General features: G+C 42.2%; 4 protein-coding genes across 6 annotated transcripts in view; 3 read left to right on the top strand and 1 right to left on the bottom strand.

The window, feature by feature from the left end:
- TWF1 (twinfilin actin binding protein 1) overlaps positions 1-14,368 on the top strand; it is a 23,280-nt gene extending 8,912 nt beyond the window's left edge. Inside the window, exons 4-9 of the mRNA XM_068170306.1 lie at positions 2,108-2,203; positions 4,143-4,247; positions 7,528-7,653; positions 7,939-8,089; positions 8,531-8,652; positions 11,340-14,368. Of these exons, the coding sequence (XP_068026407.1) occupies positions 2,108-2,203; positions 4,143-4,247; positions 7,528-7,653; positions 7,939-8,089; positions 8,531-8,652; positions 11,340-11,510 (771 nt within the window). The 3' untranslated portion in view covers positions 11,511-14,368. The remainder of the gene's footprint in view (positions 1-2,107; positions 2,204-4,142; positions 4,248-7,527; positions 7,654-7,938; positions 8,090-8,530; positions 8,653-11,339) is intronic.
- Positions 12,121-38,284, bottom strand: IRAK4 (interleukin 1 receptor associated kinase 4). 2 transcript variants are annotated; one of them, XM_068170304.1, is made up of 12 exons: positions 37,446-38,276; positions 36,977-37,146; positions 35,427-35,572; positions 34,482-34,679; positions 32,406-32,566; positions 32,031-32,095; positions 30,687-30,801; positions 27,939-28,048; positions 24,152-24,335; positions 21,219-21,281; positions 18,645-18,803; positions 12,121-18,548 (listed from the first exon to the last, which is right to left on the bottom strand). In XM_068170304.1, the coding sequence occupies exons 2-12, from the start codon at positions 37,135-37,137 to the stop codon at positions 18,516-18,518; spliced, it is 1,395 nt and encodes a 464-aa protein (XP_068026405.1). In that variant the 5' UTR covers positions 37,138-37,146; positions 37,446-38,276; the 3' UTR covers positions 12,121-18,515. The 2 variants fall into 2 exon arrangements, with proteins under 2 accessions (XP_068026405.1, XP_068026406.1); XM_068170305.1 differs by lacking the exon at positions 12,121-18,548 and having other exon boundaries at positions 18,715-18,803; positions 24,141-24,335; positions 37,446-38,284.
- On the top strand, positions 37,701-52,308 carry PUS7L (pseudouridine synthase 7 like). Of its 2 annotated transcripts, XM_068170297.1 has the most exons (9): positions 37,701-37,884; positions 38,014-38,954; positions 39,627-39,786; positions 42,397-42,592; positions 43,965-44,063; positions 45,809-45,890; positions 48,021-48,298; positions 50,271-50,324; positions 51,383-52,308. In XM_068170297.1, the coding sequence occupies exons 2-9, from the start codon at positions 38,057-38,059 to the stop codon at positions 51,704-51,706; spliced, it is 2,091 nt and encodes a 696-aa protein (XP_068026398.1). In that variant the 5' UTR covers positions 37,701-37,884; positions 38,014-38,056; the 3' UTR covers positions 51,707-52,308. The 2 variants fall into 2 exon arrangements, with proteins under 2 accessions (XP_068026398.1, XP_068026397.1); XM_068170296.1 differs by having other exon boundaries at positions 37,877-38,954.
- Positions 52,309-117,332: 65,024 nt separating this feature from the next.
- On the top strand, positions 117,333-218,601 carry ADAMTS20 (ADAM metallopeptidase with thrombospondin type 1 motif 20). The gene is made up of 39 exons (XM_068170964.1): positions 117,333-117,597; positions 117,779-118,125; positions 136,804-136,963; positions 139,722-139,981; positions 151,149-151,232; positions 151,942-152,066; positions 152,927-152,967; positions 153,284-153,389; positions 155,560-155,706; positions 158,913-159,054; positions 160,363-160,467; positions 168,354-168,499; positions 169,951-170,132; positions 170,235-170,371; positions 171,472-171,589; positions 175,916-176,011; positions 177,221-177,387; positions 177,497-177,626; positions 178,327-178,453; positions 179,719-179,929; positions 180,492-180,656; positions 181,769-181,933; positions 182,585-182,707; positions 183,943-184,050; positions 184,489-184,653; positions 184,886-185,152; positions 185,883-186,044; positions 188,241-188,417; positions 205,076-205,243; positions 206,890-207,063; positions 207,697-207,867; positions 208,993-209,193; positions 209,328-209,457; positions 209,612-209,706; positions 209,804-209,898; positions 211,079-211,212; positions 212,292-212,383; positions 216,223-216,327; positions 216,966-218,601. The coding sequence occupies exons 1-39, from the start codon at positions 117,333-117,335 to the stop codon at positions 217,053-217,055; spliced, it is 5,883 nt and encodes a 1,960-aa protein (XP_068027065.1). The 3' UTR covers positions 217,056-218,601.
- The last annotated feature ends 69,757 nt before the right edge of the window (positions 218,602-288,358 follow it).

The following is a 288,358-nucleotide window of genomic DNA, read 5'->3' as shown; positions in this document are numbered from 1 at the left end:
AAAGAGTCCAAACCAAAAGAATGCTGTGTTATTTATACACTAGTGATGTGGTAAAAGACTTAATGATTGCTATAATCATATAGAATAGAATAGAATAAACCAGGTTGGAAGAGACCTTCAAGATCATCGCGTCCAACCTATCATCCAACACCACCTAATCAACTAACCCATGCAACCAAGCACCCTGTCAAGTCTCCTCCTGAACACCTCCAGTGACGGCAACTCCACCACCTCCCCGGGCAGCCCATTCCAATGGGCAATCACTCTCTCTGTGTAAAACTTCCTCCTGACCTCCAGCCTGAACTTCCCCTGGCGCAGCCTGAGACTGTGTCCTCTTGTTCTGGTGCTGGCTGCCTGGGAGAAGAGACCAACCTCTGCCTGTTTACAACCCCCCTTCAGGTAGTTGTAGAGAGCAATAAGGTCACCCCTGAGTTTCCTCCTCTCCAGGCTAAGCAGCCCCAGCTCCCTCAGTCTCTCCTCATAGGGCATATTGTCAGTATGCATTGGTTAATGTAGTAAAGAACATGCATGGGCCGCAGTGGCTCGATCCAAAAGGCTGTGAGCCCCAAGCGGAGCTAATCACCCCTCTTACACAGAGCTTAACAATACATACGCACCAGGATTTCTAAAAACTTATTTTACATGGATAAAGTCCTTTCACTTCTGGGTCTTCACTGTCACCTTCTGGTCTCCCAACAACATTGCTGCCTTATCTCCTTCTAGTTGATTCTTCTTGTTGGGTTCCAGCCAGCCTTGAAGCTGGTTAGGCCACACCTCGAGTACTGTCTCCAGTTCTGGGCCCCTCAGTTTAGAAAGGACGTTGACTTGCTGGAACGAGTCCAGAGAAGGGCAACAAAGTTGGTGAGGGGTTTGGAACACAAGCCCTATGAGGAGAGACTGAGAGAGCTGGGGCTGCTTAGCCTGGAGAGGAGGAGACTCAGGGGTGACCTTCTTGCTGTCTACAACTACCTGAAGGGGGGTTGTAAACAGGCAGAGGTTGGTCTCTTCTCCCAGGCAGCCAGCACCAGAACAAGAGGACACAGTCTCAGGCTGCACCAGGGGAAGTTCAGGCTGGAGGTCAGGAGGAAGTTTTACACAGAGAGAGTGATTGCCCATTGGAATGGGCTGCCCAGGGAGGTGGTGGAGTCGCCGTCACTGGAGGTGTTCAGGAGGAGACTTGACAGGGTGCTTGGTTGCATGGGTTAGTTGATTAGGTGGTGTTGGGTGATAGGTTGGACGCGATGATCTTGAAGGTCTCTTCCAACCTGGTCTATTCTATTCTATTCTATTCTATTCTATTCTATTCTATTCTATTCTAGAATTTTTATCTTAGTTTCTCCGTACCCAGCAGCTGTGTTTGGCAGCTGCAACTTTATCTGAGCTTAAGGCTGTGCCAATACCTATGGTAATTAAAACACTTTTATTTATGTCTAAAAATCTATCTCTTGTACTAAAACTTATCTCTTATGCCACTGGGAAAAATTTCTAACAGACAGAAATTCTAACAGAAAGAAAAAGACTTAGGGAAAAACAATTAATGAAAAACAATTATTGACTCATAGAATGGTCCAGGCTGGAAAGGACCTCCAGAGGTGTCACAGTATCACAGTATCACCAAGGTTGGAAGAGACCTCGAGGATCATCGAGTCCAACCTGTAACCACAGACCTCATGACTAGACCATGGCACCAAGTGCCACGTCCAGTCCCCTCTTGAACACCTCAAGGGATGGTGACTCCACCACGTCCCTGGGCAGCACATTCCAATGATGAATGACTCTCTCGGGGAAGAACTTTCTCCTCACCTTGAGCCTAAACTTCCCCTGGTGCAGCTTGAGACTGTGTCCCCTTGTTCTGGTGCTGGTTGCCTGGGAGAAGAGACCACCCCCTTCCTGGCTATAACCACCTTTCAGGTAGTTGCAGAGGGCAATGAGGTCACCCCTGAGCCTCTTCTTCTCCAGGCTAAACAATCCCAGCTAGGTCACCTAGTCCAGCCTCCCCACAGTCAGCAGGGACATCCTCAGCTAGACCACGTTTTCCAGGGCAATCAAAAAGCAAGGAATGACATCACAGAGCACAGAGGTTACAGGAATCTCCTTACTTCATCAGGTTCGTCAAAAGATGTTGTATGCCGCAACCCGAGCAACGCTTAAAAAAGAATTTGGAGGTGGTCATATCAAGGATGAAGTGTTTGGAACCGTGCAGGTACGTTTTTCTATTCTAAGGTCAGCACTTTGAATGTAGTAACTGATGTTACTGGTATGAATTTGTGGTGTTTCTACTCTCTTGTGGTTAAGGGGAAAAAGAGTTTGTCACAACCCAGCTTCCTGAGCCAACCCTGGGCAGTGGTGAGGATCGTCCTAAGATACAGAAATTCCCTCAGAGTAAATTGAGGTGAATTGACACCAAATGGCTGATAAGTTAGGTTTATTCGATCCAGTGTGTCCCAGTTTGAGGCCAGGCAGATCCTCTCTTGCCTCTCACTGGGGCAGAAAAATGAGACTCAAACAAATGGGTTGCAGAAGTGATGGAAAGTTTAAATGGAAAAGCAGTGAATGTTTTACAGAGAGCTACAAGCACAGTGACAAAAGAAACCCAAGGCATACCGAGTCCCCTTAGAGCATTCCCAAAAGCCTCCCAGTACATTTCCCTTCTCCCTACCTGAGGGTATACCCAAAACCCCCAGGGCTCTTTCTTCCCCCTCTACTACTAGGGTAGTCTCTCTCTACTAGGCCAGGTCTGAGACTGCCCCCGCCTTTCTCCTCCTGGCATTAGGCCTAGCCAGGCCTAAGGGGCCTTGAGATACTCCCCCACCATTACCAGATAGGAAAGCATCTCTCACGGGAGTAGAGAGAGAAGAAAGAGAAAGTGTGAGACCTTGCTGATAGATTTATAGGGAGCAGAACATTATGGGTATGAAATAGGCTATTTCCTGTGTCCACCCACTGGGCTGGACACTCATTACACCAGAGGTGTATCTTGTGTGACAGCAGCAGGAGGCACTTAGACTAAACTGCCACACAATGAAAGCTCTCACTTAAGGATGCTTTGGTGGACTAGAGCAGAGGGCAAATGGGAGGAAAAAGGAAAGGGAAAAATAGAGAGAAAGAGACAAAGATATCACCACCCTTAGTTCCAGTGATGTCTCACGGGCATAGTCCAAGTTCTTGGTGGTGGGCATACATCTAGCAACATCTTCTGTTGTAGGTGCAATATCACTTTATAGCATTTTGGTGGTGGATCTCTCTCCAAATCATAAAGAGATGGGCACAGGTGAGGTGTGCAGTGTCTGTTGCCTACTTTTCTGTGGCACCATTGCAGTGGTTTTAAAATGAGGAAAGGGAATTCCTGCTTCCGCAGAAATTCTCGCTTTTCACTGTAAAACCATCTCCAGGCCAGCAGCTCTCTTTGAGAACTATTAAGGGCCATCAAAACCATCACCTGTTGACTATTCAGACCAGGTACTGTCACAGCTTGTTTGAAACAAGGCCAGGCCCTGCCCAGACATTATTTGAGGAGGTAGAAGATAGGGCTCTCACAGACTTAAAAGCTATATGTATTCCAATGTTTAAATGTTTTTGCTCTCATTTGAACAAGTAACTAAGTGTATTTAAGGACTTCAGCCTAAGAAGGCCTTACTCCAAATGGTTATGAAACTAAATAATCTGAGAATAATGGGAGCATCTCTTAATCTCACTGCATGGGGGTGAATCCTCTAAAATCTGTAAGACCAACTACCTTGTCCTGAGGTAGCATTTCTGTCTCACATAGGAAACTACCAATAAGCTACCAGTCTGAGCATTATTTATTAGCATTGTAGCAGTTCCCTGAGGTTTTGCCTAAGAAGGCTGAATAATGTCATGCACACAGTCTTCATTAATGCTAAATTTGTAATTAGCAAGGTAATTTGAGACATTGTGGAAATGCTTCCCATGGTAGAACTGGGTGCAAGAGCAGCCCAGTGGAGCCTGCTGTACTGGAAGATGAGCTGAATTTGCAAAGGCACCTACACTTGTTCACCTACACCATTCAAATAAACCCACCATAACTGTACAGGAGGTCACTGGGATTTTTATGTTCCATAGAAGGTCTTTGAAGAAAGCTTATTGCCAAAAAATGATTGAAACTGATATTGTGCTTTCAGGATGATGTTTCATTGAATGGATACAAAAAATACTTGATATCACAGTCCTCCCCTGCACCCCTGACTGCAGCAGAAGAGGAACTTCGACAAATCAAGATTAACGAGGTACCAACATTGTCTTCTAGCATAAGTGGGAAACTGGGTGCAGAGTTCCAAACTTACTGCAGGGAAAAAGTCCTTCTAGGGGGTTGAAAGTCTTTATAAGGTGAAAAATAAAGGCAGAACAGAAAATGGACTTTTTAAGGAAGTTGGTGTGGATAAGTATATAAATTTATTTCTCAAGGAACTGAGACTGCAGAGTTGAAGTGACATGATCGTGCTGAGTTTGCAAGGCCCACTGTCTTGAGTCAGAAGTCTCCCAACTGCAGAACTTAATTATTGCAACTTTGGCCTTTGACATGCTTTTATTATCTCTGGATGTGTTATATTGTGAAGGGTGACAGAGCACTGGCACAGGTTGCCCAGAGATGCAGTGATGTCTCCATCATGGAGATAATTCAAAAGCTACTTGGACAGAGACCTGACAGAGCAGGAAGGTTGGACAAGATAATCTTCCATTCAGGCTAGATGTGAGGAGGAGGTTCTTCACCATGAGAGTGGTGAAGCCCTGGAATGGGTTGTCCAGGGAGGTGGTTGGGGCTCTGTCCCTGCAGGTGTTTAAGCCCAGGCTGGATGAGGCTCTGGCCAGCCTGATGTAGTGTGGGGTGTCCCTGCCCATGGCAGGGGGGTTGGAACTAGATGATCCTTGTGGTCCCTTCCAACCCTGACTGATACTATGATACTATGATACTATGAATCTCTGGAGGTGCTTTCCAACCTCAACCACTCTGTGATTGCTCAGATAACATTTCCTATAGTGGCAGAAGTTGTAGAGAAAACACAAAGTAGCAACATGTTGCAGTGATTGGCAGGACTATTTCAGCAGCCTGTTCCTAGAGGAAATGTATTTAGCTTCCAGCACCAGTGCACTTGTCTTTAAGACAGAGTAAGTGGCTGGAATTCCAATAAAAATGAAACTGAAGTCCAAACCAAGCAAATCAGTCTCTTAAAAGGACTAGCTGCTTTTGCTACAAAGACCTTATATGAAAACTTCTAAAAAATGACTTTAACCAACTAATTTAATGATTACCATATAGCTAGGGTTTGGAAAGTTTCAGAGGATTGATTTCTCACCTTTGTCCTTCACTTGATCATTGTGTTCAGATACATATTAAAACAGATTATGTGCCAATCTTAATTAGCTCCTTAGGCTTCTATTTTACTGCTGTGGTATGTGTGGTTGTGTGAGATAGGGTTTGGTTCTGCAGCTGGATACCAGCAAACCCTTGTGTTAAATGCAGCTCTGTATATTAAGTTTTCACCCCACTTAGCTTTTGCTGCAACTTTGTTATTTTTTTTAATCCAGTGGTGTCTTTTATTATTTTGATGTCTGACTTTGATTAATCCAATGTTGAAATGCATTCATTATCATCAAACACTGCATTTTGTTTGAACTACATTTAAACTCCCCACTAATGAATGTAAAACCTCTGTGGTACAGTTGATCACTTCTGGGATTAGTATTGTTTCCTGTGCACCATGTACCTCATGCTTAGCATGCAGGCTTTTATGGTATGTGCTGTTGCAAAACCTCAGCAGCAATAGCTGTGCTTTTCAGAGATACTGCTATAGAATGGAATGGAATGGAATGGAATGGAATGGAATGGAATGGAATGGAATGGAATGGAATGGAATGGAATAGAATAGAATAGAATAGAATAGAATAGAATAGAATAGAATAGAATAGAATAGAATAGAATAGGAATAGGAATAGAATGAACCAGGTTGGAAAAGACCTTCAAGATCATGAAGTCCAACCTATCACCCAACACCATCTAATCAACTAAACCATGGCACCAAGTGCCTCATCCAGTCTCTTAAACACCTCCAGTGATGGTGATTCCACCACCTCCCTGGGCATCCCATTCCAATGGCCAATCACTCTTTCTGTGAAGAACTTCCTAACATCCAGCCTAAACCTCCTCTGGTGCAGCTTGAGGCTGTGTTCTCTTGTTCTGGTGCTGGTTGCCTGGGGGAAGAGACCAACCCCCCACCTGGCTACAACCTCCCTTCAGGCAATTGTAGACAGCAATAAGGTCTCCTCTGAGCCTCCTCTTCTCCAGGCTAAGCATCCCCAGCTCCTTCAGCCTCTCCTCATATGGCCTGTGCTCTAAACCCCTCTCCAGCTTTGTTGCCCTTCTCTGGACACATTCCAGCAAGTCAACATCCTTCCTAAACTGAGGGGCCCAGAACTGGACACAGTGCTCAAGCTGTGGCCTAACCAGTGCAGTGTACAGGGGCAGAATGACTTCCCTGCTCCTGATGGCTACACTATTCCTGATCCAGGACAGGATGCCATTGGCCTTCTTGGCCACCTGGGCACACTGCTGGCTCATGTTCAGCCTACTATAAACCACTACCCCCAGGTCCCTTTCTGCCTGGCTGCTCTCCAGCCACTCTGACCCCAGCCTGTCGCACTGAATGGAGTTGTTGTGGCCAACATGTAGAGCCTGGCACTTAGATGTGTTCAATCTCATGCCTTTGGACTCTGCCCATCTGTCCAGCCTGTCAAGGTCCCTCTGCAGAGCTCTCCTACCCTCCAGCAGATCAATACCTGCCCTCAGCTTGGTGTCATCTGCAAATTTACTGATGATGGACTCAATCCCCTCATCCAGATCATCAATAAAGATATTGAACAGGATTGTGCCCAGCACTGATCCCTGGGGGACACCACTAGTGAGTGACTGCCTGTCTATAAGTTTATTCTGATACCCCTATAGATTGTGTGGGGAAATCAGAGAAAAGTAGTTAAGTTGTTTCTCAGATTCACCCTTTGATAAAGCCAACCATATCCCAGAAAGCCAATTTCATCCTGGGCTGTACCAACAGAATCATGGCCAGCAGATCAAGGGAGGTAATTCTCTTCTACTCACTCTATTCCACTCTGGTGTGACCCCACCTGGAGTACTGCATCCAGCTCTGGAATCCTCAGAACAGTAAAGACGTGAACCTTTGTACCAGAGCCTTTGTATCTTTGTACTAGAATTCAACTTAGAGCTTCTTCACTGACGCTTGGGCCACATTTCCCTCTGATAGTTCTGTTGGCTCTGCAAAGACAGCTGTTTGAGAGATATGAAACTGTTTTCAGGTTAGCAAGCAAACATGCCCTGTAAATTATAAAATGCAAATCTGCTCTCTATGGGGATGCTGTTTCAGGGTGGTTCATTCTCAGAAGAGCTGCTGCTTACTAGGTGTAGCCCTGTGCAATGCATTGTCAGTTATGATATGAAAGAAAACGAAAGCTGGCAAAGGTTTCTGTTCACATCTCAACTGACTTGTGTTCCAGGTACAGACAGACATCGGTGTAGATACCAAGCATCAAACGTTGCAAGGAGTAGCATTCCCCATTGCTAAAGAAGCTCTTCAAGCTTTGGAGAATTTGAAAAATAAGAAACTCAATTATGTACAACTGGCAAGTATAAAATACTTTAACTGGGTTTTGATAGCAGAAAATCGATTGCCTACACATTAAACAGTGTGCATTGGTGCGTTTGGGTTGGAAGGGACCTTAAAGATTATCTGGTTCCAATCCCTTGGCCATAAGAAGAGACACTCCCACTAGACAAGTTTGCTCAACCCTTATAAATCACTGAATTCTTAGACTGTTGAATGGTTAGATTAGTTTTTGCCCCATCCCGTTGTGTTCTGTGGTTTGCTCTCTGTGTATTAACTATATTCAGGTTTGCTTTGTTAACAGCAAATTGATATGAAAAATGAAATTATTGTTTTGGCCAACACACTTCATACTGAAATTAAGGACTTGCCAAAAAGAATTCCAAAGGATGCTGCACGTTACCACTTTTTCCTGTACAAGCACGCACATGAAGGAGATTACTTGGAATCCATAGGTAAGACAAACATTTTCCCAATATGCAATTTAATTGGCTTGCTTCAAGTACTTCAGTGGTTTTGAGGCAGAGAGATGTGTCATAAAAGTAAGGTTTGTTGGCATGAGCATTTCAGAGTCATTTGGTTGTGAAACTGACTTCTGAAGAGTCCTTACATTTAGAAATTAGTGAGAGATCCCTTTGGCTTGTGAACACTCATAGGTTGGTCATCATGTGAAAACATGAAAAGTTCTGGCTGTTCTCTCACCCTCCACTTGAGATGAAACACTTGCTGAAGCAAAGAAGATCCAGGCCAGTGTTAAATGTTTCCCTTTCAGACTGTGTAGTTGATTTGCAATGGCTCTCTGCTGTAAATAATTTCTGATACAGCCTTGGCTAGAGTGTAGTTATGGTCTGATTTATGGTTTGGGTTTTTCTGTGTGTGTGTGTTTTTCCCTGCAGTTTTCATCTACTCCATGCCAGGCTATACCTGCAGCATACGAGAACGAATGCTCTACTCCAGCTGCAAAAGTCCACTGTTAGAAATTGTAGAAGGACAGCTGTGGATGCAGATAATCAGAAAGGTAAGTACATTGGGTGTACTGGTACTTTCTGCATCTTCCTGCTCCCTTCTTAGTATCTAGCTACAACTGTCTCTGTTACCATCTTCTCTAAACAATGAAAAATGTAACTACTAAAGTTTGTCATGAAGACTAAATACTTGGTGATAAAGCTTCAGATCATGGAAGCTTTTCACCAGTTCATAATTTTAACACTTTGATGCTTTAATGACCACATCCTTGTACATCATTGAGAGCGCTTTGAAGGATTACTTAGGACTAACACAGTCTCTTACTACAACATCTTTCACATTGCCATTATTGAACACTAAATTCCTTTAAGGTTATTAAAGATTTTTCAAAATTATATTAAGCTGCAGTTCTGAAATAACAGTTTTAAGTTCCAGGAGTTCTTGATGAGGCAAACAGGGATTTTCAAGTAAGCTGAACTTCCCATATTGTATGGATTTTACTACTGTGCAGTAAGTTACTTCTCATCTCCAGAGCAGAGACCATAGGAATGGTCCATTTGTGGAATATGTGACCTATGGTTACATTCTCAACACTTGTGCTGTGAGTTTAGAAGGACTTTGAGGCTTGATTTCTGTGAGAATGTTGTCCAAAACCCAGCAGAGATAATGCTGACCATTTTTTACTGAGACAGCATGAATTAAGTGGATTATTACTGTGTGGTTTTACATCACAGTATCACAGTATCGCCAAACTTGGAAGAGACCTCAAGGATCATCGAGTCCAACCTGTCACCACAGACCTCATGACTAGACCATGGCACCAAATGCCATGTCCAATCTCCTCTTGAACACCTTGAGGGATGGTGACTTCACCACCGGGCAGCCTATTCCAATGACTAATGACTCTCTCGGTGAAGAACTTTCTCCTCACCTTGAGCCTAAACTTCTCCTGGTGCAGCTTGAGACTGTGTCCTCTTGTTCTGGTGCTGGTTGCCTGGGAGATGTAATTATTTCTCAGAAATTTCCTTTTTACAACAAAATAAGTGCACTATGTATCTCCTAAAATTCCCATAGACATATTTTTGAAGCATGTCCTTGTCACAGCAATACCATAGCTGGCAAGTCCATGAAGTGCTACGGTCAGCAGCCTTGAAGTGTTGAATGCTCAACAGAGCAGAGTGAAAGCATTTCCATGAGTTCTGAATTCCTGCAATTTAAAAGAGTGGTGTTTACCTTGAGGAAAGTATTTTCTTTCCATTCAGGTTTATGTGCTTAAAAAATTATAAAACCCCAAACTATCCCTCCTTTTTTTGTTCATTAAACTTACCTTGGCTTTCCCCTGGCTTTTGAATGCTTGCCGAGTTGCAGAAGCCAGCTAAGCAGATGGATTGTTTGTACTCCTTCCCTTCTGTCTCAAGAGACAACAATATGTGTGCACACTGCTTTTACAACTAGTATTTAAAGGATGTTTTAGTGGGGAAAACAAATTAAAATGTGGAGATGACATTGGGACAATTGAAAGTTTTATATTTTAGAAGGGAGAATAAAGTAGGGGAATTTCAGTTGTGAAATATCCACATGCTGCATTCTTACATTAAGGAAGCTACTTTACCTATATCTAAATAAGCACACAGAATGTGGCCTCCTAGTTAGTATTAATGTGTACAGTGTGCTAAAGAATAGGATAGGATAGGATAGGATAGGATAGGATAGGATAGGATAGGATAGGATAGGATAGGATAGGATAGGATAGGATAGAAATAGAAGAATAGAGTAGAATAGAGTAGAGTAGAGTAGAGTAGAGTAGAGTAGAATAGAATAGAATAGAATAGAATAGAATAGAATAGAATAGAATAGAATAGAATAGAATAGAATAGAATAGAATAGAATAGAATAGAATATAGTTGGAAGAGATCTTTGAGATCATCGAGTCCCACCTATCATCCAACACTAATCAATTAACCTATGGCACCAAGCACCCCATCAAGTCTCTTCCTAAACACCTCCAGTGATGGTGACTCCACCACCTCCCTGGGCAGCCCATTCCAATGGCCAGTCACTCTTTCTATGAAGAACTTCTTCCTAACATCCAGCCTAAACTTCCCCTGGTGCAGCTTGAGACTGTGTCCTCTTGTTCTGGTGCTGGTTGCCTGGGAGAAGAGACCAGCCCCTACCTGTCTACAACCTCCCTTCAGGTAGTTGTAGAGAGCAATAAGGTCTCCCCTGAGCCTCCTCCAGGCTAAACAACCCCAGCTCCCTCAGCCACTCCTCATAGGGCTGTGTTCAAAACCCCTCCCCAGCTTTGTTGCCCTTCTCTGGACACATTCCAGCAACTCAGTATCTTTCCTAAACTGAGGGGCCCAGAACTGGACACAGTACTCAAGGTGTGGCCTAACCAGTGCTGAGTAGAGGGGGAGAATGACAGAAGAAGTTTTTTGGCATAGGTATTGTGTAGTTGTGATTATATATCAGGAAAAATACTTTCAGTCAAATCACACTTCATACTGGCAACAGCACGGTGGATTCTCCGAAAAACTGTCCAGGATTTCTTGGGGAATTAGGCAGAAGTTGGAGAACATTCATGCTAGACTGACTGTTATTGCACACATGGGTTTCATATTGAGATATAGGTTTAATATAGGATTTAGAGCTTCAGCAAACCTTTGTAATGTTTTTAATGATGCTTTTTTTTTAAGGTGAATATGATAAATACTGTTTTGTTTTGGTTTTATTCCCCAGATTGAAATAGACAATGGTGATGAGTTAACTGCTGACTTCCTTTATGAAGAGGTTCACCCAAAACAACATGCTCACAAACAAAGTTTTGCTAAACCAAAAGGTCCTGCAGGGAAGAGGGGAATACGAAGACTGATCAGAGGTCCAGCAGAGACTGAAACACCCAGTGATTAGAAACTGTCCTTTGCATTTGTTTTAAAACATATTACAGTAAGAAATGAAATTCTGGCTTTTGATAAATGAACTGAAATCATTCCATTCATAGATGCTAGGGGGGAAAAAAAGGCTCTTTCTACTCTTCTCTTCTGACCTCAACACTTTTTATATAGCTACATGATTATATTTGTTGACCATGTTTTATGACATGTGGAAGAACTAATTATTGTAAAGCTAGAAGGTGAAAACTAAACTAGTACCCCTTTATTTGAAACTGGGAGCCATTATTTAACAGCTGTACTTGTGATCATAAACTTTGCAGACTTAAGACTATTAAGCTCATGTATTCTGTGGGTGAGTTGCAGCTGCATACCTAGATAACACCCCTCTACTGAGTAGCCTGTTGAAACCTGTAAGACTTTTCCATGTGAGAAGAGTTGAAGGACTTGTCTCAGACTAGAAGGTTTTCTTCTGTATGCATTGTTGGGTTTTTTGGTTGTTTGGTTTGGTATGGTTTGATTGAGGGTTTTTCTTGTGATCAGTTACCCATCAATTAATGTAAGTGTTCAAGAATAGTTGCTTACTTTCCCATACAAAAACTTGGTCATTTCAAATTTCTAACTAATCCAATGTAAACTGTATTTTAAAGAAATCTGACATAAAACCTCTACAGCTTTTCCAGATTTTAGTATCAGTATCACTAAGGTTGGAAGAGACCTCAAAGATCATCGAGTCCAACCTGTCACTACAGACCTCCTGACTAGAGTAGGGAAGACACTACTGCCCACTGCAGGCTTGAACTCACGACCTTCCCATTAAGGGTCTTATGCACTACCAACTGAGCCACATCTGATCCATAAGCCTTGCATATTAAGTACTAAATCACCAAGTAAAAGGTGATTAAAAGTGCATGAGTTAGGACGTGCAGTAGATTACGGAGCTGCTTTCAAAGCAAATATGCTTAACATTTCCAGTAAATAATTGATCACCTGCGCACTCAGATCTAGTCCTGTAAGCTCAGTGAAAGTTGAAAGAGACTTTTTTCGTCCTGGTGAGTTATTCTTGAGATCCTAGCGTGCTTGCAATATCAGTCTTAACTTTCAAGCTGTTCTGAAAATTACTTTTCCTCAATGATTGAACTTCAGTAGAAAATCAAATCCCTAACAAAATCCAGCTAGGTCTTGAGTGTCTGCTGGCAGCGCCTGGTTAGGACGTTATTTATATTTCCCCCCTTTTTTTTTCCTCTTGTTTGCAAATCAAGCATTGGATGACCTTAAGTATTTCTAATTCCCCAGTGTGGACTTCCTTTTTGGTGTCATCTTTGTGAGCTTTGTGGGGTTTGAATTCATTCTTTTCCTTTTTTAAGGCTACATGCGAGTTGCAGTTTCACTGCATAGTGGAGGCCCTGGCTGTACACAGTACGTAGCTGAATCATGTGTTTACCCAGTGGAAGACAGGTTTTAACCTAGTTTTTTAGGGAAATAATGCTTTGATGCCACTACTTCCTGATAAAATGTATCTTATATATTGTTCTGAGATGCTAGCTTGTTACTGACACCTGAGATTGCACTACATAATGTGAAGATTGCAATAGCTGTTGGTTGTACTGTGGGTTTTTAATATGCAGTAGAAATTTGACACCTCACCAATTTTCATTTCATCTTACACACTACATCAAGCCAATTCCATAGTTCATTATCCTCAGCTAGTCTCCCGCTTGCCCTTAGCTACTGGGTCCTTTTTTTGCCTCTAGGGCAAGGAGCTGGTCTTTGAAGTGTTTTTTCTGTGTACTGCGTGACAGGCCTGTGTCATTGAACGTGTGCAGCTCACTGTACACTGTAATTTAATGTGGGTTTAGTTGAGCTCTGAATCTTTTTAGCACACCTAAATCACTTTTGGTTTTTTAAAGAAATCCTTTGAGTATAGCAGTCACAAATTACAGCTAGAGGGGGTTTTGTTTGAATTTAGTATTCCTGCCCACCCATCAGCCATAGCAAGAGTGCTCATAGATTTTTACACGAGCCAGATAAAAAGTTCTTCACCTTTTTACTACTAAATGTTTTAAATGATTAACAGTTTGACCTGATGGTTATGTGTATGTGATGTTTTGTTTGGGTTCTTTACCTAATCCTGCCCAAGGTAGACAAGGATAGGAAGTACAAAGCTTAGTCTGGAAGATACGAGATCTGGTTGAGTGATGAGAGTGTTTGGAACTCAAACCAGTTCTCTCACTTGAAAACGTTCTGTGTGGGTGTAAAAACCCCTGACCAGCTGGCGTAAAGTCATGTCCTGAGCACATTTCCCACCACCACCTTTCCTGTGAGGTCTTGCACTGCCTCTCCAGGCCTCTTGCAGCTATTCCCCTAACAAAGCAATAAAATGCATCTGATCTTTAGTGAGATCTGTCACATTTACATCTGCATGGTTGCCTCACACAACACTACTACTGTTAATGAATGTTCAGAACCACCATAAAATGAGGGCATTAATGAAACACATAACTTGTCTCTGGTCACTTCATAGTTGAAAGTGTCCATTCAAATTGTTGTTTGCCTTCATAAAGCTCAAAAGCGGCGCAGCTGCTTGCGGTAACTCACAAGCTATCAAATTGTTAATTAACAGGTAATTAGTTTTTGAAATGTTTAGAATCTTTATGATGCAAGGTAGGGAGATTTTGATCTTTTTAAAACACTCCTATCAGGTTGGCAAAACTAATCAAGGTAATAATTGCTCTATTATTTGGATAAACATATTGATAAAGGAACTTTTGATTTATGGTGTCTGTGTATGTAATGCAAATCACCTTCAACTCCTACATGTAACTGTTTACCATATCTATTTTGTAATTTACTTTATAAATAAAGATTGATGCTTTAGTTTGGTGTTGTCTGAACCATGATCTCTTTGACAAAAGATCTATAGTCTAACGTCACAGCATGTTAACATTTAGTTCCCACGGGGCTAGGAAGCACTACAGAAAATGCGATTGCAGGGTGTGAGATGGGAGGTGAGCAGAAACACAATGTCTGGCTGCTGCTGTTCAAGCAAAATCAGTGCCTTAGAAGCAGCTACTTTCCTCTTGCCTTATGGAGCAGAAGAGATGCCTCCATAGCAGGATCCAGGTGTGTTCATCTCTTCAGATTTTTATGCTTTTAATAATAAGCCACTTCTAAATCTTCTTTTAGAATGCTGAAATCATGGAATCATAGAATGCATTTGGGTTGGAAGGGACCTTTAAAGGATGTCCACTCCCATCTCCCTGCTTACTAAGAAGGGACATCCCCAACTCAATTGGGTTGCTTAGAGCCCCATCAAGCCTGACCCTGAATGTCTCCAGGAGTGGGGCCTTCACCACCTCCCTGGGCAACCTGTTCCAGTGTTCCACCACCCACATAGTAGAAAACTTCTTCCCAATGTCCAGTCTAAATCTACCTTTTCTTATAAAACCATTGCCCCATGCCCTTTTGCTACATGCCTTTGCAAATAGTCCTTACCCAGATTTTTTACAGGCCCTCTTCAAGTACTCGAAGGTCACTATAATCTATCCCAAGAACCTTCTCTTCTCCAGGCTGAACAACCCCAATGCTCTCAGCCTGTTTTGGAAGGAGAGGTGCCTCAGCCCTCAGATAGTTTTGTGGCCCTCATCTTAACCTGTGCCTTCAGGTCCATGTCCTTCTTGTGTTGAGAGCCCCAGAGCTGGACACAATACTCCAAGGGAGGTTTCAGCAGAGCAGACTGGCAGAATCACCTCTCTCGATCTGCTGGTCAGAGTAATCTACTCTTACCCATTGTTAGTGTCTATAGGTGCTGACTTTAGTGTATGAAGGTCCCAAAAAACCCCAAGAAAAATCCCCAAACAAAGCAATGGGAGGGGTAGGAGGAAGATGCTTCTTGCCCATGTGTGTTTAACAAAAATTGCCACAGAACTTGGCCAGCTTTACCTAATTCTCTAACACCTCACAATTTCAATCCCAACTAAAAGAACCCTAAGCAAGTTCACCTTTTTTTTTCTTCCTGTATGAAATGGTTGCTAACATGCATCATTTTCAGTGAGCAAGGGAAAGCTAATGTCTAAACAGGTGCTAACAGCAGCACTGCAAAGAGCCTTGGTCTAGTATGACAGAGTTCCTACTCACCTGCTTGTAGCTAAGACTCTCCTAATGCTTAGAATATCACATCTGGTGCATAAATAAAACTGTTCTGCCACACAGAAGTCAACAATGCTGACACCATAGTAAGTTGCTACAACAAATACATTTCAGGAGAACACTGTGGATATATTCTCCCAGGCAACCGGCACCAGAACAAGAGGACACAGTCTCAAGCTGCACCAGGGGAGGTTTAGGCTGGAGGTGAGGAGAAAGTTCTTCACGGAAAGAGTGATTGCCCATTGGAATGTGCTGCCCAGGGAGGTGGTGGAGTCACCATCACTGGAGGTGTTTAAGAAGAGACTGGATGGAGCACTTGGTGCCATGGTTTAGTTGATTAGCTAGTGTTGGGCAATAGGTTGGACTCAATGATCTCAAAGGTCTTTTCCAACCTGGTTAATTCTGTTCTATTCTAGCTCCAGGGGTAGGAAAAAGCAGATGTGACCTAATAAGAAACTTTCCCAGCTGGAAATGTTAAAAACCACAGAATGGCTTCAGCAGATTTTGTTTTTTTCTGATTCAGCTTTATAGCAGCTTTCTTCTCCATAAGCCCAGGATCAGAGCTGCAAAGCTTTATTCCAGGTAGTGAGGTTGACACAATGTCATTATCACAAATGCAAGCAACGAAAAATGACTGTTGCATCCAAGACTCAAAGTTTGAGTAGCAGCAATAATTATCTGGAATGGGCTGCCCAGGGAGGTGGTGGAGTCACCATCCCTGGAGGTGTTCAAGAGGGGACTGGATGTGGCACTTGCTGCCATGGTTTAGTAGTCATGAGGTCTTGGGTGACAGGTTGGACTTGATGATCTTTGAGGTCTTTTCCAACCTGACTGATTCTATGATAATACTGAGTCTCTATTTATGTTAGCAGCTTTTGACAATTTATGCTCAATAGAACCAGAAGCTGTTTAGGTAGACACCTTTTTCAAAGAGTTTAATTTAGAAAAAGGCAGTACAGAATGGGTTAACATCCAGAGATTAAATGATACAAAACCCAGTGCTAGAAATCACATGCTTGCACAGAGATTTATATAGAGCGATATATATCCCTGTTAGATCATTTCTCAGTGCTTCCCTTTCCACTGATAATCATGAAATTTCACATTCAGCTGTAAGCCAGACTATTTTCCTACCCCTGAGCTGTCAAAAGAAAGTTCATGAGGTGCAATAAAGATTTATATGAGAATAACCTCTTTCATTTACAATGGTAGTATTTGCATACCAACTTAGTCCCAAGTATCTGGAATCTTACTAGCCACTTTTGTTCCATTTTTAGACTGCTTTGATCTGTCAGTGTTTCTATTTTAGAAGGCTTTGCATGTTGCTTTTTCTTTAAAGCATATTTTAACAGTTATTAATATACCATCTTTCCCCCCCCCCAAAAAAAACCACAAAACAATAACAAACCCCACAACTTAGTGATTTGACTAAGGAAAACACAGAATTAGTATGGAGACAGACTGAGAGAGTTGGGGATATTCAGTCTGGAGAAGAGAAGGCTCCAAGGAGACCTTATTGTGGCCTTCCAGTATCTTAAAGGGGGCCCCTTTAACAAAGAAACCATCTGTTCTTATAATCCATATGGAATCTTCTCCTAAAGTGTAAAACATTCAAAGTAGCTTAGGCCCTTCTTATGAACAAAAATGAAAAGGTTTGTCATCACAGAGTTCACTGGAAGAAAGCCCTATGTATTTTTCCACTTGCACTGCAAGACAGTTATTTTGCTTGGATAGCCTTGAAATCAAGATCAGCCTACAGCATTTGTTGAAAAAACAGTCCCCTTCAACACTAGCTGTGCACTCACACTAATATGAACACTCCAGTTAAAATGTTAAATAAAGGCTGTTTCAAAGGGGTACTACAGTTGTCTTTTCCTGAAAAGAAAATGTCATTTATATCCACGAAATGGTTTTATCTTCAGTAAGAAAAGGTCTGCCACACCTGATCAAAAGGCAATTAGTAGAAAATGAATTTTACTCTGTTACTGTGACATGCCTTTGCAGCAGACGACACTTGGAAATCAAAAGAATCAAACAGATTCACATATTGGTTAGGCCACACCTTAAGTTGGTTAGGCCACACCTTGAGTACTGTGTCCAGTTCTGGGCCCCTCAGTTTAAGAAGGACATCGAAACACTTGAACGTGTCCAGAGAAGGGCAACAAGGCTGGTGAGAGGCCTTGAGCACAAGCCCTATGAGGAGAGGCTGAGGGAGCTGGGATTGTTTAGCCTGGAGAAGAGGAGGCTCAGGGGTGACCTCATTGCCCTCTACAATTACCTGAAGGGTGGTTGTAGCCAGGAAGGAGTTGCTCTCTTCTCCCAGGCAACCAGCACCAGAACAAGGGGACACAGTCTCAAGCTGCGTCAGGGGAGGTTTAGACTCGAGGTGAGGAGAAAGTTCTTCACCGAGCGAGTCATTCGTCATTGGAATGTGCTGCCCAGGGAGGTGGTGGAGTCACCGTCCCTGGAGGCGTTCAAGAGGAGATTGGACGTGGCACTTGGTGCCATGGTTTAGTCCTGAGGTCTGTGTTGACAGGTTGGACTCGATGATCCTCGAGGTCTCTTCCAACCTTAGTTATACTGTGATACAGAAATGCATTTCACAAAGCTGAGGAGAAGAGGTACCGGCACTTCAATTTATGAATGCCAAAGAAGTTTTCTCATGTTGAAGGCCCAGTGTTTAAGGACATTTGAAAAGACTGCTCAAGTTAACAAGATCAGCACAGTGGTGACAGGCCAACCACACACCTTACATGCAGACCAGAAAGTTCTGCAAAGTGGAAAAGATGATGATATTGCACTACATACTAATAAAACATTTGCTAGTGCGTTCTACTCCATTACAAAAGCATTTGTGTATTAGAAGAAATACATATCAAGTTTTTATCTCCTGTAGATGCTGTTGGACCTGCAAGAGAACAGACAGAAACAGAAATAACTGATACTGTAACCACGCAGACACACACACACACACTCTGAAAAGAAGCCTTTAAGGACTACATACCATCTTAATGTCTGGCCTTCTGTTTTTTCTCTCATTCAGACACTGTCCAGCAATTGAATACATTCTATGAATTGAAGGTGCATCCCAGCCACTCATCTTTTCATCAACATAATCCTCAATAGTTGCTTCCTCATCCTCAATTTCATCTTTGATACTTAACTGCAAAAGAGTTTGAGCCAGTGAGCGGGTAACATTGTAAGAAACAGAACATTATGTATTCCACACAGACACTTTGAAAGCTTGCTGGTTAGTGTTCATGTCTCCTCAGCCACTCTGACAATGACAATGGCTCAGCAGCACAATTAATTATCCATATCTGCAGGCACAGCCTATGAGACTAAAAATGAATTATTATGTGTTTTTATTACACTTTATTTCTAATTGAGTTAGAATCATAAAGCCATTTTCATTAAGATGGTTCATACAGCTTTAACTCTCTCCTAGTTCAAGGCTCAGTTTCCTAGTATTGCCACTTTTTTAACAGAAGCATCATGATCAGCCTGAAGTATTTATGTTTACTTAATCATAATCCACAAATATGCAAGCCCAAGTATGCATAATTTTCTGTCAACTTTATAAAGCCTCTTTCTGTAGCCTAATGCCTTCTGCCACCAGTCTTAGTGGCTGCTGTATCTGTTCTGAAGGAAACTTCTAGACTGAAAAAATAAAGTCTGACTCTCCAGCTCCAACACACTTCAAAATGTGTTACCTGTAGTCAAAAATACAGTTTGAGGAACACCTAAGACATGTCACCCTGGTAAATGAAGTGAGAAATAAAAGTCAGTGAACAGAGAGAGGCTGTCCTGTTTCCTCTATGGGTCAGTCTGAAACTGCTGACTAACTACCCCAACATTCAAATCTAAGGGTGTCACATTATCTCACACTGACCATTCTGCTTCACCAAGGCCAAATGCCAGGTCCTGCACTTGGGTCACAACAAACCCAAGCAATGCTACAGGCTTGGGGAAGTGTGGCTGGAAAGCTGTCTGGCAGAAAGGGACCTGGGGGGTCTAATCAATAAGCAACTGAATATGAGCAAGCAGTGTGCCCGGGTGGCCAAGTAAACCAATGGCATCCTGGCTTGTATGAGAAATGCTGCGTACAGCAGGAGTAGGGAGGTGATCATCCCCTTGTACTCAGCACTGGTGAGGCTACGCCTTGAGTATTGTGCCCACTTTTGGGCACCTCAATACAAGCAAGATGTGGAGGTGCTGGAGTGAGTACAGAGGAGGGCAATGAAGCTGGGGATGGGCCTGGAGAATAAATCTTGTGAACAGCAACTAAAGGAGCTGGGGCCATTTAGCTTGAAATAGAGGAGTCTGAGGGGAGACCTCATCGCTCTCCACAACTTCCTGAAAGGACATTGTGGAGAGGCTGGTGCTGGTCTCTTCTCACAGGTAATTGGTGATAGAACAAGGAGGAACAGCCTTGAGCTGCGTAGATTTAGACTGGACATTAGGAAAAAAAATTCACAGAAAGAGTGGTCAGGCATTGGAATGTGCTGCCCAGGGAGGTGGCTGAGTCACCAGCCCTGGATGTATCTAAAGGTCATTTGGATGTGGTGCTTGGGGATATGGTTTAGAGATGAACCTTGTACAGTAGGGCTATTGGTTGGACTTGGTGATGCTGAGGGTCTTTTCTAACCTGACTATTTCTGTGATTAATTAACTCACTTTGTAACTACCTTACAAAGATAAACTCTACCAGTAAAAATCAGACTTTATATTCTTTTTCAGATCCTACCTCTGAAAAAGCCTGCTACAAAAAAAACCATAACCAAACTCTCAAGATTAATTTGATGGGGACTGAGTCCTCCAAGGTCTTTGTAGAGCTCAACAGGTATTGCACCAGTCCAGAATATACAACACCGGGGAGGGGGGGGGGGGGGGGGGGGGGGGGAATCTGTTAATAGTACACAGGTATTCCTAAAGCAGTGAAGAAAGTCATCTGCTATCAAATAAATGGAACAAAACCAATCCAAATCTCAATGCTGTTTCATACTTAGTAAATTCAGTGTGAGACATTCATTTTCTAATTAGTAGTATGGAATACTGAATAGTAAAAATGCAAATGGAATTAAACCCACCCCTCACCCTGCAAAAACACCTTTACATTTCAAACTTCCCTCAGGTTAAAGGCACGAGGTATTTGAAAATTGTTAGTAAAGTTGAAGAAGATGAAAATTGACACAGGAATGATAAGAAGTATAAAGAACCATGGAGAAACAACTGGGATGAATGGTTTAAAATGTTCTGGTAAATGAGGAAGTATCTGGGTATAATGGGAGTATGCTTAAAGGGCAATGATATTAAAATAAGTATGAAAATGAAGAGAATTACAGTATCAGATCAGAATGGAAGGAGATGATCTTGGGGACTGAGCAATCTCCTACCAGCTAAGACATAAAAGTTCCAGCCTCACTTCCAAGACAAACATTGACAGAAAGATTGTTTTCATAACTCTATGTTTTGATGACCAATTTGATTGTCTCAGAACCTGTTAACTGATTTAATATAAAGTGATCCTGGATCAGAGGAAGCAGGGGAAAGGGAAGAGAAAGCAAAAGGAGCATACCAGTAACTGTGGCTCCCGCTTTTCATCTACTGGAGGAAGCCCTGTTATTATTTCCAGCAAAACCTAGGAGAAAACAACCAACCAAAAAAACAGAAAGAAAATGAAGCATAGAATAACCCTCAGCATATATATATTTACTGAACAGGAGTGTGACCCCCAGTCTTTAAAAAATATATATATATAAAATATGTTTTTTACAAGATCTGTATTTGTCCAAAGACATCTCTGCTGTTCCTACCTTTATTTTCACTATCTGTTACTAGCAGTGTGGCTCATGAATTTCAATGAACATTTTTCCACCATTGTGTTGCTTCATAGTATCATAGTATCAGTCAGGGTTGGATGGGACCGCAAGGATCATCTAGTTCCAACCCTCCTGCCATGGGCAGGGACACCCCACACTAGATCAGGCTGGACAGAGCCTCATCCAGCCTGCTCTTAAACACCTCCAGGGATGGCACCCCAACCACCTCCCTGGACAACCCATTCCAGGGCTTCACCACTCTCATGGTGAAGAACCTCCTCCTTACATCTAGCCTGAATCTCCCCACCTCCAGCTTCATTCCATTGTCCCTAGTTCTATCACTACCTGAGATCCTGAGAAGTCCCTCCCCAGCCTTCTTGTAGGCCCCCTTCAGATACTGGAAGGCCACAATAAGGTCACCTGGGAGCCTTCTCTTCTGCAGACTGAACAGCCCCAACTCCTTCAGTCTGTCCTCATAGGAGAGGTGCTGCAGCCCTCTGATCATCCTTGTGGCCCTTCTCTGGACACATTCCAGCACCTCCACATCCCTCTTGTAATAGGGGCTCCAGAACTGGACACAGTACTCCAGGTGGGGTCTCACCAGAGCTGAGTAGAGGGGGAGAATCACCTCCCTTGACCTGCTGGCCACACTTCTCCTGATGCAGCCCAGGATCTGATTGGCTTTGCAGACTGCAAGTGCACATTGAGAGCTCATATTGAGCTTCTTGTCCACCAGCACCCCCAAGTCTCTCTCCTCAGGGCTGCTTTCCAGCCAGTCACTACCCAAGACGAAAGGGTATCCAAAGTATTCAGAAACAGTGCCTGGCCTACCACCTCAAGAAACTAAATGCCATGAAGGATGTGGTCAATAACAATTACGATCTTGGATGTATTCAGAAGGGATTTATTATCCTCCCAACTATTAAACTCATGTCTTTTCTGCACTCAGCTTTAATGCTAATCCCACGTAGACAGCATGATTTTACTGCTTAGGAACAGCAAAACACTCTTTAGTTTGGAACATTTTCTTAAAAAAATATTTTTTTCCCCAGCCAGAGTCACATTTTTGTGCAATGCTACGCAAGGAGAAACAATGTTCCACACTACTTCAAACTACATTTAGCTGGAACTTGGACTGTTATTTCACTTTAGTCTTTCACAGGAAATTTACATTTTAACATCATCACTGTAGCTATTAGCAAATTTAGTGGTTTCATCAGAGTGTTCAAATTATTCTAGATGTATCAAAGGTCAGAAACACTATCTTGAGAACATATCTGTTGGGAAAAGGAAACTGGTGAGGGACTTTGTAGGATGCTGGGTAGTGATAGGACTAGGAGGAGTGTCCCCCAGGGATCAGTGCTGGGCCCCATCCTCTTTAACATCTTCATTGATGATCTGGATGAGGGGGTTGAATCAGTCATCAGCAAATTTGCAGATGACACCAAGTTAGGAGCAGATGTTAGTCAGTTAGAGGGTAGAAAGGCTCTGCAGAGGGACCTCGACCGACTGGACAGATGGGCAGAATCCAATGGGATGGCATTCAACAAGTCCAAGTGCTGGGTGCTGCACTTTGGCCGCAGCAACCCCATGCAGAGCTATAGGCTGGGGTCAGAGTGGCTGGAGAGCTGCCAAACAGAGAGGGACCTGGGGGTGCTGATTGACAGCCGCCTAAACATGAGCCAGCAGTGTGCCCAGGTGGCCAAGAAGGCCAATGGCATCCTGGCCTGCATTAGGAATAGTGTGGCCAGCAGGAGCAGGGAAGTCATTGTGCCCCTGTACTCTGCATTGGTTAGGCTGCACCTTGAGTATTGTGTCCAGTTCTGGGCCCCTCAGTTTAAGAAGGATATTGAAACACTTGAACGTGTCCAGAGAAAGGCAATGAGGCTGGTGAGAGGCCTTGAGCACAGTCCTGTGAGGAGAGGCTGAGGGAGCTGGGATTGTTTAGCCTGGAGAAGAGGAGGCTCAGGGGTGACCTCATTGCCCTCAACAACTACCTGAAAGGTGGTTGTAGCCGGGAGGGGGTTGGTCTCTTCTCCCAGGCAACCAGCACCAGAACAAGGGGACACAGTCTCAAGCTGCGCCAGGGGAAATTTAGGCTTGAGGTGAGGAGAAAGTTCTTCACAGAGAGAGTGATTGCCCATTGGAATGGGCTGCCCAGGGAGGTGGTGGAGTCGCCATCCCTCAAGGTGTTCAAGAGGAGACTGGACGTGGCACTTGGTGCCATGGTCTAGTCATGAGGTCTGTGGTGACAGGTTGGACTCAATCCTTGAGGTCTCTTCCAACCTTGGCGATACTGTGATACTGTAATGGAGCAAAACTAGAAACGAGTAGATTCAGTTGGATATTAGAGGAAGTTCTTCACCATGAGGGTGGTGAGACACTGGAACAGGTTGCCCAGGGAGGTGGTAGAAGCCCCATCCTTGGAGGTTTTTAAAGCCAGGCTGGATGTGGCTCTGAGCAATCTGATCGAGTGTGAGGTGTCTCTGCCCATGGCAGGAGGGGGTTGGAGCTGGAAGATCTCTGAGGTCCCGTGCAACCCTGACAATGCTGTGATTTGGTGAAAAGAGAAATGATAGGTCAGAGTGGATTATTTAATTTCTGGTAGTTTTGATTTTGTATGATTTTAGCATCTACAAAAAAAAGATAAAATAAAAGAGTTATATACTGCTCCTCACATTCTACTTACTACTCCAAAACTGAAGATATCAGCTTTAGGTGTTATCTCTCCTCGCAGAGCTTCTGGTGCCATATAGGCCGCTGTTCCAACAATCCTTTCAGTCATGATTGTTTGTGTGAATGAAACAGATGCTCTTGCAAGTCCAAAGTCAGAAATTTTGGGCATATATGTTTCAGTTAATAAGATATTTGCACTGGAGGAAAGGGGGAGAAGGGGAGAAAAGAGAAAGAAAACCGTAACTCCAAATCATTAAAGTAATAGTGCAGGTTTTATAACACAGTAACAACTCCTTAATAACAAAAAGCAAACTGCTATTTGGACTGTTCCTTGAAATCCAAGATAGTTATTTGCTATTAACAAAACCCATAAAAGTTAATTTTGTTTAAAAGTGCCCAGTTTCAAAATTAGGTGCTGTAAATAAACTGGTTGCCCGGATCCATCCATGGGTTTTCTTGTGCATGCATTAAATCAACAAACACACACACAAAACCACAGCAAGGGAAAAACCAAACACCCTCTCTCCCCCCACAAATCCTAAAATTTCTTCCAAGACACTAATTGTGTTACACCCATATTTTGCATCTGCACACTCCTTTAAGAGGGATAATAAATAATACTTAGCTCTGATCAACTGGTGTAATTCTTGGCTGTCTAAATCTCTACTCATAACTAACAGAAGCAGGTTTTTACACCTATTACCTAAGACTGCATCAAGCATTACAAATTCATGTCAGATGAATTCTATTCTTAGCCTTCTCTTGGAAAAGAAACAGAAAACTTATTAATGCTTGAATAGTATGTGCTGTATTTTCACTTGATCTCCAGCTTAAATAAATCCCTGAAGAACAAGACTCATCAAAAAGTTCTTAACACTTTCATAAAATACTCAGTGGGATGAACTGCAGGCTGGACAGATGGGCAGAATCCAACGGCATGAGATTTAACACATCCAACGGCTGGGTTCTGCACATTGGCCATAACAACCCCATGCAGTGCTACAGGCTGGGGTCAGAGTGGCTAGAGAGCAGCCAGGCAGAGAGGGACCTGGGGGTGCTGGTTGATGGTAGGATGAACATGAGCCTGCAGTGTGCCCAAGCAGCCAGGAGGGCCATCCTGGCCTGCATCAGGAACAGTGTGGCCAGCAGGAGGAGGGAGGTCATTCTGCCCCTGTACACTGCACTGGTTAGGCCACACCTCGAGTACTGTGTCCAGTTCTGGGCTTCTCAGTTTAGGAAGGAGGTTGACTTGCTGGAGCATGTCCAGAGAAGGGCAATGAAGTTGGTGAGGGGCTTGGAACACAAGCCCTATGAGGAGAGACTGAGGGAGCTGGGGTTGCTTAGCCTGGAGAAGAGGAGACTCAGGGGTGACCTTATTGCTGTCTACAACTACCTGAAGGGGGGGTGTAGACAGGCAGAGGTTGGTCTCTTCTCCCAGGCAGCCAGTACCAGAACAAGAGGACACAGTCTCAGGCTGCGCCAGGGGAGGTTCAGGCTGGAGGTCAGGAGGAAGTTTTACACAGAGAGAGTGATTGCCCATTGGAATGGGCTGCCCGGGGAGGTGGTGGAATCGCCATCACTGGAGGTGTTCAAGAGGAGACTTGACAGGGTGCTTGGTTGCATGGGTTAGTTGATTAGGTGGTGTTGGATGCTAGGTTGGACATGATGATCTTGAAGGTCTCTTCCAACCTGGTTTATTCTATTCTACAGCATAAATCTTCTACTCTTTTTTTTTTGTAAACTTGTAGCACTTGGAACCATTTGAAAATTACTTAACATTTCTGTAATCCTCCTCATTTTCTGACCCCCTTAACAGAACCATAAGAAAACCACACAGATATAACAAGTAGCACTAAAGACTTCAATTTTTAACTTCCCCTTCTTCTTCAGCAAACCTCCTCAACAAAATTAATACAGGTGTAAGTTGCAACAGATCACCTGGTGTTACAACTGCTATAAATAGAGTTAAGCATACAACCACTACAGAAGGCTGAACACTACTCAAGATGTCATCCACCAACTGGTTGCATTTTTAAAGCTCTGGTTCTAAAAGAAGGATGAAGAACTTCATAAATCTGAGCTTCTTACCAACTTATTCAAGACCAAAGAGTGGTCACTTTTTTGATAAACCACAAAGAACACAGAAGCAAGGTCTACTGCAACTGCCAAGCTTCAACAGAGAAACTATTTCCTGGGTGCAACCAAGCCAAAAAACTATGGACAACTAAGAGTAATTGTGGCCTTCCAGTATCTGAAGGGAGCCTACAGGAAGGCTGGGGAAGGACTTCTCAGGATCTCAGATAGTGATAGGACTAGGGGGAATGGAATGAAGCTGGAGGTGGGGAGATTCAGGCTGGATGTGAGGAGGAGGTTCTTCACCATGAGAGTGGTGAAGACCTTGAATGGGTTGTCCAGGGAGGTGGTTGAGGCCCCATCCCTGGAGGTATTTAAGACCAGGCTGGATGAGGCTCTGGCCAGCCTGATCTAGTGTGGGGTGTCCCTGTCCATGGCAGGGGGGTTGGAACTAGATGATCCTTGTGGTCCCTTCCAACCCTGACTGATGCTATGATACTATGAATACCCATTCAGTCACGTCCCCTCTAGCCTACAGAGCCTACATAACTTGTGTGGTTATGGATTGTCTCTCTATATCATAGCAAAATGAAGACTGAAGTAAACAGATGTCTCTCCATGCTAGTTTTACCTGGGAGTGGCAACACTATCTGATGATACCAACAAATTTCACTGAACCATTCACACTGCAAGAGCAAGAGATTGCAAAATGGAATCCAAACAAAAGAAAAAGCAAATCTCAATCCTGGAATATGATCAACTCCCAGCAGTTAGAAGGGTAGAGTAAGAAAAGGTAAAAAACACATCTCTTCCCATCATGCTTGTCCAGAGGCTTAAGCAAGGAAGAAAAAAGAAGAAACATACATTGTCAAAGTAGCAAGCACGTTCTATAAAGCAGTTGAAGCAAAAGCTTGCTCCTCACAAGCTGGAAGGTCACAAAACTGAAGTGGCCTTTATTTAGCAGAGTTGCCAGAAGCAAGAAAAACTTATTGGAACATTCACCCATGACGCCAAATTGGTCAGTTGCTCCTTCTTAATCCACAGGAGTAAGGGCTTTTCTTCAAAGATTTAGACTGCTTTGGTATTTAAAAAACCCACAACATAGCACAACCAACTGTATCAAGAAATGGGTAAAAACCTCACCAAAACAGAAAGAAAACCAAAACCACAACCCCCACACCTTTCCTAAGCTCCAATATCCCTAGAAAAAGTTCTCTTATAACAAACATTATCCTTGAAGAACTCTGAATTTCATAAACCTGCCTGATGTAATTTTACTGTCTTCATAATAAAGAGGAAATCAAAGGAGACACTCTGAAGAAATGTGATAGGAAAAAGGAAAGGGTGGGTTTTCATCTGAAAAATTGCCCATTTGAAAAAGTCATTATGTTCTCTGACAGCAGCATTGCCATTAGCAGCAGATGTGAAAGAGCTGAACTCCTGGGTATCCTCACAGCACTCAAATAACTGATAGTAACAGATTACAGTGGCCTCATATAATTATCTTTAGAAGCCTGTACTGGTCATGTCCTTGTGGCACAGACAAGATTACAGTGATGGAAGCCACTTGCAGAAAAAAATTGTGCCCTTGACTGAAGCAATGTTTCATGCAGTTTGTTCTCCCTAAAATTGCTTTAAGGGGGGGGGGGGGAAAGAAGACAAAAAGTGAAAAGGAAAAAGGGGAAAATGTAGCCAGCTGTAGTCAACCCACTACAACCACCTTTTACCTTTTAATATCTCTGTGAATATGATTATTTTCATGCAAAAAGTTGATGCCATTTGCAGTACCTTGCACAATTTCACATCTTGTATTCCAAGGAATTGGTGGAGTGCCATCCTTGAATAAAAAGCAAGGAAAGCAAACAGGTGAGAATTTAGTATATACATGCTCACATTAAACAAAACATACAACCCCCCCCAACCCAAAACTGACTTCTTGCTATGTTTTGCAGTTTTCAAGTAATTCATTAAGACTAACAGCACACATTTCTTCATTTACTTGGGAATACAGGCACACATTTTTCTTTCCCCTGCATTTTGCCTTAGATTAATTCACCCACAGCAAAAAGTGTTCCTGACAACTTGACAGGTCAAGTGCACTGCAAAGAACAGCCTTTAGGTATTGCATCTTCCACTTTGTACCAACACTGACATCAGAGCCCTTTAACTCAATGCAAGTAATTAAAAGCAATCAGCAGTTTTTACCAATGAGAGGTTAATCTTCCAGAGGTGTTGGATGTAAGACTTCAAGAGTTCAGCTTGATTCATGTTCCCAAAGCGACCTTAGAAGTATAAACTCCTACATTTCAAAACTGCTTTTTAATTTTCTCAGTAGCCAAGTGAAGATTACAGAATCTCATCATTTTACCTGCTCCCTGACTTGCTCCTTAAAGACCAGACAAGATGACAAACAAGAGTCTGTGCCCCAAGAGTGACAAACAAGAGTCTGTGCCAGTGAAGTCACAAAATGAAGTTAGCAAGAACACACGTTCAGTATGCACATTCCACACCTATTCAACTTTATTAGATGAAGAATCTTTCTGATTTCGATTCAGTATTATTTATATATCATTTGTCTCTTCTTTGTGAAGGCCTCTGCTATTTCTACTTTACAATAGAATAGAATAGAATAGAAATAACCAGGTTGGAAGAAACCTTTGAGATCATCGAGTCCAACCTATCATCCAACACTAATCAATTAACCTATGGCACCAAGCACCCCATCAAGCCTCTTCCTAAACACCTCCAGTGATGGTGACTCCACCACCTCCCTGGGCAGCCCATTCCAATGGCAAATCACTCTTTCTATGAAGAACTTCTTCCTAACATCCAGCCTAAACTTCCCCTGGTGCAGCTTGAGACTGTGTCCTCTTGTTCTGGTGCTGCCTGAGAGAAGAGACCAGCCTCCACCTGTCTACAACCACCCTTCAGGTAGTTGTAGAGAGCAATAAGGTCACCCCTGAGCCTCCTCTTCTCCAGGCTAAGCAACCCCAGCTCCCTCAGCCTCTCCTCACAGGGCTTGTGTACCAAGGGCAACAGCCCTTCTCTAGACATGCTCCAGCAAGTCAACATCCTTCCTAAACTGAGAAGCCCAGAACTGGCGACACAGTAAGCTTTCAATTGCCACCAACCTTTTAAGATCAAAGGTCAAAGTTCCATGGATGAACATTTTCATACACGTCCTTGCCTAGCATCGCTCATTTTTACAGATAGACTTTCACTGCCTTAAGGAAAACTTAGTCTATCTTCTACACTGATTTAGTTAATAAACTGCAAATGCAAGCAAATCAACAAAACTAACCTGAGACAGCCCTGCTGTCAAACATATCCAGTCCCTTCCCCAGTCACTGCTACTCATTCTCACCCTAGCAGTTCTTTCCTGTTGGCACAGACGTTATTTGTGCATCCTTGCAAATGCCTCCAGGTGTAAATTAAGTATTTTTTAACAGTATTTTTCTCAGCTTGATCAGTTCCCTAAGCCAGCTCTTTCTCCAAATATTAAATGCTTGAACCAGTACAACAGTGCTTGGTGCCATGGGTTAGTTGTTTAGGTGGGTTGGATTGGTTGATGGGTTGGACGCGATGACCTTGAAGGTCTCTTCCAACCTGGTTTGGTTTGTTCTAAATAAAGGTTTATTCTAAACAGGAAGGTCACTACAGAAAAGAGCAAGAAGACATTATTTATTTATTTTTTTATGATCTGGGCGCTTGAAGTAGCACCAGTTTAAAATGTTCCCCAGAGTACCACTTCTGCATTGATACTAAGCATTTGCTTAGTACACACAAAAAGCAGATATTTGAACTCTTTCAACAAACTAATGTGGACACTCGAGTCTGGCTCACTGTTGATATCTAACAAGCAACAAGCAGTGTGTTTATCCTTCATACACAAGGTTGCCTAAAGAAAATCAAAGCAATTTATTATTTATTAGAGGCCAAGGCTATGAGCTGTGTCATTTGATTAAATCAGAAGAAAGTAGTGCATTTACACAAAACACTGGTATAAAATATGTATTTCCCATTGATTTAGGCACTTCAGAAAGAGATACACTTTCATACACTGTGTTAGAACTACTATCACAAGGGCAGTAAAAAAGGGTAAATTCACAACGTGGAATCTCAAGAACTAGCAGACAATAGGCCAATGTCAGAACAAAGAACAACACTGCAGCACCCTTTGCTCCACTCCACTCAAGCACAGCAAGGCCAACTTCTGTTCTGGCCAACTGCTTCAGGTACTGGTACATGACATTGTATTGTCTGCCTGCTTTGTCTTAAACAGCTTGCTGTGTGTAAAATGTTTGTATTGAATCTTATTGGATGAATACTTGGTGCCATGTGTCTTCTAGAACTCAGAAGTAAGTAGTAAAACATTGTTTGGCCATTACAGTTCAGTACTATTTCAAAGACATTTCACAGCCATCTATACTTCATCAGAGAAAGGCAAGTGGAAGCTAAGAAAAGATTTCACTTACCAGACAAGCAAGTCTGTCAAGCAATGAACCATTGGGCATGTATTCATACACCAGACATGGCTGAGCACCATCACTTGAGAAACCAAGTAATTCTACTAGATTCTCATGCTGACACCTATGGCAAAAGATTTCTGTTCATATGTGCTCTGAAAGACTCCCAACATTTGAGAACAATACATTGCACAGGGAACTTGAACCTTAATTTCAACCCTACCACATGTAGCCATGTTTCTATAGTGGTGCTTAAAAAAAGAACTGAATAGTCACACTGTATATGAAACATTCTCCTTAGTAACATGAAAATTATTAAGTTATGTCAAAGACAAAGCTAAGGGATCAAAAATAACAGACCATCCTAGCTAACATTATCTGCAACTTAGTGATTAGTTATCTGCAAGTGTGACATGGACAGTGGCATTGAGTGCAACCTCTGCAAGCTCACCAATGACACCAAGCTGTGTGGTGCAGCAGACATGCTAGAGGGAGGGATCCATCCAGAGGGACCTTGACAGGCTGGAGAGGTGAGCCCATTACAACCTCATGAAGTTCAACAAGATCACGTGCAGGGTCTCGCATCTGGGGCAGGGCAATCCCAGGCACTGATACAGGCTGGGCAGTGACTGGCTTGAGAGCAGTCCTGAAGAAAACAACTTGGGGATACTAGGGGATAAGAAGCTCAATACGAGCTGCCAGTGTACACTTGCAGCCCAGGTTACAGTTGACTTTCTGGGCTGCATCAAGAGAAGTGTGGCCAGCAGGTCAAAAGAGGTGATTCTCCCCCTCTACACCACTCTAGTAAGACCCCACCTGTAGTACTGTGTCCAGTTCTGGAGCCCCTATTACAAGAGGGATATGGAGGTGCTGGAATGTGTCCAGAGAAGGGCCACAAGGATGATCAAAGGGCTGGAGCACCTCTCCTATGACCACAGGCTGACAGAGTTGGGGTTGCTCAGTTTGGAGAAGGCTCTGAGGAGACCTTATTGTGGCCTTCCAATATCTGAAGGGGGCCTACAAGAAAGTGGGTGAGGGACTTTTTAGGGTGTAAGGTAGTGATAGGACTAGGGGGAATAGATGAAAGCTAGAGGAGGGTAGATTGAGATTAGATATTAGGAAGAAGTTCTTCACCATAAGGGTGGTGAGACATTGGAAGAGGTTGCCCAGGAAGATGGATGTTTATAAGGCCTATCTGGATGTGGCTCTGGACAACCTAATCTAGTGGTGGGTGTCCCTACCCATGGGAGGGAGGTTGGAACTAGATGATTCTCGGGGTCCCTTCCAACCCTGACAATCAATTCTGTGATTCCCATTAAAGCCTCTGATGCTATCATAAACCAGTGTACTCACTTTGCCATAATTTTTATTTCTTGGTCAAATTGCTTTTTCAGGTCTTGAGCACTAACATCGACCATCTACAAAAGGAAGTGCTTGATGTTAGTATCGCTGGACACACTAAAAGGCAGGGTTTCTAATGAAAAAATCCCAACCATAATTGTAGGCCTTCCTTTAGATTAGTTACATGTAGCATCTACTTAACTGCTCACAGTAATTTTTTTTACTCATCTCAAAAATGAAATATCAGAAGATGGTTTTTAATTCCTCAGAATGCAATAGTATTGAACAAATGTTCCAGCACAGTGTATAACTCAACACTCCCCACAGACAAACAAGTCTATACCATAACGTACACAGTCACAAAGACAAATGCCCAGGACAACTCACAGCAACAAGCTTCTTGACAGCCACATTTCTGCCATTGATGTAGCCTTTGAACACGATGCCAAAGCCACCTTCTCCCAGTTTATTGCCTCCAGCTGATTCTGGTCGCGTATCAAAATTATTTGTAATACTTTCCAAGTCGTGAAACCAAAAGTTATGGAAATCTGAAAGACATATTTGCCATGGAGCACAGAGAGATGCTTTCACTTAAGGAGCAAGTGTAGTGAAGAGATTTTTCTGCTTCAGTTCTACTAAATCAAAAATTTGCTACCATACAAATCCTGACATAGAAGAGCCCTGCTTCCAGCTCTGTGATAAAGCCACCAAACAAAAGGAAAAATGTGAAATGCAAATAAAGAGATAATTAGCTAGGTATCATTTGCTCAACAACTAGTACTGTAGTAGCCTTCTAATTGTATTTTTTGGTTAATACTTATAATGCAGGGAATAGAAGTCAAATATGCAGATCCCAGAGAGCGCCACATTGCATCAGGTGTAAAAATGCATCCAGACCAAATCACGTTTCTGGCAGCAACCCCAAAGTGGACCTCTAGAAAAGAAGAGACCAACCACATATTTTCCTAGAATGCTTTCTTTACTCACCTTTTCTCCAACATCTTTAGTCACTTGATACTGGATTTGACATATTAAAAAAACCATTATAGAATAGAATAAACCAGGTTGGAAGAGACCTTCAAGATCATCGCATCCAACCTATCATCCAACACCACCTAACCAACTAACCCATGCAACCAAGCACCCTGTCAAGTCTCCTCTTGAACACCTCCAGTGACGGCGACTCCACCACCTCCCCGGGCAGCCCATTCCAATGGGCAATCACTCTCTCTGTGTAAAACTTCCTCCTGACCTCCAGCCTGAACTTCCCCTGGTGCGGCCTGAGACTGTGTCCTCTTGTTCTGGTGCTGGCTGCCTGGGAGAAGAGACCAGCCTCTGCCTGTTTACAACCCCCCTTCAGGTAGTTGTAGAGAGCAATAAGGTCACCCCTGAGTCTCCTCCTCTCCAGGCTAAGCAGCCCCAGCTCCCTCAGTCTCTTCTCATAGGGCTTGTGTTCCAAGCCCCTCACCAACTTCGTTGCCCTTCTCTGGACTTGTTCCAGCAAGTCAACATCCTTCCTAAACTGAAGGGCCCAGAACTGGACACAGGACTCGAGGTGTGGCCTAACCAGTGCAGTGCACAGGGGCAGAATGACCTCCCTGCTCCTGCTGGCCACACTGTTCTTAATGCAGGCCAGGATGCCATTGGCCCTCTTGGCTGCCTGGGCACACTGCAGGCTCATGTTCATCCTACCATCAACCAGCACCCCCAGGTCCCTCTCTGCCTGGCTGCTCTCCAGCCACTCTGACCCCAGCCTGTAGCACTGCATGGGGTTGTTGTGGCCAATGTGCAGAACCCGGCACTTGGATGTGTTAAATCTCATGCCGTTGGACTCTGCCCATCTGTCCAGCCTGTCGAGGTCTCCCTGCAAAGCCTCTCTACCCTCTAGCTGATCAACTCCTGTCCCCAGCTTGGTGTCATCAGCAAATTTACTGATGATAGACTCAATGCCCTCATCCAGATCATCAATAAAGATGTTAAAGAGCATGGGGCCCAGCACTGATCCCTGGGGGACTCCACTACTGACTGGCCGCCAGCTGGATGTGACACCATTCACCACCACTCTCTGGGTTCGGCCATCCAGCCAGTTCCTAACCCAGCTCAGAGTGCTGCTGTCCAAGCCATGGGCTGACAGCTTGGCCAGGAACTGTCTAGAAAGCAGCCAGTACTGAAAAAAGGCAACAGGATTAGGTGTAGCACATAATAAACTGCAATTTAATTAACATTCAGGTTTCCATCACTGTAGCTACCTTACTGCCAAGGTGGATGTCATATTCGGGTATCTTATTATGGGAGCTAAACACACAGCTACACAGAACAAGAGCAAAAGCAAGAGGTCTTTTCCCACAGATACAGGGTGACAAAAAGAGCCATTAGGGTAATGCATTGGTATGGTTTACTTCACATAGGGTGAAGGACAGATCAATAAAAAATGCACTTGATTCTACCAAACTAAGTGCCTACCTGTGTTATTAGACTCTGATCCTTTACTGTCTTGACTTGAGCAGGGAGCAGCTGAATGTTGCTTCTCAGTACTCTGAGGTAAAACAGGCTTTACAGATGGCACTTTTTCTTCCTGTACAGGCAGCTGTTTCTCACCTATAGGCAAAGTTTCCTGCGAAGAAAGAGGTAACGTAACTTCTTCTGCCATCCTTACAGCTTCTGAAAATGGAATTTAGAAAAAAGTGTTAACTACATTAGGAATGAGAAAAACAACATTGAAAACAGCATTTACAAGGTCAATACACACATAAGCATCATAAGAAGGTTATACTCTGCCACGGTGCATGAACTGCAGGACTCTTATTTACAGCCGAAACTCCTATTTCCACTGTTCGTAGAATGAAAAATGAGTCCACTTTAGGTTATTTTGACCTAATCCATTCTGATTCTCAAGGGCCATGAGGAGGATCAGAGGGCTGGAGCACCTCTCCTATGAGGACAGACTGAAGGAGTTGGGGCTGTTCAGTCTGCAGAAGAGAAGGCTCCCAGGTGACCTCATTGTGGCCTTCCAGTATCTGAAGGGGGCCTACAGGAAGGCTGGGAAGGACTTTTCAGGATCTCAGGTAGTGATAGGACTAGGGGGAATGGAATGAAGCTGGAGGTGGGGAGATTCAGGCTGGATGTGAGGAGAAGGTTCTTCACCATGAGAGTGGTGAAGCCCTGGAATGGGTTGTCCAGGGAGGTGGTTGAGGCCCCGTCCCTGGAGGTGTTTAAGAGCAGGCTGGATGAGGCTCTGGCCAGCCTGATGTAGTGTGGGGTGTCCCTGCCCATGGCAGCAGGGTTGGAACTAGATGATCCTTGTGGTCCCTTCCAGCCCTGAATGATACTATGACAAGTTAATGTGAAGCATTGTAGCATCTTACACAATTGAGGACACAGTACAAAACATAGAATAGCAACAATTACCTGGAAGCAAAAGGCTTGCTGGTGCTAAGAACTGATTCCTAAGCAGTAGATCCACAAGATCACCGACTGTACAGTTTGTCGTTCCCCAGTCATAAAGTAATTCACAGGTGGGGCTTTTGCCCATTTGTACAAATGCCTCGAATCTCCTTAAAAGGAAAATGAAGACTAACATTAAGGAAAAAAAGTGACCTCAAGGACTGTGGAGAAGGGAAAGCACTGTACTGCACAATTATTTGCAAATCTTCTGAAACAACAGCTAAAAGACAAATTCAAAACTCCTGAGAAAAATATGCAAAATATGAGAAAAAGCTAAGGTAAAACTATGCATATATGGCTTTGAAATGTTGTCCTGGACCAATAATATACTGGAATACAGGACTAACAGAAAGGAGAATGTCAGCAAAACAGAGAGGGCAAGTCAGAGCAAATGCAAAAAAAAAAATGATGTGGTCTTTCCATCCTTTGTCACTCACACTTCAGTTTGAATATTTTGATAGGGGCATTAAACAGAAACTGAGATCCCTTATTCTGACTGAATGATTATTACTACAGAAAAGCAAATGAAAATTTAATGCTAGTATCACTAGAAAGACTGGAAACCCAAGATATGCATTTTAAAATCTCATAAACTATTCCAGAGGTTAAGGATTCAACAAACTTTTCACGCCATGAGGTGTTCATAAAGTACTGCTAACATTACTTCTAAATTAAACTTGTTAGTTTAATATAGATGACAGATTGGAATCAATACAGCTGACCAATATGATCGAGCATTGTTCCTTTATTGTTCCAGTATTGCAGGCCTGCCTTGTTGGCATGGCTTCATTGGTTCCCTATGAGTGACCACACATTGCACTATTATAGATTATTGGTCCAACTACTAACGACACAACGAGGTTGTTGACGCAGGTGCATGTCCTGTTGTTCCAAGATAACTTTCCATGTTTATAGCTACCAGTGTCCTGTTTTAGTTACATGCTGCAGGCACAGCACTGTTTTGCCGCACTGCTAGCTGGCTCTGCACTTATGCTGAGCATGGCTTACCACCATGTCAGGCTCTAGTCCTGCACTGCCAGATTGCTCACGCTGCTCGTTGCTGGCACTGCCACAGTTTAAAGCCTCGGGCTCCCCACATTTGTTGGGTTTTCTTGGGGACAGTAACCTAGGAGTTTCAGTCCAGTTGTCTCTTGTGCTGTGCCTGTACAAAGATGCACGACTCAGTGTTTACTAGTCTCTAGTGTAGAAGAAGTTACACTAAAAGTGTATCACTAAAAATATGTATGTGTATGTCTCTAATTAATTGTCATTTCCTCAGTCAATTTTCTTTGGCTATAGCTTGTCAGGAAAATTAACTACAGAACAATTAAGAGTAATTGCTTTGAGTTCCCCAAGGAAATGGTACTGTAAAATGAGTTCTTGTCGAGTACCTGTTGGCACACTATCTTGAGTGCCCTGTTGGCAACAAGTTACACGAACAGGATGTGCAACAGCATGTATTTCAATGTAACAGTAAATAAACATGACTACACTACGTGACTTGTGCGTAGCACCTTATATGCATCTGGTTGTATCTGCTTTCACCAGAGGGATCAGTTATATCTACTGCCAGTTTCTTCCACCCTTCTTGGGGGTCGATGAAATCTGCCAGGCGCCTCATGAGCCCGTAGCTAATGCAGCGGACATATGTTGAAGTCGTTACGGGCTTGCTCATCTTCAGCTCCTACGGAACACAAACGGCGCGGTGACTGATGAGGTTTGCCACGCCGGCGTGGCACCCAGGCTTCGCGCCCTGCTCGACGGCAGCCGTCCCCGTCCCCGCTCCCGCTCCCCTCCTCACGGCTCCCACAACCAGTTCCTGGTCGCGCAGTGAGGCCCGCCCCGCTCGGGGCCGCACCCGCGACACAGCTCCCGCCCACCCTGCCTGGTAGGCGGGCGCCCCCTCCTTCCCCGCCACGGGACCTGCTTCACCTTACCCTGCCTCACCTTACCCTGCCTCCGCTCCCCCTCCCCTCGTCTCACCTCACGTCGCCGCCGATTCCAGTCGCTTCCTGGCGGCGGTGCCTGTGCCTCCGCCCCGCGAGCCTTGCCTCACGTCAGGCCTTCCCACTGCATCATTTCCCCTTTAAGAGGGAGCGACCCAGCCTCTGACGCGGGCGTCACCGGGACGGAGGCGGTGGCTCGGTTGGGATGAAGCGGAAGCACGACCTCCCTATAGGCTGCCGGGGACGTGCCCCTTCCCCTCCGGTCCGCCCCATGTCTGGCCGGGACGGGGGAAACTCCGAGAGGGATCCGTCGCTCTCTTTCCCCGCGTGCCGGGAGAAGTTGGTACACTCCACGAGCCAGTCTTCCCGTGGGGACTGGGTGGGTCTTGGCGCCCCCTGGCGGCTCTGTCGGAAAGCCTGGCGTCTGCTGGCAAGGGCGAGTGGTGCGCCTAGGCCCGTGACGGCTGGTGGGGGAGGTAGTGCCGCTTAACTTCCGTGCTGCACTGCCGCCTGGCCTTCAGCAGCCTGATCTTAATTTAATTTTATTATTTTATTTATTTTTTTTTAACTTTCCTACCTCCTCTTTTTGTTTTCTCCACTTTCAGGTGTACTGGTTTCTGCCTGGGAGCCAGGGAAGGCAGAGGAACCATGCTGCTTTCCTTCAGTTACGTGACTGACCACGTTGGCTTCAGCGGTACTATCAAAAACTCACCGAGTGACTTCATAGTGACAGAAATCGAGATGCCCCAGCACGCACTTAGGGATATCCGGGCTGAATCACCTCACAAAAACAGCGAAGCGCTGCTAGAACAAAGTAGCCTGTGCCTGCAGCAGCCCAAAAAACTGAGAACGGAGCCTCCCGGCCTTTGTGCCGCGGGCTGTGGCGGTGGCTGTGTCCCCAGCCCTTCGGAGCGCCACCCGAGCCGGGCAGGAAGTGAGTGTTCCGCATCCCCCAGCGAAACACGCCGCGAGGGGGATGCTGAGCTGGAATCTGGCCTCGAAGAAGCCAGTGTTTTTGACTCCTTACTGGGCAAACCCAAGAGTGAACTGCTTCATAAATTTGCTTGCGATCTGAAGGACCTGTGGGATTCGGAAAGTAACGCTGATCCCAGCACTGGGGAGTTCTCCCTGGGACCTGTATTAGACAAGAAAAATCGAGCTGATTTACACAGTGCTGTTAGGCAGAAATTCCCCTTTCTAATCACTGTTACCAAGGACAATGAGATGATTGTAAAAGGAAATGCTGATTACAGAGAACTCTGTCAGTTAGTGACTGAAAAGGAAACGAGTGATTTCTTTAGATTTCTAGATGCAAAGGTAGAAAACTCTACATTTTCCTTCGAGCCTGATGGAAACAAAGAGCACAGAAAAGTAGTTCACCACTTCATCAATAGAAGGTTTGGAAAACTTTTAGAAACAAAGTCTTTTACAGTGACAGATGTCAATGATCAGCCAAATATGGCAATAACAGTACGATTTCGAGAAAGAAGTTGGCCCAGAAAGAGGTCTGGTGGTGGTTTCCAGGAAAAACAAGATCTTTATACAGGTAAATACTACATTTGTAGTGGAAGTGCCAGGTGTTACGGTGTTCTTTAGTAAGACTGAGACTCGTGATCACTATTACATGATCAATAAGCCTGATTGACCCATTGTTTATGCTGAAATAAGTGTAATTATTACTGCATTGTAGTTACATCACTGGAGAATGAGATGAATGAATGAAGTTACTGCACCATTTTACATAAACTTTTCAATGATAATGACCACAGTTCCTTTGCTTGTAGCACTGCTGCTCCCTGTGCGCTGGCTTTGCCTTCATTCTAACTGGAGCATATTAGAAGATGCATCTAGATATTGTACAAATTAACAAGGCCAAATTTGGTTCATGATTGCATTCCTTAAAGCAGTTAGTTTCTGATATAAAGAGTTTTTCTAGCAAAGGGTCAATAAGAGTTGGTTGAATTGTGTTACATTTTGTCTAATGCTATTTTTAAAAGCAGCAGGGGCTTCTGGTTGTTTTGAGTGTTGTGTCCTGTGTCATTTTCAGTACTGAAAAAGTTGAAGTTCCTTTATTTTTGTGGTGTTGGAGGGCTATTTCTTTGCAGTTTCCATCTTATTACAGTTTGAAGGGAAGAACCTGCCTATCTGTCATGACAGAACACCCATACGAGCTAGAAGTGAAAATTCCTACTCATTCTAAAATGATTGATTGTTTCAGCTTTCACCCTTCAGAAAGAAAATCTAGAAACACTAGAAGCAATTGGCTTCTTGGCTGCTGAACTTGGTGTCCTTCCTTCAGACTTCAGTTACACTGGCATCAAAGATAAGAAGGCTATTACTTACCAACCTATGGTTGTGAAGAAGGTGACTCCTGAGAGGTATTTACAGTCTGGGTGCATTCCATATAGCACATGGGTTTGTATGTTTGTAAGTTTTGATGTGGTTTGGTCTTCTGAAGTGTTTTTATTGATGTGTCTTCCCTTCTCCTGGAAATGGCTCTAATGTTTTTTTGGCTTTAGGGCATATACAGCTTAGCATTGTATATACAACATACATCTAGAGCTGTATATTGACTTGATGTCCACAGACAACTTAACAGCTTTATATAGCTACAAAAGTAAAAGTAAATCATTACAAATGTACTTTGAACAGATGATTAGGAATAGTGTGGCCAGCAGGAGCAGGGAAGTCATTGTGCCCCTGTACTCTGCATTGGGTAGGCTGCACCTTGAGTACTGTGTCCACTTCTGGGCCCCTCAGTTTAAGAAGGACATCAAGACACTTGAACGCGTCCAGAGAAGGGCAACAAGGCTGGGGAGAGGCCTTGAGCACAAGCCCTATGAGGAGAGGCTGAGGGAGCTGGGATTGTTTAGCCTGGAGAAGAGGAGGCTCAGGGGTGACCTCATTGCCCTCTACAGGTACCTGAAGGGTGGTTGTAGCCAGGAAGGGGTTGGTCTCTTCTCCTAGGCAACCAGCACCAGAACAAGGGGACACAGTCTTAAGCTGCACCAGGGGAAGTTTAGGTTCGAGGTGAGGAGAAAGTTCTTCACCGAGCGAGTCATTCGTCATTGGAATGGGCTGCCCAGGGAGGTGGTGGAGTCAGCATCTCTGGAGGTGTTCAAGAGGAGACTGGACGTGGCACTTGGTGCCATGGTCTAGTCATGGGGTCTGTGTTGATAGGTTGGACTTGATGATCCTCGAGGTCTCTTCCTGCCCATTGTAGAGGGCAATGAGGTCACCCCTGAGCCTCCTCTTCTCCAGGCTAAACAATCCCAGCTCCCTCAGCCTCTCCTCATAGGGCTTGTGCTCAAGGCCTCTCCCCAGCCTTGTTGCCCTTCTCTGGACACGTTCAAGTGTTTCAATGTCCTTCTTAAAGTGAGGGGCCCAGAACTGGACACAGTGCTCAAGGTGCAGATGCAAACTGGGCCAGTTGTTCAAGAAGTAATTAAAAATTTGCCTTAATATTTAAAAGATTAAGCAAAATAGTTAAATGCTTCCAAGCCACTACCATAACAGGGAATATAAATAACTTCATAAATTCTTTATTCCTAAAATACTGCTTAGACTATAAGCTCCTATGCTGAAAGTAGCCTTCTATTTGAATGACTAGTGCTTACACTTGAGAACAAAGAAGTTGGGTAGATATCTTTAAGGGCAAATACTTCAACTGTCAGCCGTGTTTCCAATTACAAGCATGTGTAAGCACACCCAGAGAATCAGTGTGCTGAGTTTGTTTTTGTTCAGGCTGACCCAAAAAGAGCAATTGTGTTTGGGAGTCTTCTAGAGCACATTACTTTTCCTTTTCCTTTGTTTGTTTGGCTTGGGGTTTTTTGGTTGGTTGGTTGGTTGGTTTGTGTTTTTTTTAATGAAAAGCAGATTTTTAGGACTGAAGAGTAGACTACTTGTTTTTCAACAACAACAAAAGGCAAAATTCAGTGTGGCTGCCTTGGGAACATTCAGTGAATTGCTTCATTCCAGTATCTGTTGAGCTATAGAATATAGGTGCAAATGAAGTATTTCTGGGCTGTAACTCAATTTTAAGAATTCTATCTCTGCATTTAATTGATTTTCTGAAAACAATCTTTTTTTAATCAATTGTCTTTAAAGTGGTGTTAATTTCAGAGTATCATAGTATCATAATATCAGTCAGGGTTAGAAGGGACCACAAGGATCATCTAGTTCCAACCCCGCTGCCATGGGCAGGGACACCCCACACTAGGTCAGATTGGCCAGAGCCTCATCCAGCCTGGTCTTAAACACTTCCAGGGACGGGGCCTCAACCACCTCCCTGGACAACCCATTCCAGGGCTTCACCACTCTCATGGTGAAGAACCTCCTCCTCACCTCCAGCCTGAATCTCCCCACCTCCAGCTTCATTCCATTCCCCCTAGTCCTATCAACTACCTGAGATCATGAGAAGTCCTTCCCCAGCCTTCCTGCAGGCCCCCTTCAGATACTGGAAGGCCACAATGAGGTCACCTGGGAGCCTTCTCTTCTCCAGACTGAACAGCCCCAACTCCTTCAGTCTGTCCTCATAGGAGAGGTGCTCCAGCCCTCTGATCATCCTTGTGGCCCTTCTCTGGACACGTTCCAGCACCTCCATATCCCTCTTGTAATAGGGGCTCCAGAACTGGACACAATACTCCAGGTGGGGTCTCACCAGAGCTGAGTAGAGGGGGAGAATCACCTCCCTTGACCTGCTGGCCACACTTCTCTTGATGCAGCCCAGGATCTGACTGGCTTTGCGGGCTGCAAGTGCACATTGAGAGCTCATGTTGAGCTTTTTGTCCACCAGCACCCCCAAGTCTCTCTCCTCAGCGCTGCTTTCCAGCCAGTCACTGCCCAGCCTGTATTTGTGCCTGGGATTGCCTTGACCCTGCACTTCCTCCTATTGAACCTCATGAGTGCAAAGGTGAAGAAGACATTTATTAGAAGCTGGACAGCCTTAGTAGAGGACGTTTCATAATTTCTCCCACTTATTTTTGCAGGTTGAAAGAAATTGGAAGCAAAATGGAAAAAAAGGGAATGAGAATACACAACATACATTCCACATTCCAGCACCTTAGACTTGGTCAGCTGAAAGGCAATCACTTTGATATAGTGGTGAGAGATCTCAAACGTCACAGTCATGACTCCTCTGCAGAGCTGAAAGAGAGAATATCTGAAGCAATGGAAAATGTAAAGGTAAGAAAGCTTTGTGGTTGCCAATAATGAAGAGTTTTCATTGTCTGATGTAAAAAAAAGCCCAAACAAAACAATATTTTAAGGAAATTGCTTGCAGTAGTATGATAATGGCACTATTTCCCCATGTTGATGCTTTTGGCTATTTTATGTCTTTCCTGCATTACTTAAGGAATCACAGGAATTAAGTTGCATTCCAAGGAGGGTTTGTAAGTGAATTCATTCTGTGATAAAGACTTTAGACCCCGGAGTGGTACAGCAAGACAGATGGAAAAGGAGAATGGACGTATGAGATATTGCTGTATAGATCTAAAGGCAAACCAAAGTGATGTATTTCACTGTGGCAGTTGACAGGCTGAACTAATATAGTTGCATGGTCGACTGGTTGCTTTATTTGGTCATGTGAGGAACATGCATGGCTGGCTTTCTCGCATAAAGATGTGAAATGTCTGTAGGAGAGAAAGAATAGCCTCTGAAACTCAGAGGATTTTGCTGAGGAGAGCCTTCTCTTCTCCAGACTGAACAGCCCCAACTCTTTCAGTCTGTTCTCATAGGAGAGATGCTCCAGCCCTCTTATCATCCTTGTGGCCCTTCTCTGGACACACCTTCCAGCACCTCCATATCCCTCTTGTAATAGGGGCTCCAGAACTGGATGCAGTACTCCAGGTGGGGTCTCACCAGAGCTGAGTAGAAGGGGAGAATCACCTCCCTTGACCTGCTGGCCACACTTCTCTTAAACTGTGTAAACTGTGTGAATAGAACAGAATAAACCGGGTTGGAAGAGACCTTCAAGATCATCGCGTCCAACCCATCAACCAATCCAGCCCAGGATGCAGTCCAGGATCAAATTGGCTTTCTGGGCTGCAAGTGCACATTGAGAGCTCATGTTGAGCTTGTCGTCCACCAGCACCCCCAAGTCTCTCTCCTCAGGGCTGCTTTCCAGCCAGTCACTGCCCAGCCTGGATTTGTGCCTGGGATTGCCTCGACCCAGATGCAGGACCCTGCACTTGTCTTGTTGAACCTCATGAGGTTGGCTTGTGCCCACCTCTCCAGCCTGTCAAGGTCCCTCTGGGTGGCCTCCCTTCCCTCCAGCGTGTCTGCTGCACCACACAGTTTGTATTTAGAAATAGATATTTAGAAAAATATATTTAGAAATATCTTTTTAGATATCTCTAATTTAGGTGCTAAGATGTCATAATAAATCATCAGTTACACTTTTGTTCCATGTTACTTCTCAATGAAAAGAAAACCACACCCAGTTTGTATACATTTTGGGTGTGAATGCAGATGCATGTGTTGTATGCTTAGTCATACTAATTGTACCTACCTCAAAGTGCTTGCACACTTTTAACATCTCTATTCTTTATCATTGCAGACAAAAGGGTTTGTGAATTACTATGGACCTCAGCGATTTGGACAAGGACAAAACGTTCAGACGGATCAGATAGGATTGGCTTTACTGAATGAAAAGATGGTATTTTAATGTTGCAATATAAGTAGCTGCTGTCAAGTCAATGCCACGTTCATGTTGAGTTCTCTAGCACTGGAGTTGGTCTAACCAGTGAACAATTTTATTTTCGAGATAAATGCATGTGTGTGCTGGAAGTAATTGCAAGATCAGTTTTGACAATAGCATAAGCATGGAGATCTTAATATGAAACAAAAATTCTCTTTTGAACAGGAGATGCAGCTTTGTTCATTGAAATGAAGCAATCCTTATACAAATTTTAGTCGTGGTCCTGATTGCCTCCTAACTTGTAGCCTCTTTATTCTGCTGGAGGTCTATATACTTCTCTTAAATGTCACAAGATGTTACATGGGATCACATGAAAGGACTTGCTTTTTCAGTACCACATCATTTTGTGTGCCACATAGAAGAGAATGCTGCTTTCCATTATTCCTTGGCTACTTTCCCAAAGTCTTAGTTCTGAGCAATTTCTCCCATGTAAGCTAAGAAGAAGTTATTTCTTAAGTAATAATACAGAAGATAAGAATCATATGCTTTTCCATGTGTATGGTATAGTACTTGGCACAGGTCTAAATCAGGATCAAACACTACCACTTGAATATCCTTTTTTTCTAATTGTGTTTTGATTCAGAGAAAAGTCAGGAAAACCTACCCTCCAGATATAAGAAGAAGCAAGATTTGAGGGCAGCCCATAAAAGTTACTGTTGATGGATCTGGCATTTTGAGTTCTGATATGCTAGCAGCTGGTACAAGGTGCCAGTCCCTGAAGAATAGTGATTTAAAGTCTCTAGTCTTGACTCAGTTACTTTTCAATTTAAAACATGTAGAAACTACTATTTATATTAAAAAATGTGCCAGTGTGTGTGCTTGCACAGTATCACAGTATAACTAAGGTTGGAAGAGACCTTGAGGATCATTGAGCCCAACCTATAAACACACACCCCATGACTAGACCATGGCACCAAGTGCCACGTCCAATCTCCCCTTGAACGCCTCCAGGGTCGATGACTCCACCACCTCCCTGGGCAGCACATTCCAATGATGAAAAACTCGCTCGGTGAAGAACTTTCTCCTCACCTCGAGTCTGAACCTCCCCTGGTGCAGCTTGAGACTGTGTCCCCTTGTTCTGGTGCTGGTTGCCTGGGAGAAGAGACCAACCCCCTCCCAGCTACAACCACCTTTCAGGTGGTTGTAGAGGGCAATGAGGTCTCCCCTGAGCCTTCTCTTCTCCAGGCTCAGGGGAGACCAGTACAGAGGAGGACAGGAGCCAGATGCCATGGGTTAAAGTGCTAGCAAATTGTGTGGCTTTGCTGGTGCTGCAAATAACAAAGGTTGTTAAAAGATAAAGATTGTTGCCCCTCTGTGTAAGACTGTGGAAAGTTTACAGTCTAAATCTTTCATGAAACATGCAGAAGGGAAAGAAGGATCCTCCCTGTTCAGGGTTGAATGATGGCATTACAAACTGGAAGAGTTCTAACTGGATGTGCAAGAAGAACGACTGATTTCTTATAGAGCTCTAAGAGCTGTCTTGTGTCTTCTGTGCAACTAAAACATATCTTTAGCCTGAAACAAAACATTGGTTACTATTCATGGCCTCTTCTGTGAAAGGGAATATTTGACTTTGACCTTAAAGAACTCAGATAATTTTGAGTGCATACAGAATATGTTGATATACAGTTGAATGCATGTTTGTCTGTTTAGTTGATAAATAATTACATTGAAGTGAAACAAAATAATATTGTTCTTTAAAGGTGAAAGCTGTGAAGTTATTCTTCACACCTGAAGATACTGATGACCCTGTGAATAATGCAAAAAGATACTTTCTTCAAACTGGTATGTCCAGTTAAATTGTCTGTGTGTTTATTTGGGGTAAGTATTGTGAGGGGGTAAGATGTTGCTGCACAGATAGTTTTTATTTTGCTGCTGCCTTATGGCACTTACAGCTTATGCTATGAAACTCGGTACAGCTGCACAATTAAAACTTGGATGAGGCCCTAAATGTGCAAAATAGTGGAAGACTGATGTACTTCAGGTGCAAGACAGTGTACTCATAAATGCTGTATAGCATAATGCTGGAAAAGACTAAGATAATTTTATCGAAGCAGTTTTGGCCTCCTTCCATCTGTCTGCTTGTGGAATATAAACTGCTTCCTAATAAAGGACATATACAGAAATGAGGCATCCAGCCTCCTGTTCAGCACTTAGTACATGTGAGCATCTAATTTTCTGAGGTTTCTGTAAGAATCTTAGCTCTTGGGTTTTTGCACCTTTGGGCTTTGCTTTTACATCCTTTAATCATGTATCTCTTCTGTGCTTTCCTGTGATCTACCTTCTTTCTGTCTTGAGCTAAAATCAACAAAAGATGTCAAAGGCAGAAGTGTGCTGAGTAAAATGTTATGTTTGTCCAATTTGTTGGTTTTAAACACTCAACTTTCTCTCCAAAACTAAAAAGTTGGAGTTGCTCTTGATTTCAGATTTACTTTTCTTTTCAAATATTCCACATCTATTAGCCTACTTTGCACTCTGATACATAGCTCCAAGAGGCACAAGTGTTTCATTTCACAAGACACGATGAATCATTCTGTGCTGTGCATTGCTGTGTGATGTATAGAAAAGCATTGATGTGGACTCTGAAAACAGTTACTTGCCTTTTTCTGAAAGCAGAAGATAAATGCAAAATGCAAAAGCCTATGTCAGGTAATCACTTGTGATGAGAAAAATACATGAAGCAGAACATTTTGAACAGGATCAGCAAACTACACTGAATAGCTGAATCACAATTTAGTTTTTATTGCATGAAACAGAATATCATTTATGGGACTGCATTCATAGGTGTATCAGATGAGCTTTGCCTTACATGACACATTGAAGGAAAGACAATAGTAACCTGAAAGTCTGCATAAAGAGGTTAGACTGACACCAGTTTTCCCTACCTGATAATTTCATCTTCTTCAGAGTATTTTTTTCCTGGCAGGCAATATATGGAAATTCAAGGATTGATGATCTGGATGAGGGGGTCGAGTCAGTCATCAGCAAGTTTGCAGATCACACCAAGTTAGGAGCAGATGTTAGTAAGTTAGAGGGTAGAAAGGCTCTGCAGAGGGACCTCGACCGACTGGACAGATGGGCAGAGTCCAATGGGATGGCATTCAACAAGTCCAAGTGCCGAGTGCTGCACTTTGGCTACGGCAATCCCATGCAGAGCTACAGGCTGGGGTCAGAGTGGCTGGAGAGCTCCCAAACAGAGAGGGACCTGGGGGTGCTGATCGACAGCCACCTGAATATGAGCCAGCAGTGTGCCCAGCTGGCCAAGAAGGCCAATGGCATCCTGGCCTGCATTAGGAATAGTGTGGCCAGCAGGAGCAGGGAGGTCATTGTGCCCCTGTACTCTGCATTGGTTAGGCCACACCTTGAGTACTGTGTCCAGTTCTGGGCCCCTCAGTTTAAGAAGGACATTGAGACACTTGAACGTGTCCAGAGAAGGGCAACAAGGCTGGGGAGAGGCCTTGAGCACAAACCCTATGAGGAGAGGCTGAGGGAGCTGGGATTGTTTAGCCTGGAGAAGAGAAGGCTCAGGGGTGACCTCATTGCCCTCTACAACTACCTGAAAGGTGGTTGTAGCCGGGAAGGGGTTGGTCTCTTCTCCCAGGCAACCAGCACCAGAACAAGGGGACACAGTCTGAAGCTGCGCCAGGGGAGGTTTAGACTCGAGGTGAGGAGAAAGGTCTTCACCGAGTGAGTCGTTCATTACTGGAATGTGCTGCCCGGGGAGGTGGTGGAGTCACCATCCCTGGAGGTGTTCAAGAGGAGATTGGACGTGGCACTTGGTGCTATGGTCTAGTCATGAGGTCTGTGTTGATAGGTTGGACTCAATGATCCTCGAGGTCATTTCCAACCTTAGTTATACTGTGATACTGTGATACTGTGAAACTGATCTGGTTGGGTTTTTTTTGTTTGTATCAGAAGATGCAAAGGGTGCACTGACACTGCTGCCAGAATTTAAAGTGAGAGAGAAGATGTTGCTACGAGCTCTAAATCGCTATGGTGTAAACTACGAAGGTTGTGCCAAAGGCTGGCTCAGCATTCCTCATTCCATGCGCATATTCTACGTCCATGCTTATTGCAGTAAAATTTGGAATGAGGCAGCATCGTATAGGCTGAAGATTTATGGTTCACAAGTTGTTGAGGGTGATCTTGTCTTCTTGGAAGAAAGTGGAGAAAACATTTCCCTGAATGAAAAGGTGAGTCTTCACAAAGTAGTTCTTGTTTAAAAATAACAAAGGGGAAAAAAAAAGCTTGAATGCACTTGAATACATACTCAGACCATATTCTACTGCTTGTATTTTGGTTCATTCATTAAACTTTTTTACTTTAGTGAGAAAGGTAAAAAGAGTGATGTAACTGAGTATATCAAATAAAATGAAAAGCAGAGGTATCAAATTCAGTAGGGAGTTGTTGAGTTTAAGATAGGTATATTCATAGTGTCATAGTATCAGTCAGGGTTGGAAGGGACCACAAGGATCATCTAGTTCCAACCCCCCTGCCATGGGCAGGGACACCCCACACTACATCAGGCTGGCCAGAGTCTCATCCAGCTTGGTCTTAAACACCTCCAGGGACAGGGCCTCAACCACCTTCCTGCACAACCCATTCCAGGGCTTCACCACTCTCATGGTGAAGAACCTCCTCCTCACATCCAGCCTGAATCTCCCCACCTCCAGCTTCATTCCATTCCCCCTAGTCCTATCACTACCTGATATCCTGAGAAGTCCCTCCCCAGCCTTCCTGTAGGCCCCCTTCAGATACTGGAAGGCCACAATGAGGTCACCTGGGAGCCTTCTCTTCTCCAGACTGAACAGCCCCAGCTACTTCAGTCTGTCCTCATAGGAGAGGTGCTCCAGCCCTCTGATCATCCTTGTGGCCCTTCTCTGGACACGCTTCAGCACCTCCACATCCCTCTTGTAATAGAGGCTCCAGAACTGGACACAGTACTCCAGGTGGGGTCTCACCAGAGCTGAGTAGAGGGGGAGGATCAGCTCCCTTGACCTGCTGGCCACACTTCTCCTGATGCAGCCCAGGATCTGATTGGCTTTGCGGGCTGCAAGTGCACACTGAGAGCTCATGTTGAGCTTTTTGTCCACCAGCACCCCCAAGTCTCTCTCCTCAGGGCTGCTTTCCAGCCAGTCACTGCCCAGCCTGGATTTGTGCCTGGGATTGCCTCGACCCAGATGCAGGACCCTGCACTTGGTCTTGTTGAACCTCATGAGGTTGGCTTTAGCCTACCTCTCCAGCCTGTCAAGGTCCCTCTGGATGGCCTCCCTTCCCTCCAGCATGTCTAGTATTCCTATTTAATAAAAAAAACATTTTTCGTTGTATTTTTACTCTTGCTCATATAGCACAAGATTGTATTGGCACAATTAACTTCAAACTCAAAGCATGCAAGTTTGGAGTGATAGTTTACTAATTACCATTTACCAGTAAGTAGATTCCTTTATATGGAGCATCTCTACCATTTTTCATTGTACTCAACACTGGTTAGACCACACCTTGAGTACTGTGTCCAGTTCTGGGCCCCACAATTTAAGAAGGACATTGAGACTCTTGAACATTCCAGAGAAGGGCAACAAGGCTGGGGAGAGGCCTTGAGCACAAGACCTGTGAGGAGAGGCTGAAGAAGCTGGGATTGTTTAGCCTGGAGATGAGGAGGCTCAGGGGTGACCTCATTGCCCTCTACAACTAGCTGAAAGGTGGTTGTAGCCAGGAGGGGGTTGGTCTCTTCTCCCAGGCAACCAGCACCAGAACAAGAGGACACAGTCTGAAACTGCACCAGAGGAAGTGTAGGCTTGAGGTGAGGAGAAAGTTCTTCACAGAGAGAGTTGTTAGCCATTGGAATGTGCTGCCCAGGGAAGTGGTGGAGTCACCGTCCCTGAAGGTGTTCAAGAGGGGATTGGACGTGGCACTTGGTGCCATGGTTTAGTAGTCATGAGGTCTTGGGTGACGGGTTGGACTTGATGATCTTTGAGGTCTTTTCCAACCTTATTGGTTCTATGACTGATTTCTGAAATAGATTATTGTCCTTGTACTACTCAGATAACCTTAGAGTCCTTTAGGAGTTTGGGAGCACCGTGCATAATTCCTAAAATAAACTTGTGTATTTCTTTAAAGTTTTGTGGTGGGTATTTTTTTCATTTAACTTCTAAAATGTCTTGTCAGGTTCATGTAGTCACTGCTTCAGAAGAGTCAGCTAACAAATACTCTATAAACCAAGTAAGTCTGCATGAAAAATTCTGAGTTCTTGATCTCTTTGTTTGACTAAAATGATTTTGTTTTTAAAATTGTGTGTTTAAGTTAACTAGGGCAGGCTTCTTCCTTGCCAGAATGCACACTAAATACATGTGAACTAATCTCCACTCTCATAACAAACAGGAAAAAAGAGTCTTTGCTTTGTAATGGAAGTAAGTACAGCATCATTTGCAGTCTAGCAGTATTTATCTTGAAGCTGAATGTAAATACTTTGATTTTTCTTCAGTCTGCTGGGAAAAATCATTCAAGGGTAGATGACCTTCTAACTTTGGAAGGTTCAGAAGACATAGTTGTGAAGTCTTGCATAGGCAAAGTAATGTATTTATTGCTGTTTCATTTCCAGCAAGCAAGGAATTTCGTATTATTAAGGGCAACAAGGCTGGTGAGAGGCCTTGAGCACAAGCCCTATGAGGAGAGGCTGAGGGAGCTGGGATTGTTTAGCCTGGAGAAGAGGAGGCTCAGGGGTGACCTCATTGCCCTCTACAGCTACCTGAAAGGTGGTTGTAGCCAGGAAGGGGCTGGTCTCTTCTCCCAGGCAACCAGCACCAGAACAAGGGGACACAGTCTCAAGCTGCGCCAGGGGAGGTTTAGACTCGAGGCGAGGAGAAAGTTCTTCACCAAGCGAGTCGTTCGTCATTGGAATGTGCTGCGCAGGGAGGTGGTGGAGTCACCACCCTTGGAGGTATTCAAGAGGGGATTGGATGTGGCACTTGGTGCCATGGTCTAGTCCTGAGGTCTGTGTTGATAGGTTGGACTCGATGATCCTCGAGGTCTCTTCCAACCTTAGTTATACTGTGATACTGTGTTAGTACATTTCTAGTTTGTGTTAGGAATCTCGATACATTGATTATTTTTTTGCTTTAATTACATCCCCCATACCTGCCTTGCACAGTTTCATTTCACAGGAAGCTGTTCTTTCACTGTTTCAAGATTCAGACATATATAAAATAGTAATCACATTTAAAGGTGAATTAGTGTGCTGTATTTCACATATGTTTGTTGCTTTATTTTTCTCTTTGAAGGTCGTTCTTCCAATGGTGGGACATAGTATCAAGTATCCCAGTAATAAAGTTGGGCAATGGTACCATGAAAGACTTTCTAAGGATGAGCTGCAGATGTGCAAATTCAGAGTGCCTTCACTACAGCTGAATATACCTGGATGTTACAGACCCATTTTAAAACATGTCCAGAATCTGTCCTATTTTTTGGAAGGCAGTGAAAAAGGAATTGAAATTGAAGACAATGATCTGAATGAATCCAAAATCGCTCTTCATATATCATTTGACCTTGATCCTTCATGTTATGCAACAGTCTGCCTGAGAGAAATAATGAAATGTGACTTGTAAGGTTTTGGTTAATGAACAGTTATAGGAATATTATACAATGGTGCTATTTCATGTATAATGCCAAGAAAATAAGGGAGAGTAGCAGGTTTAAGCCAGGAACAAGAAACATTTGCAGATTGAGATTCATAGGGGTAAGGAAGAAACCCCACCAAAATCATTTGGAATATTCCAAAAGCATTGAAAGCCTTAAATGCAAACCCTGGGATGCACTGGAGTAAAACTATGTGTTAGACTATGCAGGTCTAACAGAAGTGAAAGAAACCATGGGCTGCAAGCATGAATTTCATACCTGGATTGATGTCTGACTTGCAAATTTAAATCCTGGAAAAATGTTTGCAGTAACTTAGTGTATCTAATCTTTTTTTCTTTTCCTTTTCCTTTTCCTTTTCCTTTTCCTTTTCCTTTTCCTTTTCCTTTTCCTTTTCCTTTTCCTTTTCCTTTTCCTTTTCCTTTTCCTTTTCCTTTTCCTTTTCCTTTCGCCTTTCCTTTCGCCTTTCCTTTCCTTTCCTTTCCTTTCCTTTCCTTTCCTTTCCTTTCCTTTCCTTTCCTTTCCTTTCCTTTCCTTTCCTTTCCTTTCCTTTCCTTTCCTTTCCTTTCCTTTCCTTTCCTTTTCCTTTCTTTCCTTTTTTTCTCCTCTCCTCTCCTCTCCTCTCCTCTCCTCTCCTCTCCTCTCCTCTCCTCTCCTCTCCTCTCCTCTCCTCTCCTCTCCTCTCCTCTCCTCTCCTCTCCTCTCCTCTCCTCTCCTCTCCTCTCCTCTCCTCTCCTCTCCTCTCCTCTCCTCTCCTCTCCTCTCCTCTCCTCTCCTCTCCTCTCCTCTCCTCTCCTCTCCTCTCCTCTCCTCTCCTCTCCTCTCCTCTCCTCTCCTCTCCTCTCCTCTCCTCTCCTCTCCTCTCCTCTCCTCTCCTCTCCTCTCCTCTCCTCTCCTCTCCTCTCCTCTCCTCTCCTCTCCTCTCCTCTCCTCTCCTCTCCTCTCCTCTCCTCTCCTCTCCTCTCCTCTCCTCTCCTCTCCTCTCCTCTCCTCTCCTCTCCTCTCCTCTCCTCTCCTCTCCTCTCCTCTCCTCTCCTCTCCTCTCCTCTCCTCTCCTCTCCTCTCCTCTCCTCTCCTCTCCTCTCCTCTCCTCTCCTCTCCTCTCCTCTCCTCTCCTCTCCTCTCCTCTCCTCTCCTCTCCTCTCCTCTCCTCTCCTCTCCTCTTCCCCTTCTCTTCCCCTTCTCTTCCCCTTCTCTTCCCCTTCTCTTCCCCATTTACACTAAATTCTGTTAAAAGCAGTAATTTTACAAGTTTACAACCTACAGGTCTCTAACTAAGAAGTTGCTGTGCCAAGGTTCACTAAATATATTGTGTATCTGTTGTGTTCAGGGGCTAAGTATTAAAAGGTGAAAGTCCTGAGGCAACAGTGACAAGTTATCTGATACTTTATCAGACATTTGATGAATCCTCCAGCTTAAGTTTATGCTAAGGATTTCAGGATTAGGTAGTGCATAGTCCCTTCCAACCCCTACCATTCTGTGATTCACTGGTAGTTATTTGTGCCTATTCAAGTAAGCTGGTCAAGAGAAGGTAATTAGCATAACTGCAAACCCATTTACAATAAAACCAAAATGCTCCTTTATTGTTTTCAAGATACAGACTCTATTCCTGTTACTGTGAAGCCTTACACTAGCAAATAACTGTTAATGAAACCATCCCTGGAAAAAAACACCTTTTATATTTTCTTTTCTTAATTAAAAGAAGCAGTTAACTATGATACAAAGAGTGGATCTGTGAAAAAGGGGAGAGCAGAAAGGAAAATTCACTTGGACTTTGGCAAGGCATTTGACTCCCACAATATCCTTGAAACCAAGTTTGGACATGATGGTCTGGATGGGTGAACAAGTGGATGGGTAAAAGAGTGATTGGATGATGAGGCTTGGAGAGCAGTGCTTAATGTGTCATACCCTACCTGGAACAAGTACCACTGAGGTCTCTCCTGGGCCCCATCCTGTCTAGTGTATTTACCAGTTACCTGGAGGAAGGGGTGGAGTTCAATTTCATTGAATCTGCACATGACACTAAATAAAGGGAGCAAATGGATAAACTGGAGGATCAGGTCGCCATTCAGGGCAACTTAGATGTGCTGGAGGGACAGGCCAATGGCAACTTATGACATTAAGCAAGGACAAATGCAAGTGCTACCCCAGGAAAGGAAGCACCAGCCTAGGCTGGGGAGCAGCTCTGCAGGAGTGGCCCTGGGGGTCCTTTGGGCAGCTGAACATGGGCCAGTCGTATGCCTTGGCAGCAAGGAGGACCACAGGCAATAGATCAAGGGAAGGGCTTATGTCTTAGGTGCCAGCACTTGTTGGAACACATTTAATTTCTACATCCAGTTTTGTTCCCCAGCACAAGAAAGACATCAAACAACTGGAATGATTTCAGCAAAGAGCTTCCAAGCTGCCTGGGAACAAGAGCATTTACCATTTGAGGAGAGAGTGAAGGAAGGGGGCTTCTCAACTTGGAGAAGACTGGGGGGAATCAACAGTAGTTCCTCAGTACCTATGGGGACGGAGCCAGGCCTTCATAGTGGTGTGCAGCAGGAGAACATGAAACAAAGCATAAGTTGAAATGAGAGATTCAGATTGGTCAAAGGGAAATCAATACTTATCCCCTGTGAAGAGAGTCAGGCAATAGAACAGGCTGCCTGGAGGCTGTGTAGTATCCATTTGAGGAGGTTTCCAAGACTCAACAGGATAAAGCTCTGAGAAATCTCTTCTGAGCTCAGAGGCAACCCTGTTTTGTGAAGGCAGCTGGACTAGAGATCAGAGACCTACCATGGGTGACCCTGTCATTACAAGCAGACTATGGCAAATGTGTATTTGGTCTGTAGATGGCACTGTCACTTAAACATAAATGGGAAAGTCTATTCCTTTTATTACCAGAAAACTGAATTCTGTTTATAGCATCAGTCTTTCAGTTGTTGCTAACGGCTGGGCAAGATTGATCCCAAGACTGATATGTAGACCTATAGTTACAAGAACAGGGAAACCAGAAATAATGAAATGTAATTCACATTATTTCAATGCTTGTGTAAAACTGTAACAATGAAGGGCCCAGATATTTCACTGCCTTAAATAAGAGGATTACTCTGTAAGTCTGTATAAGTCATTCAAAATTTGACCCTTGGCTTTTATGTGGGAAAATAAACTCATGCAAGCAATAGCTGCAGAGCCACTGTAGGTGACTTCTATTAGAGTGCTTTCTCTTACCCCTCAGGTTTATGGTATGCAGCCAAACTGGTTGAAAAATCCATTTCCCTGCCACAATCCATACTAGACAGCTTTGTTCCTGTCTGCTCTTCAGTGTCACCCCTTCTGTCTTCCACCTGCCCTTAAAAATACCTCTCTTCTGGAAAATTATGTTTAACTCCAAGTCATTTTGCTACAGCACAGCTCAAAAAGAGTTGGCCTGTCACCACAGACATGATAAAGCGCTCCAGTGCAAACAGAAAGCTTCGTACAGTAACAATGTCCAGAAGAAATAAATTAGCACTGAAGTTCTATTTAAAGAAACTATTATGGCCATCTTCGACCTGGCTCAAAAAAGCCTTGAAAACCATTCCATCACGTACAAGATTTGAATGCAGAAAGCATTAAAAGTTGAGCCTTGACTTGGAAAAACACAAAAGGTCAGATTAAAAGGTTTTTGACTGAAAGGCATGGCGTTTTAAAATAAAAGATCAGAAGATGGTGTTAAAAGAGTTCCCCTATAATCATTTTAGGCTCATTTGTCAGTGCTTCTATTGAACACTAAAAGGACTAATCTTCTTAACCAAATCGTTCTTTCAGCAACTTTAAGGTGAAAGAGCTAATTATGTGTGTCCATGGGTTAAATTCCTGTAGTAGAAATGTTCTGCTAGGAAAAAGTCAGGTTAGCTATTAGAGTGTTTATATGGTAAACATCCTTCTTGTTTCAGTGGGCATTTATTTGTAATTCATTCCCTTAATCCTAGCAGGACCGTGTACATGAACAGTTCAATTCAGAGAGTTTTGTAGGAGTGCAATACTCAGCTCCCTAACTATAATCTATACAAGCAAAACATCTGTGCCCCTGCATTTAGAAGAGCAGATTACCATTGTGCACTAATCTGAGTTTAAGGAGAGGGCTGATGTGCTAGTCACCTCTTATCTCCCTAAGCAATTCTATTGCTACCCTCCTTTTCTGATAAGACTTAAAGCGCTTTGCTAATTCTAATGAAGATGGATCTCTGAATCTATTTCTAACAAAAGGGGTTTTAAGTTCAATGGCCAGTGGAGTTTTTCAGTGCAGATGATAGATAATTGGGCATTTGAATTGGAAAAATGCAAATGTTCTAGATCTGTGAAATCCTGTTGCTTGTAATTCGTTATGTATTTGACAGCCAGTATTATCCTCAAGGAGAATGTATGAATTTTCAGATCTTTCAGAACGAGATGGCTTGGAATTACATTCCTCTCATAAAGGCAGTTCAGAAACCAGGTAGATGTGTGATCATTGGCTCAGCTCGCTCATTAAAACTCCATTAACTCCTCTCAGTGGCAGTGCCTCTGCCTGTCAGATAGTGATCTGACCTCTTACACTCAGCTGACGAGTACAAACTTTCTTTCCTCTCTCTGCAGAACTTCTGCCCATAATAAAAGCTCAAGGAAATAAGCTGAGAGAATTAACACTTTCCTTTATTTCAGTCCCCAGTCATGCCTTGCAGCTCAGTGGTTCAGATCTAAATTCCTTTTAAAGGAAATGAAACTAGAAAGTGAGCTCCAGCTGCATGCCAAGCACATTGCACCCAAATGGAGGAAGAAGAATTCGGACAAGAGATTGGTCACTTCAAACCCTCCCATGGGTGCATTCTGTTCAGGAGTCTACACAACATTTAATCCAAAGTAAAACTACTGAACTGCATGTTGTGTAAATACAGGGGCTTCAGTGCTCCAGTGTGTTCATGTTTCTGTCACACCAAAAAGCTTGCTCTTGTAAACATTGTCTGAGAATGTTGTGTTTGCAAGGGAGTCAGATGTTTGCACCATATGAAGTTACTTCATTTTGCTTAGCAGAGGTTAGAAGGCTGTGGAATCACCATCCCTGGAGGTGTTCAACAGGGGATTGGACGTGGCACTTGGTTTAGTAGTCATGAGGTGTTGGGTGACAGGTTGGACATGATGATCTTTGAGGTCTTTTTCAACCTTATTGATTCTATGATTCTATGATTCTATATCACAGCAATCTAAATGCTTCTACTTGCTTAGAACAGTAAGGTTTTTCATTAGCTTTAGAATGTTTCTGCACTTAAAAGCTCAGGAAGCTCAGGACACCCTCTCCCAGCCCCATCAAAAGGCACTTTGTCTTTTTGCCTTTGCACGTCTATTCACATCTCTGTTGAAGTCATTAATATCTGTGGATCTCATAAGCCAAATTGCAGAACTCTGTGTAGAAAGAGCTGTAATAATATCTGGGCACACCATGCACTTGTGAAACTGTAACAGGAATCACTTAGTGATTTTGTATTGATATTACATAGAAACAAACACATAGAATGTATCACTCTACAACTGCAATGGTCTGATCAATGCTCAGTCTTGCATCCTGTCTGCAACACTCAACATGTAGGAAAGAGTGAAGCATGTATGATATTTATTCTGCAACTATTTCCACTTCAGGTGATTGCCTGACCCTCAGTGGTTTTACTTTTTAATATCTTTCAGTGAATTTCTTTCCCAGTTATATCTCATCTTCCCTTGAATGTGTTCAACCTCTTCCCACAGTTGCATGTTTGCTACCTGTTGTATGGAAATCCACATTTTGGGTTGCTTTTTGGTTTTTAAGCTGCCTCCTTCTGACCTCATTTTATGGTTGTTGGTCCTTATGTTTCAATACATGGAATAGTGAAGACCTCATTCCTATCCATCCTCTTCATTCCCAGCCATCTGTGTCCCCTAAATCAGCTGCTTGCCACAACGGAGCAGGTATGCAGTCTGTGATCCTATGGAAGTTATTCCATACTTTCCATATTTGTTGTCATTCCATGAGATTTGACTGTTTTTAATGCACCCTTTTGGGGATGAGTAAGCTGGAACTGCACACATTTATGTCATGGATTTCTCCACTGACATAGTGATGTTTGTTTTGTCCTGTACTTCTGCTAATATGTGATTTCCTTTCTGACACATCCTGCTTCTGCAGACATTGAAGTAGTGTATTCTTGGAACTCGGTATCATAATCCCAAGATTCTATCCCAGAGTGGTGATTTCACACTGGAGTCAAGTGAAAGCTCATTGTTTTGTATGTACAGTTTGGGGTTATTTTGTCTGTGAGTCACTTTGCATATGTCTACACTCCAAATTTCATCTGCCATTGTATTTCTCTGTCATTAACATCATAAGTATTTTTTGCAGTTCTTCACACTCTATCCTTATCTTTGTTACCCTGAGTAATTTAGTATTATCATCAATCTCTGTCACCTCTGTGCTGCCCCCCTTAATGCACACACTGAACTGCATTCCAGGGCCCTCCAGCTTATGTAGTGACTGCTTAAAGGTGCTTGGTGACAGCCTTCAAGTGCCTTCTGTGAGCTCAAGTGCACCATCTCCACTGCAGCAAGCATTTCCATGCAGCTCTTAACCTCTCCATGGAACTCCAGGGAGGCTGTAAGCAACTCTTTGCAGAAGCCATGTCAGCTCTTCCCCAGCAGATCATAATTCTTTAAGTGTTCTCTACCTTTATTCTGGCTCTGTGTTCTCTGGCTTAAAGGCTTGTACCTCCTCATTTTTCTGTCCCCTTTACACAGTACAGAATATAAAGTTATGTAATTTAATAGCTTCATATCTACTATGTCATAGAATAACTGGAGAAAATGCATACTGTTGTTACCAGGAATCTCAGTGTGAGAAATGCACTAAAGAAGGCATGATAGCTTATAGTATATTTTAGCCTTGGTAAAACACTCATGGATTTTGAAAGATCTTGGTTTGGATCTGTGCTCTGCTCAGTTCAAAGCAGAAATCTGAATCTCTGTTTCATCACAGCCCTTTAACCATGGCTGTAGTCTGTAAAAGTAACTGTTAATGAAGGAGCTGTCAAAGTATGTCTTTTTCAACTGAAAGTAAGAGAAAGACTTCCCTGAAATTTGGATACAAGAGGCAAAAGGTCAAGTTCTAGTTTAGGTGGAAAAGACTTTAAATCTGTGTGGTGTAGTCAGCAGATTACTCTGCAGCAAAGTTTGCTCAGCTTTATGTCCATGCTCAGTGTTTCAGGTCCTTGTGGTGAGAAAGATTGACCCTAAGTTTGTATCTAAAGATCTTATACAACATCATAGAATGGGTTGGAAGGGACTTTTAAAGGTCATCTAATCCAACATCTCTGCAGTGAGCATGGACATCTTCGATATATCAGGTTGCTCAGGGCCCTGCCCAACCTGACCTTGAATGTTTCCAGGGATGTGACATATACCACCTTTCTGGGCAACATGTGCCAGTGTTTCACATGCCACAACGCAAGGCATTGCCCCCTGGAACAACGCACACAGACCCCTTCATTAGCACAGCTCAGAATGACCGGGGGAAGGTGATACTTACTGCCATCCTAACCTGCATAATCTGCTGCATAAAGCAAGGCATTTCTGGTCAAGTTATCTAGCTTCTCTTAGGATGCATAGCTCAGATAACAACCATTCAGCAAAGGCAGGTAAAAAGGTACCATTTTTTTCCTATGGGAAAGGAGTTTCAGGAAGAAGCATGAAACAGAACATGCTTCAGATTCAAATGCTGGATCTCTCTGTGCCCTGAGGGTGGCCACAGCCCCAGCTGGCCCTGACTCTCCCTGTGCTGGGACTGTGCCATGCCCATGGCCATTCCCAAGGAAGAGCTTGATGCCTGGGGTTGCTGCAGTGCTCCTGGCTGCCCTGCTCCTGGCTGCAGCAGTGGATCATGCTCTGACCATGGCATGGCCGCCTGACAAAACCTCTCACTCAAAACATTTTCTCCCTCATAAAACTCTGGTTGCAGCATGTATCATTCATTTGATACACGTTGCAGCCAGATCATGTAAAATAATCCCAAGTCTCCTCTTTAAAACACTTTCTTTCGTACCTTGCTAATAATGCTTGTTAACTAAATGGTTAACCAATTATTAAACTGTGTTACTTTCTTTACTGAAGGAGTGGTCAGGCATTACAGAATTACAGAAACAGAATTACAGAATTAACCAGGTTGGAAAAGACCTTTGAGATCATCAAGTCCAACCTATCACCCAACACCATGTAATCAACTAAACCATGGCACTAGGTCCTCATCCAGTCTTACTTTAAACACTTCCAGGGACGCTGACTCCACCACCTCCCCAGGCAGCACATTCAAATGGGCAATTACTCTTTCTGTGAAGAATTTCTTCCTAACATCCAGCCTAAACCTCCCCTGGCACAGCTTGAGACTGTGTCCTCTCATTCTGTCACTGGTTGCCTGGGAGAAGAGACCAACACCCACCTGGCTACAACCTCCCTTCAGGTAGTTACAGACAGCAATAAGGTCTCCCCTGAGCCTCCTCTTCTCCAGACTAAGCAACCCCAGCTCCCTCAGTCTCTCCTCATAGGGCTTGTGCTCCAGACCCCTCACAAGCTTTTAGCATTGGAATAGGCTGTCCAGGGAGGTGGTGGAGTCACCATCCCTAGAGGTGTTCAAAAAACCCTATAGACGTGACACTTCTGGACATGGTTTAATGGTGGTGTTAGGGCCACAGTTGGACTCGCTTAGAGGTCTTATCCAAATGAAACAATTCTGTGATTCTATGATTCAAAATACCCTGGAAAACTACAGGCCAGAGTTCACAATCTCATGCTACCTGTCTGTAAGTCCTAATTCTTGGCTAGATACCTGGTATAGTTTAGTGCTCATCTCCTAGCAGCATGTCTGGCAAAGAGCAGTTTTCTGTTTCACAACGTTTTCACATAAGTGCACTCAGACATTTTAGCAATGCCTTAAGCAGCACATCAATTGCTTGTTCTCCCAGAATAGTGTATGATACATGATATATCTTATAATGTTACTCTCATCTGTTTGCTTTTCCCAAGGGAAAAAAAAAATAGTCCATCTTTCTCAAGAGATTGAGAGTCCTTCACCTCTCTTTCACTGAGGCCACAGCCAAGCTGGGCAAGTATATCTGTTTACAAAGACCTACAGTGATAGGACAAGGGGCAATGGCTTCAAACTAGAGAAGAGCAGATTTTGATTGGATGTTAGGAGCAGGTTCTTTACTATGAAGGTGGTGTAACACTGGAACAGGTTGCCCAGGAAGGTGGTTGGGGCCCTGTCCCTGGAGATATTCAAAGTGAGGCTCAACAGGGCTCTGGGCAACCTGAGCTAGTTGAGTATGTCCCTGCTGACTGCAGAGGGGTTGGACTAGATGAGGTCCCTTCCAACCCAGACCATTCTATGATTCTATGATCTCAGGGTATCGAAAACAGCATAAGATCTTTTTCTAGATGAAAGAGAAAATTTGGGATGAATGCTTCCAACAACTAGTTTAAAAGAAGTGTGAAGACGAGATGGTTTTTGAGGCTGGAATGACTGCTATATCAAAAGAGGGTACTGGTAAGATTGACACTCTGTGGAGTAGCATCTGGAAAGGCAATGACTGGAGAAAGAGATGGCCTGAGAAGGAAGCCGTGATTGTAAAAGAGTAGTATGTGACAAGAAAGTCAGTAACAATGTATGAGGTAAACACTTAGATCTGCTTCTGCAAATTGACATAGCCCCATTTAACTCAGTACACACATGTATTTCTCTGTATACACACATCAGTTCAGAGTGTGATTTGTACTGACTCACTATTGCCTTTGCTCAAAAGAAGGAAACCAGTTTCTGAAAGATTAGTTCTGCTAAAAGCTGGGATACAGTGGAGTAATGAAATTAACAGTACTTCGAAAAATATACTTAATGGGCTTGGTCAGATTCTGCCTTGCAGTCTATGGAAGCATTCACCCCTTTTCCAAACCAGATGAGATCAGAGATTGTTTTGCAACTGTGGCACAGAAGTGTGAGTGACTATGTAAGGCTGAAAGTATGCCCTCGTGGGCACCAAAGTGACTGGCTGCAATCAGGACTTGGAGTCAGGTCCCTGTCAGCTTGACTGACAGGAGCCAGTTGAGATACTGCAGGAAATATATAGTATAGTGGGGTGTGGACTGTCAGGGAACATGCTGTTAAAGGGCAGTTTAAAATAAAAGACAATCTAACAGAAGAAAAGCATGATTTTTGTCTGTCTCACTGCAGGTGCAGCCCCAGTGTGATTCTAGTATTCCTACCTTCTAATGGCCTCTAAGGTTTTGTGTTAGGCCATTTCTTTTCAAAAGAAGCCCAAGAATGTGTCCTGCTCTTAAATTATAGTTGCTTTTTAGTACTTTGTAATCAGTGAATGGGATAAAAACATTATGTCACAACCTTCTCCCTTCTGTCCTCCCACAGCACACATTTTGGTAGTATTTTTTCTTATTTAACCCTGGTTTCCTCATTTCAACTTCCATTTAAAGCCTTTCCCCTCTCCTATATGCTGAGAAGTATATTCATCATAGGAACAGCGAATAACTTGTGCCCTACTAAACTGAAAATGTGACCTTTTAGTGTTAACCATTCCAGTCAGAGAGCCTGCCACACTCCTCCAATGTCCATCCCTGCCTACCCCTGCCCTAGGGACTGCCATTCATCTTGGCAGAGAAGTGCTGGTTTTTCTTTCCCATTCCACTGGGACAGAGGTTCAATTTCACAGTAGGGGCATAGGTTCAGGAAGTCACTGCTTCATTTTGTTACTGAGCTCAGCCCTTCTACCCTTGAGAGCTCTCCAGTACAGGCTTGAGGAAGTCAGACAGAGAAAGACTCAGCAATGCCCAGAGCTAGTCCTGCTTGAATTTACACAACAAAGACCTTAACAAACATAAGAAAAACAAGCTTGCAGAAGGCTGGCATATTGGCTTTGTCAAAGCAGCTGGCCCACAGCTGATAGTTTTTCTCTGAAGACCTTTTTGATGCTGATTCTGTTCAGGAACTGTGAAGTGATTTGTCATCTTCAAAGGACAGGTTTGTCTTTAGTGCTTTTAAGGCTTAGTTGAGCAAACAGATGAAGTGCTAGTCCTAAAACTGCAGTAAAAAGTGGCACTCTGTTCAGAGTATAAAATATTCTAATGAATTGAAAAATGAGAATCAGGTGAACGTGAAAACTTTTCATCCTTGAAAACTCTTCCCTTCTGCCCCCTATATTAAAGCAACACAGATGTGGAAGGTAAATCCCTTAATGTGTGGAACAACTATGTTTTATGCTGTGGTCTCTTAAGCTAACATCAGGAAATAATTGTGAAATTATTATATCAAAGACCTTTCTTTTGTCACATGCAATCTTTACCTTTTAACATAATTTGCTTCCAATGTTACAATGGCTGAGAAAGGATACATGAAAAGAACTGAGTAGCAATTCTACTTCAGCTGTCTTCTGAAACACTGGTATTTACTAGCCCCTTTTATGCTGTCATATAGGAGCAATTTTCTGTGTCTTCTAACATCCCTGTTTTCAAGCAGACAACTGTGCAGGTGCAACAATTCGTAACTCTGTTTATCATCAGCATAATTGGTCCATATGAGGTAAAAAAAAAAACCACAAGAAATTTGATTCTAGGATTTCAACCACTTTTAGGCATTAAACAGGAGGTTTCCAGTCTGTCAGACTTTTGATGAGCGAGTAAAGAATAAGCCGCCATACAGTGCTGAGGTTCTTGATGAAAGACCGTCATGTGGTTATGTGGGAATACTGAGGTAAAACGAGAGCCAGACAGACAAATTCACCAAAAGCATGCATGTGGGAAGGACATTTCATTTTACATGCCACAGAGTCTAGCCACAAAGGCTAGAAGAGAGACCCACGTAGGCACGAAGTGCACTGAAACAAGGTGTTCAGTCAAGAGAGTTGCTGCTTGCCAGAGACACGCATATGGAGGAGAAACTGTGAAAACAGGGGAGTGTCACATTCTTTGTGTTCTGTTTTAAAAAGCACATTGACACATGCTTGCTATAAAAGAATTTGATATGCATTCCTTATTTCAAGAACATCAGTTTGATACAATTCATATGAATCAGATTCCAATAGAGACTGCACATACAGACACACATGCACACTTCAGAGACTCTCTCTGCCCCATTTCTGGTTCCCCAGAACATCTGAGGCAGAGGGACTTTTCCAGGGCTCTGTTGGCTCTTCATGTCAAGATCTCTGCATTGCATCCCCACATTCATGTGGAGATGCTTATCTCAACTACATACAGATTATTCTTCTACCGGAGTATAACAATTTGCACGACAGTACCTAATAGGAATCAGAATGTGGGCACAAATTGATGCAGCCTTTGCATTTTTATGGTTTAATTGCCTATTTATAGAACAGAGTTCTATAAAGTGATCTCGTTCATTTTTACCAATATGTAAAGGGTGAGTGCCAAGAAGATGGAGCCAGGGTCTTCTTGGAGATGCCCAATGACAGGACAAGCAGCAATGGGTGGAAGTTGAGGCATTGGAAGTTCCATGGAAACAGGAGGAAAACTTTTTCACTGTGAGGGTGATGAAACACTGGAACAGGCTGCCCAAGGGAGTTGTGGAGTCTCCCTCTCTGGATTGAGGCTGCCTGGATGCATTCCTGTGTGATCTGGTATAGGTGATCCTGCTCCGGCAGGGGGGTTGGACTAGATGATCTTTTAGGATCCCTTCCAGCCCCTAACATTCTGTGATTCAGTAAAAAACAAATAAAACCAACCAACCAAACAGCAAAAACAAAACCCCCAAACCCAAACAAACCCAAAACCACACAAATAAAAAACCCTTCTCCAAATCTGTATTAATAGACTGTGAAATGAATTTGCTGCTTTGTGGGGGTCTCAATCAGCACATCATTTCACTTCATACTGTAGGTGTTTCTTTTGTATCAATTGACATAAAGATGACATTCCATAGAGTTTACTAGTATTTACTAGATTATTGTGGCACGTTCTAGTATTGAGGCTGGCAAAAAGTGTGCAAAAGACGTTGCTTTTCACTTTCCAGAGCAAAAACCTGGGAGGAGTAGAGACCAGTTCAAGACAAAATAATGAATACTTTCCTTTAAAAGCTGGGGTGTTCCTGATGTTTCTGATTTGCCTCTGCAAATTAGGCCAGCCTAGAAGTCTTGCATGAAACTGGCTACAGAGACCTCCCAAAGGGGAAGGCTTGGATGTTCCACACGTTTTAAAGTGGATCCAAGCTCTCTTTTACCCAGTTCTTGTGGGTCAGGAATATTCTGAGCCAAGACCACTTAGAGCCCCATCCACTAACAGATAGCCTAAGGCTGGCTTTTTCTAAGCAGTTTTAATGTTTTCAGCCAAGCTGCAAGAGAGTCCACAGCCAACAATGTGGGCAGACCAGGCGTGGCTTTCCCACCCTTGAGCCTGCTCTTAACCTTGCTGTGTATGTAGTGAGGTTTTGGGTAGACATAATTTGCAGTTCCACATTAAAGAATTTTTGGGGTCTGTGCATGCTTTTCCTATAAACCTAGGAAATTACTGGCTAGAAAGTGCATTAAAAGAATGTTATGGTAGCAGGAGGGAAAATACTGAAACTGAGATTTGCTATGCAACCTCAATCCAATTTTCTTCTCTCTCTGTTATGATACAGCCCTATATTAATTATTTTTTCCCACAGGAAAATGTGAAGGATGGATAAAGTTCTGAGGAAAACTAAGAGCTATGTAGTGAAAGAAGCTCTGTCTTGTGATCTGTACTTATGATGGAGGGGTCTATAGAGAAAAGAAAAATGGTCTTTTGTTTCAGGCAGTTGAATACAGAATTGTGAAGTGTGGAATTGCAGCAGCTGTATTTTGTGGGACTAGATTCTGTCCTTGCCTCCAGCACAGAATTCCTGTGTAATATTTATCAAGTCAGTTACCCACAGACTTTTTACAAATGTGTCCCTACTTTTAAAGAAAGCCTTTTTGAGACCCTAAGTTCTGATCTACAAAGTACTGACCCATGAGCTGCAACTGAAAGTAATGACACCTTGGCTTCTCCGTTTGTGAAAACCCAACGGTGAAAGTCAGATTCAGCACCTAAATTCTATGGAGAATGTTTCCTTTAATTTCTGCTCCTTCATCTGGAGATAAATGATTCTTTCATTTTCTGAAGTTTTGGAGAAAGACTGTTGATTGTTTTTCAGGCATATTTTGAGTACTGTAATATAACAAAATGCCCATAAGGAAATCAGTACTTGTTTTCAGAGCAGGGTTGGAACTCTTCCGTGAAGCCTAGAGCTGTGCACTGAAAGCCAAGTGTTAAAGGACACTGGTGTTTATGGCTGTTCTCTCCCCTGGGTGAGACTGCAGACCCAAAGAAACACAGCATATAACAATATTATTCAGGTTATTTCTTAGCACATTGGCACAAAGCCTTTTAGTGGCATTTTCTAACTGCATACCTAACGATTCTGATGCAGCTTCATCTGTATGGGATTGTTAAATGCTGGCATTGATAGTCACACAGCTATAACAAACAGATGATGAAACCGATCCTGAGGCAGCTGGATATGGCAACATCTTCCCATATATGATCTCCTTTCAGAAGTAACCACAGAGGAGTAATTTATTTTGATGAGCAAGCATTTGTTATTCAGATATAGTCAGAGAATCTGATCTAATAGTCACTGACATCAGAATAAGTATCACATTTGTTCACAAAAGGTGACGGAGCTGACTGCTATGATGTGGCCCCCAGTTCAGAGTTTAATTTGTCTGAGTGTGTATAGTCATTATCTCAAACAAAGAAACATGCTGTCATAAGATGGAAACTTAATTTTGCTGCCAATTTGGGCACAAATTCAAACGAATACTTTGCCATTTCTGCATTTTTCCATGAGTCGGTAATTTTGTAGCCACCTGCAGGGTCTGTTTAGATGAGCTTTTAATTGTGAAAGATAAGTGAATGAAAGTGACTGACAGGAGCAATTGGAGCCAAATGCAAAATTCTGAAGGTAAAAATACTCTGCCCTTGCTCTTTTGATCCAAATTGTGGATTTGTCAAGCAGAAGATGATTCAAGAAAATCACAACGCCTGATTCGACTGAATTATGAGATAAAATGAAACAACAGGTGAGGAAACCCCCATCATTATGAAAACAATGCCACCCCTTGTATGTACACTACAGCTGTCTAAACCTCCAAATGAAGGTATTAACTGAGATCAAAGATATTCATACAAATGGAAAGGGAAGGCCAAAACTCAAAGTAATGAACCAGGTACTATGCACTCTGACAGCACAATGATTTTCATTTAAATCAGCAATAGCACTGGTTGGTATCTTATTTCTGGTGGTTATAGCACCATTCACTCATAAGGATTTTCAGAAATACCCAGAAAGGGATTGTTTCAAGTTGTTGAACCACTGAAAGGATATCAGCAGGTTAAAATCCCAGCCTGCAGCAGGTTGCTCCGGCATAGCCTTCTTTGAAACCTATCTTCTGTGAGAAACAGAAAGGATGAACTTCAGTGAAGGTTTTGGACTGGAACTTAGCAGATGCAGGTTCCTAAGCATTACTGCTGTGACCTTTGACAGCTCTCCTAAATATCTCTCAGTGCCCAATATTTAATCTTTTGGTGCCTGTGTTTCCTTTTCGTGTTTTGGATGTAATAAAAAGCCTGTCCTCTTCACACTGAGGAAAAGATGGGATATAGAATTCACATGAAGCCTCAATCCATTTAGCATTAAGAATCTATCAAATCACAAACTCTCTGTTTTGCATAGGGACGTCATTTTCTGGAATGTATTAGAAGGGATGTGGTTAGCAAGTCAAGAGAGATTCTCCTCTCCCTCTACTCTGCTGTGGTAAGGCTGCATCTGGAATATTGTGTCCAAAAAGGACAGGGAACTGCTTGAAGCAGTCCAGCACAGAGCCACAAAAATGATTAAGGGAGTGGAACATCTTCCTTATGAGGAGAGAGCTGGGGTCTTTAGCTTGGAGAAGAGGAGACTGAGGGGTGACCTCATTAATGTTTATAAATATGTAAGGGGTGAGTATCAGAAGGGTGGAGTCAGGCTCTGCTCAGCAATGCCCAGCAACAGGACAAGGGGCAACGGGTGGAAGTTGAGGCATAGCAAGTTGCATGGAAACATAAGGGGAAAATTTTTTCACTGTGAGGATGATAGAACACTGGAACAGGCTGCTCATGGGGGTTGTGGAGTCTCCCTCTCTGGAGATATTCTAGACCCACCTGGATGTGTTCCTGTGTGATCTGGTATAGGTGATCCTGCTCTGGCAGGGGGTTGGACTAGATGATCTTTTGAGGTCCCTTCCAACCCCTAATATTCTGTGATTCTGTGATTTTGAAGAGGAAAGCCAAAATAAAAGTAGTGGCTAGTGAAAAGAAATAAATAGGAATGAAAAGACAGACAAAATACTGAATACAAGCCTGGTAGTCAGTGGTAGGTTTAGTCATTTCCTGATTTGTGTGCAGTTCACAGTATCACAGTATAACTAAGGTTGGAAGGGACCTCGAGGATCATTGAGTCCAACCTGTCACCACAGACCTCATGACTAGACCATGGCACCAAGTGCAGTTACAAGTATGCAACTTGTTGAAAAAGAAGGAAGTGATGGCCAGCTGAAATTCCCTGATTCAAAAATGGTTGATATAGTAAGCTAAAGATCTTGACATATATATGGCTCAGAATATAAGTCACGGACTTGACCGGTCTTTGACAAAGTAGTTTGTTAATGCAAAGGCTTTGTGATGGATTAATTTGCATTAATTTGGTAATAAAATAATACTGGCTTCCATTTTTTTAGTTTTTAAAAGTGATACAACAGTGATCAGTGCTGAACTGCACAACATGACTATTCCATTTGAATGTGTTTCAATAAAAGAAACACCTCTGTGATTGAACTAGAGCAAAGGTAAGACATTCAGGCCTGGCTTCATACCTAACATAGCCAATGTGATGTTCACGCAGGAATATCTAACTCTAAACCATATGGCTCTCAGTGTGGTGTCTGTGCGCCTGAGCAAGCCCTTGGAGCACCTTAGGCACTGCCCAAGGAGAACTGAGTGCCAGAAAATGTAAAAGCTAGGGGTGTTTCAAAGATTCATGTCCTTGGTACTTTGATACCTGATTTTGGGCTGTAAATTAGCATGTACTGGGCTGAGATTTGTTGTCTATGCCCTGTGGAATTTATGCCATCAGGTGAAAACGCACCTGCATTTGCAGAAGACAAACAAATGGCCTGGCATGCTTGTCCTTCTTGACTCAAGAGCATTCAATCCCAGCTTCTCCATCTGTTAGTTGTCTTGGGGTGGATTTCTCCTGTATATCATTTTGTCAAGTAGCGCCACTCTGCTAATAACTGATTCATGATTCACTGTAGTAATAGGTGGCAGCAAGAGTGAGCACAATCCTGTAGTCTGATGACAGAACATTACTCTGGAAAAGAGAATACCTGCTGAAATGTTTGCTGGTGGATTTCACTCAGGGATTATTTAGCTACAAAACTTGTGAGAAAATGTGTGGGAAAAAAGCACTGGGATGAGAACTAACAGCGTAAGGACAGGTCACTGGTTTGCTGACTTGGTTAGCTGCAGTGATGGGAACAGACTAATTTTATCAGCAGAAAGGACTAAAAAGAAACAAAGTAATGCAAAAGAAAACTTAGGAAGTAAATATAGGAATAAAAAAACAAATCATCATCTGGTCAGAAAGATGTTAGAAGTCAGTTTTCTTTGGCATTTACTTAATGTGAACCCATTATTATGTGGAGGGCGTAGGCGTAGGTTAAAGGCTAGTAAAATCTATTCCCATGTAAATTTAAATTAGATATTAAGAATGGTACATTAAGATCTTTTTACTAGCACAAAAGCCTCACTTTTTTTTTGGAAATGATAATGCCAAAGTTGCTGCATTATTGGAGGAATTATTATTTTTAAGTAAAGCAGCCGGCTTCCAGTGTCTGGCAGTCAGTTAATACCAGGCTGCCAGGGTACCCTGCCAAAGCATCAGCACACTGAGCCTGGGCTAAGCCCAAATCAAATCCCTAATCAAAGGCAAGAATAGAAGCTCTTTTGACACTGTATTCCTGCCAGAGTTACAGTAGGTAGCTAATAAAAGGCCTCGCTTTGTAGCTAATGTCAGCCTTTGGCTTTGGTTTCAGCCTACCTATCAGGGCAATACATTCATGAAACCACTATGAAAGGCTATGTTTTCATCTGAGCTTGTGCAATTTGTTGTACCACTGCTCCTGGAGAAGATATTGAAACCAGAAATTGCAAGGAAACATATTATTGTAGGAGTACATAGCAGAGGACTGGTATTCCTGAAACTGTAAAGGGGTATAGGAATATTACACTGCTGCTGAGGACATGCAATGAAATTTCTAGATTCCACGATAAAACAACTATGTACTTCAAACAGCAACCCACAGAGCTGTGACCAGGGGTGTGGAAGGGGGCTGCCTCAACCCAGCACAGAGCTATGATGAACATGAGGAAAGTGACCTGCTTGTGGAACCATTTCTTGTAACAGCTTTGGATTTAATTATGGATGCAAAAGAACAGCCTTGAAACACCGATGAAAGATGTGCATGCATGAATCCTGCAGAAACAGAATGGGAAATAGAAGAAAAATAGAATTCTTTGAGACAGAGCTATGAAAATCCCAGAAAGATGAGAATTATCAGATGGCAGAGGTGATGAGTAAATATTGCAGGCAGCTGTGAGAAAAAGGGATTTCTAAATCAGAAACTAGCAAAATGCATTCAAGTTCTACAGAGAACTGGAGAGAGATTCAGGAAGTTTACTTTCATGATGTCTAATATACTTTTAGTATCTTTAAGACCTCAAGAAAACTACCCATTTGGTAGCTCAGGTGCTGCACAGACTCCACCATTGCAACTCCATCCCCTTGGGTCCTTGTCAGTAATTCCCATTTCAGCCTCTTGCACTACCTTTGTAATATTCTACTGCTGGAGCAGAGCAAAGCATTAATAATAATAATAAACAACCAGGTTGGAAGAGACCTTCAAGATCATCGCATCCAACCCATCAACCAATCCAACCCACCTAAACAACTAACCCGTGGCACCAAGCACCCCATCAAGTCTCCTCCTGAACACCTCCAATGATGGTGACTCCACCACCTTCTCGGGCAGCCCATTCTAATTACTCCCTTTCACTTGCTGTATCACATTGGTTTAGATGGAGGGTGACTTGATCTGCAATGAGAGCGTGAGCTGGCATTCTATTTTTTCTAGGCCACTATATCTTGGTTTTGAATGATATCTGCACTGGAGCAGAATATTTTGCTTGCCCTTTATCTCTAGCTGAGAGGACTATTCTTATCTTAGGCTTTGATTTTGCTCTGATGTCAGTAATTCTTAAGCTATTGTGGACTTAACCCATGTTTTACTCACCAGACTCATCCTTTAGAATGCATTTCCTGCGCCACAAGCTTCAGAAAGTTGATAAAATTCTTCTTCTGTATCTGTTTACTTACACTAACCCTGCACTATTTTTTCTCCCATTATTATTTCTTTTTATTGTCCTCAGATCCTTGGTCTGTAAATGTCAATGGAATGAAGACCGCTGAAAGAAGACACTTTGATGTCTGCAGAATGTAGCTTTTTTTATAGTGTATCATAGTATCATAGTATCATTCAGGGTTGGAAGGGACCACAAGGATCATCTAGTTCCAACCCCCCTGCCATGGGCAGGGACACCCCACACTACATCAGGCTGGCCAGAGCCTCGTCCAGCCTGGGCTTAAACACCTCCAGGGACGGGGCCTCAACCACCTCCCTGGACAACCCATTCCAGGGCTTCACCACTCTCAGGGTGAAGAACTTCTTCCTCACATCCAGCCTGAGTCTCCCCCCTCTCCAGCTTCAATCTATTGCAAAAGCATACAATTGCCACCCTCACCACAATGTATTAAAGAAGATAATGATTTTTCAGAAAGAAGATACTGATTTTTTTGCATTCTCATAGCATAGGCCCTTTGGATTTTATATGTAATATCTTTTGAGAGACTACAAGATTGTCCCTAATCCGCATCTCTAATTTGCAAAATCTTCTTTTGTGTAACTTAGAAGGCAAAGGCAAACTCCCAGTCATGATCAGCCTCGGATGCCAAAGTGTGCCCTGAACTCCTGTGGGTGTTTGCCTGCATCATATCTATGATTGCTTTTCTCTTCCAGGCTTCCTACATGGGAATGGGTTCCATCTTCTTCCAATTTCCAAGATACATCAGGAATGTTTCATGAGATGTGCTGACACCTAGTTTAGTTGAGGAATACCCACACCTCGAGTACTGTGTCCAATTCTGGGCCCCTCAGTTTAGGAAGGATGTTGACTTGCTGGAACGAGTCCAGAGAAGGGCAACGAAGTTAGTGAGGGGCTTGGAACACAAGCCCTATGAGGAGAGACTGAGGGAGCTGGGGCTGCTTAGCCTGGAGAGGAGGAGACACAGGGGTGACCTTATTGCTCTCTACAACTACCTGAAGGGGGGTTGTAAACAGGCAGAGGTTGGCCTCTTTTCCCAGGCAGCCAGCACCAGAACAAGAGGACACAGTCTGAGGCTGTGCCAGGGGAAGTTCAGGCTGGAGGTCAGGAGGAAGTTTTACACAGAGAGAGTGATTGCCCATTGGAATGGACTGCCCGGGGAGGTGGTGGAGTCGCTGTCACTGGAGGTGTTCAGGAGGAGACTTGACAGGGTGCTTGGTTGCATGGGTTAGTTGTTTAGGCGGTGTTGGATGATAGGTTGGACGCAATGATCTTGAAGGTCTCTTCCAACCTGGTTTATTCTATTCTATTCTAACTGGTAGCAAAAGCATCAGATGCTCAAAACTCATGGCAGTTCCTCTTTCAGGGGAGAAAAAAAAGGTTTGTTTGTTCTTTTCCTCAAGCAGGGTGACAGTGAGCGAGTTCACTGCAGCTAGTTCTCTTTTATCTTTAACAGTGTCTCAATAAAATAATTTGGGGTTTGTTTTGTTTTGGGTTTGGTTTGGGGTTTTTTTGCCTTTTATTTCCTGAATCTCTCTCTAAAATTTCAAGCACTTTAATGCTCTTTAAAACTCTCCACTGGCTGTTTAATTTTACCAAAGCCGTATGGAAAGGTGGTTATATCAGAAGAGAAAATTCCAGAGACATGTCATACACATTTCTCGATAAAAAGTATTTCATAATTGTGTCAGAAGCACTTTGAAAAAAACTTCTCAAGCGACCAGTATTAATTCATTCATTCTTTAAATGACCAAAAGAGTCAAGATGCCAAAATCAGAAGGACGTTTTCAGTTGTTTTGAGGAAACACAAAACTAGTATGCCAGTGTTTTCCCTAGTATTACTGATTATGTTAGTGCCTGGAAGAACAGTTAATAGTTGTGATTAAATTATATTAAATAATCTCCTGGGAACTTTGTTTACAACTGTAATAGAATTCCTGCAAAACCACTTTGTATTGTGTTGTGACTTTGGAATATTAAGCCTTAAAAATCTATTGATTCTACTGGAAACATTCTTAGAGTGCCTTTGTAGCAGATGATAGCTTTAACTCACCGGAAAGTTCTTTCTAGTTGAGGAGTGATGTTATCTAGAAAAGTTGCATTTATCTTAAACTTCATTTAGCAGGACACTTGAAAGAGCAAGATATTTTTAAACATCTGCCTTCTTTTCATTATGTGGACTTAAATTATTAAAGCTAGCCACTCCTCTATGATTTTTTGCTTACTCAAGATTGCAGGGCTATAATTTAGTATGCATTTGAGACTGGGAGGAGTGACCAAGGCTCCACACTTAGCATCTGAGACATTTGTAGGGCAGTAATGGTGATCTGCATTCTGCTCTTGCTGCCAAGAACATTTTGCAGCTTTCATCCACAAAAACATAGGAACCATGATAAGTCAGACCACAGGCTCATATAGCCTAACAGCCTACCTCCAGCAGTAGCAGATGCCCAAGGAGATTAGTCCCTGGAATAGTTTCCTGGCCCATAACAATTTGTGGCTTAGGGACAGCCCTTGCCAAAGATACTTTTTTTCTTAACTCTTCTCAATTGAGATATGTTTCATTTGCCCACTTTCCCTGGAACACTTGTACACTTTCATCAGCAACAACATCTTGTAACACCAAGTCCTACAGCTTCACACAGCTATAAGTGTTATGAAGAATGACCTCCTTGTTTGCTGTGAGCCTCTCTCCCTCGTTTGAGGCCCCATGGTTCTGTATTCAAAAAAGCAGTAAACAATAATTCACTATTCACCTTATTCAGGCCACTTAGGATTTTGTAGTCCACTTCCACGTCAGTCCTTGGTCATGTCCAGTCTGAATGTTTTTTGTCTGCTTAGTTGTTTCCCATAGGAAAGTTGTTCAACATCTTTGAAGATCCTTCTTATTCTTCTCTGACCCTTTTTCATTTCAGTCTAGTCTGAGCAGACCTAATTGTCTTTGATTGCTGACTTTCATCAAGAAAATGAAAATTAGCTGCTATTATCTGCTGCACAGCTAAATATCTAAGAAGAAAGTAGTTCTGCTCCTTTTTCCTGCCTTTCTACAAAGGCATTCAGGTGCCATTGTTGTTATAAAAAATAATTAGTTGCTTTCTAGCCAGTATAAAGAAATTTCCAGTTGGTATTTACAACTTCTTCTCAGACATCTGTTCCAGAGGAAGTGAGCTGTTGCCAGTGATAAAACATAATTTACTTTTATTGTGTCTTAAGCTATATTTTTCGCTTTATTGCAATTAAATATTGTAATCAGTATTAAAACAAAGCATAACACAGTAAACCAATACACAATAAAAGCATATTATTAAATCTCTAATATTTTAGCCTGTAGTTCAGCAGAAATTAATGATTAATGATTTATTATGACTGTAACTCATAAGTTTAAAGATTCTGCATCAGGATACCATAAAAAAAAGAAGGCCATAAACATCTCCCTCATGAACTTTTTAAAAAAGACCAACTTCCCTCTCCTACCTTAGGAACACAGAGAACCTCTGCATCAGAAGCACCAGGGGGCTGGCTCTGGAATATCCCTTATGCAGCCAAGGCTAAGGGCCAGCGACCATGTAGCGGTGGGACTGGGGGCACTGTGTTGGGTGTTTTGCTGTTCTTCTGCACTGCCTCCAAGAGGGCCATGGGTACAACTCATCAGCTTGGATTCCACTCTGGGGACCAGATGCTGAAAACCAGTGATGGTGAAGTTAGCAACTGAGAAGTTTTAACATATTTCAGTGCCCGAGTTCTTTTTTGGATCTAGCTCTCTCTTCGCATGTACAGCACAGGGTAACAGTTACCACATTCATCAATAGAAGCTTTGATGTATCTCATGCAGCCTGCTTAGCGAAGGATGGGGAGGGGGATGTTGGCTGGCCTTGAAGCCTTTTGAACTATTTCCACGCTTAACTCTCTTTTTTTGTAAATGGTCCAGATATGAAGCATCACAAAAAAATACAAAGAGCTGCATTATCACAAGAGGGGGAAAAAAATTGCAATTTATTATTTTATCAAATGATAGATGTTGGAAATCAAAGAACAGGCTTGGTTTTGAACAATGTTAATGTTCTCTCTCCCTCTGATATTGCCTTTAAATGTCAATATATCACATCTCTGAGGAGAAGGTGGTATTAAAGCCGCTGGTAGTCATTATTGGATAAAGGTTGCAATTGTGTGCTTACTTCCCTCTCCCTCCCTCAAAAGGGTCTGATTGTTAAAACATTCTCTGAAGAAGCTGTTTCAAGATTTTCTGCTATGCTAGACTTCATCCTTGGTGATTAGCAGCCTCTTTGCTTTGAAGATTTAGTGCAAGCAAACTATACTTCTGTGACCTTTCATTTACGTTCTGAACTCTCTGAAAATTCTTGCTTGGCACAAAAGAAGCAGTGCACATGCCAGCCTGACAAAAGGAAAGCAGCTTTCTGAAATGGAAAGGTATAAATCAGGAAGCCATTCCCCATTCTCTCCTATGTAGATACTCTCTTTTTCTTTCTCTAGCCCAGAGAATATAATTTATTTTTATAAATTGCCAGTCATAAGTTGCCCTCACAGTTGAGGCTTTTGGCTTGCAACCTGTTTTTAGTTTGTGACTCTAATTTACACTTACTGTTTAGCCTGTCTAGCGACTAGGGACAAGAGCAATTGGCCCCAACAGGCATCAAAAGACACACTTTTAAATCTGAGTGACTCACTGACAGACTGCTAATCTGAGCTGGGCTCTCTTTATAGGTACAGATTCATTTTCTCCTGACATAGACATTTAGAATAGGACAGATGAATTGTCTTATCTCCATTAGCCATGGAGGGACTCTAAGGTGACATGGTCCTACTTAGCATTGGACTTCTGAAAAGAAGAGCTTTGGTGAAAAGCTTCCTACTTAAAATCTCTCTCTTTTCCATCTGTAAAAGTTATTTATGTTAGCACCTTTCCATTCTTTTCTTGCCTCTTCCTTTGAAACAGGAGATTTCTGAAGAAAAATCCATGCTTTCTCACGAGATTTTGTGGTGCCTAGCATGGAAAGCAGGGTGGAGAGGAGTCACAGGTTCAGGCATGGCTCTTGCATCTCAAAAACTACAAATTAGCAGGTCATGGCCACAGACTTTAATGGAAGTAACATTCTGAAACATGATGCATCATAGTGATACTTTCAGGATCGTCCCAGGAAAGACTGCAGCGCTCCAGAAAAGCATCCCTGATGGCTGAGAAGAAATCCATATTCTTAATTTTTGGAAGCCTTAAAAAGTTCATTAGTAAAATCTTTATCCCTTTGATTTACTGAGGTCAGAAACTTGACCTAACACCAGTTTTAGCAGGGATTGAAATTAGGTTCCTAATTTCCAGTATGCAGTTTCTGAGTAGGCAGGGATGAATTACCTGACTGGAATGAGCTTACCTCTTGCCACAGATGCAGCATGTCTAGCCTTCTGATTGGGAAGAGAGGTTCTACAATTATCTTCCTTTTGGCAAAGCTATGTTCATGGCAAAACATTTACAATTACTTTGCTCATATCCCATAAGAGGACGTGTATATTTGGTTCATTTCAGGTGGCTTTGTACAGTTGTTAATGATTCTTCCCATTCAACTGCATACATCTTGTTTGCAGTCCCCAGTGCTGGGATGAATTTAACTTTTCACAAGTTCTTTTCAAAATAGTTTTCTTTTCTTTCCTGTCTGCTGTTTTGTCAAATAGTTCACAACTGCTGGGTGATATACTTCCTGTAGTCTGTGTTTTCCTTTACAGGGAACCAGCAGAATCCTACAGTTGCCAAGTTTCTTTGACATTATTCATAAACAGATAAATCAAATCATAGAATCACAGAAGGTTAGGGAGTGGAAGGGATCTCCAGAGATCATCGAGTCCAACCCCCCTGAAAAAGCAGGATCACCTAAGGCAGGCTGCATAGGAACGCATCCAGACAGGTCCAGAGAAGGAAACCGCAACCTCTCTGGGCAGCCTGTTCACGGTATCACGGTATCACAGTATAACTAAGGTTGGAAGAGACCTCGAGGATCATCGAGTCCAACCTATCAACACAGACCCCATGACTAGACCATGGCACCAAGTGCCATGTCCAATCCCCTCTTGAACACCTCCAGGGACGGTGACTCCACCACCTCCCTGGGCAGCACATTCCAATGATGAATGACTCGCTCGGTGAAGAACTTTCTCCTCACCTCGAGTCTAAACCTCCCCTGGCGCAGCTTGAGACTGTGTCCCCTTGTTCTGGTGCTGGTTGCCTGGGAGAAGAGACCAACCCCCTCCCGGCTACAACCACCTTTCAGGTAGTTGTAGAGGGCAATGAGGTCACCCCTGAGCCTCCTCTTCTCCAGGCTAAACAATCCCAGCTCCCTCAGCCTCTTCTCATAGGGCTTGTGCTCAAGGTCTCTCACCAGCCTTGTTGCCCTTCTCTGGACACGTTCAAGTGTTTCAATGTCCTTCTTAATGCCGCTTGTTCTATCACAGGACAAAACCCAATTGGAACCTTTTCCTTGACACCCATCCTTTAGATATTTATACATATTAATAAGATCTCTTAGTTTTCTCTTCCCTAGACTAAACAACCCAGGTCTCTCAGCCTTTCCTCATAAGACAGGTGTTCCAGTCCAGTAATCATCCTCTTAGCCCTCTGTTGGATACTCTCTAGTATATGCCTGTCCCCCTTGAACTGGGGACCCCACAACTGGATGCAGTACTCCAGATGAGGTCTTATTAGGGCAGAGTAGAGGGTGAGAAGAGCCTCCCTTGACCTGCTGAACACACTCTTTTTAATGCACTTTGGGGTACCATTTGTCTTCTTGACCTCAAGGGCATATTGCTGTCCCGTGGATAATTTATTGTTCACCTGGATTCTAAGTCCTTTGCCATGGAGCTGCTTTCCAGTGGGTCAACCCCTAATCTGTACTAGTGCCTGGTGTTCATCATCCTGAACCTCATTAGGTTCCCCTTTGCCCAGCTCTCCAGTCTGTCGAAGCCTTGCTCAATGGCCACACATTCCAGCATATCAGCTGATCCTTCTGGTTTGATGCCATCAGCAAACTTGGTGAGGGTACACTCTATGCCCTCATCCAGATCATTGGTGAAGATGTTGAATAAGACTGAACCCAGTATGTACCCCTGGGGAACACCACTAGTTACAGGTCTCCAGCTGTATTCCAGATCACAATACTATGAGCTCTGTTCTTCAGCCAGTTCACAATCCCTCCCACTGGCCTCACTTCTAACTACACTTCCTATGAAGATGTTATGGAGAACACTGTCAAAAACCTTGGAAAAATCAAGGTAGACAACATCCATTGTTCTCCTAGTACAGTTAATGAGTTTCTTTGACATTATTCATGAGCAGATAGATGAAATAAATTAACTCCATCTGACTTTCATCTAACTGCAATAACTGCCATAAACTAACTCAAAGTATTTCTAAACAATACAGAGAGTGAAATTACTGAAGTTCACATGTCTGCTGTTTACCTCCATCATGGAAATTAGTTTAACTGGTCTGGATGAATCCTGATACAGCTAATGCGTGAGAACATTTTGAGTGGCTGGTTGGTGTGGTTTGATAACTAATAGGCCTTCCTCTCAAGTACCAGATGTCTTTTCTCCCCTCAAACTTCACTCTCACACAATTAAATGCTGTGGCATGAAAATTCTGGTCCAGGGGGAAATGCTAGCTCCTGATGTTGCAAGTGATACAGAAACTGATTTGTACAGAAGAAGAGTTCTGGGGAACAACACTTCACCTGGTAAGGTGAACAAAAAGACTACTTAAAAAACAAACCTAATAGATTGAACTGGGAGAAGGAGAAGATGTGGGGGCAGAATTGACAGGAATGGAGTGACATAGAAAGAAAATTAAGAGAATGGGCTAAAGAGAGGGAATGTTGAGAATATTGCTGTGAAATATCTGGAAGATGTCTCAGAGGGAAAAGATGGAGCATGAAAATACACATGAATAAAAGAGATGAAGCCTCGTGCTCTGAGTTTCATGCGGCATGATGAAAGCTTTTATTTATTGCATACTCTGGCACCGCTTAAATAAGTCTGAGCTGATTCCACTGACATCATTCCTTTGCCATGTAACAATTTTCAAATTAAAAAAGGAGAAAAAAAAAATGTCAAAAAAAGTCAGATGACTTCCCTGGAATTCATAGGATATGCAGCCATGTAAACTGAGAGGAGAATTTACTGAAGTAAGCTGAGTGCCACCAGTAATGATTTATTTTGGGGTTAGTCTTGCAAAGGCATAAGATTTGTTCAGAGTAAGCATAAAAAGCCCTTTCTTTGTGGTGTTACTTTCATCATCCTAAGAGGTATATTTTCCTGAAAAGCACTAAAATATATTTTTAAAAGCCCAAGTGTGACAAATTTTACTATGCTAGTTAAGCAATATAATAGACACTTAGTAAATACATACAATCAGTTCTCACTCAGCTAGCTGTATACACTCATATTTTGAGAATATGCTCATATTTTTAAGATATAATCTACTTTTTTTTTCTTCACATTAAAAAAAAAAAATAATGCTACTCATGAAAGTTTTTTTCATGTGTGCTTTTCCCATGTTTTTCTTTCAGGATCAATAGCGCCCTGAGGGTTACTATGCTCCATTTGTCTTTCTTGCTGAAGGTTATTGCAGGTCCTAGAGACGGTCTCTCTGAAGTGGGAACAAAGGCAATACTTGAGCATATCCTTTCTAATTGAAACAAAACAGTGGGAAAGAAAATTCCAGACTCTGGGACTGGGGTGAGAGGTTGGAGTGTAGGAAGGGTGTAAACTTCTCTTTATATTATTTGATACACAGAGCAGAGATAAATAAGGCGCAGTTATTGCTCAACAGATGGATTCTGAGCTAAGCCGTTATCAATCCAATCATCATTGCATTAATGAAGTGGGATGAAGAGTTTGCCCTGCAAAAAGTGGCATAAGTCCTACCCTTTCCCCAGCTCAATAACAATTTCCTTTCTTGATTTTCTTTTATTGCACCGTGCCTATTATTAGATGCCAAAAGTTCAGCGGATTTGGCAGACTGCTACTATCATGTGGCAGCCCCCTTTGGTGCGCGGTAGATACGTTGTGGGTTTACATTGTGTATCTCCTTTCCACAGGCTTGAATCAGAGCACTCTTTTTATCCTGTACAATGATGAAACGTTGCCACAAGCTGCAGCTGGAGCTGCAAAGAGCACCATAGGTTTGAAGGCCAGGCCTCAGAACGACTTTAATGGACAACAAGGCAAAATTTTAACAAGAAAGGAAGAAAACAAAATGACAACAAGCACAGCAGGCTACTTTCTTCCATTTAGCAGAAGAGGAGGTTCCAAGTGGCACTGCAGATTTTGCTTACTAGCTGGCTGTAATAGTTTGCCAACTGCAAGCCCCTTTAATACCTCCAATGTGACTATTAAAAGTTTTTATTCAGAATATGTCAGATTCTATTATTGTAACAGAAGATTAAATCAGTTGTTCTCCAGACCCTGCATGGAGGGATGATTCAGCTGTTTGCAGCAAAGTAGCAAATCACATCCATTAACTCTAAAATCTTCAAGGAAGGGATCATCCATCCTACATTGTATCTGTTTAAGTAAAAATAATGAAAGAAAGGATTAGGAAAACTGTAAAATCAATCATTATGTTTGATAATAGAAGTACTTAATAAAATCAGGGGAGGAAGTCTTTAAATCTTTCTCTGAAAGACAAGGTTTATATTTATACTTTAAATGAGGTTGACAGACAAATCCAGTTTTGGCCATGGATAGGTTCTTATATATTCTACTTTCATTTGGAGAACAAGATATTTTGTGTCAGAAGTAATATCATATGTGACTGGAATCCTCTATTTTCTCTTCAATAGCTTGTTTTGGGAGTTTAATATTTCTGAAGATTAAAAGCAAATCTGTTTGCAGCTCTCTTATACCAGAAGATTTTTGGGGAATGTGCTTTTCAGTAAGTGGAAGAGTTGCTAGTCTTTACTCTGTGCTCTCATTATACCTTAGTAAATTAACTTGGAGAAGAGAAGACTAAGAGGTGACCTCATTAATGTTTATAAATATGTAAGGGGTGAATGCCAAGAGGATGAAGCCAGGCTTCATGCCCAATGACAGGACAAGGGGCAATGGGTGGAAGTTGAGGCATAGCAAGTTGCATGAAAACATGAGGAGGATTTTTTTCACTGTGAGGGCAAAGGAAAACTGGAACAGGCTGCCTGGGGGGGTTGTGGAGTCTCCCTCTCTGGAGATATTCAAAACCCACCTGGAAGTGTTCCTGTGTGATCTGGTACAGGTGATCCTGCTCTGGCAGGGGGGTTAGACTAGATGATCTTTTGAGGTTCCTTCCAATTCCTAGGGTTCTGTGATTTGGTGATAATGTGAAATTCAGCTTTCTGTAGAGGTAATCTATTAATGAGTAGGTTGGCCTTTCTCCTCAATTTCATGCTTTCTAGAGGAACACAACCACTTAAAGAGAGACTACTAACTTGAATACAGTCTGATGGTGTAGAAAATTTGAAGATGAAAAGGCTAAAGTAAAATATAATGCTATTGTTAAAATCATAATACAATGGTGAAAGTTGCCCCTGAGCTCTCCAAATGATTGAGTCAGCTTGACTCAGCAAAATCTTAAGTGCCATTTGCATGTGAGCAGGGCAAATATTCCTGCAATGGAAATTAGTTTGCCAGGCCTATTTTTGAGATATTTGTGTTGTATAACTCAGTTGTTATTATATTATATATTACTACAGCATTACAGATGTTCATAAAGAAAAGATCTGGGTAGGTAAGTACCAAAGAGCAGGCCTAATTTTTCATGATTTTTTTCCCCCCCTGAATCCTGTTTGTCCTGGACATACACAGAACTTCCTCCAGTAAAAACTGTTGCAAAATAATCACTTCAACCATCTGTCACAGTAGCAAATGTTTCTCTCTTTTTCCTTTAGCAGAAATTTGTTTGAGAGCCCATGCCTCTTATGCACTGGTAGCCTGCAACACTGAAGCTGAAGGAAGTCTCGTTTTGGGTGGTTGCAGTCAGAATGCCTGAACATAAGCTCTGGAAGGACAGTCTGAGAAGATGATGGAGCAGACTTTAAATTAACATTGCCCTTTGTAACACCATGGCTGAGATCAGAAGCTGGCCTGCAGAGTAAGAAAAACATGGCCTCTTTTGATAGGGGCTGCCCAGCCCAGAGTTAAGGTAACACAGACAATAGAAAGGAAGAATTCAAGAGAAAAGGGAGATGAGAGATGTCACAGGGAGTAGAGAGATGTCACAGTAAAGTCAAAATGTGTCCCTCTGCTCCCTTCTATAATATGGCATGCATTGGAGTCTAGAGTCTGCCTGGAGATGTGCCTGAAGAAGTTTGACCTGAAACATTCATTTTCACAGCAGAAAAGGATCTCACTCAAGCAGCAAAATGCTAGGGACCTTACTTGATTTTTATTAGTTGCTAGAAGGGAGATGCAAAGGATAATGTGACTCTTCTCCTCACACCTAGTGGCAACTTTTTTTCCCCTCCCCCAGTGGTTGAAGTATAATTCTGAAAGTGAATTTTCTTCTCTCTCTGCCTAGAAAGAACTGGAGAGTAGGTTCCAAGGTGATAAAATAAATGCAGATTGCTATTCACAAAAGAGCTGAAGAACATCAGGGTACCCCTGGCAGAAGATTGAAACAGCAAAAAGAATGCCATAAAACTCTGAAGGAGATGTGGAGTCACTTTCCAAAGGGAAGTAACCATCTTTTGTTTTTCTCCTGCTTTATGAGATGAAAGAACTTAAAACTCCAGCTTTCTGCATTCCCTCCCTCCAAGTCACTCAAAGTCTTGTAGTCAATGCAGATACACTGTAAGCAGGGAGGTCTAGACCAGTAGGGTAGCCCAAACTAATATGGAGCATTTAATAATTATGGATCATGCTGGAAAAAAAAAAAAAAAAGCTGAATTTATTAAAATATAATGAAGTCCTAAGGAGACCAGAGAGAACAGAGCAATGGATATTAAGGGAAAATCATTAGTTCAAAGCAGTTGTTAAGAAAGTTAGTTTGCTTATCTCATAAGTTTCAGTCCAAGGTCAGTTCACAGTATCACAGTATCACAGTATAACTAAGGTTGGAAGAGACCTCGAGGATCATCGAGTCCAACCTATCAACACAGACCTCATGACTAGACCATGGCACCAAGTGCCACGTCCAATCTCCTCTTGAACACCTCCAGGGACGGTGACTCCACCACCTCCCTGGGCAGCACATTCCAATGACGAATGACTCGCTCGGTGAAGAACTTTCTCCTCACCTCGAGTCTAAACCTCCCCTGGCACAGCTTGAGACTGTGTCCCCTTGTTCTGGTGCTGGTTGCCTGGGAGAAGAGGCCAACCCCTTCCTGGCTACAACCACCCTTCAGGTAGTTGCAGAGGGCAATGAGGTCACCCCTGAGCCTCCTCTTCTCCAGGCTAAACAATCCCAGTTGCATGCAGGCTGGCCAGGAACAGAAAAGAGAGGCAGAACAGACAGACTGTAAGTTCTTAAAAGCAACATTCTACTGATCTACCAATGAAATTAATTTAGTATTACCTTTGGTTTTCCTTTTTTACACCAAAGCATTCATCTAGAGCATTCTGTAGCTTGTCTTTTCTTAAAGGCACAGCCTAAAACTGTCACATCAATCCCACTGAGATTTCAATAAATACATTAAATATCGGAGCTGAAAGACTCATGCAAAGCTCATGTTGCAAAAATCTTCAATAAAATTGAAGAATTCATCCTAGAAAAATTGTAGCTCACCTTGATAAAAGTTAGACATAGAAAACTGCGTTCAGAAAGTCAGGAAAAAGACAAAAAAATAATAGAATTGGTTGCTCTGTGAATTGTGCTGTAACAGATTAATAAGCAATGTCAGCACCTATCTGAGTATCTATCAAAGCCCTTCAAAGACCCCAGAATAAAGAGACAGCCTAAACACTTTCCAGAAACTGAAATTCCCTTGTATAATGATCTGACTTGCCATCGGACTCCACAGAAGCCCAGCCAAAACCAGAGTAGAATCTGATGTTTATATTGTGTGGTATCTCTTTGACTTCACTATGAATTAGTTGTCATTTTTTAATTTCAGAGCAAGCTCAGCTACGCTCAGACAGTAATGTGAAACACATTGAGGGCAAAACCTGCATGAATTTAACAAGCGAAGGAGCTATCGAGGCAGCGCAGAGCCCTGAATTATAAGTAGAGTACATCATATATTGTTCTCTTGATTTATTTGAACTCTATTATTTTTATTGTTAGCATTGCTCCTTTGAAAGAGTAATTGCTTGCTTGCTAATGCAGAAAAATGTAAATTGAATATCAGTGAGAGATGTGAAATTAATAATGCGTTTGATTAGTTCCCGATGTGACATTGTTTCAGTATTTGAAATATGTACTATTTATGTCTTTAAAAGGGGCATGCCTCAGCGATACTACAGATATTCAACTAACATTGTGTTTTGCTGGCAGTAACTACCAAATTTTCCAAGGGTCCTCTCTGGTAATTGCAACACTTCTTTTTCTGGCATCTCATTTGCCAAGCTGCTATTTTTTGATCACAGAATCACCAAGGTTGGAAGAGACCTCAAAGATCATCAAGTCCAACCTGACACCACAGACCTCATGACTAGACCATGGCACCAAGTGCCATGTCCAATCCCCTCTTGAACACCTCCAGGGATGGTGACTCCACCACCTCCCTGGGCAGCCCATGCTTTTCCTTCTGTATTTAGAATAGAATAAACCAGGTTGGAAGAGACCTTCAAGATCATCACGTCCAACCTATCACCCAACACCACCCAATCAACTAACCCATGGCACCAAGCACCCTGTCAAGTCTCCTCCTGAACACCTCCAGTGATGGCGACTCCACCACCTCCCCGGGCAGTCCATTCCAATGGGCAATCACTCTCTCTGTGTAAAACTTCCTCCTGACCTCCAGCCTGAACTTCCCCTGGCTCAGCCTGAGACTGTGTCCTCTTGTTCTGGTGCTGGCTGCCTGGGAGAAGAGACCAACCTCTGCCTGTTTACAACCCCCCTTCAGGTAGTTGTAGAGAGCAATAAGGTCACCCCTGAGTCTCCTCCTCTCCAGGCTAAGCAGCCCCAGCTCCCTCAGCCTCTCCTCATAGGGCTTGTGTTCCAAGCCCCGCACTAACTTCGTTGCCCTTCTCTGGACTCGTTCCAGCAAGTCAACATCCTTCCTAAACTGAGGGGCCCAGAACTGGACACAGTACTCGAGGTGTGGCCTAAATGCTATCATCTATCTAAATGCTATCATCTGATTAATTGCGGAAATGTGGAGGCAAAAGATCTGCTAGTCAGCCAGTAGAAATATTAAAAGATAATGAACTGTAAGCATGGATATTCTGAATATCAATGGTAGAAGGAAGAGCCCAGAGTCTCATGTGCTGGAGTACAGGATTTTGGGAACAACCTGCGTAGGACACAAACAGCAGCTAAAGATGAAATGAAGGAGATGAAGGAGAGACAGAAGGACTAGCAAAGGAATTTCCCAAGACAAAGAAAGAAGAGAGAAGCTCAGGATAGTAGGAAGTGTCTGGGAGACTCAGCATCGCTTTTTAGTCACCCCTTCTACAAGAAGATGGTTTCAATAAAGCTGCTCCTGAAGGTCACCAAGAGGTAAACCCAGGGGATTTCCAGCCAGATCAAATCTCCCTCAAACTGTTGATCTAGCACGTAGCTGTAGGTCACAGGCATGTTCCACGGTGGTGCTTTCAGCACCGGTCCTTCTGGTTCAGCTTTTGTCGAAATGCAGTCTAGTCCTTTTGAAATCACTGGGACATTTCTGCCTTTGGATTTGGAGACATGGAGTGAGAACAGCAATTTTTTTCAGGTTTTTTCAGGTTTGTTTCCTTTCCTCAGACACAGCTGGACACAGAGGTTCAGGTTGGATGTTAGGAAGACGTTCTATACAGAAAGAGTGATTGCCGATTGGAATGGGCTGCCCAAGGAGGTGGTGGAGTCGCCGTCATTGGAGGTTTTCAGGAGGAGACTTGATGGGGTGCTTGGTGCCATGGGTTAGTTGTTTAGGTGGGTTGGATTGGTTGAAGGGTTGGACGCGATGATCTTGAAGGTCTCTTCCAACCTGGTTTGGTTTATTCTAAATAAAGGTTTATTCTAAGTATGCAAAAAGATATGTTTATGTTTAGTGATCTTGCCAGAACTGCTTACTCAGGTCTAGCTCTCCTTTCTCCTCAGTTAGCCCCAACTGCCCTTCTGTCAGACAAGAACGTGTGGTGACCGAATGCACATAGAAGACAACATATGCAAAGCTACATCATTCCCCAGTGTAACCTCCCTGACAAAAGAGAATCATCTGTGGTCAGTAGACAGTTTAGATGAAATTCTGACCTTTCTGCAATGGCAAAATCCCTGGTGAATTCGTGGAGCCAGAATTTTTCATCCTTGGGTTCTCTTATGGGAGAATCATGTAAAGAGAATGAATTTACTGACACAGAGGTCAGAGTAGGTCTTTGTGTGATAAAAGTCAAAATTAAGAAATAAAAGGGATAGGAAAGATTCCCTTTTAAAAATTGTTTTTTATTTCCTCATTATTTTTATTTTTAACTAAACTGGCAATTTAATAAACCAGCTCATGTAGGTTTAAGAAAAGAATCTATCCTAAACACACAGCATCTCATTTTTCATTAATAAATTGGGCAATTTTCTGTCAGAAGATGCTAAAAATACATGTCAGATAGAATGAAGCAAACCTCCAGAAGTCTGGAAACAATTGTTAGCATACAGAGCTGTGTTTATTAAAGCATTTTCTTATACTTGCCTGGAGTACTAGTATATATAATAGTCATTCATTGAACAATAAAGAATTTAGTTAACAACTTTTGTTAAATTGAAACAATGTGCCTATAAAAAAAAATTTGCTCACTCAGTCAAAAAAATACAAACAACCACTTCCAGAAACTGGCACTTCAGTCATGCTTGGGAGTTTAAGGCTTGGAAACCATTGCTAGCTTCTTTATCAGCAATGCTTTGCTTTGCTTTTCAGGGTGAAGAACTGATTTTCATTACCTATGCTATACTTACAAGGGAGTACTGAATGTGAACATCTTCAGCAGAACCAGATCAGTACCTGAAGACTATGGCAAAAAGCATGGAAACTTTTGTCATTGTATAGAGCATATTTTGTTGTATAGAATAGAATAGAATAGAATAGAATAGAATAGAATAGAATAGAATAGACCAGACCAGGTTGGAAGAGACCGTCAAGATCATTGAGTCCAACCTATCATCCAGCACCACCCAACCAAATAAACCATGCAACCAAGCACCCTGTCAAGTCTCCTACTGAACACCTCCAGCGATGGCAACTCCACCACCTCCCCGGGCAGCCCATTCCAACGGGCAATCACTCTCTCTGTGTAAAACTTCCTCCTGACCTCCAGCCTAAACCTCCCCTGGCATAGCCTGAGACTGTGTCCTGTTGTTCTGGTGCTGGCTGCCTGGGAGAAGAGACCGACATCTGCCTGTCTACAACCCCCCTTCAGGTAGTTGTAGACAGCAATAAGGTCAACCCTGAGTCTCCTCCTCTCCAGGCTAAGCAGCCCCAGCTCCCTCAGTCTCTCCTCATAGGGCTTGTGTTCCAAGCCCCTCACCAACTTTGTTGCTCTTCTCTGGACTCATTCCAGCAAGTCAACATCCTTCCTAAACTGAGGGGCCCAGAACTGGACACAGTACTTGAGGTGTGGCCTAACCAGTGCAGTGTACAGGGGCAGAATGACCTCCCTGCTCCTGCTGACCATACTGTTCCTGATGCAGTTTCATGTAATCAGCTCTGTATCTTTTATTTTCTTCCCCTTCCCACCCACCCCCCACTTTTCTTTGAAAAATGTGACACAAATGCAAACAAAGAATATGGAACTATAATCTCTTGTCTATCTGCCATTAAAATAACAAGCCCTTGGAAAAAAAAAATATTTAAAAGAAACCTGAGAGCGTTAAAAAGTTAAAAGGGAAGTTTTGTCAGGGCAGATCAAGCATTGTTACATCTTGTTTTACCAAGAGGTCTGTAGCCTGTTCAGAGAGATCTGCTGTCTTTCAAGTTATCACTTTCTGTTATCTCTTCTTCCATTAAAATTAAATGGCAACATTGACATCTCAAAAGAAGAAACAGAAATTCTAGTGATATCTTCTTAGCTTGCCTATTCTGTGTCTTCTGAAGACAATAAACTTGCATGAGAAGCACCAACAGTGTTCATGGACCTTTTCTGAATATGCTCAATAATTTCAGGCAAGAATGGAAGAGAATTTTAATGTCACAGTAAAGAAAGACGGACTTGTCCAAACTGAATGACAAGCACTAAATGCTGTTTACAGGAATTGGTACTGTTAGATCAACACAACAGCAATCTAAGTTTCTTAAGAACAGCTTTAAACGGAGATCAGACACTACAATAAAGCAAACTAGTGTTAGCAGAACAGAAACTGATGTCAACAGAAGCAGAGCTGCGTGCATTTATTTGAAACTGCAGAGATCTGCGAGGCCAGGAGTTAAGAAAGAGAATTTCTTGAAAATGGCAACAACAAAGAGAGCTACAGTCATGAAGAAGGTTGATTTTGTAACTTATCAGAAATGGGACTCTGTTCTGTCCACTGATTTTCTTTGCAAACTGCATTACAGTGTAATGGATCAAAGTTTCTGCTGCACTGTAGCTTCACTCACCCAGAAATATGAGGGTCACTTCTATGCCAGCACAAGTCTCAAGTACTGCAGAGCCAAGAGCTGCTCTAAAGCCTGACAACTTCCAAAAGCTTTTCAGGAGCAAGGCTGACTGCAGCAAAATGTGCCTCAGCCTCTGTATAACAATGTGGGTCCAGTATTGTGATTGAGATCAGTTTTAATTTCAGTAACATAAATACAATTCAGAAAGGGCATCCGTCTTTCTGAGCATCCAGACTGCTCCAAAAGACGTGTCTCTACTACAGTAAATCATTGTGCCAGTGAATGAGTGATCCCAGAGGAAAAAGTGAAGGAAACAATGCTGCCTTCTGCACACACATACCTCTCTCATAAAAATCCCCACACTTCTGCAGAGCTTAAGGTGCTGCATATCCTTTAGTACACTGCCAAGTATTTATTACCTTTTAAGCACTTTTGGCTCAAGAGTTTAAAAAGTGTTTTCACTCTTCTTCAGTAACTTAATTAGTACGTATAAATGTTGCCTTAACAACCCTGAAGCTCGAAGTCTGCTCATCCCCAGAACAGGTACCACTTAGTCACAAATGCTGTGTTTCTTTCCACATTGCCAGACCAATAAATCTGAGCTGTTGCTCAGAGTACTTCTAGGGGTGAAAAGACAGTTTAATCTCCATGTCCATTCAATTTTTTGGTCTCTTTACAAGAGACTGCCAAAAAAAGTTGCCAATTAGTGCTAATGGTAGAGAAGGTTTTTGTGATGTGTGCCCTTGCCCACTGAAAATTGGATTACAACCATCAAACTCCTTTCCTACGCTGCTGATATATTTTATTCTGGTCACCAGCACTTTTGCAGTTAGCCTTTTAAAAAATGGTATCTGATCACACACAAAGAGAACAGAGGTTGAAGAATTGTTGTGTTTCATCCCCTTTTCTCTCAGTTTGCTTGACACATTTAGGGGGGGGTTATGTTAGTTAAGTTTTCTCAACCACAATACACAAAAAAACAAAATAAGACTTCAAGAGCCTTTCGGTTCTCATGTGGTTATGTAATAACACATTAATATAAAGGATTTCCATTTTTAGACATCAAACCCCTGACAGATGTTTTTGGATCTAGTTGCATTCAGTTAGTCTCCATTATTATGGCACACTTTGATCTGGAGAATTCCTTGTCTGTGATCAGATGTAAAATGAATTCAGATTCATTTCCTTTCATCTCATGTGAGCAAGACGTGTGAACCATTTACTTAGCCCTGTGACTCTGTGTGATGAGCATTGTCTTTTCCACTGGTTCCTGGTGGGATTTTTTCCTTTCTCTGCTAGATGAACCAAGTCCTTTATATGATCTTACAAAAGACACCGGCAGAATGTCACTTCACATTTGTCAAGAGCAAGTCCCACAATCTCTTTAACAAGAGATGTTTTACAATGTCTTGCAAGAGATTTTTGCAAACTGATGTTAATTAGCTCAAAAAGGGAAAAAAAGGAAAAAAAGATAGCAATTAAGGCATCAAAACTATCTTTGGAAAATCAGAAAGGTTTTATTCAACCCTGAACACTTAGATATTAGGAAGGATAACACTACAAAAGACTCCTTAACTCATCTTTTTATAGCTGAGCATTGTGCTAATCAGTCAAGAAAGATTACCCTTGTTTAGGAGTCTTTTCTGCAACTATTAAGGCTCAACAGAGTGTGCTGAAAGAGATTCTCAGTAATATTAGTTTCTTTGTTTTCACAGTTTTATACCACATCATTATTGTAGCTACATGTCTTCTCTATACCAGTGTTTTCTTACTACAAGGAACATAGAAAAGACAAATAGGTGAAACATAAATACTCTTCCCCTCGCACACACAGCAGCAGCCTAAAATAAAGTGTCACTGTGTGCACTGAACATCACACTTCAACCATTTAGATTTTGAACTCCCAAACTGCATAATCTTTGCTGTAACCTATGAGAACAACCAATGCTCATAGAAGGTTTGAAGAACAGGTTTTTAAATACCCATTTTTGTACACATGATTTTCTTTAACCATGTATTTGCAAACTATTTTATAACTGACTCTTATACCTTAGGCCAACATATTTAAGTGGGATACTATCTGGACTGCAATCCCACAAGAATATAAGTATGCATGTAACTTCAGCAATTTGCATAGATGCTTACACATCTACAAGGATGTTTGCACAGCACTTGTAGGAGAGACATCTTTAGACAGAACAGGATAGTTTTAAATTTGTGGCCCTAGGTTCTGAATTCCTAGTTCTGAAATGCTGCTAGCCAGTCAGCTTCAGCCAAGATTCATCTCAATATCCAAAACTGAGCCTGGCACTGTGCAACACCTCTATCATTGTGGACATCTCCAGGGGTTTTGGTTCTGTCCTGCTGGGATTTGTATTGCTTACGAGGTTTTCAGCCTTCTCTGACACAAGGTGTCAGCCCAGCTCCCAGTTCCTCACTGTTACCTTGAAACGTGTGCTCTGCCAGAGCTGTAGAGAAGGCCTCCATGCCTGACTGTTCCCAGGTACTCTCATGCCCCTGGTTCATGCTCAGAGTGTGGATGACTCTCCGTTTGAGCTAGCACTCTTAAACTGAGGTTGAGATGACACTTTTTTTTTCTGCACTTCTAGGTTGGAGACAGGACAATAGGGCAAATACCTGTACAAAAATAGAGTCCAATTTCAACTTTAAGACACATTCTTTTTGTCCAAATTATTGACTTAGAAGTGTGAAATAAAAACAGCGACCTTGCTAAAAGCAGAAGTTGCTTACTTAAACATCTGTGCGATGTTTCAGTTTAACTCCCAAACCATGGTTATGATAATGTTGGTTGTTTTTTATTGTCAGCTTGGTGTGTTTGAACCACTTCTGCAGAGAAAGCTACTTTAATGTCATATTAGATTGAAGGTTCTGCACATTGGCCACAACAACCCCATGCAGTACTACAGGCTGGGGTCAGAGTGCCTGAAGAGCAGCCAGGCAGAGAGGGACCTGGGGGTGCTGGTTGATGGTAGGATGAACATGAGCCTGCAGTGTGCCCAGGTGGCCAGGAGGGTCAATGGCATCCTGGCCTGCATTAAGAACAGTGTGGCCAGCAGGAGCAGGGAGGTCATTCTGCCCCTGTACACTGCACTGGTTAGGCCACACCTCGAGTACTGTGTCCAGTTCTGGGCCCCTCAGTTTAGGAAGGATGTTGACTTGCTGGAGCGTGTCCAGAGAAGGGCAACAAAGTTGGTGAGGGGTTTGGAACACAAGCCCTATGAGGAGAGGCTGAGGGAGCTGGGGCTGCTTAGCCTGGAGAAGAGGAGACTCAGGAGTGACCTTATTGCTCTCTACAACTACCTGAAGGGGGGTTGTAAACAGGCAGAGGTTGGTCTCTTCTCCCAGGCAGCCAGCACCAGAACAAAAGGACACAGTCTCAGGCTGCGCCAGGGGAAGTTCAGGCTGGAGGTCAGGAGGAAGTTTTACACAGAGAGAGTGATTGCCCATTGGAATGGGCTGCCCGGGGAGGTGGTGGAGTCGCCGTCACTGGAGGTGTTCAGGAGGAGACTTGACAGGGTGCTTGGTTGCATGGGTTAGTTGATTGTGTGCTGTTGGATGATAGGTTAGATGTGATGATCTTGAAGGTCTCTTCCAACCTGGTTTATTCTATTCTATTCTATTCTATTCTATTCTAAGTAAGAAGCAAAGCTTATTAAATTCAATCCCTTTGGTTGCTTGGAAAGATGTGTGCTTGGAAAGCAGGAACAAACTACACTTCCAGTGTAAGGGAGAAGAGAGAGCAAGTATGCAGGATCAGATTTTTAAAAATACAATGTGAAAGAGATGGTAAAATCACCTTTTACATCTGCTAAGGCCCCAGAAAGCGCCCACAGTCCTCATTGTTGCTCAGCTGATGTGGAAGTTTATCAAGTCATGGTGTCAACGTCTCTTGCAAATGTATGGGCTTCCATCATGTGTCCAAGGCAAAACTATATTTTCACTTTCTTACTAGTTCATACAATTTTCTCCTGTTTTGGCAGGAATGCCACTCCCCAAGCTAAGCTTTTGGAGGGAACGCTGAAGAACACATGTTATATTGTAGGGTAGCATGAAGACATTATTGATGGCAATATTTAAAGATAAAGGAATAAAATGATCCGTGTAGTATGACCTGAAGCTCTTCTTGGCACGTGGACCTTTCATAATCCCTTTTTTTCTTCAGTCACATGAGCTGGCATAAATGTCAAAACCATGCTGGTAAAATCTGATCATCACAATTCTCTTTTTAACCATTTTCAGCTGGAATGCAAATTTTTCATGGGCAACACATTTCGTACTTTCTAACTGGCTGAAAGTCCTTGGCAAACTTTATTCTTCAAACTTTTTCTGTCTCTGGGATGGTGTTTGCAAGTCAACTATTATTAATAATAGTTGTTGTCCAGGGAGGTGGTTGAGGCCCCGTCCCTGGAGGTGTCTAAGCCCAGGCTGGATGAGGCTCTGGCCAGCCTGATGTAGTGTGGGGTGTCCCTGCCCATGGCAGGGGGGTTGGAACTAGATGATCCTTGTGGTCCCTTCCAACCCTGAATGATACTATGATACTATGATACTATGATAATAGTGGTTCTATACCGCCTCTGGATGGCAGTAAAGAGGCTGATATTAGAGGGAATTTTTTTTTCACAGGGGATATTTGTATGCCACTTCTGTTGTACACTATGTCAAATACTTTGAATTCTGAGATGTAACAGTTCTGGGATAATAGGAAGAAAGGGAACCTCAGTCTCAAATTCAAATGTTTCATTCCTCAAGAAATATTTGTGACCTCAATTTTCTCTCGGTGTATCACAACCTTTCTTGCTGGCACACAGTGCTGCAGGTTATGGCCAAATAGTTTAACGCCATTTGAAATAATTTAAATGTCACACATGCTTTCTACAGCAATACACATACAGAATTAACAGGAACAATCTGCAAATTAACCCCTGAAAAGGTGTGTGTGCCTTCTGCATCTCACTGCTTAGATCACCGATGACACGCCTCAACGTGCAAATTAGCGGTCCAGAAGATACAATGATTTCAATTAAAAATGAATTCTGCATTTTGAATGGCATTACATCTGGAGGAATGAATACACAAAGGCTGCTTTGCAGCTGTGGAAAAGATTGCAAATACTTTTTGTGCTGCCAACAACGGCCAGCCAGAAAGGGCATGCAACACTACAGTTTGCTGTTCTGTATGGCCACAGTTATATTTTCTGTACGTAACAGGAAAGCGTTTTGCCCTTGTAGACAAATTTTCATTCAGCCCACAGAGGGCTCATAGTTTCATTGCATAAAGAGTGATAAAAAGAACTGTGGGTCAGGGAGACAAGAAACCTTTTGGTGTTCAAGAGGGTATCGGAATGAGTTTGCTATGTTCTTTCTGTTACAGGATGTTGGGATTTCCCCTTTCCCACATTTCAGGGGATGAAAGAAGTTCAGTAATTGTCAAATGTTACCAGAGCAACCAAGGAAACCCCCAGAGGCTGGCAGGGCTGTTGTGCTGAGCCAGTAAACAGCCATGTATGCAACTTCTTCAGAGATGCCCTCAAGAGGCAGAGCCAAAACATATTGTCAAGGGGCATCTGGGGGATCTCCCTAAACTTGTGGTGTGCTTGAAGAAATTACTATAGCAGACAAGTATCTTCTGTTGCTGTGTTTGAAATGTCTAACAGTAAATCTCTGTAATGGTGTCATCACAGTGTAGTCATCCCAGAGGCAGTTTGTGATCTTGCTTAGTGTTGGCATTGAACTCATCTCTAACTGGGACCATTTGTCTCCTTCCTGGAGAGTTTGAGTACATCCAAACAGAACATCTGAGAGAAACCTTACTTTTGGTACAAACAGTATCCAGAACTAGACTTATCCTCAACTTAGAATTACTGGTAGGTGACCCTTCATTTCTTCAGTCTGTTGGCTTTGTGAGAACTTGCCTTTTGGAAGGAAGACAAATCTGCAGCAGCTGGAGTAGGGAGAAATAACTGCAAACTAAAGAAACACTAAGTCTTGCAACTCTACCTACATTACTGTGTAATCCCCAGCAGCCATTCATTGGAATCGTGGTAAGAAAGTCATGGAAGCAGGATATTTCCTCCATGTCCTTTAGGTCTGGACTGGTTTCACCTAAAATCTTTTACTGTGTGGGTGATGGCACTATTATAACTTATTATTAGTGTGCTTTGTCCATCAGCAAATTTTGAGCACTTCATTTTCAGTTTCAGTTGAATTAAATATTACTCTTTTGGCTCTGGCACTCACACACAAAACTGTCTTTCCAGTTGGGGCATTTTCAATTTGCTAAGCAGGTTCTCTATAGTCATCTGTGAAGATTTGTTCATCAGTTGTCAGTGTCTGCATGTAGGCAAAAATTAGGAAATAGTTTTGTTTGACTACTCAGTGATGTGCAAATCTATAAATAACAGCCTCTGACCATTTCCAGAACTACTTTTTTAACATAAAAGTCGAGTGAATCAAACATATGCAAATGTTATCAGTTACTCATGTTTCTAAGTTAATTTGTTGCTACAGGTTCACCCTGCAAACCTTGCCAGTAGGTGTCTTTTAAGTGCAATTGTAGTGGGATCATTAACTTACACCCAATATAATACACTGCAGCTATTCTATTTTATTTTTCTGCTGCCACAGTATGTGCAGATGCCTTTTATACTGATGCTTTTTATATTGATGCTCCACATTAAGAAGAGGGAAAAAAAATAACATATCCTTCTTATTATTCACTTAACATAATGTCACAGGAAAAGTAGGACAAGATATCTTGTGTTTATATGGCAATTATTTTTTTCACCATTGCTCTTATAAAAAGGTGGAAGTTCTACCAAAGTTCCACTTCTTTGTCTGTTTTCCCAGTGTTTGAAGACTCCTGCATATCAGTCCTCAGCATTTCAGTGTCTCTTAACATTTGTCCTTTCCTTCTGGAAGTAGTTACTCTGATAATAAAATCAAGACAATGAGCATCCAGGACTGAAGACTCCAGTTTGTTTTGAAAGTCAACAACATCTCAGGGTTGGATAACTCAAGAATACTTTTGCATATGTCTATTTCTAGGCAAGCAGAAGTGCACTGTTATTCAGGGAAGAAAAAAAGCAGCACACTACGATTCCTCTGTGTCTAGCAAGCATGACAATTAGACTAGTCTTGGGTATTTTTCAACAGAATCACTTTAGGATTAAAGGAGTTGTCTTGCTACAGCTTTTATCTTCCACATTTGGAAGGGAAGTAGAACTAACTTTGTACCCATCACGCTGGAGCACAGAATTGCAACCATTAAAATCACAGGTTTGGATCTGACTGAGGCACATTCTTAGCAAGAGTAGCACATGCCTTACATAACCCCTGGCTCATGCAAGGAGGGGTGTGAAAATGGTCTTGCTCAGGTTGGAAGTATGAACTAATATAGCTCTCCAAGGAATTTAAAGCCACATACTTCACTCTCTCTTCACTTTAACACCGTTTTGTGGTAGGTGATATAATAACAATGTGTCGATGATTTAGCTAAAGACATTTGTGGGAAAGGTTATGTTCACCTACCGTTCAAAGACTCCAACTACACTAACAGTCTTTTCTTGGGGCCACATAGCATACAAATGGTAAGATGATGAGAATTTAAATTCAGTCTCAAGTTCTGGACAAAGATCAAATACAAAAGCACATTGCATTTGAAGCAGAAGACTTTAGACTGACAGTTCAAAATGTGAAGCCCTTGCGTCAGGACATATTTCTTGTCTCTGCTACAGATTTCTAGAGTGAAGCTAAGGGAATCATTTAAATTGTGACATGTTGCAGTGTTTTGATCTCTGAAATGAGCACAGTGACAACTGCTCATCAGGAAGGTTGTCATGATTAATATGTCATTCAAGCATTTTGAAATCTCAGGATGGAACTTGTTATGAAAATATGCAGTATTATTACTGTTGCCACTGGGCAATTTATTTACTTCCAGGGGATGTCATGGTTATAATTTAGATTCTATTTCATATCTCACATTTTTGTTTGCATTGGCTTTTCTTTATTGTCTTGGGCCACAAAATCACATATCTACCTTAACCCAGAAGTTGGAAGGAAAGCCATTCAGCTGTTATCAGAATATCTTAAAAATTTATTTCTTTCAGCTGTTAGAGAAATTGAGCAGGAGTATTTGGCACTTGGCTTCTCATATGCACGTCCAGTAATCACCACTGCGAACTGCTGCTTTGTTAAAAAGTTGTTTAAGATCCAAATTCCTTTTTCTGAATTTCATAAAGAAGAAATATATTCTCCCTACCTAGGGGTAAGGAGACAACACTACACATATACATGCAGTTAGATAACCAAAAGTACATGGGCACCTCCTGAAAGGGTAGCAGTAAAATAAGTGAAGTACAAATACGTCATGCTAAACCTTTCATACAGTGGATTCCAAACTACAGCTGTTGTGAGAGCCAGCACTCCTAAATCTTCATTCTCTGACTGCTTTGCTCCAGCTTATCCATATGATCTGCTTCCCTTAGGATTTTTCTTAGAGCATAAGTATCTCTCAGTCTATGGATGTCTTGGCATTATACTAGTTTTGCTCCATCTTTCCAGAAGTGGAAAGTAAGCATGGTTAAAGCAGGGCTTGATCTCCCTAAATGATGCCTTTTCAGGCACCAGCAACTTGCAAAGTGGCTCAGTTGGTAGTGCATCAGACCCTTAATGGGAAGGTCATGAGTTCAAAGCCTGCAGTGGGCAGTAGTGTCCTCCCTACTCTAGCCATAAGGTCTGGGGTGACAGGTTGGACTTGATGATCTTTGAGGTCCCTTCCAACCTTAGGAATACTGAATACAGAGCACTGTGTAGAAGAAAAAACATATCCAGCCAGAACTGTTCCACTCTGAGTGCTAAAGCATGAATGCATTTGGGCCCAGATTCTTTATGTACTAGGTGGCTCAGTTGGTAGTGCATCAGACCCTTAATGGGAAGGTCCTGAGTTCAAACCCTCAGTGGACAGTAGTGTCTGCCCTACTCTAGTCATGTGGTCTGTGGTAACAGGTTGGACTCGATGATCTTCGAGGTCTCTTCCAACCTTAGGAATACTGAACTTTGCCCAACACACAACAGTTTCAAGTTGTCTTCCAGGTTATATTGTGGACCAAGTGTTCTCCCAATCAGCCTCAGTCTTGGGGAGCTCAAAAAGAATATCTAAATATTTTGACTTCCATGACTTTGCTCCAGAGTAACCTAGCTGCACCAGAGAGTCTTGTGTCCACAAACTGTTGTCTAGAACTTTAGTAAGGATAATATTCTCCGTAGATCCATCTTAAATTATGGAGAATTGTATCAGTATGCCACCAACACAGGTGACTTACAGTTTCCCCACACGTCATTCGGTAAGATTATGTTGTTTTATCCAATTGGAATCTGAGCAATTGAGCTGAAAAGTATTATTCACCCCTGCTCCTGACATTATGTATTTAATTTCTCATTAGTAATCAAAGATATCCAAACTATCTTTTGTGTAAATGGAATCGGAGTGTGATTATAGAATGTAATTGTTGTGTTTAAAAGTTACTACAGATAAATTCAGCATGTTTGCTGCCCAAGTATTGCTGAATGTGACTGCTGAAAACTGGATGAGATTTACATACTGACAGGTGAAATTTGGGGCCCAAATTCTAACATTTTTATTATTCCCCCCAGCCTGTATTCACAAATTGCTTCCACAAGCTGTAACAATGTAAGTTTGCTCACTAGCATGATCTTTTGTTCATACACCATACATCTACTCTTGCTTTGGTAAGGCCTTAGCAGAGGAAGCTCAGTCTCAGCAGTAAGACTGAGTGCTGACACAGATGCATGCAGCTTTTCCATGTCTTGATCTTGACAGTTTGTGTCAGTCTCTTGATTTGTAGAGATAAAAAATAGACAGACCTGGCTGTTATGTCCTCTTGTAAGAAGTGGGAAAGAACCAGCTAGCACACACTTAAAAAAAATAATACAGGCAGCCATGCCTTCTTCTTTTTTGTTTTCTCTAAAGCAGCTGTTAGGATAAAGTCCCAAAGTATCAAAATTATTTACTTTCCAGTAATGGAAGAAGTTATGGTTGAGAAGTATGATTGCTTAGAACTGAGATTGTATGAGGCAAGCCCTGTGGGATCCTGTTACCCTTGTTCACAACTTTATAAGATTCTAGGTTGATCATATATGAAAATTTTCAGCTAGAACATTGCAGACATCTCAGATAGTTAGACTATAGGAATAGCAAGTTGTTCTGTGCTTGCTGAAACAAATGCTGCTCACTTAAATGAAAGTTTCTTGGTGCAAAGGCATGGTATGTATGAAAAGTGGAATGGCCTTTGCATTCTCCCAGATTTTGGCAAATTATGAACCTCTGAAAATTGAAACTGCACTTGCAGCTTCCACAATTTGCAAGCTAGATCCTCTACGAGTTTTCTCCAAGTGGAATTTGCTTCATTCCCTTGCAGCTTCTGTGCAGATTGTGTACACACCACCCTCACTTCTCCTAAAAGGACAGCAGATGACTCCTTCTGGCACTTGAATTATCACAGTGCAAAATAATAAATAAGTTAGAACAAGCTATCTTTCTTCTTTTCCTCCTATTTATTTATTTATTTATTTATTTACCAGAGCCAAAAAATCTATTAGGAGTTTTCTAATTAAATTGGAATGTGTATAAGGAGTTGTCTCCTCACTGTAAGGAGATTTTTACCTGGTTTCTACTGCACTAAGCTATGCAAACCCAGGCAGTCTGGTGTGGGGTGAGACTGTTTGGATCTGCTCCTAGCAACAAGCAGCACTGGCTCAGTGTTTACCCAGCAAATTGGATTCAAATTAAATAGTGATATCCTCTGCCACATGTCTCTCTCTAGCAACAAGCCACTCACATGAGTGCACAGATGGGGAATGTCAGCTCATCCATGTTTCCACCATCTCTGTTATGATTCAAAGGCCTTACAAGTCAACCACAGGCTTTTTATAGCCATTCATAAACCTCTGCATCCAGTGCAGCAGAGCTCATACAGGCTGAGTGGAAGATACTGGCAAAGGTGCCTAAGGCCTCAAACTGCCAGGGATGCCAGGGGAATAGGCTGTCCAGGGAGGTGGTGGAGTCAGTGTCCCTGGAGGTGTTCAAGAAACTTGTGGATGTGGAACTAGGGGGTGTGGTTTAATGGTCATGGTGATGTTAGGTTGGTGGTTGAACTTGATGATCTTAGAGGTATTTTTCCAAGCAAAACAATTCTATGATTCTATAGTTCTATGAAAAAAGCAACCATACACACCCTTTCTATGTTAGGAACCCTGAAATCAGACATCAGAACAGAGGAAACAGCATCTCTGAAGCAGCAAGAAGTCCCCAGTGGCAGTGCCATTCTGTTTGCCAGTGGCACCTGATACAGAAATGTAGTTCTCTGAAGCACTTCCTCTGGTACTCCTCTGAAATTCTTCCTCCTTTCCCTTCCCTCCTTTGTCCTTTCCTGAGACACAAGAGAACTTTCTCCTGACTTTTCAGGCAGCAAAATTCAATTTTGCTTCATAATTCTTCGAAGTTTGAGCTGTCTTTGAATCCATTCCAGGACAGACAGGACAACAAATAAACATCTAAGATCAGAATCAAGCTAATTCCACTAACTGAGTACTTAGTTACGCTTAAAAAGGCAGAATATTTGTAATGGATGCCATTGTGCATTTATCTCAATATATTTTAACACTACTGGATGTTTATAAAAATCAGCTTTAGTGTATTTATTTGGTGATCAGATCTTAAAAAAAAAAAGAGGATTTATAATTTCATCTTTCCTAAGGTGCTGCAAATAATTTTTGTGTATTACATAAGCTGTTATTGTTAATCAAAATGACAACAAAGAGCTCCTTTAAAATAAAGGATGCACTTTAATAATCAACTTTTAGCAGCTTTGGAAGAACATCTTTAAACAAGTGTAAAGTTCTGTCCTGATGTTGCTTTAGGACATGTTATTTGTTCCTGACAATGTTCTATTTTGCAGAAGTGTAAACGGAGTGACAGGTTATTGTCTATGTAATCATGGCTAATTTTTCCTTCAGAACTCCTCTGTGATCTTAAAAGCTTTTAATTTGTCCATAGGCACAGGTTTGTACAAGCCCTGGGAAACATCTGCTTTAACAAATAGTTATAGTAGTGGCTCTCCCTCCCCCACAGAAAAGTTTAATTAGATTTGAAAAGTGGCTTAAGCTGATCTGTGACTTTGACATGTACAAGCACCATCTCAGATGTTCTCATTCTGTGGTGACAGGTTGGACTCGATGATCCTCGAGGTCTCTTCCAACCTTGGCGATACTGTGATACTGTGATTTTGAACTTGGCATTGCAAAGTGCTGTGATTTTCATGCAAAAATGCTGTGTCCTGGTGCAACAAGGCTGGTCAGAGGCCTTGAACACAAGCCCTATGAGGAGAGGCTGAGGGAGCTGGGATTGTTTAGCCTGGAGAAGAGGAGGCTCAGGGGTGACCTCATTGCCCTCTACAACTACCTGAAAGGTGGTTGCAGCCAGAAAGGGGTTGGTCTCTTCTCCCAGGCAACCAGCACCAGAACAAGGGGGGACAGTCTCAAGCTGTGCCAGGGGAGGTTTAGACTCAAGGTGAGGAGAAAGTTCTTCACCAAGCGAGTTGTTCATCATTGGATTGGGCTGCCCAGGTAGGTGGTGGAGTCACTGTCCCTGGAGGTGTTCAAGAGGAGATTGGACGTGGCACTTGGTGCCATAGTCTAGTCCTGAGGTCTGTGTTGATAGGTTGGACTCGATGATCCTCGAGGTCTCTTCCAACCTTAGTTATACTGTGATACTGTGATACTGTGATTTCAGGGTGAGCAGCATTTCACAAGACACAGTCAGTGCTTTTTTGAACTGGGAATATCTGTGAACTCAGGACTCTGTGGAAAATCTCTCATGAAATGTTGTGTCACAGTGCTCAAATGCTTAGCTGATAGTTCAATGATATTAGAAATCAAGAAAATAGAAAAAGGTCATCTGTAGGCCCTTGTTCCCCAAATTGATGTTCTCCATTATCCCAACATGCAGCATACCACAGATACTCCTCTTTGGGAGATATGTTTCATTAAAGAGACCCAGACTCTGTTACTGAGAACATAACACACATTATCGCAGTTAAAATACATTGCAATATTTATGTCCTGTCATGTGTAACACACAACATACATGCCCATTGGAATGGGCTGCCGGGGGAGGAGGTGGAGTCGCCATCGTGACCTTATTACTGTCTACAACTACCTGAAGGGGGGTTGTAGACAGGCAAGAGGTTGGTCTCTTCTCCCAGGTGACCAGCACCAGAACAAGAGGACACAGTCTCAGGCTGCGCCAGGGGAGGTTTAGGCTGGAGGTTAGGAGGAAGTTTTACAGAGAGAGTGATTGCCCTTTGGAATGGGCTGCTTGGGGAGGTGGTGGAGTCACCAGCATTGGTGGTGTTCAGGAGGAGACTTGATGGGGTGCTTGGTTGCATGGTTTAGTTGATTAGGTGGTGTTGGATTATAGGTTGGACATGATGATCTTGAAGGTCTCTTCCAACCTGGTCTATTCTATTCTATTCTGTTCTATTCTATTCTATTCTGATAACTGAAAAAGACTAAAATCAACCATATTAATCAGTAATATTTTTAACTTTGTGGTCAGATTCATGGCATCAGAGGAAGCTGTATATCTGTTTTAAAGTATTTCAAACTTTGTGAAAACAAAGCATTTTAAAAGACTATTAAATAGCAATTTTAGAAAGACCTTGACTAAAACTCCGCCTCTGTGTTTAATATTTGACCTAGTAGAATGTCTTTATGTATCATGTTAAGAATTGGAGTTCAATTTGCCATCTTTGTAAGAGCCTGAAACAATTCTATTTAAAGAATTTGCAGTGGAAGTACATTTAGGATAGGTAGCAAGAGTAGACTTAAATTTTAAACAGTGGCCAATATATACTGCTTTAGTGAAACTATACCTACTTACCTTGGCTGGCAAATTCGATTCCATTTGTGTTCAAGCAAAACTACATTATTCTTCCAGGAAACATGTGAGTGCTTATAGGACTTTTTCATATTGAATTCAGTCCTGTGTTTCTTGACATTAGCTGCAGAACCGCTGCAAACATTGCTGGGAGCAACAGTGAGCCCGTAAAGTTTCTTCTTGTGTGGCAGGATCTCTCCCACTACCCAAATTCCAGAGCAAGGGGTGAGGTCTACAGTAACATCTATTTATAGTACCTGCTTGCTCTGAAAAGCACAAGCAGAGAGTGAAATGGGATATAGCTGTCCAGTTAGGTGATCAGGAACCCTTAGAGGAGACAAAAAGCAAGCACCACCTCGGCTGTCAAGAAAGCGACGCAACATGATCTGGCTGTCTAGTGGGCCACCCAAAAAGAGGGGCTGTCTCCTTGCAGTCCTCCTGCACTTCCTGCTCACATGAGAGTCACTTGCACTTTCACATTTCAGCAGCTTTTACTAAAAAGATTAATTCCTACCATTCATTGTTCATCTCCTGTTATTAAAGTGCTTTTTGGCATCCTCTAACAGGAGCAGACTTGACCTGCAGGTCAGATTTTGATACAGCCAAGCCACTACCACAGCTATAGCAACCAAGATAATCTCTCTCCCTGCACTAAAACAAAGGCAAGATAAAAGGAGATAAGCAGATAGTAATAAAGCAGATGCTTCATGTCAACATTCAGGAACAATGAACTGTTTCCTCTGCATTTCTTTTTTATAAGATGTGGCTCTCTTTAGGGATTGAAAGTTTACAATTTAAAAACACAAGCAGTGGTATATCACAATGTATTTATTCACATTATGTGAGGATTCTGTGGTAAATGTTCCTCCTCTAGGATGCTGAGAAGAACCTGTTGCAATTGCTGTACGAGTCCTGCAGAGTATCTGAGGGAAACATAAGGTGTGTTCTTTACCTGTGCTGTGAGTCATGACCTTATGCACCACCTAAAGCAGACCAAATTAAACATATTCCCTTCTGGCTGGATCTCAAAGCTGTTGCTCACTGTCACTGCTTTTGGTTGGACTTATAGCTTAATGTACATAGTGCCTTTCCATATGCTGAGAGAAATGTAGCAATACTGTATTTGTTCTGCTTGCTGCTCTCTTTGGTGATGCCACTCTGGAGGTCCCCTAACGTAAATGTTTGCCTTCTTTTATTTCTTGGCATACAGGACAATATCTGAGGGGAGAACAGAAAGTCCTTGAGTTTGGCATGACTGTTGGAATGAGCTGCTCCCAGTGAAAACAGCTGCATGTTACTCCTTTGTCCTGATATCTAAGTACAGAGTGCTTTGAAAATGCCAGCAAGGATTTTCCAAGGCAAAAATACCTCTGAGTGTTTTCTAAGATGAGTTGTAGCTCCTTCACTTTACACAAAGGATTTCACCATGAGAATCCTACTTTTCTGCATGTTTACCAGCAGCAAATCAAATACATTTCAAATGAGAAGGAAGTGTATGCATCAGTTTTAAGTACCTCTGAATCTTGAAATCTGTTTGCTGCATTTAGCCCACTTTGACCTCTAATAAGGAAATTATTCCATGGCCCTGGCTGGCCTCCTGCCTACCTATCTCTGACATATATGGCCAGTGACTCTGTTTTTCACTTCCACCCTGACGTTAATCCACCTTACTGGACTTCTGTTAGGTCACCAGGGTAAACATTGCTGGAAGGCAATCTTCCCTCTAATCTCCTCTCAGGCTAATTTCTTGGCAAGAACCCACGTTGGATACATGACATTCATTCTGCTTCTACTTGTAAATCTCTTTTTAAGAAGATATAATATTCTAATTCTCTCACTTTAGGAGATTTCCATTTCATTTAAATGTGAACATTGCTGCTACCTCCATTTCTATGGCATCTATTTATATGGTAAGTTTCTAAACTGAAGCCCAGAGTATTTAACACAATGCTCCCTAGCAGATACTCTAGGTATTAAAAAAAAATATGGAGCATAATTCAAATTTTTCATAGAGGTGTGGTGGTGTATTTTATATTATGATGCATTACATGAATCTAAAACCACTATGACAGGAAAATGGATAAACTGCCTGTAGTCAGTGTAACAGGGAGGTGTATAGGTGGAAGCATTTCCCAAAACTATCATAGTATCATAGTATCAGTCAGGGTTGGAAGGGACCACAAGGATCATCTAGTTCCAACCCCCCTGCCATGGGCAGGGACACCCCACACTACATCAGGCTGGCCAGAGCCTCATCCAGCCTGCTCTTAAACACCTCCAGGGACGGGGCCCCAACCACCTCCCTGGAAAACCCATTCCAGGGCTTCACCACTCTCATGGTGAAGAACCTCCTCCTCACATCCAGCCTGAATCTCCCCACCTCCAGCTTCATTCCATTCCCCCTAGTCCTATCACTACCTGAGATCCTGAGAAGTCCTTCCCCAGCCTTCCTGTAGGCCCCCTTCAGATACTGGAAGGCCACAATGAGGTCACCTGGGAGCCTTCTCTTCTGCAGACTGAACAGCCCCAACTAGAAGATTTTTTTAGCAAAAAATGGAAAACCAGAGGGAATAAGTTGAGCAAGGCTGAAACAAGATGCTGCATGACACTACATTGACAGGATTGTCTTTTATACATGTATTGAATGGTTCTTATTGTTAATTACTCGACTATAGTATCCTTCCTAATACATAAACATTTAATACATCAAAGGAGAAAAATGCATCTGTTGCCCTGTAGGCTTTCTCCTGTGGTTACAGAGTTCAAATTCTATCCATTTTATCACTTATTCAAAGGAATGACCTGAGTAAGGTAGAATTCTGATTCTCTAATAAGCTGTCAGTCAGTCTTTGTAGCTAATGGTTTTCATCTCAAAGACATTGTGGTAAAGTTACAGATGATTATATTTAATTGTCCTTCTGCAAGGTATTGTGTGTCTGCCTGTAAAATGACAATGAAGAGATATCAGGCAAAACTGGCTAAGTTCACTAGTCATGGGTAGTGCAATTCATAGAAAAGTTTGGTCCTGGGTGTTCTCTAAATGTGGAAGGAGATAATTATTTTCCAAAGAGAAATGAGATACATCAATAATAGTAGTATTATGCAAGCAACACGAGTTAATTTCTACTGCCAGCTAGATAATGTGCTTGCCACATTTCTGAGTGAGTGTTTTACTATGTCTGAAGTATTATGTAATGCATTGCTGAATGCAGACAAGAGCATATTGTTAGGGCATTCACTGATGCAAGCTATGAGTGTCCAAGCAGACTGTTAAAATCTGTAGGAAAAGTTTCCATGTGTCATCTTTTAGCAACTAAAGAACATAATTCTCCCTAGCCTGCTTTTGAGAAAATTGGTCAAAATGTTTCAAACCCAGAAAGTCTGTATCTAATGACACAGAATATGGGGGAGAAAAAGGCCCATTTGATACTACACAGCCTTGAGTTAGCTATGAGAACAATGTGTGTGTGTGTATTTGTTAAAAGAGAGTTACATTTAGCTGCAAGATCCTTTAAAAACAGAAGTTTAAAGGAGCTTCCCTATTGAAAACAAAATGATATTTTTCCTCTTAGAAAATACACTATAAATAAAAACTTCTTACAGGCATATCTACTGCATTTAAAGATCTCTCATTGTAGGAATATGTATCACAAGGGTGTCTTAGCAAATGAACTGCAAGAAAGGAGAAAAAAAGTGTCATAAACTCCATATATGAAAATATTGTTTAGAAAAGGGCAATAACAGAGCAAATGACATTACTTCATAAAAACAAACAAACTGAGTTACATATTTTACAGCAGCATTTTCTTACTGCAGTGCATGGAGCAGTGCATGAGGAAGAGGAGAGGAGCAGTGTGGCTGCTTATGGCAGTCTGTTAGCAGAGAAATTTGCAAGCGCAGGCAGTATGTACACACAGGTCCACTAAGTCTGATGACAGAAGGATCATGGGATGATGAGCATTTGACAGCATCTCTACACCAGTTCTACAGAGCAAATTATAGGCTTCTAAAAATCCCTAAGGAAACTAAGCAAACAACGCTGATATGTATAGCGACTTAAACTCAGATATTTTTGAGTCACCATCATGAGTTAAATGATCTGTGCAGTGACTCACTAAATTGCATGTGAAAGAGGAATGGTGTTTTCCTCTATTTAGCATTAATTTTTCTGATAAGGTTGATTTGCTGTTTATGAGAAGCCTGACTGATGGTACCACCTGCTAACTTGGGATCAGATTATTTCCTTCTGCCACCTGCTGTAGGGAATAGAGCTGGAATTTAGCTGGTGTTTTTACATACTGGTGACAAGACTGTAGCTGTTTCTGTAAACTGTATTTTAATCTAGGGGGTTCCCTGGGAATATTCTGCTAATTTTAGGTAGTTCAAAATGCTGCCGTTATGAATTTGAACATTCAGAATCTGATGACTCAGGGTTTTTGAATCTTACTTTCCTTAGTTATAATTTACTTTGGCTCCCTGTCAGATCCAAATACAGAATTTACTTTAGATAATTTACTTTTTTACTTCAGTTTGTACTTTTTTCATATAGGCTTAACTGGCAGTAAGACACCAAGCCATGGAAGATGGCATAATATCTGTAATAATTAAACTTTATGGGGTATAAATTAGGATGAAGATTGTCCATGTCTTCTACAAAAAGAAACATTCAGACATCACCACAACTACTTTTTGCTGGACAGTTTCAAGAATGATGAAGCCATATGTAATTTCTCCTTGTGAGAACTGATTTGATGTGGCCAGTCTTAATGAATGGGTAATTTCTAGGTAACTCACTGTACAGACTTACCTGTAATTCTATGCTTTGTAGCAGCATTTCTCAGGAAGAAGTGTGCTTATGAGCACAGTACATTTCCCTGTAAGAAGACTGCATGACACTGAAGTGCCTTTCAGGCTTCTAGGTAATTCTGTGAGTAGGGAACAGTCTTGTATTAAGTATTGTATAAAAGTGCTCATTATTGTCTCAGAGTGCAATGAAAGAGCTTATCATTATGCAGTGTGTGGGAGACTAATGTTAAAATTACAGTGGAACTAAGAATTTCTCATTCTTTAGTAACAGATTCATAGCTGAGTAGAGAAGCTCACTATTTCTCTGCTCCTAGAAATTAAAATCTTTAGAAGACTACTTAGTCTTAGGAAGAAAAAAGAGGAACTGAAGCTGTCTTACTGGATCAAATTCCACATAATTGCAATTCAAAGCTTGGAGATCTCAGCAAGAATATTGTGGGATCCTCAAGTTTGTTTTCTGTTGCTGTCTTAGTGAGATATGGAAGCATGCAACAGAAAGCTGATCTAACTGCTATACTGTAACAGATTTTCTGCTAGGGAAATGGAAAGTATGCAATATATGTAAAGGAATATCATCAAGAAAATCAGTTACAAGCATGCCCAGCCTACTCTACTGAACACTGGCAGATGCCAAAGACCAAATCTCCTTTGGAAGAAATAGGATTAAACATGGATTTTCCCCTGGATGAATTCTGCAACTGCAGGTTGAGGTAAAACAATTCTCATCCTTCATTAGTTTTGTAAATCTAAAGCTAAATTCAACCAAAATATTTGACTCAATTTGGATTTGTTTATCAAAATAATTTCTCCTAGAAGATGTAAGTGATTCATTCAGTTGAGGCATCACTGCTTTCTGCAAAGTCCAGATGTATAATCCAGCTAGCAGGAGCGAAACTTTCAAATTCAGTAAAGATGGAGAATCAACATTTCCAAGGCTTACAGAATAATGGATGTCAAAACAGGATGAAAATAAAACTGAAATTAATTAAATTGGGTAAGTTACTTAGAACTATGTAATCTGGTTATAAAAAAGATCAAAATTTTATTTTATACTATATATCAAAGGGAAAAAAAACTATTAAAAAAAGAAAAGAAACAAGTTCAGAAGCCCTCCACATAAACATTTTGAATCTTTATTTATACAGGTACAGTACAATAAATCACAGTTTCACAGTATCACAGTATAACTAAGGTTGGAAGAGACCTCGAGGATCATCGAGTCCAACCTATCAACACAGACCTCAGGACTAGACCATAGCACCAAGTGCCACGTCCAATCTCCTCTTGAACACCTCCAGGGACAGTGACTCCACCACCTCCCTGGGCAGCCCGTTCCAATGACAAAAAACTCGCTCGGTGAAGAACTTTCTCCTCACCTCGAGTCTAAACCTCCCCTGGCGCAGCTTGAGACTTTGTCCCCTTGTTCTGGTGCTGGTTGCCTGGGAGAAGAGACCAACCCCCTCCTGGCTACAACCACCCTTCAGGTAGTTGTAGAGGGCAATGAGGTCACCCCTGAGCCTCAATGCAGTTCTTTACACACACCTGCATTTGCATGTTATGACTATTATGTCAGAACAGTGAAATTAGTGCAGAGCAAGCTCATACCTCCTCTGTAACACAGCACTGTGATATGATGCTCATGATGTCTCATGATACTAGCTAGCACTGTGCTCCAAGTAATAGAATAATAAAAAAATAGAATAATAAAAAATTAGAATAATAATAATAAAAAGTATTAAATAGAATTAACCAGGTTGGAAGAGACCTTTGAGATCATCGTGTCCAACCTATCATCCAACACTATCTAATCAACTAAACCATGGCACCAAGCACCCCATCAAGTCTCTTCCTAAACATTTCCAGCGATGGTGACTCCACCACCTCCCTGGGCAGCCCATTCCAATAGCCAATCACTCTTTGTATGGACAACTTCTTCCTAACATCCAGCCTAAACCTCCCCTGGTGCAGTGAATAAAGTTTAGATGTCTCTGTATCCTTGTAGTCTTTGTGCAGCTTTCTTGTATGGACATTTATGTTAACAGAAATTTCTTGGGTTTGAGGAGTTTAATTCCTGGTAAAGCTAGCATTTCTAACTGCCACCTGATATGACTGGGTAAACATAGATTTGAGTTAGCACAATGCTATTAACAATTCGATGCTCACATTTTGCGACTCCTGTTTGTGTCTTGGAATGTTAAATTTATATTCTCTTGTGAACTAATTTTAGGGTACTACCCAGAGTGGGACTCAGGAAAAGGCTGGTAGCTAGGAGAGCGCTATGTGAGCCAAATTATGCCTGGCATAAATAACAGGGTTGATACAAGAGATGAATTGGGCCCTATGTCTCTTTACTGTTGAGAATATTTTCTCTTGAGCCAAAGGAACAGCTGCAGTGTGCTTGTGACTTAAAATTTTCAAAAATTAAATAAATAATTAAAGAAAGCTTGCTGCTTGTCAGAATAAGTACACATGCTTTTGTCTTTGCAGCACAGGAATCCTTATTTTTCTGAATGATTTGCATGGGGTCACTTGTACAGCTCAGGTTAGAGGGGGTTTGTTCTCATGCACTCCTCTTTAAGAGCGTGAAGTGACCTACACTTGCCTTCTCTTGAAAGCTGAAATTCTCCTGCTAATACAACAGGTGCACTGTGATGATAGAACACAAAGAGCAGGGTTCCTGCCCCAGGATTAGCAGAAAGTACAGAGCAGCCTGCCAGTTTCTGTCCGAGGACACCGAACCCCACTACATCCACAGCGACTGCACAAAGCTGGGTGTAATACCTCGTAGCTGATGTATGCCTCTTCACCTTCCTTCCCACCGGATTTGCAATGGCATTAAAGTGTCTCCATTCAGTTATAACACAAAGAAATGATTTTAATCTATCATATGGTACTTAAATTGTTACCTATGACTGCCTGGCATATATTTAATTGTTTCCAGATAATAATTCTTTTTGTCAGTAAATTAGTATTTCATAGGCAATACTGTCAATGTATTCCTATAAAAAATAATGAGGGACCTCAATAAAAATGAATGGAAGTAAGTTCCAGTTACATGGTAGGTTAGCAATACCTTTTGGTTCCATGTAAGCCTGCATTTCAAAGGATAAAATTAATATTTAATAGCATAAAAGTAATGCACTTTCAGTTACCTTTGATTAAGTGAGGTGCAGACATTAACCTTAGAGTAAACATTGTTCAAAAACTGTTACAGTGTGAACACAGAGAGTGGCATAAAAGTATGGAAAAAAAAAAAACCTTTTGTTGTTGTTTTTCCCCAAAGAGATTTTGAATCAGCCTAAAGTGAAACAGGTTATAACATCAAACTGTTGAATCCATTCATTCCTTATATGGTTAAAAATGCCTCCACATTTCCATAAAATGTCATTAGTTTCACTGTCTTTAAATTGTGTGGGTTTATGGGTTTAGCCTGAATTGTCACCCTGTTCCCTGGTCTCCTCAGTATCCGTACACACACGTTGATAGGCTCCTGGGGTCACTCTGAAGTGACTAGACTGGTTGAAGGGAAAGCCTACTTGCATCTCCATGCAGGAAGGATGGTTGAGACTATGTCAGGGTTGACATCCTGGCTCACCACAGAGCACTTCTGACAGCATCCCTGCTATCCCCATACTTTCACCCTTCTCTATACACTACTGTAATGCTTTCAGACCTTCCCATCCTGCTCTCAAGACTAGAAAAGTCCTTAGAACTGTGCTATCCAATGTAATTGTTGGGTTTTTTCTTTCACCTCATACATAACCAAGGATAAGTTTATTTTAAAAGCCCTTTGTTTGAACCCTATGACCATTTAACCTTTACTTTACTTGTGTCAATGACAATATATTTATATTTCATTGCAAAATATATACTATCCTTGTGTAGTGTGAGGGTTTCACAGCAAGATCTTTCCCTCATTGACCAGCTCCTGGAGCTGGCAAGTGGAGAGGCACTCTGAGGACCGGGCAGGATGGTGTGGGATAAGGTGAAGGAGGAGAGAGCAGGGTGGAGGATGGGGCAAACAGCATTGGACCTTCATCATCTTTAATTTGTTTGGATTATGCCCAGAGACCTTGATAAAATACAGTCTCTGATAGCATTTTGATGGATGATGCTGCTGACTCTGAGTTTCATGAGAAAATAAAAAATTACCTGGAGCATCAGCTGCAGGCCATGCATGAACAGCCCACCTGCCACCACACAGGGTACTGTTTCACCAGCAAGCAGTGATCCAGCCAGCCTTCTCCCTCCAACAGCCCCAGCTTTATCAGATGACTACAAATGGAGTTGTGCAAGAGGCATGGTGGGGCAGACAGGAAGGGCTATGACATGGGCATTGAGCCAGGCTCACTGTAAAGCTCAGCATCTAGGCAAAGCCGGCCTGCTCCAGACAGTAGCCTTGATCAACAGGAACTCAAGCCTCTCTTGATCTGGTGCCAGGAATAAGGTAGTTCCATGTAGTTCCATGGTATGTGTGTGTGTATGTATATATATATATATATATATATATATATATATATATTTATATGGAGAGAGAGAGAAAGAAAGAGAGAGTGAGCAAGCTTGAAGGTTTCATTTAAATTAAATTCCACAAACCAGAAAAATGCTAAGATAGAATAAGGAAGTAAACCACAATTTATATAGTATCCCTTTCCAAATAAAATTTATTCATAGGTCTTACTTTTTCTAAACATTTCACTTACTTAAATGTTGCCTTTGCCTTTTCTGAACAACTGACTTCTATTCTTCTACTATTTTCCACTTTACCCTTCTCGGTCAAAACCACTTACAAAAGCCCACTTTAAAGTGATGGAGGGAAAAAGAAGTCAAAGGATTTAATAGCTAATCTGTGGTAGGTTGTACTGGACCTAAGGAAGAAATTCATTAACTACTCAATGTGCATTTTTACAGATCCTGCTCTTTTATCTGGTGAGCCTTATCTGCTGCACCATGTTAAGTGTACAACACAAATATTTGAGTAATCATGACATAATTGCAATTCAGTTTGTCCATGCAATCCTAGTGAAACCCTGAGGAAGGCAAGTAGTTTCAGTGAGCACAGAATATCTTTGTGTTTCATTCACTTGCAAAGTAACTGGCACAACTTACTTCATTCCAAACATATCTGCTGAAAGAGATAAAGTGAAAAAGAATAAACAGTGTAAATAGATGGATTTATTTCACAAATGTAGGAGGCATTTTAAAGTCAACTGTTCAATAGCAAGCTTCAGTGTGAATGCAAATTTAATGAAGTCAGAATACATTACATCCCTGAGGATAGCATTTGCAGATGTAAACTAGCACATTTCCACTGGCTTAGATGGACCTTTACCAGGCTATAACTTCTAGCCTTGAAAAGTCTTCTCAAATCATCTCAGTTGTTTCTCCTTTCTTCTTCTTCTGTTTCTTTGTAGCCTAAGAATATTTTATTCTGGTCTCCACCACCATAGATACCTGTTATTTTAGCAGATCTAATGATTCTTTTATTATCCTCCACTTCAGATTTCTCCAGGAACTCTCTTTTCTTTGTTTCATATAATCATAGAATAATCTGGGCTGGAAGAAACCTCTACAGGTCATCTAGACTACCTCCTGCTCAGAGCAGGTCTAATTTCAAAGCTAGATCAGGTTGCTCAGGGCTTCCTTGTACAGCTGGGTTTTGAGTATGTACAAGGATGGAGACTGCACAACCTCTCTGTGCCCTTGTTCCAGTAGTTAACCTCCCATGTGAATTTTTAATGTTTCATTAGGTATTTTTGCAGCTCTGCTCCTTTATACAGCTTCCATAATTCTGCAGTTTCATTTCATCCCTGTGCCTGTCTCCACCTTTCTGCCTCTTAAAGTTGTAGCAGAGATACTATTCCCATGCTTTCTGAATTTTCTGGTGTACATATATTTCTTCATAATAGAAATACACCCCTTCCTTTTATATCCAGGGTTACATTTACTCCTCACAAGACTCAAACTGATGCCATATGGGTGAAGGTCAGGTTGAATGACCGCAGATTATTGCCCAAAGCCATTAAGGTAACATGAATACTACTAGAAGCGCCAACCCTCCCCCCACTCCTCTTAGTCTCCTGTGCTCCTGTACATCTAACACATCTTGCATTTGAAAACCAGACTTGTACCTGTAGAGCTCCAGTGATTTCTGACAGTGCTAAATATAAAAAGGTGCATGATTTTAATGCCTGATATTGCCTGAATCACCAAATTCATGTCTGGGAGTTTACTTTTTGGTTAGGCTGAAAATATGAACACAACATTTGAAATAACTGAAATAATTGCCTAACTTGGCAGCAGACTTGGAACAGTAGTCCCATGGCACTGCTGAGAGGTACTGGAACAAGTCTGGCCATCTAAATAAATTCAAAATTGTTCTAAATCTTTAGACAGATATGGACCTTCGATGATTATTACAGAAGAAATGCTATCCCAGTTTTAATGTATAATACAGGGAAATTTGAGCATATTAAATGAGATTTAAGAAAAGTAATCTTATAGCAGTCACATTTGGAAGTAAATGTTGCCTTTTATAAAATATGGGCAATATACACATAAATTGTAAAAAATAATAAGTCACCTGCTTATATTTGCTTTGAAGTGGGCTACAATATTTATGCTGGAAGTGCGAAGGCTGAACTGTGACTTCCCTGAGGCTCAATGCCTCTGCTCAATTTTAGGAAACAAATAAATTGGCATATCATAAAGAAGTGAAATGCCACATCTTAACCAGAGGGTATTGCTTACCCTTAATCAAATACTACCCACTTATTTCATCACTGACAAACATTTCAGTTGTCTAAGGAAGAAGGCAACTTGCTGCACTCTGATTACTGTTTTAATCGTGAGAGGCCTTGAACACAAGTCCTATGAGGAGAGGCTGAGGGAGCTGGGATTGTTTAGCCTGGAGAAGAGGAGGCTCAGGGGTAATCTCATTGCACTCTATAAATACCTGAGGGGTGGTTGTAGCCAGGAAGGGGTTGGTCTCTTCTCTCAGGCAACCAGCACCAGAACAAGGGGACACAGTCTCAAGCTGTGCCAGGGGAGGTTTAGACTCAAGGTGAGGAGGAAGTTTTTCACTGAGTAAGTCATTCGTCTTTGGAACGGGTTGCCCAGGGAGGTGGTTGAGTCCCCATCCCTGGAGGCGTTCAAGAGGGGATTGGATGTGGCACTTGGTGCCATGGTCTAGTCATGGGGTCTGTGTTGATAGATTGGACTCGATGATCCTCGAGGTCCTTTCCAACCTAAGTTATACTGTGGTACTGTGATACTGTAATGAGTGAGATTCAGAAAAGGGAGAGATTCTCACTTGCTGGGAAAGCCTCTGGCATGTGCAACAATTGCTCCTCTCCGTTTAATTTCTTCCCTTTGTTCATGCATTCTGCAAGTCAGTAAAATTGAACCATTCATCCTTAAACTTTGCTATACTACTGTGTGAGCATCCCACGTGCTAGTTTTCTGCAGCAGGACATTGAGGGGTACTGAAATCAGCTTTGCATTTTCATGTTTCTCTGACACTGAGGATGGAGCTCTCTCCACGCACCTCTTATTCTTTCTCACCGTCCAGCACTCAGAACGTGAGTTTTGCCTACGTGTCACAATCCATCTTCTCCAATCTATGCAGTTTAAAAGAAATAGTCTGGAATTCTTGTTTCTTGGTGGATTATCTTGATATTCATGGCATTTGAAGACACACAGCCTTTTTGTTTGTTGTCATTTCAGATTTCAAAACCTTGTTTCTTGGCATATGACAGTGTTTTTCAGGGACCAACGTAAAGAAGACAGTTTAATATGCATCTGAGAGATGCCATCTTCAGAGCATTCAAGAAGACAACTCAGTGTTCCCAACAAGACTCAATATTCTCAAGATTGTGCTTGATACCAATATAGTCTCAGCAATCCAGACATCTCTTCTACAATGCTGGACTGTGACAGGGGATATCTGGCTTTAGTCTAGTAGTGAAGGTTCTTCCAGTACTATTCACCTCCATCCAAAGTCTGATCAGCTCTTTTCCTCATGTCAGGGGAAGAAAATGTGTCCTCCCACTCTGTTTCTACCTTACAAGATTCCTAAAATATTTTGATCTGACTTAGCAATAAAATTGTGAGTCAGATCACAAAAACGCTCTTTAACACTTCAAGCTTGAAGGTCATCCTTGAGGCCATTTTGCCTTTGGCAAGGAAGTCGCTGACTCCTCTTGTACTTCAGCAAAAACAGAGGAAGAGGCTGGAGGAGCTCAGCTCCCTGTGTATTCCGTTCCCTCCAACTATACAGTAAGCAACTTCCAAACACTTCTGAAGTTGTTCATGCTCTCTTGGCCAGCAGTGTATCAATGAACAAATGCACTGAACACAGTACTCATTCAGATGATTATAAACATCTCTGTTTAAACTCTTTATCTGACACTTATTGTTGAAGCAGACAAGAAAAGATTGAGACAAAGTACTTAATAAAGAGGAGACAAAAGGAATAACGGGGGTGGTGGGTGGGGGGCAGGGTGAGTTTTCTGGAGAGCATTGGTGGCTGCACAGATTTCGCTGCCTGTATTGCCTAGACACACACCCAGCTCAGAAACCACAGGTATTGACAGGTGACAGGGAATAATGTTCTCCCATATTTAACAGTGATCAGTCATCAATGAAATAGATTCTTCAGCTTGAGTAGGCTCCCCGAGTGTTGGTACAAGCCATTTTATGAAGACTTTGCCTGGGCAGAGCAATCTAAGTAGGGCACCCAGTGTTAAAACAAGTCCAGTCTGTCCACACCATGGTGTCAGACTCTGCATGAAGATCTCCTTCCTTCCAAACTGTGCGTGGAAACGTCTTGCTTCTGGAGCTGACTTGCAGGGCAAGGTGTTTGGCGGGGTGTGTGCGGGTGACATTGAGCCTGAGGCGACGCCTCCAAATTTCGCAGCCTTTGCCCCTGTCAGGGTGCATTCGGTATTGCCAGCCTTTTCGAAAGCCCATTTCTTTTTTTTTTTTTTTTTCCTGGAGTGGCACCCCTCTTGGGCTTTAATGCCACCTGCCACGTGGGGAGAACGTGTGGGAGGCAGCGGGAGGGGACGCCAGGGTCCCCCCGGCAGCTCCTGTCCACGCCGCGGGTGCCGTCGGTCTCCCCCGGGCGGGAGGTGCGGGAGAGGGAGGTGCCGCGCGACAACCGCGCGCGGGGGCTACCCTCCGCCATTGGGCAGCGCCTGCCCCGGGGGCGGGCCGGGGCCGGGGTTCCCCTTTGAAGTGGGGGTCCGGGGATGGCTACCGCCTAAAGGCAGACGGGCATCTGCTCGCCTCCCCGCCGCCGGCGGGGGCAGGGACAAGGGAGGCGGAGGAAGGGCCGAGAAGGGCCGCCCTCGCCCACCCCAGCGGCGGAGAGCGAGCTGGGGGAGCGGAGGCGAGGGGCTGGGAGGAGAGCGAGCGCGACGCGGCATCCCTCGGGAGGGGGCGTGTGAGGGGAGCGCGGAGAAGGCAGCAGGACAGCAAGGAGGGGCACGGGGAGCATGGTGGAGCCGCGAGGTGCAGGGGTGGCCCAGGCGGCCGGCGGCTGCTGAGGCAGCGGCCCGCGGGCGCTGTGGGCACGCCCGCCGCGGAGCCAGCCATGCGGGTGGCGAGGTGGCTGGCGGGTCTGCTCTGCCCACTCTCCCTTCTCGTCACCGAGTCGTGGGGAGTCCGCTTCCACCCCAGACAAGGTAAACAAGAGACAACAAAGGCAGCAGCTGCCCGGGGGTGCCAGCCCTGCGGCAGCGCTGTGCCATGCGGGCAGCCGCTGCTCGCCCCGCTGCGGGCGGGGAGGCGGTGCCGCTCCCTCGCGGTGCGGGAGCAGCGGGATGACAGTCTCGGGGTACGTTCGCGCGGGGCGATGGGTGGTGGATCCTGGGCGGCCGCAGCGGAGTCTGTCTAGGCTCGGTGGAGGCAGGCCCCCGTCCTTCGCCCGTCACTGCACCCCTGGCTGGCACAGAGATCGCAACGCCAGGAGCTGTCTGGGCGCGAGTGAAGTTTGCTTCTGTGCTGTTGCGTTAGGCTGCCTCTTATTTTCTGTTGCAGAGACCCTAGTCAAGCAGCTCTCCTCCTACGAAATCGTCACACCTGTCCGAGTGAATGAGTTTGGAGAAGTTTTCCCTCACACGCATCACTTCAGCAGGAGGAAAAGGAGTTTGGAGGCGCCACTGGAGCCCACTGCTTTCCGAACACATTACCAGCTCAGTGCATACGGGCAGGTCTTCCAGCTCAATCTGAGTGCTGATGCGGACTTCGTTGCGGCTCATTACGCCGTGGTGCACGTAGGGGCCCCGCAGAAACAGTCCTCCCCTGATTTGCGCCACTGTTTCTACCGTGGGCATGTCAATGCACAGGAGACGCACATGGCTGTCTTCAGCATCTGTGGTGGCTTGGTAAGCATGTTGGTTACTGCCTCCATTCATATTCTTCTGTAGTAGGATGCCTTTGCTGCAGATCTGAGATAGAAATTCTTGGGCATCAGTCCAAGTAGTTGGTAATGAAATGCCTTGGCATCGGCAGTTTGCAGTCATGATGATACTTTTTTGGTGGGACACAAATGCTGCTTTCAAAGGATCCATTGCTTGCCTGTAATGGAATTGGTTGATTTAACTCCTGACACCAAGAGCATTACAATGGAAGAAAAATCCATGCCACAGAAATACAGTAAGCTAATGTTTTGAGAAAATGATGCTATTAGTTGGCATCAGATATGTGTTCGTACCTTTGTAGATACTGTGTGTTTGAGGTACTTGAGATGATGAGAGAAGAACCAGTGTTGGTATTTTTCTTCCCCTGCTTTTACAGTGCTGTAGAGGTGTGTCATGTTAATTGGTGTGCTGTAGTGCTCTCTGATCATGTTTCTGTTAGTGAATGGGAAGCTTCTTACTAACTTGAGTGAGAGTTACTTCTGGAGAACTCAATGGAGTGAACAAATCGAAATTTGCATTGATATACACGTTATATTTATCCCATGGTATCATTCCTGATGTCTTCCAAAGTGATAGTGAATAAATAACATCACACAGATGCTGTCAGAACAATTGCACTGTGTTGCTGTATTTTATAGCTTTGTGTCTAGAAGCAAGACTGATACCTAGTGCTTAACCACATCACTGTTTTCTGATGCTACGAAAAGTTGAGAACAAGCATGTGTGATGTGCACACTAAAGATATGAAACAGCAAATGAGTACTGTGACTTTAAGTTGAAGTTGTTCTGTGTTATTTGCAGTTAGGAAAGGAAAGGTGCAAGACCTATTTCTGGGGGCTGATCCAACTTGGTATTCTAGTCCCTTTCTAACACCCTTTAGAAAATAGAATGGTGGTGGCTGCATGCATGCAGGAGGGTATAATGTGTATTAAAAGAAAGTGATACCTAGTGGAAAAGATCAGAAATAATTGATTCTTGGGGCAGACACCTCTGTCTTGTGCTTATTCTTGGATATTTGGATAGATGTCATCTTTCTTTGGGTTGAGGTTTGTAGGCTTGGGCTAGTCCTTTGAAATTGCTGGAGAAGCAAATATTTGAAAACAGTAATTCTGCATTCATCTAAGTTTTGCCTGTCACTGGTTCTTGTCTGCATTATACAAACCCCAGTTCTAACCTATACCAAAAGACACAAAATTTTGCACTGACTCGGAGTAGGAAAGGGGAGGAATCACAACTATATGTGTTTTTCTTTTCATGTTTTAGTAGATACTTATATACCATGGCTTTGAGAGTAGTATCACAGAGTGGTAGGGAGTGGAAGTGACCACTGGAGATCGCCTAGTCCGCTCTTCCCTGCTAACACAGGCTCACCCAGATCAGGTTGCACATGAACACATCTAGGTGGGTTTTGAAAATCTCCAGAAGAGACTCCTTAACCTCTCTGGGCAGCCTGTTTCAGTGCTCTGTCACCCTCGAAGTAAAGTTTTTCCTCAAGTTGAAGTGAAACCTCCTGTGTTTTCTAGTTTGTACCCCTTGTCCTATCACTGGACACCACTGAAAAGGGCCTAGCCCCATCCTCATGACCTCCAGCCTTTAGATATTTATATACATTTGTAAGATCTCTCAGTCTTCTCTTTTCCAGTCTAAAGAGTCCCTGGTGGCTTGGCCTGTCCTAGTGAGAGGTATAGGCCACCCCCCTAACCATCTTTGTGGCCCTAGTGTCCTACATTACAGAACCCAATTCTAACTATGAGGCATTTAAACCCCTTCTCTTTTGGTATTTTTGTTTTGCACATTTTAATTCTGTCCCTGCAAACCATCACTTTTCATTACTCAAAGGGACCACATGCACTGAAAATAAGTCTAATGAAAAACGTGCACCTACTGTATTTGAAAGTTGTTTCAACTCACTATTATTTAGCAGTTCTCAAACTTCAGTGCAAGACTCTTTTCATTGTAGTAATTTGAATGTCTTGCTTCTCTTCTGTCTCTCCTTTGCTGGTATGTTACAGTTTGCATTTCTTAGCTTCAACTCAGAAGTTCTTTGAGTGCCTTTAAACTGTGACTTTTCTTGCTGAACCTTGTTGAACTTCTACTGTAGGTTCCTGCTGGACTTCATGTTCTCAGCCACTGCCTGGCTAACAAGAGTGGCTAATCTGAGGCCTTGCTGTCCTAAAGCTCTTTGGACCTTCTTTGCACTGCTCATTTCACCTTCTGCCCAGGCAGACCCAGCTTGTGGAAGATAGGTAGCATACCCAGCACTATGGTGGCTTTCCCCTTTCTAATGAAGCTGGTGAGGTTGTCAGAAAAGGAAGCAGAGCCTTTCATGGGTTCTGGTGCACCTTTTGTGGGACAGGCCTACAGTTCCACAGGGAGTGGTTGTGGGTGGATGGACAAGCAGTCATTGCTCGTTGTTCTGTCTGCACAGAGAATGCTCAGCCTGACTCAGAGCCTTTAGCCTAGTGTTTTTCCTCATCATTGTGGATTCAAAGTAAAAGTTACACTTTTCATGTGATTGCCAGGGACTTTTTTTGGAGTTGAGAAGAATGGATGTGGGAGGAAGGAGATAGAAGCCAGGTGGGCTTTTCCTGTGATCATGTCCTTACTTAAATGCATTCCCCACTCCCAGGAGGGACTACACTCAAAAGCTAGTAAAAAGATATTTTTTTTCTTAAGGTTTTAAAAATTTCAAAGTTTTTTGATTTCAGCAAATGTACCTGCAAAAGTAAGCCAGGTGGCTGCTGCTCTTATTGAACAGTACTATGCTTCATCAGTACATGCAAAGGTTTAAGTGGGACAGCTGTCAAGGTAAGATACCAGAACAAGAGGACACAGTCTCAGGCTGTGCCAGGGGAGGTTTAGGTTGGATGTTAGGAAGAAGTTCTATGCAGAGAGAGTGAATGCCCATTGGAATGGGCTGCCTGGGGAGGTGGTGGAGTCACCGTCATTGGAGGTGTTCAGGAGGAGACTTGATGGGGTGCTTGGTGCCATGGGTTAGTTGTTTAGGTGGGTTGGATTGGTTGAAGGGTTGGACGTGATGATCTTTAAGGTCTCTTCCAACCTGGTTTATTCTATACTATTCATTGTAAGTGAGACAGTGGGAACCAGAATAGTGACTTGATTCCTGTATTATATTCAAGTAAAATCCCTCTTTTTTTGGTTAGGATCCATTTTCCTTAGTACTGAGCTTCAGCTTGCTGTGTGGAAATTAAAATAGAAGCGATTGTGTTGAACCAGCAGCTTTGCATTGAAGGGAATTGCTGTAGACCAGTGCTGTAAGAGCCAGGGAGGAGAAAAGCACTTTGACACAGGTGAGAAGGTATAGGAAACTAAACAGACTTTTAAAAATTTCTCCAAAGATGTGCCAGAGTGGTCTGAAGTTAAACCAGATACTTGGATCTATCCCCAAGCTCTGCACTGCTTTCATTCGCAGCTTCACTCCTACTTGCCTTTTTTGATTTCTTGCATTCTCTGGTGTTCTTCCCCTCAAGCTCTGCTTTCCCCTTTCACCCTCACTGAAGGGTGAAAGTCTGAGTGTGTCAAGAGCATGTACAGCCCAGAGTACCCGTGGAGCATTGCTTAATGGCTCCTGACACCCTGTATGCAGTTTTGTTGTGTTATGTTTCAGAGCATGCCCTGAGTTCAGGGATGCAAATGGCAAAGTGAGGTTAGAAGGTCAGCAGGGAGTCTGTAGTAATTGCAAGGAAGGAGTGTGTAATTAGGGACGTTTGGGATGCCGTCAAAGGCAGAAGGTCATTTGGAGTGATGGCCTGGATTTCTAGTTGAACATCTGACCACATCCAGGCATATTGCTTTCATCTTCAGCATAATGTTTAAAATTTCACACTTTATTTCACTTTATTTTCCTATGTTCTTTATCCTTTTTCCTGCATTAGTCACTTGCATGGGAAACAAAATCTTCTGGGGATGTTCCTGGATGCATGTAGACTAGAGACACCTCTCAAATGTTATTGAAACTGCATAATCAAAGGTCATTAAAAAAAAAACACAACACACTTTCAAGAACATAGGGCTTGCAAGTTTGTTTTGTGTTGTTTTGTTTTTTCTTTTGCTAGCATTTGCTTGTATTTGTCAATGAAGTATCTTAAAATGTGGCAGCTATCGCCATTTATAACTAGAGTGGTCTTTAAATTCCTAGCAGGCCCTTGTCTGAAGAAAGGAGCTTTATTTTTATTAATCCTGAATGAATGCTGTAAAAACAGTTTGTTTAGTCCATTGAGAAGCTTGGTAATCTTTCTTGGAGGTCAGGAATGTGTTGACTGACACTGAGGATAGTTACAATCGGGTTTTGTGAGCCGGAAGAATGCCTCTGTGCCAAAGGTGTTTTATGTGACTCTTGAGAGAGGAAAAGGTAAGAAAGGAGGAAACGTCTTTTTGGATGTACAGAGCAGCTTCACATGCTCACTGACTGGCAAAAGGTAGGAGTAGGAAAGCACATGTGAATTTCTTCTTACATGGATTTGCTAGCTGTCAGCTTTCTGCAATCAGAAAGGCAGGACTGCTTTGTTCTAATGTAGCTTCTGGAGTGTAACAAGGTCTGCGTGACAAATCCCTTCGTCAGGAGCTCCAGGAAGCCCCTTGGTAACGCTCCTTTCCTGCTCATCAAGTTTATGTTTGTCTGGAGAATGGAAGGAATATGACCTTAAGTGTGGATCTTCAGAATGGTGTTTGGTTGGTGTTTGTGGGTGGTGGGTTTTTTGGTTGTTTTTGGGTTTGTGGTTAGTTTATATTAGTATGGTTCAGCAGATGACCATTCCAAGAGATTTTTGAGAGCATGTCTGTGCTACTATGGATAAGTGTGGTGGTTCCTCTTGAGGAACCATTCCTTTTAATGAAATGTAATTTTTAATTGTTTGGTATAAAAAACCCAACTCAACAAACAAACCAAACCCACAACAAACCTGCTAGAAGCTAGTGCTGGCATTGTCAGCATCTAGTTTCTTCTGGAGATCTAGTGCAGGCAGCAGACGCTGGATACTTGCTCACCAGTTTTGTGCTGCTTGCTTAATACTAATAACTTCAATGAGTTAAACCACACTGTTTTTCCAGAGAACCCTCTAACAGTTGTAACTGGAAGCTATGCTTACTTTGACGTAATGTAATGCTTTAACTTATGGGCAAGAACATCAAAAAAAGTTAACTTCTAAATCTGAAAGGAAGATTTAGTTTTCAGCATTCAGGTCACATTTATATTCCTGTGAGTGTATCCATAAACCACATCCTACTTTTTTATAGATTTTTATTTTAATGCAGAGATTCCATCATAGGCTAGGAACAAATCATACTGAAATGTTAACTGAAGAGACTATCAATTCTTCTTTGGACTTACTGGAGTCTTATTGCTGCTGACTGCCTGACATGATCACTTTCACAGAATAGAATAGAATAGACCAGACCAGACCAGACCAGACCAGGTTGGAAAAGACCTTCAGGATCATCGCATCCAACCTATCATCCAACACCACCTAATCAACTAAACCATGCAACCAAGCACCCTATCAAGTCACCTCCTGAACACCTCCAGTGATGGTGACTCCACCACCTCCCCAGGAAGCCCATTCCAATGGGCAATCACTCTCTCTGTATAGAACTTCCTCCTAACCTCCAGCCTAAACCTCCCCTGGTGCAGCTTGAGGCTGTGTCCTCGTGTTCTGGTGTTGGTTGCCTGGGAGAATAGACCAACCCCTGCCTGTCTACAACCCCCCTTCAGGCAGTTGTAGAGAGCAATAAGGTCACCCCTGAGCCTCCTCCTCTCCAGGCTAAGCAACCCCAGCTCCCTCAGCCTCTCCTCATAGGGCTTGTGTTCCAAACCCCTCACCAGCTTTGTTGCCCTTCTCTGGACACGCTCCAGCCAGTCAACATCCTTCCTAAACTGAGGGGTGTTCAAGGTCAGGTTGAATGAGGCCTTGAGCAGCTGAACCTAGTTGAGAGATATCCCTGCCCAAGGCAGGGAGGTTGGAGTAGGTGATCTCTAAGGTTCTGGTTTCACATGTCATACAGGTATAGAAAGTGAGAGTCCAGTCATGAATCTCTTCAATGCAACAGTAAAAGGTGTCAGTGTTTCCATTATCAATCTTTGCGCTTGTTCTGGTTGTAGCCAGGAGGGGGTTCGTCTCTTCTCCCAGGCAACCAGCACCAGAACAAGAGAACACAGTCTCAAGCTGTGCCAGGGGAAGTTTAGGCTCGAGGTGAGGAGGAAGTTCTTCACTGAGAGAGTCATTAGCCATTGGAATGTGCTGCCCAGGGAGGTGGTGGAGTCACCGTCCCTGGAAGCGTTCAAGAGGGGACTGAATGTGGCACTTGGTGCCATGGTTTAGTAGTCATGAGGTCTGTGGTGGCAGGTTGGACTTGATGATCTTTGAGGTCTCTTCCAACCTTGGTGATTCTGTGATTCTGTGGGTGTGATTCTGTGATTAACTGCATATAACAGATAACATTATCTTATTGCAGTGATGTTCTGATTTTTTTTGTCCCCTTCTTAATTTAATTTACAATTTCCATCTCGTTTGCTTTGGTTTGTTTTCCTGTTGGCTTTTCCTCACTATTTACTCTCACAACCAGGACCAGTTTTTAAACAATCCTACTTCTCTGACACTTGATCTAGTATTTTTCAACAAGTGTCTATTCTTGAGACTGTTGCTATCTGAAGTCTTTCTGATCTTGCTCTACTGGTCACAGAACAAAGGCACATGCATTTTGCTATTGCTCTCTTCTCATTTTGGCTTTGTTTTCCCATGTATAGACACTAGATGTCTTTTTCATACATATCTGAGAGTGGATTGTATCACTTGAATTTAATTGAACATGGTCCTGTATTCCAGAGTCAATTTCTGCCTGCCTGCCTTGGCAAAGTCACTGTTCACCAAACTGTTTGTTATAAAATGGTAAGACAACTTAGATCTTGCCCATATCCTGCCTGGTGGCCTTCTTCTCTGGCAGCTGCTTCAGCATATTCTTCCTGCCAGAGAATTTGTTCTGATGGCTGCAGCATGTTATTAACTGCTGCCTTTATAAGAGATTCACAATCTTTTTCATCACTTTGGGTTTATGTCACACAGGTGAGTTTGCTGGAAAGCTATGGGCAGCCTCAGGAGATTGGATTTGTTTTTAAAATACTTTATAAATAAATAAATAGATAGATAGGAGGGAGATTTATGTCTCTAAAAGCACAGTCTGTGTACATCCTGTTAGTTTGATGAAGGTACTGTGCAGGAACATGAATGCCAAGACTGCTCCTTTAGGAAGGATGTTGACTTGCTGGAACGAGTCCAGAGAAGGGCAACGAAGTTGGTGAGGGGCTTGGAACACAAGCTCTATGAGGAGAGGCTGAGGGAGCTGGAGCTGCTTAGCCTGGAGAGGAGGAGACTCAGGGGTGACCTTATTGCTCTCTACAACTACCTGAAGGGGGGTTGTAAACAGGCAGAGGTTGGTCTCTTCTCCCAGGCAGCCAGTACCAGAACAAGAGGACACAGTCTCAGGCTGCGCCAGGGGAAGTTCAGGCTGGAGGTTAGGAGGAAGTTTTACACAGAGAGAGTGATTGCCCATTGGAATGGGCTGCCCGGGGAGGTGGTGGAATCGCCATCGCTGGAGGTGTTCAGGAGGAGACTTGACAGGGTGCTTGGTTGCATGGGTTAGTTGATTAGGTGGTGTTGGATGATAGGTTGGACGTGATGATCTTGAAGGTCTCTTCCAACCTGGTTTATTCTATTCTTTGCTGTTGCTACGTGAGCTACATTACTGAAATGGTGTTGGAAGACAGCTTGTATTTTTTTGTCTTAAATTAATGCTTTCCAACAGCCATCCTGGATCTCAGGAAACTTCACAGGGAATGGGTAGGCTTCCCATGTGAGGCAAGGTATCTGCAGTAGTACCAGCTGTCATTCTGTTTCAGGTGCAGAAAATGGTAAGATTATGGTAGCAGTCAGACACTGAGAGTGTTCAGACCTCGTGGGCACCCACACACAGACAAAAGCACTCAGAGTGACTTGCTGTGTGGTTGACTAAAACAAGTGAAAATGTATCCTTGTGTGTATCCTTGTATACCTTGCGTGTATTTGAGTGATAATTGCCTGCTGGTGCATTTGAGTTTGAAAGGATTTTAAGGAGCTATTCATCTCCCAGTGTGAGAGAAAGTTAGTTCTGCATGTACTTAAAACATCAAAGCTATGAAGTTGTCTTTAAATATTAAAGAGATCAGTTGCAAATGTAAATTTGTTTGGCATATACTGAGACAGACAATATTGTATGATGGAGTTTCCTCCAAGATTAAGCCATGAATCCCCTAAGTCTGTGTTTATGGGAATATTTACCTTAAGGATAGTTTGTGTTAAAAACAACCCACCTAAAAATGAAAAACCAACACCACCTGCTCAACCAAACAAAAATAAACCTCTCTGTATATGAAACACCACTTTGAATAGGTATTGCAGAAGAGCTGCTTTTCTGGAATGCAACCTGCATGTCTAGGTTTATGAAAATAGATGCTATGCATTATCTTTTACTTGTTTAGCTTGTTCACTGCAAATATCACATAAAGGTAAAAATAAATAATTCTCCCCTCTGTATTCTGTCCACTCCAATGAATGTGGTTAATTTCATGAACCGTGTTCTTTCCAGCTGTCCTTCAAATTGTTATTGGAATAGAATAGAATAGAATAGAATAGAATAGAATAGAATAGAATAGAATAGAATAGGATAGACCAGGTTGGAAGAGACCTTCAAGATCATCGCGTCCAACCCATCAACCAATCCAACCCACCTAAACAACTAACCCATGGCACCAAGCACCCCATCAAGTCTCCTCCTGAAAACCTACAATGACGGCGACTCCACCACCTCCCCGGGCAGCCCATTCCAATGGGCAATCACTCTCTCTGTATAGAACTTCTTCCTAACATCCAACCTAAACCTCCCCTGGCGCAGCCTGAGACTGTGTCCTCTTGTTCTGGTACTGGCTGCCTGGGAGAAGAGACCAACCTCTGCCTGTCTACAACCTCCCTTCAGGTAGTTGTAGAGAGTGATAAGGTCACCCCTGAGCCTCCTCTTCTCCAGGCTAAGCAATCCCAGCTCCCTCAGTCTCTCCCCATAGGGCTTGTGTTGCAAACCCCTCACCAACTTCGTTGCCCTTCTCTGGAATCGTTCCAGCAAGTCAACATCCTTCCTAAACTGAGGGGCATTCTCTCAAGTTCTCTGCTGTTTAGCCAGTCTGTTGTTACAAATTAGAATTAGAAGTTCCTGGAATCCTTTTTTTACTAGGTTTGAGCCAGACTGTTCTTGGTACCATAGCCTTAGAAAGTGAAGGTCAGGCTACCTAGTGCCAGGTTTTACTCTTTCTTCATGACTATTTTTTCTCCCTATTCATTTTGCAGAAGGAAACTTAATATCTGGGATTGGACTTGATCTTTGGAGGTCCCTTCCAACCCTTAACATCCTGTGATTTTTTTTTTTTTTCCCCCATGTGTTCCTGAGTGAAAGTAACTTGGCAGTAAGAGCACTAGATACAGTGTCATGGTTGTCATATAGTTAGATCAGCTGTGATCTAAACATGCAAATAGGTAGGATACTTTCAGGAGTTTACATGGAGTTTAAATTCCCATCTGGAATTACGTACTAAGCAGTGATTAGGTGCCTTTCCACATCAGGAAGCTTCAGAATATAGGTGGATGCCTCATCAGTTCTGTTCAAGATGTTGTGAAGTGTCCTACTGGTGTGATTACTCTCTGTTCATGAAATCTTGACATCACAATTTGTAAGGATGTGTAGTTAGATAAGAAGTAAACTTAAAGACTTTTTTCTTATGAGCTTCTAGCATTTTATTCTATTTTCCTCCAAGAACTTCAAACATAATTTTGCATAAGCATTCATAAATGCTAGACATTTCTTCCCTTCTACTTAGCTGGTGTATTATTATTTTAGTACTATTTCATTATTTCTATTAGTTCTAGTTCAAATTAGTACATTAATTTGTGGCAGCTACCTCTTGTTGTTTCTTGATGAATTACCTTCTAGTAGTTTTTGTTTCTTTTCAGATACAGAATTAACCAGGTTGAAAAAGACCTCAGAGATCAAGTCCAACCTATCACCCAACACCACCTAATCAACTAAACCATGGCACTAAGTGCCTCATCCAGTCTCTTTTTAAACACTTCAGTGATGGTGACTCCACCACCTATCATTCCAATGGTAAATCACTCTTTCTGTGAAGAATTTCTTCCTCACATCCAACCTAAACCTCCCCTGGTGCAGCTTGAGACTGTGTCTTCTCATTCTGTCACAGGTTGTCTGGGAGAAGGGATGTTGGCAGTGTACTATGATAACCTTTAGTTCTCTTTCTTCACTGGACTAATTGAGTGATGCTTCTTAAGTCTTTCATTAGAGAACACTGAAATAGTGGAGCAGGAAGTATCTGAAGGGGCCTACAGGAAGGCTGGGGAAGTACTTCTCAGGATCTCAGGTAGTGATAGGACTAGGGGGAATGGAATGAAGCTGGAGGTGGGGAGATTCAGGCTAGATGTGAGGAGGAGGTTCTTCAGCATGAGAGTGGTGAAACCCTGGAATGGGTTGCCCAGGGAGGTGGTCAAGGCCCCATCCCTGGAGGTGTTTAAGGTCAGGCTGGATGAGACCCTGGCCAGCCTGATGTAGTGTGGGGTGTCCCTGCCCATGGCAGGGGGGTTGTAACTAGATGATCCTTGTGGTCCCTTCCAACCCTGAATGATACTATGATACTATGATACTATGAAGGGCTTCTCTCATGATTCAGAAAAGCTTTGAATTAACACAAGGGGGTGGGAAGGGAGGAGAATAATATGAAAGGAGAGAATTTTGTAATGTACTTTGACTGTGAAAGTGCTCTTTCTCTAAACTACTGGCCAGTTTCTGAGCTTAAGAAGCCATACCATAAGGGCATGAAAATTACTTGAGCACAGGAGTGGAGCTTACCTGTGAGGGATTCTTCCAGTTTAGTCATGTTTTCCAGAGCTTCAGTTCTTTAGCATTTTAGTGAAACCTTTCCAATTTTGCTGTTGGACATATTAACTCTACATTTCTGTAACCTGCTATATATCCCTTATGTTTTCCATGTGTTCCACAAAGTTGCCGTTATACACAAGGATGTAATTTGTATATGGGCATGGTACATACTTTAACCATAACTTGTGCAATATTTATTTCTACTGCTTTTGGAATAGAGCAAACACATTGATTAAGACTATCCAGTTCTAAGCCACTTTAAAACGACTAGGACATACCATATATACCGAGTAGCTGGGTTGATCCACTGAACCTTGATTTAATAGAAAGTGTTTAATTCATTCAGAGGATTTTAAATCCAAGAAATAAATTTTCTTTCTCACGTGGGTTTTCTCATAAATTCCCTCAAATCTATGCATATGCATAGTCCTGGGTAGCACTCCCTCTTTTGGGCCACTTATTTATGATGTGCAAGGGGCTGTTTTCAATTTTGTACTCCATTTATACTGAGGAGATATTTTAAAGTGTATTCTTACCTCTTTATCTGAGAACAGAAATAGAATGTTTCAGGCAGATTTCTTGTTATATGATTTGAGAGACATCTGTAGATGATAAATAAATCCACTTCATTTCTGATTTCATTTCCTGCAAATGCTTGAGCTCCTGTTTCAGCAACCTGCCTCTGTACATCTAAATGACTTTGCTTTATTTGGTTCTACCAAAAGTATTTTTCATTTGGAGCTTGCAGCCTTTTTCCTCGTGTGCTTAACTCGTATTAACAGCTCCATTTGCATCAGCAGGGTCTATCACCAGATTAAGTATCACTTGAATGAATGAAGGACTGTAAGACAGACCCTTAATGGGAAGGTCGTGAGTTCAAGCCTGCAGTGGGCAGTAGTGTCCTCCCTACTCTAGTCATGAGGTCTGTGGTGACAGGTTGGACTCAATGATCTTTGAGGTCTCTTCCAACCTTAGGAATACTGAATACTGTGTAGCTGGTGCCTGAATTCTTGTATGCCTGTATGTTAGGAGAATGAGGAGATAATCATGTGTAGCTAGTCAAAAGCCATCTTCCGTTTTCATAGAGAATTTAAAGGATTGGAATTGATGGCTTCAAGCTCAGTATCTGGATTTTAAATTACAAATATCATACATCTTTCTTAAGATTGAGCACTCTGCATCTCTTGTATTTTGTTCTTTTTCACATACAGTATGAGTTCTCAACTTGAATTCTGCACTTGAAGTGTCAAAAAAAATAGTGAATTATCATAGACTACTGGCGAGAGGTCTTTCTAACTAGTCAGAGGTAGTAATTACTTGGCTATCTATACACTGATGAAAAGGAGAGACAATTGATTAAAAAAATGGAAGTTTTTTGCATTGTAGATTCATTCTATTTTTTGATCAGCAATTTCTTCCATACCTAATTGGACATTTGATAGAGTGCCAGAGTGAGCACATAACAGGAAGCTTGGCTTCATTTTTCTAAAATAGTTAGCCCAAGTATATGGGAAGGTGGAATCTTCAGTCTTAAGGACATCACTGTGCTTTCTTGTATCAGTATTTTGATTTTTAAAAGTTAGCTAAGAATAGATGAGATGGCTGAATATGAGCCAGCAGTGTGCCCAGACAGCCAAGAGGGCCAACAGCAGCCTGGCCAGCAGAAGCGGGAAAGTGATTGTGCCTTGGTGCTCAGCGCTCCTGGGGCCACACCTCAAATACTGTGTTCAGTTTTGAGCCCCTCACTACAACAAAGATACTGAGGTGCTGGAATGTCACCAAAGAAGGGCAGTTAAGTTGGTGAAGGGTCTGGAGCCCAAGTCTTCTGAGGAGTGGCTGAGGAACTGGGGTTGTTTAGCCTGGAGAAAAGGAGGCTCACAGCGGTGGTATGTTATTGTTCTCTACAACTGCCCGAAAGGAGATTGTAGTGAGGTGGGTGTTGGTCTCTTTACCCCAGTAACAATTGATTGGACAAGAATAAATGTCCTCAAGTTGCACCAGGGGTGGTTTGGATTGCCACATTAGGAAAAAATTCTCAGGTGAAAGGGTTGTCAGGTATTTGAGCAGGCTTCCAGGGCAAGTGGTTGAGTCCCCATCCCTGTACGTACATCCCTGTATGTAAAAGACGTGTAAATGTTGTACTTAGTAGTGTGGTTTAGTGGTGGACTTAATAGAGTTAGGTTAATGGTTGGACTTGATGATCTTAAAGCTCTTCCAAAATGATTCTATGACTCTATAATAATACAGGATTCTTCCCAGCTTTCTGTCCTACATTTTTAGGCTGTAGGTTTATGGTGTTCTGTATTTTCTTGGGTATAACGAAGATTTCATTCTCTGTATTTATAGGCAATTTCTTTAACCATTATCTGTGAAGATGAGCACAGCTACTGCTACTTCTGAGTATCTTTTAAAAGATGAAGAATTGCCTGGTGATTTTTTGCTTCCTAGACTTGATGGAGTGCTTGGTGCCATGGTTTAGTTGTTTAGGTGGGTTGGATTGGTTGATGGGTTGGACGCGATGATCTTGAAGGTCTCTTCCAACCTGGTTTATTCTATGTATTCTATATCAGTGTGTATTTTTCATCATAGAAGTCTAGATTTTAGTTCTGATAGAGGAACTATAGGGTAATGAAAGTCGAGCCACAGATGTTGCTCAGGATTTTATGTTGTGTATTCATTCTTAGGCTCAACTTGATGTGCAAGCTTTAGAGCACCATTCTGAGTTGCTTAATGCAATGGTTTTACGGGAAGCTCTTGTTTATATGAAGTTGGTTTTTTGCCAGGAAAAGTGGTTTACTGTTCCAGGTGACCCTTACTGTTCAGTTGAAAAAATATCTTTCATTGCTAGGAGGCTTAGATTTTTAACTACACAGAGGAGTTGGTACACAATGCGCAGGATTTCCAGTGCTAGTGCTTAAAGTGTGAGTGCACACCTTGAGGGAGGGCAGGGCAGGAATCCCTCTTTTGGAATATCAGCAATCCCACATTGATTTAGATTAGTCATGATAGTTTTTGTGGACACTTCCCAATCCACTGGGTAAGAGAATGCATGCATAAATGTGGTTTTGAATTCTTAGACAGGATTTTTCCTCTGGTAGCACTTGGTTGTCAGAGTATGGGGTTGAGTCTGAGTAGAACTTTCAAAGTGGTCATGCTTGCTTAAAAACATGTTTTAGTGATTTAAAAGCAAACAAACAAAAAACCCAAACGTCAAATAGTTACTGTAAAATGGTAGAAAAACATAGCCTTGTTCTTTCAGCACATAGTTTCCAGTGGAAGTCTGTTATTGTGGAAGATGAATTTAATTTTAAATATGGAACAGGCCTCTTTCCTTATTAGTTCTGTGCTATTCTCATAATTAGTATGTTTGTTGTAGCTGAAATGATTTCTTTATAAAGTCTGAAAGCCTTCTAGTTGGAAATCAGGAACAGTGTGGCCAGCAGGAGCAGGGAGGTCATTCTGCCCCTGTACACTGCAATGATTAGGCCACACCTCGAGTACTGTGTCCAGTTCTGGGCCCCTCAGTTTAGGAAGGATGTTGACTTGCTGGAACGAGTCCAGAGAAGGGCAACGAAGTTGGTGAGGGGTTTGGAACACAAGCCCTATGAGGAAAGACTGAGGGAGCTGGGATTGCTCAGCCTGGAGAAGAGGAGACCCAGGGGTGGCCTTATCACTCTCTACAACCACCTGAAGGGAGGTTGTAGACAGGCAGATGATGGTCTCTTCTGCCAGGCAGCTAGTACCAGAACAAGAGGACACAGTCTCAGGCTGCGCCAGGGGAGGTTTGGGTTGGATGTTAGGAAGAAGTTCTATACAGAGAGAGTGATTGCCCATTGGAATGGGCTGCCTGGGGAGGTGGTGGAGTCGCCGTCATTGGAGGTGTTCAGGAGGAGACTTGATGGGGTGCTTGGTGCCATGGTTTAGTTGTTTAGGTGGGTTGGATTGGTTGATGGGTTGGACGCGATGATCTTGAAGGTCTCTTCCAACCTGGTTTGGTTTATTCTAAATAAAGGTTTATTCTAAATGCCATTGGAGAAAGAAATACAGACTACCTGCTCTAGCTGGAAGTAAAATGTACTTGTGTAATAAAGTGGTAACACTTTTTGCTTAAGTCTAAGATAACTCTTTAAATGTCTCCTCTTTAAACAGTGTTTATAGTATGTCAGGAGAAGAGAATTAATTAGCATGTTAGCATTCAGAAATAACATGGGGTGAAATGTAATTGGGACTTACAACAATTTGTATTATAAACATCAACATGAATCCTGGGGACAAAGTAGCATAAACTGATGATGAATGACAGGCTCTTGTCTGTCCCTGCCATTTTGCCCAGAAGGTTGTACCTACTTAGGACTGACAAGTTGTGTCCTACTTGTTTTCATGAGGCCCTTTCCAGGGAGGCACATAGCTTTCTCAGTAAGATCAATCTGCTGTCCTCTGCAGATGACATGCCCTGAAAACACTGTATGTGAAGATGCTGAACTGAACATAAAGATCCAGCATGAAGACTACTTGCAAAGAATTTAAATGAAACTAAGGAGGAAAAAGTGTTTCTGCAAGTTAAACAGTTATGAAAGGAAAATCCTACTTAGCTGGGTGTTTTTTCATCCTGCAACAAAGGGGATGCAGAGGATTCAACCACAGTGGGTTTACAATACATATACTGTGTATCAGGCTAATGTCTCTCTCCGGAGAGGGAAAGAGACTCTGTTCTTATGAATATTCCCGTGTTGTGAAATTAGACGCACAAACGAGGCCAAAATATCAACAGCTAGACTATTTATTACATAAATAAAGTGGACATAAGAAGGGGAGAGAGAGAAAATAGAGAGGGAGAGAGAGAAAAGAGAGAGAAGAGGAAAGGAATTATATTACCACACCCCTCACCCCCCCCCCCAAGACAGTTTGAGTCTGTGGAGGAAAGGTGCTGCAGGAGATGTTGGGTTGGTACAGGAACGGTGTTGAGGCTCTGGCTGGAGAAGTGCTGTGGTCCTCTGGGCAGCCTGGGTCTGTAGAGAAAGGGTGCTGAGGCTTTGGCTGGAGAAGAGATGTGGTCCTCTGGGCAGCCTCTTTTCTCCATGAGTTGCAGCAGGCAGAACTTAGGACACAGAGAAGGGGTTCAGTCTGCTTCTTCCAGGCTCCACGGGCTCTTTTCTCCGGAGCAGCATTGTCCCGGGCTTCTCCTTCTCAGCGGCATGCTCTGTCTCCTGTGTTTTCCTTCATCTCCATTTTTCTCCTGCGCTTTTCTTCTCTTAATCATCCAGTTCAGGGGACACAGTCCCCCACATTTTTCTTCTCCGTTTTTCTTCTGACAAGACAGTAGTTGCTCAAGTCTTTTATGCAGTTTTTAGTCCTTAGGTATCTATCCAAGTATTGTCCCTCAGGAATTCCAGGGCCAGGAAATCATCCTTAGGTAAATGTCCAGCTGTCGTTCCCCCGGAAATCTTTCTGTGCATTTCTGTGAGTTTGGGCAAGGATCTGGATGGGGGGGGGGGCCCTCTGCCTCCTCCATCCTCATCTACATGCCCCCATAATCATTACACATCAGGAAACAGGTGGTGAATCCATTGTGTCACCCTTCCCAGGGTACCTGATGGGTGGAGATTATCTTGTCTTGAAGGCATGATGGCTGGGTCATTGTTGTAGGCCAGCTGCAGTCCAGTGTTATCACGATGCAATCACAAGGTGATTTGCATCCAGGATTGGTAGACAGGATTCCTACATGATCTTTGCACCTTCCTTCCAGTGGCTCTGCCCAACACATATCAGCTATTGTCTGGGCAAGCAGCAAGTGATTTTATCTTTGTTGAGTCACACCAGGAGAGCCAACTTTTAGTCTCTCACAGCAAGGTAACAGATAGCTGACATATGCCTGAAGCCTAACAAACTTTTAAACATAGAAAACTGGTAACTCTTGGAAGGATCCCAAATTGAAGATAGTCTGCAGTAGATTTAAAAAGACTGTTTGTAGGTTGCTTGAAAAAAACTCTTCTCATGTATCTCATCCTGCCACTCTTTTCTAGAACTCTGAATTTCAATGTTGATGAGAACATTTAATTGTGTAAACTATATTGTGTAGATTGTCACTGTTCTGTTCATGGCCAACATACCTCAATAGAATGGCAAAGCTGCTATCAGGATGCAGTGCACCTGCTCACTCCAAATACTTAATTGGCTGAAGTGAGGAAGTTGCCAAAAAAGTCTGAAAATGATTTGATGAAATGATGAATTATTTTTTTTCTCCTTGTAATCTCCTGAAATAATACACTTATGCCATATGAAATGATTGGTTTTGTTAGAAGTGCAGTGAGAGAAGAGATTCTGTATTAGGATTTGATAATTGAATGAATTATGGGATAGGGTGGGTAGGGGAAAGGGGCTTAAATTTTTTCTTTTTCAATGGTATCCTGGGGTGCATTAAGAAGAGTGTGTCCAGCAGATTGTGGGATGTTCTCCTCCTCCTCTACTCTGCCCTCGTGAGACCTCACCTCAGTCCAGTTCTGGGCTCTCCCATTGGAGGGGAACAGGGATCTACTTGAGAGAGTCCAACAGGGGGCTACAAGGATGATTAAGGGACTGGAGCACTGCCTTATGAGGAAAGGCTGAGAGATCTGGGGCTGTTTAGTCTGGAGAAGAGAAGACTGAGAGAGGATTTAATAAATGTTTATAAATATGAGGACTGGGTGTCAAGAAGGAAGGGACAGCCTCTTCTCACTTGTGCCCTGTGATAGGACAAGGAGCAACAGAGTATACTACAGCACAGGAAGTTCCACCTCAACATTACTTTACTGTAAGGGTCACAGAGCACTGGAACAGGCTCCCCAGAGAGGTTGTGGAGTCTCCTTCTCTGGAGGCTTTCAAGAGCTGTCTGGATGTGTTCCAGTGCGACCTCTAGATTATATGGTCCTGCTCTGGCAGGGGCATTGGACTCAAAGCTCCCTGGAAGTTCCTTCCAACCTCTAACATCCTGTGATCCTGTACGGATGCCAGTGCTTTTGTTAGTAATCAGATTCCTTTGGTACCCATTACATAGTTACCCATGTGTGTTTGCTGTGGATGGGGATGGTTGTGGAAATTGAGATTAAAGTGCATTAATGAACCTTGTCAACTTTGAATTCCTGTCATGTGTGTCAAAGTATTTGAAAGAGTATCAGGTTAAGACTCTTTCTAATCTATGGGCAAAATGCAATTTTAAAAGAAAAATGTTATATAAATTATGTAAAGGGCAGAAGGCAACAAATCTGTTTAGCATTTGGACAACACTCAAGTCTTTGAATTTCTTGACGGCCTCTTCTCCCTTTTGCACAGTTTTGAGCTGGCCTTGCTTGGTTATACCTAGATAAATATATCTAGTCTTTACTTTTGTGAGATCTCTTCTGTTTCATTAATTCTGTGTAGTAATTACCTGTTATATTGTTAATATGGAAGGTAGTCAGTTGTGAGTTACTATGGTGGGACAAGATTCTGAAAACAATTTTTCTTTGCCTTACCTTCAAGCTTCCAGCTCCAGCTTCCACTGAAATTTCCTCTGTCTCACATGCAAATTGGCTTCTGTGAATTTCAGAATATCATCACAAAGTGTTTATTATTTCAATGACAACTGTGTCAGTATTTAATAGTGGAAAATAAATCAGTTGCTTCTCTTCCTTTCAGATGGGCACCTTTAAAGCACATGATGGTGAATACTTTTTAGAACCTCTGATGAAAGCGGACGGAAGTGAACATGAAGAGGAGCATAACAAACCACATCTTATATACAGGCATGAAGAATTAAAAAAGTACCAGAAATCTCATAAACCTTGTGAAGTTTCAGGTATAGTCATAGTTTAAACTTCAATTTGACTTTTTTTTTTTTTAACATTTGACATTTGAAAAAGTCCAGATTTGATTTTTGTAAATAATGGAGGTCTGGCTTTTTTATTTTCCTTTCTTTTTCTGCCAGTGGCTAATTTACAGTTAGGACAAAATGTGTCCAGAAAGCTACCAATGTGATCATCTTGCATTCAACAAATTCTAGTGAAAGGTATTTCTTTTTGTTAGCTCTGTTTTAGGAAGCTGATGCTATTTATTAATTGTCATTGCAGAGCAAGGACTTAGTGCTTTGTTTGAAAATCAAGCAAGTGTTATTGTTCTTGATTTGATTTATAATGATGAATGATACTACTGACCCCAAGTAGAGGTCTTCCAGTTTGTGTGGTTTCTTTTTTTCCTCTCCATGATATGTGTGAGAGTTCCATTAAAAAAAAAAGGGCAACCTAGAGTGAGAAAACGGCTCCTGGCATTAAGAATATGGGGTTACTTTAATTTTGGGGGCAGTGAAGTTGCAGTAGTGTTTCTAGGGAAAAGGCTTGTGTTGTATTTCTGTCCTTCTAGGGAGGAGATTTGTCTCCTTTAGTGCTAGTCCTACCTGGTTAGTATCATAGTATTAGTCAGAGTTGGAAAGGACCACAAGGATCATCTAGTTCCAACCCCCCCGCCATGGGCAGGGACACCCCACACTACATCAGGCTGGCCAGAGCCTCATCCAGCCTGGGCTTAAACACCTCCAGGGACAAGGCCTCAACCACCTCCCTGGACAACCCATTCCAGGGCTTCACCACTCTCATGGTGAAGAACCTCCTCCCCACCTCCAGCTTCATTCCATTCCCCCTAGTCCTATCACTACCTCAGATCCTGAGAAGTCCCTCCCCAGCCTTCCTGTAGGCCCCCTTCAGATATTCACATCCTCATAGAAAGGAACAGAGTATATCTATCACTACTTGTGAGCGTTTCTTTTTTGAGTGAGTGAACCTTGACAGAGAAAATGGGGAGGAATAGCATTCAGCACATCTTTTTGTTTTGAAATTGGACCATGATAATGACTTCTAAAATTGTCTAATCTTTTCTTTAATTTGTACTAGTTTCTTCTAAACTAACTGAAAAATTAATTAGAAACCCTGGTCCAAGCCTTACTCAAGTCAGCAGGACATCTGCTGCATTTCCTCTATCCATAAGTCCTGGTATTCTTTAATACAGGGAAGCTCATCTGAGTTTGCCATAGTATATTTTTGACAAATAAGATAGCTATTAATCACCCACTTGTTGATTTCTGGCATTTCTAAACAAAAATAATTTCACTTGTTCTGGTATTCAGTTTGTCTTGGCTGGATTAATTTGATATGTTCTGGTATTGAATTTATCTAGCACCTAAATTAGAAATATCTAAAAAGATATTTCTAAATATATTTTTCTAAATATCTATTTCTAAACACAAGCTGCGTGGTGCAGCAGACACGCTGGAGGGAAGGGAGGCCATCCAGAGGGACCTTGACAGGCTGGAGAGGTGGGCTAAAGCCAACCTCATGAGGTTCAACAAGACCAAGTGCAGGGTCCTGCATCTGGGTCGAGGCAATCCCAGGCACAAATACAGGCTGGGCAGGGACTGGCTGGAAAGCAGCCCAGAGGAGAGAGACTTGGGGGTGCTGGTGGACAAGAAGCTCAACATGAGCTCTCAATGTGCACTTGCAGACTGGAAAGCTAATCAGATCCTGGGCTGCATCAAGAAAAGTGTGGCCAGGAGGTCAAGGGAGGTGATCCTCCCCCTCTACTCAGCTCTGGTGAGACCCCACCTGGAGTACTGTGTCCAGTTCTGGAGCCCCTATTACAAGAGGGATGTGGAGGTGCTGGAAGGTGTCCAGAGAAGGGCCAGGAGGTTGATCAGAGGGCTGGAGCACCTCTCCTATGAGAACAGACTGAAGGAGTTGGGGCTGTTCAGTCTGCAGAAGAATAGGCTCCCAGGTGACCTCATTGTGGCCTTCCAGTATCTGAAGGGGGACTACAGGAAGGCTGGGGAGGGACTTCTCAGGATCTCAGGTAGTGATAGGACTAGGGGGGAATGGAATTGAAAGTATTACAGTAGTTAGTTTGGAGTTATCTGAGTAGGTTCTATGTTTCCTTTAGAACATGATCCTACATAGTGAATATTAACAAAGCTGTCAAAGGAGTTGCTGAAGGTTTTTGGTGTGTGCTGTCATATGAGGAAAACTCCTTATTTATATAAACATAACATATGAATTTTAGAAGTCAATAGGGACTTGAATTCAGGATTTGGGCTTAGTTTTTTTGTGGTCTATTTTGATTAGTTCTGTTGGTGTCAAAGGTTTGTGTGTAAACATGTATTTTGTTCAATTAACTTGATTCCTTTGTTGCACTACTTAGGCTGTAGTGTTTATATCATTCCAGCCTGTCTGTTTTGATTATATTGCATTCTGGGAACTGTATAATACTGCTATCTTGTAAATCACAGAATCACCAAGGTTGGAAGAGACCTCAATGATCATCCAAGTCCAACCTGTCACCACAGACCTCATCATTTTAAACATGCAATACATATATGATAGAGGTACATGATAATGTACAAGATACCTAATTTGATCTCCTTAATGCAACCTTCTGTGCTTAATACTGTTTCTTAAAAAATTCTTCCACTGGGTCTCTTGGAAGATCATAAACATAAATGCAGCCTTTTGCCCCATTTTTTAGTGTAATTTAGAAACTGCATTCAACAGTCCATATATTTTTTTACTTGACAGAAAAGGAGATGAAGAAGAGCACTTCACTACATACAACCCTCAGCAGTTTAAGTCAAGAGACCCATGTTTTACAGAAGTCTCTCAGCTTACAGTATGCTTTAAACAACCTCTCCAGAGAGGATGGTGGCAGTCCACGTTCCAGGAAAAGACGTTTTCTTTCTTATCCAAGATACGTAGAAGTGATGGTTACAGCTGACACCAAAATGGTTCGGCACCATGGGCAGAATTTACAGCACTACATACTAACACTGATGTCAATAGTAAGTAAACTTCAACATTATTCATTTCAGTTCTGCTCTGTTTTCTTTTATGCAACGTCCCTGTCTTCTGGTTTAACTGAGTTCTGTATTACAAGAACGAGAATACGTAAACATAAACCAAGAAGTAAGACCAAAATGTCAGATAATGAATCTTTTCAGTTAATGCAGCAAGGTACATAGGTGAAATGCTGTGACCTACTTCCTGATTTGCTGTTGCATTAGAAGAATTCTTAAGCTTCATTGAGTTAAACATATGGATTAATCACAGCAGGCAGAGGTTAAAAGGCATTGTAAAAATGCTTGGTTAAAGTAATCCAAGTTTTTTTCAAGTAATTTCAAATAAATATGGGTCAGACTTTGAATTGGCATCAGTTAGTTGAGCTTTTTCTGTGACAAATTCTTTATTGAACTTCTTGTAACTTTATTCAGGGTGTAGTACCTAAGCTACATTAAAATCTAAGGGTTTACCATGACATCTGTTGAACCATTTTCTAGGATAAGGCATGCTAAAATATTCTGTATGGTAAGTATAGATAGATTTCTGTCCTTCCACCTGTTGAAGAAGCTTCATTTTATGTGAAACTGAATCTAACTTCGGGCTTGCAGATGAGCACACTTACATTTATGTAGATATGTGGACTTACCTGCTTTAAAGAACAACTATTCACTTGACCACTTACCTGTTTTTTGGAGAAATGGAGTACCTCTCTAGTTTTCAGTAGGGTTGATAAATTTGCTTCGTAGAAGTGTCCAGTACCATTTAGGATGCCATAGGACATTTGGCTTGGCCCCCTAGAATCTTAGAATGGTCTGGGTTGGAAGGGACTTCCAAAGGTCATCTACTCCAACCCACTCTGCAGTCAGCAGGGCATCCTCAGCTAGATCAGACTGCCCAGAGCCCTCTTGAGCCTCACTTTGAATATTTCCAGGGATGGGGCCCCAACCACTTCCTTGGGCATCTCCTCAGGCACCTCCTCTGCTGCTTCACAAAGGTATTTTCAGTCAGTAGATCATGTGTCATGTCTGAAGGTATCTAAAGAGCTATAGGTATCGACATATGCTATGGATAACCTGTACCATCTGAAGCAACACCAGATAATGTGTAGCTGGACAGCTGAACTGAGTTCTGGTCATGCTAGATCTCAAGCTGATAGCACCTATTTCACAGATGTAAGCACATAAATTTAGTAGATGACATAGGGAAATACTAAATTTAGTAGCTGTTGCTAGCTTTGAAGGAATGGCATATAATAACTAATTACATCTTTAATATGAATTTAATATCTCAGTATACCACAGAGCATAAGATGTTCTGAGATGCTCTGAGAGCTGTTACTCCACATGTACATCTACTATTTCCAAAGATGTCTTACATTTTTGTTTCAAGATTATTTGTAGAGAGTTTAAGCCTTTTTTTAATGCAGTTTATTTTTTTTAATGTAAAATCAGATCCTAATTCTGAAATATTTTCCACAGTCCAGTTAACTTCTAACCCCTCCCCCAAGAGTATGTATCCCAGCTCATATCCCTTCTCCTTGAAGCATTTCAGTGATGTCATAGATCTACAGAATACATTAAGTTAGGACCTTTGGAAGTCATCTGGTCCAACCTTCTGCTCACATACATATATTTGCTTTGTCAAATCAAATAATGCATATGAAGGCTTCAATCTCTTCTATTTCCTTCCTTCTCCTTCCCTGCAATAGTTACTTTCGGTAAGCTAGTAATAAATGTGAAGAATAGGAAAACAAAGTACTATGACCCTTCAATATGTAATCTGTGTTAGAATTCATTAGTGTGCAGGCAGGTCATTTCTTGAGCCACAGCTTGTTAGTGTTTGAAATAGAACCATTAATAGTCTTACTTCATTACCCCAAAAGGGAAGAAATTAAACTATTACATTTTATCCTTTCTGCCAGTATACAGATAGCTTTTTAAGATGAATTTAACTAGTACATGTATCTAGTCAAGCAACTTCTCCTGTTAGGGGAAATTGTCAGGTTACTGGCATTTAAAATGAATCAAGTATTATACTCCACTCTTTTAATCCTTCTGAAACTTTTAAGCATATTCAGTTTTGGCTTAGATTTTAAAGAGACCAAAAAAAAAAGTTTAATCATATAAATCCCATTAAATTTTAATGAAACTTAGACATCTAGCTCCCAAAAGAACCTTTGAAATCCTGGCCCATTTTTCTTTTTCTTTTTTTTTTTTTTTAAACATCAACAAAGCCACCAAAGCAAACTTGCTGCTGTAGGGTACTATTTTTATGAGTGGAAAATAAGAACTGAAATATAGTGCTAAATGCTTTTAGGATTTTGAGTGTCTTGTCACTCATCCAATTCAACCTGAAAAGGCTTAACTCCCAGCATGCAAGTAATCCCATTGAACTGGAACTGGAATGCATTTTCTCATTTCTTCAAAACTGCATAAAGCTTGGCAAGATGAGTATTCACAGTGTTTACACTTTGCCTTGGAAATGCTTACTAGTTCTGATTGAAATATGTGTTTAAATGTACCAGGAATATCTTTGCTGTAGAACTTTTGTATCGAAATACAGTAACAGGTGATGTTATTTAGTGTGAAATGGTAAATGAAATAATGTAGATTGCTTAATGGTTTTTATTGTTTCTCCAAGCAGGCAGTAGGTACTGCCTTGATAGGTTTAGTAGCTGGAGGACTCCACCTTAAGCACATTATGTTGTGACAAAGTCGCTAACACAAAGACCGGATCTTAGCAACTAGAATAATTCGTTAAGACACTGGAGTTGACTGTAAATGCACCAAACCCCCATTAGATCTGGTTCCAGGATACATTTTGAGGTACTCCTCATTTTCTGAATCAGATACCTGATTATTGACATCTTTTTAAGAAAGGTACTACTTAAGTAGTTTGGCAGTAAACTCCTTGGTCTGTTCTTCGTCTGCTTGCAGGAAGAACTGTACAGTGTGGCCTTTCTGAGCATTTGACACATAAACCAACCTGTGATAGGGCTATGCTGGCCATCTGGGATTGAGAACTTGGCTGACTGCCTTGTGGAGTGCTTGAGCTAGAGCGTGGGAGGAGGGTAGCCATGCATTCATGGAGAGAATTGAGAGGGCATCAATTTATATCATTTAACTTGCTGTGAGACTGTGGAATCATAAAATTGCATTATATAGTGGTGAAATGGAATCACTATAACATGGTATGGAAAGCTGGTATTTTTTTCATCGAGACATGTTCCTAACCTGGAGTGCACATAAATAGCTTTGACTCTCCATTGATTTGTTCTTATTGTCATCTTTCAGATCTGTGCAAGCCATGCTGCCGATAAAGTACTTTGAAATAGTTAACATTCTAGTAATATTTTGTGGCTACTGTAATTTGCCAAGATGTAAAATATAAGGCTATGAGTAACAGATCTTAAGAGTGAAAAGATTGCCAGTTGCAGTCTTGTTTACACACTTCTATTATTTATTTTTGCTAATAAGACAGCTAATGAGTGATTGCCCATTGGAATGGGCTGCCCAGGGAGGTGGTGGAGTCGCCGTCATTGAAGGTTTTCAGAAGGAGACTTGATGGGGTGCTTGGTGCCATGGCTTAGGTGTTTAGGTGGGTTGGATTGGTTGATGGGTTGGACGCAATGATCTTGAAGGTCTCTTCCAACCTGGCTTATTCTATGTTATTCTATGTTAATCACCAGCAGTGATTGTGAAATATTTTCAGTGTGGAAAGACCCTGTGCACCAGTGTGCTGTCCCATTGTTTGAGGAACAGCCAAATGATTTTGTCCTGATATGTATGGAGTGAATTTAAAGAATGTTGTTATACTTTCTTTGCAGTTAATACTATACAGCTATTAACACTTCATCTTTTCATAACACAGTATGTGACATACTTATTTTGCCACATGGTCATTTTAATAATAGGCAACAGGCTTGAAAAATTGTGGATTAATAATTTCATTTTACATGGAATAAACCAGGTTGGAAGAGACCTTCAAGATCATCGCGTCCAACCCAGCAACCAATCCAACACCACCTAAACAACTAAACCATGGCACCAAGCACCCCATCAAGTCTCCTCCTGAACACCTCCAATGATAGTGACTCCACCACCTCCCCGGGCAGCCCATTCCAATGGGCAATCACTCTCTCTGTATAGAACTTCTTCCTAACATCCAACCTAAACCTCCCCTGGCGCAGCCTGAGATTGTGTCCTCTTGTTCTGGTACAGGCTGCCTGGGAGAAGAGACCATCATCCGCCTGTCTACAACCTCCCTTCAGGTAGTTGTAGAGAGCAATAAGGTCACCCCTGAGTCTCCTTTTCTCCAGGCTGAGCAATCCCAGCTCCCTCAGTCTTTCCTCATAGGGCTTGTGTTCCAAGCCCCTCACCAACTTTGTTGCCCTTCTCTGTATGACTAGCACCTGAAAAGCAATACATATTTTAAATTTCAAAGCAGTGGAATCTCCTCACATCTACCACTTAGACTACTGATCTTGTATTTTACCCTTTTTTAACATCTAGTGGTCTATTACGGCTAATATTACAGAAATGTTCAGCGCTTTTTATCTCTCATTCAGTGAAATCTGTAGAGCCAGCACAGGCATTTTTTGTTCCTTATGCTCTTTACCTTACGAGACTGACACAGATGCTGCTACAAACAGTATGTTAAGATTCTTGAATGTATCCAGAGATGGGCAGCAAAGCTGGTGAAGGGTCTAGAGAGCAAGTCCTTTAAAGAGTGGCAGAGGGACCTGGGGTTGTTTAGTCTGGAGAAAAGGAGGCTGAATCCCTGCCATGAGGTTGTAGTGAGGTGGGTGTTGGTGTTTTCTTCAAGTAACAAGTGATAGGATGAGAGGAAACAGCCTCAGGTTGCACCAGAAGAGGTTTTAGTTGTCTATTGGGAAAAAATTTTCACTGAAAGTTCTTGTCAAACATTGGAATAGGCTGCCCAGGGAGGTAGCAGTCACCATCCCTGGAGGTACTTAAAAGATGTATACATGTGATGTTGAGTGGCATGGCTTAGTAGTGGACTTCGCAGTGCTAGATTAATGGTTGGACTTGATAATCTTAAAGGTCTTTTCCAACCTAAATGATTCTATGAAGTTTTGCAGTGTGCAGACAGTCACATACTTGCCCATGTTCAGGAGGAGACTTGATGGGGTACTTGGTGCCATGGGTTAGTTGTTTGGGTGGGTTGGATTGGTTGATGGGTTGGACGCGATGATCTTGAAGGTCTCTTCCAACCTGGTTTGGTTTATTCTAAAGTATCTTTACATTTCAGTACTGTTACTTTTATTTACTACTATTATTACATAAGTGATAGTGGTTGATAATTAGATATTTAATGATTAGGCTAGTACTTGCCTCTGTGAGTTTTTCCTCAGTAGTACAGGTTCAAGGTCTGTCCCTACCGTAAAGTCTCTGTACTGTTTAATTATGACTAAGCTACCTGTGACTCATCTCATGTGTAAAAGTCACAAATGCTTCGCCAAGCACCACTCATATGTCTTTATCTGAGTAGCTTCTAATGGTTAGAGAAGCCTGGCTATGATTTTGCCTTGTGAAGCAACCTTCTCAGGTAATTCCTTTCAGATATTGCAAGGAGGGACGCTTTGACGTTTGATTCATACATGATGGCATCCGATTATAGGCTTGGTGCCTTTGTTCTCAAAAGGCTGTAAAGTTGATGACTAAGTTATCAAGAGTTATTGCTATATTAAAGGCATATTTTTACAACCATCTCAAGTTAGAGATAAAACAGGCATTCCTGGCAGGGTGACTTGGCCTTTAAAAGGGATGTATTATTTTATTTATTTTTTCCCCCCTCACTAGAGGAGTTATCTGGAACCTCTAATTGGTTCTGATAGGGAATGGTAGATGGAAGAGGATTTGGATGAGGGGATAGGAGATAACTTAAAATTCATAGGGGAAAAAAACAGTTCCTTTGAGGTGTGTAGGTATACTTGTGCAAGTTTGAGAAATCTCTGCTGGCATTAGTTTCCACTGGTGAAGCACAAGTTGGTACAGAAATATGGACAGAAAATAGGAATAGGAGTAGCACCTAGAAATAGGAGTAGCACCATCAGAAATCACACAGCTCTTTCTCATTATCTCAGTGAAGCAATAAAGGCTGCCATGACTTCTTTATCTCATGACTTCGAACAATTCTGGGGCCCTACGAAGTATACAACAGAATCAGGATGACAGTGTAAGAGGTGAAGGAGAAATCTCCCAGATCCTGGATATCTTGCATACTTTCAGCTCTACAATGATAAATAAGAGATTGTTGGAGCCTGCAAAAGACATGTGAGCTAAGAAGTAATATAAGCTCTTTCAAGAGAGTGAATATATTTTCCTGGTGCCATAGTTATGTGTCACGGACAAGATGAAGGAAGAAAGAGATCTTGTGATACAACATTTAGGAAAAAATACCTAAGGAAGTCCAATCCAATTTGGATGCCATTCACTTATCTTTCAGCTTCTAGATACCCTTGCATGTTTATTAACCCTTTTCTAAACAGGTCATTTGCCACAATCTATAGTCCCAGTTTAATGGACAGTTACAACAGGGATATCAAGAGAATCTGAGCTGCTTTGTAGTCACCTGGCAGCCACAACTTTGGTGATGATAAGATCTGGCTTAATCTTTGAAAATTTCATGAAAATGAAAGCTGTGATCCTTCCACTGAAGGGTAACTAACTTCATTTGTGTGTGTGTGTGTGTGTATACGTTTTTCCTTTGTTGCTGTGCAGTCTGTTCTGTGGATGCTGGCTTTAAGAGTCTGAAAATTCTCCTGAAACAGATTTCCCTTTGTCTTGGCTGTTAAGTCCTACATCTGTGAAGCCTGGATTTTAGATTGCTGTAAATCAAGTAGATCTGGAAATTGTAAAGTAATGGTATATTCTATCAAATTCCTGTGCCATTTCATCATCCTTTTTCATGAGTGCTTTCCATAGGAGAGCATTGAAAGAGGTATGCTTTCAATGCCGGAGCGGGGAGTACTTACATCTTTCTCTTTTTTTCCACTAAAAATAAGAATGTCATATTCCAGATCTTTGATACTTCCCTGCACTGATCTGTCATTTCAAGTTTCAGTCAATGATTTTAGTATGACTTTCCAGGTAAACCTTCAAGTTTGGTTTATGGTTTTCAGCTCTCAAGATTTTTCTCTTCACATGTGTTCAGGCAGCATGCAGAATATACCTTACCTCTCTGGTAAGGGTTCGTATTATCAGCACTGAGTCCTGCTCTTTGATCTTTCTAAAGCAGGGGTAAAGTAAGTGTTTGGAAGTGATGAAAGTGCCCCTGAGACAAAAGATCCATACTTAACTCAAGTGCAGGATTAATGAGAGCAGTGTTACTTTTCCTTTTAGTGGTATGAGAGAAAGTATGCTTCAGATTCTGGCAAGAGCTGCTGGCCTACACACTGAAGTGATGTCATTTCAGCTGTTCTCCACACATAGGTAACTTGGACTCCTTGCTTAGATCAGGATAATTGCCCAGGATGAGAAAAGAGTCTTTCTTTTACCAGCTATGGTACAGGAGGTCTTTAAGAAATTGAGGGGTAATGTTGCATTGAAGGTTGATAGTCTCAATTTAGGCACTTTAGGTGTTTGGTGTTAGCTGGACCTACTTGAACCTCCTCATCCAGTTCTCATTCTCTTTAGTTATTCTGGCTATGATTTGTAGAACTGAACAAATTCTGTTATGACTTTTTGTCCATGGTGTCAAGTGTCACTCCCTCAGCTCTTTACTTGACAACCAGTGAAGTGCAGCTGTTGTCTGAATTTCAGAGCTTTCTGTTCCAAACCAAGACACTGACTAGACTGATTCACATGTTATTAGAAAGATGTTTCTGAACTAGTGGCCCTATGTGATGGAGTGACCTCGTTAGTGGACAAGGGAAGAACTATGAATGTCATCTACCTGGATTTCTATAAGGCCTTTTGTGTGGTTACCCACAGCATTCTGGATGCTAAATTGGAGAGATACAGGAATATACATTTGATGGGTGGGCTGTTAAATTGCAGTCTGTTCCATGGTTCATCCTATCTGCTTCTCCACTGACTGCTGAAGAAATTTAGATGGCCTGCTTACTGTTAGTTATGTCAGCTATGATAGTGTTCTAAGGCAGCAATCCATTCAGGAATGTGCCTTTCATGGGGAGAATAAGTATTCAGAAATATCCTTTCTAGGTTCATCAAAATGGATCTGAGGCTATAAGAACATATGAGCTTTATAGCTTGTGTTACTAGTTTGGATAGTAGCAAAATGGCAGCTTATTCCATTCAAATTCAGTTAACCCCTTCTGCCTAAATAGTACATGAACCTTTACAGGTGCCTTTACTTTGGTATAGGTGTTTTGAATCTATCTATGCCTAGTTAAACTCTTCAGTGAGTTCTCAAGAGATGCTCCTTATTCCCACCTCAGAATGAATGAGACTTGCTGGTTGGTAACCAAGAATGGATTCCATATGGAAGGAAGCAGAAGATAGCTGTGCTGCTCTGAAATGTGTTCTCCATATGGATTCTAAAACCCAGGCTCCTTCCCAGCCTTTATTGAATGCCCTTTTCCAGCTTGTGTATCAATGAAGGAATGAAGGACAATGCTGCACACTCTACTTTACCCAGTGTAGAGGGGAGAGTATGAGTCCAGGAGCCAGTGCTCTGTCAGCTCCAATTTTTGGCAGAATTACTTAATCTCAGCTACATAGGATTCCTAACACAGCAAGGCTGTGGGTTCACAAGCAATTTGAGCCAGTTCAAGTATAGGCCACTTTTGGAAGAAGTCTGTGCTTCTACATCTTTCTCTCTGTCAGCACCTGTATCAACAGGGCTGCTCTAGGAATGAGAGTGTGTCAGTCAATATAACATGATACAAAAAAAAAAACCCCTAAATTTAAAAAAAAAATGTTTTACAGATGGGCCACTTCCTTGAGGGCCGAGCCCAGAGAGTGGTGGTGAATGGTGTCATATCCAGCTGGCAGTCGGTCACCAATGGCAATCCCCAGGGATCAGTGCTGGGCCCCATCCTCTTTAACATCTTCATTGATGATCTGGATGAGGGGATTGAGTCAGTCATCAGCAAATTTGCAGATGACACCAAGTTAGGAGCAGATGTTAGTCAGTTAGAGGGTTGAAAGGCTGTGCAGAGGGACCTCGACCAACTGGACAGATGGGTGGAGTCCAATGGGATGGCATTTAATAAGTCCATGTGCTGGGTGCTGCACTTTGGCCACAGCAACCTCATGCAGAGCTACAGGCTGGGGTCAGAGTGGTTGGAGAGCTCCCAAACAGAGAGGGACCTGGGGGTGCTGATCGACAGCCACCTAAACATGAGCCAGCAGTGTGCCCAGGTGGCCAAGAAGGCCAATGGCATCCTGACCTGCATTAGGAATAGTGTGGCCAGCAGGAGCAGGGAGGTCATTGTGCCTCTGTACTCTGTATTGGTTAGGCCACACCCTGAGTCCTGTGTCCAGTTCTGGGCCCCTCAGTTTAAGAAGGACATTGAGACACTTGAACATGTCCAGAGAAGGGCAGCAAGGCTGGTGAGAGGCCTTGAGCACAAGCCCTATGAGGAGAGGCTGAGGGAGCTGGGATTGTTTAGCCTGGAGAAGAGGAGGCTCAGGGGTGACCTCATTGCCCTCTACAACTACCTGAAAGGTGGTTGTAGCCAGGAAGGGGTTGGTCTCTTCTCCCAGGCCACCGACACCAGAACAAGGGGACACAGTCTCAAGCTGCACCAGGGGAAGTTTAGGCTCGAGGTGAGGAGAAAGTTTTTCACCGAGAGAGTCATTTGTCATTGGAATGGGGTGCCCAGGGAGGTGGTGGAGTCACCGTCCCTGGAGGTGTTCAAGAGGAGATTGGACGTGGCACTTGGTGCCATGGTCTAGTGATGGGTCTGTGGTGACAGGTTGGACTCGATGATCCTCGAGGTCTTTTCCAACCTTGGCTATACTGTGGTACTGTGATCCTGTCACTTACATAGCCTTGCTGTCTTAGTATAAGCCTGAAGGGAGGAAAGCCACTATTTCTGTGCTTGGTGGCAACTCTCGATTAGATAACACTGTCATTCAACAACTGCTTTAAGTGAAATTGTCGAATCCATGTGGATGGGAAGTCTGAAGCTGTTCTTGAGAATAAATAAACTTTTTAACTGTTTCTATTAAGAATAACTTTCAAAGTGGTTCACTTTATGAAAGTGACTCATGGTTGTCTGGCTACAAGATTACATATAAAAATGCCTGCTGGGTGTGGACGTGGCACTTGGTGCCATGGTCTAGTCATGAGGTCTGTGTTGATAGGTTGGACTCGATGATCCTCGAGGTCTCTTCCAACCTTAGTTATACTGTGATACTGCAAGAGTTTTATGAATGAGGAAAGAAACATTTGTATGTTGGACTCAATGATCCTCGAGGTCTCTTCCAACCTTAGTTATACTGTGATACCGTAAGAGTTTTATGAATGAGGAAAGAAACATTTGTTTGTGTCTTCCTGTGTTTTCAATGCAGGTTTACAGCTCATCCCAGCTTCCATTAGAAGCAAGAGCAAAAACTTGCTTTCTAAAACTTTCTAATACTTTAAGTAGTGATTCTACTGCATAACCCAGTTGCAGTAACATTACTTTTGGTTTTGCTTTGATATTTTAGCAATAAATAACAATTTTGCAGTGTATAATGAGTATACCCTGCGCCAGGGGGGGTTTAGACTCGAGGTGAGGAGGAAGTTCTTCACCGAGCGAGTCATTCGTCATTGGAACGGGTTGCCCAGGGAGGTGGTTGAGTCATCGACCCTGGAGGCGTTCAAGAGGAGATTGGACGTGGCACTTGGTGCCGTGGTCTAGTCATGGGGTCTGTGTTGATAGGTTGGACTCGATGATCCTCGAGGTCCTTTCCAACCTAAGTGATACTGTGATACTGTGATATACTTTTTTCTTAATGGCATTTCAACAGGGTGTCTAAGCATTTGAAAATGAGTCTAAAACTATACCTATTTGGATACTAAAGAACAACTCTGGCTTTGTCACCATATGCTTGGGGAGAAAGGTACAGCAGACGGATGCGTGAGATGTCTTTTGCATAGCAACTTGGTTTTCATTTCTGCTTGCAAGACAAAAAGATGTGGCTTATTAGGTGGCTTTGGTGTTCTAATCTTCTGATTATTTTTTTTTTTCTTTAGGTTGCAGCAATCTATAAAGATTCAAGTATTGGAAATCTTATAAATATAGTTATTGTAAAAATAATTGTAATTCACAACGAACAGGTAGGAAAAAGTATTTAAAAGTTTTCCTTCTAACAGCATAAATGAAATACATGCATTTGCATGGCAATGACAAAGGTTACTTTTTTTTTGGTTGTTGTTTTAAATACAAAATATTTTAGACTATAAAATTTTTGGTTTAAAACAGCAGACTAAATATCAGATGGGAGGTTAACTGTAGAGCCTTGATTTAATACCTATATTTCCCTATCTCTCTGCTGTTACCTCTCTTGACCTTAGTAGGAATAAATCAGATACTGTATGAAAGCTTGTGGCATAACTGCTCAAAGTGGGGTTAAACACATGGAAACACTACAGGGAAATAGAGCTTTTATGGAGGGTTTTGATCCCTAACAGATCTAATCTTTTAAGATTGTTAGGAGTATATGCTTTCCAAAATATATTTATTTGTTTTATAAATGTCTTGCCACCATTTTATTTTATTTTATTTTGTAGTATTTAAGACATGGTGCATGCTCACTTACATTGATTAAAATAATGGGGTCTCATGACCTGTACCTACATTCAGATCTGATCCTACAAACGGGTCGGTGTCAGTGAACACCAATGTGGAGTCCTGCTGTCTTCCTTTCCACGCACAGTCATTGTTTTGTAGATCAGGGGCACAAATGACAAAGTAATAAATGCATGTGCATGAATATTAAACCCCTTATTTATTCAGTATTTTTGGGTTTGGCCCTTTCTTGCTTAGGAAGGACCAACTATCACGTTTAATGCAGCTACTACTCTTCGTAATTTTTGCTTATGGCAGCAAACGCAGAACACTTTGGATGATGCTCACCCTTCTCATCATGATACTGCAGTTCTTATCACTAGGTACAGTATCTGAAATAGTCATAGTTACTCAGCCAGGTGAGACAAATGCTTCAGTTTCTTATATACAGCATCAGTTTTCAGTCATTTCCCTGATACTTCATAGAAAATTGAAGTGAATAAAGGCTACCTTGCATTTACCAATCCCATCATGGGGAAGGAGCAATTACTCTGTCAGCGCTATGTTGGTAGCTAACCATCTGAGGAAGCTTTTGTTATAGATGATAGAAATTACTTAGATCTGAAACTGCATCAAGGAAATTAAATCATTAGTTATTGTACATGTATGTGATAGGGACAGAGTATTGTACATAATGGAATCACCTAAAGGATGCTGTGATGGTCAGCTCCTGATAGCACAGGCATGATTAGAAGTACTGAAACCTTACAAACAGAAAACATTTAAATATTAGTATATACTCTTTCTGTATACTGATAGCCTCAATGAAGTTTCTGATGTTCATTCACTGGAATGTTTTCTCTCTCTTGCTGTTTGCTTTCATTACTGCCCTCCGGAGTGTCCTGAATTTTACATTGTTGTTTCGTTCCACCACCTATAAGGTAGTTTCAAGTGTACTGCAATCTGCACATTTTTCAGCAGCATTTCATGCTTGATCTGCCTATTGTATTGTAGACAAACAATGTAGTATTTGAATTTTTATTCCTTGCAAGCTAGATAGAAAGCAATAATCTGGTAATTTAAAATACTGCTTTGACTTGAATGCAAAGTCTTTGAATGGACCTAAACATTAAAAAATTATAGTTAAAATTGCAGTAGCTGTAATTAATATATCAACAGTGAAATTCTTGAAAAATCCTCTTTTATTTGCTCTAATCATTTAAAATAAATCTTTTCCTTCAAGGGAAGATATCTGCAGAGCTAGAGAGAAGTGTGATACTCTTGGTGAGTTATTCTTTTTTAGTCAGTATGATTTTGTAACTGAAAATCTATGAGAATTTTATTATAGGGAGAAAAATCAATTAGGAATAAATCAGAAAATAGATGCCAAATTTAACTTAGAGACAAAAAAAATCTGCTTCCTAAGGCTGTGCTGCCCTGGCACATACTTAGGCGCTGGGTAGTCTGTTCAGTTTGTGTAAATTTGCTGTACAGTTGAGGCATAATTTTCTACTTGACTGCCATAACGTTTGTTCATAGTAATTCCTTCTACATGAAAATGAAGTCTGTTGAGCTTTTATGTAAGGATTTGATTTTGCAGGTTTAGCAGAGCTAGGTACGATGTGTGACCCGCTACGCAGCTGTTCTATAAGCGAAGAAAATGGACTGAGTGCTGCTTTCACTATAGCACATGAGCTTGGACATGTGTAAGTACCTATTTCTCTGCAGGTTTATTTCCCCTTGAATATGACCAGTTTCCAGTGATGGGCTCTATAGTTCTAAGAGGGAACATTCTGCTGCATTGATATAGAAATAATCATCACTTCTGTGCCTTGCAGTGAGCCATCGCCACCCAGTTTTGTAACTTGGTTGTTACCCTGAATTATGTGATAAACTATCCATGCAGCTGTATTTTGCCTCTTTGTCATATAAACTGGTTTGGACTTTGGGACAGATCTTAGTGCTGTAACATAGTAACAGAATATCGTTGGTTGGAAGAGACCTTCAAGATCATCCAATCCAACCTTCAACCCAGCACTGCAAGGTCACCACTAAACCATGTCTCTAAAACACCAATTCCACCCGCTGTTTAAATAGCTTCAGGGATGGTGACTCCACCACTATCCTGGGCAGTGTGTTTGATAACCTTTTCAGTGAAGAAATATTTCCTAATATCCTAAATCTTCCCTGGTATGGCTTTCATCCATTTCCTCCAGTCCTGTCACTTGCCACCAAGGAGGAAAGGCTGTCCCATTCCTCACTCCAACCTCCTTTCAGGTAATTGTGGAGAGCAATATGGTCTCCCCTCAGCCTCCTTTTCTCCAGTCTGAACAAGCCCAGCTTCATCAGCCATTCCTCACAGGACTTGTACTCTAGGCCCTTCACAAGCCACACTTCCTTTCTCTGAACATGCTCCAGCACTTCTATGTTCTTCTTGTAGTGAGGGGCCCAGAGCTGAACACAATACTTGAGGTGTGCTGAATACAGAGGGATGATGCCCTCCCTGTTCCTGCTGGCCACAGTGTTTCTAATAAAAGCTAGTATGCCGCTGGCCTTCTTGGCCAACTGGGCATATTGCTGACTCCTATTTAGTTGATTGTCAAACCTTTCCAAGTTGCAGCTTTCCAACCAAACATCCCCAAGCCTGTAGCATTGCACGAGGTTGTTGTGACCCAAGTGCAGAACATGGCACTTGGTCTTGTTGAACCTCATACAATTAACCTTGGCTTATCAATCAAACCTGTCTAGACCCTGTTGTAAAGCTTCCCTATTCTCTATCAGATTGGAACAGCCACCCACCTTGGTGTCATCTACAAACTTAGTGAGGGTGCACTCGATTTTCTCATTGAGATTGTTAATAAATATATTGAAGAGAACAGGCCCCAGTACTGAATCTCAGGTGACACCACTTGTGACCAGAAGCCAGCCAGATTTTGCTCTGTTCAGCCAATTTTTTATCCAGTGCAGAGTGCACGTATCTAAGCTTTGTGCCTTGAGTTTCTGAAGGAGATAGTGTCAAAGGCTTTATTAAAGTCCAGCTAGATAATGTCCATGACCCTTCCCTCATCCACCAGACCTGTTAACTCTCCACTGTATTTTAGCCCTGATATAAATTTACGTTTAAGAAAAGACAGTTGTTACTATAATGCAGAAATATTGTTCCTTGTGTTTGATCCTTTCAGAATACAGTAGAGTAACACAGAGAGAAATACATTACACAGAAAAATAAGAGGAGATGACAGCATTTTATTTTATGAAGCATATCTCATCAATGATGACAGAAAGGTGCTATACTCTAGCTCCATGAGGCATGCCACAGTGTAGGTAACAACGATGTTACAGAGCTCAGTAGCTAGCTTGTTGATTTTCATGTGCCTGGGAGTTCATTTAATACATGCCATTTGTCATGATACTTAAACTGAGATATGAAATAAGATGATGTGTTAGTTGCATAAATAGGATGTTGATGTGCTCTGCAGTTCATTTTTGTTGCTGAATAGTGAGAGTTACGATGTGAATATTGGGGTAATATGTCACAAACAGTCCAGTGATGGCCTTTATATTAGTTGAGGTGATGGGTTGTTCATTTCAAGTGACATACTCCCAAAACCATCTTTTTTTTTTTTTTTTTCTGATGAGCTAAAGAATTATGTGATTGTAAAATTCTTCCTGTTCTCAGCATTATACAATTAGGAGTGTTTTGGATGAGAGAATATTGTAAGGTGTTTTTAAGATCCCTTTTGCCACAATGCCAGAGAGCCCCATTAAATTTCAAGGCATTTTCAAGTTCAACACTCAAGCATTTGCTGCTACAGCAAAAAGTTTCAACTGATTATTACTGAATTTGTTTTGGAGTTTGTCTGTTTTGCTTTTTAGATTTAATGTGCCTCATGATGACAGCTTTAAATGTAAAGAATCTGGAATTAAGCATCAATACCATGTGATGGCTCCAACTTTAAATTACCATACAAGTCCATGGACCTGGTCAAAATGCAGTCAGAAATATATCACTGAATTTCTTGAGTAAGTATTGATATAATCTTATGGTTTTGTACTATTTTTTCCCCAATTTCATGTCTTTCTGAGAAGTGTTTAAAATATATTTCTTAAATACCATTTTTGTATTGCTCTCAGGTTTAACCACGTACTTCCAGGGCCTTGTCCTCAAAAAAAATAAGGACTGTGTATTTAACTCTGGATTATTCATGGCTTTTTTGAAGTTACACTCAGCATGTAAAGCTAAGAAGATCTGGGTTTTTTTTTTAATATAGAATCACAGAATTGTTATGGTTGGAAAAGACCCTTAAGATCATTGAGTTCAGCTGTTAACTCTACCGAGTCTAATGTTAAACCATGTCCCGTAGCACCAGTTCTCTGCATCTTTTAAACACCTCCAGGGATGGGGATTCAATCACCTCCCTGGGCAGCCTATTCCAGTGTTTGAGAACCCTTTCATTGAAAAAGTTTCTTTTAATATGCAATTTAAACCTCCCCTGGTGCAATGAGAGGCCATTTCTTGTCCTGTCACTGGCTTCTAGGGAGAAGAGACCAACATCCACCTCACTGCAACCTCTTTTCAGATAGTTGCAGAGAGTGATAAGGTCTCCCCTCAGCCTCCTTTTCTCTAGACTGAAATAACTCCAGTTCCCTCAGACACTCCTAGTTAAGATCTGTTCTCCAGACCCTTCACCAGCTTTGTCCTGCTCTGGACCTACTCCAGCACTTCAGTGTCTTCCTTTGGTTCAGGGGCTAAAGAACGGAACACATGATTTGAGACGTGGCCTCACCAGTGTTGAGTACAAGGGGACAACCACTTCTTTGCTCCTGCTAGTTACACTATTCCTGATATAGACCAGGATGTTTATGACCTTCTTGACTGTCTTGGCACACTGCTGGCTCGTGTTCACATGGCTGTTGATCAAGACCCCCAGATCTTTCTCTTCTGGGCAGCTTTCCAGCAGCTCTTCCCCAAACCTGTAGTGTTGCACAGGCTTCTTGTGACTGAAGCTATGATTCTGCCATACATAATGGCACTGGTAATTGAAAATACCTTGAGTGTAGTTTTAGTAGGTCTAAGTAGGCATGCTGTATTTGTGGGTGTTTTTATTTAAAAAATAAGTGGTTGGCATCATTTAGCAGTACCCTTTTTTTCCCTTGTAAGAAATTGAAAGTGAGAAATTAATGGGATGGAGATTGGAGTCAATACAGCTGACCAATATGATTGAGTATTGTTCCTTTATTGTTCCAGTATTGTAGGCCTATAGTGCGAGCATAGTGAGTACAGCACAGTAGTGTAAAGCAAAGTGTGCCCAGGCAGCCAAGAGGGCCAATGGCATCCTGGCCTGCATTAAGAACAGTGTGGCCAGCAGGAGCAGGGAGGTCATTCTGCCCCTGTACACTGCACTGGTTAGGCCACACCTTGAGTACTGTGTCCAGTTCTGGGCTCCTCAGTTTAGGAAGGATGTTGACTTGCTGGAGCGAGTCCAGAGAAGGGCAACGAAGTTAGTGAGGGGCTTGGAACACAAGCCCTATGAGGAGAGACTGAGGGAGCTGGGGCTGCTTAGCCTGGAGAGGAGGAGACTCAGGGGTGACCTTATTGCTCTCTACAACTACCTGAAGGGAGGTTGTAAACAGGCAGAGGTTGGTCTCTTCTCCCAAGCAGCCAGCACCAGAACAAGAGGACACAGTCTCAGGCTGCGCCAGGGGAAGTTCAGGCTGGAGGTCAGGAGGAAGTTTTACATGGAGAGAGTGATTGCCCATTGGAATGGGCTGCCTGGGGAGGTGGTGGAGTCGCCGTCATTGGAGGTGTTCAGGAGGAGACTTGACAGGGTGCTTGGTTACATGGGTTAGTTGATTGGGTGGTGTTGGGTGATAGGTTGGACGCGATGATCTTGAAGGTCTCTTCCAACCTGGTTTATTCTATTCTATTCTATTCTAAGATGGGAAGGGAAAGGAAAGGAAAGGAAAGTGCGTAGCAAGGGAACTTCTACAACTTACATAAACTCGGAGAGCCTCGTTGGCATGGCTTCATTGATTCCCTCTGAGTGACCACACATCACACTATTATAGATTATTGGTCCAACTACTAATGACACAACGAGGTTGTTGATGCAGGTGCATGTCCTGTTGTCCCAAGATAACTTTCTGTGTTTATAGCTCCCAGTGTCCTGCTTTAGTTACATGCTGCAGGCACAGCACTGTTTTGCTACACTGCTAGCTGGCTTGGCGCTCATGCTGAGCATGGCCAACCATCATGTCTAGGCTCTAGATTGCTCACACTGCTCTTTGATGGCATTGGCACAAGAAATGACAGCCAGAAAGCAAAAAAACTTCAGCTTTGTTTGGTGGATATAATTGAAAATACAATAAAGGCAAACCAAATGACCTTTTCTTTTTTTAAATTGTAATTGAAGTCATTATGTAGCACCTTGAGTACTGTGTCCAGTTCTGGGCCACTCAATTTAAGAAGGACATTGAGACTCTTGAATGTGTCCGGAGAAGGGCAACGAGGCTGGGGAGAGGCCTCAAGCACAAGCCCTGTGAGGAGAGGCTGAGGGAGCTGGGATTGTTTAGCCTGGAGAAGAGGAGGCTCAGGGGAGACCTTATTGCTGTCTTACAACTACCTGAAGGGAGGTTGTAGCCAGGAAGGGGTTGGTCTCTTCTCCCAGGCAACCAGCACCAGAACGAGAGGACACAGTTTCAAGCTGCACCAGGGGAAGTTTAGGCTCGAGGTGACGTTTAGTAGTCATGAGGTCTTGGGTGACAGGTTGGACTTGATGATCTTTGAGGTCTTTTCCAGCCTTATTGATTCCATGAGTCTATGACAGGTAGGCAGGCAAACCTACAATTCCACTGAGATATGCATGTGTAAGGACTGTGTGACTAGGCTTCCAATTAACTAATCATAGTATCATAGTATCAGTCAGGGTTGGAAGGGACCACAAGGATCATCTAGTTCCAACCCCCCTGCCATGGGCAGGGACACCCCACATTACATCAGGCTGGCCACAGCCTCATCCAGCCTGCTCTTAAACACCTCCAGGGATGGGGCCTCAACCACCTCCCTGGACAACCCATTCCAGGGCTTCACCACTCTCATGGTGAAGAACTTGCTCCTCACATCCAGCCTGAATCTCCCCACCTCCAGCTTCATTCCATTCCCCCTAATCCTATCACTACCTGAGAACTAAGAACAATATATTCACATTTTTTTCCTGTTTTTACAACAGTACTGGTTATGGTGAATGCCTCCTAGACAAACCTAGTGGAAGAATATATGATCTTTCCTCTCAGCTGCCTGGGTCGATATATGATGTCAACAAGCAATGTGAACTTATGTTTGGTCTTGGGTCACAAGTATGTCCATATCTGGTGAGTGAGCAACACACAAGTCATACTCAATCTATAACAAAAAAATACTACCATACAAGTTTAGAAATGAACTCTTAAGACATGGTTTTGGAAGAATTTTGTCCTGAAATGCATCAAAGTTCAGGTTCTATTCTGTTGAAGCGAGAAGAGTTGAGTAGAGAGCATTGCAGGGCTGTTATGTTAGAAATACAGAGAACTGAAAGGTAGGATACATTCAGTTGATTTGCACATCTGTAAATGTCATTGTAATTCCTTTAAAAGATCTAAAGCTGCATGAATTAAGGCTTTCTGCAGCTACTGAAAGGAAATTAGTTCAACACTTTCTACAAATGATTTGATATTACGACTCCTATCTTACATTGATAGGACTTTCTTATCTGCTGCTTTTAGTGCTTTTTCCAAACTTACAGTATCATTCAAATGATATTAATTCAAATATTTGTTTTAAATGTTTGATCCAAAATGTAGATTCTCTTCATTTGGACAAAGAGTCAGAAAATATTTTCATGCCTGTTGGAGTGTGTATTTTGTATACCTAATGAAAATTGTGTGGGATCTGCTAATAAAACTTCAATTAACAGTGGAACTTGAGTTGTATTTTGAAATTTGTGGCCAGTGCAACATAAAATAAATATTATGACTTCATTTATTAATGTCATAATAGGTAGAGTCATATTTTGGACAACCTTGTCAAATACCTCTGTTATTTCATGTCTTACTGGAGCTGTTTAAAGGAGAGAATTTAAGGTCAGATTCAGACTGAAAGTCGAGTTTTTGGTAAGGTAAAATGCGGTTTGGGAGGAGTCAGGCTTTATGAGAATATTATAGAAAAGTTAAGGGAGTTTACAGACTTGAAGATGAGCTTCCTGAACACTGCTTTGTAAATCTTGTAGTCCCTAGAGGTTATTTGTCCATTAAGAGTCTTTTAACAATTTGAAATAGAACCTTTCCTTTTAATTTTCTAGCCACTGCATTTTTAGGACAAATTCCAGTTAGTGTCTTGTTTTTTTGCTGCAAACTGTCTGCTCAGAGTTCACTGTAATGTCCCAAATTGTTTTTAATTATATTTTCTTCTGATTTAGAAAATGAAGTCATTTATTACTTCTAATGGGATTGGTTTCAAATATAGCACAGTCCTGCCTGGTCTTAAGTAAAATCCAGTTTGGTTTTTTGAGGGTTTTGTCTGCAAGATGGCAGTACTAATAGCAAACACTAAGGCCACATAGTATGAGAAAACACCATAAATATCCCAGCTACTGTCTGAAGTGATTCTGCAGGTACAATAAAAGTTCTCTTGTTTCTTTTTAGAAACAATGCAAACGCTTATGGTGCACAAGCACAGAGGGTGTTCACAAAGGCTGTCGTACTCAGCACATGCCTTTGGCTGACGGAACGGTTTGTGGTGTGGGAATGGTAAGCCTTCCTTTGTTTCTCAGAACTTGCATATGGCAGAATTGTTGATGTAGATAAGAAAGATCAGTGCTTACTGTGCATTTAACACACAAGACTATGTGAACAGTATCTACCTTATGTTACCTGCAGTTTCTCAGTCCTGTAATGTTGTGGCACAAATCCAGGTTGTTCAGAAGAATTGTACAAACGTACATATGCCACATCAGTTAAAAAATAGATGGGAGACTTCAGGGGAAAGTTGCCACCTTCTGTTTTACAAGTCTGTATCATTCATAAAAAGTTGTTGTGTTTGTTTTTTGGGGTTTTTTTTTTCCTCATCAATAGTACTCCAAAGTTGAATTTCCTGGAAACAACCCAAAGGGGTTTCCCTCATTTTTCATTAAGGCTGTTTGACTGACCCAGAATGAATTAAGTTTTTTGAAAGATTAACTTTTTTGAAAGGAGTTTTGGTTTAGGTAGTAAAATATATATGATTATATATTTTAGATTTAATATTTCTGGTGGTGGTATCTTCAAACACCACCATAACTTATTTACAAAGTACATTTGCAGGTTCTAAGGGGCCTCTCTCCTCTTGTGCCCAGTTCCTGGTCTGGAGCTTTTCCTTGGCTCAGAAAGGGCTAAGGGGCCACTCTCTGGTGTGCTCCATTGCTGGGCTGTAGCCCTTCCATGGCTCTTCTGGGATTCAGTTCTCTTGGTGCTTTTCACCTTTCTGCCTTTGGTCCAGGGCTCTGGGAGTGTTGATTGCCTTGGTCCAGGTGCAAGGCCCAAGTGTGGTTTGCCTGTCAGACTTTTGAGCTGCAACTCCAGCAGCATTTGGCTCTTGCTGCTTTCTGGGTGAGAACAAGGCAAATTGCCTACCATCTTGGCCAGTTCGAATACTGTCCAAAGACAATTAATGCCCTTTGGCAGCAGAGAAACCTGATGGCTGAACCTATAGAATGGGGCATATCCAAAAATGGCCAGGGGCACACACAGTTCACAGGTGTGTTACAAGGTTAATTACACGTGCTACACATTTTCCCGGACCATCTGGACCCCAGGAAGTGTCCAGGTTTGCACATCAGTTGGATTTGATGATCTTGGAGGTCTCTTCCAACATAGGTGATTCTGTGATTCACAGGTGCTTAACCCAGTGTCTGAGTTAGGGCATGTTTGGGGGCTTGTCACTTCAGGACAGATTATAATCCTGATTGAAGTAGATAATTGTACATTGTTCACATACTCTAGTAAGTGCCTTATCCACAAATACCTTGCATTCATATACTGTCTTGCCTATTGTAACATAATTGGATCTGTTCAGTGCTGAAAACCAGGAACTCTCTCTACGCTTACACGCTAGTGCATGGGTGCATGAGGTATGGATTGAATGTTTTGATGCATAAAAGAAGATGACATGGGAAGTGGATTTCTTTTACCCTGCTCATTGGTTTATTTGCTAAAGAGTGTTGAAGTGATGGGAGTGATCTGTATCATCAAATGATACACATTAAGTGTCCATAAGGGTCATGAGTATCTAATTAGAAGATGTAGTCAAGGCACTTGCAGAACCTAGGCAGAAACAGAAGTAGTGGTGAAAGGTAACTGAATCCAAAATTATCAGTGAAGATTTGAGGGTTTTAGTTTTGGTCTTGAATGTCGTTTGGGAAGTGAACAGAAACTAGGTGCTTGAGTTCTTTGCTGATAAAAGTCTTTGACTGCTCTGTGTCTCATTTCACCACCAACAAATAAAAGTATTTTCTTACTTGTCAGAAGACTGCAAAGATTTATTTTTTTCACATGCTTGTACATGACAATGATAATCTTAAATCTGGTTGGTTTATTATGTTGATTTGATTTCAGTGTGTGTTGCCAGCTTCAACGGCTGTAAAAGCAGTGTTAAACATTGTGTCTTTTGATAGTTCTGTGCATTCAAAGATGTGTGATAGATTGCTACACTTCACTCAGTTATTGCTAAATTCCTCCCAATAACTTCCAGTCTTTATAGTTGGTTTTTTTCTTTTATTTCATAAGACAGTAGTAGTGAGGAATTTGAAAATGCTGTCATAATGGATAGCAGTTTAGTGGCTCAACTATGTCAAATGGTTTCTTTCTGGTTTACAAGATTAGGAAAAATTATTTGAAGGTTGTACTGGAGGCTTTGCCTGATGAAATACTATATATATGCAACTGATGTTGCAATGTTTAACCCATTTTTCATTCATTGATCAGAGAGGAACTTCACCTTTTATGTGAACTTCAAGTGTAAACTTTAGTGCAGTTGACTTTAATTTGCCAACATTAGAGAACTTGTTTTATATAAGAGTGCAAAAACCTATTTTGTACAATTACTTCAGTGAAGCCAGTTTTCTCCAGGAAGTGAAGAGCTAATTACAGTCATTACCTTTGAAAGATGTAAGAAAGAACAGCAATTAATCTGACAGATTGTCATCTGTTCCTGTTCCTGTCTATGGGACAGCTCCTTTCAAGTTCAGTCATCAAGTTGCTGTGGATGTTAATGGGCATCAGACATGGCAAGTAGTAACTGCAATTAATATTTGCTGGCAAGCAAATTAAATTTATATTTGGCATTTGTGACACTATTGCTGTAATGGATTCATAAAAGAGCCATTGAAGGCATTTCTAATTTTAGTAGCAACTTTAAAGCTTAGATGTAGCACTTTGAATAAATATTTTCTCATTAATCTGTAGTTTTTCTTCAGGTTGTGTGCCTAATTAGGGGATCCTGGTCTGCCTTTTCTGCAAGACAAAATGGGGCTCCAGTGCATGAGGCTATAACCTCATACACTACACTTCAGTTAAAAAAACCATGTGTATCTCTGAGAATAATCTGGGAAATACAGGCTATAAGAATGGGGGTCGGAGTGGCTGGAGAGCTCCCAAACAGAGAGGGACCTGGGGGTGCTGATCGACAGCCACCTAAACATGAGCCAGCAGTGTGCCCAGGTGGCCAAGAGGGCCAATGGCAACCTGGCCTGCATTAGGAATAGTGTGGCCAGCAGGAGCAGGGAAGTCATTGTGCCCCTGTACTCTGCATTGGTTAGGCCGCACCCTGAGTACTATGTCCAGTTCTGGGCCCCTGAGTTTAAGAAGGACATCGAAACACTTGAGCGTGTCCAGAGAAGGGCAACAAGGCTGGGGAGAGGCCTTGAGCACAAGCCCTATGAGGAGAGGCTGAGGGAGCTGGGATTGTTTAGCCTGGAGAAGAGGAGGCTCAGGGGTGACCTCATTGCCCTCTACAACTACCTGAAAGGTGGCTGTAGCCAGGAGGGGGTTGGTCTCTTCTCCCAGGCAACCAGCACCAGAACAAGGGGACACAGTCTCAAGCTGTGCCAGGGGAGGTTTAGACTCGAGGTGAGGAGGAAGTTCTTCACCGAGTGAGTCATTTGTCATTGGGCTGCCCAGGGAGGTGGTTGAGTCCCCATCCCTGGAGGCGTTCAAGAGGGGATTGGACGTGGCACTTGGTGCCATGGTCTAGTCATGGGGTCTGTGTTGATAGGTTGGACTCGATGATCCTTGAGGTCCTTTCCAACCTAAGTTATACTGTGATACTGTGATACTGTGAATTTCAGAGTCCTTTTCCTGCTGTGACTTATACCAGGCTTTTTATGAAGTACTCTGTTTCAGAAGATTTTTAGTCCTGTTTTGTGTACATTCATCACTCTCCTTGATTCAGTTGAAATTGAGCATAGCCTGGTAATTAATGCTTTAATTGCTTTCCTGGAAATTTAGCAAGTCAATAAGCTATAAGTTGAAACATTGGAAATCAGTTCATTAAATCATACTTTAACCCACAGGCAAGAGTCAAACTAGTTACTCTGAGCAGGTCGTTAATAAATAGAAATCTGAGTATCTGCATGTTCATTGATCCCAAATTTGAAACATTAATCCTCCCTCTCATCTCTGAAGACTTAATAATTACAGGTGGATTTGGATCAATTTCTGTCTTTTTGACAGTGAACCAGCTGTTGACCTTGACCAGAGTGGTTGCCACTTGCTGTAATTAGTATGTTTGGAATTACAGTATCACAGTATAACTTAGGTTGGAAAGGACCTCGAGGATCATCGAGTTCAACCTATCAACACAGACCCCATGACTAGACCATGGCACCAAGTGCCACGTCCAATCTCCTCTTGAACGCCTCCAGGGACGGTGACTCAACCACCTCCCTGGGCAGCCCGTTCCAATGACAACTCGCTTGGTGAAGAACTTCCTCCTCACCTCGAGTCTAAACCTACCCTGGCACAGCTTGAGACTGTGTCCCCTTGTTCTGGTGCTGGTTGCCTGGGAGAAGAGACCAACCCCTTCCTGGCCACAACCACCCCTCAGGTAGTTGCAGAGGGCAATTACAAGTGATGCCTGCTTTACATGATGCATGCATTATATTTGTCATAACTAATGTGAGGGGGAAAAAATATTAGCAATTATATTTAAGTTTATGAAAGTTCTGTATATCATAGTATTCTCAGTAAAGCAATGATTCAGGCAGGCACAGAGGAACATCTGGGATATGTCTGGTGCTGGAGTTTTCTACTATGACTTCATCATGTTGCTGCTGTAGGAATGCAGCGGAATAATAGCTAAGACAAGCTTTTTTTGAATAAGCTATTAAAATCCCAGATGTGAACATGTGCTTTGCATTTTTATGGATCAAAATAATGCTGTTGTGGGTATAACATTTCATTCTGCAGCTTTGTCTTTTCCTGAAATCTCCCTTCAAGTTATTGTAAATGTTTTTGTGGGTGACAGAACCACCTAAAATCTAGGTCACGGTCTCATTGTGGATGCAGTATACATCTTGTGAAGGGGGACTTAGAATGTTTAGCCTATGGTAGTAAAATATTATTTCCTAAGATGCTGATGACAGTTCTTGGAAAGGCAAACTCTTACTGTTTCCTCTTGCTTACCTTATTGCTGCACTGTATAAAAGTCTATCTTTTATCACTAGGTATTAGATGCTAGGTACTAGGAGGCTTGTGCACAAAAGTACTAAGAGTGTCTTGAATAAGGTAATAAAAACTTACAGTAATTACAGCAGTGATAAATCATATGCAGATAGGCAGTGAAGTAATGGTGTCTTTTTGGTGTTAAAGTTGGGTCTTAGTCTTAGCATCAAGCAAGCAATGATCGACAACTTGTTGGATCATTTCAATGGTTGTATGACAAGGTAGACCTAGTTTTTGTTCTCTGCTTGTTTTGGCTTGTAAATCACTTTGCTCCTCAGAGGAATACTGTCAGGGCTAAAAAGAATATGGCATATGGACAGGCAGTTTCACCTGACAGTTGGATTGGGAACTGGGGCAGAACTCAGCATATACAATTTAGGAAAAAAGTGCTTATAGGAATTATATGCAGTGTTAAAACCACTGGACAACATTTGAGTTTTGTGCCATTTAGGAATACTGAGAGACTGCATGCATCATATCTGTGTGTTCAGCAAAATTTGTTAATTGATGGTTCCTACAATAAATTAGTAACATCTTAATAACTCTTGAAAAATTGTATGTCATATTCAAATTAGTTTTAAAAAGGGGGGAAATCCTTGCATCATTTTATCTTCTGCGTATCAGAGGTTCTTAAATTGTTTCATGTGCCAGAGACTTTAGTTACCAGACCTCTTCTAGACTTTAAGGTAATTTGAAGCTGTTTTGTGTTGCAGAGTGGTGAGAGGCAAAACTTAATCAACAGAAATAACAAGCAGTTGAGTTGGTGTAATCTATTCTTATGATTCTAGTGACTGATTTATGTATGTATGGCAGAAAAAGATGGAATAAGCCGCTCCCTCTCAATACCACTAGGAGAATCTCTCTTGACAACAAACCTAATGATCAATCTAATCCTGAGTCTGCAGTCATCTAAAATGAAGCATTCTCTCTATTGTGTGTGATCGCTGACCCCATGTAGTCCATCTTGCCCAGTGTCTCCAGATGTGGGCAGACTTTGATGCTCTCAGAGGCTGTTTGAAGTCAAGGACAAGGTTGGGGACACATTATTCACATAGCAATCAGCAGGACGTATAGTGCTGACATTGTAGTACCTTGTAAACATTCTGTTTTAACATGCAGGCTGTTCACAGAATCATTGTATTATTGTGATCAAACACACTGGTTGGGATTTTCTAAAGCATGCAAGTGAATTAGAATTCTAGCTGCCATAAGTTATCAATAGGGTTAATGCTGGTAATTGCTGCAGGTTGTTTAGAAAAAGTCACATATACATCAACTGTAAGATTCTCATTTAGGCTTTAGCCATATCCTTTTCCAGTAACTACTGAAGTGGATAAATATTTGCAGACTCAGGAAGTTAGTAAATATATAGAAGCAAGAGACTGACCACTTGATTATTATGAAAGAAAGTAGCTAGTAAATATTCAGTATTCAGTATCACTAAGGTTGGAAGAGACCTCAAAGATCGAGTCCAACCTGTCACCACAGACCTCATGACTAGAGTAGGAAGGACACTACTGCCCACTGCAGGCTTGAACTCACGACCTTCCCATTAAGGGTCTTATGTGCTACCAACTGAGCCACATCTATAACTTTATATAAATAATAACAGTTTCCAGACACAAGGTGATTGCGATCTCATAATTGATTTGACCACAACAGAATAATCTTGCAGTCATTGTCTTAATGATCTAAATCTCAGCAGATTTTATGTGAATTTTTACTTGGAAATAGGTAATTCTTCCGCAGGGGTAAAATGTGAACTAACACAATAGATATTACAGTGTAGTATAGAATAAACCAGGTTGGAAGAGACCTTCAAGATCATTGCGTCCAACCCACCATCCAACACCACCCAATCAACTAACCCATGCAACCAAGCACCCTGTCAAGTCTCCTCCTGAACACCTCCAGTGATGGCGATTCCACCACCTCCCCAGGCAGCCCATTCCAATGGGCAATCACTCTCTCTGTGTAAAACTTCCTCCTGACCTCCAGCCTGAACCTCCCCTGGCGCAGCCTAAGACTGTGTCCTCTTGTTCTGGTGCTGGCTGCCTGGGAGAAGAGACCAACCTCTGCCTGTCTACAACCCCCCTTCAGGTAGTTGTAGAGAGCAATAAGGTCACCCCTGAGTCTCCTCTTCTCCAGGCTAAGCAACCCCAGCTCCCTCAGCCTCTCCTCATAGGGCTTGTGTTCCAAACCCCTCACCAACTTTGTTACCCTTCTCTGGACTCGTTCCAGCAAGTCAACATCCTTCCTAAACTGAGGGACCCAGAACTGGACACAGTACTCGAGGTGTGGCCTAACCAAAGCAGTGTACAGTATCTTTCTCCAGTAATAATTATTCCTTTATTAATTCAGATTTAGTGGTAATAGTAGATTTGTTAAATTAGTAGTAAATATAAAATAATTGTAAATTATAAAGAAATAAAAATCTGTGCCATAATCTTGCCTTATGATAAACAAGGTCTTAAATACTTCTCTGCTTTTCTGAAACAGTACCACTAGGTATTTGGCTTTAAGGATTCTCAAAGTATCCTGATATTCTTGGCTGTTTTTTAATCATACCTCTTTGATTTTTCCTATTAGCTTGGATTTCCCAATTAGACTGGAAATGTCTCATGCATAAGGAATGTCTGTAAATCTAGTTTTGAAGTTTGTGCATAAAAACATACCAGGAACTCAAGATCAGGATTTTGAGACTCTTATATAGGCATCTAAATAATATGACAAGACCTGGAGATATGTTCAGCATCCAGTGGCTTTCATAGAGATCAAAGACCTCTAGACAAGATATCTTAAAGGAATTTAACGGTTTAGAAAATGCCCACACTCAGATTAAAAGCATTGACCTCTTAGGTTTTGTTCTTTCTGTGCCTAAAATATGCAGTAACCTTATGCTTGACTTAAACATTTTATTTTGTTTATCAACTGTGCAGCACTGCCGCCATGGAATTTGTGTGAGCAGAGAAATGGAGATGCGTCCTGTAGATGGAGAATGGGGATCATGGGGACCTTATAGCTCGTGTTCGAGAACTTGTGGAGGTGGAATCAAAAGTACCACCAGGCTGTGCAACAGGCCAGAGTATGTTTTCTATTGTGTTTTGTCTTGGTGTGTAATGAAAGTACTATGACATAATGGATTGGTTCAAAGCAAAAATGAAGACACTGTGGGTTGTCCAAGGTAGTCTGAAGCACCAATTTAAAAACTGCTTGTTTCAGCTACCTTTGAAAAGAGAGACAAGTTTACAGACTCTAATACACAAAGATCTTTTAGATTACTCTCTTCTCTCTCAACTATGTAGTTCATATTCACAGATATTTCTAGAGACTTATTTTGGCAAGGTCTTTTTTTTTTAGCCCTACTGTGATTGCTGATGATTAGTTTATACATTGAAATGCCGTCTTTGGAATGAAAAGCTCAGAAAGAAATAGACATATTGTCTGGTAATCTTTGTAGTGAAACACTTGATTGAAGGAAATTTCATGATATAACATTTCATAACCACCAGAAATGCCCACAAGAAACACTGTGTTACAGCAGAGTCATTTACAGCTTACCTTTAATGAGCAACTACCATTGGCTGAATAATTCAATATGGGTCTCATTTTCTGTAATAAAAGTCAATGAGAACTCTACCTACTTCATAACCGGAGCCATAGCTGCAGCCTTGGTAGGGTTTTCTAGAAAGTAATTTTATCTTGATATCAGTGGGATAAATAAACCTCAATCAAACAACCCCATGTTATTTTATTTTCTCTGACAAGAGGCAGTAGATTAGATTTACATTAGATTTTTCTCTTTCAGGTGGTAGTAACTGATAGTATCAATATGCCACGGATTTATTATCTTTTTTAAACTCCCCAAGAACCCAGTAATACTTGCTTATTGTGGAGTAGGGTTTATAACAGTTAGGAAGTGTATTCTAGACCTTACAGTAATGGGAGTGTTTTCCAAAACTTTTCCTTCTTAGTTGTTTTGATCTCCAAACTGAAACTGATGCTAGGATTACAGAACAAAATGCCAGCTCCTATGTCTGTCTTTTTTCTTTGCCACTCTGTAAAATAATAATTTCAGGTTACTGAAGAAGGTGATGCTTCTGTAAAAACAGGACAGTAATCTCAGTTGAATTGATAAAAGCATTAAATTTAATACTGCTTTTCCCCCACACAAAATAATTATGACTGTAAGAGAAATAAAAATTTAATAGACATTAGTAAAGATCAGTAGCTTAATCACTACCTGCCTCAGCAGTGGTATTTTACATGGACCTTTTATTTACGTCCCTTGGGTATAAATACATTCACAATACCATAGAAGATAAGGGTATGTGAGTGAAAGTAGCAGATGACAGAACGCTTGTGATCGTTTGAGGCTGTGCCATTAAGAAACAGACAGTGCTGGGACACTATGGCTGAACAACTAAGAGAACGCTGTTGAAGATTTTTCTCCTTTAGACCAGTGGCTCAATCAACTTCTTATGGAAAACAGCAGTTCTAGAAACTGAGTGTATTTTATGCTTATCTATTTTTCAGACCAAGGAATGGAGGAAAGTACTGCGTTGGCCGCAGGATGAAATTTCGATCGTGTAACACTGACTCATGCCCAAAAGGCAAAAAAGACTTCAGGGAGCAGCAGTGCTCTGAATTTGACGGCAAGCACTTTAATATCAATGGCCTTACATCTGGGGTTCGCTGGCTTCCAAAATACAGTGGTAGTAAGTAATTATATGTATTTTTTTTCTCAATTCATGAAATAAAAATGTTACTTTAATTAAAGTTTTAAAACAGTCAAGAAACCTGTTGGATTTTCTTTCCAGTTTCTATGAAAGATCGCTGTAAACTTTTTTGCCGAGTTTCTGGAACAACTTCCTACTATCAGCTGAAGGACAGAGTTGCTGATGGTACTCCCTGTGGACCAGAAACCAATGACCTTTGTGTTCAAGGCTTATGCAGGGTATTTAAATCTAAACTTATTAATTATTAAAATCAATTTAAGCAGATGGTAAACATTAAATATTAATCCAAGTAACCGTTACTGAAAATATGTAAAGCAAGATGTTTTAAATTTACTTACATTAATTTTAATCCCTACTAAATTAAAGATCTGGAAATGGAGGCAATTAATTGAAGAACACACAGTTGAGTGAGACCCACGGTCTTTGCTTATTAAGATAATGTGAGAGAGTTAATATTGTCCAAGTGAGCAGAAGTAAACTGATCCAAAATGGACATAAAGAGAGGAAAGAAGCATGCTGTGTGTATATTGCCACCATATATCCGATATAGGTAATGTATGTATTATTTCATTTCAAGACTAGGGGGAATTGGTCTTGAAAGGGATCAATTCAGCATTCTGTGCTTAATAGCAGTTATTTTGCTGGGAGAAGCATAGTACTGTTACTACAACTCAAGATTTTCTTTTTTTTTTTGGTCAAGCCCAGGCTGTTTCACTAATTGTAGGAAAACTGAGTAAATTCAGAATGAGGAGAAAGTGCAGCCCTTTTTATAGTGTTGAATGAAGAGGAAGGAGGAAATGCCTGAGAGTTGTCTGATTTATCATAGTTCTTTTCAAAAAGAGAGTTTAAGTAAAGATACATGAACAAAAATTGTGCTTATGCTAGTCTAACCAGCATAGTCTGTGTGTATTCCTTTGTTTCTTTTGCAGTAATGACAGATTTTAAAAGAACTGATGACCATGCATGCATACATACTGCTTTTAGGATTCCAAGATTAATATAAATAGCTTAACATTTATACACCATGCTGATTTTTTTAAAATACAAAATCTTCACATACTGTCATGTATTCTTAAGCCATTCTTGACATATGAAGTGTATTTAGATTGTACATTCTTAGTACAACAGCGCTACTATGTTTTGCCCTTAAACCACAACACTCAAAACCATAGAAAGTCTTTCATGAATTGGCAAGGAGGAACGGATATATACAGTGAATAAGAATATTTTGGGGGAGTGGGAAGATTACACTGTTTGTTCTCATTGTTCTCCACTGAGCTGACTGGCACAGGGCTATTGTTTTGTCTTGTTTTTGTAGCAAGCAGGCTGTGATCATGTTTTGAATTCTAAGGCAAGGAGAGACAAATGTGGAATCTGTGGTGGTGATAACTCTTCATGTAAGACTCTTGCAGGTACTTTCAACAGTGCTCATTATGGTATGTTTGTTTGGGTTTTTTTTTTGTTGGTTTTTTGTTTGTTTGTTTTTTTAAATCTTAATGCACATTTCAGTATGGCTTAGAAATTGTTTTGCATTTGTGGGATGGCAGCGTGTGTTCTTTAGGGCCTTTGTCAAGAAAGAAATATCACTAATTTTTGGTCATGTGCCCTATCAAGGATGCAGAGGCAAACACTGTGATGGACTAACCCATTCAAGGAGGGGGAGGGGAAATACTAGTATGATCTAAGGTCAAAACAAAAGACAGAATTATATGATATGATGAGGATAAAAGTACCTTAAAAGGAAGAATGCTTCCTGCTTTGTGCTTTGCATTCTGTTTTAGCTATGGGACAGCATTCTGTTTTAGCTGTCTGTTTTAGCTATCTTGGGACACAGTCTCAAGCTGCGCCACGGGAGGTTTAGACTCGCGGTGAGGAGAAAGTTCTTCACCGAGCGAGTTGTTCGTCATTGGAATGTGCTGCCCAGGGACGTGGTGGAGTCACCGTCCCTGGAGGCGTTCAAGAGGAGATTGGATGTGGCACTTGGTGCCATGTTTTAATCATGGGGTCTGTGTTGATAGGTTGGACTCGATGATCCTCGAGGTCTCTTCCAACCTTAGTTATACTGTGATACTGAAACTATGCAGTTTGAAGGACTTAATGTTTCTTTTTGGTCATGTATACATAGCAAGAAGTTTGGGGTGTGAGCAGCTGATGAGATTCCTCTTTTCTTATAGTGAAAAAGCCTGTGAAATGGCAGCCTTCTCTTTCCTGAAGAGAAAAGAATATAAACATTGGGTAGCGTTTAATGTTCTTTCCTCTTCAGTGACATGTAGTGCATGGGAAACTTCAGAATGAGAAACAGAGTGCTCAGGGAAGTGGTTGAGTCACTATGTCTTGAAGTATTTAAAAGACATGTAGATGTGGTGCTTAGTGGCATGGTTTAGTGATGCACTTGGCTGTGTTAGGTTAATGGTTGGATTTATGATCCTAAAGGCCTTTTCGGGCCTATGATTCTGTGAATAGCCCTGGTAATTCCTGTTTATTTGATTTAGTTTCTCTAATGAAGCTACTGATATTTTATTCTATATATAGTCCTTTCTGGAAAGTATGGAGAGACTCCTGTGGATGTGTAGCAGAGCAGTTAAGTAGTTAGAGTACAGAACATAGGGACGTAAGTCTTCAGGTTAGTATTAGCTTCCTAAAGGCTCCTTTATGCTGCTCCACTGGGTGAATGACTGCATGACATGAAAATGATATCTGGTGAGCTGCCAAACAGGATCTTGATAGAACAAAGGGATTGCTGGTTAAAGAGGAAAGTACGCCCATGACCCTGATGGATTTTGTTTTGTTGTTTATTTTTCCTGGTAGAGGGCTTGCACCAAGGAAAAAGTACCAAAAATTTTGAGATAGGATACATCTACACTTCCCATGCAAATACATGTAACTTTTCTTGTGTCTGTCCTGAGAAGTTGGAAGAAGACATGATTAGCTACTCAAGTCTGGATTTCTGAACATGTGATTGACACACCAAAGGAAAAGAATGAATTCTTTTGATAATTCTTAAATTCTGTCAATGTTTTTGTTTTCCACCACTATCAAAGATTTTTTTTGCTTGTACACAGCACATACTCTGTCACAAAAATACTTGATACAAGTGACCATTACAGGAAACTGCCATTTACACAAATATGGGTGAGACTGCTTTGTGTTATCACAGACTTATTTGCTGCTTCTATCTAAAGTTGGTGGGGGTGAAACAAACAACACCCACCATGGTTTGGAAGGAGGAATATCTTTATTATTTCAGTTTTATAATAAATGTTTAATAGTGTTTGAATTATGAACATATGAGAGATGACATTTGGACTACTGGACATCATGCTAAGCATTTGGGATTATGAGCTCCAGTAAAAATGCAGCAATGCAAGCAAGAGTTTGTAGCTAGCTGATCACTGAAACTTCAGTGTCTGTGGGAGGCTCATGACATTGCTGGGCTAGTGACTGGAGACTCTGTCTGAGGAAATGTTCTTTTCCAATAAAGTTCTGATACAGGATCACAAGAAAAGTATGGCATTGGCTGTGCTTTTAATCTTTTTCTTTTACCTTCACCTGGTCACCTTCCATACTGACAGGAGTCATTTCACTAAGGCAGAATTTGGAATTAGACAGTAGAAGCCTGTGGTACACATTTGTATTCATGCACTTACAATATTGTCATTAAGTGTTTAAACTGTAGTGAAACAATCATTAGAAATTCATTACAATGAAATACTAATTAGGTTAGCTCCAAGTCTTGGAAGTGGTATTCTAATTATGTACACATAATCATTATGTTGGGTGTTATGATTGCATCTGAGGATCACCTAGAAAAAGGCCGTTCTCAATGTTCTGTTCTCCTGTGTATCCTTGACAACATGCTCTGCAGTTTTGTATATAGTTTCCTCCCATAATTTTTCTTCTGTCATTCTATTACTACAAGGTTTTCAGTGTGTGAGAGGAGGGTTTATGAGTGTGTTTCAGTTTTCTTCCCAGTATGTTGGAAGTATTTATCTGGAGAGCGCAGTGCGGCAATTTGCAATTGAAGTGCTGCCCCCAGCTGGTAAATGCGCTGGACATGTGGTTAGGCTAAATGTTCATTTAAATGCATGGCATAGCTTTTAATAGATTAAAAGCATTGGGAAGTTAATGAATTATGAAATTGAAAAGGATATTGCCATTTAAATTTTCACCCGCAGAGGCAGGTCAGCTAACTAAATCACAGCTGTTACAGTTTGAAGGAGGAACTTTAGCCTAGGAGGAACTTTAGCCTAGTCCCTGACTTCAAAGACTGAAAGTAAAGTTATTACCACTGGATACAAAAGGAAAATAATGACAAGGTCTATATGATTCATTGGCTTGCTAATGGGGATGTAGAATAGTGGCATAAACAGTTCTTTCTCTCTTTTCTTCTTCTGTCACTTATATTTGCAAGTTCCCTCTACTCCCTCTCCCTCTCCCTCTCCCTTTCCCTCTCCCTCTCCCTTTCCCTCTCCCTTTCCCTCTCTTTTCCTCTCGGCCTTGCTGGGGTATATGTTTTGACTACTGTGTGAGGTCATGGGAAGAAGGGAGGGAGTTGGGGGAGGAGGTAAATGGGTCCCCTGTAGCCTTCCAGGGGGGTCTGAGGAGTTTCTGTATTGTTTACAAATTGTGATTACATATATATATATATAGTATATATATTGTATATTTTGTACATAATCATTGCATTTCATATTTCTCAATTTTAGTTGGCTTGCAAATATAGCTTCATTTGCTTCCCTCCCAAACAGAGGTAGTCTGGCAGTTTTTATTTTGGGGATAATTTTCTCCACATTAGTTGGGGGGTAATTTCAACCCACCACAACATCAAAACTCTTAAACCCAGCAAGCGAAGTGGAAAATTTAGCAAAGATTATAAAACATGCAATTTGAAGCATTAGTGTTTATTATTCATTCCTGGTCTTTGCCATACTCAGATTATCTTAGACATAGGTATCCTTCTGAATTTGTGAGTTAGCATTTGTGAGAAACAAGTTGTTGGCTTTTTTTTTTTTAACCTATGTTCAATGTGCAGAGCGACAGTTCTAAAAATAGGCCTTGATGCATCTCATTTTGTTACTTTGTGACAAGGCCACCATGATAGTAGTTGGAGATATTGAAGCACCCAGCGATCTACTTGTGAAGCATTTGTATTTTGAAGGGAGCACACCAGGATAACATAAGTGGCACCTGAATCAAGTGTGACTAGTTTCTGATGTATCTACCAATGTGTATGGCCTGCAACACTGCAATATTTGAGTATTAAGAACTTGGTCTTTGGAGTGTTGTCATGCAAAACTCTTGTGAGTTAGTGACAGCTAACCCACTTGTGCAAGTAGAGTGTGAAGAATATTTCACATCAGGTGACTTCTTCAGACTTGTGTAAAGTTTTTGTGGTTCAATTGTGAGGAGCCACAATGTTTTCTGAGTCCCACTTGATACACTTGACTGCTTTCTGGAGTAGTGCTGCCGTCTAGAGATTTTTCTGAGTAGGTTGAACTCATGTTACTGGTAAAGAAATGAATTCACATTTCTGAATGCAGAAATTAATTTAATGAATTCTGAAAATAAAACTCCAGATGAACTGATTAAAAAAAGGCAAAAATCAACAAAGAAATTTTACATGCATGAAGACGCTCACATTTCCTTTCTAAAACATGAGGGTATTTAGCAGTGGTTGTCACTGGTTCTATGTTTGTATGATCATAATCCTAATATCTGACTATTTTTGCATATAATTTAATTTATGAATAATTACATTGCAGGTTACAACATTGTAGTAAATATTCCCAAAGGAGCAACAAATATTGATATTCAGCAACACAGTTACTCAGGGAAACCAGAAGATGACAACTACCTTGGTAAAAGCCTCCTGCATGTAACATTGATGGATAGTTTTTGTGCTCTGCCAGAGGTCTGCTTTAGATGTATGTTATCAGAAGTCCAATAAAGTCTTCAGAGTAAATATCTAATTACATTGTATCATCATTTGTCTGAGTCTCTCTGTAGATGTAGTTGTTTTCAGAAATATGAGTCAGGTGTTGTTAGGTTTCTAATTCTTAAACATGTGTGTTCATGTCAGAAAAACAGGAATTCTAGCAAGTTGCATCATTTTCTCAGGGTTTTATTTTGTTATGGCAATATTAAGTAAAACTCCACAAATGAATTCAAGAATAATGCAGGTATTTGTGATTTTAAATCTTGGGAGCATACACTTTGTTTAGAAATGAAGGAATCTTGACTTTCAGCAAACTTAGCATTTGTTTCCCATTTGTTTTTCAGTCATAACTGATTATGAAGGTTGCACGTTGCAGGTGTGTGAGAGGAAAAAAGAACTCATAAGCACATTGTGCCAAAAATCTTTGTTGTTCTATTTCACAGTACTTACATTATATCCGAAGTTCCTGAGAGAATACTGGCACATATTTTCCTTCTGTTTCTTATTCCATTAGCATCCCACTCAACAAACTTGAGAGTTTTCCTTTTTCATGCCACCTCATACATCTTGCAGGACAGAAACAGCCCTGCCCCCAGCTATCACTAGCTACCACTTCAAATGGAATGCCTGAATAGCATACCTTTACTAAAAACTGTACTTACAATTTTGTTTTTAACTCATTGTCCTTCTTTATTATTGTAAATTGATCATTACATTATGTTGCTATTATAGATGCTTCATAATTTCCTTTATTTTTACTTTAAAATTTACGTTTAAAAGCCACTTCAGTAAAAGTAGTTACAGCAAGTACAAGGGTGTGGGCTGAGAACAGACCAGAAATACCAATACCCAGCCAAATTTCAAAGCCATGACTGCAGTCAACCTTCAGCAAAACAAATACTACTAAGGTTATGTTGTTAATGCACTGAAAATCCGTGACAGTTGCTCAAGTGACGGTTACTGATGGTTAGGATTAAAATTCATGCATTAGAAACTTTAAAGCTTTAAAGTATTACACATGGATTGAAATAAAGCTAAGTGTTGCTGAACAGATATATTATTATGAGTTTTTATTGGCAGAACCTTTTAATCAAATAGATGCTTTATTTCCAATATTTTATTTTGCTTATAGCTTTATCTGATATTCATGGAAATTTTATCTTGAATGGAAATTTTGTTGTAAGCATGTCAAAAAGAGAAATCAATATACAAGGAGCCATTTTTGAGTACAGTGGTTCAAACAATACGATAGAACGAATTAACAGCACTGATAGAATCGAAGAAGAGCTAACCTTACAGGTGCATGTTTACTTTTTTCCTAAGTTTGAAAATTTGCTACATGATCATTACATTAATAATTTGATGCTCAGATTCACTGAAAACCAGCTGTCATTCTATTTCAATTAAGGTTTTGTGTGTAGGGAATTTATACAACCCTGATGTGCGTTATTCGTTCAGTATCCCAATAGAAGATGGAAGGGATCTGTTTACATGGGATCCTTATGGACCGTGGCAAGACTGCAGCAGGATGTGCCAAGGTACTGTGAATTCTTTTGTCACCAGAACCAAAGATCTGATAACATCTAGGAAGGGACTAGTCTTGAGTATTGTTACCGTTTGAGGCTGTGCCTTTAAGAAAGGGACAGTGCTGGAACACTCTGGCTGAATATTTTGTAAACAAAAGACAGGTTCCGGGGAGACTTTATTGTGACCTTTCAGTAGACCTTCCAGTATCTGAAGGGGACCTACAAGAAAGCTGTTGAGGGACTTTTTAGTGTGTTAGGGAGTGATACAACTAGGGGAAATGGGAAAAAAATATAAATGGGTAGATTCAGATTGCATGTTAGGAAGAAGTTTTTCACTATGAGGGTGGTGAGACACTGGAACAGGTTGCCCAGGGAGGTGGTTGGGGATCCATCCCTGGAGATATTCAAAGTGGAGCTTGACAGGGCTCTGGGCATCCTGATCTAGTTGAGGATGCCCCTTCTTACTGCGGAGGGAGTTGGACTAGATGACCTCTGGAAGTCCCTTCCAACTCAGACCATTCTATGATTCTGTGGGTGACTGATATGAAGCTATTTTTCACCTGTAATGTAGTCAGCTGCACAAAGCAGCATGTTTGGCAGTATTAGACAATGATTACTGTTAAGGGGGAATTTCTAAACTAATGGAATCCATTAGTGTAAAAAGGAGCTGTTACTTTAGCCTTTTGTTTACCCTTTTTGGTTTCTTTTCAAGGTATTCGAAGAAGAAGAATGACATGCATACGTAAAAGTGATCATGTGGTAGTGTCTGACCAAAGGTGTGAGCTTATACCCACTGTGCCAGATGTCTTTGAGGAGTGTAATACAGAATGTGAATTAAGGTAAAAAGTAGGTTCTCAGCTGATGGAGCCACTTGTGGTCTTACATATTTTTGTTAGTAGAGACTGAAACATTGCTTTATCCTCTTGTCTCTCTATTCCTCTCTACCTCTCTCATCCCTCCCATCTCTCTTCCCTTTGACCAGATCTATTGGTATAATGAGTTCATGTGTTGTGTTTACACTGGCAAACCTAGCTTCAATACTCATCTAACTTCTATTGGCAAAGCAAAAAGTCCTTTCTGAATCTGTTCTGTATCCTGATGCAAAAACTTGGATTGCTGAGCAATACATTTTTCATGAGAATTGTGCCCACAACTGGACCTAATTTGAAACAGACTTGTATATTTTGAACTCCAAGAAAGCACATACTGGTATGGCCAAGAGGCTGAACAGTTGGAATTAGAGCTTACATTTTTGAAGTTGTTTAGGTGATAAATGAAAAAGATCTTTTAAGTTTAAAAATAACTTTTGTGAGCCTGTGTGTCAAATTTCCTCAAATTCTTTGAAAATTCCACTCATGAGATAGATTTTGCAGCTTTATTTGTTTCCTAAACTATGTATCTATTTGTGCATGACCATTCCTGGTGCATTCTCTGAGTGCTTTATTCACCATGTGTCCAGTTCTGGGTCCCTCAGTTTAGGAAGGATGTTGACTTGCTGGAACGTGTCCAGAGAAGGGCAACAAAGTTGATGAGGGGCTTGGAACACAAGCCCTATGAGGAGAGGCTGAGGGAGCTGGGATTGCTTAGCCTGGAGAAGAGGAGACTCAGGGGTGACCTTATTGCTGTCTACAACTACCTGAAGGGGGGTTGTAGACAGGCAGAGGTTGGTCTCTTCTCCCAGGCAGCCAGTACCAGAACAAGAGGACACAGTCTCAGGCTGCACCAGGGGAGGTTCAGGCTGGAGGTCAGGAGGAAGTTTTACACAGAGAGAGTGATTGCCCATTGGAATGGGCTGCCCAGGGAGGTGATGGAGTCGCCGTCGCTGGAGGTGTTCAGGAGGAGACTTGATAGGATGCTTGGTTGCATGGTTTAGTTGGTTGGGTGGTGTTGGGTGATAGGTTGGACACGATGATCTTGAAAGTCTCTTCCAACCTGGTCTGGTCTATTCTATTCTATTCTATTCTATTCTATTCTATTCTATTCTATTCTATTCTATTCTATTCTATTCTATTCTATACTATTCTATTCTATTCTATTCTATTCTATGGTCTAATTCTATTTTTTTAAAACACAATTAGCTTTCTATAACAGTTTATCCTTGTAGGTGGCAGCATGTTGGCAAAAGTGACTGCACATCAAAGTGTGGCCCGGGGTATCGGTCCATAGAGATCCACTGCATGAAGTACTCTGTTTCAAAAGGTCTAAGTGCTCCAGTGGATGACAAGTACTGTGCTGATCAGCAGAAACCACCAACCAGAGAGCCCTGTCATGGTGACTGTATGTTAACAAGTTGGCACTACACAGAATGGTCAGAGGTACAAATTCAAAACCTTTTAACTGAGTCATTATCCTTCTGGTTAGCCTTTGTATCAATTTTTAGTTTCTATATACTTTTTGTGTGTGTGTAAGTAACTAAAATAAAAGAGGAGCTAATACCAATCTTTATATTTCAGCAACTTAGTCATATTTTTTTTAAGGAACTCCAGCTAAACTGATTGCAGGTTGGGTTTGAAAGTTGGCAGAGAAGATCTGGTAATCACCAGATTACCAGATTATCTGGTAATCACCAGAACTTCTCTGCCAATTTTCAAACCCAGGCTGCAACAAAAGTCTATATTGTATTTACAGTCTTAAAAAATCAAATCTAAGAGTATGTTGGAGAATATGAGCAAGTATAATTCCAGCTTTAATCATCATTTAAAAAGCTTTATCTTGGAATTACTAAACAAAGTATCAAATTTATGTCATGTGAACATTAGCGGCCTGTGGATTACACGTCTAACAGTCATTGTCTTTCACCTTTAAGACTGATAGTGTATTTCAACTTTATTTTATCATGTTGTTTCCTGTTTTATAATATTTGTTTATACACCTCAGTGTTCCAGGAGCTGTGAAAGAGGCATCAGAACCAGAGAAGCTTTTTGTATGAACAATTTGGGTCGCCATCTTCCTGACAGAGAGTGCCAGGAACTTCCAAGACTTGTAACACAGAGTTGCAATGAATTCTTATGTCCAAGCTGGACTGCTAGTCAGTGGAGTGAGGTAATGAACCATGTAAAACTTGGGATGCCTTTGGTCCTGGTCACTGATACAAAATAAATGTGTGGGTTTTTTTTTCTTTTGTTCTGGCTAATTGGGAGTGCATAATAAAAATACTAAAGTCCTAGGATTTGGCTGATGCACATCTCACCTATGCAAATTGCTCTCTACAACTACCTGAAGGGGGATTGTAGACAGGCAGAGGTTGGTCTCTTCTCCCAGGCAGCCAGTACCAGAACAAGAGGACACAGTCTCAGGCTGCGCCAGGGGAGGTTCAGGCTGGAGGTCAGGAGGAAGTTTTACACAGAGAGAGTGATTGCCCACTGGAATGGGCTGCCTGGGGAGGTGGTGGAATTGACATCACTGGAGGTGTTCAGGAGGAGACTTGACAGGGTGCTTGGTTACATGGGTTAGTTGATTAGGTGGTGTTGGATGATAGGTTGGACGCGATGATCTTGAAGGTCTCTTCCAACCTGGTTTATTCTATTCTATTCTATTCTATTCTATTCTATTCTATTCTATTCTATTCTATTCTATTCTATTCTATTCTATTCTATTCTATTCTATTCTATTCTATATGGCATGAGAATGTTGGAAACATACACCTGGAATTTACTTTAGTCTGAATTTTTTTACATTAACAGAAGGATAGTGAAGCTACTCAAAGTAAATATATTTATAGTCATATGCTTACCTTCTTTTTGTTATGAAACAATGAGAACTTGTTGAAGCTGAAGAACAGAGTTATATCCATTTTATTATAAGGATTATATGAGCATGAAAAAATCATAGATAATTCAGACTTCTTTTCCTGTGAAATCTGTGATGTGTGCTCCTATTTTTAAAAAGTATTCTTTATTCTAATGAAAATAAATTATCTGTATACTGCTCTCATATTTTTGTAGCTTCAGAATTAGTTTTTCTTTTGTATTGGTATTTGGGTTGATGCTTACAGGAAATAGAGAGTTCATAAAAGAACTGATTCTGTTGGACTGCTTACATTCATGGAATATTTTTGTTACTTATGGTCTTTGAAATCCAACAGATTCCTAAAAGGAAGTGAAGCCATTAGTGTAGATTCATGTCTTTACAAAAGGATTGCTCTAATTTTACAGTGTCCTGTGACATGTGGCAAAGGAATGAAGCATCGTCAAGTATGGTGCCAACTAAATGATGAACATCTGAGAGATGATTTCTGTAATCCAAATGACAGACCAGAATCAATAACACTGTGTGAACTTCATGAATGTGCTTCTTGGGAAGTAGGACCCTGGGGACATGTGAGTACAGAAGGATTCCTGTTCTCTAGTTCAGACTATGAGTGATCACAAACCATTACCTTTTAAGCATTTTTATTGTGTCTTAAACTCTTAGCTTAGTTGAATTGATTGATATATTTGTTTGCTACTATTGGCTATCTAACCTGTAATTCAGGAACACCCACACACAGGTTAACTGTCATTGAACCTGAATCTTAATCATAGATGCAAAAGCACTGTTCAGCAGCAGCCAGAGTGCTGGTGTGTTACGAACACTGTTAAGAAGCATATAATCTGTTGTGAAGAAAGTTAACAGCATCCCAGTAGTCATAGACTCATAGAACTGTTTAGGCTGGAAAAGACTTTTAAGATCATTGAGTGCAACTGCTAGACTAGCACTGCCAAGTCCACCACTAAACCATGTCCCTCATCACTACATCTACATATCTTTTAAATGCCTTCAGTGATAGTGACTCAACCACTTCCCTGGGCAGCCTGTTCCAAAGCTTGACAACCCTTGTGGTGAAGAAATTTTTCCTAATACTCAATCTCAACCTCCCCGAGTGCTAGTCATTCCTATTCATTCTAGAAAGAGTTTTAAAATAGAAAATGTAATTAAACTTTGTTATAAACAGTGCTATCTCAAGCATGTGAAATTATTGACTTCAACAGTGTTCTGTAACATGTGGACGTGGGTACCAGATGCGTGCAGTCAAATGTGTTACTGGGACTTACAGAGTTATTTTGGATGATGACAGAGAATGTAATGCTGCTACTCGCCCTAGAGATAACCAAGTAAGTAAAACAATTCCTTTCAATCAATTACACTTTTAAGGGAGAAGTCTCTGAGTAGTTGTCTGCTGACTTCTTGAGGGAACTTACAAGACACAGAAAAAAAATACTGAAACTCTGCTTTTTTTCCCCCTGAACTTCAGATTAGGCCCTGGGAATTAAGTACAAGAATACTAGCTTGGAGTTTGGAGATTTGGAAATGATTGAAGGGGTCTAAAGGCCTTTGATTATTTGGAGAGGAGGGGGAGGGAGTAAGCTCCAAGATATAGAGTATCAAAAGGAGAGTGCCTGTCAGATGCTTAATTACATGAATCTAACTGGCTTGGTATTCTCTAAAACTCTGTTTGCATGTAGTTCTTAAAAGAATGACATAGTCACTTCAAGAAGACTTTAGTTGTTAGAATTATGCTAATTCAAAACTGTATAGACATGAATTATGATTTGATATGGTATTAATATGGCTCTTTACCTTTGCATCTTGTCTCAATTTACTTACTTCATCACTTCTCTTAATTTAAACCTATCATTTTTCAGAAGAAATGTTTTTAATACAGTCAGAATTGAAATAAAGACATTAGGTGTCTGAGGTGCTGTGAATTAATGTATTGCTCTGGCCACCAAATTGATACATCCCATTTATATCCAGCTAAGCTGGTAACCACATAACTGCTTCAGGGCATACTCTGCTTTTTGTTTCAAGAAGGCGGGAGCAAAAAATGGGTTTCTATTGTCTGGAGTAAACCCAGTCACACATTACCAGCCCTCTGCTGGCTGGTATTGAAAGACATTTCATTCAATATAAAAACCAAGTAATTGTTACATTTTTATTTCCACTTCCATGAGAAAATACTGGGTTTGAGTGTGCTTTATAGTTTGAATTGTGGTACCTGTTTGGCTCTCAACTGAAACCAGGCAATTTAGTGTTCTCTGTAGCTAAAGGTATGAAGAACAGGACAGCGCAGCCACTGTCTTTGCTCAGTTCTGTACTGCATGTGGCTATGAAACAGGGCACTGTGATACATATGCCTCTTGTCTCCAGCAAGTTGCCTCTTGATTGAAACAAAACAATTCATTTAAAAGCCTTTGAATTATGTTAGGAAAATGTTAGAAGATGGTATTTACTTGTTAATTATTGCTAGCCTATTGTAATGGGAGGGTCTTTCCTTGTGGGAGCTAATTGCATTATGGTTGGCTCTTCCAAAATGTATATTTCAAAAGCTTTTTTCATATCCCCACAGGAATGTGAGTTGCCCTCTTGCCTGGACATGACAAAATTATGGACTACATCTCTTCCTCTACTTCATGTGGGGAAGGGAACCCAATGGAGATATGGATCATGGACCCCAGTATGTAATGTAATGGTAGTTGCATGTTGCAGACCAGTCCTCATTCCTTCACACTTTTTTCCATAAAGCCCTCATTAGTATTTTTTTCAGCCTGAAATCTGCAAGGGATAAATTTTAAAGGGATTCTAAATTTTTTTTTATGAACCTGTTTTTTAAGGAGGAAATGGACACTTCCAACAAATTCTGTGTGCTTCAAATATAGCCAGGGAAAATAAGAAGAGTAAAGCCCAGAATCCTAGGAGCTGGAATTCTGAACAAAATGGCTTTCATATGATTGAAAGTGTGCAAAGAAGTTTTGTTATTTTGTAAAACAGTGATTAGTTTCTAAGTATGGAGAACATTTAAAGACAAGACATATACTAAGCTATTTTAGTATTTTGAATGCTTGCATGGTCTCAGTCTCCTAAGGTGTGATGAGCTTGGATTGTTCTCCAACAGTGCTCTGCATCCTGTGGGAAGGGTGATCGAGCTCGTTATGTGAGTTGTAGAGATGCTTATGGAGGAATAGCAGATGAATCCTTCTGTGCTCATTTACCACGGCCAGCTGAAGTTTCAAGCTGCTTTAGCCCATGTGGAGAGTGGCAAGTTGGAAATTGGTCCCCTGTAAGTATTAATTATAATTTATTGTTGGGTTGTTTTTTTTAACATGTCTATTCAGATTGTTGGCCAAAGCCTCTGGTTAGAATTTGGACTTGGTGTTCTGTGTGAGTGTGCTTGAAGTTGCATCCCTTGAGAAAGCAGAGTGGAAATTTCTTATTGTCATAAGAAAATATAAATGTCTTTGGTTATTACTTACCAATATTCTGTCACAAATGTTGGGTTAATTTTTGGTCAGTGCACGGTTACCTGTGATAGTGGAATAATAACAAGGCAAGTTATGTGTGTCAACTATCATCAACAAATCAATGAGAATTACTGTGATCCTGAAGGCCGACCTTCCAAAGAACAAGAATGTAACATGCCTCCGTGTCCAGTAGTTTATCGTCATGTTCCAAAAACAGATGACCATCCAAGCCATTTTCCAGACATGGGTTACCTTCCAATACACCATCCACAAGACAACATGGGAGGATATCAGTGGAGAACTGGACCCTGGGGAGCAGTAAGAAATTTTTTTGTAACTATATTAATTTGTTCTCTCACGTGTGTGTTAACACATCTAGCAATGTTCATACAGTACAGATTTGGTCAACTAGCTAAAAAAATCTTCTAGTTGGGGCTGTTCAATCTGGAGACGAGTAGGCTCCGAGGTGACCTAATTGTGGCCTTCCAGTATCTGAAGGGGGCCTACAGGAAGGCTGGGGAAGGACTTCTCAGGATCTCAGGTAGTGATAGGACTAGGGGGAATGGAATGAAGCTGGAGGTGGGGAGATTCAGGCTAGATGTGAGGAGGAGGTACTTCACCATGAGAGTGGTGAGACCCTGGAATGGGTTGTCCAGGGGGGTGGTCGAGGCCCCGTCCCTGGGGGTGTTTAAGAGCAGGCTGGATGAGGCTCTGGCCAGCCTGATGTAGTGTGGGGTGTCCCTGCTTGTGGCAGGGGGGTTGGAACTAGATGATCCTTGTGGTCCCTTCCAACCCTGAATGAAACTATGAAACTATGAAAAGAGAAGCACATTGATTTAGGGAAAAAAAATCATAAAGAATTAATTCCAAATGGTGTTTTGCTGTGATTTTAGCTTTAAAATTATTCTATCTAGTAGTAATTTCTGTTTGCAAATTTGAGGCTTGAAAGTTGGCAACACAATATAATAAGTTGCAGTTGTTTTAACCAACATACCTTACACATTTCTGAGTATGCAATAGTGACAGATGTGCTTACTTGTTTTGGTAGTGCTCTAGTACTTGTGCAGGTGGATTTCACCGTCGTGCTGTGGTATGCCAAGATGAGGAAGGAAGAAGTGCTAGCTATTGCGATGAGGCAACAAAACCTCCGGAGTCAAGACACTGTGATTCTGGACCCTGTCCACGATGGAACTATGGGAACTGGGGAGAAGTAAGATCATTTCATTTTCAAAGGGAATTATTTACCATGCAAGCTTGGAAATAGCCCTTCAGTTTAGGAAGGATGTTGACTTGCTGGAATGAGTCCAGAGAAGGGCAACAAAGTTGGTGAGGGGCTTGGAACACAAGCCCTATGAGGAGAGACTGAGGGAGCTGGGCTTGCTTAGCCTGGAGAAGAGAAGACTCAGGGGTGACCTTATCACTTTCTACAACTACCTGAAGGGAGGTTGTAGACAGGCAGATGTTGGTCTCTTCTCCCAGGCAGCCAGTACCAGAACAAGAGGACACAGTCTCAGGCTGAGCCAGGGGAGGTTTAGGTTGGATGTTAGGAAAACGTTCTATACAAAGAGAATGATTGCCCATTGGAATGGGCTGCCCAAGGAGGTGGTGGAGTCACTGTCATTGGAAGTTTTCAGGAGGAGACTTGATGGGGTGCTTGGTGCCATGGGTTAGTTGTTTAGGTGGGTTGGATTGGTTGATGGGTTGGACGCGATGATCTTGAAGGTCTCTTCCAACCTGGTTTTGTTTATTCTAAACTAAAGGTTTATTCTAACTATTTGAATGTGTGTGGAACTGAACACCATTTTTTAACTTACTTGAAAAGAATGAGTTTCAACCTGTTTATCTAAACTTCGTTCTTTGATCAAATCCTGAACTGTGTAGTGTAAATATAGGTAGTGTGAATATACATCCCAAAGAATTCAGTGTGGTATGAGGCTAAGGATGTACAACATACAAGTGTTGCAGTAGCATCCTGACTCAAGATACACAAAATTATTTTGTGTGACAGAAAGATGAATTATATTCAGGAAAGCCTCAGTGTAATTGTGAGTCTTAATGAAAAAAATGAGCACAGGAAGCTGTAAGGAAACTTTGCATCAAATTTCATGGGTGCTGACTAGAATAACTTCAAGTAGTAGCATCTAATGAGTTGTAGTTCCAAACTAAAAGCATAGATAGAATCATGTATCTAAAATGTGTGCCTGAATTAGAATGTTTTGATGAAACTTTAAAGATTATTGAACATACAGAAAGAACAATTTCTCCATGCCACATAATGTCATATCCTGACCATGCATCCTTGCTCAAACACTGCAGAAAGAGTTAATGCTGGTTAGTTTGACATTCATTCTAATCTAGCCTCTTGTGATTCCTGTCTGCTATTTTATTTATTCCTGATACATCCATATCTAGAATTGGGAAAAGAAGGTAAACAGTTCAGATGTCTTTTTTACTTTATTTCCCACCACCCCATTTTGGCCAGATCTAGCCATTTAGTTCTCCAGGCCAGTCGGAGTGTCATTGGGTTTTATCTGTCTCTAGCTATAGACTTGAGAGCCAGATGCTTATCATAGAATCATAGAATCAATAAGGTGGGAAGAGACCTCAAAGATCATCAAGTCCAACCTGCAGCTTTTGTCTCATTTAGAATTCTCTGAAAATACAGTAAAAAATGGCAAACCACTTGAAAATCCTGAGGTTTGATCAGATAGCTCATTAGGAATCAGAATTAGTTGGGGTTTTCTTTCAGGTATTGGAGAATTACAGGGAAACTGAAATCCAGAAACTGCAGTCTATAAGTATTTTACACTCCAAATGAATTAGACTGTGAGTGAATTAGTCCTTCAAGTGGCTCAGTTGGTAGTGCATCAGACCCTTAATGGGAAGGTTGTGAGTTCAAAGCCTGGAGTGGGCAGTAGTGTTCTCCCTACTCTAGTCATGAGGTCTGGGGTGACAGGTTGGACTTGATGATCTTTGAGGTCCCTTCCAACCTTAGGAATACTAAATAGAAGGTGAGCCTAGTGCTTGACTTTTCTCTACTATGGCAGGACAAACTAATTTCAGGATGAATTATCATCATTTCCTCCAATCAAAGAGAGAGAGGTACACATGTTCTCACAAATGGTTGCTTCTTAATGATATAGTAAGTAATAGTAGAGAATAGATTCGCTGAGACTTTGTGGAAAATCATTTGATAAAAATGTAGTTTGGTAAATGCTTTGGTGAGAATTGTTTTGGGTTGGGTTTTTTTTTCATTATATGAGATTAAGCTGAAAGATTTTACTCTTGAATTGAGTGTCTAGAGAATGTGAAAACAGACATAGTGAAAAAATGCCATGTACTGATCGTTGCTCTATCTCTTTGTTTTAATGGCATGCGATGACTTTCAACAAATTCTTTGTTTCAGTGTACTCAAACTTGTGGAGATGGAATAAAGACAAGACTGGTGATTTGTCAGCTTCCTACTGGCCAGATGTTGGGTGATCAAAACTGTGAAATTCTAGACAAGCCACCTAACATGGCACAGTGTAATATGCATTCTTGCCCTGGTGATGTTTCATGGCATCGGGGACCGTGGAAATCGGTACGATAGCATTCACTAATACTTTTCGCTGTCTTGTTCTTTCTGTCACTCTGTTTCCCCTTGGCTTTTAAAGACTACATTTTTGTTTGAGAACTGTGAAACAATAATGCATGTGTAATATAGTCTGTAGTTTTATTAAGCAGTTGTTCCTGCAGTCACTGAATTAAATGGGAAAGAGCCATTTCCCATGGTGGGAACAGTGTCATGCTCTTTAAAACATCATTGCAAATCACCAGGAATCATCATAGCCAATAGCAATACCTAATGGGTTGTTCTATTTTGAGAGGTCGTGATTTGATCTGTGTTGAAATTTAAAATCAAAACTATATGCTGTAATTTATGCTGTAGTATTATCTAAATATTTATATTTGTAAAGAAAAAGCTTTTTTGGTGCATCACTTTTTTTCTAATAGTATATCTAAGTGTAAAATAACACTCATGTGTATATTACACTCTGTCATCAAGCATTTTACTCCCTCTGACATGTACATTTGTGTATAAAAGTTTGTATTTGTGGTTTTAAAGCAGTGACTAATTAAACCTGTCTATGTATAATTATGTATGTAACCATGTTATTGTCTACATGTCACTGTCCTATTAATCTGTAAAAATGCCTGCAGTAATCACCATTAATCTTTAAAATTGCCACTAGCAGATTATTAACATACTGAAGTAATCATAGCTAATTCAGCAATAGAAGAGTACCTTATATTTCCCAAGCTGTGAATTTGACAACAATATTTATTACTGCGCTCGAGTCTAAGGAGAATAATAGCAAAGGATGCTGGATCCAGTTCTGGTTCCATTAGAAGCAGTTAAAAACCTTCATTAACACACTGCTGGGAGGTGGGCTAGGACAACAGTTCTATTAATTTTTTTATTAAAACAAAATGTAATTTGTTCACTTTTTTTTATTCAGTTAATATGGAAACATCTTAAAAATATTGTGCAATTTCAGCTTTAAATAATTTATTAGTGTTTATGTAATCTATTCTAATTTCTGGCAAAGAGACTTTACATTGAAAGATTGAATTAGTAAATTACCACAGTTACCTTTTTCTTCCACTCTGCAAAAGAGAGTTTTGGGGTTGTGTTTAACAGACACCAGAGTATACTATTTAGCCATTAGCCAAATAATTAGTGGTGGCTTGCTAATGCTCAATTAATGTATATAATTCAGGTGCTGAGAAGACAAGCGAGGCATTCAGCACACAGTTGCATTTGAGCTCCAACATTTTCCTTTTACATAGGGAATTATTCACACAGCCTGTTTGTTCCCTGAATGATGCAGATTGTCATGCATTAACAGGTTACCTGTAAGCTACTGGAATGTGTTGCAAATGTTACATATGGCTTAGTTTGCAAAGATTTTCATAGTGTCATATCATAGTATCATAGTATCAGTCAGGGTTGGAAGGGACCACAAGAATCATCTAGTTCCCACCCCCCTGCCATGGGCAGGGACACCCCACACTACATCAGACTGGACAGAGCCTCATCCAGCCTGGTCTTAAACACCTCCAGGGACGGGGCCTCAACCACCTCCCTGGACAACCCATTCCAGGGTTTCACCACTCTCATGGTGAAGAACCTCCTCCTCACATCCAGCCTGAATCTCCCCACCTCCAACTTCATTCCATTCCCCCTAGTCCTATCACTACCTGAGATCCTGAGAAGTCCCTCCCCAGCCTTCCTGTAGGCCCCCTTCAGATACTGGAAGGCCACAATAAGGTCACCTCAGAGCCTTCTCTTCTGCAGACTGAACAGCCCCAACTCCTTCAGTCTGTCCTCATAGGAGAGGTGCTCCAGCCCTCTGATCATCCTTGTGGCCCTTCTCTGGACACGCTCCAGCACCTCCACATCCCTCTTGTAATAGGGGCTCCAGAACTGGACACAGTACTCCAGGTGGGGTCTCACCAGGGCTGAGTAGAGGGGGAGGATCACCTCCCTCAACCTGCTGGCCACACTTCTCCTGATGCAGCCCAGGATCTGATTGGCTTTCCAGTCTGCAAGTGCACACTGAGAGCTCATGTTGAGCTTTTTGTCCACCAGCACCCCCAAGTCTCTCTCCTCAGGGCTGCTTTCCAGCCAGTCACTGCCCAGCCTGTATTTGTGCCTGGGATTGCCTCGACCCAGATGCAGGACTCTGCTCTTGGTCTTGTTGAATCTCATGAGGTTGGCTTGTGCCCATCTCTCCAGCCTGTCAAGGTCTCTCTGGATGGCCTCCCTTCCCTCCAGCGTGTCTGCTGCACCACACAGCTTGGTGTCATCAGCAAACTTGCTGAGGGTGCACTCAATGCCACTGTCCATGTCACCCACAAAGATGTTGGTTTGTGTCTCAGTTAACGTAAAAAGCCATTTTAATCCTCCAAAAACTGTTTAGAATGCAGCTGTTACCCGACTTCATAGCCTCTTTTATATATGATTGAAAGCTCTAAGGGTATTCTGTAATAGCTTTAACAGCGTTGTGCAGGAACAGATGTAGGAGATTCAGGAAATAAAAGCAGGCTTGCAAATTAAATATGCTGTCATTTTTTAAGTAATTCACCTAGTTTGAATGCTGCCAACACACAAACCTCAGTTAATTTTTGTTCCTGTTTAAACAGAGAAAAACGTTCATTATGAATGACTATTATAGGAGATCAGTAAAAGCTTGAGTCACTGGAATGTTGTAGCCTAGGACAAGTGGCTTTGGGATAGTTTGGCAGTAGATCATGGCTCTGCCCAACTGATGCCTTTCTGTCATACAATATACTCTTATATAGAGGACTGTTAAGTGACTGGATGCTCTCTGGAGGCTGGAGTCTTTAAGCGTGTCACATATACCTTTATTTCATAGAAGCATTTAAACTGGAAAAGACCTAAAAGATCAATGAGTCCAACCATTAACTCTACTCTTCCAAGTCTACCACTGACCTATATCCCCAGCACCACATCTACATGGCTTTTAAACACATCCAGGGATGGTGACTCAACCATCTCCCTGGGCAACCTGTTCCAATGCCTGACAACCCTTTTAGGTTACCTTTTTTCTTCCTGATGTCCAGCCTAAACCATCTCTGGTGCAGCTTGAAACCGTTCCCTCTCGTTCTGTCACTAGCTACCTGGGAGAAGAAACCAACACCCACTCTTCTGTGGAGCCACTCCATCAGGCTGATGTCTTTCTTGTACTGAGATGTCCAAAACTGAACACAGTACTCAAGGTGTGGCCTCACCAAGACAGAGTACAGAGGGGCAATGACCTCTCTGGTCCTGCTTGCTGCAGTTATTTCTAATACAAGTCAGGATGCCACTGGTCTTCTTAGCACACTGCTGGCTAATATTCAGCTGCTTGTTGATCAGTACCTTCAGGTCCCTTTCTGCAGGGCACATTTCCAGCCACTCTTTCCCAAGGCTGTAGTGTTGCATGGGGTTGTTGTGTTCAAGAACTGATACTCAGCCTTGTTAGAGCTTATTCAGTCCAGTCTGCCCAAGTCCCTCTTTAGAGCCTCCCTACTCTCACAAGCAGATCATCACTCCCACCAAACTTGATGTCATCTGCAAATTTACTGAGGGTTCACTCCATCTCCTCATTGAGATAATTTCCTTTGCTATAAAGACAGCAAGAAGCAGATAAAACACCATTTATATTTTTGATGAATGTGTTGGATAATGTTTATGTATCTGGACAGCAGTGCATTACAGCTACTAGTGAGATTCCAGTGTCGAAACTGAAGTAGAAACTGAAACGTGAGACTTCCCACATGCAGTCTAACTTGCTATAACAAATTCTGCTGTCTTTTACTTCTGATGGCACAAAGGTAATACATGGAGAGAGAATGAAAGGAAGGGAATTTATGAGCAATTACATTACGTGGACCAGCTCTTTGACCTTCATGAATACTGGCCCTGTCTCTGGTGCAAGTCAGTTCAGAAGGAGGTACTTCAGAAGGAGGATGTACTTAAAACACTTTTTCCTCATTCTTTCTTTGCACTAGTGGAAGAAATCTATTCTTTAATGAATAAAAAATACTTTTTTAAAGAACTGGGATCCCAGTCCCCTTCCAGTATTGTTACTGCCAGGCATCCCCTTGACTTCTGCAGGAGTAGAAGCAGCCCAAACTTGTGTTACTGAAATATTTGTGTTCATTTTAATGCAGAGAGTTTTGCTGTGTATAAGTGCCTTCATTCTCTTTTTCTAATATGTAAAAAGTATTTATATCTTTAAATATAATCTTTTATATTAAAAGGGAATCCAGAATCAGTGAATTTGGTTTTCAAAACCAGCTTCAGGTTTTTACCTCTACTTCTGCTGCTGCCTAATGTCTAACTTCAGAATACCTCATTGTCAATACAGCATGTGTACTTAATATCTCACTGGCTGAAATCTCAATGTTAGCAGATGCTATTCCTTTTTTTTTGTTGTTTTAAACTTTGGAAATGAGGGGTGCCTTTGCAGGGATAACTAACAACACGTGTCACTACCCAAAATAATGTCCCAGAGCAGACTTGGGATAGTGGATCTTATAGAAATGAGAACAAAAAACCAAAACAAAGCTTGTTTCCAAAAGTCAAATATTTGTGTACTGTTCTTTAAGTTTAGAGGAAATTTCTCCTTTTTTTGGTGCTATGTTGCCTGTATAGCTTGAAATAATAAATGAGTTATAATGTATGTGTGGAAAATTAATGACTCTGACTTGTGTCTGTGAAATACAGTTGCATTTTAACCCTTCTTTATTATGCATGTTGTGTGGCTTTGTGCTTGCAATTCATGTGTCTGTTATTAAGGAATGCTGATGTTTAAAGTCCTTGTGTTTTTTTATTTGTTTTTAAAAGGTTGGAGGAACTATCCCCTCTTCCAAAAAAAAAGGAGGAGGTTTTGCCATTGAGTAATTTTTGTCTTGCAGTGAACTCCGTATGACATTTTAGGGGTATTGTTCTCATGAGGGGAAGGTCTTATACTTGAACAGAAAAAAAGAGGAAAAAAAAACCCAAACCAACATGCTTATTGATAAAAGGAGCAACTGATGCCATTGGATGACTGGAATAGGTAGTTGTCTGTCCAAGTTTTGAGCCACAAGCTGCTAAGGGCGAAAGGGCAGAAAAGGTATTTTACCCCTTCTTAAGGAGTAAATTGGAATAAAAATGCTCCACACTGGATTGGAAGTTTAAATGGAAATTCTGTTTACAAATATATACCACAGGCATTCAGGTAAAAGAAGTAATCCTGTGCCAACCAGGTCAAAGCCTTCCAGAAACCTCCACCCCACTCAGCCTCAGAAGGCACGAGAGCAGCCAACTGCACCCCCCCCGCCGCCCCCAGACTCAGGCCTTCCGCAGGCTTCAAAAGGCCAAGTGGCATAGCTGGAAATTCACTGCCAGCCAAGGCCAAGGGAAAACCTCTCCCCCACAAACCACAAAGATAAGGCATGTGCCTGTCCCGAGGCAGAGAGCAGAGAGAGCTAGCTTTGGCTGTACACTCCCTTGAATAGAGAAATACAGGAATACCAAATACAATAACAGATTACAATATCCTGGGATGAACTGCCTGCCCCCCTGGGACTCTAGCCTCTGGAATTCTTTTCTTTGTGGTTATACCAATTAACTCTTGGTTCCTCTTAACCTACAACATTCGTCAGTGATAAGGCTCAAAGACAGCTTTTGAACCTTTTGCTGGAGCTATAATTTTGTGGCTCTTTACTTCCATTCAGTCACTGGCAAAAGACTGAGCATTACATTATGATCCTTAGCTTTCTGTCTTTTGTCTCTTAATATCAAAGACATAACATAGTTTTTTTTGTGTTCCTAGAACACTATTGCATGAGTTTGCAGAACATTCAGGCCCTCCATTTAGAGAGGATGTGTAGGAGACAAGAAAACCAAAACCAACCAACAACCACCACCACCACCAAAAAACAACAAAGCCAAACACCACCTTCCTCTCCCCTGCCCCCAACCTAACAATCAACAGCACGACCCCTCACCCTGCCCCCCTTCCCAACAACAACTGAGCAAAAATCACAACCAAAAAACCACACTTCAGAATATCATGGAAGGGGAAGATGGGAAATACAGCTAGTGATCCTCAAAACCATTCCTAAATACATATAGCCATTTAATGAGAATTCAAGAAATGTAATAATAATAATAGTAGTAATAATAATAGTAATAGTAATAATAATAATAATAATAATAATAATAATAATAATAGTAATAATAAACCAGGTTGGAAGAGACCTTCAAGATCATCGTGTCCAATCCATCAACCAATCCAACCCACCTAAACAACTAACCCATGGCACCAAGCACCCCATCAAGTCTCCTCCTGAACACCTCCAATGACGGTGACTCCACCACCTCCCGGGCAGCCCATTCCAATGGGCAATCTCATACATCTTTTTTCTTCCTTTTGGTGTGGTTTTGTTGCTTGGTTGGTTGGTGGTGGTTTTTTGTTTGTTTGTTTTTTTCCCAGAGTTAGAACTTTCAGAAAAGCTGAAAGATTCCTGATGGTCAGATCCATGTGAAAATCATTTTGAGCTGCTGGTCTATGTATGTGGCAGTTCTGAAAACCCCAGTCACAACTCATAAAAATGGGTTCAGAGTGGTTTTGAGGTCCAAATTTAAGTTATTGAACATAATGTTGAAGTGTTAACATTTCCTATGAAGATTGGTATACAAACATTTTGGTTAATATGGCCTGAGTTGGGAAGCGAGTAAGAAGTTCTGTACTTCTCTATGATGGGAGTTCCTACTCAACTCTTTGAAAATTGGCAACTTTGGGAGGCTGTTGAATCCACTAAAGTAGACTGCTAGATTGATTGTGTGTTCTAGGATGCGTCTGCCTATGGCCCTTTCACTTCAGTGAGAGCAGGTCTGGGCACAGATTTCCTGCTGAATTAGTCCTTTAGAAGCCTGTATGCATGCTCAAATTTATGCCCTTGATTGTAATGGTGGGAAGACTGACCTGTAAGTGAACTGAAAATAGACAGAAGAGTTCCTTAGGTTGAAGACAAACTAGAATTCAACATGTGAAGGTGGGTAAAATGTTGTATTTCTTATTATTTACATGTCAATCAATTATTTTCATGTCAATCAATATTTAAAATAGTTATCTTGTGTTTCTTAATTTGTTAGTTGATAATTAGTTAAGAGCCATAGAAGGACTTCAGTATGTCTGTATGCTTCTAAAAGGTTTGCACTATTTCTCACAATGCCATATTGTTCCAGTACATATTCAATACAAAGCTTTATTTTATCATATCAAATGAAACAGTGAAGCAGTCCAGAGAAGGGCCACGAGGATGATCAGAGGGCTGGAGCACCTCTCCTATGAGGACAGACTGAAGGAGTTGGGGCAGTCTGGAGAAGAGAAGGCTCCCAGGTGACCTAATTGTGGCCTTCCAGTATCTGAAGGGGGCCTACAGGAAGGCTGGGGAGGGACTTCTCAGGATCTCAGGTAGTGATAGGACTAGGGGGAATGGAATGAAGCTGGAGGCAGGGAGATTCAGGCTGGATGTGAGGAGGAGGTTCTTCACCATGAGAGTGGTGAGACCCTGGAAAGGTTGTCCAGGGAGGTGGTTGAGGCCCCGTCCCTGGAGGTGTTTAAGACCAGGCTGGATGAGGCTCTGGCCAGCCTGATGTAGTGTGGGGTGTCCTTGCCCATGGCAGGGGGGTTGGACCTAGATGATCCTTGTGGTCCCTTCCAACCCTGACTGATTCTATGATACTATGTTACTTTTTTTAGAGGAGATAGATGCACAGAGCTCCTGTGTATTCCTTTAATTTCCAAGCTACTGTTTTCTTACAGTTGATTGAAAATGATAAATCAGAGATGGCCGTTGCTGGGATCCAGCTTTTCTTATGCTTCTGTTCAGGTTTTTTGCAAACTTGGCTAGAACTAACTGACCTACTATTGTTAAACTATATTATCTCTAGTTACTCTTGTAACTAGGAAGACCCTATCTCTTCAGATTAAAAAAAAAAATAAATTAGAATGCATAAGATCAAGTTTTAAAATGTGGAAAAGAATATAAACAAATGCTTTTCCCTGTGCAACTCCTTTGACTCCTTTGAGGCTGAGGGAGCTGGGATTGTTTAGCCTGGAGAAGAGGAGGGTCAGGGGCGACCTCATTGCCCTCTACAACTACCTGAAAGGTAGTTGTAGCCAGGAAGGGGTTGGCCTCTTCTCCCAGGCAACCAGCACCAGAACAAGGGGACACAGTCTCAAGCTGCACCTGGGGAGGTTTAGGCTCGAGGTGAGGAGGAAGTTCTTCACCGAGCAAGTCATTCGTCATTGGAATGGGCTGCCCAGGGAGGTGCTGGAGTCACTGTCCCTGGAGGCATTCAAGGGGAGATTGGACGTGGCACTTGGTGCCATGGTCTAGTCATGGGGTCTGTGTTGATAGGTTGGACTCGTTGATCCTTGAGGTCCTTTCCAACCTTAGTTATACTGTGATACTGTGATACTGTGACTGTGCAACTGTAGCTTCCACACAAGAGATCCTCCATGGTGTTAAAAACATGGTCCAACTTTTACTCTGAAGATCTATGAATAAAACACCAATCCCATGGGTGAACATTACTTTTCAGTGAAAATGCAGATGAGGTTATTCTGTGCATTTGTTCAGTTTTCTCAGGCTTCACAGGAGGCAGGATGCTGTCTTCCCTGTGATGCAGTCTGTTAAACTGTGGTTGCTGGAAGCAAAAATAGATTCACTTTGGGTTGCTGTTTGGGTTTTGTAGGGGTTTGCAAACAAAACTGCTGAATGGACACAGATGCACCTGTTTGGAAAACATGTCCACTTTTGTATCCATTTACTGGAAACAGAATAAACCTCTTAACATTTCTCTTGCTCACACTAGATTTCCCTGAGATCTCCTGTCTGTTTCTGCTGCTCTTCTCTTGATGCTTGTGCTTTACTCACTGTTTGTCTCCAGTGCTGCTACATTTCTGTAAATGCTTGAAGGTTTTACTGTTGTAACATGACCATGGAGTAAAGAAAGATGAGATTTGCTAAATTCTGGCCAAGTCAACAATTTGGCATCAGCCACACTCTAATGACTAGGGTATGTAAAGGACTAGGGGGAATGGAATGAAGCTGGAGGTGGGGAGATTCAGGCTGGATGTGAGGAGGAAGTTCTTCACCATGAGAGTGGTGAAGCCCTGGAATGGGTTGTCCAGGGAGGTGGTCGAGGCCCCATCCCTGGAGGTGTTTAAGACCAGGCTGGACGAGGCTCTGTCCAGCCTGATGTAGTGTGGGGTGTCCCTGCCCATGGCAGGGGGGTTGGAACTAGATGATCCTTGTGGTCCCTGCCAACCCTGATTGGTACTATGATACTATGATAAAGTGCCACTGTACCAAGTACTTTGTAGGAGGTTGTCAAAGGCAAAGAGCAGGACTGCTGTTCAGTCTTGTAAATCTGACACAGATTTATACTTGAAAACTAAGATTTTCAGAAGGACACAGTGAGGTTCTGGTTGTGTTCCTGTTTGCCACATTTCAGAGGGAAAAGGTAAGGCAAATTTCTCTGTTGAATTTTGGGTTTCTGTTTTGGTTGGTTGGTTTTTAGTTTACCACTGCTCCTGTATTTTGAGTTGTGTTTTGCCTTAGCCAGCTGTCTATCTATCATTCAACTGAAAGATGATAAAAGTTAGGTGCACATACAAGATGTGTTGTTGCAGGAATGCTGGCTAAGCAGTGTAGTTTCTGTACATTCTCTCCCAGCTATCAATAAACTGATCATAGAGGTATCATTGTTTCAATATGTACTGTCATTAATTACAGTGATAATATTTCTTGAATGAGGGCTGACAGCAAAGTTCTTGACAGAGGTACATGCAGACCCTTCAGTGGCACTTAACACCTGCATGTGAGGTAGCAGAGCCTGTCAAATGCCTGCTGAAAGGAAGCAGAAATACCTATTGTTTTTCTGATTCTCAGATGGTAACCAGATGCCATGGATTAAAATCAAGAGCAAATAAGGCAGGAAGAATAACCACACAACTCAGTTTTTACTGTAATTGGGAGCTGAAATGGCACCTATAAAGGAATTGTGTTAAATGAGATATCACTGGTGATATGTAATTGCTGTTCAAGGAGAACCTACTGATCAACTCATCACATTGTAATTATTCTTTTTAAATTTTCAAAAATATGGAGCAGAAATTACCAGAAGCATAAAATAAACTTCTATTAGCATAAGGCTTGTTTTTGCACCTCACTAATTCTGTCATGTAGCAGTGTTAGCATGTCTGCCACTGGTAGGTGCTTTTCTGTTAAGGTTACTCTTGTGTCTACTAGTGAGCTCTTCTGGGGAAGCTGAAACCTGAAAGTCATAATTGGGGGACAGGTCATGACAGCTTAGTCTGATTTAGGGCTATGACTTAACTACCAAGGGGTACTTGGTGCCATGGGTTAGCTGTTTGGGTGGGTTGGATTGGTTGATGGGTTGGACACGATGATCTTGAAGGTCTCTTCCAACCTGGTTTGGTTTATTCTAAATAAATAAAGGTTTATTCATTTGAAGTAATGTTGAAGTATGATACTACTTCTCCTTGAAGAATTTACCTCTTTTTCTAGCCTTTTTAGGTTTTTTGGCACTATTCTCTTCATGTTGTTTTATTGCCCCCTTTTCCACTGTGCCACACACAACCTTCCATCAACACTCACACAAATAGCTGCACAAGCCATGTGAAATATGACACTGGATAACAATATAATTGTTCACTAATGCTTTGTATTTTACTCTTACAGAAAAGGGGTAGTTCATAGAATCATAGAATCAACATGGTTGGAAAAGACTTCAAAGATCCATCATGTCCAACCTGTCACCCAACACCTCATGACTACTAAACCATGGCTTCAAGTGCCATGTCCAATCACGTTTTGAACCCCTCCAGGGACGGTGAATCCACCACCTCCCTGGGCAGCACATTCCAATGGCTAACAACTCTCTCTGTGAAGAACTGCCTCCTCACCTTGAGTCTAAACCTCCCCTGGCGCAGCCTGAGACTGTCCCCTTGTTCTGGTGCTGGTTGCCTGGGAGAAGAGACCAACCCCTTCCTGGCTACAACCACCTTTCAGGTAGTTGTAGAGGGCAATGAGGTCACCCCTGAGCCTCCTCTTCTCCAGGCTAAACAATCCCAGCTCCCTCAGCCTCTCCTCATAGGGCTTGTGCTCAAGGCTTCTCACCAGCCTTGTTGCCTTTCTCTGGACACATGATCCTTCTCTGGATCATGGCCCATCCAGGCTTAGCAAGGAATCAGACTTTGGGCAGCTCTGGTAAGTTCATGGAAGATTCAATCTTGCACAGTTGATACAGATTTGTATTTTTTAAGGTGATAGACATTCTAGCAGCTAAAAATTGTGACCTTCTTTGTGGCATAGAACTAGCAGCTTGTGCTGTGAAGTCTCAAGGTAGGTTTTGAACAGAAGAATATCCACATTTTTGACCTCTCTCTGTTTAAAGCTTGGAAAAGTACCACAGCTAAGCATCACAATTACCTGTGTGACTTAAAGGTGTGAGTGGAGCATACGTTGCTGGGTTGTCTATATGTGGTTTGGTCTTCACGTGTGCTGTGATACCTCATGGCATGTTTTGCAAATGGTTTTGACAAGTCAGACACTAGGAATGTGGAGATTTACTGTGTCACTGGCCTTGGGGGACCATTTGTCAGTCATGGGAGCCAAAGCTGTGCTGTGGACTGAACTTTGCAGAGCATTTTAAGGTTTGTGTTGCACCGCACTGAAACATGAGGGGTACTAGTTTCTCACTTTTGCAATTTGATACACAAAGAGGTCAAACAGATTCAAGGGGTGCTGTATTTCCTCATGCAAAGGCAGCAGACGGGGAGGAATTTGCAGTAATAGTGGGGGCTTTTTGGAGCTTTTGAAAAGTAGACCTCACTCAGCAGTAATTTTCAGCTTCAGAGAAGGGGACCTGTTGGAATGCACTGGGTTCAGCTGGCTGTGCATTTGGTCATTACAGGTACAGGCTTGCTTGATTTCAAAAAATGCTACTGAGTTTCAAAATCCAGGTAAATTGTGTTGTAGGGATATCATCTATGTGGTGTTTGGATCTCAGGTAGCATTGTAACCCTCCTGAATATATATATTACATTTTGTTGTGGTTTCATAGGGTGTCTTTCAAAAAAAAACCCAAAAACACAGAGTTGAGACCTCCAGGAGGTCCGGAGCATCCAGCCCAGTGGGTGGACACAGGAAGTTCACAGTATCATAGTATCATAGTATCAGTCAGGGTTGGAAGGGACCACAAGGATCATCTAGTTCCAACCCCCCTGCCATGGGCAGGGACACCCCACACTACATCAGGCTGGCCAGAGCCTCATCCAGCCTGGTCTTATGTTATTTCATTCTCATAGTGCACTGCATCTCCAATATAAAACTGGCTGCAGAGTCAGTCTCTACTCCCTTCTCTTCTCACTTTTCCTCTTTTCCCTTTCCCTCCCTCTCCCTTCCTGATGCTGCTGCCTTAGCTCCCTTATATTTGTGGCGGTGTGAGGCCTCAAGTGGCCTTGGCAGGGACCTGAAGCTGGTGAGCTGAGTTTTAACTGCATCACAGGGGTTCGGTAATAGGGTTGCCAAAAGGCTTAGTATGGGGGGGGTGCATGTGAGGCCTGAGGTTTTTTGCCTGATTTTTGGACATTTGGAGAAGGCTTTTGCCTGGTGGGGTTAAACCCAGACTGTGGATTTTTGTGTAGTTTTGCCCTGTAGATAGTAGTCATGAATAGCACTTCCATTTAATCTTCCAATATATTCTGTATTTCTATCCCATCCTGTGTGGAGTCTTCAGCTACTTGGAGAGTACTTTTAGAGCCTGCCTTTTTCCACTGCTTAAATGAAGACACACTTCTATGAAGGAAAGTGCTTTTGTAAGAAATTTGCATCAAAGATCCTGTGAGGTTTGCAGCAGAATTCTAAATACTGCTGCAGAAAGTAGTTTTCACTTCAGATACTGTCTTTGAAATGTCATTTAGAACACTGCAAGGTGGGAAGGCCAGAAAGAATTTCAACAGAAAGAATAGTATTTGAGTATGTGCTTATTTGGTATATGCTTTTTCTCATGGCATATTTCAACTAATGCTTTAGTTGGTGTACAGCATTCAGTCTTGGATACCTCCTAACAAACATGCAGGCAGTTGGAGTGTTCAGAGGACAGCAATATAAATGGTGAGAGACAAGAAAAGGCTGCTTTTCAAGACGAAGTGGTTATAAAGAGGTGACTGTTTCTGAGTCTGCTAAGGGTAGAATGAAAAGTAACCATCTCATTTAACAGTAAAAGAGACATTAAATCCCAAGATACTTTTTATAACTATAAAGATGGTTATATGGTGAAAAAATGCATGCAAAGGAGGATGTGGCATCCCCATCATTGAAGACAAGACTGACAAGCTGCCGCCAGGAATGGGCCAGGTATAGATGATCCAAAGTCTAAGCAGCATGAGGGACTGGATGAAGTCTTTTGAGTCCTCTTAGTTTAGTCTTCTTCCCTTCCTTTGCTGGAGCTGCAGAATCACGTTTAGAAAAGTGGCAAAGCAGACATTTTGTGAACACAAGAAATGTGTCATGTAACACTGAGCTTTTGAAATGAAGCTATACTCAGTGAAGTGACTTAAAAATATCATCAGTGCAACTACATACTTAAAGAACAGTCTTTTTAATACTTTTAGGTGAAAAATGCCTCTTTCATGCTCAAACATTAAAAGGACCTCTGAGAAGATGCAGCTAACAGGGAGGAGGTGGGCAAGGGAAGGGATAGTTCTAATATGGCAAATGAAAAGTTGAAGTAACTCTCAACTAAGCGATAATGTTTTATATTTTTGTGTCTAGTCACAGATGTACCTGACAAAAATGAAGGGGGGAAAAAAAAAAAGAAGTCAAGGAAGAAAATACATGTCAACATTTGTGATATCTTCTGTCTTTTTTTCAGTGCTACTGTTGTGGCTTATCCCTAGTAGGCTCATTTATTGCCACCTGGTGGAGAGAAATGAAAGGGTAAAAGTATAGAAAAATCATGGGTTAATATAAAGTAATTTCACTAGGTAGAGCAAAAGCTCTACCAACAAGGAAAGCAAAATAAGGAATTCGTTCATTACCTTCTATTGACAGCAGGTGTTTGTCCAAGCCCAGAGCCCTATTATGTGTAATAGTTAGTTGGAAAGACAAAACCCCTCACCTTGCCTCCCCTCCCTCTGCCTCTCCTCCCTCCGCCTCTCCTCCCTCCTTCCCTGCAGCATTTATTGCTGAGCACAATGTTGTATGGTCTGGGATATCCCTTTGGTCAGTCGGGGTGAGCTGTCCTAGCTGTCTTCCTCCAAATGTTTTGTGTACTCCCAGCCCACACACTGGTGAGATGAGAAGCAGAAAGCACTGCTTTGTGTAAGCACTGCTCAGTGACTGCTGTGTTGTCAACACTTTCAGTGTTTCAGTTACAAACCTAAACTTTGCACTATACTAGCTACTCTGAAGTAAATTAACTCTGTCCCAACCAAAACCAGTACAGTTAGAGTACTGCTTTTAGTCACAGTCATATGTAGTTAAAGTCCTTTTATATCTATTAGAATAAACCTTTATTAGAATAAACCAAACCAGGTTGGAAGAGACCTTCAAGATCATCGTGTCCAACCCATCTAATATGAATACAAAGAGAAACTGTTACATCCTTTCCATTTACTGACCTGGGTTTTCAGGATCCAGAAGCCCACTGAGCTACCAGCAAAGCTACACAAAATGTTCCCTTGAAATAAAAGGTTGAGAATATTTAGAACAAAATCTGTCCAACCAATCCAGGGTCTTCACCTTTTCAATGAAATAATAAGAGCAAAAGGATAAAAAGGCATGACAGCTGCAGAATGAGCCTTAATTTGGTAGAAACTGATGGAATGCCTGTGCCAGGGTCTGCCTGTGTCACAGACTGAACCAGGAGTTTTGTCAGGCTAATCCTCACAGAGCCTTATTGCTATGAAAAAAAAGAGGCCAAACAGATGAATCCTAGTTAACAGTGTTAGGGAATGACTTTGGATAATAGTAATCAAGTTCAGCTTCTTACTGTAGTTTTATATTTTTAGAAAGACCTGACATATGGGAAATATTACTTTAGCCAATGTTGAGACAAGTGCTAGGATTTCTGTATAAAATGGTTACAAGATGGGGGGGGGGGGGGGGGGGCATGGGGTGTTCAACTTGCAGAAATGTTCAGATTTTATTGGAGATTGAGTTCTTACAGAACTTTTTTATTCTGCATACGCAGTCAGCAGGAAGTATGTGGAAAAGGTACTCTCTGTAAGCCTCCAATTGCATGGCATGTCATATAAGTGAAGCCACATACATGTGTTGAGCCATAAGGACTATGTTGTTCTTGACCGTGTTCAATTTTGAATGGAAGGAGGTCAAGCAGCAGGAGAGCTAAGTGCAGTTGTGCTTTCCCCAGTCAGAAAGGCTAAGCCTCGGGAAGATCACTACCAGAGCATCTCACAGAGCAGAGTGGGGGCACTAAGTATTGAGAGGACCTTATGATTCAGATAGCATGTAGTAATGCGTTAGGAGCTCCGAGAAATAGTTCAGGCTTATGGAGGGCAGAAATGTGCTGTAGGCTAGATGCATTAAAAGAGCACAAGTGGCTTCCAGAGCACAGATCAAGGCTTTGTTTCTGTACAAGCGGGAGTCTCACTCTTCTCACTGATGATACAGAGCTGAAAGCAAGCTAGTCAGGCAGGTGGCTTAGGACAGTGTGTGCAATATGCACCTCTCTAAGGAAAACACTCATGGTAGGGATAAAAATCAATAAAATTTAAATGTTTGGGAGTCTCACTCAGGAACTTATATTTTGCATTCAAAGAACTAAGCAGGAGTTCTGCTCTAACCTCAACAGAAAAATTAAGTGACCCCTTTTAGAGGTCTTTGTGGCATGGCAGCCTGAGTGCTTCTGTAAGTAAGGTGTGGGTCGGGCTCCTCTCCTAGGCAACTTGTGACTAGACAAGAGGGCATGGCTTCTGAAAGTGTCTGTGCAGCCACGTTGATTTTACCTTGGAGGGAGGCAGGCAGGCCAGCCCTAGAGCCAGCAGTGTTTATCATAGTGACTTTTGAGAAGATGCAATACTGAGGTGGCAGGGGAAGGCCATATCTCCAGGGACTGCACCATAACTTGTGGTGTCTACTTTATAAGTCTACTCTTGCCTCTGTCACATAAGATATCCCAGGCTCACGGATGGGAGGTGGTGGAGCAAACATGACTTTGTAGCCTAACAGCTGGAGACATGTATACCCATGAGTCTGTGTTTTTTCCTTTCTTTAATGCTTATGATAAGCGTAATGCTCACATGAAAACAGCAATACACATACTGGAAATAAACTGCTAGAGCATGTGTTCTTGGGAGATCCTAACCTCAAGCTGTCTCCTGTATGGATACAGATGGTGAGCTCAGATATTTGTCAATGGTGACAGAAATTAATGAGCAAAACATGAGATGTTTGACATCTGATCAGTAAGGCTCAGTATGAGGGAGGTTACACAGAAATTCCAGATACATGCTGTCCATATTCTAATACAAAACCTTTCTCCTATAAGCATAGAACCCATTTGGGGCGAGGCCACAGCTTCTTTTTGTTTTCTTGTTTGGGATTGTTTTGTAAAGCAATGAAATGCACCTCTCTTTTCAGTGTTCTGTTTCCTGTGGAAAAGGTTTGAAGTTTCGTGATGTGTATTGTGTTAATGGCTTCCAAGCTAAAACGGAGGAAGGAAGCTGCAGGCATTTAAAAAAGCCACGAACATACAAAATATGTAGAGCTGGAAGATGTCCTGCTTGGAAGACCAGCAGATGGAAAGAGGTATGTAAAATCTGTTCTGTTTATGTTCTCTATGAATACAAGAAAAGATTGTATTCAAGACACCCTGCTTCAGTAGAAGTATTTGTCAGGAAGCTTTTCTTTGTGTGCCCGTCACAATTGAATTTACAAATTAGTAAGTTAATTATATTTTCATTTACTGCTCTTAAAAGTACTTAGAAGTGAGGATCTGTGAAAAATGAAAGTGATAATTGGAGTGTTGGACAGATAGGTACTTAGGGCTTTCCTCAACTTAGGTTGTAAATTCAACATAGCAGTAGATGTTTTATGTTCACTCCATGTCTTCAGTGATTAATTCAATAATATCACTGTAGTTGCTGTCATAGTCTGAATATTGAAGTGAAGCCAGGTTTATGTGATGCCATGGACTGAGTTGAACCTGCTGCTGCTGTTCATACCATGCTGCAGTCAATAACTGGAGGGACATATTTTGGGAGGCTTCCTGTTCCCATTGCTGTTTCTGGGTTCCAGGTTCTTGGGGTGCGGTCTCTTTTCTGCATGCATAATGGTGGAAAGAGTGGGAGTGAGGCAGCTGCTAGTTTGGGTTTTCTGGTTTATGCTGGTTTTTTTGCCCTGTGTTTTCCACTGCACTTGTGCAAATAGCTTAAGCTAAGGTAATCATGCATTATATTAGATTAATTAGATTATTAGCTAAGGTAATTACGCATTGTGCTTATGATAGCTCATGTTATATTAAACTCTTATTTCTTTATCTCAGCCCTGAGTTTTGTGTGTCACTCTTCCCTTCACTTTTGTGTTGGGTGAGTAGGCAGTTTAGCCCTTGAAGTGTTACATGGGGGAAGGACAAGTAAAAGGGCTTGTGGGCACAAATGCTGGCCTTTTATATGGTTTGATGCTACGAAACAGGTATTGCATTGCTGTGAAATTGAGTGTGGCTGAGTGCATGCTGATATTTATATGTGATTCACTCTTTCAAAGCAGAAATCCCCACACTGATAAAGACATGTTACCACTCTCCACAATTTGGCTTGATAGAATCTCTTTAGGCTTGAGGGTTTAGGTTTGAGACCTGAGTGGGTTAAGAGAGTGCTATCGAAGCGAGTCTTGGTATTGTAGTGAAATGACTTTGTGGCAGGAAGAATTTGAAAGTTTCAGCTCCTCAGGTACTATTTTCAAAAGAAAGAGAAGTACTGCACCATTTGCAACATTTTTCTAACCTGAAATACTAAGATTTTTTAAAGTTCATTTTAATATTTGCATTTAAAAAAAATCAGACAAGACTGTCAGTCTGTACAAAAGGAATCACGTAAACTCAGTACTTAAATTGTCTGATCTTGAAAAACGTTACCTTTTGCTTTGCATATGCTTGTGGTGAGTTTTTTCTGCTGTGAATTAAGGTAAGCAGAAAGATCAGTCTAGGTAACTTAGATACATTTATTTTCTGTATTTCCTACAAATCATGATTTTAATTGCAGTTTCATGTTTTCAACATAAGTTGTTGGGTTTTTTTCAGAAACAATGGAAGCACTAGTAGGGGGTAGCTGTTGTGAAGCGCTATACAGCTACTATTTAAATACAATCCAAAGAACTTGTAACAATGGCAACTGTACCACCTTCTGGGGACTGGCTAATTTCACAATAACATGATTAATTCTGATCAATTTTAGTGTTCTGTATCCTGTGGAGTGGGTATTCAGCAAAGGGACATCTACTGTCAGGTGAAGGGCCTGGGTCAAATGAATGAAGCAATGTGTAATCCTAATACCCGCCCCGTCAGCAAGAGGCGTTGCTGGCTGCCTGCCTGCCTGCGGTACCGGTGGTTGGCAGATGAGTGGGAAGATGTAAGTAAGACTTTCAGCTTGTATGAAGTAAAAGAGTGATCTCATATGTTTTCTTTCTTTTATTTTTTTCTACATTTGATGGAATATATTTCTATATCCTCCTGCCACAGGAGGAGGTCTGAGGACGCTGAGGCCAAAGGCACGGGCTGAACAGATACTCCTGCTCAAAGCTGCCGCTGGCTTCATTTATAAGCAGTTTTGTTTTCTTTTGTTCTATCAGTGTAACATCAGATACATGTTTCCAGGGATTCTGTCTGGTTTGTTTTTAAAACTAATTTAATTCTTTCATATATGACTTAAATCCTTTTCTTGGCTCAATCTTTTCATACAGCAGAGCTTTATCACTCAACCTATCATCTTGGCCTGATATTTCAATTTTCTCCTTAGCCTCACCCAAGAGTTCAGGTGTTGTGTAGTCATGCCCTCTTGGGTTTTTAGTTGATTGAAAGTACCTGAACTTTGAAAACACAGATTTTTATTTTGATTCAATGAGTAATTCAGCCCAGTACTGATAACAGGTATCATAAAAATTGTTACTCTCTGGGTTTTACTGGTGTGTGTCAGTTGGTAAGGAACTCTTCTGTAAATGACTAGTTTAAATACAAAATCTGTGACTGTTTTTCTCACACTCAGTGCTTGACATCATATAGAAGAAAGGAAGTATACCAGAAGGTTAAGTGTGTGGATGAAAACCAGCTTCAAGTAGATGACAGCTTCTGTGATCCTGCCACAAGGCCTCCATCAACCAAAAACTGCAGGGTAGCTCCCTTCAAATATGTTGTGCTTACAGGAGAACTGTCACAGGTAAACTCATTATATTGTTCACACATCTTTCATATAACTTTACATTTAAGAATCTTATGTTGCTGTAAAACATACATCAAATGTGCAGAGAAGAAGAAAAAAACAACAAAGTGTATTTTCATCTAAACCTGGATGCCTAAACTTTTTCCATATTGAACTTTCCAATCAGCCATAATTTATTGTAATGACTGTTATCAGTCTTCTGGTAGCCCTTCTGGGACCTATGAACACCAGTTAGAGGATACCTCCTTCTAACACAAGATTCCTTTGTTGGTTCCCAGGAAACATAGAAGCTCATCTCACTGAAGTAAAATGTTTTCCTTGATTTCAGTGAAGTGATAAATCAGTGCCTTGATTCCCTTGCACAACTACGGTGCCCATGCATGCATGTCTCTGTGGGTACTGCAGCTGAAAGAGAATTGCTCTGGAACATCTGTGAGCTCTGAGAAAGGGGTGACATGGAACTTCCCATCTCCCTGCATGCATGATTACTGCAGACCCTCCCTTCACAATGATGCAGCAGCCCCAAGGTGGCATGTGTTGTAGTCATGAGGTCTTGGGTGACAGGTTGGACTTGATGATCTTTGAGGTCTTTTCACAGTATCACAGTATCACTTAGGTTGGAAAGGACCTCGAGGATCATCGAGTCCAACCTATCAACACAGACCCCATGACTAGACCATGGCACCAAGTGCCACGTCCAATCCCCTCTTGAACACCTCCAGGGATGGTGACTCCACCACCTCCCTGGGCAACCCGTTCCAATGATGAATGACTCGCTCAGTGAAGAACTGCCTCCTCACCTCGAGTCTAAACCTCCCCTGGCGCAGCTTGAGACTGTGTCCCCTTGTTCTGGTGCTGGTTGCCTGGGAGAAGAGGCCAACCCCTTCCTGGCTACAACCACCTTTCAGGTAGTTGTAGGGGGCAATGAGGTCACCCCTGAGCCTCCTCTTCTCCAGGCTAAACAATCCCAGCTCCCTCAGCCTCTCCTCATAGGGATTCTATGATTCTATGAATTACAGGCTTTTGGCAAAGTGAGGGTCAGCACTAACTGACCTGTAATTGCAATGCTTCAGAAAGGCTGTTTCACAGAAATAATGCTTGTGCATGGGGATTTTATTGTAGTGCTCAGCCAGCTGTGGGTCTGGTTACCACCAGAGGATCACACAATGTGTTGGAATCCATTCTGCTCAAAATCTGCATGCCCATGGCCTTCGAACGGTAACATACCGAGAATGCCCGGTAGAGCCATCCGCCTACATCTATAAATGTAGTATCAAAGGGTGTTCACAAGCAGCTACCTGGAGAGTGGGGCAGTGGACCAAAGTGAGTACAGATGTGCAAGCACATATTTGATAGCTACCTCAAATGTAAATTAATGCCAAGACTTATTTGCTGACCTAATTATGTTAATTATTTACTACCTTCTAAACTAATTCTTGATGGCTATATACATCTAGTGCTCAGTGTCTTGTGGAGTGGGAGTAAAGGAGAGAACTGTAGAATGTATGACTGAAAATGGCTTATCAAGTGACTTGTGCCTGCCACAATTAAAACCAGATGCCAGAAAGATCTGCCATGAGGAAGAATGTAAGTGATGGCTGTGATGTTCAGCTGAAGTTAATGTTTTCCCAGGGTATTATATAAAAGCTGTAAACATATTTGAGCACTATTATGCAAAATAAGTCCTAAAACTAATCTCTATTCCTGAAATATTAATGTGATTTAATAATTCATTTTGAAGGTGAATTTATTACCACCTGCAAAGACGTTCAGATTAAAAAAGGAATTAGAAAGGATGGTGAATACCTACTTAACGTTAAGGGAAGGATGATAAAGGTACTCTTAATATTTATGAGTTTTCTGAGCATGTATTTTTATAAAACAATAATTTTCTAATAAAGATTTTGCTAAAGGGCTGTATTTTCTGTTCCAGATTTATTGCTCGGGCATGCACTTAGAGAATCCCAAAGAATATTTGACATTGGTAAAAGGTGAAGCAGACAACTTTTCTGAAGTATATGGATTCAGGTACAAAAGTGGGTTTGTGCCTCTATCAAGTGCATTTATTGCTTCCAAAATGAAAGAATAAAAAGAATACTTAGCTTTTCTGAGAACAGATGAGTAGGTATTTTCCCCTTGATTTTCTGTTTTGACTGTGCAGGCACATGAACATACACGCAGAGAGGGACCTGGGGGTGCTGGTTGATGGTAGGATGAACATGAGCCTGCAGTGTGCCCAGGCGGCCAGGAGGGCCAATGGCATCCTGGCCTGCATTAAGAACAGTGTGGCCAGCAGGAGCAGGGAGGTCATTCTGCCCCTGTACACTGCACTGGTTAGGCCACACCTCGAGTACTGTGTCCAGTTCTGGGCCCCTCAGTTTAGGAAGGAGGTTGACTTGCTGGAACGAGTCCAGAGAAGGGCAATGAAGTTAGTGAGGGGTTTGGAACACAAGCCCTATGAGGAGAGCTGAGGGAGCTGGGGCTGCTTAGCCTGGAGAGGAGGAGACTCAGGGGTGACCTTATTGCTGTCTACAACTACCTGAAGGGGGGCTGTAAACAGGCAGAGGTTGGTCTCTTCTCCCAGGCAGCCAGCACCAGAACAAGAGGACACAGTCTCAGGCTGTGCCAGGGGAGGTTCAGGCTGGAGGTCAGGAGGAAGTTTTACACAGAGAATAAACCTTTAGAATAAACCTTTAGAATAAACCAAACCAGGTTGGAAGAGACCTTCAAGATCATCGTGTCCAACCCATAAGAGAGAGAGTGATTGTCCATTGCCCATTGGAATGGGCTGCCTGGGGAGGTGGTGGAGTCGCCGTCACTGGAGGTGTTCAGGAGGAGACTTGACAGGGTGCTTGGTTACATGGGTTAGTTGATTAGGTGGTGTTGGATGATAGGTTGGACGCAATGATCTTGAAGGTCTCTTCCAACCTGGTTTATTCTATTCTATTCTAACTGGGGATGCTCTCCAGCTGAACTTGCATTGATTACATTAAATGATTACAAAAATTTCCTGTTTTGACTTCAGTAGAAATAGCTTCAATCCACATTAGTGTTTCAGTTGGGCCAAGATTAACGCTGAGCTGCTTGATCTGTAAATGACGCTTAGCATTTTTTTGTGCGGCATAGTGCATTGCAATTATTTTCCCCCCCCCAATGTTGTGTTACAGAAAAATGTCAGAAGGAAAATGAAATCTTTGCTGTTCTCTAGGCTGCAGAATCCGTATGATTGTCCTTTCAATGGAAGCAGAAGGCAAGACTGTGCCTGTCGAAATGATTACCTGGCAGCTGGCTTCACAGTTTTTAGCAAAATAAGATTTGATGTAGCTTCCATGCAAATTAAAAGTAAGCATTTTGGCAGTTTTACCAATGTGAGTGTTTTCCATGTAAATTTAGCATGGTCATGATTACCAAGCTGGTCTGGTCTATTCTATTCTATTCTATTCTATTCTATTCTATTCTATGCTATCCTATGCTATCCTATGCTATCCTATGCTATCCTATGCTATCCTATGCTATTCTATTCTTCCAAATTTCTAATGTAAATCATAGTAGATAGTGTTGGATGATAGGTTGGACTTGATGATCTCAAAGATCTTTTCCAACCTGGTCTGGTCTGGTCTGGTCTGTTCTATTCTATTCTATTCTATTCTATTCTATTCTATTCTATTCTATTCTATTCTATTCTATTCTATTCTACTCTATGCTACGCTACTCTACTCTACTCTATTCTACTCTTATTCTATTCTACTCATAGTCTATTCTACTCTTATTCTATCCTACCTCTGACCCAATAATAGATTGAGTTGTGCCATTCTGGGGGAAAAGTCCTTATTTCCTTAGGAATTCAATGGTGATTTCTACAGGAAAAAAAGATAAATATTGAGAAATCTCCACCACTTCCCTTGTTAGTTTGTCCCAAATGGTCAAGGGAGATGAATCTTGCAGATTCATGTCTTTATATGTGTGGACTGACTTCAGTTTCTAATGTTTTGTTCACTTCCTTCATTTTCCTTTTAGTCTATGCTGTATTTTTGTGGGAAAGTCTTCCTGTGCTGTCGTTAATCCCTTCTCAGACCTTGGCAGACACACTGAATGCACAGGGAATCTTGCAGTGCTTTCAAGCCCCCGCCTGAAGGTGTCAAGGTGGCCAATGACCAGCTCACATGGAGCTGCGTCCACATGCACACCCATCCTCCTCATAGCTCTCTTCTGTCTCAGAAAGAAAACATGGCTTATAGGTTGGGCTGATGTTATATTAACCAAAATGGACTATTTAAAAATTAGTTTCTAAAAACCAGCCCAAACATGCAAAAAAAAACCCCAAACCCAAACTCCCCACCATATTAATGCCTTTTCACACTGCATTTTGCCTGAACTTCTAATGCAGCAGTTTCACTGTTGAGTAATTTTCTGTTTTCTAGCCACAGATTTTCTTTTTGCTCAGACTATACTTGGGAGACCTGTTCCATTTGCTACAGCTGGAGATTGCTACAGTGCTGCAAGGTGTCCACAGGTATTTATAATTTCTTATCCCCTTGAAACAGAGAGTGGAAAAATATCTCTGTGGCTGGTTTAGAGCTGCAAGGTTCCAAACCAGTCTTCTGTTCTGTTTAGTCTGCATTCTACATTCATACAATTTGTTTCTTACTCTCCTCTGTCCTTGTTTCTCCCTCAAATTGTTTATTCCACACTTTTCCTCTAGGTTCCATATATGTATTTATGTATTTAATGTATTGCCCTCCCTCCTTCTGGACATGATTTATCCTTTGTTTCCTCCTAATCCCTTCTCAGTCTTTGTTCTCCTCCAGCACCTTTCTTTTCTATAATCCTGCAGAAGTTTTCTTATCTTTTTTTTTCTGGTTCTCTCCTGATGCTTCATTCATATCTTTGAAGACTACCAGAGGAAATCAATTCTGTTTTGCAGTATAATTAGTGTGTGTGTGCATTAGTGCTTTAGTTTGGATTGATTATTAAGTTAATGTGTGTATTGTCCCACTTTACTGTTGGTTTGTTCATATCATGGAGCAGTCAGAATGCTGTCTAGATGAAACTAAATCAAACAGTAACCTCCTGAAGAAGGATCTTTATGAACTCCAGCTGCTAGTGAGGATTCAGCCTATGGACTCAGTGAGACTTAGTTGAAAGTAAAACTCTGATCTGTATACTGTATACAGGCATTGGGCTCTCTGACCCAGTGTTTTCACTCTACAGGTGTGTTCTGTAGTGTCCTTCTTGCTAATGCAAGGGTAGGCTCAGTCTGAACTAGTCAACCTAGGCTGCCTTTGGAATCCACTGACAGAAATGTAATTCCCTAGAAAACAGTTCAGCTAGTCTTACCGTATAAGACATTCTAGGATGTGCATACTTATTTTCACTGATTATAAAGGGAATTAAGATCAACTAGCTCAGACTTGCATGGAGTCACACCCCTTTTGTCCATGTAATGTAAATGGATGCATTCAGGGACAGCTAAAGACAATTTAGGTACAATCTGGGGAAAAATGAGATGCCTAAATTAGGCAGACTTAGCTCCTGACAAAAAAGCAGATGGAGTTCATTGCAGTATTCTATACCATCAACCTCAAAACTCTTTGGGCTTAGTATGACACAAACCTCTGATCTGTAACTTCTGTTGGGAAGTCAGTTCTGTTTATATGGTATTGCACCGATGCATTTCAGTCTGCCAGATCTGCACTGAAACTAACACTTATGCAGTAAAATTACTTAATGAAGTAAAAAGGTCTCTATTCCTGCATGCTCAGCCCTTGAAATCTCTTTCTGGCCTTTCAGTATGCTCCATGACACATCAGCCAGCTGTTAAGCTGTCATTATAATTGTACATACCACTTCTCATTCATTTTTGCAAAATGATATCACTGTGGATAAACTTACTTTGGTTTTTGTTTTTGTTTTTTTTTTGCTTGTATGGAACCCCTTGAAATGCTTAATTCATTAAATTAAATCATCTTCTTTCTTGGACACTTGAAGAACAACCTACCCTGTCCCTATGTGCTTTATATTAGCTCATTGTAAATATATGAGTGCTATAGATACAGCAGCTTTTCATAGGAGGGCTCTCAAAACAAACCTGCCATAATGAGCAATGAAGGAAATTCAGTGAATCAAAAGAAGAATGGCTGAACACTGTATTTTTTTACACATACCCACATACATATACTCACACAAATATTTATACATATAGAATAGAATAGAATAAACCAGGTTGGAAGAGACCTTCAAGATCATCACGTCCAACCTATCATCCAACACCACCTAATCAACTAACCCATGCAACCAAGCACCCCATCAAGTCTCCTCCTGAACACCTCCAGTGATGGCGACTCCACCACCTCCCCGGGCAGCCCATTCCAATGGGCAATCACTCTCTCTGTGTAAAACTTCCTCCTGACCTCCAGCCTGAACTTCCCCTGGCGCAGCCTCAGACTGTGTCCTCCTGTTCTGGTGCTGGCTGCCTGGGAGAAGAGACCAACTTCCACCTGTCTACAACCTCCCTTCAGGTAGTTCTAGAGAGCAATAAGGTCACCCCTGAGTGTCCTCTTCTCCAGGCTAAGCAACCCCAGCTCCCTCAGCCTCTCCTCATAGGGCTTGTGTTCCAAGCTGCTCACCAACTTTGTTGCCCTTCTCTGGAATTGTTCCAGCAAGTCAACATCCTTCCTAAACTGAGGAGCCCAGAACTGGACACAGTACTTGAGGTGCAGCCTAACCAGTGCAGTGTACAGGGGAAGAATGACCTCCCTGCTCCTGCTGGCCACACTGTTCCATATCTATATATATACACTATCATGATATTAAGCAAAAAAATACAGAACCTACCATATGTTATACTTGCTAAAGCTTTGATGTCAGTATTTAGGCAATTTAAACTAAGCTTGATTATAGAAATTCAGTGAGTTGTATGGAGACGTGAAGGGATTCTCTGCTTGTAGTGCTGTCTAAACTGACCTTTAGGCTCTCTGTGGAGGTTGTACGACTTTCCAACATACTGCACTTCTGTGTGGATGCAATTTTCTGTACCTCAGGTTGTTTACCAGGCCAGTGCAGTTTGTTGCTTCTGTTTCTTTTTTGTTGTATAAACTGACTCCATTTAAAAGCTAATTTGGAAAAAAATATAGTTTTGCATAGGCATGTATTTCAGACTCAGTTAACTGCTTTGAATGGCTTGTATTGAGAAACATTGCACTTACAATAAGTTTACTTATTTTAACCTCCACTTACTATGTCCATGTTCAGTTATGGTTTTTGTTATCTTCCATTTCTTTTTCAGTGTAAGATGGTGATGCTAGGGCAATGTGCTTGCAAATATTTGAGTTGTAGGTGGCTAAGAAGTGATTTGTCTGTGATTTCCAGATAGCAGTAGGTCCTCACTGTGTCATTTACAAAAGGTCATAGTATCATAGTATCATAGTATCAGTCAGGGTTGGAAGGGACCACAAGGATCATGTAGTTCCAACCCCCCTGACATGGGCTGGGACACCCAAAACAAAACAAAACAAAACAAAACAAAGTCTTTCAAGAAAGATAGTCTCATTCTTGCATTTTGCAAGTCTGAACTTTTTGTAAATTACATTTTAATATGGAGGAAGGAGGCTAAAATAATCTGAATTGTCTGATGTTAATTCTGTATTCAACCTGCAGACAAACTCTACAGCTCAGCTGATACACAAGTACTAGTTCAGAATAACTTGTTCTTGTCTATGAGTCTCCAAAACAATGAAGGGTATAATGCAGTGCAACTAACCAAGGTTACACCCCTTTGAGTACTTATTGTCTAGCGATACCCTAAGTGATACGTGCAGATATGCCAATGTAAATAATGTCATAGTATCATAGTATCATTCAGGGTTGGAAGGGACCACAAGGAGCATCTAGTTCCAACCCCCCTGCCATGGGCAGGGACACCCCACACTACATCAGGCTAGCCAGAGCCTCATCCAGCCTGGTCTTAAACACCTCCAGGGATGGGGCCTCAACCACCTCCCTGGACAACCCATTCCAGGGTTTCACCACTCTCATGGTGAAGAACCTCCTCCTCACATCCAGCCTGAATCTCCCCACCTGCAGCTTCATTCCATCCCCCCTAGTCCTATCACTACCTGAGATCCTGAGAAGTCCTTCCCCAGCCCTCCTGTAGGCCCCCTTCAAATACTGGAAGGCCACAATTAGGTCACCTCGGAGCCTTCTCTTCTCCAGACTGAACAGCCCCAACTCCCTCAGTCTGTGCTTATAGGAGAGGTGCTCCAAGTGTTTTAGTCTTTTGAGCTCCATTTACTAGCTCTGTATTTTACCTTTTTCTTTTTTTTCTTTCCTTTTGTTGTTTGTTGTTGTTGTTAGGGACAGTTCAGCATTAATCTGGCTGGAACAGGTCTGAGATTATCCCATACGGTTAGGTGGATTGCTCAGGGAAACTATGCAACTGCTGATGTGCACAAATCACAAGTAAGTCAGTGATGTTTTCATTTACCTGTTCTTACAGCTTGCAATGTAATTTTTCCAGAGGTGGTGACTCCCTAGTGATAGCTACTTGTGACTCAAATGCAGTACTCAAGGTCTTTGACCCATCTGAGTCTTCTTCCAGATACAATGTTTAATCACACTGCCCAGAATCTAATCCAGATCAACACTGTCTGCTGACCACTTCTCTCACTACATTTTAAGAGTCTGCTCTATTAATTAAGTATTAAAAGTTTTTAAGATGCCTAATTATACTTTTAAAAACAGTAAGCACAATAACACACACACACACACACCCCCAAACCCCCCACATTTCATTAAAGATACTACTTTACAACTGTCTTACTTGATTCATGTGGGAAGCCAATAGAGCAGTGGGGCAAGAACAGTGAGCATACATGGTTTAAGACAGCATCAGTTGGTAAGCCAGGAAAGGTGGCATAAAGAGAGACTGATAAAGGATCTCTCTGCTCACTTTGTTCATTTGATACTGTCTTTTGATTTAGTATTTGTAACTAAGGTTTGTCAAAAGATCTATTGTTTGCAAACCTCAAAAAGCTTTTTGTACAACTGTGGCTTCAATCTCTTTTCCTGTTTGACTGTTCTCTTTGTTTAATTCTCAGGATGGTACTAAAATATATGGAAGATGTGGAGGATTTTGTGGAAAATGTGTTCCTAACACAATTATTGGTCTCCAACTTCAAATACAATGAGAACTCTGATGTGGTAAGAAGATCAAAGCAGGGACATCAATCATTTAGGTGCAAATCGTAGGTACTGTGCATGTATGTGTTTTATTTCTTTCATCTCTGCAATGTTTGTTGCTCTGATGCTTACTACCAAGAATTACTGGTTCCTTCAGTGTTCATTCAGGGATGTATTATCTGTTTGTGGGCTAGCAGGTGCATAAGTCACAATCATAAGCTCTCAGGTTTTAATGGAGAGGCATTCATTCAATGTACAGTAGATGTTAGCAAGTCAATTGCACTGAGGTCGCTACCATTGGTAACACTCTAAATTGTACCAGAATTGTAGTAATTTACCTGCAACTAATCAGGGAAAGCCTTTATGCAGTATTTGATAAAATTGATACCCTACTGGTTTTCTTGATCAGCTCTACTAAAATTAAGAAAGAATTATTGCTATATAGAGAAGACAGGTAATAATTTCAAATATTTCTAATTTCAGAAAACCTGTTTAGGAATTATGTCAATAAATTAAAGCAGAGAAGTGTGTTTCTCACTCAGTAAAACCTTTTTCCCCCCCCTTCCCTTTCATTATATACTTTGTGGTGCTTAAATACTGGCAGTAATCCTGAGAAGTGTGGCTACCCTCTGTGTAGGACGTGTTAGGCATCTAGGATGGCTTTTGTTATGGTTACAGGAAAAGAAAATAAGAAAACAAATTGCTTGGAAACCTGATCTTAAATCCCTGCCTCTCATCCTAGTATCCTGTAAAAAGCAGTGTATGCTGTGTACTAGAGGATCTTGTATGTGATTGCATGAACACATATTTACTTAAACACTTTCCATATGCACCTTACCCCTTTAAACTGGCCCGCAATGTATTAGCAAAGGCTATAGTGCATGTCCTTCTCACATTGCAATTCAACATAATTCCAGTAACTTTAGCCAAAACTCTAGGCAGAGGCAGCATCAAGCCCCATAGTGGTTTTGGTCTCCACCTTTGACTCACTGTAATTTTTCAGTGTTTGTAAAGACAGTTCTGACACCTGGTAATTAAGATTATTTCTTCCAGGCAAAGTAAATGTATGAGAGTTGCAAGGTAAAAGCAAAACAAAACAAATCCCACAAAACAATCATCCAGCTCTTTTTTTGCTTTGTTTTTTTTGTATTACTTTACAGTCCAGAAGTACAGAAATAAATGCATGTGTGTTTCAGGGCCAGCTCTCAGGTATTCACAATGACTTTTCCTATGTTCTCAATAACGTAGATTATGAACCAGACTTGCTTTTTCTTTTTGGCCGTGTGCACCCTGTAAACCACACATTTCTTTTGCATGCCAGTACCATTGGTAGATCAAATGGCAGCTGTCTCGTATTTTTAGCCACAGAGAGCTAGGCATGTATTAACAATATGTACTAATTAAACCCAAAACTGTCCCGCAGAACTGTAAGCAGCTACTTCTTAGATAACGCGTGTAGGTGATTGTTTTGTGATCTCTGCATCAGAAAAGCATTTTTGCACTATGTGCCTTCTGTTAGTTGTAAAGATTAATAAGAATATAAACCATTGTTTTCCCAGGAATGTTTACATTTATAATTTATAAGATATTTATATAATAAATATGCTTGTGTGAATGGTAACCCATTACTTCTGCTTTTTTTGTTTGGCTTTGTAGTATCACTCAGTACAAAATGCTGAACAGAATAACTATACTCCTAACACCTCTTCACAGTAATATACATTAACTTGTACTAGAATTACTGCCAGAATTGCAGCAGTTTATAGGAGGAGTATTTTCCATGGAAGCAAACCCTACTGCAGAGGAACAAACTCCATGTCTTTCTGCTCTTTCCATTCGTTCTTCCCTATTCACCTGTACCTTTCTTGGTGGTGTTATAGATGCCTCCAGGTAAAAGTTTTTGGTAACAGATTTATTGGCACTAAAAGATCGTAAAAAGGCAATAAAAGCAATAACAGCAAGCAAGGCAGTGCGCTGGGCTTGGGAGGGGACAAAACTCCACCTCCACAGCAGCCTTACAATAGTTTTCTTCATCTTATGTAGTTACATCATCTACATAATCAAACTTAGGCTAAATAGAAGGCAGGCATATGATAATGAGTCTTAGAATAGGTGGTCAAATCCCTTCTCCCTACATTCAGTGTGGTAAGGGTCAAAGCATCCACTTTCATGCATGCTCAATTGTCCAGGCTCCTTATCTAAAGAAAACAAATTCCTAGTTCTTCTCCTCAGCCTTGGTGTCTCCAATTAGCCAAACACACTGTCTCTGTTTAAGTCTGGGAAATGTGCAGCTCCCCTTTTGTCCTCGAAACAGGCTCCTGCAAGCTTCTGACCCTCAGCCCCAGTACACTCTGAATTCTCTACCTTTAACACAAATCACAGAATCACCAGTATATTCATAACAGTGGTTTGCCCTGTAAACAGTGATGTAGAAATCTGGAATAACCTTCCTTGTCCTTGTGCTAAACTCAGATTGATTCCTTTATATGGTCCCTCAAAAACTGCTTTAGCAGAAGGGGAACTGCTGTTCACCTCCATCCCCAGGATGACCATTTCCTTTTCAGTCCTGAAACCCCAGTCAAAGGCTAGAAAGTGCTCAACTCTGCTGCCACAGAATCACACTGACAACCCAGTACTGAACAAAGTGACTTTTTATCAAATATTCAACACAGCATGTTTTTGTTGGGCAATAGTAGTGATTTTTGAGTTAAAAAAAAAAAGTATTTTCTGTAACTGGAGCAAAGCCAACTTCTCCATAAAAGACCACTGCCCTGTAGTGTACTCTTCACATTCTTCTTTTCTTTCATCCTTTGGAGTTTCAGTCCTAGTGTAGGAAGAAAGAACTTGGGTGTTCTGGATTTTCTGTGAATTCCTTGTGTTAGAGTTTTGAGTTTGTTGAGAATGTGTCCAGAGAAGGGCAACAAGGCTGGTGAGAGGTCTCAAGTACAAGCCCTAAAGGAGCTGGGATTGTTTAGCCTGGAGAAAAGGAGGCTCAGGGGTGACCATGTTGCGCTCTACAACTACCTGAAGGGTCGTTGTAGCCAGGTGGGGGTTGGTCTCTTCTCCCAGGCAATCAGCACCAGAACAAGAGGACACAGTCTCAAACTGCACCAGGGGAAGTTTAGTGTCAAGGTGAGGAGAATGTTCTTCACAGAGAGAGTTGCTAGCCATTGGAATGTGCTGCCCAGAGAGGTGCTGGAGTCACCATCCCTGGAGGTGTTCAAGAGGGGATTGGACATGACACTTGGTGCCATGGTCTAGTAGTCATGAGGTCTTGGGTCACAGGTTGGACTTGATGATCTTTGAGGTCTTTTCCAACCTTATTGATTCCATGATCAGCTCTGAAGAATTTGAAGACCTGCTGATGTGAACATGTTACAAGGGCTATGCAATGAAATGAGAACCAGAACATCCAGTACAATGTTTCCATCTCCTTTAATTGACATTGCTAGAGATTTCCTTTGCTCTGGGCAGCTGAGATTCCAGCCAGAGTATCAGTGCCCTTGAAAGTGCTGTGAGCTCCACCTTGTGGGTCTGTGTGTGCTGAGCTGCCCGTGGTTGGTCACAGTCACACAGTTCTCCAGTTTTGGTTGATGATCAGGGGATTAAATGCTGAACTGTCTTGTCACTATTCCATACAGAAAATAATAATAATAATAATAATAATAATAATAATAATAATAATAATAATAATAATTCAGAAATGGTAATAATTAAAGATGACAGTATCAATGCTTTTTTAGATGACTTTTTGGACATTTCCAGTCGCATCAATGACAGCATCACATATTAGGTGGCACAACTGCACTTGCATATGGGTATGCACACACACATTTAGTTGTTATCTGAGTACTGAATACTGAAGATGAACTACATTTTGCTCACATTTATCTAACAGAACATTACTTGGTGTGCTCTGAAATGGTTTATTGGCATGTGGCAATTCCTGTGACATCTCTTGGTAAAGACATCCTCTAGATGTCTTCCATCCTCTAGATGTCTTCCATCCTCTAGATGTCTTCCACCTATAGTCCCCAAAGTTTACATCTGCGAGGTAGAAGAGGAGCAGAAAACCTGGCTCTGGATCCACCAACAGGTCTCCATCCTGGCTGAATTCATCCTGGTGTGGTTTATTGTGCCACTCTCTCTGTAGAGAGGAACAGAATACACCCAGACATTTGAACAGGGACACACAGAAGTGTTGTACAATCAGCCAAGCCCTCCTACATGGGACAAGTGGCAGCTGTGTGATTTCAGCCTATGTACATGTCTATGCAAGTTGCTGATGAATGGTTGTGTATTTCTTATCCAACTGAAAGGCTACAATATTCAACACATGAAAATATGAGGGAAAGCTTTGAGGTTTTTCTTCCACTGCTGTAACCTGGGATACATTTTAGCATCTGGGTATTTAACATGACTTCTCATTTTTGTTGTCTATTTGAAATCAAAATTCCTCCTTGTTTCGTGTGTAACTTTTTAGCTCTGCAGATTGATTGTAATTACACATGGGAGCCCTGAGAAATTCAGAATCTGAGTAAAATAGTGCTATCTGGAAAGTCCTTTCTGTATCTTGCAGGGCTGTAAGTAAGATTAGGGAGGAGTATGAGAGGCTGCTTTTTAATGCTTCCATAAAGAAACAAATAGATTTCTGAAAGATTTTGTACTGTGGTTATCAAAACTGAACTTGAATTTGAAGTGGAACAGATATATGCCATAATATTTTATCCTTAACTTTAAAGGTAGACAACAGGAAAATGGGTATAATGTTTCCTTTCTTCCAGTCATCAGGGACTTCACCTGACTGCTGTGACTTTTTGAATATGGGGAGTGGCTTGGCAACTACATCAGCCAATGCCCTCAGGACTCTAGGATGCATCTCATCAGGGCCTATAGGCTTGTGTATGTTCAAGTTCTTTAGGTGGTCATGAACCTTGTCTTCACTTGCAGTGGGAGGGACCTTGTCCCCCTGGTCCCTGTCTTGTGGTCCTTCAACTTGGAAGGTGTGAGGAGACAGCTTGCAAGTGAGGACCAAGGCAAAAACATTGTTGAAGACCTCATCTGTTGTTACTGGCTCACCAGTTTTTCTCATCATGGGGACACATTTTCTTTAACTTCCCTTTTCTGTAATATTATATATGCACACACATTGCACTTGTGATTTCATAGTAACCCACACTGGTGTTATCACAGAATCACAGAATGTTAGGGGCTCAAAGAGACCTTGAAAGATCAGTCCAACCCCCCTGCCAGAGCAGGATCACCCATACCAGATCACTCAGGAATGCACCCAGGTGGGTTTTGCATATCTGCAGAGAGGGAGATTCTGCAACCCCCCTGGGCAGCCTGTTCCAGTGTTCCATCACTCTCACAGTCAAAAAAATTTTCTTCATGTTTTCATGGAAATTCCTACGCCTCAACTTCCACTCATTGCCCCTTGTCCTATCATTGGGCATCACTGAGAGGAGCCTCACTCCATCCTCTTGGCACTCACCCTTTACATATTTATAAACATCAATGAGATCAGCCCTTAGTCTTGTCTTCTCCAAGCTGGAGACCCACTTCCCTCTTATTATGCAGTTGGAAGTTATTTTAACTTACTTAATAAGTTAAAATAATTTCCAACTGCAGTCCAAGGAAGCCTACCAGAATCTTTTCCAAAAATTAAGTTTCATGGCAGAATACATTTACATATTTCTAGTTTTATAGGTGTGGTACTTGAGCCATGAAATGCCAAAGGCTGCACATAAATGTCTTTATACTTATTTATACATTGAACAGTTACATATTGTCTTACTTAACACAGATAAAAGTAGGCCTGGACATCAGTGTGGCAGAATCAGCATGAGATAATGTCCTCCAGGCTACAATGGCAACCCTGGGAAAGCATTTCTATCTTTTGAAACAGCTCATAGGCTCTCTGTGAGAGCTGCTTTTGCCACTCAGGATGAGGGGCAATGGCTTCAAACCAGAAAAGAGCAGATTTAGAGTGGATGTTAGGAGCAGGTTCTTTACCATGTGGGTGGTGGAACACTGGAACAGGTTTCCAAGGGAGGTGGTTTGGGTCCCATCCCTGGAGATATTCAAAGTGAGGCTCAACAGGGCTCTGGCAGTCTGATCTAGCTGAGGATGTCCCTGCTTAGTGCTGAGGGGGTTGGACTAGATGACCTTTGGAGGTCCCTTCCAACCCAGACCATTCTATGATTCTATGTCATGTAGCATCTGGCCATCTTTTCCTGAGCATTTGTGATTTTTCAAGATAGTCTCCTTGCATCTATGCATTAGAAGATACTTTGAGGGATGCCTCATCAGTCTCTCTGTCTTGTGCTTTGGAAATAGTCTAAATAGATAATGGGAAAAGTAAGGTATTGGTGAAGAGCATTCCTACTTCACAATACTTTCTTTCCCTCAGAGCAGGAACTGATGACAGAAGGAGAAAATTACCTGTGTTTTATGCAAACAGAGGAACAAGCTATCTGGCTTGCACTTGAATCTGAAATTTTATCTTCCCCTCCACAGAGGGTGGTTTTCTTTTGCACAATTAAGTTTTTAGCTTGAGAGGCTTTTCTGGGCTTTGTTTATCCTGGCTTTTGAGAAGCAATCTGTGCTCTGTTTCTGATCTATTTCTCCTTGTGTTCAGTTATTGCAGATATTCCTTTGAATGGACTGTATAAAAATACTGTAGCAGCAGAGCAGAGCGAAGATTTAACTGTATTTACGTCTGTATTCTGCCTTTAAGCATGAACAGCTGTGCACACATTCATCTGTCTCATGTCTGACTCTGTGCTGCCATCCAGAACCTTTTCCTTTTTAATAAACAAATGTTTCCCTCTTTAATCTGTGTGTGTTTTATCTCTGTTCCTGCAACAAAATTTTCTTGACCACATATGCTTTTCCAATCTTACTTGTGTGATTAAACGAAGCATGCAACAGGCAGAACTTGCACTGTAAATGGTAGAGAGCTGCTGTCTCTGAGTAGCTGAAATAAAACAAGGTATTTCTGCCTGGCTTTTTGGAAAGCAAAAACCTGCATTTGGAAAGCAAAAACCTGCAAGACTCCTTTTGGAATCACTGTATGGGTAGTGATAGGACTAAGGGGAATGGAATGAAGCTGGAGGTGGGGAGATTCAGGCTGGATGTGAGGAGGAAGTTCTTCACCATGAGAGTGGTGAAGCCCTGGAATGGGTTGTCCAGGGAGGTGGTTGAGGCCCCATCCCTGGAGGTGTTTAAGAGCAGGCTGGCTGAGGCTCTGGCCAACCTGATCTAGTGTGGGGTGTCCCTGGCCATGGCAGGGGGGTTGGAACTAGATGATCCTTGTGGTCCCTTCCAACCCTGACTGATACTATGATACTATGATACTATGATTTTACAGTCTGATTTACAGAAGCAAGGAGCATTCAAGGAGAGCTCCTGAATTTTCTAGATGCAAAAGGCTAAAGTGATTCATAGCAGCAGCATACATTTACACCTGGTGGGATGAAATCCTTTTTTTTTTGCACTTTAGTTGTCTTTGCCAGACATTCATTGATCATGGTAATGACATTCATGGTCAGTTCCTCGTTCTCCATGAGTTTTTTGATGTTCCCCTGGAAGCTGGGATTTAATTAGAAATATACAGAGCACAAATTGAAATTTGTGCTGGCAAAATCAGAGGACAGAAAGGGTTTGGTTTTTTTAAATGCTTTGTATTTAATATGTCTTGCAGAAAAGGCTCATTGTGAAAACATTTGTTTAACACCTCGGTAAAGAAAACAGAAGCTCTGCTCGAATTTGCGTTCCTGGAAGCCCTGCAACTCAGGGCTAAGGAAACTGCCAGCAATAACCCCTTTCATCAGGGTTTACAAGATATTTAGCCAGGAATTAGTTTGCTCTTCAATTATTGTCTTCTGTCTTAAGTTTATTACAGCTATTGCCAGGAAAAAAAAAAATAGCAGTCCTAGTTCTTTGACTAAATTCTCGTTTGCAGCTTCTGAGAGAGAAGAGTCTAAGAGAAGTAAATTTGTACTTGTAACCTCAAAGGGAAAACTCACAACCTGTGTGTTAATATAAAACCCGCAGCAGAAAGTGCACAGTAAAAAGGAAATCATTTCACTTCCAAAGTCCTCTCTTCCATGCCAGGATTAGAGATTCATTGCTGCTCTTTCTTACAAAGCCAAGTATAATTTTCATGTTCTCCTGCCAAATATTTACTCAGAGGGATTTATTTGAGATGGATCTATGGAGATCCATGGAGAATGCAGGGAGGCAGGCACAAAAGAGGAAACATTTTCTTTGCGTTGGAAGGATACCCTCCTGCAGTGTGTTTGCTTGGCCAGCTGTCGACAGTATTGCTTCATATAAAATTCAACATTCAGAACGTTTCCAAAGCAGGGAAGGAAGTGAACTCTGAAGCACTGTTGCCAACAGTAACTTACACAACCCTCTTTAAACAGAAGGCCAAGGAAGGCTGTATATCCAAAATGGAAACAAGCTTCTGAGAAGAGGAGGCTCAGGGGAGACCTTACTGCTCTCTACATCTGAAGGGAGGTTGTAGCCAGGTGGGGGCTGGTCTCCTCTCCCAGGCAACCAGCACCAGAACAAGAGGACACAGTCTCAAGCTGCACCAGGGGAGGTTTAAGCTGGATGTTAGGAAGAAATTCTTCACAAAAAGAGTGATTGGCCATCGGAATGGGCTGCCCAGGGAGGTGGTGGAGTCACCGCCTCTCGAAGCGTTTAAAAAGACTGGATAAGGCACTTAGTGCCATGGTTTAGTTGATTAGATGGTGTTGGGTGGTAGGTTGGACCTTATCATCTTGAAGGTCTTTTCCAGCTTGGTTGATTCCGTGTCTGCCTAAAAAGCTTACATAGCTCATAATCAAAATGCCCTGCTCCTCCCTCGCCCCACCTTGTTACCAACATTGTGTTGTTACTGCCAAAATAAATAATATATAAGTATAGGAATCATGAAATTTTAATTAAAATAAAATAAAGGCAATTCCATGCTGTGCACTGTCTTTTTTCCTCTGTCTGCTTTGTTCCATGCACCACAAACACTGTTTCCTATCTTTTGGATGAGCCTGACTTTTCTAACAGAAACAACTTTCTTTTTGGAGGAATTAGTGCTTCAAAGAAATTTCTTACTGCTTTGCTCACTGAAGAAAGTGAGGTAGCATATTTTGATGTTTTTCACCTGGAAACGCTCATGTCATGGATTGAGTTGAGCCTGCTGCTGTTATTCACACCATGCTGCAGTCATACCAGCTTCAAAGTGAAACTGCTAACTGGAGCAAAGTATTACGAGGCTTGATGTTCAAATTGCAGCATGGGAGGCTTCCTGTTCCATTTGCTGGTTCTGGGTTCTTTGGACATTGTGCTTTTCTGCTGGGATGGTGGCAGGACAAGGAGGGATGGGGGAGTAGTTTTCTGGCTTGGGGTTTTGGCTTGCTTCCTTCTGTTTTCAGCTGCTTTGTGCCATGCTTTTTCTGCAAATAGGCTGAGGAAGTTATGCATTTTGTTCTAGTTTTTCTGATTTGGATCAGTAAACTCTATTCCTATCTCACTCCTTTTTGTCCCAATTCCAAGTTTTTATTTGTTACTTTTCCCTCAGGTCTGTGTTGGGAAAACAGCCAGGTTAACCCGATGGTTCAGTTTAGAATGGAATGGAATGGAATGGAATGGAATGGAATGGAATGGAATGGAATGGAATGGAATGGAATGGAATAGAATAGAATAGAATAGAATAGAATAGAATAGAATAGAATAGAATAGAATAGAATAGAATAGAATAGAATAGATCAGACCAGGTTGGAAAAGACCTTCTAGATCATCGCGTCCAACCTATCATCCAACACCACCTAATCAACTAAACCATGGCACCAAGCACCCCATCAAGTCTCCTTCTAAACACCTCCATTGATGGTGACTCCACCACCTCCCCGGGCAGCACATTCCAATGGCCAATCATTCTCCCTATGAAGAATTTCTTCCTAACATCCAGCCTAAACCTCCCCTGTCACGGCTTGAGACTGTGTCCTCTTGTTCTGGTGCTGGTTGCCTGGGAGAAGAGACCAACCCCCACCTGTCAACAGCCTCCCTTCAGGTGGTTGTAGAGAGCAATAAGGTCTCCCCTGAGCCTCCTTTTCTCCAGGCAATTGTTTGACCCGTTTTGTTCTGATTCAAACCATTGCAACTCATTAAAACAACTTTGTCATTCGATATTTCTACCCAGCCTCCACATACAAACTTCTCATCAAGCCTGTGCCATCTTCCATGTCAGAAGACACAAGCTGGCACAAGCATAAGAAGCAACTTGGCAAAGTTGTTGAGTTATTATTCTTTTTCTAATGTGGTGCATTAGGAAAAAAATACTTTGTGAATTGCTGTGACCACTGTTCAGTACAATAAAAGACTTCTGGCTCTGATCCCAGAAGTTGCCATAGCAGGGTGTATTTCAAGCTCTTTGCTGAATCCTTATAATACTTGTGTAATTTTGCATTGATGCACAGACCTGATGTGGGATCCAGTTCCCTCAGGCCATGAGGTTTTTTGACATTTGTTCCTGGGCATGTGTCTTCCTCTAGAGTTTTGTCCAGAGAGGGGGCATACAAAACTCTGAGCAACCAGTTCCAGTATTTCACCACCCTCACAGTGAAAAGCTTCCTCCTTACATCTCTTTTAGTGTAAAGCCATCACCTCTTGCCCTATCACTACATGCCTACATGCCCTTTTTTAAAGGCCCTCCCCAGCTTTCCTGTAGGCTTCCTTCAGGTACTGGAAGACTGCTAAAGGTCAACCCAGAACCTTTTCTTTTCCAAGATGAACAACCCCAACTCTCTCAGCTTGTCTTCATAGGAGAGGTGCTCCAGCCTTCTGATCATGGCACTCCTCTGGACTCACTCCATCAGTTCCATGGCCTTCTGTTGCTGGGAGCCCCAGAGCTGAAGGCCAGATGCAGTCTCACAAGGGGAGAGCGGCAGAATCACCTCTTTCCACATGCTGGGCATGTTTTTTTAATGAAGCCCAGCATACAGTTGGCCTTGTGGGCTACAAGTGCACATTGGTCTTTCATGTTGAGCTACTCATGACCCAACAGCCCAATGCCCTTCTGCAGTGGGCTGCTCTCAATCCGTTTATCACCCAACCTATGCTCGTGCTTAGGATTGGCTGACCCAGGTGCAGGACCTCACACTTGGCTGTAACAGGTAAAAGTGTTGTGAACAGCTTAACCTGCCTGTGTCCCCCCAACACAGAAGTGGGGGAAAAGTAACACACAAAACCTCCAGGCTGAGATAAAGTTTAATATAAATGAGATAACATAATGCACAATTACCGTAGCCTATATGCAGAAAAAGCACAGCAGAGAGCAGCTGCAAGCAGAAAGCCAGCAAGCCAAACCCCTAAATCTCTCCTCCTGATGCTACCATCCAAGCAGGAAAAAGAGCCAACACCCAAAACTCCTGAACCCTAAAGTAGCAACTGGAACAAGACACCTCTCATGTTACAATCTGAACTTCAAGCCCCATAATACTTTGCTTCAGCCACCAGTTTCATTTTGAAGCTGGCATGATGGCAGCAATAGTATGAATATCAGCAGATTCAACGTACCCCATGGCATTGGCCTCATTGAACATCATGAGGTTTGCTCAGGCTTCATGAGGTTTGCACAGAACATGGAAGATTTTCAAGTTTCTAACAGTGTGGTTTAGGGCTCTCTATTATTCTTATCTCTTATTAAGTGTAGCATATTTCACAAGAGGCTGTTTGAAAAAACAAAGAGCATCCAGCTGACATCAGTGGTCCCTTTTATAATATCGTATACAAACAGAGGCCTCAGGGCAGGAGGATTGTAACATGCTGAACAATGAAGGATGAAAGTGACATAAATGGTGTTACAAAATGTGAAATAATCTGGTTATTTCCCATCCAGCTCCCTGCATACCTGTATTAAAGTCTAAGACACTTCTTGTCAAGAAAATGTGACTATCAATACAGACAAGGTCTTGCCAATCATCAAATAAAATCTTGCATCTATGGCTACTTCTACCCTAATAAGTAGTGGCACAACACAGTTCTTTTCCATGCACTTATTAGGTATAAATCATCACTCCCAAGGCAGGGGTCACTGCTTGTTGCAGGGAGCCTCTGGCCTGTGCTCTCTGAAATGTGCTGACACACACTGAAGAGTGGTACTGGCCAAAACACGGTGACACTTTAAAGTCCCAGCCAGCAAGGCAGAGCCCATCCCACGCCCCAGCCCCCTTTAATTTACTAGCCCTAGAGCATCCCTGAGGCTGAGTGAAGAGACCTTCCTTGTCCCTCTTACATACAGCTTACATTCTTCCAGCTTGTCTGCAGAACATCATTCCTATCAACATTTGATGCAAAAACCTTTACCACCCCCAGGTTGGAGAGATGCAGGGATGAAACACTTGCTAATGTATTCCCATGCATGGGGCCGTTGTGCTGGTTCACTATCACCCTTTCCTCTCCTCATTAACAGCGGTGCTAAATTGGATCACTAATTTTTCCTTGGAAAAGGAGGGAGATACTCACTGGAGGAAAGCATCTTGAATTTTTAATAAGTTGCAAAAGAGTCTGTAACTCTGGCAGATTGCGAGGGAGTGGAAATTTGTGGCTTTGGATGACATAAAGTGGCGCCAGCTCCTCTACTTTTATTCCAGGAGAAATTTTATTAAAGGTTGGGAAATACAATTTAACTCCAGATTTCTCTGTCACAGACCTCGCAGATACAATGTCCTTGGCTAATGCAGCAGCAGCAGGAGGATGGTCTGTGAGGCATCAGTGGGCAGAGCTGTCATAGAGGGATTGCAGTACCCAGCTCATGCAGGCTTGACACCTCTCTTAGAAACCCCTAGTGTGGCATGGTTGTTGGCTACAAATCTGTCTTGCTGTGCTGGATGCTGAGCAACAGCCCTGGAGACAGTGTGCTGTGTGTCTTAGTGAGAATGGGCAGTGTGGGGGCTCTGACAGCTGCACGAAAGGGAGTCTGGAGCAGTGTGCCTACCCAGACAACCCTGTGCTGCTGTGCAGCAGTCCAACTGACTCACACTGGCTCAGGTTAGAAACCCAGGACAGAAGCTCATGAGTCAAAGCGGGGGAACATCTGGTTCACATTTACCGAGAACAGTTTGCATCAGACACCAACTGCTTGGACTGATGGAGAGGAGGAGTACATTTCTCAAGCATCTTCAGACTAGCCAGTTTCTGAACTCGCAAGTAAATTAGGGCTTAAGGGAACCATCTGAAATTAGATGGCTGAAACAAAGACATTCTCTGAGAAGACATAACTGTTTATATTAGCAGTCTTATTTCTCTTCCCCACTTTGTTGTGCCAACTTTAATAAGAATCTGCGTACAGCCTTTGGGAGAAATATTTGGCCTGCAAGTGGGAAAGTTTGCTCAGCAGCACAGTAAAACTGCAGCTGCTCTCAAATGCTCGTTTTACAGCATTGTTTGCATGGACACCAGTGTAATACTTAGAGCAGTCACTTCCTTACCATTTTCTTCAGCACATATTGGACACACAAGCTGAAATCAGGAGCACCCCAGATGTTGCCCTAATGTCCCACAAGATGGTGACAAAGGAATTCTAATTACACGAGACTTTGATTTGTGGTACGTACAGACTTTGCGACTCCGAGTATTTTCTTAGCATCAGCTGTGCTAAACTTTGCTTATATAACATACTTTGAGCATATTTTAATGGCTTATTCATTTGGCAGAGGTTCACTCTTTCAAGAGCTTTGTTGATAATATCTTAAATTAACTTCAGGACTACATAGTGAGTTTCAGTCCTCCCACACTAGGAGTCACAAGTTCCCTAGATGGTGGAGAAGGCAAAGCGCTTTTATTGCTTCTGGTCAATCCCTCTGCCAGACTGCTTCCCCTTCCTCCCTCTGTGGTTTCTTTTCAGTGAGGTCTTATGGTCCATAAATTCTTTCCTTTCTTTATAAAGCATGAAAAAAAGATAGCTTGGTAAATTAGGCAGAGGAAAGGTGGCCACAGTGGAGCAGGTACATGAACTATAGAGGCAGGGCCAGGAAGAAACATGATAGGGAAAAACAGGCTTCAGAATCATAGGATGGCTGGAAATCAGCTCCCCTGCCATTAGCCCACAGATGAATTATTAGACTAGATACTGATTTATTTTTTTTAACTGTGAACTGTTTGGGCTATTTGGAGTTTTTTTGGACAGTCATCCTGAGAAACTTGAAAGAGGTCTGAACTGCAGAACTCACCACTTTAAAACCATGCCCTCAGACTGAGCACTGGAGATGGAGCAGGCATCCCACTTTAAAAGCAGCTTGTGATTTGGGGTTTTGTATTATCCAACATTAGAAACAATTGCTTCCCTAGGTCCCATTGTTTTAGAAACAATAAAGGAAGCAGGGTTTTTTTTTAAGCCTGTCAGGGGACAATAGAAACTATTCTGCAAATGCTTGATGTTCACTTCAGTGAAGGCAGGAGCTGATTTTCATAGACTGAATGACTCCAGTCATTCAGGTGCCTGAAAAAGATGGTAAAGAAAATACATTCACAGCTGTTACTGTGGATTTCTATCAATAGATGGCAAGATCAGACTAGTCCTTTGGTTAAGACTTCCTGGTGCATTTCAGTGACTTGAAAGCCATAGGACCAGATTTTCAAAGGTGTTTAGACATCTAATTGCCAGTCATTTAAATATGAATTTAGTGTCTAATATGTTTCTGGCCAGAAATAACACTTTAAAAAATTATTTATGCATTCAGAAGCCAATGTTAAGATCTTATGTGGTAAAGCAGGGCTGTGCAGAGACACCCAGCTTGTTCTGAACAAGCTTGTTTGGCTATCAGACGTGGTGCACCCACACGAGCACAAAAGCCCGCCCAAGAAAATCAGCCCTGCTGAGGGATGTGCTTAGATCATCTTCAAAATCTCACCTCCCGCCCTCAGCACTGCAAAGACATTTGCTGTGAATTTCTTTCCTGTGGATTTTGGCCAGGACTAATACAGCCTGCCTGCAATGCACTTGTATTTTTTTAGTATGTGTTCAAGAAACGTGTGGACGTTGCGCTTCGAGACGCGGTTTAATGGTGGCGGTGGTGTTAGGCCAATGGTTGGGTTTGATGATCTTAGAAGTCTTTTCCAACCAAAATAATCTCTGATTCTATGATTCTAAGATATTTAGTGCCTACACTGGAGACAGGATGTAGCCAGTTGGAAAAGTACACTTTGATGGCAGCCTAAGTGGCAGCAAGTGAGATAGTCTGAACTCAGGGACAGCCCTGTCCTCAGCAGCAGTAACTTAGTAGGGCTTGGCAGGGCTTACAATTTTCCTGCTTTAATTCTGATGTTAAGGTTTTCTCTCCCTCTCCTTCTTGCCCTCCCTCCAGCCTTCCATCCCTCCCTCTCTGTGTCTCTTTCTTCAAAAGCCATGTATGATGTCCATCCCAGACCTGGTTGGTGGCAAATTCCCACGCAGGTGAATCTTCAAATTGCTGTACATTGTTCCACACCTCTGCTGGTGTCTGGTGCTGCGTTTTGACACCTGGCAGTGGAGGAAACCCTGCCCTCCCCTGCCGGGACAGCCATGCTGAGCGAGTTCCTGCTGGCTACACCCACTTTTAGCAAGTTTTTACATATAAGCAAAGCAAATGATCACAAGCACAGCCATGCTTGTCTGGATGTGGGCTGTTCACACTTGCATAATGTTTCAAATAAGAAGCTAGATGCCTAAACTCATGCTTGACATCGAAATAAACATGACCTAATTTTAAGCATCTGCCATTCCCATAGCCTTTGCAGACATGATTTAAATGTGCAATCTTTGGCACCCAACTGGGAAAGTTTTGGCTTATGTTTCCAGAGGCCCATAAGGAAGCTGCCACTATTTAAAAGGCATAAATGCAGTGGTCTGAAAGGAGGCTTCTGGGCTTACCATCAATCCTGGGCAAAGCATCGGAGTTACTGATAAAGAGCTCTCTTTGTAGAAGAATGCTATCAGCAATGCCAGTTGACATGGTTTCATGGAAAACAGCTCTAGCCACAATCAGCTGGTATTATCTTTCAAGCCATGTTAAAACATGGGCATTTAACAAAATAAGGTTGATTGATAGAGATTTTAAGATTGATTAAATTTGTTTAGGCTTCTGCAGGGCATTTAACGATCATCTGTTGTTGTGGGTTTGTTGTGGTTTTTTGTTGGGTTTGTTGGTTTTTTTCTTCAGAAGCAACAAAAATGTAACTCTAGAAGAGAAAACATCCTTACATGACTCTTTTTCTAGTCAGGCCCCACATGGACTGATTCTTATACAGCAATGATGGGGGAAATCCTTTAACTATGAATAAAAAGTGCAGATCCCCACTCCTCTATTCTTAGTTGGCTTTTCAACTAGATGAGCTAGGTCAGGTTGCTCAGGATCTCCTCATATAGCTGAGGTTTGAATATATTCAACAATGGATGTTCCACAATGTCTGGGCACCCTCTTCCAGTGTTTGACTACTTCTTGAGTGAGTAGACCAGGCCCAGGGTAGACCTCATTCCAATATTCCAGTACCTAACAGTACAGCTACAAAGAGGATTGAGGCTCTCTGTTCACAAGGAGCCACATAAAGACAAGGGATGATAGGTACAAGTTAGACCAGGGGAGGTTTTATCTTGATATAAGGGAGTTTTTTTACGGTGGGAACAATCATCACTGGAAGAACCTTCCCAGACACATCCCCAGCTCTAGAGGTTTTCAGGATTTGATTGGAGAGGGTGCTGGACAATCTTATCTAGGCTCCCTTTCTCAGAAAACATTGGACCAGGCAACCTTTCAAGATCATTTCCAACCTGTGATTCAATGGTTCTCATTTACAGGCACTGTAAGAGTGTGTGGTGTGTAATTATTAAATTTATGAGGTTTTAAAATAACTACAGAGCAAAATTGGACTAGAATCAGGACAGCACATGAATGCCTTGAGTCCTGTGTCACTTTGGTCATTATTCCTTTCCCCATTGTGGACAGCAAGATGCATAGTCTGTTCACTTCCAGCAGATCTTATTTCTGATACCAGTTTCTACCCACAGAGGTCTGCCTGAGCTGGAAATTGATAATTAGGGCAGAAGCAGAGGACAAGTCTGGGGCAGTGTATGAGACAATTCTCCAAGCCAGGCCCTGAGAAATGATGGTGGCAGGAGCAGGCATGGGTTGAGGAATGACACGTCTCTCCAGACCCCATGGCTTCTCAGGGAGATGCAGCAGTAAAGAAAGTGGTTCACATCCTTCTACTGTGCTTCACAGCCCAGTGAAGAGACAAGGTTTCTCCTCACTGACTGGCAGGCTGAGAGTGAAATGCAGCCCCCTCCTCCCATTAGTGCCCTGTACTGCATAGGGGACCTCTGACAGAGGAAGGGAAGATCAGGGACAAAATGAGGAAAAGCTGTGACCGCTCTAACAGCCCCATCAGAATTTGGCAGAGCTCTGCTATTGGAGCCCTTTGGCACAGCACAGGGCCTGGTGGGGTGGAGCAGTGGCATTCCCTCCATGTCTTCAAAATTGAGCCCTGTCATCACTTCTGCTGCCTCCCTCACCTCTCTTCTAAAGAAAAAAAGGACTGCATCATGAAATTTCTGGAGCAAGATGTTCTCTGAATGCTGCCTCTTGCTGATCCCACCCTGAAAACACAGAATGTTGCAGCATTTGGCAACATGCACGAAGAAGAAAATCTCAGTGCTGGATTAAAGCCACTTTTGGCAAAAGATGAAAGACGATCCTTCTCACACACACAGACAAACACGAAGAAGTGCTCTCAGGGGCACAATCAATTACAGTTCATATCTCTTCTGGGCTGTCAGAGATAGTCACTGGCATGAGCCCTGCTGGATTGCAAACCCAAAAGGGATTTATAAAAACAAATCCTCAGCTGGGGTGTACCTTGTATACCAGCACAGCCCCCAGCAATTTGTAGAAGAGGAGGAAGAAGACTAGCATATGATGATGTGCAGGCACAATGAGTATTTTTTTCATAATTGAATTTCCTCTGGTCTTCTGCAGTGTACTAACTGAAACAAAGGCTCTGCTGTTTCATGCTGCTCTTGAAAAGTTCAAGAGTTTTGGAAATCCGACTCGGCCCCAACCAGGACAGACAAAATCTTTATCCATAGTTATATAAAGACAAACTGGAAATTCTGAAAATATTTAACTTGGAAAACAGAACATCTGATGCAAAATGCAGACCTCCTGATGTGCATGGTCTTGTCCATTCTGTTGCTGCTGGAAGTGGCTGTAAAACTAGCTAGAGTATGGATGGCAAATTCAGAGAGAATTCCCATCGGAAGGTAACCTGAAAAAAAAATCAGCAGAGCTCGCCTGATAGGAATGGCAGCATGCATTTCATCAGTTACAGCTGGGAAATGCAGCTCTACTGCAGATATCTGCAACCACCCCAGAATTAAATATTTGTTCTGTTATCAGGTGACAGGTCATGGTGGCAGCCATGTAAACCCAGACTGACGTGGCTGTTGTGAAGGACGGGGAGCTGCGTTGCCGCAGTGTAGGAAAATACTGTGTTACCTTGATCTGATGGTACAAAACTTTGGGACAAGTAGCATGACTTTTGCTGCAGAAATACGTGGGATTAATGTTGGAGAAGGATTGAAAACAAGTTGGGCTGAAAAGCAATGACCTTACAGCTGTCCCCATCCAGCACATGCTTTGGATTTGTTAGGAGCTGTAAAAATCCCATCCCTCAGGCTGCCACCAACAACCCCAGCCTCCTCTGGCAACAATTAATCAAAAGGGCTATAAATACTTAACAGATGCCCTGGGTCCATGAGGCAGGCTGAGAAATGCCGTGGGCCATCATTAGGGGTGTGCAGGTTTCAGTATCTCTCATGTGCTGCTCTACTGGGAGACAGCAGCATGTGCTCCTGACCAGCAACGCTTCTGCGGTGCCAGTAAGTGGTGTGTGAGGGGTCCTGGGTTAGGGATGTAACTTGGATAGAGGGTTGCTTAGACCAGATCTGCCACCAACAGGTATTGTTGAGCAGCCCCAGCCACTAGCACACAGCAGGTATATGGCAAATGTGTCTTCAGCCCATGGTTCTGAAATTGTTTCCTTCTGCATTATGGCTTACTCCTCTGCTAAGTGGCAAGAGCTTTAAGTGAGCAAAATCCACAATCCACTCACAACTGTGTCAAAACAGTGAGATTAAGAGTGGCAAGCAATTCTTCATCATGAGTTAACTGATGTGGGACAGAACCCAGGGCTTGTAAGGTACAGAGGAACTGACCTGTCAAAGCAACATGAAAAATAGTTGAAATCCTCTGGAGAAGTGTTACCATTAATTACTCCACTTCAGCTTTTAGGCTGAAGTCTGAAGGCAGACACAGTATTTCAGTCACTTCTCTGAACGCTTGCACCAGGGAAATCACAAAGTCTATGTGAATCACATAAAATTGTTTGACTATTATACCACAGTCCCCAAATGCCATGCAGCTGTTTGTGAAGATGCTTATAAAGGATGATCCTGTCTTTGGGGACCCTGTGGCTGCAGGGCCACTGCAGTCGGCTGATACTCAAGTCAGCTAGGGCTGTAGATGCCTGAGCAGGTGTGGAGACAGCTGCCATGCTGCTCGTGGCTCTGTCTACCATACCCAAACCTCTGAGGCTTTCCTGGCACTTCAGGCTGTGGTCAGGAGGTAGCGCAGGGCTGTGAGGTGCTGCTCTCCATCTCCAGCCACTTCCCTCCCGCTCCCTACCCACCTCCCTCTGAAGCCTGATGCAAACACATTGCTTGTTTATTTTGATGTTACATTCAGTTTATCTCACATTCTCATTAAATTTTCATTTCTGACTTTGTTGCAGGCTTCTGCAATCCCAAGTGTAGGGTGCAGGGAAGGAAGTGGCAGAAACTGAGAGCCTGGCTTGGCACGGGGCGGGAGGGGGTCAGAACAACCCAATTCACATAAGGGTGCCTGGGAAGCTGCTTTGGGGCTTAGTAGAAAGCCAGGAGGTGAAATCGCAGTGATAAATAAAAAAATGACAGTTTAAAGCTGCAGCAAAGACAAGTTGTGAATGTAAATTAGAAACCTAAGTCCTACTCAACAACTCTTAAGATCTGGAGCACTGATTTGAGCCACATGTCTGATTAAAGTAATGGCATCTCTTAATTTTGTAACTAAGCTTAATCTTCACTGTACTCAGTGCCTCAGTGTCTACAAAAAGAAATCTCTGCATTGCAAGCCTGGGCAGTTGCTGTGGGCAGAGGAGCCTGAAGGCAGCATTGGTCCAGGGAATGGGGGCAGGATCAGAGCTTCGGGTTTGGAGCAGGGACTGAAGGTGTCTGCAGTTATAGGGGAAGAAACAGTTGCTTAGAGCAATTAGTAGCCTGGTCTCTGGTGAGCAGACCTTTTTAAGGGCCAGGGAAAATGTGCTTGAGGAGCTATTTAGAAAGCAGTGTGAGCTGTGCAATGTTTGATGGGTCCTGTCACCCGTGTCATGCCTGCTGTGCAAGGCAGGACCGATTTACCCATCTCAAAATGGGATGCTAACTCTCTGTCAGTGGCTTTGGACATGCCTCCATCCCAGGGAATAGGTGGAAAAACTTCCTTCAAATTGTCATTAATTGTCACTGATGGTTAGTATATACATGCTTCAAACTCTGCTGCATGGCACCTTTGAGCACTTCATTTCACTTTGATTGCCACAGGTCATGGCTGGAGTTGTTGAATACATATAGGTTACTGAAAACAAAATCTAGACAACAAAAATTTGGGGGACACACACTCAGTTTTCCTGTTTTGTTTTTTTTTTTAACTGTTTTTCTAAATATTGTGGGGCATGGTGTGGAAAAATATTAGCCATCTGTCTAACAGATATTAGTAAAGTGGGGACTGCATTGAAAATAAAGTGCCAGGTTGTCCTCTGCAGAAAGTTAATAAAAAGAAGGAAGTGAAAGGCTGCTCATTATTTTTAATGACTTTGCTTTCCAGCAGAGTGCCTGTATCTCCCTGCCTTTACATTCTGCCTTATTTCAGTTCATTATGGCACATTCAACTGCTCTGGAGAATGATGGCTTTGTTCTAAAGCACTGAAGTTATCAAGAGGCCCCTGCCCCAGCCTGGCCAGGCTGTTAATCATGGTCCCCGCTGCCAAGAGGAGGATGCTGAGAAGAGCCTGATGCACAGCGAGTTCAGCCTGGTCTGCTGGAAGCCCTTTGGTGGAAAGAGTCATGCTGGGCACTAACACTACTGAATGCCATGTGCAAAGCCATCATCAGAGTCAATTAAGCAGTATTTGGTGACTCCCTGAATGTTTTCTGCGAGTGTATCTCTACATTCATCTCCTTATTGGCTCCGCCTGACATGAGCCTCTCATCCCCTGTCAATGGATATTTGCTTTATTAAATTTAAAATGTAAGATACATTTTGGAGTTCAGAAGATGAAGATTCATGAGTGTGTAGTTCAGAGCAGGGGACTAAGTAAAGCACCCAGAACATTCAGCTAAATCTGCACGCTCCTTTCAGGGAACAGACAGCAGGTACAAAAGTTAAAAGCAGAAGCTGCATTTCCAGATTTGAGATTTCTCAGCAGCCTTGCTTGCAAAAATCCATGCTGTGATTCTCTTCATCTAAAATTCTTCTGCTATGCTCTTTGCATAATTCAGGCCCACATTACAGCAGCGTTTTTATAGCATTATGGTTACAGTGATTTGTATGAGCTTTGTCTAGGGCTCGAAAGAGTCAACAAAAAGGAGTCCACATCCAGGCCCCAGGGGCCTCCCAGGTTGGTTTTTTTTCATACAAATCCTCCCAAACTCTTCTGCTAAAAAATTTTGTTGTCATGCTCTGCCTCCTCTTCAAGATTATTGATGGTTATGGCCCTGAATCAAAATTTGCATTGCTCCTCTGTTATGCAATGTGAGCACAGAATTCCTAAGTGCTACTGTACGGCTTAGTGCAGCAGCAGAGGATGCAGGGAGACCTGGCACAGCTGTGCTTACACCTGGAGTGCCTCCCTGGCTCTTTCCATGTCCTTTCTGTAGCTGCTGCTCCCCATCTCTGCTGCTAGTCCAGGAGGTATGAAGATTCATGGAAAATTAAACTTAAGCAATTTGTAACCCCAACAGCCTTCCATTACAAATGAAGCTTTATTAGAACAATGTCCTCAAGACCAGCCTGGTCAACAGGAGGAAGAGTAGGTTTTCCTGTGACTGGGGAAAGTTTGGGTAGGATGGCAAGGTGCTGATCTGTTAAATTTTAGGCACAGGAGGCTGGCTGATATTTTGAGTTTGCTTACCTTTTAACATGGAAGAAGGGCAAAACTCATTTATTTTGTCTTAATCCAGGAAATGAAAACTGTGACTAGAAGTGTAGTCACCTTGCCTGGACACTGGCATGCTGGTGTTTGGAAATAAAGACTCACCGTGATTCTTCTCAATTGCCTGAACAGTGACATGAGAGCTTCAGCCAGGGGGGAAAATGAGCCTGTTCCTACAAGGAAACTCAGCACAGATTCAGGCAGAGATTTTTTGGGGGTAGTGAGAGCTGTTTGTTTATTTGTTTTTTCCCCAGCCCTACCAGACACCAAAGTTGGCTGTACCCTGACAAGATGCTACAAAGCACTCTTCTGGCAATAAGTTAACAAGAGAACCATTTGATAGATGCCTGCTGGAGAGCTAATTAGAAGAGAAGGGATTCTCTGGATTGCAGGAAAAACAAAGGAAGGAAATCAAAATGTTCAGGCAGATCATTTAAGGTCCTCACCCTGGAAGAGGGAGAGTAACTGGTTTCATTTCCCAGAGGCTAATCCTGCTTTAATTGACTTGTTATTGGAGTCTGAAGGAAAACAGTCCGTGTGGCCATGGGGAAGGCGTGATTGCGGCTGCAGGAGGTTGGGGGAGAACACAAAGAGACAATAGGTTGCAGTGTGTGAAATGACACAGAGTAACTTTGGTCACGTACGGGTCTCAGCGGCACAAGAGCTGTAACTGGCTGCAGTGGTGAGCATTACACTATGGATGAGGAGCACGGCAAACAGGCTCATGGTTCAGTTTGACTCAACGGTTTCAAAGTCTTCTGTGAGGAAAAGCTCAGCCTCATTCTAAACACAGAGCAGATGACCAGGGATCACACATTACAGCGTGGTAGCTGTAGGCTGCTCATGAACTGCAATAGTCAAACTCAGGACAAGCAGATCCTGGTTTTGCTATGCATGTAGTGTGACAGCTTTGAGGACAAAATAGACTGGAAGCTGAGCAAAGGCTGGGGAGATTTGCATTTTTCAGCACTGGGAAAATCTGTTGTGCTTTCCATTAACACTGGGAAATTGTTTTGCATAATTAAAATACATAGCTAGAAAGGAATTCAAATTTGGGCTAAATTACACTGAGGAAACTACATTCAGGTTTGATAATTTTGCTTGACAAGGACATTTTAGTATTAGAAATGCACTATGACTAAAATAAGAACTGTTATGGAATGCCTAAGGGATATAATTCATTATCTAGATAAACTTTCAAATAAGCAGACATAAATGTATGCTAAATTACAATAAAATTCCCTTGGAATGACATATTTATTCTGTACCAGGCCAGATGATCTCAGCTCATGAATATTATTGCTACCACAGTTCTCTGGGGAAGTTCAGAAGACACAGTGGACTTCAAGTACGGTTAGACAGTCTTATGATAAATTAAAGAAGCCAGACTCAGAAGAGGAAATTACAACAAACAGAACATCTGTATAGAAAAATGTCATAGCACCATAGAATCACAGAATGGCTGGAGTTGAAAATGACCTTAAAGATCATCTAGTTCCAACTTCCCTGCCACAGGCAGGGTCACTTTCCACTAGATCAGGCAGCTCAAAGTCTCATCTGACTTGGTCTTAAAGAATTCCAAGGACAAGACCTACACAGCTTCTCTGGGCAACCTGTTCCAGTGTCTCACCACCCTCACAGTAAACTTCTTTCTAATGTCTAATCTAAATCTACCTTGCTCTCCTCTAAAACTGTTGCCCCTTGTCCTGTCACCACAGGCCCTTATACATAGTTCTTCTCTCGTCTGTCTCTTCTGATGAACTTCAATCTAAGATGCATTTTCCTGCAACTGGTGGAACTGCCTTTTTTTCCAGAAGGACTTGGAGGGAATGAGCAAGTGTTGAAAACAGGTAACTGAAGACCCTATCAGATATTTGATTAATAGGTTTTGAAAGGAAGGTGTAGAAATCTAGTATCTTCTGGGTGTAGAAATCTAGTATCTTCTGTTGCACCAGGTTTTCAGAAACTCTCTGCCAGGCTTTTCAAGTGGGGTTTTTGTTTGAGTGTTTCCAAGGGAAAAGTGGCAAAAAAAAAGAACAGCCTGAAATTAGCAGACCAGAAGTACTTTATATTGCTGGAGGATGTGTATGTGCAAGTAGCAGACATTGCTAAGAAAGTCAAAAGATCGTTGAAAAGCAAGAAGCCAAAGCACATCAGTCACGTTTGCAGATGGTAAACCTGGCATACAGCTATGGGGAGGTGAAAAGTTAGAGAAGCTCCTCTGAATACAGCACGTTATAGGTACAAAAATGATATGTGCCATCCAGCTGAGGGCAGGGATTCATTTCACTCCACTGGTTCAAGGTGAGAACACTTCTGCCAACAGCTGGGGCTGGGCTTTGTGACCAGGCGAAACGTTCAATCTGTAGTTTGTCAGGGAGGGACGGCAATTCTAGCAGCTTCTCCAGAACCATGCTGCTTGTCCTACAGACAAAGAAATACACCTGCATATTTTGCTCCAAGTGTTCTGCACTCAGAAACATTTCAGATGCTCTAAAAAATCCTTTAAAGCTTTGGCCTTACTGCAAAGTTTGTCATGTGGAAGAGTCAGCTGTTGCACCACACAGTAAAATAAAATAAATAATAATAATAATAAAAACCCCACAAAAAATAAAACACAGCAAAAAAAACCCCACCAACCCCAGAGGTGCTAGAGGCAGGGAAGAAAGCTCTCAGAGAAATTGGTACATTTCTCACTTATTAAGACATTTCCTTCATTTTAACTGTAATTTATTCTGTTTCAGCCACATGGTTTCTGTACATTTCCTTTGAAACATCTGTAATTCTTTCTGGCAGAGATCTGAGGCAATACAGAGTAGCCTCATCTGGGAACAGTATTCTAGGAAAGCAAAAATATCCTGAAGCTGTAAAGAAAATAAAATAATGAATTGGCCTTGAAAGGCTTGAATAAAAATGGGACTAGATCAGAGATAAGTGAATTTCCCCACCCACTGACTTGGGCAACACGGAGGAGGAGGCGCTTGTTGTCAGCCCACCCTGTGCTCCAGCTGGCGTGGAAGAGATGTCCTTTCTCCAGCCTCTGGGACTTAGCAAGTGCCGTTTCTGATGGACTCGTGTTTCAAGGCTGCCTGACTTTTTAACTCAATTGTAATAGGAGCAAGGCATGAACTCTCTCCTCAGTTGAATCCACCCAGGAGAGAGAAACTGCAACCATGGAGTCAATTATTTGGAGATTAAGAAGGCAAAGCCCTGAAACATGCTTTGCACAGAGGAGGGCCCACCAACTGCTACAGGATCATTCGTTTCCCCAGGAGAGGACTCCAGCAGGAACAAAGCACACAAGTTCCCCGGTCACTGACCAGCTCTGGCAGTTCATCAAGGGCTGAACATGAACAAATATCACAAGTAGACCCATTGTGCCCTATGCAGCCTGGAGTGGAATTTCAAACCCCAGCAAGCTGATAGGTCCATGTGGTGCTGTCCTATGCCCTGCAGATGCACCCACTGAGGTCCCAAAGCAGTGTGGACACATCAACATAACATCCTGCCTGGACTAATTAAAGAAATTGAGCTAATTGGGCCAGATATAGTGCCCTGTTGATTAGATGGTAGAGGCACAGCCCTGACATCTAGATGTGCTAGTGGGATAACATAGCACTTGGTTTGTATTGTATGTTGCTGGGTAAACCAGAGCCTTTATTCTCTGTAACTGTCAGTGTGGTGCTGCTTGCAAGCATTGCCTTCGTGTGGACTTCAACACTGCCTGGTATTCTGGTTTTCTTTAATGTTACCCAGTCATCTCCCTCTTTAGTAGGCACAGTTCCTGAAATATGATTAACTTTGTCTCCAGGGATCAATTTCCAGGCAGAAAACCAAAAGCTGTGCAGGAGAACCAAAACAAGAGAGGGGATAAAAAATAACAGGCTGTGTTGTGGACCTTCAATTTAAGATATTAAAAGCTTTCAGGGCTCTCTATGGGGAACTATCTAAACCCACAGACTAGGATTTATGCTCAACCCCTCCATATTCATCTATCTGTGAGGAACCAATGGTTTCCTGGCCGGGGACTGTCCCTGAATATACAGATCATTACAGAGATCCACTGGGGAGTGGATCTATGCAATGGATCTATGCAGTGGATCTACCCTGCAGCCTTCTCTGTCCAGACCTACCCCACAATGCAGCAGCCTGACAGAAGCCTGGCTAGCTGAGAAGGTATCCTGAAGATGACAGCACAGCTACAGCAACAGCAGGAGGACCTGTTCTCCTGGTAGTTCTTTTGTGTGGCACCCATTTGCCACTTCCAAAATACATCCACAATAGACATATTTTCCAAAATAAACTCAAGTAGCTGTGAGAATGTTAATAGTTATGGGTCTGACAAGTAGCTGTGAGAATGTTAATAGTTATGGGTCTGACAAGTAGATGTGAGAATGTTGATAGTTATGGGTCTGACTAGTTGGGAAATCAGACTTCCTCATATCATGGTGTAACCATTCTGAAGATCCTGTTTCAAGGAAAATCAAATCCCAAGGTTCAAGCAAGGCTGAGAAAAAAGAGAATATTTTATTATCTGTGAATTCTCATATCAAAGCAATATCAAAAGCATTCCTCCTTCTGCAGAGAACACAATGGAGAATGTGAAATAGGCGGAAATTCTAATGCTCACTCAATAATACACGTTCCTGCACCTCTGACGCCCCTTCCCACAGGAAAAAACAGCACAGCCTTTTAGTCTGCAAGCATGTTCACACACCTCCATTTATCAGCCTGTGAATGTCTCTATTTTATTCCATTTCGGTCTGTAAAGAAATGCAAATGGACCGATTAAACAAAATTACTCTGTCCATGGAAAAGGTGATGGAGATGTTTTACTGGAGAGCAGACAAGAGGGGGCACTCATGCATTTCCTAATGAGGGGTTTTGATTTACACTATGTTGATGAGAAATGTATCTGAGAGAGCCCTTGTTGGAAAACGTTGCAGAAAAAAAACCCAATGGATTAACATGAGATCATAAAGAAGCAGAAGTTTGTCAGAAAGGGAAAGATTAAAAATGGAAGTAAAGGTGGAAGACATTCCAGTGACCTGTGCTGGGAGGCCTGACTGCAGAGCTGTTTAAATGGGAGGATGAGACGTTGCGGAAACAGAGGTGGAAGCGAAGACCCTCTGTAGATGAAAGAAAGTCTGGGTCTAAAGTGTAGTCCACAGCAGTGAGGTAAAGTTGGCCTCAGGCCCCTTGCAAGCATTTAAACTTTCAAAGTAATGGAAAATGGCAGGATAGGGGCTGAGAATAGCTGTAAGAGATAAAGCTTTAAGGGCAGTCCTCATTTTACTAAAGAGTTTGGGCTGGCTATGTAGGGTTGCTCAGGAAAGTTAAATAAATCAATCAGCTAAAGGTGTGAAGTCAATTTATATAAGTTATAGCATATTAAAACGTCTGTGTGAATAGTTTCATTCAGGGTAAGTAGCCTAAGATTACTACAGCTTAATTTTCTAGATTAGCAGGAACAGAATATGTTTTGATAGCAAAGTAAAACAAGATGGAGGGAGAATAAACATCCAGTTAGTAAATTAGTTCTGCATCTATGGTCTGTCTTTGTCTTAGAAAAATAAAGTTTAGCATCCATTAGAAATATCATCTGACAACCTTAGCTGCAAAAGGTTGCAAGGAGTAGAAATTGTGTTATGATAACTAAGTACAAACCTCACAGTGTTTGGTGTGCCATTGCAAGTCTCTTTTGCTGCCCACATTTTTCTGCAGGCACCGTGACTGGAACAGAACTCTATTCCTCCTGCAAATTAACTATACATTAAGTTTTACCTAAACCAATTTAACTAAATTACTGAAATGTCAGAAACACTGAATAGTGATATTATCAGAAACATAGCTTATTATTTTGATAAAAACTACATTCAGTTGCTCAGCTGAGTGAAACATCAGTCAATCAAAACCTCTAACTTGCTCAGTAAGCTTCCTTTATCTTTCCTTAGCTCGCCATCAGGCTTTCCTCAACTTTCTCTTTCATACCAGTAAAAAGAGTTCATGCTTATGTTTGTTATTTTTATCTTCAATAGGCTTCCCCCATTGGTGTCACCAACACCAAGCTGTGTGGTGCAGCAGACACGCTGGAGGGAAGGGAGGCCATCCAGAAGGACCTTGACAGGCTGGAGAGATGGGCACAAGCCAACCTCATGAGGTTCAACAAGGCCAAGTGCAGAGTCCTGCATCTGGGTCGAGGCAATCCCAGGCACAAATCCAGGCTGGGCAGTGACTGGCTGGAAAGCAGCCCTGAGGAGAGAGACTTGGGGGTGCTGGTGGACGAGAGGCTCAACATGAGCTCTCAGTGTGCACTTGCAGACTGGAAAGCCAATCAGATCCTGGGCTGCATCAAGAGCAGGTCAAGGGAGGTGATCCTCCCCCTCTACTCAGCTCTGGTGAGACCCCACCTGGAGTACTGTGTCCAGTTCTGGAGCCCCTATTACAAGAGGTCTATGGACGTGCTGGAACGTGTCCAGAGAAGGGCCACAAGGATGATCAGAGGGCTGGAGCACCTCTCCTATGAGGACAGACTGAAGGAGTTGGGCCTGTTCAGTCTGCAGAAGAGAAGGCTCCGAGGTGACCTAATTGTGGCCTTCCAGTATCTGAAGGGGGCCTACAGGAAGGCTGGGGAGGGACTTGTCAGGATGTCAGGTAGTGATAGGACTAGGGGGAATGGAATGAAACTGGAGGTGGGGAGATTCAGGCTGGATATGAGGAGGAAGTTCTTCCCCATGAGAGTGGTGAAACCCTGGAATGGGTTGTCCAGGGAGGTGGTTGAGGCCCCATCCCTGGAGGTGTTTAAGACCAGGCTGGATGACGCTCTGGCCAGCCTGAACTAGTGTGGGTTGTCCCTGCCCATGGCAGGGGGGTTGGAATTAGATGATCCTTGTGGTCCCTTCCAACCCTGACTTATACTATGATACTAACATCTCAGGCTCTGATATCTGAATGAAGAGCTTCTGCTGTTACAACTAAATAAGTAAAGCAAAACCAAGGTAATTATCAGAGGTCAGTATGTGCTTGTGGGCACTAGTTTGCTATGTGTATCTTCTTCACAAGGAAACCTGAATTGTAAGCAACTTCTGAAAATCATTAGTTCCCCACTACAACTTTGCAGGCTGTCCATTAAAACTAATGCTGGGATATTTTAAGCAAGTGAGTTTCACTAGTCAGACACCTTGCACCAAATCACTACCTGAGGATGAAATTCGATCAGACTACAAAATACTGTACAGCATAAATGTTACAGCATTGTAGGCCATAATTTAATGTATAGGTTAAACTAATGGCTATATATAAACAGATATTTTTCATTAAACTACTCCATCGTTAAAGGCTTATCACAGACTTTCCCCTAGAATATCCTAGGCATCAATGTGTTAATGTCCTCAAGGGTCACATTTTACTTTTGGAAAGGGGAAAGTTTCAGGCTTGCTTCAGGATATTTCTTACCTATTTTAATAAAATGAGTTTGGAAATATAACTCTAAACTGAGTATTATTCACTTTCCATGACTCGTAGTGGAAACTTCTCAGGAATGTGAAAGTGGGAGGAGCAACCCCATGACAAAGTAGTGCAGTAACACAAAGCTGTTGAGGGCATTAACTTTAAAAAAGAATTAAGATCATATTTGAAGAGAAAAGGAAGGCTGAAATTGGATTACTGAAAGTTACAAATCCCAAATGTGACTTAAAGAACCTGAAGCTCCACGATGCTATCCCCCTGTTCAGAGGCAAAGTGTATCTTCGGTGTTGTAACACATTCTCTGTCAGACTGATTAGATACTAAGATATTAGCATAATTACACTGATCACTTAAGAAAACCATATATACAAACAGTATCTAAGCAGTATATAAAACAAGAATCTTGTGATGGTTCTTCATTGCCTTTTTAGTGAGCTAAGAAGAAAACTCTTGTGTCTTTCATTCACCCTTTATTTCCAATAAGGTGGTAGAAGTGTTATGCAAGATACAGCATTTATACAGTAAAAGACCACTGAGTTGAGGACTATTGGCTCCATCACAGCAAATAGTCAATCATTAGGCTATTCCTGCAATCTTTTTCTCTAACAAGTATATACTACCTTTGTAGTCATTGTTATAAACTACCATTGCCCCAAAAGCAGAGTAAGTGATAGGAGAAATATTGTTAAGTTTACGACAAGGAAACAGCATTTGAATTTCACTGGTGAAGGAATTCTTCTGGCATTTTAACAATGAACTTGCTCCTGGATTCAGAAAATATTTGCCCAGCCCAAGAGCCCACTAGCTTTCAAAATGTCTTCTTAAGTTCTGGCAGAATGCTTCAAAAGGCTTTGTGGGGTGGTTAACTCTCAGGCATTTGTCTGTCTACAAGAGATACTGAGAAACAGGCCACAATGTTGTGCTACTTTAACACAGCCATTTCCCTACGACACAGAAGCGTGGGAAGGTAACACACAACAAACTCCAAGTTGAGAGAAAGAGTTGAGATAAGAGTTTACCAAATAAATGAGATGATGATAATAATACAATGCACAATTACCTTAGCCTATTTGCAGGAAAAGCACAGCAGAAAAGCAGCAGCAAGTGAGCCAAAAAGAAAATTAAAAACAAGCCAGGTGTGGCCGGTTGACGTTGCCCCCTTAAGAAAGAGAATATGGTGGACGGAAGTTGGTAAACGGAAGGAATAGTCTAAACTAATTTCATTGGTGAAGTGGGAGGAAGCACTTTTCGGAACTGGGAGTGAACTGGACATTTCCACGACTTTTCTGTCAGTCTTGCTTCCGCCTTTCTACGGTGCGGCTGCTCTCTGTCCCTGTGCTGGGCTTTCTGCCAAGGCTCCGGCCTTGAGAGAAAAACTGATAAGGCCTGTATTAACTCCTTTCCAATTAACACAAAACTGCTTTTAACTTCTTTCTTTCGCTCTCTCTCTCTTCTAACCTAATCTGGGGAAAGGGGGGAAAGAGGGGAAAGAGGAGGTGGGGAACCCCCCTCTCTGCCGAGGGGTTTACTCTCATTTCTGTGTTACTCTGTTGTATATCTTTGTATATATTGTAGATATTGTAAATTTGTAAATATCTCCCTGCAAACCCCACATCGCTTTGTAAATATAGCTCCACCGCTTTGCTAATTCAGCTTACGAGTTTTTTTTTTCCTTTCCCTTCAAGTTTTTTTTCCTTTACCTTACAAGGGGGAAGGGAGGAGGCTTCTCAGCCTTATCCTTCCAAACCCACCACATTTTTTTTTATTGGCGTACCCAACGTGCGGCAGATAATTAGTTCAATTTATTATTTGATTGATTTAGTGTTTTCTAGCTGAATTAGCAAACATGAAGGTATTGTGGTTTGTGGAGCGATTATTCTTTTCAATTTTTGGGGCTCTGATTTACAGATATTGTTTGGGTTTGATTTTGGATTACCTGGGTAAATATTTGGTGCGGACAATTTATATGTGGGTTATGTATAGAGTTAAATTATGGTATGGAAAATGTATTAATTTCCTATGGCCAGTGAGATACAGGAATGTTACTTCCACCACTCTCCCAATTGAGATAAAGGGTTTTAAGATTCCGCCTGAGGAGACAGTAACTTTAGGTGATGCCTGGGATCCAAAGGTGATTTATTTCATGTGTATAATTCTGCTGCTGGTGATAACTAATGTGTATTCTCTGTATTCCTGGCGTCGGGAGAAAAAGGTGTCCAGGGCGTGTTTTGTTATTAAAACTAGATCAAAAAGAAAACGCCGTGGCTCTCGATCAGTCCCAGAGTCATCTAGTGATGAGGACTGTGGAGAACCCGTGTCAGTCAAAAAGAAGGCTAAAAAGTTAATTGGTAAGGCAGCTCTAAATGACTTTGCTGATTCTGGCAAGCAGCCAAGGGCATCGGCTGGTATCAACATGGCACCTACTCCTTCTCCCACTCCTTCTCCTTCTTCTCCGTCGGCCAGTAATGGAGCAACGTCACTTCCACCCAATCCCTCGGTGGGACCGGAAGTCACTGCCCCAGCAGCTGATTTATCTCAGGACCTGTCAGCTTCCATTAAGGTGGCTGTAAATTCAAACACAGCTCCAGTTAAGGTGGCTCCTTTAAAGACTAGAGCTGGAAAGGGCAAAGATGGAGAAGAAGAGGAGGAGACTGATCCTGGTGAGGGGCCCTCTACTCTAAAAGATCCTGCTCAGGAGGAAGAGAAGGTTTGTTTTAAAGATCTAGCTAACCTAGTGAGATCAAAGCAGGATAGAGATGAAGCTAGGAAAGCAGCTGGCAAAGGTGGTTCTCAGCTTAAAGAGATCCTTAGGAGAATGACAGCAGGATTTTATGGGCAAAGAATTCAGGGAGATGAAGATGAAGATGATATTACAGACTGTTCGTCACCACGGGAGGAATTGAGAAATGTCCGTAAAGATTTCACCAGGGCAGATAAGGAGCCAGTTCTAGCTTGGCTTAGTAGGTGTTATGATACAGGTGCTTCAGCTCTAACAGTTGGAGACAAGTCAGCAGCTCAGTTAGGAACTCTCTCAAGGGACAATGGAATAGATAGACATCTAGGCGAAGCTCTCGGTAAGGTTAATCTGTGGATACGCCTTTTAATAGCGGTTGCCCTGAGATACCCTTCCCGAGATGATTTTCCATGGAATCCTAAACCTTGGACTACCATAGATGAGGGAATTAAGCGCTTGAGAGAATTTGCTGTTAGAGAGCTACTCTATGGTGAACATGAAACTCTGAATCCTGATGACGTTCCTGTGGGTATTGGTCTTGCTAAAAAGATCATCAAACTTGCTCCTTCCAATTATGCAAACATTCTGGCAAGCAGGATTGTGTCAAGAAGTTATGGTGGAGCTTCTCCCACGGTTGGCCAATTCAGTGATCAAATGAGACAATTGGAGGATAGCATGACACGTGGTTCTTTGGTTTCGGCCATTAAAACTATGTCTGGTGATATTCAGAATTGCATAAGAGAGTTAAAAGATTCCATATACCAATTGGCACAGAAGGATAATTTCAATTCTTCCTCCAGGTGGGTACAAGTTTCATCTGTGAGGAATACACGTCCTCCAAGGAGGTCATTCCAAAACAGGACATTCCAAAACAGGTCATTCCAAAACAGACCACCAAGGCAATCACGTAGAACTATTTGGATAACTCTGCGTGATCAGTTTGGTGAGAACATGAACCGCTGGGATGGCCAACCAACTTCTAATCTTTTCAGGAGACTGAGGGAATTGCAAAGTGGCAGAACCCAAGGTAGTAATACCAGAAGGGTAGCTGTTACTTCCACAGTTCCCCAGATGTTACAGTTTGAGCTGGGTGCCCCCCTGCAATGTTTACTTCCTGTGTCCAGAAGTCCAGCCCAGGGGTGGACACAGGAAATTATGTAGTATTTCATACCACAATCCTTTGCACCACTATAAGATGCAGTGCGGAGTCTAGCACGCTCTCTTTTCTTCCTCCTCCGTCAGCCGGTAACTGGGGGAGATGTCTCCTGGCTTTGGGCCTGGCTAGGCCCAAGGCCACGGGGGGATGGGCAGTCTCAGATCTGGCCAGCTGAGACTAGCCTAGCAGTGGGAGGGGGAAGAAGGAGCCCTGGGGGTCTCGGATGTACCCTCAGGTGGGGATGGGGTCTCTCTGGGTCTGCTTTGGGATTTTTCTTTGTCACTCTGCTTTTGCTTTTCTGTAAAAGTTCACTGCTTTCTATTTAAACTTTCCATCACTTTTGCAATCCGTTTGTCTGAGTGTTTATTGTTGCCAGGGGTGGGGAAGGGGGCTGCCTCAACCCAGCACACCAGAACGACTCTTATGGCTCCAACAGTGGCTCCAGTTATAACATGCAAAGTTATAACCCTGCAAACTATGTGCAATGCACATGTGCACATGTTCCCCATAACTAGGGGTGCCCTGCCTCCCGCCAGGGGGAGGAGAGGGATAACAGAGATAATAGAATCTATTGGGATGTTAGAATCTATTGGGATGTGTACATCCAGTGGCCTGGCACTTCGCAATTTCGGAAGTACAGGGCCTTGGTTGACACAGGAGCTCAGTGCACCATAATACCATCAAATTATCAGGGGTCAGAGTCTATAACTATTCTGGGAGTCACTGGTGGATCTCAAGAGTTAAGTAAGGTAGAGGTTAATATAAGTTTAACTGGTAAACAATGGAGGAAGCATACAGTTGTGACCGGACCTGACGCACCTTGTATTTTGGGAATTGATTTTTTGAGAGAAGGGCGTTTCAAGGACCCTAGAGGTTACAAATGGGCTTTTGGAGTAGCTTCAATAGAAATTGATGGACAAAAATTGAAGCTGTCTGCCAGACCTGAGCTTTCTGATGAATCTGCAGTTGTGGGACAACATAAGATACAGGACATTAAATTGCCGGTTGCTTCTCAGACTGTGCATCACAGACAATACAGAACCAACCGTGACTCTTTGTTGCCCATTCAGAATCTGATTCGTCAGTTGGAAAGTCAGAAAGTCGTCAGCAAAACTCATTCACCTTTCAACAGTCCAGTGTGGCCTGTGCGGAAGCAGAATGGAGACTGGCGTCTGACGGTAGACTACCGAGCCCTGAATGAAGTGACACCACCTATGAGTGCAGCAGTACCAGACATGATGGAGCTTCAGTATGAGCTGGAATCCAAAGAGGCCAAATGGTATGCTACCATAGACATTGCTAATGCATTTTTCTCTATTCCCATAGCAGAGGAATGCAGGCCTCAGTTTGCTTTCACCTGGAGAGGAATCCAGTACACTTTCAACAGGCTGCCAATGGGCTGGATCCACAGCTCAAGCATCTGTCATGCAGTGATCCACGATGCTCTGGAGAAAGGAGGTGCTCCAGAACACATCCAGTTCATCGATGATATCATCGTCTGGGGTAAAACGGCTGAGGAAGTCTTCGAGAAAGGTAACAAAATCATTGACATTCTTCTGGATGCAGGTTTTGCCATCAAGCGAGACAAGGTGAAAGGACCTACCACAGAGATTCAGTTTCTGGGAGTGAAGTGGCAGGATGGACGCCGACACATTCCAGTGGATGTGGTAAATAGAGTCTCTACCATGGCAAGTCCCACAAACAAGCAAGAGACCCTACGTTTCTTGGGGATAGTGGGATTTTGGAGACTGCACATTCCTGGATACAGTCAGATTGTGAAACCTCTGTATGATGTGACTCGAAAGAGAAACCATTTCCACTGGGGACCTGAACAACAAGCAGCCTTTGACCAGATAAAGCAAGAGGTGATTCAAGCAATGGGTCTGGGACCTGTCCGAGATGGTCCAGACATTAAGAACATTTTGTACACGGCTGCAAGTGACAATGGTCCAACCTGGTGCTTGTGGCAAAAAGCTCCAGGGGAGACACGTGGACGACCTCTTGGTTTCTGGAGTCGAGGTTACAGAGGTTCAGAGGCTAACTATACTCCAACAGAGAAAGAAATTTTAGCTGCCTATGAAGGAGTAAAAGCATCTTCTGAAGTGATTGGAACTGAATCACAACTTCTTCTAGCTCCCAGATTACCAGTTTTGAATTGGATGTTCAAAGGCAAGGGCTCCACACCACATCATGCCACAGACTCAACATGGTCAAAGTGGATGGCTCTGATAACACAGAGAGCTCGAATGGGAAATCTTGAAAGACCTGGTCTAGTGGAGGTGATCTCAAGTTGGCCTGAAGGTATCAACTGTGCTAAACCTCCAGAGGAGAAGGTAACTCGTGCTGAGGAAGCTCCTCCTTACAATGACCTTTCTGATGATGAAAAGAAATATGCTTTGTTCACAGACGGTTCCTGTCGTCTTGTTGGAAACAAGCGAAGGTGGAAGTCTGCTGTGTGGAGTCCAACACGCCGAGTTGCAGAGGCAAAAGATGGAGAAGGAGAATCCAGACAGTTTGCAGAGGTAAAAGCTGTCCAGCTAGCTCTCGACGTGGCTGAACGTGAGAGATGGCCAAAGCTTTATCTCTACACCGACTCATGGATGGTAGCCAATGCTCTATGGGGTTGGCTAAAGAACTGGAAGAAGAGTGGTTGGCAGAGAAAAGGAAAACCCATTTGGGCAGCCAACCTGTGGCAGGACATTGCTGATCGAATCGAGAGAATTCCAGTGAAAGTGAGACACATCGATGCTCACATTCCTAAGAGCAAAGCTACTGAGGAACAGCAACACAACCATCAGGCAGATCTAGCTGCAAGAGTTTCTCAAGTAGACATGGACTCTAATCTTGATCTCGACTGGAAACACCGAGGTGAGATATTCTTAGCTCGGTGGGCTCATGATTCGTCAGGACATCAAGGCAGAGATGCAACATACCAATGGGCTCGTGACAGATCCATAGACATTTCCATGGATGCTATCACACAAGTCATCCATGACTGTGACATTTGTGCTGCTATTAAGCAGGCAAAACGACTTAAGCCCTTGTGGTATGGTGACAGATGGTCCAAGTACAAGTATGGTGAAGCTTGGCAGATTGACTACATCACTCTACCACGTTCTCGTTCTGGTAAGCAGTACGTGCTTACTATGGTAGAGGCAAACACTGGATGGTTGGAAACTTATCCAGTTCCACATGCAACTGCACGCAACACCATTCTTGGTCTGGAGAGACAGATCCTGTGGAGACATGGAACTCCAGAGAGGATTGAGTCAGACAACGGAACTCATTTCAAGAACAACCTTGTAAAGAACTGGGCAAAAGAGCACGGTATTGAGTGGATATTCCACATTCCCTACTATGCACCAGCTTCAGGGAAGATTGAACGCTACAACGGTTTGTTGAAGACCACTCTCAAAGCCATGGGGGGTGGATCTTTGAAAAACTGGGAAAAACATTTAGCACAAGCAACCTGGCTGGTAAATAGTAGAGGTTCAGTGAACCGAGCTGGACCTGCACATTCAGATCTGCTACGGAAAGTGGAAGGTGATAGAGTTCCTGTTGTTAGAGAAAAGAATCTGTTAGGTAAAACTGTTTGGGTATTTTCACCCTCAGGAGAGGCTAAACCTGTCCGAGGGGTGGTTTCAGCTGAAGGTCCGGGTCACACTTATTGGGTAATGCAAGAGAATGGTGAAATTCAGTGTATTCCACAAAGAAATTTAACCTTAGCTGAAAGAGGTTAATTTCAAACTGCTGTACAGCTACATCGCGTCCAAAGGAAGAATCAACGAGGAATCTACGGTGCACGAACCCTGAGATCCCTGAGAGCCCTGAGTCAACTAAGAGACCCTGAGATTTCCCTGTTTCCCTTTTCTTCGCTTCATCGGTGAAGAAATGAACTGTTTTCCATTTTTCTCATTTTCTGATTTTCTTGGACTTTTGAATCATCTACATCTGAGCATAGCCGGAATGGACTATGAACTTTACTTACGAACTGTAAATATCGTTTTGGATTGGATGGACAGTATGAACAGCCAATGAAATTGTTTAGAAGGGGTGGACTGTGGCCGGTTGACGTTGCCCCCTTAAGAAAGAGAATATGGTGGACGGAAGTTGGTAAACGGAAGGAATAGTCTAAACTAATTTCATTGGTGAAGTGGGAGGAAGCACTTTTCGGAACTGGGAGTGAACTGGACATTTCCACGACTTTTCTGTCAGTCTTGCTTCCGCCTTTCTACGGTGCGGCTGCTCTCTGTCCCTGTGCTGGGCTTTCTGCCAAGGCTCCGGCCTTGAGAGAAAAACTGATAAGGCCTGTATTAACTCCTTTCCAATTAACACAAAACTGCTTTTAACTTCTTTCTTTCGCTCTCTCTCTCTTCTAACCTAATCTGGGGAAAGGGGGGAAAGAGGGGAAAGAGGAGGTGGGGAACCCCCCTCTCTGCCGAGGGGTTTACTCTCATTTCTGTGTTACTCTGTTGTATATCTTTGTATATATTGTAGATATTGTAAATTTGTAAATATCTCCCTGCAAACCCCACATCGCTTTGTAAATATAGCTCCACTGCTTTGCTAATTCAGCTTACGAGTTTTTTTTTTCCTTTCCCTTCAAGTTTTTTTTCCTTTACCTTACAAGGGGGAAGGGAGGAGGCTTCTCAGCCTTATCCTTCCAAACCCACCACACCAGGGAGCTACTCCTCCCATCCCTCCCTGTCCTGCTGCCATCCCAGGGGAAGAGCCAGCATCCAAAAAGCAGCAACTGGAGCAGGAAGCCTCTCATGTTACAATCTGAACTTCAAGCCCCATAATACTTTGCTTCAGCCAGCACCTTCACTTTGAAGCTGGCACAAGACAGGATGGTTTTGAATAACAGCAGCAAATTTAAATTCAACCCATGACAGACATGCTCAGCAATTAGCAGGCTCTTTTGGTGAAAATAAAGACTGAAGGAGTTGGGGCTGTTCAGTCTGCAGAAGAGAAGGCTCCAAGGTGACCTAATTGTGGCCTTCCAGTATCTGAAGGGGGCCTACAGAAAGGCTGGGGAAGGACTTCTCAGGATCTCAGGTAGTGATAGGACTAGGGGGAATGGAATTAAGCTAGAGGTGGGGAGATTTCAGGCTGGATATGAGGAGGAGGTTCTTCACCATGAGAGTGGTGAGACCCTGGAATGGGTTGTCCAAGGAGGTGGTCGAGGCCCCATCCCTGGGGGTGTTTAAGAGCAGGCTGGATGAGGCTCTGTCCAGCCTGATGTAGTGTAGGGTGTCCCTGCCCATGGCAGGGGGGTTGGAACTAGATGATCCTTGTGGTCCTTTCCAACCCTGAATGAAACTATGAAACTATATTTACTGAAACATATGTAAGAGATGAGGTTAAAAAACCAAAATAGGATCAAGTCAAAAGCCTTAAGTCTATCAGACTGAAATTACTTTCCTTATCCCTATAATTATCTGCAGGAAATCAATGAAATAATTACTTCTTTTTTTTAAAGTTAGTTAGTTAATTAGGACAATTAGTTTTCATTTAAAGCAAAGAAGCTGTAGAAATGTTCATTGCCTACAGAGAGGATCAATCTACTATGTATGTTCCTACTTCAGGCAACCAGCTTTCTAAGATCCTCTCTTCAACACTTGCAAATACTTTCCTTATACATTTTTGCTCAGCTACAGTCCTCCTGGTCTTCAAGACACCATCCTCTGCTCTTCTAACCCTTCAACACTAGAGCTATGTTCTGGGTGTCAAGAACCCTCTGGTCTGCTCAGAGGCTGCCAGCATATGCTTGAGAAGCTACCGTAAGTGCCAATGTAGCATTCCCTTGTTCTCCCTTGGAAGATGATGACCCAGCTCAGCTAGGCTCTCAACCCCTCAGGACTACCTGCCTCTGACAATCTGTCTCTCTCTGTGCCTTGTCCCTCTTCCTGCCACTCAATCCCTTTGCTACGAGAGTAGGAGAGGGAGGTTTGCAGAATATCATGAATGCTCCCAAGCTCAAGTCCCAGAAGGTAGTAGCCCTGTGACTACTAAGTCTTTAGACAGCAACAAGTGCAACCACAACAACTTCCAATAAGAGAGGGATCAATACTGTTCAGCAAGGAAATAACACAAAAAGGTGTCTGAAATCCTGAATTCCTAAATGACTATTTGGGAAAGGAGACAAGACTTGTTTTATGCTGAATCTCTGAAAAGTCACAGGCAACCAGTTAGGGAAGAGTCATAAAAATTCCTTCAAGGTACTGTGAGTGAACTGCTTTCAAGTGAACTCAGCATGATTCAGCCCCTTCCAGCATCAGGCTATGTAACAGTCTCCTCAGAGCTTAAATTTTTATTATTACCACCATACATTTTTGTACTCTCCTACAAGTTAGATAAGTTTTAAGAAATGGGGAAGAAGAAATAAACAGTTAAGCTTCTGAGACTAAGACAAGGCAAACACCTTCGACAAAGAGAAATCTATGCCTGTATTTGCTCATAAACAACAGAAGGAAATTCATAATACTGTGTATAATGCTTTAAAAGCTATTGGGAAAGCAGACCAAGAAGGGTGAGGGCAAAATGTTCAATGTCCTTAAGCAGCAGCTGAAACAGGCTCTAAATTAATCAGGATTCTTAGAAACTCTAATAAGAAGGGACTGATGAATAACAGCTGTACCAAATCCCTATAAAAACCTTCAAAAACAAGGGAATTAAGTGATAATGTTGGTGGAAGGGCATATCATCACAGGATGGTCTCCTGCTGCTACAAAATGCCGGAGCAAAACCAAGTAGTTTTTCCAAAGGGAGATAATTATGATGAGCCCCAGCCCTGTTTTCCGTTCCTGGACTTGATTTCCACTCTATGGTCTGGTGGTACAGCACAGGGCAGACTTTAAATTGTGGTCAACTGAGAGTAAGAGCATTCAGATTTATTAAAAGTGATATTCAAAACACCTCTCCTACCGCCACCACAGAGATCTTCATGAGAAGAAGGTTGTGTATCCAAGGTATGGCTTTGTAAAGGGGTTGGATAGAAGGAAGGAATAAAATATATGCTCGCAGTTAAGCGGTGAAGATTTCAGTACTGTAGACTCAATAAAGTTAACTTACAGTCCAGTACTGGTGAAGGAGAAAGTATCCCACAGAGAGGCAGGATATAAGTCAATGTCTCTCAGGAAACCGCTTGTCTGCACAAAGAATCATTTGCAGAATAGCAAGAGATTATACTAACAGATTTTAGTAGTATTCCAGGGGAAAAAACATTTGCACAACTAATGGTGCAATAAAGTAATGTTGTACAGAACCAAGAGTTTATGGAAAGAAGGAAAAAATATTGTTTTCATGATTCTCCCCAAAATGTACATTGACTTTTTTTTTTTGACAGAAAAGCAGTTGTCTCTCAGTTACTCCCCTTGCTGTGTGTGATGCTGCTTCTAAGTGTCCTCCAGGGCAGATAGATGGGCAGCCTGCCATGGAGCTGCAGTCTCTACACACATGATTCCTGGCCTCCATGAGTTTACAGCAGCTTTTCCCCCAAAATCTGTAGGATTTGAGTAACACTGACAGCTTGCAACAAAATCCCCCTTACCAAAAAGACTCTACAGATGTAAGAACATGGGTGCCGAGGTCTGTGTTTTGCCTGTGAAAGGGCTTCTGGTAGCAGCATGAAAAGGTTTGCATGTAAGATTTTCATTCTCATTTCTTTCCCCTGAAATAAATTGCTTAGTTTTTGTTGTCTTCAGATTCTGTGGTTTTGAGAATGTCTTCATGCTCATAGTTAAGCTGGAGACTGCAAATGAAGATTGCAGGGCTCCCATGTGCAAACACACTTGCATCAGAGCTACTGCTTTTCCTCTAACCCAAAGGATCATGACAGGAAGTGACTGGTTGGTAGGAAATATTACATATAGATGATTACATACAAACTATAGACACGCATCTAACGTTCCTACAGAAGCTCAGTTATTACTCCCTAAGCTAATTTTGCGACAAAGGTTGATCACACAATCAGCAAGACTTTTGCTTGCATGGACTGTGTGGAAAGGCAGAGGTACAAGCACTACAGAAGGGCGGTAAAGCAGGTATTCACTCCCATGGGGAGGCTACTATCATTGCCTCAGCATAAGGACTTGGCTTCCTCCACTTCCTGCCTCGTGCAATCCCCAAGCCCATCATTTCCCAGCATTGCTAAATGTTGAACCCTGACAAAAAATATACTTGATAATGCAAATGTATTTATTATGGTGAGGCATTTGGAGGGCTTTGTAAGAGTCATAAACATGTTTGTTTTAAATGAGGTAGGATAGGGTTTGTAGTGGGATAGAGTGATGAAAACAGCCCTGATTAACGGCACCTCTCATCTCCTGCTCCAAGAGCCCCTTTCTCATAGCACCAATATTACCCACTTATAAAATGGATTTATGCCAGCATTTAAAGCACTTCTTCTTTCAGCACACCAGATGGTACTAAAAATTCAAAATATTTTCTCCAACAGCTGTATCTTTGACAACAAAATTAATACAAGCCGAAATACCTCTGTTGTGTGCAGGCCATAATGACCAGACTCCTCGGTTTTATGTCTAATGTTACAAGGCATTTTATAGTTAAAAAATAGATCTGATCAACTCAGTGTTTCATCAGCCATGTGACTCCATCTGGATTTTCAAAACCAGATGCAAAATTTTGTGCCTTTATAGTTTAACAGCTGGTCTGATAAGAATGTAAAATACACCTTTCCCTAGAGCTATAATAAATGTGTTAACACTTTCTTACAATCAACCCTTTCCTACAACTCATCATTTTCTTGCCCCAAGCTCCGTCTTTATGTATTTGATGACATAAATCTTTTAAGCAGGTTTTGACCAGAAGCTAACTTCCCTTACTCTCTGATATCTGACAATAATATGTTTGTGGGGTTGTGGGTTTTGGTGGGTGTTTGCTGTTGGGTTTTTTTTTCCCTTTGGTGTTTAAAGTGGAGTAGGGAGGAGGGGGAATACTTTCAATTCAGACAAAACAAAACAGGAACCCCAAATGATCATGCTTGCAATTTTCATATCCTCTAACACAAATACATACAGTACTCTTTTTTAATGACTTCTTTGCTAGGTTATTAGCCAGAACATTAGATACAAGGCTAGAAGTTTTTAGCAATTTAAGCAGTGTGATAGCTTCGGAGAAGCTTGAAAAGTGAGCAGTAAGGGCAGGAAACACACACACACAAACCCTAAAGCCAAATAATTTGCCCATCAAAAGGGTGTAATATTCAAGCAATGTAATGAACAAGATTCTGTTATCTGTATGTGTTTCTGCATGTATGTGAACATTCTTGATGCTAGCATGTGAACATCTGCTAAAAAATTCAATTAGTTAATAGTGCTGTCAAGCAAGAAATGACTGTTAGCTCCTGTAGAGAAGGAAGGTGGCCTGGTGGTTATTGATGCTGGACTCAGCCTAGGGAAGGGCAATTTCAGGTCCTGCCTCTGTCACGGACTTGTGAGACACTGAGCTACCTTGACAGGGAGATTTACATCCCAAAGTTCTGTAAGGCCTGAGGCAAATAGTTGACCTGTCATGGGAACAGACACTAAAATCCCAGCACTGCAGCTCTATCCATCCTTCTCTTAGTCAGACCTTGTCTGTCATAGGCAAACCTCACTTTCCTCACTCCTTGCTCTCTGCCAAGCATTAATCTCTGCTTTCTCATTGGCACCCTTGCTTCACGAATCACTCTTCTCATTCTCCTACTGTGCAATTCCCAGCCTTATCTGCAGGATTCCCTTCCCTCTGGGTTTCTGTTTCTCATTCAGCACAAGTGTATGCTCACATAAGGCATCTGGCATTGAACTGTTGGGATAGGTCATGTGGGACATGGAGGTGATGAGCAAATGGTTGTTATTTGTGGATATTGCACTAGAGCTATTTTTAACCATCTCCCTTTTGACAGCTGCAATGCAGTCACATTAGTTCAGTATACTTGAAAATGAGCATTCATAAAACAAAGAATGAAAGGTTTTAGATTTTTAGAGTATTGGTAGAGTTTGTTAGTATTTAAAAAAAATAGATAATAATTATTTTGGAATGCAATTAATTTAGAAATTTGCAGTCCCTGCTCTCAGCTGCATTAAAGATACAGCATACACTGAAAGTGGAACAAAGGGCTGTAAGTTAGAAGGAGGTGGAGAACCAAGACAGCTCACATCACTCAGGGCTCCCTGCAAGTGCTTTCCAAAGTCTATGTACTGCCCTGTGACCTTCCAGGTACAAGACCAGAAGAGGAAGGCAGGCAATGACTGTGCTCAATGGCATTCCATTGAAGCTGTGTAAAGGTAGAATTGATGATAGTTTTAACTCTGTGTTACTCAATACAAGTGCTCCTATCTAAAATTTTAAAGTAAGTAATTAGTTCCTACCTGAAGTGTGACTAGTTCTAAATAAAATTGTCAGTAATCCCCTTCAAAATGAATATACTGTCCAAACTGATGATCAGAGTGATGTCAGGCAAATGTGTGTGACCTTAGCAGACATGACCAGGGGATTGTACTTTAGATAAATGTAAATATTTATCTAGCGATCTAAATTTATCTAGAATGCTTTAAATACAACAAGGGTGGCAGTTTTCTATCTCTCAAACTCACAATCATCTCAATGTCAAGATGAAAAAGGTGACTTCTATGCCCCGGCAATCACCTGAGCAGGATCAGGAGAAGAATAGGCCCCTCTATCATGCTTCCATGCTCTTTATTATCCTCTCCTTCACATTTTGTTCTAAAACCTTGCATTGGAATCATAAAATCACTAAGGTTGGAAAAGATCTCTAACAACCTCTATCCAACCTCTATCCAAGTGCCGGGTTCTGCACATTGGCCACAACAACCCCATGCAGTGCTACAGGCTGGGGTCTGAGTGGCTGGAGAGCAGCCAGGCAGAGAGGGACCTGGGGGTACTGGTCGATGGTAGGATGAACATGAGTCTGCAGTGTGCCCAGGCAGCCAAGAGGGCCAATGGCATCCTGGCCTGGATCAGGAACAGTGTGGCCAGCAGGAGCAGGGAGGTCATTCTGCCCCTGTACACTGCACTGGTTAGGCCACACCTCAAGTCCTGTGTCCAGTTCTGGGCCCCTCAGTTTAGGAAGGATGTTGACTTGCTGGAATGAGTCCAGAGAAGGGCAACAAAGTTGGTAAGGGATTTGGAACACAAGCCCTATGAGGAGAGGCTGAGGGAGCTGGGGTTGCTCAGCCTGGAGAAGAGGAGACTCAGGGGTGACCTTATCACTCTCTACAACTACCTGAAGGGAGGTTGTAGACAGGCGGATGTTGGTCTCTTCTCCCAGGCACCCAGTACCAGAACAAGAGGACACAGTCTCAGGCTGTGCCAGGGGAGGTTCAGGTTGGATGTTAGGAAGAAGTTCTATACAGGAAGAGTGATTGCCCATTGGAATGGGCTGCCCGGGGAGGTGGTGGAGTCGCCATCATTGAAGGTGTTCAGGAGGAGACTTGATGGGGTGCTTGGTGCCATGGGTTAGCTGTTTGGGTGGGTTGGATTGGTTGATGGGTTGGACACGATGATCTTGAAGGTCTCTTCCAACCTGGTTTGGTTTATTCTAATAAAGTTTATTCTAATCATCAAGTCCAACCATCAGCCCAACACCTATCATGACCATTAAACCATATCCTGAAGTGCCATATCTACACATTTTTTAAACACCTCCAGGAATGGTGACTCCAGCACATACCTGAGCAGCTTGTTCCAATGCCTGACCACTCTTTCAGCAAATAAATTTTTCTCTAACATCCAATCTAAACCTTCCCTGGCACAACTTGAGACCATTTCCACTTGTTCTATCACTGATTGCTTGAAAGAAGACTGAAGACTGAGCTGATCTTGGAGGTTTGGAGTCACCTTTGGGTTTTTTTCTTGCCCCTCCAGAGCCCATTGACTGCCAGCCACACAAAATCTGACCCACTATGAAGGCAGGGACCCCTTTTAATTCAGGTATAGAAATTTTAAAGGTAAATTTTGGGGAAAAAAATTCTCTAATGGACACAGCAATGTGGACAGCAAGCTCTGCTAGACCTCAGCCAATGACAGCTACGGGGCAGAAATATCCTCCGAAACCACTTTTCAGTTTTATCTATCTTATTCCATTGCAAAGCCAAGGAGGTTAAAACAGAAAGCTCCACTGCTTGAGGCTAATCAGTTTGGTTTTGCACAACAATGAAAGGCAGCTGAAAGGGGCTAAAAAAAACATTTTCAAGTTGTAGGTTTCTTTTTTTGCCATTCTTCTTGATAGGACTCCATTCCCCGCTGTGTAATCACTTGGATAAAACCAGAGTAAATCAGATGATGCATTGGGTCAAGTCTCTGGACTCATTATTTTGTCACATTGTTGAAAGCCAAAGCCTTCATTAAAATTATTTCCTTCTTCAGCGCCAGCTCTGCTAGCCGAAATGAAATGCTGTGCACCTGAGTGATTCCTACAAGAGCAACTGCACTTCCCGAAGCCTGTCCCTGTAAGTCCTTTTCCCAGCCACAGCACACACATAATCACTATGGCTAACTGATTATTGCAGGAGCGTGTGTGATTCTCAACCTGTCAGATTTTTTGTGGTTTGAGATGGTGACACACAGCTCCAAGCAGAACACTTTCAGCTGCAGGGCAAAGCACATAAAGGAAAACAGGGTGAGTTTGGTACACCTGTTCTCCATCCATCCACCAAGAGCACACTCTTTAAAGACTCAAGACAAATTCACCGTAGGCTCCCAGAGGTAAAAGGCTATGAATGAAGTCACTCCACAGGTTTTTTATTTGCTGCAAGGTTGAAGGAAAACTGACACCAGGAAAGGTTACACAGCCATCCCAGGAAAGAGCTCAGGAAGTAGCGAACACTACCCATACACATTTAGTGCATTATTAGCTAAGCTCCACACACTTAATAGCTTGCCCTTCATCAAAAAGATTTATGGTGCTTGATAACAGAATGGTGTTGCAGAGAGTCTGTGCTGCAGGAACGCTATCCTTGTGGTGGCATGCAATGACATTGCTAGAATAAATGATCTTGCTCCCTACTGCAGTGAGCAGTCACAATTTTTCCAAGTAATCTGCCTGCTGAAAGAAAACTCGTCTGCAAATCAGTGCACACTGTGTTTGATGGGCAGCATGGAGACTCTTTATTCTGTGAGGTGGTGATTGAGCTTCACACAGTTATTTACTTTTCTGATTTGTTCTGAGGAGCTCATGGTTGCCATCATTCCACTGCCCTTGGTCTCTTAAGGTCTGGCATTACCCTAAGACTTTGTTTTACACTCCTCTGGTGCTTTTGTATCCTTCTAAGTCTAAAATTCATTTTGTTAAAACCCAGAGAGTAACTATTTGTACTTTAGACATGTTCACACAACCACAGAAGACATGGAGCTATAAGCAGCAGACAACACTGTGTCCATCTGTACATTTATGGCTTGCTACTGACTGCTGCTAGATTTTGTCTTAGTCCTAAATGTGTTCACTCTGTCATGCTTTGTACCATTTATCTGTCACTCACTGTCTCCAAAGCCAGGACTGATTATCAGTAATGGCAGAGCACAAAATCACAAAATCATAGAATCACAGAATCACTACCATTGGGAAAGACCTTTAAGATCATTGAGTCTAACTGTAATCCAGTTACCATGACCACTAAACTATATCCTGAAGCACCACATCTGCGCACTTCTTGAACACCTCCCATGACTACACCACCTCCCTGGGCAGCTTTTTCTATACCTTGCCACTCTTTCAGTAAATAATTTTTTCTGATATCTATATAAACCTGCCCTGGCACAGACTCATTTCCTCTCATCCTATTGCTAGTTACTTGGGAAAAGAGACCACCAACCTCACTATAACCTCCTTTCAGGTAGCTGTAGAGAGCAATAGGATCAGCCCTTAATCTTCTCTTCTCCAGACTGAACAACCTGAGCTCCCTCAGGTGCTCCTCATGTACACATGCCTTCCAAATCCCTCACCAGCCTCATTACTCTTCTCTGCACACACTCCAGAACCTCAATGTCTTATGCTCTGACACCCAGAACTGAACACAGTACTCAAGCTGTGGCCTCCCCAGGGCCACATACAGGGGCATGATTTTTCCTACTCCTGCGGGACACACCATTTTTGATACAGGCCAGGATGCCATTGGCCTTCTTGGCCAGCACACTGTTGGCTCATATTCAGCCAGCCATTCACCAGCACCCCTACATCCTTTTCCACTGGGCCACTTTCCAGAACTATATTTAAAAAGCTCTGTTTGTGGAAAACAGCATACAAGCTGGCATGGACATGAAGCCTGCGCACAGCCAGTTCAGAGCCAGTTCAGAGCTACTCAGGGGTGACATGTTGTTTCAAAAATACTGAAGTGAGGTATTTCCAACACTGTGGTCATGTGTACAGGGTGAAAGACAAAAATATTTTCCTGGCAACTGGCTGAAATAAATGTAGCAGCATCAATGTCCACATACCAGTGTCCTCCTCAGATGGGGAACCTGCCTAGGAAAGGTGCTTTTGAGACACAGCATGCCCAAGTCAGAGCAGTGGTTTATCTTGAGTGACTCCTTGCTTTCCCCTGCAGCAGATTAAGTCACTGTAAGAGGTTCATGCTCTCCAGCACATTTTTTCCACATTCTGTTTGTTTCTTGTGCTAATGCACTGCAGTCCATTCTTGTTTTAATCACTGTTTTCTAATGTTTAGCCTGGGATCTCCTTTTTGGTGGTAATCCCTGAAAAAATCCCTGTGCCCTGCGTCTCAAGTCACAGTGTGATCTTTGAAGTTACCTTTAGTTCCCCACAGTGACCTTGAGGTGTCCTTAGCCTTATGATTACACAAGTGATGGATGTTGCAGGTCAGTCTGTGTGAGGATTTGGGAATCAAAGCCTATTCTTATCTCTGTCACTTTGCTTAGTAGGTCACCTTGGAGGACTCCGTTCCCGGTCCTTTACTTCAGTTTGCTCACATGTAGGAAGAGATGTTTAATATTTCGTGATAAAAAGCAATTAGCTAAGCTGTAATACAATTTTCCCTTCCTAGTTATCTGTCAGACTGCTGTCTTCTGAGAGAATGCTCAATCTATCTGCTCTCATGGTTGCAGATACAACGACTCACTGTTTTATTTGAATTGTTGTTTTTTTATTTAGCTTCTCCCTGGAGCTGGAGCTCATTAAGTTCATTCAAACAGAGGCAGAAGGTCAACTGGTTGGATCTGCTGTAGAATAGAGTAGAGTAGAGTCGAGTCGAGTCGAGTCGAGTAGAGTAGAGTAGAAAGAATAGAATAGAATAGAATAGAATAGAATAGAATAGAATAGAATAGAATAGAATAGAATAGAATAGAATAGAATAGAATAGAATTAACCAGGTTGGAAGAGAACTTCAAGATCATCATGTCCAACCTATCATCCAACACCATCTAATCAACAAAACCACAGCTCCAAGCACCCCATCCAGCCACTTCCTAAACACCTCCAGTGATGGTGACTCCACCACCTCCCCAGGCAGCCCATTCCAATGGGCAATCACTCTCTCTGTATAGAACTTCTTCCTAACATCCAACCTAAACCTCCCCTGGAACAGCTTGAGACTGTGTCTTCTTGTTCTGGTGCTGGTTGCCTGGGAGAAGAGACCAGCCTCCCCCCCGGATACAACCTCCTTTCAGGTAGTTGTAGACAGCAATAAGGTCTTTCCTGAGCCTCTTTTTCTCCAGGCTAAACAATCCCAGCTCCCTCAGCCTCTCCTCACAGGGCTTGTGCTCCAAACCCCCCTCCAGGTTTGTTGCCCTTCTCTGGACACCTTCCAGCAAGTCAACATCTTTCCTAAACTGAGGGGCCCAGAACTGGACACAGGACTCAAGGTGTGACCTAACCAGTGCTGAGTACAGAATGACCTCCCTGCTCCTGCTGGCCACACTGTTACTCCTCATAAAAATTAGTCATAATACTCTGTCCATCCAAATTTCCATCACAGCACCCTTAGTAGTCAAATACTCTCTTTGCAAAAAAATACAATAAAAAACCCACATTGCAGGTTTTTTTTTACAGTTTAGCTTCTAATATATGAATGATTTTTGAAGTGATATGATATCCAAAGCAATTTGAAGTGAGGGATGGCATCCAGGCTCTGCAAAGGACTCTGGCACACTTCTGCTTGACTACAGACTGCAGACAGGAAAAACAGATCTCAGAAGAGCCACACCTGGGATTCTGCATCTTTCTGGAGCAGAAATAAGGTGCTTGGTTGCATGGTTTAGTTGATTAGGTGGTGTTGGATGATGGGTTGGATGCGATGATCTTGAAGGTCTCTTCCAACCTGGTCTATTCTATTGTATTTCTATTCTATTTCTACATTTGGAAAAGCTTCCAAATGTTTGTCAGTGCAACATGCATCCTCTACACTTTAGAGCAAGAATTATGCTGGTGGTGAGCACATGTTCAGAGCAACCATACAGGGCTAATTTAAGAAGTCCAGTGTGTCTGGAATACTCCAACATCATGTTTTATGTGCTGCAAGTCAATTTGCCATGTGTGACAGCCATGTGTTTGCACCTTCTGCAAATCTGACAGCTTCATTATTTTTCTTTCTCCTTTTTGTTTTTTCTCCTTTTTATTCATGGCCAGACACCTTTAATAGGCCAAAAATCTTTGGGTACAGAAGGAAAGCGGGCATGTCTGGGAAAATACAGAGATGATTTGGTTGAAAACCACCAGGAAGTCCAGTAACTCTCATCTCCCTTTACCTACTCCCTCATCCCTGACTTTCATATGATTTTGTTTTCCCCAGGAAACATAGACACTCTCCAGCTGCTCTACCCCTGGAGTCTGTTGTTTTGGCTAAGGATGCAGAGGAGAAAAGCCTTCTCTGTGAAGGCATGTGCCTTTGTTTTTCCTTTTTGTGTAAAGCCACCTCTCTCTTCAAACCACTGCTCTATCACCTCTGCCCCTTTGTTCTCCTGCTTAGGGGTTTTCCACTCCTCACCTTCCTGCTGATAAAGTTAATCAAACTAATTTTCTCATTCAGTGACCTCCCTTATCACAGTCACTGTTTGGCCAGAGCCCAGTGGATACGGTTTATAAGCACTGCTATTTGTTCTGCATTTCTTTCTGGCCAGGGTGAGTGATGTGTCTCAGGCTCTGTGTCAGCTCCTGGCTGATTCACAATGACTTGAACCATTTGGTGAAATAACTGGAATTCATAAATTCAAATTATTTCATCATCAGGAAAAGATCCAGGATCTGTTTCTTTTGCTTTGATATTCTCTGTCTTTATCCAGTGCTTAGTTGTCCATGTCCAAGTGATGACCATAACTGGGTTCAGCTTCTGTGTCAATGACTGTAAAATGAAGAAGAAATAGTTTGTTTTTGTGTTGCAGTGGAGATGTTTTGAAAGTAAAGAATGAGAATGCGTCTAAGAATCACATGGAAACAGTCTCTGGCACTTCTGGCAGATATCTAGACTGATCTACACCCATAGGGCCCCTTGGCAGTTAGGGGTAGAGTCCATGACCCTGCAGCCCTCTGTGGCTGGGGGCAGCTGAGACAATTGGTGCAGACCAGGTGCTTAATCCCAGCTGGGCTCAAATTAGGGCTAGGAAGTCTTAAACTATAAGTCAGATTTCAGAAAGATTTACAGTCACTCTCCCTATTGCTGCTACTCCTCCAACACCACTTATACTAGTAACACCAAGGATGTGTAAGAAGGCCAGCAGTAGCATCTAAGCAATTTGCTAGCTAATAGGGAGTTCTACAAGTGGGTAGGGGAATCTTGAGGCTCAGGGTTGCTATTCATCCCCATCACTTGATTTCATGCCACTGACTTTGACCCTCCCTGTGAGGTTCTGCTCACCACAACTTGGTGGTCAGTATTAGAGAGCTCTGAGGACATTCTCACAGGTCAGTGATAGGAAAATCCTCAAGTACCCGAGGCTGAATGAAGCATAATGCACTCCCCAAAGGATTCCTCTTTGCATGTCACTTCTGCTGCAGACTGACATCACAATATTTCACAGATTGTCCCACTGGGGCAAAAAAGTAAACCAAGTTTTGTTCTGCTGCACTGGGAAAAAAATTTAAAGCCTTCCAGATTTGGAAAACAGGTGCAATGAAGCAAAGAGCAGATCCTGCTTTGACCTCATGTACCCCATCTACCTGCCTGCTACTTGTCTTTGCTTCCCTTGCACAAGCTATGGGCCTTACTGAGGTCTTTAGTGAGATGATTTAACTCACTGAAACAGATGAAAGCTAATCCCAGAAGGAGGAAAGGGAGGCAAACTGTTGTCTGAGGTTTCTGTGAGGTCATCTAGCTCGGCAGGATGTCTGATGGCTACCATGGCTGAGAGAGAGAGTGGGAAGGGGCATGGTGGTGGGCACAGGATAGAAGGCAGTGAAACCTGCCTTTCCCCCATGAAGCGAGCTGTGTGCCAGCCCAGAGGCACATGCAGCCATGCTCCTAAACAGCTTAATCCCTCTGAGGTCAAGCCCCTGTACTTAGGACAAAGCCCTGTGCACCCATCCTCTATCTGTGAGTTTGACCCGGTGTAAATGCCACAATGGGGATTTCCTGTAGCCCAGACTTGATAATTAGTTTAATTAGGCTATCATTTTATGATCTTCTTGCTAGTGAAAAGCTGCTTGGTACAATGTTATCTTTTGATATGCAAAAATGCTTTTGAAAGTCTACCTCACCCTGGGTGGCCCAGAAAGTGTTATCATTTCACTGTCAATAGATAATTCATTCATAATACACACATGCATCCCTGCTTGACAAATGCTGGTGGAAAATGTTGAATAACCTCTGGGGCTATGGATTCATATGAACTGGGGTTTTTCTCTCAGTAACAGCGCTGGGATGATGTTTTTCAGACTCATTCCAACCCAAAATCATCTGATCACATCACTGGCCTCCTTGTGGACTCACAAACTTTTTATTCATCCTGATGATGGTGCATGAGGAATGGGACAGGAACAGGGACAGAAGCAGGGTCCGGAGCAGGGATGGGGAAGGAATATTCTCCACACTAGCACTAGTATTGGGGAAAACATAACATGAAACTAAAGCCTGAGTTTAAACACACAAGTCTGATGACTAAACTTTCAATCACACACAAGCACAGAATGCCTAATGGACAGAAATTGTGGTGGTAGAAAAACATAACTTAGCTGCTATTTTGCATTGGTGCTAAATACAATCACTAGCAAGATGAACTGGAAGGTTCTCCATTCTCAATTATGGAAGAGGCCAGCACAGCAAAAGAGGGAAGGCTGTCCACACCAAGGCACAATGGGGTGCTGTTTGAAAGGCCTGAGATTTTCCCATAAATAGAATTTTACTAGTATGATGAGGATGACAATTTTCCAGATTTTCAATAATGCTTAAACTCTCTCTTCAGAATTTATTTCAGAGCTTTCAGCTATTCTGGTTTAATAGAATCTGATTCTCTGCAAAGCCAAAAAAAAAATGTCCTGCTCGTTTCCTTTGGACTGATTTGCTCACGGGGCACATTTGTTTCTGTTTCAACTATGACCCTGTTAAAATGCAAACATTTTCTAGGTTTTGAAAAACTGCTTTGGACAGCCCAGCATTCTTAAATTGACTTTAGCTAGATATAAATGTTTCATATTTTTACACCAACAATCCAGGCTGCTGAGCCTGATTCCACCTCCCTTAATTTACTTGGGAAAAATGCTATTAGCAGTTCCCCAAATCACTGGTTTGCCAGGCAGTCTGTTCACCTCCTTGTTCAGAGAGTAGTTACACCCTTGTCTTTAACAAATACATTTCTATTTCAGTCTGGTTTGCTGGGCATCTTGTCAGGTGCTTGATGTCAGCAGTTAATTTTGCCCTTTTGGACAGGAATCAGAGGAGTCTTGTCACCTGCAACAGTGTGTGGTTGTGGGTGCATAATCCAAACTCCCCTTAGTTGGTCAGCACCACACACTGATGCCCACAATAAGAAAAGGGAGGCATGGCTCAGGAGTGCTGCTCTACAGGTTTAGAGGAAGAGGAAAGGAAATGATGCCTTGAGGGAAGAGCTGCCCACTACCTATTCCACCTAGCATCTATGACCTATAAGGAGCATGAGGGAGGTGGGGTTGTTCAGTCTTGAGAAGAGGAGGCTGAAGGGAGACCTCAGCACTCTTTACTGCTACCTCAGGGGAGGTTGGAGCAAGGAGGGAGCACACTCTTCTCCTTGGTGTCAAGTGACAGAGCTGGAGGAAACAGTTTCAGTCTGTGCCAGGGGAGGTTCAGGATGGATATTAGGAAATACTTCTTCACAGAGAGGATTATCAATCACTGGTCTGCCCAGAGAAGTGGTGGAGTTTAACACCTGGAGGTGTTTAAGCAGAGTGTGGACCTGGAGCTTAGGGACATGATATAGTGCTGACCCTTCAGTGCTGGGTCAAGGGTTGGACTGGACAATCTTTGAGGTCTCTCCCAACTGGATGTTTTCTGTGATTCTGTGATCAGTGCTGCCTTATCTGCCCTTGCTTTACAGACGTGAACCAGGGTGGAAGCACAGACGTGAAATATTCCCTTCAAATACTCCCTCACAAATATTCTCCCTGTGCTACACACTCCCCTGTATCTGGTATCAGTGAGGACACATCTCTAATATTGTATTCAGTTTTGGATGCTGCACTGTAGGAACGACACTGAGGTGATGGAGTGTTTCCAAAGAAGGGCAACAGAGCTGGTGAAGTGTTTTTGAGAATGAGCCCTATGAGAAGCAGCTGAAGGAACTGGGATTTAGCCTGGAGAAAAGGAAGCTAAAGGGAGACCTTATTGCTCTCTACAACTACTTGAAGGAAGCTGTAGCTGTTGTAAGGTGGGAGTTGGTCTCTTCTCCTGAGTAACGAGCAATAGGACAAGAGGAAACAGCCTCAAGTTGTACCATAGGAGGTTTAGACCGGATATTGGGAAAAATGTCTTCAGTGGGAGGGTTGTCAAGCATTGCAACATCTGCCCAGGAAAAGAGGCTGATTCACCAGCTTTGGGGGTGTTTAAAAGTGTAGATGTGGCACTTAGTGGCACGGCTTAGCGGTGAACTTGGCGATGCTAGATTAAGGGTTAACTCATTGGTCTTAAAGTTCTTTTTCAACATAAACAATTCTATGATTCTATTCTGTGATTCTCTCCCCAGGAACATAAAAAATGCCCTGTTCCCTCTGGCCCAAGGTAGTAGAGGTGTCAAGTGCTTCTGGCCCCAGGTCAGCTTCAATGGTAGCCGGGAGCAGTGTCTGGTCATGGAAGGAAGCAGCAGTTCATACATCTGTTTGCTACTCCGGGAGATGTAAGTAGATATAGAGTTCTAAACTGCACACTGGGACATGTCACCTGGAGACATAAGGTGATTTCCAAGTTATGGAAACCACTGGGTCCAAAAGGCTAGGATGAGAATTGGTGGGATGTGCAAAGTAGCATGACACAAATGTTGTGGGCCACTGCTACAGCATGTAGTGAGGTGTTGACAAGGCACTTTGAAGGGGCAAAGAAGCTTCTCTCAGATCAGTGGTAGGCCCTGCTCAGTGAGTACCTCCTGAATGCATCCTTATCTCAGCTTTATCTGATCTAAAAATCTCCTGCACTTCAAACATTTGCTCAGGTCAGGATGAAGGTGTGGGATCTGGTATTTTCTGGTGGTGGATATGTCTCAGCCAAAGTGTTGCTTCCAAAGTGTCCATCACAGCTAGCAGCTTCATGAACTCCCTCAGAATTAAGGGCTTTCCAGGTAACAGGTGGAGATATATCATACAAGGAAGGAGAGGGGGTGGCCAGATATCTAAGCTGGTAGAAGAAAGGAAGGGAAAAAAGGTTTATTAGGTACTCATGCAAAACAGGCATTTTAAATGGCTGGAGACACTTCTGCATCTCTGTCTGGATGCTGGCCAGTTTGGACATAAAGCTGATGCCAGTCAAGACATGAATGAATTGCAGTATTTCTCTTATTCCTCCCTGCATGGCTACTTCTGAGGACAGGCAGACAGGTCTTCCTTTTGTGATGCGAGAGAGAAATTGGTCTAAATCAAAAGTCTCCATTTCTACCCACTAATCTTCAGCTCTGAACCTTCAATGTGAAAGGTTCAATAAAGCAGAACCCAGAGAAGACCTAAGAAAAGGAAAAGTAGCACTTCAAAAGCAATTCAGAGACGGAGTTACTTCAAAAAGGAACCCTGAAGTAAGAAGCACTTCAAAGGCGAAGTTTCCCTAGGGATCTTGTTGCAAATTATCTTAAATTAGGTCCTACCATCAGACAGATGTAATTAGTTTTATTCCTATTGCTGCTGTCATGGAATATTGTTCATTCAAAAGCACCTTGAACGTTCTGTGTGGTGGAAGAGTGTTTGCTGCAGTGTTCACAGGACTTCAGTGTTGTTTTCTTCCTACAGGTGTATACAGACTGCAAGAAGTACCTGCTCATCAAACCTTGCCAAAGCTCAGAAAGGTCTCTCAGACCAGGTCTGCCCAATAGTACACAAACTGGGTTCCTTTGTTTCCTGCCTTTTCACAGCTGACTTAGATACTGTAAATTAATTTTGGGTTTTGTTTGTTTCTGCAGCAAAAGCTGGTGTAATTTTCCTGCCTCTCATGTATTTCCAGGCACTTTGTATAGTCTCGTTTGAGCCTCTAACACTACATGTCCTTTATCCATCAGCTGCTCTGGCCTCTAGGGATAGGCCAATCTAATCTCCACGAGCAATTAATTTTACTATTATCATAGTGTAATTAAAATTATTACAATGTGGTCTGATCTGGTTTCCATCTTGATATCTTTCTTGTAATTTCATTCCTTCTCATCACTCTTCTCCCTTCATCTTCCATATATAACTTCCCATGTGCTTGTTCTCACAACAAGGGAATGGCCTCTCTCCAGCGGTGGCTGCACCCTTCATTGGCCGGCATCCACGTTAGCTGCCTGGCCCTGCCACCAACAGTAATGTTAGTTTTAAAATGTCTGTTTTCTTTTAGAAGTTATGCTTTCAATGTATTTCAAGCACGAACAACAACTTACAAGAAAGAACTGAGGTATATCAGGATTGTTAATTTCAAAGTGCCTACAGACTGACTTCAGGAAACCTCCTTCAGTTCTCAGCACTCTGCTTCCTCAATCCCCTCCCAAACTCCTAGAGATGAGTTAATGTCTCATTCTCTTGAGAACCAATTAGCACCTTTGGATTAATTAAAATGACTGTCTTTTGAAACTCTGCCCATGTCTATTCAATAACTACTAAGGTTGTACTTAAATGGATACATGAAAAAAAGAGTGAATGCATATTACAAAGGTGTTAGATAAAGTGCACATCACTTGAAGGCTCTCTCACAGACACCTTGAAAAAACTGTCTCACTGCTTTTGTCTCTTTTCTGTCAGACTGTCTCTTACTCATTATTCATCTTTCCCAGTAACTCAGCTTTAAAAAGCTTGTTAGAATCTCCCTGAATAGCATCTACATTCTTACCCTAGCTCAGGCAAAGGTGTTTCCTTATTCCCTAACTTGTGTTTCTTGCCCTTCAAGGTCAGGCAAGGTTATTTATGTGTTAGAAAAGGAAGAGGGGATAACATGCCAGAGTATTTGGGCTAGATTCTTTATCAAAAAGCAGCATTTAATGCCTCCAGATTGAAGTTTTACTGACATTTTTCTCCAACAAACATACTCTTACAGTATATTTTCAGTGTCTAATTCACATAATTCATGTTAATCAACTTTATTTCAGCAAACCATCCCGTGGATTAGTAACAAGGTTAGTCCTGTCTTTGAAAACAATGAAGACATTAAGGTAATTTTTACATGTGAAAAAAGATCTCTTTCCCTAGACCTCTCAGTGTTCTGGATTTCATCAGCCTGCACTGCCAGACATACAGAGAAATACTACTGTGAATGCAGGGATCCCTCAAGTGTGTGTGCTAGAATTACAGAATGGTTTGAGCTGAGAGGGCCCTTATAGATTATCTAGTTTCAATCTTTATGCACTGGGCAGGGACACCTTCCATTAGACCAGGTGGCTCAAAACCTGGCCTTGAACACTTCCAGGAAGGGGTTCTTACAGTAAAAAATTTCTTCATATTGCTGACAATACCAAACTGGGAGGCTTGGCTGATACACCTGAAGGCTGTGCAGCCATTCAGGGAGACAGACTGGAGAACTGGGCAGAGAGGAACCTAGTGAGGTTTAACAAGGATAAGTGCAGAGTCCTGCATCTGGGAAGGAAAATTGAACTGCACCAGTACAGCTTAAGAGGTGATCTGCTGGAGAGCAGCCCTGTGGATAAGGATCTGGGAGTTATCCATGGGACAGCAATGTGCCTTTGTCGCCGAGGTGGCCAACAGTATCCTGGGGTGCATTAAGAGGAGTGTGTACAACAGATCTAGGGAGGTTCTCCTCCCCCTCTACTCTGCCCTGGTGAGAGCTCACCTGGGATATTGCAGTTCAAGAGGCACAGGGATCAACTTGAGAGAGTACAAGGAAGGTTAAGGGACTGGAATGTGTGCCCTATGAGGAAAGGCTGAGAGACCTGGGGCTGTTTAGTCTGGAGAAGACTGAGAGGAGATTTAATAAATGTTTATAAACATCTGAGAGCTGGATATCAAGAGGGAGGGGACAGGCTCTTCTCAGTTGCACTCTGTGGTAGGACAAGGGGCACTGGATGTAAACTACAGCACAAGAGGTTCCACCTCAACATGAGGAGGAGCTTCTTCACTGTGAGGTTCACAGAGCATTAGAACAGGCTCCCCAGAGAGGTTGTGGAGTCTCCTTCTCTGGAGACTTTCAAGACCCATCTGGATGTGCTGCTGTGCAACCTGCATTAGATTCTACGGTCCTGCTCTGGCAGGGGGCTTGGCCTAGATGATCTCTGGAGGTCCCTTCCAACCCCTAACATCCTGTGATCTATTCTAAATCTGCCTTTTTTCAATTTAAAAACATTACTTCTTGGTTTGTGAATACATGCCCTTGTAAAGAGTCCCTCTTCAGCTTTCCTGTAAGCCTCCTTTAGGTACTGGAAAGCTCCTATAAGAAGCTGCTATAATATCTCCTCAAAATCTTCTCTTATAGCTAAACAACCTCATTTCACTCAGTCTGTCTTCACAGGAGAGGTGCTCCAGCACTCTGATCATCTTCACGATACTCCTCTGAACTCTTCAACAGGTTTGTGCCCTTATGCTGGGGGCCCCAGAGATGAATGCAGTACTGCAGATGAAGAATCAGTAGAGGACTACAGAGGAAGAATCACTTCCCTTGATTTGCTGGCCATGTTTTTTTTTATGCAACCAGCATGCACTTGGCCTTCTGGACTACAAGCACACATTGCTGCATGATATTGAGCTTCTCATCATCCAGCATGCCCAAGTCCTTCTCCATAGCACTGTTCTCAGTCCACTCATCATCCAGCCTGTAGCTGTGATTGCCCCAACCCAGGCAGAGGACCTTGCACTTGGTCTTTTTGAACTTCACAAGGATTGCACAGGTTCACCTGTTGTTCACATCTTGCAATGGGGTGTCAGATGTACTGTCCTCTGACCTGACAGTGCTGTTAAGTTAGCTCCTTTCAAACAGAAGTCACTTGACTTTATCAGAGGCTGTTAAAGGGTGCTCTGCACATTCTCAACATCTCATATTTAAGATGTTTAATATTAACACTGTTGTGTTTGAGACTTGGTTGAATACTTGTCTCTTAGCAACGTCAGAGTTATTTACAGTAAACTACATCTGAACTGAGATGAAAGAAGTTCACCTGACTTCAGAAAGTAAAATACACACAACTTGTGTTTACAAGACAAACCATTACAGATGAATGTAGCAGTTGATGATAGCAGCTTAGAGAGCTGCTATATGTGCTATTGGCATTTTGTAAGGTGATGAAGGAGAATGTAGTTTCTGATATTTGAGCTGTTTTTACTGTGGTATTGAAAAGCAAAACAAAACCCACAACAACCAAAAAACTGAGCAGAAACACCAATAAAACTAAACTTGGAATTTAGAACAGTTGATTGATGTGTAGAAGAAAAAAAATAAGGAATCAAACCATATCCTTTATTAAAATGAAGTGTTTTAGTAGCTATTTAGGCTGTTGTAGAGCAGCCTGAGGCTGCTATTCTGAGCTAGAAAGAAAGTAAAATAATGTTGTGCTTGCTTTAAACTTGAAGAGAAAGATGCTTATAAAGAACAATTGCTCTAACTCTCTTCATTACTTTATCACATCCCAAAGAGAGAGGGAGGGGAAAATCAAAAAGAAACCAGAAGAAAACAGAGATACAGTTGTTTTAGGAACAGATGACCTGTGTGTCACAACAAGTATTACAGCACTCTGGAAATTTTGCTACTCCACTGCATATGCAGTAAACTTGGATGCTGACTGTTCAGTTGTGTAAATGGGATCAACACTTAGTACTTAGGGTGGTTAGAGAAAGAGAAGAATTCGTGCTGCAGACACCACCTTAAGGTAATTTGGAAAATTAAATCATGTCAGCATCACCAGTTCAGAAAAACAAGCTTAAGCTCTTCTTTAGAACATTGCAGCTGAAAATCTTTGGTACTGGAAAATTAGATGGTCCCACTGAAAACATGAACAAAGTTATGTTTTGAGCCAGTTCCCCAAGAAGACTTCAGCCTTGTTTTTTTGAAGCTTGGCAGCATCTTGCAAACAGCTCAGCCAGAAAAGATCTGCTCTCACACCATCTCCTGTTGGAGAAATCTAGATTTCCATCCTTTCCTTAACAGAACTCAAGTTCAAATCCCCCTTTTCCCTCAATCTTCCCTACTGCCATCTCCTAACTACCAGGTTGTAGCTGTGCAAGTTACAGTCCCACTTTCATTTTGCACTGGATTAATTATACATTCATTATAGCTATCTTGGGTCAAAACTTGTAGGAATGTCTAGCTGGGAGGATAGCTCTTATCTGAGATGCAAGAGACATGGATAATAATGATTGTTCCAATTAGTGCTTACAGGTTTTTACAAAGTGATAAATCTTTCTGTCTCTTCCTGCTCTTTAAATACAAGGTAATATGTAGCATAGAAGGGGATCAGTACTCAGTCCTGGAAGACCAGTTCAGAGGGTGCTGAGTTGCCAAGTACAGGGAGGATGAGTATGATATAACTCAAATAAGCAGGATAAGGTGGACATCAGGATAAGGTGGACATCTACCTGGCTTCACAGTGCTGGAATGTCTTCAGACAAATTCTTTGTATGCAGAAGCAGCAAATTCAGACTTTTTGGACTTTGCTGGTAAAACTCAGACACACCAAGTGCCGAGTGCTGCACTTTGGCTACGGCAATCCCATGCAGAGCTACAGGGTGGGGTCGGAGTGGCTGGAGAGCTCCCAAACAGACAGGGACCTGGGGGTGCTGATCGACAGCCACCTGAATATGAGCCAACAGTGTGCCCAGGTGGCCAAGAGGGCCAATGGCATCCTGGCCTGCATTAGGAATAGTGTGGCCAGCAGGAGCAGGGAAGTCATAGTGCCCCTGTACTCTGCTTTGGTTACGTTGCACCTTGAGTACTGTGTCCAGTTCTGGGCCCCTCAGTTTAAGAAGGACATTGAAACACTTGAACTTGTCCAGAGAAGGGCAACAAAGCTGGGGAGAGGCCTTGAACACAAGCCCTATGAGGAGAGGCTGAGGGAGCTGGGATTGTTTAGCCTGGAGAAGAGGAGGCTCAGGGGTGACCTCATTGCCCTCTACAACTACCTGAAAGGTGGTTGTAGCCAGGAAGGGGTTGGCCTCTTCTCCCAGGCAACCAGCACCAGAACAAGGAGACACAGTCTCAAGCTGTGCCAGGGGAGGTTTAGACTCGAGGTGAGGAGGAAGTTCTTCACCGAGTGAGTCATTCGTCATTGGAACGGGCTGCCCAGGGAGGTGGTGGAGTCATCGACCCTGGAGGTGTTCAAGAGGAGATTGGACGTGGCACTTGGTGCCATGGTCTAGTCATGGGGTCTGTGTTGATAGGTTGGACTCGATGATCCTCGAGGTCCTTTCCAACCTAAGTGATACTGTGATACTGTGACTGTGACTTTGATGGCACCAAAGAAGAAATTAGAAGCCAACAGGGCATCGGGAGAAAGCCCGGTCGTAGATTTAAATGTGCCTACATAACTGACTGGATGGCATGTTACCATGAGTTTTCTTCCAGCACAGCCCATCTCCTAGAATGTAGAGTCAATATCACTCTCCAAGAAATAACAGCCTTTCATTTCAAAATATTTGAGAATGTTTTCTAATCTTCAGAAATGAAAGCAGCAAATGTTTCGTATTCCCCACATGAAGTCAAAGACTGCCATCTTTATTTTCATGCCTTTCCTCAGCATTCAGCTGTCATTGTTGTTAATTATCTTGTCAGAGGCATCTGCAATTTGAGGACTGTTGCTTAAATATTTTCAGCTGTTTGCAACCCATGGCAGCACATTTTGGTGAGTGATAGGAAACAGAAATAGCATGGAGCAGCAGAAGACCACAAAGGTGGTCAAGTCTGGCAGTGAACTCAAAAAATGTGTGGTGGTTTGGCCAGATGCCCATCAAAGCTGCTCTTTGTAGGTGGACAGGGGAGAGGGAAAGTAAAACAAAAATGTAAGAGTCAAGATAGAAGCAATTTAATGAAATGTAAAGCAAAAGCAAAAGCTGCATGTGGAAGCAAGAGCAAACAAAGATGTTACTCTCTACTCCCCATCAGCAGACAATGTTCAGTCACTCCTAAGAAGCAGGACCTCAATACATGTAGTGGCTGCTCTGGAGAACAGATGCCATCAACAAATGTCCCCATAGTTCCTTCTTTCACTTAGCTTTTATATCTGAGCTGGAGTCATGTGGTATGGAACAGCACTTTGGTCTTTTTGGGTCAGCTGGCCTGGCTGTGTCCCCTCCCAAAATCTTGCCCCCCCCCCTCAGCCTACTGTTGGCAAGAAAATGAGGGAAAAGTACAGCCTGAGCACTTGCTTCAGCAGTGGCCCAAACACTGTTGTGTTATCAACATCCAGCTACAGCACTGCAAAACACAGCACTAGAAAGATGCTCTGGGGAGAATGAAGTCCAACTCAGCCAAACCCATTACACAAGGCTGTGAAGAAACAAGTTTAATTCCAACAAATCAGTGACTACAAAAGGACAAGAATGGATGTACACTTTAGAAATAACTGAGAACAGCTTCACTTACCTTTGATGTACACAAATGTCCAAAATCTAAGGGCAATTTTCAAGTTTACTCCTTATATACAGTTTGTTGTGCTTGCTTAATCATGTAGTGTTACATTGACATAATCTGTTGAACACAAACCAGTCTGAGAGTTTTGTCAGTCCCAGTTGTTATGCAGGTGCTTAGGTGGGAACACAAAAGGTGTGCAGCTGCTGCTGGTGCAAAGGCACAGGGACATGTTTACACCAGCTACTAGATATTCTTCTTATAATGGGGCCACCTGAAAAGGGCATTGGAAAAAGATTGCCTTAGGATGGAGAGGGTTGAAGGAACACTATCCTAATGACCCCAGCACATTCTGCATGTTTTCCAGGACTGTCAGGAAAGACCTAGCAGGTGTAACATCTCCATAATTTAGAGATGCTTTAGGGTTAAGAGGACTCCTAGACACACAATGCCTTCTGGGCCTCCCACCTGGGTGAGAGTGTATCTATTATGCTGAAGCAGGCACATAAAACACAGGCTGACAAATAGATTAATGGTGATTACCAAGTCTGGACTCAAATGTATCTTGAAATATACAGCTTTCGTGTAGGATGTTATTGTCTTCAACATCTGCCAGAGGGGAACACACAGTAAATTTCTCACATGCAGAAGAGAATAAGTGTTAGATTATGTTCAACAAATAAACAAACCAAAGAAAACTTGTTCCACCTCAGTCAGAGAGCAACGATTGTCTGGATTTTCTCTGTCATTACTTGAGCAGATTTATTGCTTCTTATCAACAGCTTGTTAAAAAAAAAAAATGCCAAAACAGCAAAAAAAAACAGGGAGTAAAATCCTCTAGTTTGCTCTTGATGTCCACCAGCCAACCTGTTTTTCTTGGAAATCATGCTACGACTGTCAATAGAAATGAGCTGTGCTACTTCATGCAGCTGTAACTGTGGCAGGCCAGCTCCTTGCAAAAGATTTCAGAAGAGAGATTTGGGGGGCATCTGGAAATATGTAGCTATTTATGTGCAATGTCTGAGAAATCTTAAATAAATTGATTAGCCAGAAAGATTACAAGAAATCATTCCTGTCTGGTCCATGACATACAAACCAAGCAAGTCCTGAGTCTCTCTGAGCTAACCAAATGTTTTGATGAAGATGATATTATTGTATTGCTGCCTGGAATGATGGCTGAACTAACAAAGCGAGATGTCAGTGGTAAGAGCTAACATGTAATGCTTATCAATCCTTTGATTTAGTTCATCTCATTCTGGTTTTTGTACACTGAATTCAGCTCAGATCTATTACCTACTTAGAATTTAGATATTGAGACCTAGGAGGGTCACATTCGGAGTAATCAATTATTAAGAACATGAGTTTGTTATATACCTGTCATGATGATTTTGGCTGGGATAGCGTTAATTTTCTTCCTATTTGTGTATCAGATTTGCATAACGCTCTTGCATTTCAGTTATAACATTAACTATCAAAGACATGCACAGAGTAAAAGACAGACAAATGAAGGCATTTGATCTTGAAATAGATTTGCTACAGTTTCTTTCATTTATAAGAGAAAGATCAAGCAAAAAAAAAACCAAGTGAACTTGTGTGGGGTGCTTGGTGCCATGGTTTAGTTCTTTAGGTGGGTTCGATAGGGGACACAGTCTCAAGCTGTGCCAGGGGAGGTTTAGACTCGAGGTGAGGAGGAAGTTCTTCACCAAGCGAGTCATTCGTCATTGGAACGGGTTGCTCAGGGAGGTGGTGGAGTCATCGACCCTGGAGGCGTTCAAGAGGGGATTGGACATGGCACTTGGGCATAGTCATGGGGTCTGTGTTGATAGGTTGGACTCGATGATCCTCGAGGTCCTTTCCAACCTAAGTGATACTGTGATACTGTGGATTGGTTGATGGGTTGGATGCAATGATCTTGAAGGTCTCTTCCAACCTGGTTTATTCTATTCTATTCTAAAAAGAACATACCTGCATATTGTGTCGTTTCTTCCCTGATCATATGGGCAGGATGAATAGAACTGTTCATTTTTCCACTTTGTGAAGTTTAGCACACAGAATATGTAAGCTATTGTGTCTTTATAAACATAAATTACAGCTTGTATGACGCAGATGAAGATGAAACTAAATGGGGACGTGCTTTTGAAACTAAATGAAGGAAATGTTATCCCTACAGAGAATGAAAATCTTATCTGTGTTATCTCCCAATTTAATGGAGCCTTTAGAATTTTCTTCCAATCCCCACTTACATCAGATCATATGGGTAAAACACACAAATAAGTTAGATCTCAATGTTGGAGTGACAAAGCACAGATGGTTTAAAATTCTATGTTAAATTCACAGTCTCTATTTGTTTTTTATAAATGTTATTTATTGCAAAAGGTCCCTAGATTTACACTGAGGTGTAATGTTCTGCCAGTAATTGCTTTAGCAGCTCTCCAACAAAAAAACCCAGGGACTCACTTTATCTCCGGTTTGTGTTTTATTAACTCTGTAAAGCTCTGTCACTCCTGTCCATCACTTAAGACCAATTTCACAGCCTGCAACGATTACTTCATACATAACGGGTACCTTTTGTCTGAAAAATAAAAGGACAACTCCAACAACCCAGAAACTGCATTTTTCTTCACACATGCTTGTTTTCCCCATAGAATTTTAAAGGAGTGTTTTTTTGCAAGTGTTTTGTCTATAATCTGTTCATTATTTATCAGCTAGTGGAATCTAAACACAAATCACTGAAGTGAAGTCTTTTCTGTTTTCACAGATCCCACTGTGGCAAAACACCTAAAACCAATATGGGCCAAGATCAGTGCTTTTGTCATGGAATCATAGAATAGTCCAAGCTGGAAGGGACTTCCAAAGGTCATCTAGTCCGACCCCCTCTGCAGTCAGCAGGAACATCTCCAACTAGACCAGGCTGCCCAGAGCCCTGTCAACCCTTACCTTGAACGTCTCTAGGGAAGGGGCTGCAACTCCCTCCCTGACAAACCTGTTCCAGTGTTCCACCACCCTCAAAGAAAAGAACCTGTTCCTAACAACCAATCTAAATCTGCCCATCTCTAGTTTGAAGCCATTGTCCCTCATCCTGTCACTACAGGCCTTTGTAAAACAGTTTCTCTCCATCCTTCCTGTAGGCCCCCTTCAGGTACTGGAAGGCTGCTATTAAGTCTCCCAAAAGCCTCCTCTTCTCCAGGCGGAACACTCCCAGTTCCCTCAGCCTGTCCTCACAGCAGAGGTGCTTCAACCTCCTGATCATTTTCATGGCCCTCTTCCAGATCTGCTCTATCAGGTCCATGTCCTTCTTATACTGAGGGCTCCAGAGCTGGACACAGTATTCCAGGTGAGGTCTCTCCAGAGCAGAGTGGTATAATTACCTCTCTGCTGGCAACGCATCTTTTGATGCAGCCCAGGATATGATTTGCCTTCTGGGCTGCAAGTGCACACAGCCTGCTCATGTCCAGCTTCTCATCCATCAGCACCCCCAAAACCTTTTTATACAGGGCTGCTTTCTGTCACCTCATCCCCCAGTCTGTATTGATAGCAAGGATTGTTCTGGCCCAGATCTTGTTCCCCACAGGTCTTTTGTCAGCTTGCAGAGAGAGGACAAGAAGGAATTAACTGGTGATTAATCCTTCTATCAGAATTAGAAAGCTGCTTTCTGTGTCCACTGGTCCTGGAGTACACAAAGTTCTTCTGAGGAGAGCATGGCAGCAAGCACGTTCATCTGGGCGGTACCCAAAGTCTGTTTTATGACAAGTGTGCTAATGTCCTGGCTGTCTTCCTCACATGAAGCTGCTGCCCAGCTGCTCCAGTAATTATCTTGTTACTCACCTGACAGAATTACAGTGTGACAAAGCTGTAGGGAAGGCTCCTAGCAGGAGCACTGACTTAATGATTTGGAGACCTATGCACATCTTGGCTCAGAAAGTCTCAGTCAAACACAGCATATTTATTGCATTGGAAGAGTGTCTTCATTACTTGAAAATAACTCACAAACTGGAGGCTTGTTGTCTGACATTAGAAGCAGCATTTCCACATAACACATTTGTAAGAACTCACAGCCAGTTCCACTAATTAGCTATTTTGTAATTGCTTTGGATAAAGTAATTTTACCCTCTCGAAATGTGTGAGCATCTTTAGCAAATTGTCTCAAAGTGCCATGTAATTACTCTATTTGTGATGGAGTAAAACTAAAAAAAAAATAGAAAAAAAAAGGTACTGCTTGCTGCTTTGCTCCCAAATCAACAAGCAACTTCTTTTGCCACTGACAGAAACATAAAAAGCTCCACAAAGGCCACCAGGTTTTGGAGCATGGCATCTGTAAGTGTGAAATGTGACAAGGTCCAAAAATATCTCAAGTGAAAGCTCAGTCTTATCGGGAGAAGTGCTGAGCAGACAGGGACTGTAAGACAGCCTTGCTTGGGAGAACATAAATCTAAATAGCCTGAGGATGGGAGAAAACAAACATTAAACCTATCTTGCAGACAGGGAGCAAAGGAGCAGAACAATTAAGGTCCTGAATCAGGAAAATACTTAAGAACATACATGAATCCCACTGAAGTAATTACGTTCATCTCACAGGGAAAGACCTTCATGAAATGAGACCTGGGAAACTGTCTGTAGGCATGCAGTCGTGAGGTCTGTGTTGATAGGTTGGACTCGATGATCCTCGAGGTCTCTTCCAACCTTAGTTATACTGTGATACTGTGATAAGCTCATGAGTGGTCCAGTGGTGGAGTCTGGTCCCCAAAGTCCAGTTTTGGTAACTTCAGCAGCATCATTGCATCATCATTCTGGGGACTCCCCCACTGGCTGTGTTTCTGACCAGAGAGCACATGAGGAAGAGCTGGACACATGCATGCAGGGCATTGTTAGAAAAGGCTGATCGGAGAACACCAACCTGGCTTTGCTTGCTCTGATTTACCTGTTTTGTTATTTTCCTTACTCACTCCTTTGTCATTCTTTTTAACTCTGCAATTTTAGCAGTTCAGGAAGAAGTAAAGATAGTGGTGATCAGTGAAATTCACTTTCCCAAGACATTTCTGCCCAGGAGTCCCAACACAGAGTAGATGGTATAGCCCTGGCATTCATGGTATCATTGTCTGCTGTGCCCCATTGCTGCTGTTTCACTGTGACCTACTGTTTTGTCTGGTGCTGGAAAAGAATGTAGGGGTTGATCCTACCTTGGCCTGCTCTCCTCTTTGCTTGCAGGCACCCTGCATGGGGCCACCCAACTCCAGCACCAGCCCCAGGTGCTAATTTAGGCAAGAGGGACGGAGACGAAGAGTGCTGTTGTTGGGCTTGACTGGAGAGCCGGTACAAACTTGCAGTGCACAGGGGAAGCTGTAAGATCTCCTGGGTTTTTTTGCTGGGCAAAGGTGAGGTGCAAATAAAATGGGGAAAAGCAGTGTTTCTCTTCAGAATATGCACATATTGGATGACATATCACTACACTCAATTGTTAAGGTCTCCATTAAAACCAGGTGAGCAGTAGAACTGTACCCAAATTGAAAGATTGAAAGAGTTTCTCCAGTTGAGCTTAACTTGAAAACATATCCCTGTTTTTTTGTTTTCCTCCCAAGCAAAATCAACAGCCTGTATCACTTCAGGTGTGTTGATAAAAAGATGTGTAGTAGTTTGGGGTTTTTCCCAGACCTAAAGTGAAACATTTTGTAATGCTGTGTGGATGTACTCTGCATGTTTTTCTTTTCCTTAAGATATATGTTTCTTTCAAAAGGAAATATGATGTTTCAAAATACCAAAATAATTATTTTAAGTCTCTTGAAATACAATCACAGTATCACAGTATAACTAAGGTTGGAAGAGACCTCGAGGATCATCGAGTCCAACCTATCAAATAGACCTCATGACTAAACCATGGCACCAAGTGCCACGTCCAATCCCCTCTTGAACACCTCCAGGGATGGTGACTCCACCACCTCCATGGGCAGCACATTCCTATGGCAAATCACTTTTTCTATGAAGAACTTCTTCCTACCATCCAGCCTAAACCTCCCTGTTCTGGTGATGGTTGCCTTGGAGAAGAGACCAACCCTCACCTGGCTACAATCGCCCTTCAGGTAGTTGTAGACAGCAATAAGGTCTCCCCTGAGCCTCCTCTTCTCCAGGCTAAACAATCCCAGCTTCCTCAGCCTCTCCTCACAGGGCTTGTGCTCAAGGCCTCTCCCCAGCTTTGTTGCCCTTCTCTGGACACGTTCAAGTGTTTCGATGTCCTTCTTAAACTGAGGGGCCCAGAACTGGACACAGTACTCAAGGTGTGGCCTAACCAGTGCTGAGTACAGGGGCACAATGACTTCCCTGCTCCTGCTGGCCACACTATTCTTGATGCATGCCAGGATGCCATTGGCCTTCTTGGCCTCCTGGGCACACTGCTGGCTCATGTTCAGCCAGCTGTCAATCAGCACCCCCAGGTCCCTTTCTGTTTGGCAGCTCTCCAGCCATTCCAACCCCAGCCTGTAGCTCTGCATGGGGTTGCCGTGGCCAAAGTGCAGCACCCGGCACTTGGACTTGTTGAAAGCCATTCCACTGGACTCTGCCCAACTGTCCAGTTCAAAAGTTTTCAGCTGAAGCTATATAGAGCCTCAGAAGGGATCTTTCTCTTTTCTCTACATGGCAGTGTCAGGGCAGTGATGGTTCCTTCACCCCTACCCATCATCTCCCCTCTACTGTTTCACAGAATTTAAGTAATGACAGGTTAATGACATTTAACATCTCCAACAGCTTCCCTGGACAACTATCAAGAAAGCAACTCAGACCTCTCAAGACCACTACTTTTAGGTTGTGCAAAAGCTTCAGTTAGTGCTAATCCAAGGGAGAAGACTCAGTACCTTTTCTGGCAGCAATCACTACAGCAAGTGCTACCTCTTAAATCACTACTTTGATGCAGTTGAAAAAAAACCAAACAAAGAAACAAATCACTATGGTAGACCTGAGATGTTATTGCAACATGTGCTGGGCCAATATGTTGAGGGCTGAGAGGAAACTATTTGTTTTTCTTGATGCAGCTGTTTTCTTCCATCTGTAGCTATTTGAACTTGCAGTATGCCATAATAGACTTTCTCCCTGAACAACAAAAAAACCCCCAACAAAACCCTGGATATTTTTCTGTGCTTCATTTTTGATAGCTGCAGAGGAGGTACTTGCCATCTTGAAGGCTGACTGTCAAACAAGTATGCAAAGTGTCTCCATTACTTAGGTTTCTGTCTCTGTCTCATCACCAGTGCTGCTGCTCCAGTGTTTGGTTTATGATCTGTTGCTAGGGTGTATTTCCTTGCCTGGGAGCTGGCCACATTTTGCTGATGTTTGGCATGTGCTGCTCTGCTTTCTATTCATGTAATTGTTAGAGGAGGAAATACCTATTAGCTTGTTATCATCTTGTGTTGAACAGAATCCTGGTGAGCAGACACAGAGGAGCTGCAGCACAGTTGTTTCTACTCACACACATCATTCTCTAAGCTGAGTACAAAGCATGTGTGTTTTCTTGTTTAACAGAGCACAAGTGCAATAAGCATCACATCACGTGATTTCTCGTCCTTTAATTATGCTTGCAGGAAACTCACCTCCTCCTGCTAGTGTGATCCACATGTGCATCCTTCTTGGGCTGCATTACTAGACCTTACTGTGAGTAACCCTAGATTTCCAACACGAGTGTGATGTATTAACTTGACTTTGTTTGAAGGAGGTGCTGTGAGTACATGAGCAGTAGTGCAGCCACTGCCATGACTTTCACCCCAATCTGCTTCAGGGCTGTAGTTTCCAAAGCCACCAACAGGCTCAATTGCACCAACAACTCATTACTAGCCAGGAGCTGTGTTTTTCCAGGATGAGGCAGTTGGCAAACTCTGCAAGCCCAGTCTCAACATAGGAAAGACATATTCTTGATTGAGGTCTTTTAGCTCTGTAGCACCTACATATATTAAGGATACCTCTTAAGTATTGGCCATATTTAGAGGTAGCTTTCTGATGGTAGATTCTTTTGGTGGGTTTTGGTTGGTTGGGTGGTTGGGCTTTTTGTTTGTTGGTTTGGTTTTGGTTTTGAGTTTGGGGGGTTTTGCCAAAGTTTCATCCTGGTAGGTGCAGCAGGTCTGAAATGTGTTTCTACAAAGTACAAATGGAGCACATAAAACAGGGAATTGATTAGAGGCTGCAGTCTGAATTGCAAGTTATTTTTTACCTGAGTTTCTTTGAAAGGTGATGGCCTGCGGGTGGTGTAGTGAGAGCTGATGTCTGGGAGGATCCTCCTGAACACAGCTGGGCTGTGCATGTGTACCCATGATCATTGACACTTGGAAAATGGAGTAAGAGAAATGTGAGGTCTGCTGAAACACCGCTCCCCATAAACTGGGATGTCACGAAAGGATTTGGAGAAGATGCTGAAACCTCACTAGCTCTATGCTTTATATTTGGGCTTGGGATTTCTGCAATCCAGCCCTTTTATTTTCATGTAATTTAGATTTTAAAAGGCTTCTCATGAATGGAGACCTTTTAATAGATTCCTACAGTTCCCACAGACTGTTTCAAGACTCCTACAGATCTTTCCTGTGG

Source organism: Melanerpes formicivorus, unplaced genomic scaffold (assembly GCF_026170545.1).
Source record: "Melanerpes formicivorus ecotype bairdi unplaced genomic scaffold, bMelFor1.0.p_v2 SCAF_3, whole genome shotgun sequence".
In the NCBI taxonomy this organism is placed as follows: Eukaryota; Metazoa; Chordata; class Aves; order Piciformes; family Picidae; genus Melanerpes; species Melanerpes formicivorus.
This window is presented reverse-complemented; position numbering and strand designations above follow the sequence as displayed.

What these genes read in the sequence shown, in the direction of transcription:
- IRAK4 (XM_068170304.1), bottom strand. Translation starts at nt 37,137, where the DNA reads ATGAGCAAGCCCGTAACGACTTCAACATATGTCCGCTGCATTAGCTAC. An exon ending in ATCAGAGTCTAATAACACAG is followed by an intron (nt 32,567 to 34,481) that starts GTAGGCACTTAG and finishes TATGTCTTTCAG; the next exon opens with ATTTCCATAACTTTTGGTTT. An exon ending in ATTCACAGAGATATTAAAAG is followed by an intron (nt 24,336 to 27,938) that starts GTAAAAGGTGGT and finishes CCTTTCCTCCAG; the next exon opens with TGCAAATATCTTATTAACTG.
- ADAMTS20 (XM_068170964.1), top strand. Translation starts at nt 117,333, where the DNA reads ATGCGGGTGGCGAGGTGGCTGGCGGGTCTGCTCTGCCCACTCTCCCTT. An exon ending in CTCGCCCTAGAGATAACCAA is followed by an intron (nt 182,708 to 183,942) that starts GTAAGTAAAACA and finishes ATATCCCCACAG; the next exon opens with GAATGTGAGTTGCCCTCTTG. An exon ending in TTACAGGAGAACTGTCACAG is followed by an intron (nt 207,868 to 208,992) that starts GTAAACTCATTA and finishes ATTTTATTGTAG; the next exon opens with TGCTCAGCCAGCTGTGGGTC.
- PUS7L (XM_068170297.1), top strand. Translation starts at nt 38,057, where the DNA reads ATGCTGCTTTCCTTCAGTTACGTGACTGACCACGTTGGCTTCAGCGGT. An exon ending in AAGATACTTTCTTCAAACTG is followed by an intron (nt 45,891 to 48,020) that starts GTATGTCCAGTT and finishes TGTTTGTATCAG; the next exon opens with AAGATGCAAAGGGTGCACTG. An exon ending in ACATTTCCCTGAATGAAAAG is followed by an intron (nt 48,299 to 50,270) that starts GTGAGTCTTCAC and finishes ATGTCTTGTCAG; the next exon opens with GTTCATGTAGTCACTGCTTC.